The sequence below is a fragment of the Chiloscyllium plagiosum genome, unplaced genomic scaffold, assembly GCF_037043375.1.
Source record: "Chiloscyllium plagiosum isolate Xiang-an unplaced genomic scaffold, Cpla_swu_hap1 HiC_scaffold_3, whole genome shotgun sequence".
Classification (NCBI taxonomy): domain Eukaryota; kingdom Metazoa; phylum Chordata; class Chondrichthyes; order Orectolobiformes; family Hemiscylliidae; genus Chiloscyllium; species Chiloscyllium plagiosum.
This window is the reverse complement of record NW_028270141.1, coordinates 95,381,758-95,670,115: the sequence shown is the minus strand read 5'-3', so window position 1 is coordinate 95,670,115 and position 288,358 is coordinate 95,381,758. Positions and strand designations below refer to the sequence as shown.

The following is a 288,358-nucleotide window of genomic DNA, read 5'->3' as shown; positions in this document are numbered from 1 at the left end:
CCGCTCCTAAAGACAGAGGTAAAATAGAATAAGGTAACCGCCTCCCCCCACCAACATTAACCAAACATCCCGGCTTATATATTTATATATATACATACAAACACATACATATATATATATATCTCTACACACATATATACATACATACTCACATATGTATACTCACATACTCATATATACATAAAATAATAAAAGAAAACAATCCCAAGGGGGGGGGAGAAAATCAAATCCCTCTCCCCACCCCCCATGATAGTATTAAACAGTAAGGTAAGAAAAAAGAAAAAAAAGGGGGGGGATATAAACCAAAGCGGGGGGAAAGGCAAACCAACATCCATTATCTCTTACAATTTATCTAAGAGAGTCCAAGAATTCCTTAGCCTTTTCTGGCGATCCGAAGTTATACACGGATCCTTCATGGTTAAAGCGTAGCATCGCTAGGTAGCGTAAGGAGTACTGAATATTTAAGTCCCTTAAACGCTTCTTCGCCTCATCGAATGCCTTCCTCTTTCGGACCAGAGCTGGGGAAAAGTCATGAATAACATGAAATAACATGATCTTGGATCCTTTATAGATCATAGCTTGGGGGTCTTTTCCAAGATTTTTAGAAGCTTCTAGGAGTATCTGCCTCTCCCTATAGCTCTGCAGCCGGAACATGACTGGGCGTGGGCGCTGGTTTGAGCCGGGCCCGCGTATTGCGACCGGGTAGGCCCATTCCACCCTTACCTGGTCTGATCCAGCTTCCAGATTTAAAAGCTGTGACAGCCACTGCTCGAGGAATGCTGTAAGTTGGCCTTCCTCTTCCCATTCGGGAAGGCCCAGCAAACGAATATTTTTTCAACGACCTCGATTATCGAGGTCATCAATGTAATTCTCTAAGGTCCGGACTCGCTGTTCGAGAGTCCGGACCTGATCCACCGCCGATTGCGCTGTAGTTTCGGAGGTCGCGGCCTTTAACTCCGCCCCTCCAACTCGGCGCTCGATTTCCTGGATGTCTCGGTCGTGCTTCTGCAGCGCGGCCGAGAGTGAGTCCCATCGATTTCGGGATTCTTCGATAAAAGCGTCGATCTTCGCATCCAGTTTGGAGATCATTTCCACAAGGCTTGTCACTGTAGGTAAGTCCCCCAGGGCGGCTGTGGACGCCTCAGCTGCAGTTGGAGAGGGTGGTGGAGGGGTTCCTGCCTGCTCAGAGCTGCGGGCTCCCTTCCCTTTGGTCATTTTTACTAAATATTAGATTGTTTAAGTGTAATACTAAGCAATTAATTAAATTAAACAGCTATTATGAATGATTTGGTGAGTGTGGTGGGGGTGGGTGACCCACTTTACCCAAGTCTTGGGAGGAGCACTATAGACTCAGACTTGCTGGGTCGCCGCCATCTTGGATCCCCCTTTACTGCTCTTCTTAAACAGTGGCACCACGTTTGCCAACCTCCAGTCTTCTGGCACCTCAACTGTGACTGTTGATGATACAAATATCTCAGCAAGAGGCCCAGCAATCACTTCTCTAGCTTCCCACAGAGTTCTCGGGTACACCTGATCCTAGGGATGTATCCACCTTTAACCGTTTCAAGACATCTAGCACTTCCTCCTCTGTAATCTGGGCATTTTGCAAGATGTCACCATCTATTTCCCTACAGTCTATATCTTCCATATCCTTTTCCACAGTAAATACTGATGCAAAATACTCATTTAGTATCTCCCCCATTTTCTGTGGCTCTACACAAAGGCTGCCTTGCTGATCTTTGAGGGGCCGTATTCTCTCCTTAGTTACCCTTTTGTCCTTAATATATTTGTAAAAACCCTTTGGATTCTCCTTAATTCTATTTGCCAAAGCTATCTCATATCCCCGTTTTGCCCTCCTGGCTTCCATCTTAAGTATACTCCTACTTTCTTTATACTCTTCTAAGGATTCACTCAATCTATCCTGTCTATACCTGACATATGCTTCCTTCTTTTTCTCAACCAAACCCTCAATTTCTTTAGTCATCCAGTATTCCCTACGCCTACCAGCCTTCCATTTCACCCTGACAAGAATATACTTTCTCTGGATTCTTGTTATCTCATTTCTGAAGGCTTCCCATTTTCCAGCCGTCCCTTTACCTGCAAACATCTGCCTCCAATCAGCTTTTGAAAGTTCTTGCCTAATACCGTCAAAATTGGCCTTACTCCAATTTAGAACTGCAACTTTAAGGTATGGTCTATCCTTTTCCATCACTATTTTAAAACGAATAGAATTATGGTCGCTGGCCCCAAAGTGCTCCCCCACTGAGACCTCAGTCACTTGCCCTGCCTTATTTCCCAAGAGTAGGTCAAGTTTTGCACCTTCTCTAGTAGGTACATCCGCAGAATCAGAAAATTGTCTTGTACGCACTTAAGAAATTCCTCTCCATCTAAACCTTTAACATTATGGCAGTCCCAGTCGATGTTTGGAAAGTTAAAATACCCTACCATAACTACCATATTATTCTTACAGATAGCTGAGATCTCCTTACAAGTTTGTTTCTCAATTTCCCTCTGACTATTGGGTGGTCTATAATACAATCCCAATAAGGTGATCATCCCTTTCTTATTTCTCAGTTCCACCCAAATAACTTCCCTGGATGTATTTCTGGGATATCCTTCCTCAGCACAGCTGTAATGCTATCCCTTATCAAAAATGCCACTCCCCCCTCCTCTCTTGCCTCCCTTTCTATCCTTCCTGTACCATTTGTATCCTGGAACATTGAGCTGCCAGTCCTGTCCATCCCTGAGCCATGTTTCCGTAATTGCTATGATATTCCAGTCCCATGTTGCTAACCATGCCCTGAGGTCATCTGCCTTCCCTGTTAGGCCTGTTGCATTGATATAAATGCAGTTTAATTTATTAGTCCTACCTTGTCCCTGCTTGCCCTGACTGTTTGAGTTGCTTCTGTTCTCAACTGTACCAATCTCAGATTGATCTCTTTCGTCACTCTCGCCCTGGGTCCCACCACCCCCCCCCCCCCCCCCCCCCCCACCAACACCCGCCACCACCCCACCACCCCACCTTACTAGTTTAAATCCTCCCGAGCAATTCTATCAAATTTTCCTGCCAGTATATTAGTCCCCTTCCAATTTTGGTGCAATCCGTCCTTCTTATACAGGTCACTTATACCCCAAATAGTTTCCAATGATCCAAAAATGTGAATCCTTCTCCCATACACCAGCTCCTCAGTCATGTGATAAGACATGATTTCACACACATCTTGTGCGGCAAGGTTCTTATCTTGATTGTGCTGTGAAGCATTCGTTCAACGTGGGAAACTTCCTAAGACAGGGACAATTTCAGTGGGGGGAAGGAGAAATACACAATCTTTCTTTTGGAAACAAGGGTGATAAGTGATTCTGACTGAAAAAAGATAGTTATTCAAAAATACCTTTTCTATTTTATTAACACTATGCTAATGTAACATGGTCAATTGGTCTCAAAATCATGTGTGTACTCCTGTGTGTTTTATGTCAGTCTAATAATTTGGTGTTTTTTATGTACAACGTTTTAACTGGAGCTTACTGCTGCCTCCAATCGCAACCAGCCAGTACCTGTTTGAATTGCAGTGCGTCTGTGGAAATTAAAAGCTAGCATTTAATTACTTTTAAACTTAACTTCAACTGTATTGTCATGGATAACAAGATCGTTCCCTCCACTGAAAATATACCTTGTCATCTAACTGGAAATTATAAAAAAGTGAAAGCACTTGGCAAGTCACTTAACTGAATGCTCAGGAATGCTATGAAGGATTTTCAATCACATTATGTTATACTTGAAATGGAACTCAATGGAAGAAGGTAACCTAGAGAGATCAGCAACAATAAAACCAGTTTCAGAGATCCACCACAATGCCACAATGTATACCTGAAGGCATTGCTGCACATGCCTGGTATGATCAAGAGAACCATGGCACTGCAGGCAGCATGGTGAGCACGCAGGTACTTAGAGATCTATCTCAACTTTTGCACAGATGCTTGAAGCCAAATTATACTCTGGTCACTTTACTGCTTGGTCTCCTTTCCTTTTAGCTTCGGTATAATTTGTACCATCAACCACTATGTTTTTGAAAACAATATAGAATAAATACGGACTGCATCAGCTAACATTGCCAACTGTTTCTGATCCTTTATTACTAACTGGCACCAAAAGCATGATGTGGTTGTTTAAAGTTACACCACAAGCATTTTTATAGGGAGCTAGTACTAGATGCCAGACCACTTGCCTGTTTAAGGCTGGATGATTTATTTATTTTTGTAAATTCACTTGTGGGATGTGGACATCACTGTCTGGGCCAGCATTTACTGTCTGTAAGTGCCCTTGAGAAGGTGGTGGTCAACTGTAGTCCATCTACTCTGAGTTGACTCACAATGCCCTGAAGGGTCTAAAATCTTGACCCAGTGACACTGAAGGAATAGTGATATATTTCCAAGCCAGGATGGTGAGTTGCTTGGAGGTGAACTTGCACTTGTTCCCATGTGTCTGGTAATCTTATCCTTCTAGATGGAAGTGGTCCTAAGTTTGGAAGGGGCTGTCCGAGGATCTATGATGAATTTCTGCAGTGCATCTTGTACATACTGCTGTTAGTATCTGTCAGTGGTGGACCAAGTGGGTGTTTGTGGATGTGGTCCCAGTCGAGTGGGCTTTTTTGCCTTAGATGGTGTTAAGCTCCTTGAGTGTTGTTAGAGCTACACTCATCCAAGCAAGTAGGGAGTATTCCATCACATTCCTGACTTGTGCCTTGAGATGGTAGACAGGCTTTGGGGAGTCAGGAGGTGTGGTATACTTGCCGCAGTATTACTAGCCTCTGACATGTTCTGTTAGCCACCTTTTGTTTATGTAGCAAGTCCAGTTGAGTTTCTGGTCAATGGTAACCCCAACCCTAGGATGTTTGTTAATGTGGCATTCGGTGATGGTAACACCATTGAATGTCATTAGAGATATCCATTGCCTGGTATTTATGCAGCATAAATGTCGGCACATTTCAACCAAAGCCTGGATATTGTCCAGGTCTTGTTGCATTTGATAATAACCACTTTAGGACCTGAAGGGTTGTAAATGGTGCTGAATATTGTGCACCGGGATCTACATTCTGACAAAATATGTGAAATATATGGAGCTGGAAGAGCTAGAGAACAAGTTCCCAGAGAATTGTTGTCCGCTGTATGTTCCACCACTTCATCCTAAAAAGTGGCTTCAGATGCTGTTGGTGAACAGAATAGCAACGCCATGTCTGAGTAAGATGCTCAGAATACCAGTGAGGAATCAGCATCTAGTAATGCAGTGGAGAAAATTAGATACTAATTTTCCCTACAATTAATCAAATGTAATACATTGCTGATGTCGCTTTGCATTCTAACCAATGAGGCATCAATGCTTTACATAATTTTCTAAGTAAAGTTGGAATAACTTATTGACCCAAATTTTATGTTCAGTGATAAATCAATGATGCCAGCCAGTTTACTACATTTATACTTTCCCACAGAGTTGTTAATGGGCTCTTGAAATTGAACTTTGTGTGATTAGAAATTCCTTCTGCATGGGATCTCCTAAAGGCTATGTCTGTCCTGTGTGAATTTAGCATACACTAACGCAACTCCTGAAGCAATCAGATTTAAGATTCCTTACTGAGGTGTGCAGAAACTGGAGTGTCATTTGTAAAATGGGTGCAATGTCAAATCATGTACAGAAAGTGAAATAGGAGAAAAGAGGATGGAATTAGGGTTGGAGAGAATGAGGCAACAAAAGAAACAGCTAAAAATCTTGTCCTTCTAGATGGTAGTGGTCCTGAGTTTGGAAAGGGCAGTCTGAGAATCTTTGGTGAATTTCTTCAGTTCATCTTGCAGGTAGTACACACTGCTGCTACTGTCCATCAGTGGTGGAGCGAGTATTACTTAAAATCCCCAACAATAATTAAAATTTAACAAAATGAGCGTCCACACTTCTAAGAGTTTGATTTTTAATGCCAGTAAGATTGACTGACAGTAACTGTGGTTTATCCTGTGTAAAAAATGTTCTTACACAGGAATAGAAAAACCTGTTTGTCTGCTCATTTCTCACCATGCAGGGCCTCAGGCATATCTTCTGGGTCAAACAACAATTTTCTTGCACTTCTTTCAATGTAGAATGAAGGGCGGCATGGTGGCTCAGTGGTTAGGACTGCTGCCTCTTAGAGTCAAGTTCAATTCTACCAACGCTGACCAGTTGTGTGGAGCTTGCATATTGCGTGCTCCAGTTTCCTCCCACAGTCCAAAGGTGTGCAGGTCAGGTGAATTAATCATATTAATTTGCCCATAGAATTCAGCGATATGCAGGTAGGATATGGCGATGGGTCAGAAGTTTGGGTGGACTTGTTGGGCCAACTGGCCTGCTTCCACACTGTAGGGATTCTATGAAATAACTCCACTCCTATTGCCAAGTCATGCTTTATTGACACATGGAGAGTACTTGATATTGAGCCAGCTCTCACAGTGAACAGAACCTCTGATATGCCTGTTTATATCTGTCAGCCAGGGTTCCCTGATTGGAGAAAGTGAGGACTGCAGATGCTGGAGATCAGAGCTGAAAAGTGTGTTGCTGGAAAAGCGCAGCAAGTCAGGCAGCATCCAAGGAGCAGGAGAATCCTGGAAAAGCGCAGCAGGTCAGGCAGATGCTACCTGACCTGCTGCGCTTTTCCAGCAACACATTTTTCCCTGATTGGACCAGATTAACAGCTCCATATTCTATAAGATCCACCTGGCTGACCTTATTACAATCATTACAAGTATATTGTATTTGCAGCAAAGTATGTGGAATCTTCCATTACTAAATAAAATTTGTCTATCGCCTCCTTAAATTTACCCAATGGTCCCAATATCTGCCATACCTGGGGATGTGTATTGCACAAATTCACAATCTTTTGAAAGAAATAATTTCTGTTCATCTCTGTTTAATTCTGCTACCCCTCATCTAAAACTGTGGCCTTTCATTCTAGATTGCACCACAGGAGAAAACATCCTATGTCTATTTTGCCAACTCTCTTCAGCATTCTGTGTGTGTGTGTGTGTAAATGTGTGATTAAATCCCACAAGCACTATTGAACCTTTTGGAGTCATCGCAGAATTACAATATGTATATTTATGCACCCATGCTGCTATGAAAATAAATCTGACTTCTCTCTGCTAGATTTTGGCATCAGCTATGGTCACTTGCACAAACTTGTAGTTGACTACAGGGCCTCTGATATCATTTATTCTGATCAAGCTTTAGAATAAAGCGTCTAACTGCTAATCTCAGTAATAGCTCAGCCCATAAAGCAGGAGCTTCCAAATAGCTTGAAGAGAAACATCCCACTGATTTTAAATGGAAATGAAAATGGGGATCATGTGTGTTGGAAAAATAATATAATAAATTTATTGCATGGCACAGAACAGTCATTAATGCCATTTAAAGGCTGGAAAATTCCATTAAGTTTGAGTGATTCAGTTCTGTAAATAATGTGACCTCTCTGGAGTTCAAAGCATAAATGAGATTTCACGATTGTGTTTTCATATTGCCACAGAAGTTCCTACACACAGATATGAGGGAAGTTATTTCAAAAATAGCAAATTACAACTTGTAATGATTTTAAAGTTGAGATTTATCAATCTAAATGGGCAGTGATAATGCATTTTGCACTGAGAATTAGTCAACACCAATGACAGATCTTAGCCAATATCACAATAAAAAGATATGAACACACCATTCACTTTATTGTGATATGTGGGAAATGCAGGCTCAGAGTGCTTACTCTGTTCACTATGACATTGTAATAGCCATCATACTCCAAAAATGATTCATTCTGAAGACTGATTGATTATATTTGATCATGCAAAAGGACATTACATAAAATATCCTTTACAGTAATTTTCACTGGTTGGGACCATTCAAAAAGAACAGTATCATGAATTATGCTAACCTCATTCAAGTATAAGTCTTGTCCCTGCTCACTATCCTGAAAGATAGAGAAACAATTTTATTGCTTTCTGTTTACTATACTTATCTTCTGTTGCCATGAAAAAAGTGTGGAGTTCAAAATCTTTAGTCTGCAGGCAAGTTTAATCATATTCCAGATACTCACATCGGATCTGGCCAAAATTCAGATAGATCCATCAATTTTTAATTGAGTTTGGATTGCCATAGACTAGATTATTAACTTTTAAAACATATACTTCTATGAGCCTAATTCAAGAGAGCTCTAAAACCACTAGTTTTCAAACGAATAGAGTTAATTTTGTGAGATTTACTTTATCAGTGTTGAAATTGGTCCTTATGGTATTTTCTCTTTCATTAATACGCTCTTGTTTATAGGGTCAATGTGCACTTACACATTTTGTAAAAAGACATTCCTTCAGAGTAACAGCTGAACCAGACAATAAAACCCCAATGTTATAATGGATATTCTTCACACAAGATTTGAAACTGCTCCATGACATCCTATCTATAACTCTTGGGAAGGAAACAAATATTGCGATGACTTGAGAGATCTGGTGAAGCAAGTACATTGAGTTCTGACTACTGGAAATAGAAACAGCAGCAGAATGATTACAATATGAATGAAGAGAAAGTGATCGATATAATGAAAGGACTAACTTCACCACGCTGGGTTTGTGTTCCTTTAATCAAACAAAATGTTTACATGACTAATAATTTTGGGCTGCACTGGTTAATTATTTTATGGGTGTGCCCAAAAGAATCCATCTCCCTCCCTGCTACAGCTGAGTTTGTTTTTGCAGAATATTTCTGTAGAGTCCATAGAATGGCCAGTTTCTATTTGTGCTCTTCAAAGCAATAAATATTCAGTTAGTGACAGAATCTTCAATTAAACAGAATGTTCTGCACTTCAAATAGAGAGCAGCTCGTAGAAGAGATTATAAAACACGAGCAGACTAATTTGGAAAATTAGGAGATTTCAGTACCCGCCTTTTCCCATACAAGTTCTAAAGAGCACTTTTTCTAATGTCTTGGTGGTATGTACCATGAATTGGAAACATTTAGTTTGTTTGTTTGTTTGACAGTGGATGTTAGCAGTGAATGGATGCTGCACGATGTATAACTTTGACGAGATCGCTGAAACCCTGTCTATTGATTGATAAGAGTTGATGGGTTAATGCCAACCTGGATTAAAAAAAAATAGGCTTGAGGACAGAAAACTCCAAATGGTGGGAAATGGTCAGTATTTTGATTGCACAATGTTACACAATGGTGTTTCCCAAGGAAATTTCTTTTTGTATTATGTAATACAATTTCAAAATTTATACTTGATATTAAACACAGAGATGTTATTGGTAGTAAAGATTATACAAATCATTGACAACATGTGACAGGTGGAATGCAGCACAGGGAAGTGATGTACTGTATTTTGGCAGAAAGGATAGGGAAAGGTAATATAGACTTCATAGTTCACTTTTAAAATATAAGCAGAGAGAGTGGGCGTGTGGGTTTGAAAGTGGTAGAACCTCTCAGAGACAACATTAAAAAAAACAATTTAAATTCTTGAGCTTCATAAATAGAGGCATTGCGTACAAAATCAGCAAGTTATACGGAACCTTTATTAATCACCTATATAAGTCTGTAATTAAGCTAACCTAGAGTTTTGTTCAGTTCAGTCACTACATGTGAGGAAGGAAATGTGGAATCTTGAAAGAGTTCAAGATGTATCCGGAAAGGCATTTTACTATAAGGGCAGCTTGGAGAAACTCCAGTAGTTCTCCTTGGAAGAAAGGTGATTAATAAAGGTGAACAGGATTATGAAAGGGTTAGATAAAGTGTGAAAGCAAATTCTATTCCCATTGGCTGATAGTATAAGGAGAAATGGACACAGATTTAAGATTTTGGACAAGAGACAGGATTGTAGGGAAAAACTTCTTACATAGTGAATGGTAATGATCTGGAACTCCCTTCCTACGAGGGTAGCAATAAAGAGAAACATTCTTGATTTCTAAAGAAAATGGGATGGGCACTTCAGAAAAATGAAATTACACAGTTTCGGTGATGGATTAAGGACTGATTAGTTGTGTGAGTGAGTCAGTGGCGAGGAGCCTGATGTCAAACACCTTGCATCTTTCTGTCCTTTTATTGGTTGTTTCCCCAGGAATGAGAGATAGCGAGAGATTGAGTGAGATGAAAGTGAGTGACACTGTTGTTAGTGCAGGTGGTTGAAAGCAGGTGATTTGTCTTGAGTAAGTGAGTAAACAGTACAGGGGCCATGCAGGTTTCATGATGTGGGCGGTGGGGATTTTGCACCTCGGTGGGTGCAGTAGCAGAGATAGTGAGTGTGAGAAAGCAAAGAGAAATATAAAGCAGATCAGAGAAGGTCATTATCCTTGTTGTAGCACACTTGGCCATTGCTCCTGATCATGAAGGCTGTATTAACTAGGATGGCGACCTCAAGACAGGTATTCCCAAAGCATGTTGCTGTGGACTTCTCTGCCGATCCTCTGGGAAAATGATGCTCCTTTTCTGGACTACCCATCTACCAGGAATTCCGGTCTACATTGGATAATCTCAGTGTCATCTCCCATTTGCAGTTATTTTTGGGAAGACTGCCTTTCAATGAGTAGGGCAGCTTTGGAATGCCAACCCTTGTCTGGGTATACAGCAGCCTTTCAAAGATGATCTGCCCACCAGGGATGCTGTTTTTTGTGACTGATATCTGGTGTGGTGATTTGTTCTGAGAATGGAAGGTGGTAAAATTGAGTGAGAGGTTGCAATAGTGTACCAAATGAAGTTAATGTAGCAAATTTGATAAAACAAGTTGAGAGATATGGAATGAGACCTTCCATTTAACTCAACATTACTGACACTTAATGAAAAAGACATAAGTTTCAGCCTTACAATTTTGAAATTAACAAATAACTGCTGCAAAGTAAATGTGTTAGTACATATTTGAAAATCTGATCTATGTCTTCAAACTGAAGTATTTGTAAAGCTCTTCTCAGTTGTTTTCCAAATCCATAATTCAGTGATACACCTTGTGTTGAAACACACCATTGTATTGACAATATTTGTATCATCACTTGTATTTATCATCTTAACAAAAATAGAAACTATATTTCCCAGCATTGGAGACAATACCTTCTTTAATTTGCTGAATATTGAAAAATAAGCACACACTCTGTCCTTATATACCCCTTATTATATACGCGTTCATTGTGAAGGCATATAAGATATCCTTCAAACGGAATATTTCTGCTCAAAGTTTGGGAGAAGATTTGTAGCTCGGGTGCTCGTAGTTGTGGTTCTGTTCGCCGAGCTGGAAATTTTTGTTGCAAACATTTCGTCCCCTGTCTAGGTGACATCCTCAGTGCTTGGGAGCCTCCTGTGAAGCGCTTATTTCTGCAATAAGGTTTAATAGAAAATTTTCCAAATACATTGAAATTCTCTGTTTGCTTCCAAAATGATTTGATATTTATTTATTTGAATGAATTTTATTTCTGGAAAGGAGGCATTCAATAGTTAAGATTTCTAAAGACACGTCTTGCACCTACAATTATCAATAGTTTTTATTCATTGCAATTCAGGCAGGAGTCAGTCTGGAGCTTAAAATTTCTCAGATTGGGAAAGCTTCTGTTCAGGCATTAAGGCTCAGCAGAGATTATCTATAATCTCTTAAAAATGTATTAGTTATTATATTCCATAGAGGTATTTTCCAGCTGATTGTTGAAGAGATTTTTCTACTGATCAAGAATGGTGTGTGTACAGAGGTGTCAAACATACTTCTTTCACTCACTGTTAGTATCAAGAATTACCATGATCAGGTGAAGCACAGCTAGTTGTAGTGCAAAGCTCCATATATTTTGCCCGACAATGGGCCTTTTTTTTGTAAATATACTTATTATTAGCAATTTTTTTTAACTTTACAAACATCAAATTATTGAAAAATACAATCAATTACAAATATCAGTATAACAAAAAGAAAAAAACCCACAAATTACAATACAACCACTGTCTACTAACTACCCTATAATACAAAACAAACCCTAACTCTGTGCAAAGCAACACCAATAAGTAAGTAAATAACTAATAGATCAAAAAAAAGAAAAGCAAAAAAAAACACAGAATACAGAACAGCAATGCTCGGCACAAAGCTCCCAAACAAAGGAATGGGAGCATTGTATATCTACCCGTATTAACTCAGGAGACCCTGTCCAGGGCCCAGGGCTTGACAAACCTAACCATCCTGGATAAGCAAATGCCCTAGTTAAGATAGCTGACAAATCTATATCCAAATAACTCAAGTAGGGCTGCTATGTCTTATAAAAATGGTCTGTTGTGTGGTGCACTATGTTTGTAAAAAGTCCAAGGGAATGTGCTCCATAATTAATTTCTGCCATCCCAGCAAGCCCAGCAGGTTCTCAGAACCCAGTTCATCAGAATATTCTTCTGTGCACAGTATGCAAGAATATTAAATAGTTTTTTTAACCATGCCCGTCTAAAGATGGTAAATTTGGTAGACCTAAGAGGAGAGATATCGGGTCTACTTTGACTTCAGTCCTCAATACTGTCCCTATCTCTCCCTCCACATTGCTCTAATAAACACGGAGCCTGTGACATGTCCAGAAGCAATGGGTAAGAGTACCTACACTTATTTTACATTTGGGCACACTGAAGATGCCCCTTTTTTAAACTTCGCCAGATGGTCCAGTGCCAGATGAACCCTGTGCAGAACTTTTAACTGTGTAGCACATGTCCTATTACAGATTGAGATGTTTCGAGCATTCTCCCATATGTTCTCCCCATGTTTCAGAAGAGATCTCCACTCCTGGCTCTTGCTCCTAAACCTCACATAACCAGTTAATGTTCTGCTAGGCACTACTACACAGCAGGCTATAGAGGGCACTAACCGAAAGGGTGCTTGTAAAACGTAGCACCAACCTCTCTGTGTTGGGCTTATAGGGCTTAGTGAGAAGCATAGTCTTCTTCTGGATAAAATCCCTAACCTGAAAAAAATGGAAAAGATCTCTGCTGGGCAACCTGTATTTGTGGCTCAGTTGCTCAAAACACATCATAACCTCCCCCTCAAACAAGTCTCCCAAACTAGAAACTCCTCTCACTGCTCATAGTTTGGACCCTGAGTCCATCATCCCTGGTTGGCACTATAGGCGTAAGTGGCAAAGTCTTGGATGAGCAACCCTCACCCTGATGCATCGACCTCCCCCACGCCTTGACTGTACTAATGACAATGGGGTTCCGCCAGTGGTCCATAACTGTCCTCATCTTATCCATGAACAACAGGTTAACACGAGGGCACTTTGCCTGGGAGGCCTCGATATCCAGCCATATTGAGTTTTCCAGCCATATTGAGTAAGGATTGTTCCCTACCCAATCACAGACAAAGGACAGCAGGGAACTCAATTGACACTTCCTGATGTCTGGGAAATCAACTCCTCCCCCTCCTTGAGGCAACTGCAATTTAGTAAGTTTGATAAGGGGCGACAATGGGCCTTTAACTAAGTCAGAGAGATTGCATCAACTAAACATTTCTCATATCACTTTGATGTAATCTTCCCACTTTGTGACCATAAGGACTAATCCATGGACAGCTTTGTGCTGTTGAGTTTACACTAATTAAATACTAGGCTAAGATCCTTAGTCAAGCTCATTTCACAGGGAACCTTCACAGCCAGTAGAATGAGGAGACCTTCATCACGTCAGAATGAGCAAAATTAGAACCAACCTTCCAGAGTCAAAGGCAATGTGCTGACTCACTTCATCATTAATGTCCTCTATCTGGAATGCTCTTATAGTGTTTTTAATTTCTTCTGCAGATTGCACCACACTTTTATTTTACTTGAAGAGTTAATGGCCAATTCTCATGTTTCTGCTCAAACTTCACAGAGAAGGGTGCAATGATATTGGCATGCACTGCCAGAATGAGTGCTTTGCCCAGGCAGCATCTGCATAGTTTGATTCAGTGGGGCCTTCTTTTGGGGGCTTTCCAAACATGAGTAAGGATTGGCTCTTAAAGGACTGATCATAGGCACTGATGGAAAAGCAAGTGGTTACATGTAGGGAAAGACAGTGGCTTATGTGATAAATGCATGAGCCAGTGACCTCAAATTTCCCTGAGGCCTGAGCTGCTTTCTTGGAGTGAATAGGCTGTCAGGTACAAGGTGGAAACTGAAGTTGTTGGCAAGACAACACAATTCCTCCTGGGAACTACAGCAGGCAGAAGTTCTGAACATCCCAGATGAGGACATAATATGAAGGTGATGTGTCCAATGGATGTTGTTGCCCATTGGAATTCTTGCATGTCCAAACATCATATGAACCCATTATACATAACATGCTGTACAAACACCTGGAAAATATCAACATCCAGATAAACTGTCAGGGAGCAAATGGAGACTGGGTGTTGGTTTGTAAAGAAAGCCTATAGGCAGCATTGGGCAAGCCGCACCTCTTATAAAGGAGATGTTACATAATTGCAGTTTCTGTCACAGCTGCCTTGTGTATTTTTAGCCTGCAGAGATAATTTCTTTGGACAAGTTCTGTTAACTCCATTAGTGCTTACACCACTGGTTTGGAAGATATTTTCCCTTTTATTCACAATTTAAACACTAAGCAGCTCCAGCAAATGTTAGAGATTCATCAGAACTGAGAGTACAAATACCCATTGGCACAAATGGGTCTACTTTCACATTGAACATTTTGGATTATTACTCCACAAGCTAATCCATTCATGCAATTTGAAATAAATCCATTCCTTGTGTTTTTTTAAAATAAGTGTTGGAATTGTGTTCAGGAAGAAGAGCCAGAGAGACATTGATCGGTTTTATACTGATGTTAGAAACACCTCAATGTAACCTTGATTGAAAACCAATGACAATGGGTCTTGCAAACATTCTTTGCCTGAGTGTTCCCTTCCTATTAACCCAGATTACCTCAGACTGGTGTCTTTCCTTCCCTAGTCCTATGAATGCTTCATGTTTGCTACACCCAGTCTGTTTTCTTCCATTTTCATTACAAAAGGCAGCAGATTTGACAGCTCCATGTTCTATGCCTTTATTCTACACCCCTCTAGCTCAAGCTTTGGATGTGCCTTGTAAAATGTAATGTATCTATTGTTCCAGCTGACTGATCTGCTGTAAGCTTCTAACATTCTGTAAATGTGTTCCCAGAATTTGCAGTTTGTCTGCTTTTATGTCCCCCTGTTGTTGCCAGAGCCATTAGGGGTCATGTTGTGTAAAATATTTTTCTATTGCTTTCCTCTTACCAATTAATTCTCTTGTGGATTGCAGAGGGCTGTTAATGCTGAGTCATTAAGAATACAGGAGACTGGGATAGACAGATTTTTAATCAGAAAGGTAAGGGTTATGGGGAAAAGGTATGAAAATGGAACTGAGGATCATCAGATCAACCATGGCCTCATTGAATGGAGACAGGCAGGAGGCTGGAAGAACACAGCAAGCCGGGTAACATCAGGAGGTGGAGAAGTCTAGGGTGTAATCCTTTATACCTAAAACATCTACTTCTCCACCTCCTGATGCTGTCTGGCTTGCTGTGCTCTGCCAGCCTCCTGCCTGTCTACTTTGGATTCCAGCAGCTGCAGTTTCTCTGTCTCTCATTGAATAGCAGATCAAACTCGATGGGCTGAACCGCCAACTTCTGTTCGGTCGTCTCATGTTCTAACAGGGTCGGAGGCGAGCTAGAATCCTGTTTGTCCCGACTTTATTGGGTTGCTCTTTCTCTGGTATGCTTGGCTTCTACATCTTATCTTTACAAATATTGGGAGGATGGCTGGCGATTCCAGCTTTAGAAGTTACTCTTCCTAAAACTGAAGAATGTGATTGGAAATAATGAGTAGCAGTCGAATGTACTTTGTTCAGGCTTTTCTTAAAATAAAAGAACACACCCAGAGATGGGAAACATTTGTTAGTGTTTAAAATGTAAAAAAGTGATCCAGCTGATGTGTATGGCGCTCACTTTGCTCTATTAAATAAAAACCCCAACGCAGAATGCAGTGGGTAGCGGTGCTCTGGACAGTCCCCGAGTGTTCCAGGTGTATTCAGCTATTTCGCCCAGTAGTCTCTGATTCACCCTCTGGCATGTTGGAACAGACTTTGAAACTTTCTCTCTAGCTGTGGCGAGAGGGGGAGGGGGCTGGAATCATTTAGTAGGTCACAACAGCTTTTTGTTTCCACTCGAGCCTGTGTGCGCGTTTTTGGAGAATGTAGACATTGGTTTGTAAACAGCGACTTGGAAACAAAACAGTAGTGTCTTGATGTGACGGGCTGACGGATTCAGAGGGCTGGTCCTTTCAGGACTGCTGAGAGAGAGAGAGAGAGACAGGCTGGGCGTGTGGGGCTGCCTATCCTCCTTGACACACCCCTCTTGAGTTCCCTTGGACTGGGAAGAAACGGGAGGGGGCTTTTTTTGTCCATTTTTTTTTCAGAAGCATCAAGTGCACGGTGCAGCCCAGACTTGCTCAGCTTCGCTCCGCCTGAGTCTTGAATGTGAAACGGGAAGAGGATCTGTCCGGATACAAAGTGCTCCCCCCTCCTGCAATGTGAGGAGCCAGGAGCGATACTCTGGCAGCATCCCCACCCCAGCGCATGGTAACAGGTAAGAAATGATCAGAGCGTTCACAAGCTGAAGGGGGGGGGGGGGGGGGGGGGATCAGAGTAGGTGGACGTTCAGTGGGAGCTGCGGAAGGAGGATGGAGGGCGTCCGAGGGCAGACTGTCTGCAGCATTTGCAACTGCTTTGTTGGAAAGAGAGGCGAAAAGCAGTCAGCTCGGCTCAGGAGCACTGACCAATTCTTGCAAATTTGGGGTCTGAGCACAGGAAAAAAAGTACATGCCATTATAAAAAAAGAGGGCATCGGTCCCCAGACAACACAACTCTTTGCTTAGATTTCCTTTACAAACAAATCAAAGTGTGCTATTTGACTAAAATATTTTTAAAAAAATACTATGAAAACCAGAAGTTTCAATGGACTATTTTTTCTCTGTGTCACGGATTTATGCATCCCACCCCAAATTAATAGTTACTTTTTCGGTTTATTTTTTGCCTAATTCAGGCGACGATCGAACTGTTAAAGCACAGCTCTCTTTTCTAAGTCGAGCATGTCCTATGAGCGGGTGTTATTTTAAATAAGGTTGAGATCAGGTGTGAAAGCTGTATCTGAGGTCAATGCAGTGAGGTGAGGAGTCCTGCCGCTGATGCTGCTGCCTTAGTGATGGGGAGGTGTGTGGGGGGTGACCAGTTGTCTCTCAGTGTCTGTGTGTGTGTGCGTGTGTGTATACATAGGGAGGTAGCCTCTCAATTTTCTCTCTGCATTTAAGAGCTGCTTGCACACTTCTCCCTCGCTCTTTACCGCCACGGCTGCTGTCAAGGGAATTTTTAACAGCACGGGAAAAGTCCCTTCTGCCCATCATACCATCAATCTATTCTAATCCTATTACCCAGCGCTTCGCCCATTGTCGTGTATGCTATGCTGTTTCAAGTCCTCAGCTAAGTATCACTTAAATGTGATAGGTCCCACCTCCACGGTTCATTGACACAGTGAGTTCCAGGACCCCACGACCCACCCTTTAGGTAAATTTCTCTTACCCTCAAATACCCCTCCAAACCTCCTGCTCCTTAACTTAAAGCTATGCTCACTGGTTATTAAACCCCCCCCCCCAACCCATTAAAGAGGAAAGTTTCCACCCACCACCTGCCTGTCTGTGCCCCTTCAGAACTTTGAGCACCTCAGTCAGATCCGCCCACCCCCATGTCAGTCTTCGCTGCTCTAAGGAAAGCAAGTCCAGCCTGCCTGGTCTCTCGGTGGACCTCTGTTTGGGTGAAATGGTTCATTTGGTGTGAAAATGATCCCCACGATGCTGCTTTACTTCACCGAATGTGGCTGCGTTTCTTACTGGGAAACGCGCACACACTTACTTCCTCGGGGTCTGAACAGGGTCAAACATCGACATGGGTTCACATATACCATCGCCTTCCTGACCACTGAGCAGGGCAACTTTCCAAAATTGCAGCCTCATTCCTCGGGAGCCAGAGTCTGCCTCCCCTTGACTATCCCTCTCTCAAAGGCAATTGTGTCCTCAGCTTTTAATTCCTTGACAGTTTTGTTTTCTCTTTGAAACCTGCCGCTTTGAACACACTTTTGGTCAAATGGATTAAATGTGACAAATCGCTTTCAACTTGGGTTGGTTAAACCCATCGTGTAAAAAAAATTGTGGTAGATCACATTGAGAAGTTATTCCAGACTTAAATAAAAATAAACAATCTGTTGAGTGCACATTTTAATATAAAACTCCAGGAAAGTTTAAATGTATCACGGTTTGTGCGAATAAGGAGATTTCGACAAGAGATTGTGGAGGCGGGAATGAAGTGAGTCATTAAGAAGAAGTGCAGGGAATTAGAAACGACCACAGGAAAATGAATTACAAAGCAAAAGCATAAAATGCAAAGAGAACTCAGCAAGTCAGGCAGTATTCCTGGAGAGAGTGTGTAATTGGAGTCTGATCTCCCATAAGAGAAATAGGACACGGTTTAGGAGTGTCATCAGCCACTTCTCTTAGTAATTGGGTTTCTCTCCCAGATTTGGGATCAGTGATGGAAGCGGTTGTCCTGATGAGGTCGATCTTTCTGTGAGCGAAGAACAAGCTCCGCATATCATTCGGCGTCTCACTTTGCCCAGAATTTCTCTGTTGTGGCTCCTGGTCGGATTTGTTTCAGATTAGGGAGGTTGAAGGGGTGAAATAATCTTTGTGTGATTCACTAACGGAGCTCCAACAGCGAACCTGATATCTCTGAGTTGCCAGGTTGATTCTACTGGGTGAGTTTGCAAATTTTAATGCAGCTTGTTGCATGGAACAGTACAAAATAATAAAGTAAACGTGTTAAGGCAATGGGAGGTACATACATTATAAAGCCACCCGAATTTACAATAATTTATATACAAACAAATGACAGAACGGAAACCAAAGCATCAACCCGAACCTGATATTAAAACAAGGGAACTTGTAATACATACACCAAATTGAGAAATTTGAGAACTTGAGTATATTTTATAACAAATTAAGAAGAATTTTTGGAAGGTCTCTTGTCATTTTCTGCCACCTAGCGGTGAGGTAACACCAAGCAGCAATACGGTTGCTGGCTGAGTTTAAGGGTAGATATGGCCAATCTCGGTGTGCAAGGTACAACACAAGGTTATAGTCCAACAGATTTAATTGGAAGCACTAGCTTTCGGAGCGCCGCTCTTTAATCAGCAGCACTCCGAAAGCTAGTGTGCTTCCAATTAAACCTGTTGGACTATAACCTGGTGTTGCGTGTTTTTAAACTGTGTACACCCCAGTCCAACACCGGCATCTCCAAATCAATCTCGCGTGGCCAGCCTTTGAAGGAGTAAGAGTTGGGAAAAATAGTGTTTTTGTAAAAGGCCAGCGAAAAGTACAAGTTATCGCTGTAATGTGCTTACTATTATTTTCACTGTTGCAAAACTAGCTCAAGTATACCTCCAACTAATTTTCAAACTGAACCAACTGAACAAAGACCTAGATACTAACACTGAGCCAAAGCTAACACATTGATACATCATTATTGTCAGCGGATGTTTTGTCTGGTGAGGTTTTATTGACCCCTGATGCTTTGGAACGCCAGTTGGTTATCTTAATGAAACAAAGATGTACTGGAGCTAAAATTTATTGCTGCACCTTTAGGTCTTCCCAAACCACACATAATTCTTCAGTAGAGAGAGCAACCAAGCAAGTTGTTCTTGGGCCCCCCCCCTTTACGTTTTATTTTAAAGCATGAATACAAGAATTATTGGTTTTATCAACTTAATCACCTTTCATAAATCTTACATAAAATAAATTCATAAAACCATTTGTAAAATATTTAGAAAGTTCATTTTTACACATGAATTAAGAGCAGGAATAGGCCATTCAGCCACTCAAGGCTGCTTTACTTTTCAATAAAAAGGTGATGACTGATCTGATTGTGGCCTCAATTTGACTTTCCTAGCTACCCCAATAACCTTTGATTCCCTTGTTAGACAAGATCTACCTACCTCTGCTTTAAAAAATATTCCATGACCCCCACCTCCACTACTCTCTGGAGAGTTTCACAGACTCAAGCCCCTCAGGGAAAAAATAATCTACCTCTTTAATTTAAATGGGACACCCTGTCTCCTAGTTCTAATCACTCCCACTAGGAAAAATATCCTTTCAGCACCCATCCTGTCATGCCCCTTAGAATCTTATATTCTCAAAAGATCTCCTCTCATTCTTCTAAGCTCCATTGGATTCAGGCTTATACCATCCCAGCTTTCTTCATAAGATAAGCCCTTCATCCCAGGAATCAATTCAATGATCCTTTTCTGAACTGCTTCTAATGCAATTGCATCCTTTCTTAAACAAGACCAAACAGTGCCCCTTTATTCAAGATGTGGTCCACTCAATATCCTGTACAAACATAGTAAATCTCCCTATTTTTATAGTCCAAAAACTTTTATAGTCAAGATTTTCCAAGATATTAATTTAAACATTTTCTAAAAAAAATCAGGAGATAATGAGAGCATGTTAAAAAAAAGGCAGTATATTAATTATGGGTGACTTTAACATTCGCGCACATGGGACAGCCAGATTGGCAGAGAAAACCCATAAGGAAGAATTCATAGTGTGTTTGGGACACTTTCCCACATCAATATGTTATTGGTCCAACCAGGTTTGAGCTATTTTGGATGTAGTGATATGTGATGACACCATTCAATAAGTGAGTCAGAGTAAATGATCCCTGAGGAAATAGTGGTCATAAAATGGTAGAATTTAGCAATCAGTTTGAGAGGGAAAAATTTGCAATGGAACCAACTGTGCCAAGCTTAAATAAGGGCAATAACTAAAGGAAAGAGGACAATTAGCTGGAATGGTCTTGGAAATTGTTTAGCGCCAAAGACGGTTGAAGAACACTGGCAGATGTTTAAGAACATAATTCTTGGCTCACAGCAAATATTTATCTTATTGAGAAAGAAGGTTTTGAGGAAAAGGTAAGTCAACCCTGGTTAACTAGAGAAGTTATGGCTAGCATCAGATTGAAACACATATAGTTGACACATATGACGTGCAATGTGACAAAGATTAGTAGTAAGCCAGGAGATAGGGACCATTTTAAAAACCAACAAAAACACCAAAAAAAGTAAAGAAGAAGAAGAAAAACTTTGAAGGTAAACTTGCTGATAATATGACGATAGACAGGAAAAGATAGGGGAAAGTGAACCTAAACTAGTTAGAGAATAAGGCTGAGAAAATAATAATGGCAAAACAGGGAATGGTAGAGGAGTTTTTGCGTCACTCTTTACAGTAGAAGACCCTAACAGCGTTCAAAATTTATTAAATAATCAAAGGCAAAATGGAGGATAGGAAATAAATACAATAACAATCAGTGAAGAAGAAGTGCCAGAGAAACGAATGGTTCTCAACACTAATAAGTCCCATGGAGCTTCTGATATTCATCCGAGGTTAAAAGAAGTGACCATAATGGATGCACTGTTAGCAATTTTACAAGAATCCACAGATTCTGGAAACGTCCCAGAGGAGTGGAAAACTACCAATGTTATACCTTTATTTAAACAGGGAAAGATACAAAAAAACAGGTAACTATAGATCAGTGAGCTTAACATCTGTTATCTGGAAAATATTAGAGGTTTTTTTACAGGTTGTAATAGAAAGAGCATTTAGAAATACATAATATGATCACGCAGAGTCAGCATGGATTTATGAAGGGGAAATCATGCCTGATAAATTTATTAGGATTCTTAGAGAGTAGTAAGCAAGATAGATAAAGGGGATGCACTGGATGTAAGTGTTTGGATTTTCAGAAAGTGTTTGATCAGGTACCACATTTTAAAGTACCTACTAAGATAAGAGCCTGAAGTGTTGGAGTGGTATATTAACATGCATTGACGATTGGGTATCTAACAGAAGACACAGAGTTGGGATTAGGGGGCATTTCAGGATGGCATCCTGTAACCAGTGGAGTATCACAGGGTTCAGTGCTGGGGCCACAGGTATTCACAATATATGTTGTGATTTGGATGACGCATAAAATAGATGGGAAGCCAAGGGGTGAGGCTGGCACAAGGCATCTGCAGAGGGACATAGACAGGTTAAGCAAGTTGACAAAAACTTGGCACGTGGAATATAATGTGGAAAAATGTGAAGTTGTGCACTTTGACAGGAAGATTAGAGGAGCTGAATATTATTTAAATGGAGAAAGACTAGGAAGATATAGCACAAATGAATTCACAGTCTCCATGCATGAATCTAAAATGTGTCCTCAGAGAAGGGAATTGTACTTTTAAGACAGAGAAGAGGAGGAATTTCTTCTCTCAGGGTAGTAAATTTATTAATTATTTACTGGAGAGGGCTTCTGAGGCTGGGTCATTAAGTAAATTCAAAGTTGAGATAGACAGATTTTTCATCAGTAAGGAAATAGGTAAAAGGCAGGAAAGTTTTTTTTATTTCAAAAATATACTTTATTCATAAAATAATTTGATGGTCTGTACAGTTGGTCATGCCATACATACGTAAACATTTACATACAGAGATCAGAATTTATCATTTTTATATACAGGTCTGTACATTTATCAATCATATGTCCATATATTTAGCTGAGGCGTCAGCAGAGCCCAAATGACTGCATGGGCCCCCTGTTCTTCTTAGGCAGGCAGATATTACACAGTGGTCTTTCCCCACCGCGCCTTGGCGGCAGCTGCCCCAAGCTTCAGCACGTCCCTCAACACGTAGTCCTGGACCTTGGAATGTGCCAGTCTGCAACACTCAGTCAGGGTCAACTCCTACAGCTGGAAGATCAACAGGTTTCGGACTGCCCAGAGAGCGTCCTTCACCGAGTTGATGATCCTCCAGGCATAGTTGATGTTCGTCTCGGTGTGCGTCCCGGGGAACAGACCGTAGAGCACGGAGTCCCACATCATGGCACTGCTCGGGACGAACCTCGACAAACACCACTGCATTCCTCTCCAGACTTCCTCTGCATAGGCACATTCCAGAAGGAGGTGTGTGACAGTCTCGTCCCCCCCGCAGCCGCTTCGAGGGCAGCGTGCGGTGTGGCTGAGAGTCCGGGCGTGCATAAAGGATCTAACAGGCAGAGCCCTTCTCACCATCAAGGTGGTAAAAACAATGACTGCAGATGCTGGAAACCAGATTCTGGATTAGTGGTGCTGGAAGAGCACAGCAGTTCAGGCAGCATCCAAGGAGCTTCGAAATCGACGTTTCGGGCAAAAGCCCTTCATCTCACATCAGCCAAGCCATGTCTTGGTGCTTGTTGGAAAGTTCTGGCGATGAGGCATTCTGCCAAATGGCTTTGACAGTCTGTCCAGGGAACCGCTCGATAGGATCCGCCCTCTCCTTTTTCCGAAGGGTCTCAAGGACACTACGTGCTGACCACTTCCTGATGGACTTGTGGTCAAAGATGTTTTTCTTCATAAACTTCTCCACGAAGGACAGGTGATGCGGAACGGTCCAACTACTCGGAGTGTTCTGCGGTAGCGAGGCCAGGCCCATCCTTCGCAACACCGGGGACAGGTAGAACCTCAGTACATAATGACACTTAGTGTTTGCGTACTGGGGATCCACGCACAGCTTGATGCAGCCACACACAAAGGTGGCCATCAGGGTGAGGGTGGCATTGGGTGTATTTTTTCCCCCATTGCCCAGATCTTTGTACAGCGAGTCCCTTCGGACCCGGTCATATTTGACCTCCATATAAATTGGAAGATGGCCCGGGTGACTGCAGCGGCACAGGTTCTGGGAATAGGCCAGACCTGTGCCACATATAACAGCAATGACAGTGCCTCACACCTGATGACCAGGTTTTGTCCCGCGATGGAGAGCGACTGTAGCTTCCATCTGCCCAGTTTCTGCCTCACTTTGCTGATACGCTCCTCCCAAGACTTGGCGCGCGCCCCAGCACCTCTGAACCAAATACCCAGCACCTTCAGGTGGTCGGTCCTGATGGTGAAGGGGATTGAGGATTGGTCGGCCCAGTTCCCGAAGAGCATGGCCTCGCTCTTGCCTCGGTTTGCCTTGGCCCCTGAAGCCCGTTCGAACTGGTCACATATGCACATGAGTCTGCGCATGGACAGCGGATCTGAGCAGAAAACGGCAACGTCATCCATGTACAGGGAGGCCTTAACCTGCAGGCCCCCGCTGCCAGGAATAGTCACCCCTCTCAGGCTCACATCCTTCCTGATGGACTCGGCAAATGGCTCCATGCAGCACACAAACAAGGCAGGAGAGAGAGGGCAGCCCTGCTTGACTCCAGATCTGACTGGGAAGCTATCTGATTCCCACCCATTGATTGAGACTGCTTTGACAATGTTGGTGTCGAGCAGTTTGATCCAATTGCAGATTCCCTCCCCAAAGTCCATTTTGGAGAGAAAATCTCTCATTTACCTGTGTGATATCCTGTCAAAGGCTTTCTGCTGGTCCAGGCTGATCAGGCAGGCATCCAACCCCCTGTCCTGCACGTAGGCGATCGTATCCCTGAGGAGTGCGAGACTCTCAGCGATCTTCCTGCCCAGTACAGCACAGGTTTGGTCAGGGTGAATCACCAACCCCAGAGCAGACCTGACCCGGTTGGTGATTACCTTTGACAGAATTTTGTAATCCGCATTTAACAGTGAGATTGGTCTCCAATTTTTGAGTTCCTCCCTCTCCCCCTTCCGCTTGTAGATGAGGGTGATGATGCCTTTCCTCATGGATTCACTCATGGTACCTCCCAGAAGCATACTGACATACACTGCCAGCAGGTCCTGGCCAATCAAGTCCCACAGAGCAGAGTAGAGCTCGATCAGTAAGCCGTCGCTTCCGGGAGTTTTATTCTTTTCGAAGGACTCGAGGGCCTTGGTTAGCTTGTCCAGAGATAGCGGCTGGTCCAGCCTCTCCCGTGTTCTGTTGTCTAAGACCTCCGTGATAGAGGAAGGAACGACTGGGGGGCCACACTGTCGGTTGGCTTCGCGTCATACAGACTGGCGTAGAAGGATTTACTGATCCTCATGACGTCAGCCTGAGATGACGTTACCGAGCCATCTTCTTTCTTCAGGCTGCTGAGCACGGAGCTCTCTTTGTGCACCTTCTGGGAGAAGAAACGTGAGCACGTCTCGTCCTGCTCCACCGAGCGGGCCCTGGACCGGAAGGTTATCTTGGAGGCCTCCGAGGCAAAGAGCGAGGCTTGCCGGCCCTTCACCTCCTTGAGGTGCTCCGTGACATCGACCCCCATCGTCTGCAGCAGGAGCAGGTTCTGCATACTTTCCTGGAATTGGGACAGTTTTCCCCACCCAAAGTGGAGATGAGGATGACCATATCAGCTATGTTGAATGGCGGAGCATACTTGATGGGCTGAATGGCCTACTTCTGCTGCTACATTTTATGGTCTTATGGCCTTCACGGATCATTCAGAAGATACTTACTTCTGTTTAGTATTACCTTGAAGAAGACCATCAACTCCTAAATATTAACTGAACACTTTGATTGCAAAGTTGACAAAGGATCGGGGCTGGGTCTACTGTCATCATTTACATAAATGATTTGAATGTGAACATAGGAGGTGTAGTTAGTAAGTTTGCAAATGACACCAAAATTGGAGGTGTAGTGGACAGCGAAGAAGGTTACCTCAGAGTGCAACAGGGTCTTGATCAGATGGGCCAATGGGCTGAGGTGTGGCAAATGGAGTTTAATTTAGGTAAATGTGAAGTGCTGCATTTTGGAGGCAAATCGGGGCAGGACTTATACACTTAATAGTAGGTTCTGGGGAGTGTTGCTGAACAAAGAGACCTTGGAGTGCAGGTTCATAATTTCTTGACTCTGTGACGCGGGACTCTGTGCTCAACGGTCTGTTCCCCGGGAAGCACACCGAGATGAACATCAACTGTGCCTGGAGGATCATCAATTCGGTGAAAGACGCTCTTTGATCTGCCCGAAACCTGTTGATCTTCCAGCTGAAGGAGTTGACCCTGACTGAGTGTTGCAGACTGGCACATTCCAAGGTCCAGGACTACGTGCTGAGGGATGCGCTGAAGCTTGGGGCAGCTGCCGTCAAGGCGTGGTGGGGAAAGACCACCGTGTAAGGTCTGCCTGCCTAAGAAGAACAGGGGGCCCACGCAGTAAGTGGGCTCCGCTGACGCCTCAGCAGAATATCAGGATAGTCAATGTACAGATTTGTACATGCGATTGATTAATTCCGATCTCTGTATATAAAGAAATGGAATTTATATATGTATGGCATCACCAATTGTATAGACATCAAAATAATTTAATGAATAACGTATATTTTTAAATTAAAAAAAATCCTTGAAAATGGAGTCGCAGGTAGATAGGGCAGTGAAGAAGGTGTGCTTGTCTTTATTGGTTAGTGCATTAAGTATAGGGGTTGGGAAGTCATGTTGCAGCTATACAAAACATTAGTGAGGCCATTAGAATAGTGTGCAATTCTGGTCTCCCTGCTATAGGAAAGGTTTTGTGAAACTTGAAAGGGTTCAGAAAAGATTTACGAGGCTGTTGCCAGGGTTGGAAGTATTGAACTATAGGGAGAGGCTGAATAGACTGGGGCTATTTTCCCTGGAGCATTGAAGGCTGAGGGATGACCTTATAGCGGTTTATAAACCATGGATAGGATAAGTAGGCAAGGTCTTTTCCCTGGGGTGGGGGAGTCCAGAACTAGAGGGCATTGTTTTAAGGTGAGAGCGGAAAAATTTAAAAGGGACTTAAGTGGCAGCTTTTTCTTGCAGAGGGTGGTGTGTGTATGGAATGAGCAGCCAAAGGAAGTGGTGGAGGCTGGTTCAATTCCAACATTTAAAAGGTGTCTGTATGGGTATATGAGTAGGAAGGGTTTAGAGGGATTTGGGCCAAATGCTGGCAAATGAGACTAGATTAGTTGAGGATATCTTGTTGGCATGAACGAGTTGGACCAAGGGGTCTGTTTCTGTACTGTACAGCTCTATGACTATGATTCTACACAAAAAAAGTTCTGTCAAAAAAGCAACTAACTTAAAAATGATTTTATAAAGCCTGAAAAATTTCAACAGGGCATTCCTTGTTCTACTTTGTTTTCTACCAGTGTTTCCCTACAGTGCAGGATCTTGAAGGTTCTTTTACCCCTACAGAGACCATTGTGACAGCGCTCAATAATTCACTTTGATTTTCCTCAGTGACTGTGTAATTCTCTGTGATATGAGATGTCTTGGGGTAGTATTAATGACTGTGGGTGTCCTAGCTCAAGCTTGGCTCTCATGACTTTCTTGCTCCAAAGTCCGAAGTGCCCATTGTTTCTGATAGCCCTTTGCTACACCATCTGGCAAATGCTTTCTCTCTGCTGGTCTTAAAGCTGTTTCCAGGCTCCAACTGACTGCCTTTTTCTGTTCTGAATCATGGAGATTAACCTAAATTAAAAAAAAACTAGCTCCCTGCAGTGCAATCTATCATGAGTTGAAATAAAATATTACAAGGTTGCTCAATTCAGGTTCTTTCAAAAACATGAAATTTCTTTGAAATTTGCAATATTTTGACAATGTTCATTATTTTAGCTTTATCTCAAATATTATAATTACAAATATTGAAGAAAAAAATGCAAGACTTGAATTCCTTTTTGAATGATTTTATTAACTCATTAACAGAGGTGTATTTACACAGTAAGGTATAATTATAAAATGTTTAAGTGGGAGATTGAGTGGAAATATACAGGACATCGGTGAGTTATAATCCACACAATAGCCACTATTGGAATATTGTGTGCAGATCTCGTCTCCCTGCTATAGGAAGGATGTTGTGAAACTTGAAAGGGTTAAGTCAATATTTGCAAGGATGTTGCCAGGGTTGGAGGGATTGAGTGGAAATGTTGATGAGGACCAGCATACTACCAGTATCTGTCTTCAGTTAAATGATGGGCTCCAGCTTCAGAAATGAAGCTTTTTCCATTAGGAAGACCATGGTGGTGCGATCAATTTTCCCAATAATGCCCAACTATTTTCCAACTTTGCTTCTGTTTCTGCCTCTTAATTGGCCTCCATAGGACTTGCAAAACTCTTGCATGTAGCTTCTGTTGAAATTAAATTTGGCGTGAGCACATGACAAGAACCTACTTGAGGGAGGCACGGTGGTTCAGTGGTTAGCACTACTGCCTCATGGTGCTGGGGACCCGGGTTCAGTTCCAGTTTGGGTGACTGTTGTGTGTGGAGTTTGCACGTTGTCTGTGTGGCTTTCCTCCAGGTGCTGCAGTTTCCTTATACAGTCCAAAGATGTGCATGGTAGGTGGATTGGCCATGCTAAATTGTACCCATGTATGTGCAGGCTGGGTGGGTTAGCCATGGGAAATGCAGGCCGACAGGGTGGACTGCTCTTTGGAGGGTTGGTATGAACTCGATGGGTAATAAAACCTGCTCCCACACTGTAGGGATTCCATTCTATTCACAAGAGGTAACAAAATAAATGACCAGAAATTCAGTTTTAGTGAAGCTGATTGAGGGATCAATGATAGTCATTCAGAGTTATACTAAAATGTGACAAGTAACATTCATACCTTGCAAGTGTCAGTCAACAAACAAGAATTCAATCATTTCCTCATGACTTTCAAGGGGATTGCCATTCCTAAATACAATACAATCAATATTCTGGGCAAATTACCATTGATCAGAGCCTTAACTGAACCAGCCAGATAAATACATGGATACAGAACAGAGGGTTCAAAGATTGATTATTCTGAGAAAAATAACATGTTTTATGAATGCCTTTCCACCAGATAAGCTTAAATGTGACTGAACTTCAATAATGCAACTCCAACAACTCTCAACAATTTGAATAACATTCGGTGGGTTTGTAAAAAATGTCAGTGTCAAGTCGGTCGTTATTAATGGAGATGGAGAGGATGCAATAGAGGAAGAAGTGGCTATTTGGATACAGAACTGGATCAAAGGTAGAATAGCCCTTCATCAGGAATGAAGGGCTTATGCCCAAAATGTTGATTCTCCTGCTTTTTGGATACTGCTTGACCTGCTGTGCTTTTCCAGCACTTAGTAGTAAAGTCCTGGGGAGCGTTGCTGAACAAAGAGACCTTGGAGTGCAGGTTCTTTGAAAGTGGAGTCGCAGGTAGATAGGATAGCCAAGGTGGCATTTGATATGCTTTACTTTATTGGTCAGTGCATTGACTATCGGAGTTGCGAGATCATGTAGGGGAATGGGTCTGGATGGGTTGCTCTTTGGAGGGTCGGTGTGGACTTGTTGGGCCGAAGGGCCTGTTTCCACACTGTAAGTAATCTAATCTTAGGCACTTTTTAATTTTTTCCCCTTCACCTTAAGCCTATGCCCTCTAGTTTTAGACTGTGCTGTGAGGCAGCATTGCTAACCACTGTGCTACCGTGCAACCTTTTCACATAGAGGGTGGTGTGTAAATGGAATGAGCTGTCAGGGGAAGTGGTGGAGGTTGGTACTATTTCAACATTTAAAGGACACCTGGATGGGTATATTAGTAGGAAGGGTTGAGATGGATATGGACCAAATGCTGGCAAATGGGACTAGATTTATTTAGGATATCTGGTCGCATGTTGGACCCAAGGGTCTGTTTCCAGGCTGTACATCTCTATAACTCTAATTCTTTAATTTTCTGTTTTGTAAATTTGTGTCCTTTGAAAGTTACTGTGGATGACAATATTAAGCAACTTCAAAGAATTACAACCCTTAATTTGAAACAGTCAAATCCACTTGTAGACAATCCGGTGGTACCTTGGTTGAACACCTGTCAAGTTCATAAACAAAGTAAATGTTTCAAAGCTCAATCAGTCATTACTGTTGTAGACATTGTTGTGATATGCAAATCTGAGTAAACAAGTACAATAATATTCCTCTCAGTCTGTTGTGTGTATTGGTAGTCAGCTGCTCACTCAAACTGTTACAGCAGTAACCATTGATCTTCCTTCCTAACACCTGCAGCCATGCGGTGAGACCTTCTTCAAGTTTAGTACTTCGCTGAATCCAAGTTCTCGATTTTAATTCAATGTGAATTGCAATCTCTATCCAACTACTCTTGATCCTCCTCGTTAGTTGTATCTGTTAGTTCTGTCATAGAGAGGCAGTCAGGGGAATGTCACTGTGAGGCAGGGCTAATACAACATCCAACTTATTCAAATTTAACGCTTAAACCTCTGATGTGGGATTGAACATGTGATTCAGTGATGAAAGTCGTAGCACAGAGCCAAGGCAAGTTTACCAATGAAATCAGGACGTATTTCCTTACACAAAGAATAGCTAAAATTTTATTCCAAGTACAAGTGGAAGAGAAATATTGTGGAATCAATCAAGACATTGTTACCATCTGTAATGGGTGTAAGGGCAGGGAGAGAGTTCTTTTCTGTGAGCTATTCATATATTTCTGTTTAGTTATCTGCCTATCCACCTTAAATATTCACTCCCAGCACACAGTAGGTGCAATGTACATCACGTACAGGATGCAATGCAACAACTCACCAGGTTTCCATTCACAGCAATTTCCAAACCAACGATATCTATCACCCGGAAGGACAACGGTTTCAGGCAAATGAGACACCAGCACCCTTCCTGTTCCCCCCCAAGCTACACATTTTGACTGAAGGATATCCCCATTCCTTCACTATCACTGACATAGAACCATGGAAATCAGTCCCTAACAAAATGATCCCTACACCAAATGGACTTAATCAATTCAAGTAGGCATGCACTATCACTTTCTCAAGGGCAATTAGGAATGGGTAACAAATGCTGAGCCAGCAACTGAGCACAGATTCCAAGGAAGGATAAAAAATTGTTTCTGGAAACGGTCTCCCAGAGTCTAAAAAATTATGATGCAGTTATCTTTCACAAATTAGTGGGCAAAGTTCATGATCTGAATAACCTTAGTCTGGTGGCATCATATGAAAGGAAGTAAACTCATGGTGTGGCCTACCCGCTCATCTCACAAAATGGTCTGTGTTACAGTCATACAGCATGGAAACAGAGACTTTGGTCCAACCAATCCATGCCGACCATAATTCCAAACTAAACTAATCCCACTTGCCTGATCTTAGCCCATACACCTCCAAACCTTTCTTATCCATGGTACTTTTCCAAATGTCTGATAAATGTTGTGACTACACCTGTAACCAACACTTTCTCTGGAATTTCATCACACACATAAAGGAGACTTGGCTTGGAAATGCATGTGGGAATAACGGTGTTCTTCAGCATTCAAGAGAAATGGGTTCTTTCTTACTGATCCTTCTGAATCTCTGAATCAAAATGACAAGTTCCATAGACTTGTGTACAGTTCTGCACTTCTATTTTGAAGAGGAAAATTAAATTACTGTATGGAAAAGTCAAAAGAATGGACTTAAGTAGGTAGTCCTTTCAAAAACTCCTTTATTGTATCTGAGGGCTGAATTACTTCCTTTGTGTTGCAGTACTCTGTAATTCTAAGTTATTTTCTCTTTCTGAAGCAGTAAATGTTGGTTCAAATTACATTACAGTTCTAAGCTCCACAATGCTGTACAGATGTCGACTTTTAATCATTTTGATAGATACATAACAAAGCACTTTTTAATGTACCTGTATAAAAGCAGAACTGAACTTTTTTTTATATATTAAGCTTTTTTTTCTTGTCCTCACAGAAAATCTTGTGGTTTCACCATGGGAATAATACTACTTTTAGTATTACTTTCCATAAACACATTTGCTTTTGGGATGGGCACCGAGGAAGATTATACCTGGCACTTACAAAGGGCACCCCAAGTATTGGACAGAAGGACCGTAATCATGGAACCTGCAAGATTTGAAGCTAAAACTAAATTGTTGATAAACTCAACCTGTGGGATTGCTTGCCAAAAGCAACTACCACTGCCAACTGTGTCTGACCTTCAGAATTACCTTTCATATGAAACACTGTACAACAATGGAACACGTACATTGACTGAGGTTGACGTCAGAGGTTTTGACATGAAAAATGAATTTGAGATTGCTCAGAAAAAAGGCCATTCTAGGAGAAAGAGGCAGGTCTTTGGACTGGACAGCAGATTTAGTATCGGTAACAAACATTTCATAACTAGGTATCCTTTTAGTACAGCAGTGAAAATCTCCACAGGGTGTACTGGGATTCTAGTGTCACAGAATCATGTGCTAACAGCAGCTCATTGCATTCATGATGGTAAAGACTATGTGAAAGGTGCCAAAAGGCTAAGAGTGGGATTTTTAAAGATGAGATCCAAGAGGGGTGGAAGGAGGAGGGGATCGAAGAGGATTAAACGATCAACAAAGGATAAACCATCTTTCCAATGGTCAAGAGTAAAGCGTACCCAAGTACCAAAGGGCTGGTTCAGAGGAGTGGCTGATGATATTGCTGTGGATTATGATTATGCCATTCTTGAACTAAAGCGACCTCAGAAACACAAGTATATGGAAATAGGAATTAGTCCTTCCGTCCAAAAAATGCCAAGCAACCGGATTCACTTTTCAGGCTTCGATAATGACAGACCGGGGAAACTGGTATATCGCTTCTGTCCTGTGTCTGATGAATCGAATGATCTGTTCTATCAGTATTGTGATGCTAATCCTGGGTCAAGTGGCTCAGGTATTTACATTCGTCTTAAGGAGCCAGACAAGCCTTCGTGGAAACGCAAGATCATTGGAGTTTTTTCTGGTCATCAGTGGGTGGATGTCAATGGTGTACAGCAGGATTACAATGTGGCTGTGCGCATTACTCCACTGAAATATGCACAGATATGTTTCTGGATACATGGAAACTACGCTGATTGCCGAGATGGTTGATGGAATTGGTTAAGTATATTACATGTATTTCTATCTTTGTACCTGTGTGCAGACATAGATCTTCTGCATACAAAATAGATGATGGCATTCCATCAATGCACATTGAAAGGATATGTGCATTTTCATCTCGACTAAAAGAATCTGTTCAGGATGCTCTAACTTAAATATATAAAATGTAAAATTAATGGGAGTATTTTCAGAGTATATTATTGACTGGTAATGTTGCTGTTCAAGTCATTTAGTTATGCAGTATTTGATTTACTCTAATAATTAATCTCTGGGAACAAATTATTCAAGGTCGATTAAAAACCCAATAAGTATTGTACCTAATGAATTTGAAAGATGTATTCAATTGGAGAATGGTTCTCTTGCTCATTCCTGAAGTTATTTTTAAATATTTGATGAATGCACTACTGAGATCTCCACAACCTCATTACTTGTCCTGTATACATAAAATCTAAGACAGACTTAGATTTTAAGCATTTTCATTTGTTAAAGTACAACTACTTTTTTCTAGTAATGAAATGTACAAAGTCGTCCACACCTCATTTATTACTGAATTTAAAGTAGTTTGTGATACATTAAGGTGTCTTATAATTTGTTTCAGTTGTACTGAGCAAGTTGTGTAATATCTGAAATTGGAGGTTTGTAATGGGTTTTGGTCATATCTTAATACAAGTGTAAGGAATTGTTGATATGCTCAATTTTAGATGACGTCAACCAAAGTATACCACATTACAAATTAACTCTTTAAAAGAGGTCATTAATAAAGCAAAGTAAAAGAAATGGCTCTCCTCAATATTGCAATGAGTAACTTCAATAAAGTTAAAGAAAATTAAATAATGTGACTCATTGCTGTGTTACAAATTATGACAGATTTCAGAAAATAAGTCCTTGAAAATGTGTAAAATCACCTTGGCAATTTATCCAGTTAAAAGTTAAAATTCAACCATCTTACCTTTATTCAAAAATACTGAATCAGTGTTAGATAAAAAAAAATCACCTACACACTGATGAAAATTAGTGGCTATGTGAAATAACTGCCCAAGAGCAGTCTCTCTTTCCAGAAAATACAAACAATCTCTTTCAAAGTGAATTGCCAGAAACTTGTCTTATTCAATTGCATCTAAACACCTAAATAGAACTAGAATCTAATGCTTAAAGTATCAGTCTAATCATTTGTTGTGCTAACAATATGCAATGTTTATTTATATAGAGATCAATGGTTAAGATCTGCCGGCTTGTCTGAAGTAAAAGCATATGCAAACTAGTAACACGATGCAGAACTTAGCTATGGGAGGGTTTAGTAACAAATATAGTTCTTTAAGGTGTAGTACAGAATACTTCCATAAATAAAAACTGAAATAGTATGTTGGTGCTAATGTTTGTCTTGAAACATATACTTCAGTGGAATTAAAATCACAAGAGATACATTGAATGAACCAGCAAATTCTGTAAATTAGGAATGTTAGGAAGATTCTACCACTTTAAATGCACTGTTGCTGTACTATTTGCTACAATCACTATCTTTGCATGTTAAGTAGTTTTCATATATCAGAAGTGTAAAGATAGAATAGAAAATAATTTAGTTAAAAACTGTAAATGGCTCACTCTGCTTATTCAATCCTTTCACTCATTAAATGTAATTACTCAAAACACAAACTGTGGATAAAGACATATGAGCACTTCTTTGAAGAATAGTTTAAATGAAGAGGATTGTTAAACTGAGAGTGATGTTTAATTTTTTATAGGCTGAACACAAGATCACAAAAAAAACATTTTAAGAAGGAAACTGATGAAAAATGGTATCACAGATGACTTTCAAACCAATAAAGAGTACACATTTGCCAGGATAATTATACAACTCCTAAACTAAAATAAAATCCAAATGGTAAAATAACTCAGACTGGATAATGACTGACAATGGTCATAAAGAAAATCATTTATTTGTTTAAAGCAGGATTCAAGTTGCTTTGCATACTTGCTGTTTTGTTGTTTTAAGAATTTCATGAAATCCATGTTTGTAAAGTAACTTTCTTTGTAGATTCACTGAGCTGTTGTATACTGTAAAACATGATCTATGCTTTGAACCTCACTGTATATTCAGCAGAAAAATATAGACCTTTTCAGTCCCGTGTTATTTGTTGTGTGTTTTATTTAATCAGAGGGAGCTAATTACATGTTCCGGGCACATATATTAAGATGTTTATTGCACATCATCAGCAGTGTATTCTATTGCCTCCAAGTTGAGTTGCCATCAAATTTACTTATTCAGTCAATAATCCTGGAAGTCATCCTGATCACATAGTAATTATTTTCCATCATTCATGTAATCGTGCAAACTGCTAAATTTCGCAAACATATCTGTTGACCTTCAATCACAGGTAAGTTACTTCTAAAGAGAGTAAACCAGTCAATATTGCACATTAAGCTTTAAATATGATAATAATCAAAAGATTGATTGAAGTTGGAAATTCAATGTCTCCATCTTGCTTTTGAAGCAAATATCTCAGTCATGATGATAACACAACACCTGTTGTAAAACAAGAAATGGAAAAGTGGCTTGAAGACACAAAACAACTTCACCTAAAACCAAAACAATCTCTACAAGTAAAATAGCATTAGATGTTGCAATCCTAAATGAGCACTCTGTAATAATAGTGCATCTAAACAACTCCTGCTGGCAGCAACCAACTCAGCTCAGATGAGAAACTGTTGTTCCAGGTTTGTTTGTTTCAGTACCGCAGTGCATTTGGGAGATTGCCAAATTTGCTAACATCAAGAAACTAATCAATATTAAGCTTTGTTTAAAACAACCCATTAGTACATTAATTTCTATTTCCATTCTTCATTCAAAACACCATATGTGGTGTAATGAATTATAAAAACTGCAAGTGTATTAGAGTTAATCTGAAACTGAATTTTATGGGCTGTTATGTTTCCTAACCGATCTTGTCCCCAACTCGAAATCAGGAGCATGTCCATGGAAAAGCAGGTCGCACTCAGATTTCGCACTTGCCGGCTGTGACTTGACTCAAGGAAATCCTTGCCCTACTTTGTAAGGATGCTATGCTTTTGAGAACTATCAGCCAGTCCATTGGCCTGCAGATCTAATCCCATCAGGGTCAGGTTCAAATGGTGGCCACTGCTGGGACAAAAGCAACTTCCCAAAGATAGGAGTTTGCAGATGCCAGGTTTCAGTGATGTTCAGGGCATCAGTAGGGCCTGGCTGGCAAGTATGGGAGGCCAGAGACTGTGTGTGGAGGTTCTGACATAGGGGATTCCCACAAAGGAGGATCACCCTTCTTTCGGAACACCAGCTTGTTAAGTACAACCTGCCAGGCTACCTGTTTGATCTCCTCCTGCCTTGAGTAACATAACGGGGACAGGATGAGGCATTCATTAACTGACCATTCAAGCCCTTCAACAAGGCCAAGAGCGAATAGGCCACTGACTCATCTACTGCCTCCCCTTTAAAAGGGGACAAAGTTTAAATAACAACACCAGGTTATAGTCCCAAGAGGTTTATTCGGAAGCACTAGCTTTCGGAGTGCTGCTCCTTCATCAGGTAACTAGTGGGGCAGGATCACAGAACACCAAATTTATAGTAAAAGATCCAAGTATCATACACAAAGAGGACATGGAAGATATAGAATGTAAGGAAATAGATGGTGATTCTTGGCCTCCTTCTTTAGAGACCGCAATTTCCCTTCCCACGTGGGTAAAGATGCCCTCCAACACATCTTGACTACATCCCGCACCTCCGCCCTCAGACCCCACCTCTCCAACCGTAACAAGGACAGAACGCCCCGGTACTCACCTTCCACCCTACCAACCTTCGCATAAACCAAATCATCCGCCGACTTTTCCGCCACCTCCAAACAGACCCCACCACCAGGGATATATTTCCCTACCCACCCCTTTCTGTCTTCCGCAAAGACCGTTCCCTCCGTGGCTACCTGGTCAGGTCCACGCCCCCCTACAACCCACCCTCCCATCCTGGCACTTTCCCCTGCTACCGCAGGAACTGTAAAACCTGCGCCCACACCTCCTCCCTCACCTCTATCCAAGGCCCTAAAGGAGCCTTCCACATCCATCAAAGTTTTACTTGCACATCCACTAATATCATTTATTGTATCCGTTGCTCCCGATGCGGTCTCCTCTACATTGGGGAGACTGGGCGCCTCCTAGCAGAGCGCTTTAGGGAACATCTCCGGGACACCCGCACCAATCAACCACACCGCCCCGTGGCCCAACATTTCAACTCCCCCTCCCACTCTGCCGAGGACATGGAGGTCCTGGGCCTCCTTCACCGCCGCTCCCTCACCACCAGATGCCTGGAGTAAGAATGCCTCCTCTTCCGCCTCGGAACACTTCAACCCCAGGGCATCAATATGGACTTCAACAGTTTCCTCATTTCCCCTTCCCCACCTCACCCTAGTTCTAAACTTCCAGCTCAGCACTGTCCCCATGACTTGTCCTACCTGCTTATCTCCTTTTCCACCTATCCACTCCACCCTCTCCTCCGTGATCTATCACCTTCATCCCCTCCCCCACTCACCCATTGTACTTTATGCTACTTTCTCCCCACCCCCACCCTCCTCGAGCTTATCTCTCCACGCTCCAGGCTCACTGCCTTTATTCCTGAAGGGCTTTTGCCCGAAATGTCGATTTCGAAGCTCCTTGGATGCTGCCTGAACTGCTGTGCTCTTCCAGCACCACTAATCCAACATCTTGAAAAATGTCCATATTACAGAGGAGGAAGTGCTGGATGACTTGAAACACATAAAAGTGGATAAATATCCAGGACCTGATCTGGTGTACCCTAGAACTCTGTGGGAAGCTAGAGAAGTGATTGCTGGGCCTCTTGCTGAGATATTTGTGTCATTGATAGTCACAGGTGAGGTGCCGGAAGACTGGAGGTTGGCAAATATGGTGCCACTCTTTAAGAGGGTGGTAAGGACAAGCCAGGGAACTATAGACCAGTGAGCCTGACCTTGGTGGTGGGCAAGTTGTTGGAGGGAATCCTGAGGGACAGGATGTACATGTATTTGGAAAGGCAAGGACTGATTCGGGATAGTCAACATGGCTTTGTGTGTGGGAAATCATGTCTCACAAACTTGATTGAGTTTTATGAAGAAGTAACAAAGAAGATTGATGAGGGCAGAACAGTGGACGTGATCTATATGGACTTCAGTAAGGCATTCGACAAGGTTCCCCATGGGAGACTGGTGAGCAAGGTTATATCATGGAATACAGGCAGAACTAGCCATTTGGATACAGAATTGGCTTAAAGGTAGAAGACAGAGGGTGGTGGTGGAGAGTTGCTTTTCCAGACTGGAGGCCTGTGACCAGTGGAGTGCCCAAGGATCGGTGCTGGGTCCTCTACTTTTCAGCATTTATATAAATGATTTGAATGCAAACATAAGAGGTACAGTTAGTAAGTTTGCAGATGACACCAAAATTGGAGGTGCAGTGGACAGCAAAGAAGATTACCTCAGATTACAGCAGGATCTTGATCAGATGGGCCAATGGGCTGAGAAGTGGCAGATGGAGTTTAATTCAGATAAATGCAAGGTGTTGCATTTTGGGAAAGCAAATCTTAGCAGGACTTATACACTTAATAGTAAGGTCCTTTGGATTGTTGCTGAACAAAGAGACCTTGGAGTGCAAGTTCATAGCTGCTTGGAAGTGAAATCGCAGGTAGATAGGATAGTGAAGGCGGCGTTTGGCATGCTTTCCTTTATTGGTCAGAGTATTGAGTACAGGAGTTGGGAGGTCATGCTGCGGCAGTACAGGACATTGGTTAGGCCACTGTTGGAATATTGTGTGCAATTCTGGTCTCCTTCTGTCGGAAAGGTGTTGTGAAACTCAAAAGGGTTCAGAAAAGATTTACAAGAATGTTGCCATAATTGGAGGATTTGAGCTATAGGGAGAGGCTGAATAGGCTGGGGCTGTTTTCCCTGGAGCGTTGGAGGCTGAGGGGTGACCTTATAGAGGTTTACAAAATCATGAGGGGCATGGATAGGATAAATAGACAAAGTCTCTTCCCGGGGGTCGGGGAGTCCAGAACTAGAGGGCATAGGTTTATGGTGAGCGGGGAAAGATATAAAAAAGACCTGACCTAAGGGGTAACTTTTTCATGCAGAGGGTGGTACATGTATGGAATGAGCTGCCAGAAGAAGTGGTGGAGGCTGGTACAATTGCAACATTTAAAAGGCATCTGGGTGGGTTTCTGAATAGGAAGGGTTTGGAGGGATATGGACCAGGTGCTGGCAGGTGGGATTAGATTGGGTTGGGATCTCTGATCGGCATGGATGATGAGTCTGTTTCCGTGCTGTACATCTCTATGACTCTATGTCGATGACTAACTGATGCAATGTATTAAGCAAACCTAGATGGTTGTTAAGTCTTTAATCACTTAGACTGGGGATGCAGGTTTCAATTGATTACTATGTAAATCACAGAATTTCTTTCAAGCCACTGTCCTGAGATAACTTAAGGTTTAATCAGTACAGAGAAAATGGTGACATACCAGCTCTGACAATAGATTAAAAGTGTGAGGTTTGAGTCTGTCTGTATCCCAATCTGGAGTCTTTAAACAACCACCAAACCTTAAACAGACCATTGTTAAACAGCCTTCAGGATAACATTGACCATAACACCATATAACCCTGTCATGGCAACCATTCCAAGATGTGTCAGAGCATTGACATGGATACTACCATTATACATGGGGACACCAGCCACCGTGTGCACAGCAGACACTCATGTGACTCAGCCAATGTTGTCTATCTCATACGCTGCAGGCAAGGATGGCCTGAGGCATGGTACATTGGCAAAACCAAGCAGACATTACGACAATGAATGAATGGACATCGTGCAACAATCACTAAGCGGGGATGTTTCCTCCGACTCAGGAAACACTTCAGTGGTCAAGGACATTTGGCCTTGGATTTTCAGGTGAACATTCTCCAAGGTGGACTTTGGGGTAAGCAATAACACAGAGTTGTGGAGCAGAGGCTGATGGTCAAGTTCGGTACCCATGAGGATGGCCTCAACCGGGACCCTGGGTTCATATCACACTACAGGTGACCCACTACACTGTACACTCCCATACACAAGCACAAATGCACACATATACACACACACACAGCCTCTCACAGGCATAACCTCTGTCACACGTGCACACACAAATATAAATCTCAAACATGCACACACACACACACATACAAACATGCACACACGAATATAAGTCTATGCAGTGAATTTGTATTTGTAGATTTCTATTTGCAGATACATTCTATTTTGTACAAAAACACACAATCTATAGACAGTCAGTCAATGTAACAGTTTATAAATTCCTACTTTGGAAATAAAACCAGTCTGACTCCAGGTTGGGATACTAACCAGACTCTAATTTATTAATGTATTGTCTGAACTGAGATGTCACCTTTTTTTAATATATTCATAAAACCTTAAGTGGCATCAAAGAAATTCTGGGATTTACATATTAATGAATTGAAATTCACATCCCCAGTCTAAGTGATTAAAGACTTGACAGCCATATAGGTTTATTCATTACATCGTATCAGTTGTATGACACTCTGATCTTATACTATACATTCTGTGTCCTACGATCCTGCCCCCACCTTGCACTTTCTAATAAACGTGTTGGACGATAACCTGGTGTTGTTTGGTTTTTAACATTGTCCACCCCAGTCCAACACCAGTACCTCCACATCATGTAAAAGATAGATCAAGACACATTTTGGCTGAAGGCCATAAAATCTAACCCTTTATTTGGCTTGAACTCCAAGGATTGTTTTAATCAAATTATGTAGTTTACTTCTGTAAATGTGAAGTTATCTTTGAATAACAAAATAAATCTTTTTATAAAGATTCACACATTACCCATGGGATGTTTGTTTTACAATAACATGTAACACACAATGTATTGCAGTGTGACTCCCATTTCATTGCCTATAACCAATAAAAAATTATTTTCCTGAAACCTGAAACTTTTCTGTAAATGCGGATCGGTTTCCCATTTTTCCATAGGGATAATTGCAGGGACAGCAGCTATTAATAATATATATTCATCACTTGGAGGAAGGAAGTGAATGTCCTGTAGCCAGACTTGCCGAAGGTACAAAGATAGGTGGAAAGGCAAACTGTGAGAGGAGATAGTTTACAGAGAGATATTGATGAGTTAATAAAGTGGTAAATAAAGTAGGCAATTGGAATGGAATGTGGGAAAGTAAGTTGTTCATTTTGGAAGGGAGAACAAAAGAACAATATGATTTAAGTGGAGAAAAACTGCAGAAAGCTGCAACACAACGGGACTTGGGGCATTTAACACAGAAAGCCAGCACACAGGCGCAGCAGATAATCAGGAAGGCTAATGGAACGTTAGCCTTTGTTTCAAGGGGGTTGGAGTATAAGAGTAGGGAAGTACAATATGCTGATGAAATGGCACCTGGAGTACTGTAAGCAATTTTGTTCACCTTGCTTAAGGTAAGATATGATTTCATGTGAGGCAGTTCAGAGAAGGCTCACCAGGATGATTCCCGGCATGGAAGGATTGTCTTAGGAGCAAAGACTAAATAGCTTGGGACTCTTTGGAATTTCAAAGAATGAGAGGTCATCTCATTGAAACATATCAGATTCCTCAGGGGCTTGACAGGGTAAACAATGAAAGGCTATTTCTCCTCCTGGGAGAGTCTAGGACCAATGAGCATTGCCTCAGAATAAAAGGGCACTCATTTTAGACTGAAATAAAGAAGAACCACTTTCCTCAAACGATTGAGTGTTTTTGGAACTGCTTGCCACAGAGGGGTGTGGAGGTAGAGTCCTTGTGTATGTTTGAGGCTGATAGCTAGATTCTTGATTGGTAGGGGAATCCAGGGTTACAGTGAAAAGGCAGGAAAATGGACGTGAGGAATGTTGGATCAGCCATGATCCAAATGAATGTGGAGCAGGCTCGAGGGGGTGGATGGACTACTCTTGTTCCTAATGATCTTGTGGTGTTAAGGGGTGTATTTTACATTTTACATGATCCTGGCCCAACCTCAATGTCAGCTGGGAGTCTGGAATTGGCCATGAGGGACATCAGTCAGGATATTCCTTGAGGAAGTGACCAAATAAGAAATAACACCTGGGAGCCCATCTACATTGGGGTCTGGGGGGATTCCACAGAGAGGTGCTCTCTGCTGCAACGGGCAAAAAAAATTAAAATCATGCATAAGCACAGCTAACCGACTGTCACCCGTGGCTTGCATTTTGAGCTGTGGCTATTCCATCACAGAAAGTCTGAGTTAGAGTGATTGAGATGAGGCATTGATGATCTTTTGGTTTGCTCGAGGATGCTGCCTCTAGTGAAGTGACAATTTTTGGATTCCAGCTTTACCAATGGTGCATATACTGTCAGGAAGTTGCTGGCATCATCATTACCCTTCATCCAATAGGTGTATTAGTGGGATTAATTGGTTATCTCCCATTGCTAGGCATTGAGCAGGCTGTTGCATTGTCTCGGCTTTTTGGCAAGATTGGAAATGTGAAAGCATTTGGTTGCTATTTACAACTTTGCTTCCAGCCTCATCTTATTGTCCAATTCTGCAGGAGGGGACAAATTCAACCTTTAATTTGGGTATTCCTATCTGTTTTTTTCCTTCCTATCCCAGTTCGATTGTAAGCCAGAAGTGTGCTAATTTACACACTCATTTCAATCAATACATTTCACACTGACCCAACTTTTTTTACCCTTGCATCTGAATCACATTGTCCATTTACTTTGCTGTTTGTCAGTTTACTCTCTCCGCTTTACCTTTCCTTTGTGCGGTTTCAGTTTTCTGTTACACTCAAAGTCATTTCCAGTTATGTGAGCACTTATACCTCCTTAGTGTTGTGAATACAATGCGACACAACTGCAAGTTATTCAATACACACTGTCTTTTGATCAATCCCTATAATCCTTCATTCTTTCACACTTCACCCGCCTAGGCAGTATTAACATAGATATCAGATTGGACTGAGCATTTCTTGGAGGCATTATAGGCGAGCAGTGGGCAGGATAGACTTGAGTTGTAGAAGACTGCGACCAGGTCAGAGAATATTTTAAGGAGTTGGGAAGAAAATGTTCAAACTAGTTGATTAAGATTAGATTCCCTACAGTGTGGAAACAGGCCTTTTGGCACATCAAGTCCACACTGACTCTCCAAAGAGCAACCCACCCAGATCTATTCCCCTACATTCACCTCTGAACAATGCACCTAACACTACGGGCAACATGGTAAAAACAATGACAGCAGATGCTGGAAACCAGATTCTGGATTAGTGGTGCTGGAAGAGCACAGCAGTTCAGGCAGCATCCAAGGAGCTTCGAAATCGACGTTTCGGACAAAAGCCCTTCATGAGGAATAAAGGCAGTGAGCCTGAAGCATGGAGAGATAAGCTAGAGGAGGGTGGGGGTGGGGAGAAAGTAGCATAGAGTACAATGGGTGAGTGGGGGAGGGGATGAAGGTGATAGGTCAGGGAGGAGAGGGTGGAGTGGAGACATGGAAAAGGAGATAAGCAGGTAAGACAAGTCCGGACAAGTCATGGGGACAGTGCTGAGCTGGAAGTTTAGAACTAGGGTGAGGTGGGGGAAGGGGAAATGAGGAAACTGTTGAAGTCCACATTGATGCCCTGGGGTTGAAGTGTTCCGAGGCGGAAGAGGAGGCGTTCTTCCTCCAGGGGTCTGGTGGTGAGGGAGTGGCGGTGAAGGAGGCCCAGGACCTCCATGTCCTCAGCAGAGTGGGAGGGGGAGTTGAAATGTTGGGCCACGGGGCGGTGTGGTTGATTGGTGCGGGTGTCCCGGAGATGTTCCCTAAAGCGCTCTGCTGGGAGGCGCCCAGTCTCCCCAATGTAGAGGAGACCGCATCGGGAGCAACAGATACAATAAATATATTAGTGGATGTGCAAGTAAAACTTTGATGAATGTGGAAGGCTCCTTTAGGGCCTTGGATAGAGGTGAGGGAGGAGGTGTGGGCGCAGGTTTTACAGTTCCTGCGGTGGCAGGGGAAAGTGCCAGGTTGGGAGGGTGGGTTGTAGCGGGGGCGTGGACCTGACCAGGTAGTCACGGAGGGAACGGTCTTTGCAGAAGGCGGAAAGGGGTGGGGAGGGAAATATATCCCTGGTGGTGGGGTCTGTTTGGAGGTGGCGGAAATGTCGGTGGATGATTTGGTTTATGCGAAGGTTGGTAGGATGGAAGGTGAGTACCAGGGGCGTTCTGTCCTTGTTTCGGTTGGAGGGGTGGGGTCTGAGGGCGGAGGTGCGGGATGTAGACAAGATGCGTTGGAAAGCATCTTTAACCACATGGGAAGGGAAATTGCGGTCTCTAAAGGAGGCGGCCATCTGGTGTGTTCTGTGGTGGAACTGGTCCTCCTGGGAGCAGATCCGGCGGAGGCGGAGGAATTGGGAATACGGGATGGCATTTTTGCAAGAGGTAGGGTGGGAAGAGATGTAATCCAGGTAGCTGTGGGAGTCGGTGGGTTTGTAAAAAATGTCAGTGTCAAGTCGGTCGTCATTAATGGAGATGGAGAGGTCCAGGAAGGGGAGGGAGGTGTCAGAGATGGTCCAGGTAAATTTAAGGGCAGGGTGGAATGTGTTGGTGAAGTTGATGAATTGCTCAACCTCCTCGCGGCAGCACGAGGTGGCGCCAATGCAGTCATCAATGTAGTGGAGGAAGAGGTGGGGAGTGATGCCGGTGTAATTATGGAAGATCAAATGCTCTACGTAGCCAACAAAGAGACAGGCACAGCTGGGGCCCCTACGTGTGCCCATGGCTACCCCTTTGGTCTGGAGAAAGTGGGAGGATTCAAAGGAGAAATTGTTAAGGGTGAGGACCAGTTTGGCCAAACGAACGAGTGTGTCGGTGGAAGGGTACTGTTGGGGACGTCTGGAGAGGAAAAAACGCAGGGCTTGGAGGCCCTGGTCATGGCGGATGGAGGTGTAGAGGGATTGGATATCCATGGTGAAGATGAGGCGTTGGGGGCCGGGGAAACCAGAAGTCTTGGAGGTGGTGGAGGGCGTGGGTGGTATCTCGAACGTATGTGGGGAGTTCCTGGACTAGGGGGGATAGGACAGTGTCGAGGTAGGTAGAGATGAGTTCAGTGAGGCAGGAGCATGCTGAGACAATGGGTCGGCCACGGTGGTCAGGCTTGTGGATCTTGGGAAGGAGGTAGAACCGGGCAGTGCGGGGTTCCCGGACTATGAGGTTGGAAGCTGTGGGTGGGAGATCTCCTGAGGTGATGAGGTTCTGTATGGTCTGGGAGATGATGGTTTGGTGATGGGGGGTGGGGTCATGGTCGAGGGGGCAGTAGGAAGAGGTGTCCTCGAGTTGACGTTTGGCTTCAACGGTGTAGAGGTCAGTGCGCCAGACTACCACAGCGCCCCCCTTATCCGCTGGTTTGATGGTGAGGTTGGGATTGCAGCAGAGGGATTGGAGGGCTGCGCGTTGAGAGGGTGAGAGGTTGGAGTGGGGGAGGGGGGTAGGCAGGTTGAGGCGGTTAATGTCCCGGCGGCAGTTGGAAATGAAGAGGTCGAGGGCAGGTAATAGGCCAGCGCAGGGTGTCCAGGTGGATGCAGTGTGTTGGAGGTGGGCGAAGGGGTCCTCGGAAGGTGGGCGGGAGTCCTGATTGTGAAAGTAAGCTCGGAGGCGGAGGCGATGGAAGAATTGTTCGACGTCACGGCGTGTATTAAATTCACTGATGCGTGGATGGAGGGGGAATGAAGGTGAGTCCTTTGCTGAGGACTGATCGTTCGTCCTCAGTGAGGGGGAGGTCTGGGGGGATGGTGAAAACCCGGCAGGGCTGGGAGCTGGGATCTGGTGTGGGTGTAGAGCTGGGAGTGGGGGCGGAACCTGTAACTGGAGTGGGTGTGATGGTGGGGGGAAAATGGGGTGGAGTCATGAGCAGGGGTAGTGTTCCCCTCGGGGTTCTGGGGGGTGGAGATAGTGACAGTGGGGTCTGTGGGGGGCATGTCAGCAGAATGCAGGTGAGTGGCACTGGTGGGGACAGAAGTGGTAGTGACCACGGCAGTAGGGGTGGCGGAAGTCACTTAGCATGTGGCATCAGCGATGATGTGAAGGGCGGAAGTAATGTCACGTGTGATGCATGAAGAATTGAGAGGGGTGGAAGTGGTTGTGGGAGTGGCCATGATGGGGCGGAAGTGACATCATCAATCAGCATGGGGGTGGCAGCTGCATCAGCCGCATGGCTAATGGGCGGAATAGATTCTGAGGCCAGGGGAATCTTCTGGAATGTTTGAGCGCTGGTTATGGATGTGGGTAGATAAAAGTTTGTTGTACTTACAGTTTTTGATGTTTTGGCGCACTGACCTCTACATCGCTGAAGCCAAGCGTCAACTCGAGGACACCTCTTCCTTCTGTCCCCTCGGCCATGACCCCCCCCCAATCACCAAACCATCATCTCCCAGACCATACAGAACCTCATCACCTCAGGAGATCTCCCACCCACAGCTTCCAACCTCATAGTCCGGGAACCCCGCACTGCCCGGTTCTACCTCCTTCCCAAGATCCACAAGCCTGACCACCCTGGCCGACCCATTGTCTCAGCATGCTCCTGCCTCACTGAACTCATCTCTACCTACCTCGACACTGTCCTGATGGTTTCCAGCATCTGCAGTCATTGTTTTTACCAACTGGCCTATCCCCCGTAGTCCAGGAACTCCCCACATTGGTTATGTAAGTCTTCTCACTTACATGACCAATGATGCAAATCATAATGACATGGTGTAAATGGAACACAGCAGAAACAAAGCACAGAATCTTCCCGGTCCCTGAATGACATGGGCAATGAAGAGGAAGGTATGGAAAAAAACTAAAGAACTAAGATTTTGCATATTGGAAAAATAAATCCAATCATGCAACAAAGTTTTGAACGGCAAGACCAGCATTGTACTAGTGAGTGGCAAAAGGCCTATTGCATGCATTTCCTTTTTTTAAGTCCCTAGTTTTTGCCTTATTTTCCTATTCTCCCAGACCAGACAGCAACAATTCCTGACATGAAAATCAGAGCGGGTACCTGATGTGTCCAGCTTTCCCTTTGCTCCCCCAGGCCTCCATCTTGGGGGACAGTGGTCATCAACATCATGCAGCACACTGTGGTCAACACCTCTTGACATTTCCTACCTACTTAGAGTCCAATTCTCCACCTCAGTGCTGCAGTTTGGAGCTCACTGGCACCCTTCATTGCAATGCTGCTATCAGGACACTTTGCACACAGGGACAGACACCCATCTATGGAGGGTGCACTGCAGAGTTCCTTACCTGCTCTCAACACTCGATCACTTTTGAGTCTACTTGGGAAACTCATGCAATTTTTTCTTTGACTTGCCTTTTTACTCTTGACTGCCTCACTTAAAGCTCAAAGACTCACATTATTTCTGTTCTACCTTGCTGTCTGGAACAGAAAGAAAGCCAAGTAGCTTGTCATGGATGGTGGCAGTGAACAGTCAAAGGGGTGGACATTTTGCTGGATACACTGTGTTTCATCAGTGTTACACTTCAACCATATGCTAGCAGCTTACATGTAAACATACTGCATATCTTCAGTCAAATAGCCTTGACCCACAGTCCTCAGTTTGGATCAAAGGAAACAGATATCAATCAGGAGGTAACAGCATAGTAAGTCAAGGACATTTTTCATATTCAATCCAGGGACTTAAGACACTTGGGGCAGTCAGGGTCAGGCTGCCCTGGAGAGTGAGCCACACTTAGTCCTGCAGGTCAGGTACTAATACTCCAAGGCGTCAAGTTAAGTCAGTAAGGGACCTGCACAGAATTCAGTCAGGGGTTTGGTCACTCATCTGTTGGAGCTGTCTCGAGTGTGGTGCTAGAAAAGCACAGGTCAGGCAGCATCCGAAGAACAGGAAAAACAATGTTTTTGGTGGAGCGGATAGGTGTGAAAGAAGATGAACAGGTAGGAGAGGTCATGAGGGCGGTGTGGAGTTGGAAGGTTCAAACTGGGATAAGATTTGGGGGGGGGGGGGGGGGGGGAGATGGAAATGAGGATACTGCTGAAATTCACATTGATGCCATGGGGTTGGAGTTGTCTGTTCAAGCTGGTCAGGGGGTGAGTCTTTGTGATCCTGGGTCTTAGCTCAATAAATGTAACAAAGGCTTTATCAAGGGTTACTGCTGTTGTAGGAAATTTGGGGAAGTCTACTGTGGAGATTTGAGGCAGCCTGCTGGGATGCAGTGCGAACAATAATTGTGAAGGGGGAAGCAAGTGTACATATAAGGGCGGGGGGAAATGATTGTGCAAGGAGCACATGGATTACTGTGCGAGGGGTGTCATCAATGGTCACAAGTCATCTGGCTTCCATATGGGGACAGTGCAGCACGATGTTTGCAATGACTAAGCTGTGAGCCTGGGGCTCAGAGGCTAACCTTTGGAGATGAAATTGTAAATGAAACAGTGGTGTGGGAAGTTTGGGGAAGCTCAGTCCTGATGTGGATGATAGGGGACACAAGACGTTTGGGGAAGATCCTTAATTACTAGGCTGAGCTTATGACTCACTCTGTCATATTAGACCCATATTGTCATTAATGTACATGCAAATCATAAATGTGCAATGGAAATGAAAAATAAGTATACACTCACCGCTTGTGGTCACAGCAAGTATTTTTCATCCATTTGATCATGTATACTCTACTTGCAAGTAATGTGAGCCCATTCAAGGGAATTTGCACTAATCAGGCACTTACACAGGTTGCAGACATCTGTAACGTGAAAGCACCCTGCATGTGAAATGTATGCAAAGTCCAACTGTGTGGGATAACAATCCTTAATCACAAGCAATCACACCTATGTCATTGGTCATAACAAGGTCAGATCAGAAGTTACATAACACCAAGTTATAGTCCTGACTTCACCTGACAAAGCAGTAGTGCTCCAAAAACTTATAATTTCAAATAAATAGGCTAGATGTAACCTGGTGTCATGTTAACTTCTAACCTTGTCCAACTCAGGCATCTCCACATCATTGGTCATAACAATCCCATGCTTGGATTTGCCTGGAGTGCAAGTTGTTGTACACTCTAGACAGTGCATGGATAATCCTACACTTAATACTTGCATGCTGAGCTCTGCACAATTGAGGCAGGGAAGAGGGGACGTCATGGATGTTGAAGAGCTGGGAGAGCAGTAGCAGTCTTTCCAGGAGGTAGATGGGGACATGAAGTAGGAGGGACATCACCTTCTGCATGATCAGGTGCAACAACCAAACAAGACTTAACTGACACCAGGTTCCAATGGATGTGAGCTGATTGCAGTGATCACCAACTGTAAGTTTGGTTTTGATTGAAAGAAAAGCAGTTCCTGTTTTCAGAAGCAAATGTAGCTTTGCTTTTTTCTTGGCTTTTCCTGTCACTGAATAAAAGTGAACGTTTGGAACCGTTTGAAGACACTCAGTCTGTGATGCTTCCACCTTTAACAATGAGAAAATGTTCAGCTCTAAGGAATGAGCAGCATTCCCTTAGACAGTGCTCTGAGATTAGATGGTGCTAAGGATGGATATTCTGTGTAGCTTGGCTCTTACAACTGCTATTTCAAAGACTGTTGACGTTGTAAAATTACTGTTGTGAATGTGACATTGTGCTTACAATGAAGTATCACTCATGCCACCTACATGCTCTTAGAAGCATTTTCTTTTCACTTCCCTCCCACTACCCACAGGGGAAGGGCAGCTGTTTGCTGCCGGTGCTTGACTCATTGCATGGCTGGGCTTTTAAAAATGTAGTCAGCACTGGAAACTCCACAAGGAGTTAGCAGTGGAAAGTACTTCTGCCATTACTGAGTGTACAATAGTATGAGTGGGATGCCATTGAGATATGTGCATAGCCAATTATGTGATCTGTAGAGAATAGTGAGAGAAACTCACTGGAAAACATGGAGAGAAACCCACCAAGAAACTCCCTGAAATTCACACTTAGCTGATTTCTGGTAAAATTCAGCCCAGTGTCAATGGTTTTTCACTTTTGAATTTTTACAAGACTTATGAACCAGAGAATCAATTTTCAATACCTCTTTATTCCCTGATGGAAAGTGAATGACGTTGATTTGGGTTTATTGTCAATTGTACTCTTCTGTTCTACACTTCAAGCAGACAGCCACTTCCTAGAAAAGCGGATGCAAGAATAAAAACCTATCATCATAAATTTTTATTGTTCATTCAAGATGGCGATTGTCTACAAGAATTGGATGACAATTTATTGCTGCTGACAAAGTATTTCTAGTGTTCAGAATCTTAAGAATTAAGAATTATTAAAATATAACAACTTTGAAATAGTTCAAATGTTAAGCATTTTACAAAATGAATTTTTATTTAATTTAGAAATGGATTTGAATTTGGAAACATCAGTTACAATGTTTAGGGTTAAAGGAGAGGGGAAAATTGGACCAGTGTGCACTAAATCCTGAGTTCAATATCAAGTGGTTTTCATTTAGTTATATGCAATATTCAACTTGATTTTATACTTTAGTATCACAAAAATAGCCTTTTTGCAAACTTGCTGTCAACTTATTCCTGTGTAAATTCTTATGCAGTTGCTCATAATAGAATTGCCATATGAACTTAAGTTTCAGCTCACACACATCACTATCATAAAGATAATATACTTCGGGAGTTATTTTTTCTAAAGTTATATAAATTGAAAAGGCAAATGTTTAAGGGTTGGGAAACTGACAGGTGCAGTTTGGGTGTTATTTTGACTCAATTTGTTATTTTGTTCATATGCTCCATTCAATTCAATGGAAACTAAAACCAAGCTGATTAGATACCATAAGCTGCTTGGAAAAGAAGCCTGGATGTGCCTGAACTTGTGCAACATTGAAGTTGTATCCTCTATGTAAAAATAACAATTACATGCCTCATAAGTAGCATTGCTCCAACAATATTTACCTAGCTGAAGGTCAGTTAGTACTACAGAACGTATCATTAACAAGTTATGACTTGCACAGTCTATCAACCATTATTTATTGATATTAATACCAGCAATGTGTTTTATTCATCTCGAGCATCAAAAGAAAGATAAATAATTTAAAGAATAGATCTGCATTCATAAATTTACCTTCACGCTTCTCCCCCACATCCTCTCTTTTCCCCTGAAACATCATTCTGACCTGGAACTATTTCCTCCCTGGATCAAATTCCTGAAGTTCCAGACCAGTTTAGCGCCAATGCCACTGGAACAGTAATCTGGAGACCCAGGCTAATGTTCTGGAGACGTGTTTTAAAATCCTACAGTAGCAGTTGGTGCAATTTAAATTCAATTAATAATTCTGGAATATAAAGCAAATCGCAGTCATGGTGACCTTGACAACCACCATAAATTGTTCAAAAATCCATTTGACTTATGATGCCCATCAGGGAATGAATTCTGCCTTCCATAACTGACCTGACCTACAGATCATTCCAAACCCACAGTAATGTGGTTGACTTTACTGCTTACCCTAGCAAGCTTAGTTCAAGTGAAATTAGAGATGTACAACAAATACTGGTCTACTACTCATGACATCCACATCCTATGGAGGAATACATTTAAATTAAATTCCTTCATCACGTAGACCACAGCCCTCCAACAACTCAGACCATCATCATTTTGGTAACAAAGGTTGACCTTACTCGTGCTACCTAAATCTCCAGTTTAATGTTTAAAAAAATAGGAAAATGCTAACTGTGTCTAAATTAGCTTGGAAACTGCAACAGTTAGGGATGATAGCTATATCAGAGTAATTCCTTTGGGAGTATACTCAGATCTGTCACAAATGGATCAGTGCAGTTAACGAGCTTTATGATAACAAATGGCCTGTCACCGCTCATTGTCAGAGCAGTTGGTTTCTGTTCATATTATTTCAGAGATTAAAATGATTTTGTGCCAAAATTAATCATAACTAATGTAAATTCTATTTTAGGTTGATAGAAACATAAATTATTACAAAAAGCACTAAGAAAGTGGAACAGAGGGCCAACAAATTGGACTTCAGGCCAGTATAGGGCGGCATGGTGGCTCAATGGTGACTCAATGGCTATTACTGTTGCCTCACGGCACCAGGGGTCTGGGTTCAATTCCAGCCTTGGGCGACTGCCTGTATGGAGCCTGCACATTCTCCCAGCCATTTTGTGGGTTTCCTCCAGGTGCTCTGGTTTCCTCTCACGATCGACAGATGTGCAAGTTGGGTGAATTGGCTATGCTAAAATGCCCATAGTGTTCAGGGATATTTCGTTTCGGTGCATTAGCCAGGGGTAAATGTGGAGTAATAGAGTAGGGGAATGGGTCTGGTTGGGTTACTCTCCTGAGGGTCAGTGTGGACTTTTTGGGCCAATGGGCCTTGTTTCTATGCTGTAGGGATTCTAGGATGTAAATCTCAGTTGGACCCAAGGAAAGAGGGGAGAGACAAGAGGGCCATTTACCATCCTTGTGACCATTACAGAGCCATGGGCATTATTCCCCCACCACATGATTCCATATTCAGCTTTATTCTTTAAGAAAAACTATTTAAGCAATGGCCTCAAAAAAGGACTAATAGTTAGACTGCTTATTATCCTTATTGCGGATGACACAAAGATACATGGAGAGAGGGTTGGTGTTGAGGAATATAGGCATAAACTACCTTCTCAACGGGGAACTTGGGAGACCTATTTCAGGATTCTCTTAAGGTTACCACATGTAGTCTCAGTTAGCAGTTAGGAAGGCAAATGCAATGTTGAGCATTTAAGAGGGCTAGAATACAAGAGCAGAGATGTGTTGCTGAGGCTGTATAAGTCTCTGGTTCGACCACATTTGGAATACTGAGTGTGTTTATGGCCTGTTGAAGGAAGGATTAGAGGGGGTCCAGAGGAGGTTTACATGAATGATCATGGGGATGAAGGACTTGTCATATAAGGAGTGGTTAAGGATTCGGGGTCTGTACACATTGGAGTTTAGAAGGATGAGAGGCTATTAGATTGGGAAACTTATAGAATAACAGGAGGCCTGGATAGTGTGGACGTGGAGAAGAGGCTTCCACTAGTAAGAGAGACGAGGACCCAACAACACAGCCTCACAGTGAAGGAACAGCCCTTCAGAATGGAGATGAGGAAGCGTTTCTTCAGCCAGAGGGTGATTAATCCGTGGAACTCATTGTTGCAGAAGGCTGTAGAGGAAATCATGGAGTGTATTTAAGACAGGGATAAATAGGTTCTTGATTAGTAAAAAGTTCAAGGGTTACTGGGAGAAGGCAGGAGAATGGGGTTGAGAAACATATCAATCATGATCAAATAGAGGTGTAGACTCAATGGGCCAAATGGTCTCATTCTGCTCCTATATATTGGTCTTCTCGTATTTGGCAAATAGAGCAAAAATTTACAACTATTGCTTACTCACAGAAACCTCTCCAACTCCAACCCAATTATATTTGCTGATGAAGCTCAGCTACCTTGCAACCTTTCCACGATTTTCATTTCTAATAAAAAAAACAGAAGTGCAGATTTAAAGTGATGCAATGTTTTCAGGAAACATTTTGACATTTCAGAAAGATGACTCAACCACTGAACAGATGGCCTAGTGAGTACACATATCTCAGCAGTGTTGCTGGGGCAATTTCCAACCTACAGACCTTTCTGGCTTCCAATTAAAATGAAAACTGGAGACTACATTTTAATTTCTTACAAAAATAAGGATTTTATAAATAGAATACGTGAACAAGATGTATGAGTGATGATGAACTTATATTTATCAACAGGCTGCCTCATCCACAGCCAGTCCAAAGGCAAAATTCAACTATATGTTGCTAGGATTTTCTGACCATTCATTATAATTTCCAATTTGCTTGAGACCCCCCACCAGCAACATGTTTTCAGAAGGTTACCTTTATGCTCTGCATTCTAACTTGCAGTTAATGAAAACTTACTTTAGTAGTGAATATTTCAGCATTTATTTTGATCAGATAAAAATCTTATCTAATTGCTTTGTAATAATCACCAAAGGAGCAATACCGCAATTTTGAATAGATTTGACTTTGAGAACAATTATTACAGAACTAGCTGGCGCTCACCTAACAAGTGATGAGCATTCTATCACACTCCTGATGTGCCTTGTAGATAGCAGAAAGTGAGGTCTGCAGATGCTGGAGATCAGAGCTGGAAAAGCGCAGGTCAGGCAGCATCCAGGGAACAGGAGAATTGACGTTTCGGGCATAAGCCCTTCTTCAGAAATGGGGAAAGTGTGTCCAGCAGGCTAAGATAAAAGGTAGGGAGGAGGGACTTGGGGGAGGAGCGTCGGAAATGCAATAGGTGGAAAGAGGTCAAGGTGAGGGTGATAGGTCAGACTGGGGTGGGGGCGGAGAGGTCAGGAAGAAGATTGCAGGTTAGGAAGGCGGTGCTGAGTTCGATGGATTTGACTGAGACAAGGTGGGGGGAGGGGAAATGAGGAAACTGGTGAAATCTGAGTTCATCCCTTGTGGTTGGAGGGTTCCTAGGCGGAAGATGAGACGCTCTTCCTCCAACCGTCATTTTGTTGTGGTCTGGCGCCCACACCTTCCCCCCTCACCTCCCTCCAAGGCCCCAAAGGAAACTTCCATATCCGCCACAAATTCACCTGCACCTCCACACACATCATCTATTGCATCCTCTGCACCCGATGTGGCCTCCTCTATATTGGGGAGACAGGCCGCGTACTTGCGGAGCGTTTCAGAGAACACCTCTGGGACACACTGACCAACCAACCCAACCACCCTGTGGCTCAACACTTCAACTCCCCCTCCCACTCCACCAAGGATATGCAGGTCTTTGGACTCCTCCATCGCCAGACCACAACAACACAACGGTTGGAGGAAGAGCGCCTCATCTTCCGCCTAGGAACCCTCCAACCACAAGGGATGAACTCGGATTTCACCAGTTTCATTTCCCCTCCCCCCACCTTGTCTCAGTCAAATCCATTGAACTCAGCACCGCCTTCCTAACCTGCAATCTTCTTCCTGACCTCTCTGCCCCCACCCCAGTCTGACCTATCACCCTCACCTTGACCTCTTTCCACCTATCGCATTTCCAACACCCCTCCCCCAAGTCCCTCCTCCCTACCTTTTATCTTAGCCTGCTGGACACACTTTCCTCATTCCTGAATAAGGGCTTATGCCCGAAACATCGATTCTCCTGTTCTCTGGATGCTGCCTGACCTGCTGCGCTTTTCCAGCAACACATTTTCAGCCTTGTAGATAGCAGACATATTTTGAGAAGTCAGGAAGAGAATTGCTGACTGCAAGATTCCTAGACTCCAGCCTGCTCTAGTAGTCACTGTTTTCATGTGGCTAGTCCAGCTCAGTTTCTGGTCAATGGTGAACACCCTGGATGATGAAAGTGGAAAACTCAGTGATTGGGGCAGTGGTGAATGGTTAAATTCTCTTGCTGAAATGGTCACAAATGTGTGGCATAAACCTTTCTTGCTACTTACCAGGATGAGCCTGCAATGATGTACAGGTCTTGCTGGGCACAGCCTGCTTGAGTGTCTGAGGAGTTACAAACGGTGCTGAACATTGTGCAATCAAAAGCAGACATTTCCATTTCTGACTTCATGATGGAGGGAAGATCATTGAAGCAGCTGAAAATTGTTGGGTCCAGGATGCTGTCCTGAAGAACACTTATGATGGTCTAGGGTTAAACTGATTGGCATCAAAATTTCCCAACTTCATTTGTGTTATGTCTGATTCCTGACAATGGAGAATTTCCCAATGTATCAACTCAGTCAAACGCGGTCTTGGGCAGTTCCTTTCACCTGACCTCCGGAATTCAGCTCTTCTTTTTTCCCCTATTTTGATTAACATAGCACTGAAATCTAGAGCATTGGTGAGCAGGAATAGTGGAGAGTAAGAATAACTTGATGACGTATCAGCTGTCATTCAGTCCCTGATGATTATTGCAATTGCATGTTATTTGTGGACTGTCTTATGTAGGATTCTGCTCTGCTCTTGCAACCACAGTATTGGTATGGTAGCTCACTCTAATAGTTTGATCTAATGACTTCAAAATGTCAAGTTGAAATCACTACGCCATCCTATTATCATTGTTACATGCATGCCCAAAGAAAATGAAAAGCCTTCCATAAGCCTTAAATCCTTCACTGTGATTCATTATCAAATGGAAAATCCTAGCTATAACCAAGCATTCATAAACTTAAGTTTAAAAAGCTACTTAATGTTATTAAACAACATAAAACATGCTGTAAAATGTAATTTTGGCCTTTTGTTAAAAAGTGGGAGAGTGAACTCTGCGAGGTGAGCTTTCAGGGCTTCGTCGTTATTGTTGGACACTGGCATTGATGAGATAACTGGTCATGAAGGAGTTTAAATCAAAATCCTTTTCCTAATTAATGTGGAATAAGGGCACATTAAAGCTGAAACTGTGAGTAAGAAAAATCTGCTCATTTGCAGTGAGAATGTGCTCCAAGAGATTTATCATGATTAGCAGCTGCATGGGTTTCAGTGCTGGTGTGATGCTGGGTATGTAGGCCATATCTTCAAACAACTGGCAGACCCCATTTAAACATCTGATTGACCATTCACAACAGGGGGCATTCTGATCACTTCAATCTATACTTTCAAGCCTCAGAAAATTATTTTCTGCATGAGATTTGACTCTACTGTTGGAAATCATTTATTTAATAACCTGGACTTTACCAAAATGTCACACTACAAACCAATTCAACATCATCATAGAGTCACAGAGATGTACAGCATGGAACCGACCTTTTGGTCCAACCTGTTCATGTCGACTGGATATCCTAAATTAATCTAGTCCCATTTACCAGCACTTGGTCCATATCCTTTTAAACTCTTCCTATTCAAATGCCCATCCTTTTAAATGTTGCAATTGTACCAGCCTCCACCACTTCCTGTGGCAGCTCATTCCAACTCACACCACCCTTTGGGTGAAAAGGTTGTTCCTTAGCTCCTGTTTAAATCTCTTCCCCACCTCCCCCCCACCATCCTAAACCTATGCCCTCTAGCCCTGGAGTCCCCCAACCCAGGGAAAGGTCCTTGTGCATTTACCCTATATCAGTTCAATGATTGAATGGTGGAGCACATTTGATCGACCCTGCTCCCATGTTCTATGTTGTCAGGTTCTGCCATTTTTCTGCTCAGGTTCAAATAAGTGGGCAGTCTGCTTTATGAAGCCTAGAGAGCAGAATCATTGGAATATCAAAAAAGCCTCTGAACAGAGCAACATGTAAATGATTAAGGTATATTACAGGAAGAGCATTAGGCCTTTTGCTTCGAGTCAAAAATTTGTATTTTGAATTAAAGATTTGCTTTCATAGGTCTAAGAGAAATTAAGGCTGCTACCTTTGGAAAATGGATGGAATTATTGAAATAAATGTTCTCAGGATGAATTCCAATCACGTCTGATCCAAGGTGTTTAAAAATCCGAAGCAGCTGTTCAGTGGCTTTACGCTAGATGAGAACATCCCACATGCAAATTTATAATACATATTCCTTTGCATCCTAAATAATCTTTTTGATTATCAAAAACATTACCTTTGACTTTACTGAAGGATAGGGCAGTTTCCATTGAAATAACATTGAAAGTTGTTTAGCAGGTGTTCATGTGACGCATTAAACTACATAATTGTCAATGTTTCCCCAAAGGAACATGATGCTGACTTGGAAGCTAAAAATTCCCAATTCCCTGTGAATATTTCAGCTTGTTCCAAGACTATTGACAGGACCCTTCATTGGCAGAGCAATAGATTATTACAGGCTCTTCAACAGGTTGTACAGATTAAGTTGGAAACAAGAAACAAACTTCAAGTCCTGTGCTGACTACTGACAAAGGGTCAAGTTCAGTGAAGGAGCATAAAATTCCACAATAGGGTAATGGGGACAGAGAGCCGATGTAGTCCAAGAGAAACAGTACTGCAACTTATTGCAAAAAAAAAGTTTAACAGTTTTAGTGACAGACCTCACTGTTCATACAGCACAACTATTTCAGCAAAACAAGCATTTCTAAAATTACTTCATTCAACGCATTTATTGCATCTCAAAGGGCATACATGCACTGGATCATAAACAAAAAAAATTCAAACAAATTTAAATAAAAAGAGTAATATTTTAAATATAATGTATTTTTTCCACATTAATTCCAGATACAATACTTGGAATGATACAATATATAGATATACCGATAGATCTGAAGAGACATAAATGGAACACTTTCAAACTGCATAGCATTTTTACAAAACAGCTGCCATGCCTGAGAACACTAATTCCACTGATCAACAGTGATCTCCTTTGTTGGTGCCTACACCTTTTTGCCAAGCAGTTTGCAGAAACAATATGACGTTTCCCTGGGAATCACACAGTACATGTTGTTTCAGTAAGAGTGGAAGGGTATAGGAGAGATTCTGGGCATTGTTTGAGATTATCTGTTTGCATATAAAAACTTACTGACAACACTAATGATAAAAGAACTTCCAAACAAAAATAAAAAATATGATATGCTGGTTGGAAAAAGATTAAAAGTTGGACAAGCAAAAAAAAAGTGCATTTGAATTGCTTTGTGATCCCTTACAATGAAGACACAGCTGAGGACATGAATCCATTATTGTCTTTCCCAAAATATGCATTCTTAGTGTCCAATATTTTACTGCTCATCCATTAAGCAAAGAATACATAATAGAACATAAACAAATTAAATACAGTAATTTAACATACTGATAGATATAAATATGAGACCTATTTAGATAACATTTTCTGTCTTGGCAAATAGCATACATTTTTGTCACGTAAAACCTTTGTGCCAAGATTATGGAAATTTAACATCAAATTTTATATTACTTTAAGGAATTATAAATAATTTTGAATGTAATGCACAAATGTTTCCTTAAAAATAATTGGATTGAATGTTTAACTCAATTTTTGCAGCTGTAAATTGCTTCTGACAAAACTTCAGACTTAAGATTTGAAGGGTGTGAGCACATTAGTTTATATGTAAATTGCTATCAGAATCATGACTGTAAGCAAATAGGTATACAGAACAGACATGACATTCTAGGCTCTGCAATGAAATTATATACATTTGCACTTTCAAGAATACAAACACATTACTCCAAGTGGCTCATCACACGACAGCTGCAAATCTGCAACCTAAACTATGAAGTTAGGTACAGAGAAGCACTAAAAGGCATCAGAAACATACACCCATCTTTCAAGTTGCAAAACACAATCCAAAATGCACAACTCCTGATAGGTTAGGGCATAACATCAAAAAGTACACATTTCTAAGGGTTACTTTCACAGTTGTGCTACACCTTTTACAATATGGAAGTCTGAATAAGCATTGAAACATGACTGGTGGATTGCTTGGGGTATTCAATATCAACTGTTGTCATCTTCAACGTTCCCATCACCGCAAGAACTGTAGCTGCAAAGCAAATCATAAACAAGATCTCTCAGTTAATTAAATTGAATAACAGTATTCAACACATTTCTCCGTTCTTGAGCTCAGATCGAAGTCTGGAGCAAGAACATAACTTGTGATAATTGGAATGTGTAATATTTTATTAAACTGTGACTACACTTCCAAGTAAAATGCTTTTGACACTTTGAGGTCATAAGAGCTACTAAAAACAATTCTGCTTTCCTCCAAATGTTAAAGTAGCATAGAGTCACATTTTGGATTGTAGAATTTAAGATCATGCTTTATGTAAACAGTTTCAGTATTTTGGACAATCAAGTGCATTTCTGTCATTATTCCAGGGAAAGAACACAAGATTGGCAGATTTGGTGCATTAGCATATAATGCAGGTAGTTATGGTCTTTATGCTTAATTTTGTGAAGAAAGAAATTATGCCTTTGATGAACTTTAAAAATACCAAAAAAGGTGCAGTGGTTAAAAATATCAAAAAAGCAGTGGTTAGCACTGCTGCCTCACAGAGCCAGGGACCAGGTTTGATTCCAGCCTCAGGCGACTGTCTGAGTGGAGTTTGCACATTCTCCCTGTGTCTGCGTAGGTTTCTTCCGGGTGCTCTAGCTTTCTCCCACAATCCAAAGATGTGCAGGTTAGTGAACTGGCCATGCTAAATTGCCCATAATGTTCAGGGCAGTGTAGGTTAGGTGCATTAGTCAGGGGTAAATTTTGGATAATATAGAGTAGAGGAATGGGTTGGTTGCGTTACTCCAGAGGGTTAGTGTGGACTTGTTGGGCCGAAGGACCTGTTTCAACACTGTAGGGATTCTATTCTATTCGAAGGTAGTGTCAAAACGTTGTAACATGGGAAAGAAAACAGCAACCAACTTGCACAAAGTAAAATTCCATAAAAAAACAAATGACCAAATAATTTGCTTCAGCAACTTTTTAAAAAAAAACAAAAAAGATTGGCTCGTACATTGGGAGCACGCTGATTCCTGTGATTATTTATAACCACTCAAATGGACAGATAGGACTTGAATGTATTATCTTGTATGAAAGATGACTAACATTGCAGCTTTCTCACTATTGCACTGCAGTGTCAACCTTAATTACGTACTCACCTGGGGAGTTCAGCTTGAACTCACTGCTCTGATTTTTGGTGGTAGTGCCACGACTGATCAAAGGCCCAAATAATATGTTAAATAGATTCATTGAATCCCTATAGTGTGGAAACAGGCCATTTGGCCCATTGAGTCCACACCGGCCATCAGAAGAGCATCCCACCCAGATCAACTTCCCTACCCTATCCCTATAACCCTGCATTTTCCATGGCTGGTCTATCTAGCCTTCACATCATTTTCAAAGAATCCTTAAAGTGAGAGAGCAGGCCATTCCGCCCATCAAGTCCTCACTGGTCATCCAAAGAGCATCCCACCTTATCTCTGAAGTCCTGTATATCCCATGGCTAATCCACCTAACCTGTGCACCACTGGACACTATGGGCAATTTAGGACAGCCAAGCCACCAACCTTGCACATCTTTAGACTGAGGGGGGAAGCCGGAGCACCCGGAGGAAACCCACACAGATGCAGACAAATGTGCAAACTCCATAGAGACAGTTGCCTGAGGGTGGAATCATACCCTGGCCCCTGGTGCTGTGAGGCAGCAATGCTAACCACTGAGCCATCATGCCGCCAAATGCAACACATGAAAGCATTCAACAGAAGAAAAAAACTTATTATTTTCCGTCAAAATAATGACAAGGCTCAAAGATTTTGGCACTTAAGTGAAGAAATCCAAAAATTTGCTTTAAAGTTGCATCACTCCACAAAAATGTCATCTTGTTTTCTGCCTACCATCGATTTGAATGTCAGAATGCGTAGTCCATCGAGAGATATAAAAAAACAGACTGCAGAAAGTTTAAGTCATACTCCTGCTCTTTGACTATGACACTGGTGGTTATTTAGAGACAAAAAAAGCTGTAGATGCTGGAATCCACGGTAGACAAGCAGGAGGCTGAAAGAACACAGCAAGCCAGGCAGCATCTAGGTGGTGGTGAAGTCAACGTTTCAGGTGTAACCATTCTTGAGTCCTGAAGAAGTGTACACCCAAAATGTTAACTTCTCCACCTCCTAATGCTGCCTGGATTGTAGTGTTCTTTCAGCCTCCTGCTTGTCAATGGGTCGTTATTTAGCCCATCAGTGCATGTTAACTCACTGTAGAGTGATCCAAATTAATCCCATTCCCCTGGCTCCATCAGCTTAGCCCTGCAAGTTAATTTCAAATCACTATCCAATCTTCTTTTGAAATTATTCAGTCTTGGCTTACACCACCCTTGTGGGCAGCAAGTTGATCGTCATTACCATTCATAGAACTCTACAGCACAGGAATGGATCCTTTGACCCCCAATGTTGTGCCAAACATGACTCCAAATTCAACTAATCCATTCTGCCAGCCCTTGGTCCATACCCTTCCATTCCTCACATAGGTGCTTATATAAAAAGTTCCTTAAATGCCCCTATCGTATGCGCCTCCACCACCACCCCTGGCAGCATCCAGACTCCTACCACTTTGTAAAAGAAAAAAACTGCCCCTTACATCTTCTGTGAACTTTAGCCCTTTTTCCTAAATGCAAGCCCCCTTGCTTTAGAACTTTCAACTCTGGGGGAAAAAAAACAAACATTCTGTCAACCCTACCGATGCATCTCATTTATAGACTTCTATCAAGTCACCCCTCAGCCTCCTCCGCTCCAGGAAAAAACAATCCCAGTTTTTCTAGCATCTCCTTATTGTTCATACCCTCAAATCCAGGCAACATCCTAGTAAACCTCTTATGCAGCCTCTCCAAAGCCTCCATATCCTTCCTGTAATGTGACCAGAATTGAATGCAACATCCAAGTGTAGCCTAACCAAAGTTTTGTAAAGCTCCAACATAACATCCTGACTCTTGTACTCGATTCCCTGACCAATAAAGGGACCTGAAGAAGGGCTTATGCCCGAAACGTCGATTCTCCTGTTCCCTGGATGCTGCCTGACCTGCTGCGCTTTTCCAGCAACACATTTTCATCCCTGACCAATAAAGGCAAGCATGCCTTACTCTTTCTTTATCACCCCATCTACTTGCATGGTCACTTTCAGGGAGCTTTGGACTTGAACTCCAAGATCCTTCTGTACATCAATACTGATCAGGGTCTTGCCATTAACTGTATACTTTTCCTTCAACATTTGATCTCCAAAAGTGCAGTACCTCACACTTACCTAGATTAAATTCCATCAGCCATTTCTCTGCCCATTTTGCAACTGATCTATATCCCACTGTCTCCTCTGACAACCTTTTACCCTATCCACAACTCCATCAATCTTTGTAAATTCTGCCAACCCTGCGGAACATGACGATTCACAGACCTCCAGACAGTAGAAGACCTTCCACTCCGCCTTCTATAGGCGAGCCAATTCTGAATCAACATGACCAAGTCACCATGAATCCCATACATCTTAATCTTCTGGATGAGCCAACCATGAGGGACCTTGTTGAAAGCTTGACTAAATCTATGCAGACAACATCCACTGCTCTACCTTCATCGATCACCTTTATCACCTCTTGGAAAAATTCAATCAAGTTAGTAAAATGTGATATGCCTTACCTAAAGCCTGTCCCTAATTAGGCCAGGCATTTCCAAACACACGTAAATCCTATCCCTAAGGATTCTCTCCAATAGCTTCCTAACCACCATGTGATTGGTCTATAGTTTTCTGAAATATCTCTATTTTCCTTCTTGAACAGGGAAACAACATTACCTAGTTGCCAGTCCTCCTGGTCCTCTCCAATGGCTAGCAAGGATACAAAGATCTTGGTTAAGGTCCTAGCAATCTCCTCTCTTGCCTCTCTCAAAGTGGGTAGGTATCATTGGTCTCTGGGAACTTCTCTCTCAATGCTTTTCAAGAGACGCAACACCACTTCTGTCTTAATCTTAAAATGCGCGAATATAGTAGCATGCTCTACGCAAATCTCACTATCCTCCACATCCCTCTCCTGAGCAAATACCAACACAAAGTACTCAGTTAGGATCTCAAACACATCTTGTGCCTTCAAGCACTAGTGCCCTCCTTTATCCTTGAATGGTCCCACCTTCTCCCTAATTATTCTCTTGCTTTAATGCATACAATGCCTTGGCATTCCCTTTCACCGTACTTGCCAGGTCATTCCATGGCCCCTTCTTGCTCTCCTAATTCCCTGCTTGAGTTCTTTCCTGCTTTCTTTATATTGTTCACACGCCCTGTCTGATTACAACTTCCTAAACCTCACATATACTTTTTTTTCCTTTTCACCAATCCTGCCTGTATGTTTGGCTCAAAATCTTAAACCTTCACCCCTAGAGTTTTTTCCATTTCAGTTTAGGTACCTATTTAACACTGTAATGAACATTAATTGTCACTAATAAATCTCTGGCACCTTTCCATCTCATTCCTTCTGTTTCAATTGTCGTTAATGACTGAAATTAACATCAAAGACCCCTCGCACCCCAGTAATGCTCTCCTCCAACATCTTCGGTCAGGCAGAAGATATAGAGCTTGGACACAAGCATCAACAGGTTCAAGTACAGCTTCTTCCCTGCTGTTATTAGACTGCTGAATGGACTCTAGTTTTAAATAATGTTGATATTGCTTTGTGCACCTATTGTGTAGGTGATTACAATAAATCAAACCAAAATTGTGTCCTTTACTTCTTTATTGTCTTTTTCTCTCTCAATCCAATCCATCATTCCTTTTTATTTCTCTGTGCTTATTTTGACATTGAAATTATCTAGTTTAATACATACTGCCTTCTTAGCCTTTGTATTGTTTATTTCACAGCCTTCCATTTTATTGGGTAGGGAATTTGCCTTGTTCACTCAGGCCTGGTGTGCCGCATGATCAGCTTCCACTTAAATGTTTTGCAAGGTCAGTTGTGACAACTTAATGTTCAAGAGTAAGTCTAAGAGTAAATAGGAGTTAATGTAAGTCACCCTGCTACAGTAAATGATGCCTAATTATTTCCAATTTTGTACAAATTTAGTTACATTTACATTTGGGAATTCAGTTTCAGTAAAAAGATTCAGGGAGAATTGAAGCCTACTTTGCTTACAATATCTTGAAAATGCCTAAAGCGAAAAAACGCACAAGACAAAAAGAAAAAGAATTGCCACCTCCAGGATTCAGGAACAGAATGGATTTATCTACTTAGAGTAATTGTTGCAGCTCATTTAAAAAAAAACTGACTTTAAAAAAAAATCAGTCGCCTAGGATATGGCTATTGACAGCTAGGCCAGTATTTAATCCCATGCTCTGATATTCTTTCCAAATGCCGGATCAATTCCTCTGGAGCATTACGGACTTCAATCACATTCTGAACTGTCATTTCAGATCAAAAATCAATTACCTGCAAATGTGATGAGTTGTCTATTCCCCCCTTAAGAATTTCTTCCCATATTCACCTTCTGGTATTTTTCTGTAACCAGATTAATGACTACAGCATTAAAAATTGCAAATGCCTCAGAACTACCATTTTATTTTTTTCAAATTAAACTCAAATTTCACCATCTGTCACAGAGGAGTTTGAACCAGTGTTCCTAGATCATTAGTCGGAGACTCCAAATTACTACTCCAATGACATCATCACCATACCACCACCTTCCCCTGGTTGACTTCAATAAATATCTTCAAGTATTCAAAATTAGAGAAGGAAAAACCAACTCCTAACTGCCATTATAGTCACTGCTTTGAAAATGACACCCATAAGGAAACTAGTGAGGATGCATCTAGTTCAGTCATAAAACCTTGGTAACTGTACTGCATCCCTCTGCTCACTGCCACAGTGAATATTGTGAATAATATTTACTTGGGCTAAACTCAAGACATGAGGTCAGGTAGCATTTCTGGAAATACTCCAGCAAGAACACAGTAGATTCACAAGGTGGGCAAAATTGTTAAGAAATTAAAACCCCTGCAATAAAGAATGCATAATGATTATATTGCACACTGAAACACCAACTGGACCTCTCTTTTTCTATTCAGCATCCAAGTTAGGGTTTAAACTTCAGGCAATTATTTTACTTTAATTTTTTGCATACAAATAGCCAATCTTTTTGAAGTATAAATGTTAATAATAGCCTTCTAGTGGAAGCAGTGCAATCTATTTTTAATAGATCATTCATTCGCATAGCCACATATTATTCATGCAATTCAAACTTTCAGCACACAAAATGAGTTCCAGATAGAACCTGGAGTGTACCTTTGTTTACAAGAAATCCTTGATGTTTAGATCGGCTAGAGGGTCCTTTGTTGCAGGTTTCTTGGGGCTTTGAGTGGCAGGCGTTGGGCTTGGGGAAAGCTAACAAAGCAGAGACCAAAGGAGGCAGAAAAGGCAGCAATATAGTGAGGCCGAGAAGTTAGAAAAGGTTATATTATATATTACATGCACAAATCTGCTCATGCAACAATTATCTGATTTCAAACATAACATACACAATTTTTAAGGTTAGTTGTATTCATGTAAGTAAGAAACATGAAAGATTTAGCAACAATACTAAGCAGAGATTTTAGCAAGGCACAGCAGCTATGTTGCGTAAAGATATACTTCTCAAATACACCACAGCAACACTACCTTCATGTTTAGACTCATGTTTCACATTTTAACTACATAATTAATAATATTGTCATACTTAATCAAGGATGTTTTTATTCTATTCTATGTCTATCCAATACTGCTTTATTTGTAACTGAAGTGCGATATAAATGTGAAATGCTTCCTAGTCCTAGTCCTGCTCAATTCAATTCTTAAAGGCATCCTGGAATCATGCTCTTGGGCAATATAATATGCACTCCTTCCAAGACAGGTTTCACCCATTCCTTTCCATTCACATCTTCACGTTCTCTTTGAAACAATTCTCTGATGAATTATAGGAAATACTTCTTGGACATTCACCAAATTTCATCCCCCCACATCACTTTCACTGTAGAATTAAACATCAGCCTGGCATCTCATTCACAACTTCTGTTAACTTAAAAGGCCCATAATAAAGTTGTGCAACACAGAATCATTCTCAAAGTAAATGTACACTCCCCTTTGCAATCTGGATCTATTGCAAATTCCCTTGATGCTCAAATCAAAGTCAGTGTATAATCCTCTGTTCTCTAATAAAATCACTTCTGACAATTTATGACTTTGAGTAACTACCAGATAGTTTCTCACACCTTTTGTTTATTCACGATTGACAACGTCACACAGCAATTAAGAATCATTTACTAATATGAAGTGATAATATGAATTAACTTATGGCAAAGAGGTTTCTGACCAATAAACATAAATACATTGTTAAATGATACTTGTGTCCATAACCAATCTTTATTGACTAAGAACAAAAGTGATTGTAGCTGGTATTTTAAGTCCATTTGTTGAAACTATTTACAATTTTTTTTAGTGGCAAGCAAGCAAGCAAGCAAATCCCTTCCTCAAGCAGTATGTTAGCAGGTTACGATGGCAGAGCATTATGAAATGTTGTCAGGAGTAACAAAATAGATCAGGCATCCAAGTTAAAAGTGGGATGAGCAACTTGGGTATAGTGATTACAGTCTGAAAGGTTTAAGATTTAAAAAAAAAACTATCAATTTAGAGATTGAGTTCGAGGAAGAGTTAGCTGACACATGAGGAGGATGATAAATTATCACAGGACTGCACAGTAACAGCAGGGAGATTTGAGATAATACAGTAGTGAGCTGAAAAATGTGTTGCTGGAAAAGCGCAGCAGCTCAGGCAGCATCCAAGGAGCAAGAGAATCGACGTTTCGGGATTCCTGAAGAAGGGCTTATGCCCGAAACATCAATTCTCCTGCTCCTTGGATGCTGTCTGACCTGCTGCGCTTTTCCAGCAACAAATTTTTCAGCTCTGATCTCCAGCATCTGCAGTCCTCACTTTCTCATAATACAGTAGTACAGACATATGCACATTCCATTAAAAAGAGGCTAGAAACCAATTAAAATTGAAGTACTCCTTAAGTACTGCACTGAAGCATTAGCCCAGAAAATCTGTTTAAATGCATGGAGTGGAGCTTTAACGACAAGCTCTTGACTCAAAAGTCAAGTGTAGCAAAACTCATAACCAGATTGATATTTAAAGATTAAGAGATCATAACGATTTGGCCCCACAAGTTTCCTTCTTACATATACTTTGAAACACTAGATTTTCAACAAAGCTTCGTGTATCAGGAAAATTACTGAAGGTCATGGGCATGCAGAAAACTTTCAAGTTCTCAATCCTTAAACCAACTGAGTTACAAATTCCTGATGTGATCTTTCACAAGTACAATTCCACGTGTATAATGTTTTGGGAAATTTACCTCAAACTGTTAGTTAACTGTATATTGTGCAATGGCATAAGTTTTCCCTTTACTCAGAAGAAAATCGTTTTTTGTTTCAGCCTAAGTAGTCTTGACTCATTCAAGGCAGCATCATAACTTGCATTTGCACAAGATAAACTTCTCGTTGAAAATTTGTACAAATTGAAAATGTCCAACAAACTTTTTAAATGAGTCTCTAGAAAGTAGAAATGAGTCATTAGGTTCTCATAACAAAGCTTACCGGTGCTCCAGGAACTGCTCCAGCTCCAAATGCTGGTCTCATCATGGGTTGAGGATACATCATTGGTTGCTGAGGCATCATGGGTATACCTGCACTTGCAGGTGGCTTAATCAAACAGTACATTTAATGAGTAATTGAGTTACTTGTTATAAAAACAAACAGTAGATAGTGTTACATGATTTTACAGTATAGCCAATGTGTTTGATAAGACTGCACTTAAATTAACAAATTAAACAAATAACTCAAAAATCCTTCAATGAAAATCAAATCAGATCTTAATTAAGCACAAAGGAGTTCGCAGGTATCTTCTACTACTTACTATCCCAAATCCAGGTACTGGTTGAGCAGTGGGTGGAGGCCCTACAGGTGGAACAGCTCCCTATGAACAATTCATAGAAAAGAGCGTGAGTTTATTTGTATAAACTAATTTGATTAACACATGCTTTGACAGTGAAAGAAATGTTGTTTTGGAGATCAAAAATAAAGGAGGAAATACAATTTCCTATCTTTGTTAGAGTCCTGTGTTTTTGTTTTAAGATTGATCCATCAGGCATAAAGGGCAACCATACCACAAAACTGCATGATCAAGAAAAGTTCCCTTTCAAAATAAGTCAGAACTTGTCAGCTGTATCAAGATTCTCTCAGGTTCCTTAATTGCTTTACAGAATTAATTGTTGCAATCTTGTTCTTTTCTGAAGCAATATGTGGTGCATTCTTTCCTTTCAGTCCTTATTTGGTCTATGTAAACGTCCATTTACATTTTTTAAAAAAGCTACAAGAACGGGTAAATACTTTCATCATCAGTTACTTTCCAATACAAAGATTGCACCCAATGTAGAAAGTGGAATAAGATAATCTTATTTATTGTTATGACTATGTCAAGGTCCAATAATTTCAACTTTAATTACTTCTTAACGGAAAGGTTCCGAAGGATCTAAGTAACAGAAATAGAAATAACATTAAATGCTGCTAAGAACAACAACAGCTTTCAAATACAACCACAGAAATCTATTGTGATCATACACACTGTTCAGTGCAAACAAAATAATCTTTAATCCTGCATTATGGTCCTTCTCCATCAGCATTCAATACATCCAACAACTATGCTGAAACAGATCCTATGCACAGGAAACAGGTCCACTGACTTGCAAATTGCTTTGTTATATCTGAATATTAAGTAAGCGCTACTCATTATTACTTAAGATAAAATTACAGAGACCTTAGAAGGAATGAATATTATATAAAATATGAATGAGGAAAAAAAACGACAATTGTAGGCCACAAATTGGAAGAAAAGCAAACCTATATTTGTTGAAAGCAATATTTCAATTAATTTGTTGAAATGGCCTGCATCTTGATCACTGTTTTACTTTCCACAGAATATCAGGCCTCATTGCAGTCAGATAATACCTGGGATTTTAATAATTCTCAAGACAGCACTGATTGAGAATAAAAAAAGGAATATCGTTATTTGGACAAGGTTATCATTTTGAGGTTAAGATGGTACTCTGCTCGATCATACAGTGATATAGCACAAAAGGTGGCCATTAAAACCATTCACAAGCAGCTCCTTTTGGCAGTCACCCCATTAATCCCTACAACATACCCATAGTCCCATAACATTTTGTTTTCAGAATTATGATTAAATCTGCATCCAACATCTTTTAATTCCATATCAGAACAACTTAAATGTGCAATTTTCTTTTCCCTCCTGCCAATCACTATAAAATCAGTGTTCTGGCTCTCAATATTTCTGCTACTGGAAAGGTTTCTATCAGTTACATAATGAAAATGATTTGCTATTTTGACCATGCATTCAATCACTTTTTGATTATCTTTGTTCTCAGGAGAATAAGGTTAGCTTCAATTGAAGGCTCTCATGTCTGGTGCTATGATGTTAAAATCATTTCTGGATTTTCTCTGTGACCTTGACTTCCCTCCTCAAATATACACCCAGGCTGAAAACAATACGCCAGCTTAAACTAGAAAATAATACTCCAGTTGAAGCCGGAGTTTTTAATAGGGATTAATGTAACCGATTTTTGAAAAATATGCCACTTAATAAAGCTAAGGATTCTAATAGTCTTCAGAAATAAAACATCTTCGCAACTTGTCCTACTACCTGAATAGAACTGCATAATCCAACATGTTTCTGGATCTCTTTTCTGGCATCCTTTTAAAATTTTGTTTGTACTGGTTCTTCTCATGCTTACTATGAAAGTACATCATTTTTTATTTAGAGTCATGGAATTACACAGCACGGCACTGTTTGACCCATCAAGTGTGCGTCAGCTTTTCTGTAGAATAATCTGGTTAGCCCCACTTGTTTGCCCTTTCCTCACATCCCTTTAATTACTTCTCCTTGCAATACCTCCTTGGAAACTGACATTTCAGCTGACTTTAGAAAGAAAGTGTGCTGGGACGTACACAGAGGAATCCCCTCCCAGCCTGATTTCTTAATGCTTTACTGTAATATCAACCTATAGACATGAAATGTGAGGCAAGAAGTGGTGTGATGAAAGGTATTCTTAGAAGGTGAATTTTGTCAAAGAGGCAGATCAATGTCAGAGTCGTTGTGAAACTGTGTTGACTCCAGCATTACACAGAAACCAGGTAGCTGCAAACCCATGAGTGCAAATAGAAAATTGTTTAAACTGTGATGCTTTCTGACCAAAAAAAAATGTGGACGCTGCAAGTTAAAATCAAAAAAGAAATTGCTGCAAAAACTCAGCATCTCTGGCAGGATCTGTTGAGAAAAAGCAAAGTTAATGTTTTAGGTCCAGCGACCCTTCTTCAGAACGGATTTTTGCTAGGAAACAGCTGGAAGATGTGATGAAGATTGGGTGGCATTAGGAATAAATGATAGGTGGAGCTGGTGCCCAAAGAGAGAACAGCAAATGGGCAGAAAAATGAATAAAGGTCAGCTTGGGGGAATCAACAGAAGTTAATGGGGCCCATTAGTGGCTGAAGATGGGCTGTTAGTAGCAGCCCATGTCGTGACAAAGTACTATGGTGGCAGGCTGGGGTAAGGACAAGGGCAGTAGTGTCTGACGGAGTGATAGAGAGTGGGAGGGACTGGGACATTGTAAAGATATTGCCACCAAATAAAACCAAATGCAATGATAACAATAATGACCATGGGCTTGGGTAAATCTCCACCTAAAATATCACTTGTATATCATCATAGCACATTGATACTATTGAACTGATCCCATGAAACCAATCAACCAAAACACACCACCGTCTATTCTCTCAGAATTCAGGTATATCTTTCTCATCATACTTTTCATTCCCACATAATTTCTTTAATCCTTTTGGTAGATTGGTAAAGTGGGCAGACCAGTTTGAAAAATGCAGGTTCAATGAAGCCAGTCTCTTTGTCTTCCTGAAGTCTGTTACTAATGTTCATTGTTAGTTAGATTAGAGTGTTGATTTAACTGCAAACTTTAATATCATGTCTTGCAAACCCATGCCTAGACCACTTATTCACAAAATATAAAAACCAAATGCAGGACACATTACTGTAGATTATTTTCTCATATGAAAAATAGCCTTACCACTACTCTCTACTTTGTTTCTTAGCCAATTACATTCCAATGCTGTCACTATCCAATTTAGTCTCATTAAATTGAATTTTGCCAAGTCTATTGTGCCACATCTTGTTCTGAAAAAATTTCTGCAGAAAATTCAACTGAAATAAACTGTTAACCCTCGGTTACTTGAAAGAAACTATCAATTGAATCAAAACCAACTTGGCATTGAATCACTGACTTCCATTTGTTAGCCCAATCAATTTTCTCCTAGATTATTGTTTCAAAATTTCCGACTACTACTATAGAAGGTGGATTGGCCTCTAATTGTTGGGTTAATTAGCATTTTCAATGCTACAGTCTTTTGGCAAAACCTCGTATTAGTGATTAGAAAGCTCCAGCCAAAACTTCCACTACTGCCAATAAGTATCTCCTCTGTTTCATCATAATCAATATCATGTGTCTCTATGCTTTTGCTGCTATTTTGGCAGCACCTCTAAGATATGAATTTTTTCAGTGAAAATATTAAAGGTGCAGAATTCTGATGATAATACAAAGATGAAAGTAATTCATGACAATTACAGATATTGAATCAAAAACAAAAAGGATGACAATTATGATTATTTCAGGATACAAATGCAGGTCTTGTTAATTTACAAAATCTAAACGAAAATTTCAGAGTTCTTGGCATATCACATTAAAATCAATGGATGATACATTCATAGAATCCCTACATTGGGGAAGTAGGCCATTCGGCCCATTAAGTCCACACTAGCCCCCCCCCCCCCCCCTCCCCCACTGAGCAACCCACCCACACCCACTTATTCCCCCCACTCTATATTTCCCATGGCTAATCCACATAGCCTGGACATCCCTGAGCACTATGGGCAATTTAGCATGGCCAATCCACTGAACTTGCACATCTTTGGACTGTGGCAGGAAACCAGAGTACTTATATGAAACCCATGCAGACATGGGGAGAATGTGCAAACACCACACAGACATCAAGACTGAGGGTGGAATTGAATTTGGGTCCCTGATACTGTGAGGCAGTAGCGCTAACCACTGAGCCACCATGTGACCCTTGTTGTCATAACTATGAATTTTATAAGTTGAGGATGGAGATATATTTTAGATTGTTTTATATCTTCTTTGTGGAACAATGTATTTTTCCTTAATTCTATCATGCAGTGCTGTTTTGAGATAATGGAAATAGGAGGTGGTATTAAACATTTTTCTTATTAAATCTACCTTTCCGCAATACAACACATTTTGCAGCAGCCCATTCTCTGATGTAAACAGTTGTGAAATACTCACTTAGTACTCCAGCCATGCTCTTTGCCACAAAATGATCTTTTTAGCCAGTAATCTGTCCCACTCTTCCTATGTAGCAATCCTTATGGAAATCATTTCTTTATATTTTTAGGGAAGGCTTTGGGTCCCTTTCTAATTGAATTCTTCATGTAGTTTCATACACTTTGTCCCTTTTATTCATTACAAATCTCTTTTTCACTTTCTATATTCATCTTGACAACACTTTGGTCAAGAAGTTTCATTATCTACAAAAATGATAAAAATTTAACTGAAAAAATCCTCAAAGCTTATTTTCATCCACAGAGGCCATGTTCTATCTGCCAGATGATATTTTGATAAAATGTCTAGAAAAGAAAACGCATATAGTGGAACACATTGAAAGGAAAAAAAAACTAAGGAAGGTGAACAGGGCCTGAAATTTCCAGGCACATGTAATGTTGGTGCTGCCTGCAAAGGCTCTCAATCAAATGTTCGTGCCGATTTCTTCCATAATTCTCTAATACCTGAAGTTTTAACAGATGGTGCAGTTTCTGGACGAATTCCAGTAGATCACAATACATTTTATTAAAATACCTCCCTTTTTATAGCTTTAGCTACTATAGTCTACTAAATAGTTAAAGGATTCAGTCTTTGAGTGAAGTCAGTAGGTGAAAGGCCTAGGTAATAGCATCAAGTTTGGAGGTGGTGATTGAGGATTTGATTGTGGATCTATCATTGCAGATGTTAAACAAGTTATTAAACTATCTAACGCTTCCTGGATAATGATCAAGGCAAGTCATGCTTACCTGTCCCAAGTCTCCTACTGTAGCTGACAGGAGATATGCTTGTAGGAACCTGACAGCTCCCACTAGAAATTTAAACCTCCTGGGTAATTTCTGAGCATTGCTCTGAAATGTATCTTCCTTCTTATATCTCAGCTCTGCTAGTGTGGAGACAGGATGATTTGAGTCAATATTTGTGATAGCCATAATATAAGAAAAAGGGGAGAAAAGGAAGGCCATCTGAAAAAACATAGAAAGAATGGAGAGGGACCAAAATTGTGCATTGCTGGCAAGATTGAAGTTGTTCTAGAATGGAAAGTAAGCGAATTTCTGATCAGACTGCAAATAGCCATTTGTGTTATATTTTTGGAAACGAGCAAACTGATGTGACAAGAAATGTTTACTTTAGATGGCTTTTGTTTCAAGGTTGTACAGATCTTCTTGTTTGCAAAACATGTATTTTGCAATAAATGAATAAAATGCTGCACAAATTTGTTAAGTATATGTAATCACATTGAATTAAAAAAAAGAAATTCTAATAATGTGTTACATTTTCCATTGTGGTGCGAAGCAAAGAGGAAGTAAATGTCCTATAATGTCAACATCGCAGAAAAAAAGGAGAGAAAGACATGAATAGCTGGGATTTGCCACTCACTATTTGTAAACAGGAATTGGGAAATAAATCCTTACCTTGAGATGTAAATGTCAATGGCAAGGAAACCAGTTGTTGGCCATCCCTAACTGCTCTTGAATGGAGTGGCTTGCTAAACTATTTCAGAAAGCAGTAAAGAGTTAACCATATTGCCGTGTGTCTAGAGTCACACGTGAGCCAGAAATTTCTCCTAGAAGGACATCACTGAACAACTAGAATGTTACAACAATGCATGAGAGATTCATGATCACCAAGATTAAGGTCACGTTTCAATTCCAAATAGAGTCATAGAGATGTACAGCACGGAAACAGATCCTTCGGTCCAATCCATCCATGCCGACCAGATATCCCACCTGCCAGCAGTCGGCTTATACCCCTCCAGACCATTCCTATTCATATACTCATCCAGATGCCTTTTGAATGTTGCAATTTTACCAGCCTCAATCACTTCCTCTGGCAGCCCATTACACACACGCACCATCCTCTGCGTGAAAAAGTTGCCTATTAGGTCTCTTTTATATCTTTACTCAATCATCCAAAACCTATGCCCTCTAGTTTTGGACTCCCTCACCCCAGGGAAAATACCTTGTCCTTGCCCCTCATGATTTCATAAACCTCTACAAGGTCACCCCTCAGACACTCCAGGGAAAACAGCCCCACCTATTCAACCACTCCTTATAGTTCAAATCCTCCAACTCTGGCAACATCCTTGGAAATCTTTTCTGAACCCTTTCAAGTTTCACACGACTGGAAGGAGACCATGCAATATTCCAAACATGGCCAGCCAATGTCCTGCACAGCTGCAACATGACCTCTCAACTCCTGTACTCAATACTCTAACCAATAAAGGAAAGCATACTGAAAGTCTTCTTTACTATCCTATCTACCTGCACTCCAAGCAACACTCCCTAGGACCTTACCATTAAGTCGATAAGTCCTGCTAAGATTTGCATTCCCAGAATGCAGCACCTCGCATTTATCTAAATTAAACCCCCATTTGCCACTCCTCAGCCCATTGGCCCATCTGATCAACATCCCGTTGTAATCTGGAGGTAACCTTCTTTGCTGTCCCCAACCCTCCAATTTTGGTATCATCTGCAAACTTGCTAACTACACCTGCTATGTCAATATCCAAATCATTTTTATAAATGATGAAAAGTAGTGGACTTAGCACCGATCCTTGTGGCACTCCACTGCTCACAGACCTCCAGTCTGAAAAACATTCCTCCACCACCACCCTCTGTCTTCTACCTTTGAGGCAGTTCTGCATCCAGATGGCTAAATCTCCCTGTATTCAGTGAGATCTAACTTGCTAACCAGTCTCCCACAGGGAACCTTGTCGAACGCCTTACTGTAAGTCCAAATAAATCACATCTAAGGCTCGGGAGGACTTAAACTAGTAAGGTGAGGGGGTGGGACCTAGGGTGCTAGTGAGAAAAAGGATCAATCTGAGACTGGTACAGTTGAGAAAAGAAGAGTCAAACAGTCAGGGCAGGCAGGGACAAAGCAGAGAACAAGGTAGAACTGATAAATTAAACTGCATTTATTTCAATGCAAGAGGCCTAATAGGGAAGGCAGATTAACTCAGGGCATGGTTAGGAATATGGCACTGGGATATCATAGCAATTACAGAAATGTGGCTCAGGGATGGACAGGACTAGCGGCTTAATGTTCCAGGATACAAGTGTTACAAGAAGGACAGAATGGGAGACAAGAGAGGAGGGGGAGTGGTGTTTTTGATAAGGGATAGCATTACAGCTGTACTGATAGAGGATATTCCCAGAAATACATCCAGGGAAGTTATTTGGGTGGAACTGAGAAATAAGAAAGGGATGATCATCTTATTGGGAATGTATTAATAGACCCACCATTAGTCAGCGGGAAATTGTGAAACAAATTTGTAAGGAGATTTCAGTTATTTCTAAGAATAATAGGTGGTTATATTTAGGGATTTTAACTTTCCAAACATAGACTGGGACTGCCATAGTGTTAAGGGTTTAGATGGAGATGAATTTGTTAACTGTGTACAAGAAAATTTCCTGATTCATTACGTGGATGAAGGTTGGATTTTAATTTATGTCCCCAGAGAATTAACTAATGACATTACCACTTGCCGCTAAATCAATGGAATTTAAATACAAATCAGTAGGGAGTAAGTAGTAAGTTGCAGGCATTTTTCACTGAAAACTGAATCTTTAAAGCAACAACACAATTCAAAATTAGTTTTTTGGAATTTGTTGTCGTCTTCTCCTAGGAGTTAAATGCACAAACATTACAAATCCACAAAATAGCTGCAGAACAATTTGGTTGAAGGTTAGGCTTGTTTCCACTGGAACAGACACTGAAAAAGCTGGAGAAATTCAGAAGGCTCATACTGTACTTGAAAAAATTAACTGTTTCTCGATCCAAAAATGTTCGCAGACATTCCAAGCAAAAGTGAATTGATGAAAAGAACCCTCAAAAAATGGTTTTCTTTGCAAAAGAATAAAAAGGAAAAAAAAAGTGTAAAATTCAAGGACATAAAATATTTAGTTTAGGTCAATTGCGAATGCCAGGGCAGGAAACAATTTCAGTCGTTCATACTGATAATTGGTAAAGTAAACTAGTTATATCAGTGTTAATGAAGTGTACAATAGCAGGTTAGTCACAACTGAGGAAAAATAACATAAAAAGGTTATGTTGCATCTAACATTTTAGTGAATGAAAATAGGGAAGTTGAGACAGTAGAAAAATACATGACAAAGCCGTGAAATGTTACGCCTGAGTAAGTTTGAGGTTGTTAAGAAATTATTTTAAAGTAGTCAGAAACAGATATAACACACTGATAACTTGTCTTGAGATTCTCTCCTATTTCATGTCTCATTTTTCAATCTTCTCCTCCTCCTGCGTTGCAACCTTTGTCTTTTAACTTGCCTTTGCATACAAATTTGGGGTACGGAAGGTTCTCATTTAACATGCAATTGAAATTAAAATTGTTGCAGAGGTGATATTTCAAAAGAATGCTGCTCAAAGTGATTAGTAATGCTGTCAAAGCTTTAGCATAGATAGGTCTCACTTACATAACCTGGGATTGGCCAACCATTCTGGTAAGGAAAATTGTAGTTAAATATATTATTGCTTACTCGTGATTTATAATAGCTGTTGCATGATATAAATATCATAACTTAATAAAAGCCTTAATTGAAAATATTTCTATCAACTCAAATTTATAATCTTAAATTTCTACAGTTACACTAGTGAACCCCTCAATTCAATTTCCTTGCAGCAGAAAGAATCAAATCCATAGCTATAAAAATAAAAACAACAGCAGGCACTCATATAAAGATGTCCAACTTATTGATCTAAATAACTTATTTTGCTGTCACTGGAGTGCCCCAAGTAAGAAATTTTAAGAAATGATTTTCATTATTATTTTTGGAATAAGATTGTTCCTGAACTGAGCTATTTTCACATTTTTCAGCACATTTCAAATTAATATTTTAACATTTAAGATAATATCAGCACAGAATCATTTCAGGCAATTATTCTGAAAATTATTCCAGCATGGATTAGCAATCTAATGTACAAAGAATGATGTGTATGACAGATCCATTGCAGTTCTTTTCCCTGCAACACAAGCATAACATTTATTCTTCCAAAACATCAATAAACTGGCCACAAAAATATCACTTATCCAGGAAGGAATAAAATTTATTTCAGGGACAAATGATACGCAGTTGTGTTCTAAAGATTGGTTACAGGGTGACATGTGCAGACAATTGAACACAGATGATCAATCCACCCATAATGTTGGAACAGGGCGCTAAAAAGGAGTTTTTTTCATTTAAAAATGTGTTATATATGGGAGAATAAAATTAAAACTTTTGCAGAAAATACTCATTGGATGATGAGGTGAAATTATACAAATTAATCATGGAATATCTAATTGTACTTTAACAGGAAAATAGCTGGAAAAGGCCCACACATTTGACAAAAGTTCATCGGGTTCTACAAGCAAATTGTCACATCAACATTGTTACAGAATAGTAAAAATCATTAAAAAGTGTATTTCATGAAGAAAAGAGTAAGTACCATTTGGTTGCTGGGTGGACAACCTGCTGGCCAAGCTGTGGTTGGAGCAACCTTTGGCTGCCAGTTTGCTCCTCCTGTCAACTTCCTTTCTGAAGCATTCCATTGAAGGTCACTCCTACAAGTAAAGCAAATATTAAAAATAGGTTAAAAAGCATGCTGTCAGGGAAGGACCCCCAGACTAACTATCCTCAGTTGCTTCTCAGAGATTAGATTAGATCAGATTAGATTAGATTACAGTGTGGAAACAGGCCCTTCGGCCCAACAAGTCCACACCGACCCGCCGAAGCGAAACCCACCCATACCCCTACATTTACCCCTTACCTAACACTACGGGCAATTTAGTATGGCCAATTCACCTGACCTGCACATCTTTGGACTGTGGGAGGAAACCGGAGCACCCGGAGGAAACCCACGCAGACACGGGGAGAACGTGCAAACTCCACACAGTCAGTCGCCTGAGTTGGGAATTGAACCCGGGTCTCTGGCGCTGCGAGGCAGCAGTGCTAACCACTGTGCCACCGTGCCGCCCAAGATCTTGCCTTCCTCAAAGTTAGAAATGGGGATGTTTGCTGATGAATGCACAATGACTGTTATCATTTGCTATTCCCCAAATGTTCAAACAATTAATACTCAATAAAGTCTGGACAATGTTCAAACTTGACTGTTAAGCAGTAATAAATGTTCACATATATAAGCACTACCAATAATCATCTCAAACTGAATCATCTCTCCTCATAAGTTAGAGGATAGGAGTTCTACACATGAGACTCACCTCTACTTCCCAAAGCCTATCTGCCAGTTAAGAGGTACAATACTCTGTTTGCTTGGATGACTGCAGCTCCAACAAAACTCAAGAAGCTCAACACCATTTCGAAGCAGCAACCCACCTGATATGCACCCAAATAGCAATCTTAAGTATTTACTTTTTCCAAACTTGCAAACTTTACCACCTAGATGGAGAAGAATGACAGTTGTATAGGAACAGCCCTGTTAGTTCCTCTCCAAGCCTCATGATCCCAATTTAGGAACACAGAAGATTGGCCCTTCCAATCTTCTCCACCATTAAATAAAATCTTGGCTGATCTAGTTGTGATCTCAGCATCACTTTCCTGTTTGCACCTTATAAACCTTGGCACTCTTGCCTATCAAAAATCTAAATTTGAGACAGAGAGACTTTAATTGGAGTAATATGTGAGATTGCACAAATCATCCCTTAACAATTAACCTCATTCCCCACTATCAACTTCCTCAGGTTTACCAATGACCAGGAATTTAACTGGATTAACCACATAAATAACAGTTTTGTGGTTACAACAGTAGGTCAGAGACAAGGAATCCTCTAAAAAGTAACTCACGATCTGATTCCCTAAAGCCTGTTCACGATCCATAAGGCACAAGTCAGGAGTGAGTAGATGGAAACAACAAATGTTGGAGATCAGAGCAGGTCAGACAGCATCCACGGAGAGACAGCAACTAATGTTGAATCTTAGATGACCCTTCATCAGAGCTCAAGTAGATGAAAGTGAGTAGATGGAATAGTCCCCACTTGCCTGGATGAGTGCAGCTCCAACTATACACTCATGAAGCTTGACACCATCCAGGACAAAGCAACCCACTCAATTAACACCACATCCACGCTAGGTAGTTCCTTTCCTAACAACTTTGTTGGTGTATTTGCATTGGGCAAACTGTGCAGTTCAAGGAGGCTCATCACTACCACCACCTTCAAGAACAATTAGGGATGAGTAATAAATTCTGGCTGAGCCAGTGAACCTCAACTCAAATGCCAGCTCCAATCCCTTCAGCACTCCACTCACAACCGATTATGAACTTTATAAAGGCTCATTTATTCCAACGCTCTTCTTCCTACCAGTTAAACCTATCCTTTCTCCAAGTTAATTTATTAACCCCACACTGTGATTTCTTAATCTTGTGCCCTTGAATATGGTGCCTTATCAAATGCCTTTTGGTATCCAAGTCCAGTATATCTATCGGTTCCCCTCTATCCACAGTTAATTGTCACTTCAAAATAGAATAGAATAGATTAGTTAACATGGTTTTCCTTTTGCAAAGCTCCACTTGGAGCAAAGCTTTCTAGGTACAATCTTCTTAATAATGGATTCAAGTATTTTCTCATGACGGATGTTATGCTAATTGGTCTACAGTTTTCTGCCTTTCTCCTTTCTTTAATAAAAGGTGTTATATTTGCAACCTGGAGCAATATTGCCATTTTTTCACTGTTGTGTCTCAAAATCCTGAAATTCCCTTTCTCACAGCACTGTGGGTGTATCTAAATGAAATGGGCTGCAGCAGTTCAAGTAGTGGCTCAACACACCCTCTCGAGGATTAAAGATGGACAATAAAGATGCCAATGACACCCCCATACAGTGCCATAAGAAAGTCTCTTTAGAGGCATGTTAATTATTCACTTATTATTCACATTGAATTATTTATTTTTATCTTTGCATTTGAGGCAATAAATTGATCGCTTCATTACGTTTCCCAAATGGAACTCAGTGATGAAATTCATACTGAACTTCAGTTACATGACAGAACCCATTCATTTCATTTTGGTCTCATTTTATTCTAAGTTACATTAGAAGCCTTTATAAATATATTTTGTTTGATGAGCTGGAATGGATTTAATTTTCAATAAGACAAAATCTTCCAGCTCCCAAAGGACAAAAAAATGATTAGGTTAGATGCAGATAAACAGCTAAGCTACTTAAACAAAATTTGACAGAATAGTCTCTCAGTATCTCCACCAAACACTGATTTTAAATGGGAATAAGTGATTTTTCTTAAATGTTAGAAATCGAAGTGAAAAACAAAATAAAAAGATTAGTCAGGTTAGGAAACATTTCAGTTAGTAGACAACTCATTCGAGGTAGCATTATATCTTTTTAGCTAAAAAATACATCACAGTGAATCCTCAAGAGTGCATTTCTTCAAGGGCTGACAATTCTCTTGGGACAGAAGCAAGTCAATACCTGGCACTCATCAATGCATATTTCTTGAACAGAATGGATTTCCACGTTTGTGAACTGATAGGCATTACCCTCGGGTTGCTCCCTCCTACTGATGAAGTACCAAAGAGGACATAGCTTAGTTCACACCTCATGATGTCATGCATTTTGCATTGAGATATTAATGAGACAGAGGCACGAGTTCTGGAAGACCCAGAGGGTCTCTCTCTATATCCTCTTCTACATTTGTGTGTTATATCTCCATGACACTTCAATGTACAATGTTAGGTTCAATATGTCCACTGATGACATTCGGCTTAGTCTCTCCATCTCCTCTCTTACTCTTAACATTACAGGTGCATTGTCTCCTTATGAGTTTTTTTTAATACCTCTAACTAGTTCAATCTGTTGCAAGTCGAACTGAGGTAAGGTAAACTGATTAAAAAGCAATGACACAGAGGTGAAATAATGACACCTCAGGGTGCAAGAAAGGAAACAGTGCAACACTTCTGTGATCATGGAAACCTCAGAAGTTTAATAACTGTTCATAGATGGAAAGAAGCAGTAATAACTCAGCCTGGAGTACACTATTAAAAGAAAAAAGGACAAACTGTTAAATAGGAATTGAAAGCAATTAGCCATGTCTGGGAAAAGGAGGAGTCAAGGCTACATGAACAAAACTGTTTAGACAGCTGCTTGCTAACTGGCTTTCTTGTGCCACAAAGAAAGATGATTGCCCGATAGAAGAATTTAAAGAATTAATCAAAAGGAAAGGTATGTCTTCAAACAGACCCAAGGCCAAATGTAACATGGAATAAGGAAGCTACTTCTGATAAGAAAGCAGGCTGCAGACTTGCAATATTGTGGATGAAAGAATCTAAAAGATCAATAATGTCATACCGCAATCTTGAAAACGAGAAAATTATATAATATTTCAATTCCAGGATGCCTTGGGGCAGAACTTCAAAGAATTAAACTCTGGACAAAGAAACTGCTAGTTGGAATCTTAGCTAAATTCTACCATTAACCATGTAATTGCCAAGTTGAGTTGTGAGGCTTAACTTGCTTACTTGAGGGGTCTGATTTTGATTGTGACATGCAATAAAGTTTAAATAATTGTTTCGGTAGTTGATTGTGAGATTTCTTAATAAGTTGCTGAATTAAAGGAAGTTTGTGGTGATTTAGCAACAACAATCCACACCATAATCAAAACCTATTATGATTTCAAGAAGACATTATCCGTTGCAATGTATAGGGCAGTGACACCATGGCTACTACTGGTGGAACCAAAAAGGAACCTTTTTTAAAATACTGACAGGAAGCAATATTTCAAATTGTAGTGATAGTAATGAGGTCAGCAAGGTGGACCTCATGAAACAAATTCCGATTGGGTTTGTTAAACTGGCCCAATCAGGGAGCCCCAGCTGGCGGATCTAAAAAAAATGTCTTACCCTTATTGGGCTTTGCCTACTACTGGTTCACCAGTCACATAGGTGTTCTCCTGATGGTGGAAATATTGAATCTAGTTATTTGCACAATGGTGTATTTAGAGTCACTGCACTTACATACATAAAATAAACAGGAGTGTCAGAGGTTCTGTTCACTCTGACAACTTGCTCTGAGGAAGTCAGACCACCATGAAAATAAAGGCCGACTTGGTGATGGGATACCAGCCTCTGTGGTATTTGACAAGGGTGATTCAGAGAGCTTTGAAAGGGCACTGAAGAGAAGCTGCTGTTTGCATTCTCTCTCAAATGAGCTGGCACATGAACAAATCCCACAAAACAGAAACAGCGTCAGGGAGCTGAGAAGCTTAAAACACTTGCAACCTTTGATAGTGCTGACTGCACTCAAAATGAAGCAAGTCCATCTAGCCTCTGCTTCAACTCTAAAAGGTTCAAAGGGAATCTATGGAGTCAAAACCATATATTCTTTTATCTTCCTTTTTACTGGAAACACTGTTCCTTTCAGTGTTGTATCTGTGAGACAGGAGGGCCCCAAGTGACAGCATACAAAAAACCTGTATTCAACATTGATTCTATTATTCTTTTCAAGGTCAGGTGGTGGTAAAATTGTTAGTGACATTTTCATTGATAAGAAGTATTGCCTTGTGCCAAAAAAAGGACTTAAACATATACTGTGGCACTGAGAAAGTCAAAAAGCAGAGAGCTAGTTCACCCCTTTCACTAAGGCACAGCATTACCTCTGCATTGTTCGCCTGACCAGATATGCAGCTCTGAATAAGCCATAAAGGAAAAGAAGCCATCATCTTGGTGCCCTCCTAAATGCAACTGATTCATTCTCCTCATTACCCACTGTCTCAGACTGAATCAGACAGTCCACAATCTTGAGTGGAATTTCCAATTCATATCCTATCCATACAAGGGCCACTTAATTTCCCTCCCAAAAACATCTCCATGTCTCTCATTGCTTTAACATGGAAAAGCTTGTGCAAAGTTTAGACTGTTCCAATGTTATTCTGGCCCAACTTCCATTTAATCTCTGTAGCGTGAGCTCATCCACAATTCTGTTGCTCATATCCTAACTTACACTTACCCATCAATTTTATTCTTCCTAACATATTACTTTCCTTGGTGTACTTATGAAAAATACACGCTGAAGAACTATGAAAAGAAATTTTCAGAGAGAACCACCAATTAGATAAACTGTATTAAGTTAATGTTAATATACGCAGGATACAACATTACTTACTTCTTTCCTGGAGCAGGAGAAATACCCAAATCTACAAATAGAAAGAAAGAAATGCAAGATTAATCAGACATTAGACTAATTAATAATGCCACACAACATTATTACCAAAATCAAGAACTGGCATGCCTTTGGACTCAGCCCCCGACTGTACTAACTGTATACCCATGACTGCGGCAACAAATACCAGACTAATGCCACTTACAAGTTTGCTGATGACACCAACATAGTCGGTCGAATCTCAGATGGTGATGAAACAGACCTGGAAAAATGGTGCACTGAGAACAACCAAGCTCTCAATGCCAGCAAAACCAAGGAATTCATTACTGACATTCAGCAAGATGTTACTCATGCCCCCGCCCCCTACACATTAACAGCACAGAGTTGGAACAAGTGGAGTGTGTCAAGCTCTTGGGAGTGGTCATCAACAGCAAGTTTTCTTGGATTCTTCATTGGGTTGCACTGGTTACAAAGGCGCAACAATGTCTCTTCTGCCTCAGACAGCTGAGAAAATTTGACATGACGGCAAATACCCTTGCCACCTTTTATAGGTGTGCCATCGAGCATTCTGTCTGGATGCATCACTACCTGGTATGGCAACTGCACCATTCAAGATTTGAGACGGTCACAGAGAGTGGTGAACTCGGCCTGGACAATCAGAAAGGCCAACCTCCCATCCAGAGAATCTATCTACCAGGCCTGCTGTGAATGAAAAGCCGCTAGCATTCTCAAAAGATCCATCCCACCCTGGCAACTTATTTTACAATTTCTACCATCAGGGAGAAGGTACAGAAGCCTGAACACACATCAGCTGGTTTCAAAACAGTTTCTACCCTACTGTTGTTAAAATACTGAATGGAATGTCAAACTCTTAATCGCCTGTATCTGTGTTTTGGTGTTTGCTGCTGTTTACCTATTATTTACTGATCTGTGCTATTTAACTCTGATCTGCCTGTATTGCTCACAAGACAAAGCTTTTCAGTATGCCTTGGTACATGTGACAATAAATTCAATTCAATTCAATATACTCCATGTAATAAATTTAATCAAAATTTAAGCAGGAAACCAGGATCCGAACATTTCCTTAGAGGTATGTTGCCATGCAACAACCAAACAGCTTCCATGCAGTTGACCACAAGTGCTTGCTAGTTACATGTGGAGCTGCGCAAAAGTTTTAGAGGGCTCCAGCACTTCAACTAAATGATCGCAAGCTCTCCAAGAAACCTGCACCATTCCTTTAGAGCAACTACACCATTATGGCACAAAAAGTCCAAAGGCCATGTCACAAGATGTTTACACAAAAGATTCTGTGTACAAGGACCATAAAATACTAGAGCACAGGAGGCCATTTGGTCCAAAATTGTTCCTCTGAAGAACACTGCAGTTAGTTTTCTACACCAATTCTTTCCTCATATCCCTGCAGTTCTTTTCCTTATGAAGTATTTATACTCTTTTGAAAGCTACTTGAAGTCTGCCAGAATTTTACAACAAATACGACCCTTTAGTCCATCATATATTATTTGCTGGTGATCAAGTACCTATCTACTCATTTTCCAGCACGTGGCCAGATGCCTTGTATGCTATTTCAAGTGTTACTACTTAATTTCTGGAACTCAATGCATGAAAGAGCTGGGAAACCTTACAACATTTGTTTTTCCTAAAATCCCCTCTAAGCCTCTGACTGGGGCTCTGTCATTTCTTTTCAATTCCTCTCTGGCCTTAGGAGGGATGCCAGAGGATGGAGGACAGCTAAAGTAGTACCATTATTCAAGAAGGGCGGTAGAGGTAAACCAGGAAACTACAGGTCAGTGGCGGGGAAACTATTAGAAAAGGTTCTAGAGGAACAAGTGTTATCTACATTCGGAGAGGCAAGGATTGATCAAAGATAGCCATCCTAGCTTTGTTAGGGTGAGATAACGTCTAACACATTTGATCGCAGTGAGATATTTGAGGTGGTGACTAAGTGCACAGATGAGCGTAGATAAACTAGTTTGGTAGGGGGATGGGAACCAGAGCTATGGATCAGAGGCTGGGGTAGCTGTGAAAAGCAGATACAGTGTGCAGAGAGTCTGGAAGGAAGGACAGACAGTTGATATCGCAAAGGTGCAGTCAGTGTTGTTTTTAACACATGATTTGGAGATGCCGGTGTTGGATTGGGGTGTACAAAGTTAAAAAATCACACAATACCAGGTTATAGTCCAATAGATTTAATTGGAAGCACACTAGCTTTCGGAGCGACGCTCCTTCATCAGGTGATAGTGGAGGGCTCGATCGTAACACAGAATTTATAGCAAAAATTTGCAAGTAGTGTTGGGAATAAGGGTGACGAACTTACAGCATGGGTCAGTACTTGAAGCTACGATGTTGTGCCCAATACACAGACTTGGATATCACGGGGACAAGAATGGTTGTTGCATGTTCTTGGGTTTAGATGTTTCAAAAGGAATAATGAGAAAGGTAAAAAGAGGTGGGGGAGTGACATTGCTAATCAATGATAGTATAACAGCTGCAGAAAGGGAGCTCATCGAGGAGGGTTGGTCTACTGAGTCATTATGGGTGGAAGTCAGAAACAGGAAAGGAGCAGTAACTTTCTTGGGAATTTTATATAGGTGCCCCAATATCAACAGAGACATGGATGAGCAGATTGGGAGGCAGATTTTCCCTAATATTGATTGTAACCTCCTTAACACAGTTTGCATGGAGCTGATTTTGTCCACTGTCCAGGAAGGATTCCTGACCCAATAGGCTAACTAGACAGGAGGCTATATTGGATTTGGTGCTTGGCAACGAACCAGGTCAGGTGCCAGATCTCTTGGTGGGAGAGCATTTCGGTGATAGTGGTCACAAATTCCTGATCTTTACTACAGTCATGGAGGGGGATAGGAGCAGACCTATGGGAAAGCATTTAATTGGGGGAGGGGGAATTACAATGCTATTAGGCAGGAACTGTGGTGCACAAACTGGGAGAGACATTCTCAGGGAAATGCTTGACAGAAATGTGGAGGTTGTTAAGGGAGGACTGACTGAGTGCTGGATAGATTTGCCTGAGGCAAGGAAGGGATAGTAGGGCAAAGGAACCTTGGAGGACAAGAAATGTGGAACATCTAGTCAAGAAGAAGGAGGAATCTTACTCAAGGTAGAGGAAATAAGGATTAGACAGGGCTCTAGACGGTTACAAGATAATAAGGAAAGAACTGAAGAATGGATGGAGGAGAGCTAGAAGGGCGCATGAAAAAGCCTTAGTGGGTAGGATTAAGGAAAACCCCAAGATGTCGTACATTTATGAGGAACAAGAGGATGGCCAGAGCAAGGGGAGGGCCAATCACGGATAGTGGACGGAACTTGTGCTTGGAGTCGGAGGAGGTAGGGGAAGTCCTTAACGAATACTTTGCTTCAGTATTCATTAGTGAGAGGGACCTTGTCATTCGAGAGGACAGCGTGAAATAGGCTGATACGCTTGAACAGCTTTAGAAGGTGGACATGCTGGAAATTTTGAAAAAGGAGAGTAGATAAGACCCTGGGCCATACGGGATATACGCAAAGTAAATACAGGAAACAAGGGAAGAGACTGTTTTATCTTTGGCGATGACCTTTGCTTCCACATTGTTCACTGGAATAGTACTAGATGATTGGAGGGTGGCAAATCTCATCTCCTTGTTAAAGAAAGGGAAATAAGGATAACCCTGGGAATTACAGACCCAATAGTCTTAGATCGGTAATGGACAAATTATTGGAGAGGATTCTGAGAGACAGGATTTATGATTATTTTGAAAAGCATAGCTTGATTAGAGAGAGTCAGCATGGCATTGAGAGGGGGAGGTCATGTCTCACAAGCCTTACTGAACTCTTTGAGGACGTGACAAAACACATCGACGAAAGTAGAGCAGTGGATATGGTGTATATAGATTTTAACAAGACATTTAATAAGGTTCCCAATGGTAGGCTCATTCAGAAAGTGAGGAGGAATGGGATACAAGGAAAATTGGCTGTCTGGATATAGAATTGGCTGGCCCATAGAAGACAGAGGGTGGTAGCAGATGTAAAGTATTCAATCTGGAGCTCAGTGACCAGTGGTAGTCCACAGAGATCTGTCCTGGGACCACTGCTCCCTGTGATTTTTATAAATGACTTGGGTGAGGAAGTGGAAAGGTGTGTTAGTAAGTTTATTGATGACACGAACGTTGGTGGAGTTGTAGACAGTGTGGAGGGCTGGTGCAGATCGCAACAGAACATTGACAGGATGCAGAGCTGCGCTGAGAAGTGGCAGCTGGAGTTCAACCTGGAAAAGTGTGAAGTGATTCATTTTGGAAGGTTGAATTTAAATGCAGAATACAGGGCTGAAGGCAGGATTCTTGGCAGAGGGTGGAGGAACAGAGGGATCTTGGGGTCCATGTTCACAGATTCCTCAAAGTTGCCACCCAGGTTGATAGGGTTGTTAAGGCGTATGGTGTGTTGGCTCTCATTAGCAGGGGGATTGAGTTTCAGAGCCGCAAGGTTATACTGCAGCTCTATAGAATTCTGGTTAGATCACACTTGGAATATTGTGTTCTGTTCTGGTCACCTCATTATAGGAAAGATGTAGAAGCTTTAGAGAGGGTGCAGAGCCCAGGATGCTGCCTGGACAGAGGGCATGTCTTATGAAGAAACATTGAGGGAGCTAGCGCTTTTCTCATTGGAGTGAAGGAGGATGACAGGTGACGTAATAGAGGTGTAAAAGATGATGAGAGGCATAGAGTGGATAGCAAGAGACTTTTTCCCAGGTTGGAAATGTTGATCACAAGGGGGCATAATTGTAAGGTAATTGGAGGAAGGTTTAGGGGATATGTTAGAGGTTGGTTCTTTACACAGAGTGATGGGTGCTTGGAATGCACTGCCAGCGTTGGTAGTACAGTCAGATAAATTAGGGACATTTAAGCTACATGGAGGATAGTAAAATGTAGGGAATATAGGTTAGTTTGATCTTAGAGTGGGATAAAAATTCGGCACAACCTCAAGAGCCAAAGGGTCTGTACTGTTCTATGAGGTTATTGCGATTCATGTAGTCCACATGGACTTCAGTAAGGCTTTTGGTATGTTCTCGCATGATAGACTGGTCAAGAAGCTAAGAGCCCATGAGAGCCAGGGCAATTTTGTAAGTTGAATCCAAAATTGGTTTAGTGCAGGAGTCAGTAGATGATGGTTTAGAGTCAAAGGTTGTTTTGTCTGGAAGTCTTGTGTTCAGTGGCACACCACAGGATTCAAGTTGGATCCTTGTTTGTTTTTGTATCCAAGTCATTAACTTACTGATCATATGCTTACATTTGTAGTGTATCAACACAGATCACAAAAAAGGTTTTGATATGATTAATAGTGAGGAGGATAGCCTTAGACTACAGGACAATATGGATGGGCTAGTCAGATAGGGAGAATAGTAGCAAATTAAATTTAATCTTGGAAAATGTGAAGTGATGCATTTTGGGAGGACGAATGAGGCAAGGGAATACATGGTGAATGGCAGGACCTTGGGAAGTACAAAGATCCTTGAGGGCAACAGATCAGGTGGAGTCAGGTTAATCACTGTAGGATTCCGAGCTCTGATCTGCTCTTGCAGCCACAATATTTTCGGGAAGACCACATCTTTTTACTTACTCTATTTATTGGAGCTATTAACATTTCTAGGTGGGTATGGTCTCTTCTACTGAGCCATTCAGGGCGAACCTGCCCAATAATATTAGTTGGATGGCTCATCTATGGACCAATTGGAATTGGTGACAGAGAAGTCAGTTATAGCATTTGGATTGGCCTCTGATCAGGGAAAAGTCAGGAAAATTGAGTTAAGGGTCATCAGATCAGACACAATCTCATTTGAATGGCAGAGCATTCGAGGGCCAATTTCCATTTCTATGTTACAGTCTTATGATCAGGAGACCGGTTCTCTATGAAGCAAATGCAGCACCGAGAACCTCATTTCAAAAAGGAAAAGCATATCAATAAATCAAGCTCTTGGAAGATGTTCTCATCCACCTTTTCCTGTAAACTGTTTTTTTTTCCATACTCCTGAAGGAAGGAAAAAGAAAGCATTCCTGTGTATTCAATGGATCAATTCTCAACTCATAATCGAAAGAATGGACTTTAGTGCAGACAACCTTGTGTCGTCAAAGAAAGCGCCAGAAGACTGGAGGCTAATGTGGTGCAATAATTTAAGAAAGGTAGTAAGGAAAGCCAGGGAACTATAGACCGGTGAGTCTGACATCAATGGTGGGTAAGTTGTTGCAGGGGACTCTGAGGGACAGAATTAGGCTGTGTTTTTTGTCGTCATAGTCTTAACAGACCATAGGGGCTGCTCTTTCATTAGAGACAGAAAAACGACTGGTGGCGATTTAACCTGAGGGCCAGCAGACCTCAGACGAGGGAAGGGAGGTTGAGAAGGACAGTCCTTCATGGTTACCTCAAACTGGTGATGGGATCTGAGCCCACGCTGGCAGCATTATACTGGTCTGTAAACTAACAATCCAGCCAACTAAGCTAAACAGATTCCTGGACAGAATTTACATGCATTTGCAAAGGAGAGGACTGATTAGGGAATAGTCAACATAGCTTTGTGCGTGGGAAATCGATTGACCAGCTTAATGGAGATTTTTTGAAGTGACAAAGAAAATCGACAAAAGCAGAGCGATGGACATTGACTATACACACTTCAACAAGCTGTTCAACAAGATTCCACATGATCGACTGGTTAGCAAGGTTAGATCACGTGGAATCCAAGAAGAGTTAGTTATTTGGATACAAAATTGGCTTGAAGGTAAGAGTCAGAGTGGTGGTGGAAGTTGCTCCTTCGACCAGACGGTGTGCCACAAAGATTGATGCTGGGCAGTTTTTTGTCACTTATATGAATGATTTGGATGGGAAGATAGGAGTAATAGTTAGCAGTTTTGTAGATGACACCAAAATTGGTGGTATGGTGGACAATGAAGGAAGTTATCTAACAGTACAATGAACCCTGATCAGATGGGCTGAGGAGTGACAGGTGGAATTTAATTTAGATAAATGTGAGGTGCTACATTTTGGTAAGGTAAATCAGGGAAGGTCTTATATACTTAATGGTAAGGTTTTGGGGTATGTTGCTGAACAAAGACTTTGGGGTACAGGTTCATAGTTCCTTGAAGATGGAGTCGCAGGTAAACTGGGTAGTGAAGGTGGCATTTGCCTTTATTGGTCAGTGCATTGGTATAGGAGTTGGAAGGTCATGATGTAGCTATACAGGACACTGGTGAGGCACTTCTGAAATACTGCATTCAATTCTAGTCACCCTCCCATGGGAATGTTGCTGTTAAACTCAAAAGGGTGCAGAAAATATTTACAAAGACATTGCTAGGGTTGGAGAGTTTGAGCTATAGGGAGATGCTGAATAGACTGGGGTTATTTCCCCTGGAGCATTGGAGGCTGAGGGGTGACCTTATACAGGCTTATAAAATCATGAGGGGTGTGGATAGGGTATATAGCCAAAGTCTTTTCTCAAAAATCTTTTCTCCAGAGTAGCAGAGTTTAAAACTAGAGGGCAGAGGTTTCAGGTGAGAGAATCAAGATTTAAAAAGGGACCTAGGGGGCAAAGGATGGTGCATGTATGGAATGAGCTGCCGAGCAAGTGGTGAAGGCTGGTACAATTATAGCATTTAAAAGGCATCTGGATAGGTAAATGAATAGTAAGGGTTGAGAGAGATATGGCCAAATGCTAGTAAATAGGATGAGATCCACTTTGGATATCTGGTCAGCACAGACCAGTTGGACCAAAAGGTCTGTTTTTGTATTGCATGGCTCGATGACTCTATTACTGAAAAAGTGAACAAAGGAAACTGGAAAACATCAAACTAAAATCACTCAACTTGACTCCAGATTGACTCTATCAAACTATTATTTGTGTTAACTGATTTTCATCCTTAAAATCCATGTCTTTGGCACGTCTAGTTAATTAAGAGGAGTTAGAAACTCATAAGGTGTTAAGTTAATAATTCATGCCTCATTAGTGAAAGAGCTATCTTTTGGTTAAGTCTACAAAGGTAATGGTGTATATTCTTTTGTCACAAGTTTGTCAGTCAGGTCAATTGGGCAGTTCAACTACATCTTTTCACATTTTAAATGATTTTGGGAAGAGGACGTGATATCCAGTGCAATCCCCAGTGGGTCGTATCAGTTTATATGAGTAACCCATTTAAGTTTCCCATCAATGGGCCAATTTAAAATGGATGGATATGGATAGTGAAGGATTCAGTAATGGTGATGCCACTGAATATCATAGGGCGATAGATTTTTTTTTGGTGAGAGTTGGGCATTTTTGCCATACAGTGCCATGCAACAATATTTGCCACTTGTCAACCCAAACCTGGCCATTGTCCAGGTCTTGCTGTATTTGGACATGGACTGCTTCAGTATCTGAATCGTCACAAATGGTGTTGAACATTGTGCGATCAAACATCTCTATTTCTGACCTTAAGATGGAGGAAAGGTCAGTCATGAATGAAGATGGTTTGGCTTAGGAAACCACCCGAAGGAACTCGTGCAGAGATATCCTGGAGGTGAGATGAATGGCCTCCAACAACCACAACTATTTTCCTTTGTGCCAGTTATGACTCCAACTAGCCGAAAGTTTGCCCCATGATTCCCATTATCTCCAGCTTTGCTAGGGCTTCTTGATGCGATATTTTATCAAATGCAGGTCTGATGCACACATCTCACCTCTGGAATTCAGCTCTTTTGTTCATGTTTGTACCAAGGCTATGATAAGGTCAGGAACTGAGCAGCCCAACAGAGTGTCAAACTGCAAGTTATTACTAAGCAAGTGCTGCCCGATAGTACTACTGATTACAAGTTCGTAATTTTACTGATAATCTAAGGTAGACGGATGTGGCAGTAATTGCCTGGATTTTATTTTTCCTGCTTTTTTGTGCATGGGCAATTTTCCACATTCGAGAGTAGATGCCAACATTTCAACAGCACTGGAACAGCTTGACAAACGGTAGGGCAAAGCTGGAGCACACATTCCGTATTATTGCTGAAATGTTGCCTTTGCAGTGTCCTGTGCCTTCAGCTGCTGCTTTACATGGAATATCTTGGAGTGGATCAAAGTGTCTGAAGACTGAAATCTGGATGCTATGGACCTCGAGAGGAGGCCAAGATGCATCATCAACTCAACACTTCTGGCTGATGACTGTTGCAAATGCTTCAGCCTTATTTTTTTGCATGGATGCACTGGGCTTGCCCATTCATAGAGCCTCCTCTTCCTCTTCCAGTGATAATTGTTCAATTGTCCACTATCATTCACAACTAGATGCAGCAAAGCATAGATCTGATTCATTGGTTGGGGAAATCACTTAGCTTTTTCTATCACTTACTGTTTACGCTGTTTGGCACGCAAGTAGCCCTGTGTTGTAGATTTACCAGGTTGACACCTCATTTTCACTTATTAAAAACAAAGTGAGAAATTCAGCATCTAGCAGCATCTCTAGGGAGAAAGACTGAGTTAACATTTTAGTCAGATCGGATTGCTCTTCAGAACTCTTCTTACATTAGACCTTGAAACTTTTAATGGTTCTGTTTCTACAGATGCTGCTATACCTGCAGAGTTGCTCCAGCACTTTCAACTTCAGATTTCCAACATCCACAGCATTTTAGTTTAATTTTTGTTTATCTGGCGTAGCTCTTGGAATTTCCTCCTACACCCTTCACTCACCCACAGTTGATCCCCCATCTTGATGATAATGGTAGAGTGGGGATATGCTTTACCATGAAGTTGCAGACTGCATGGGAGTACAAGTCAGCTGCTACTAACAGCACATGCAGCACCTCATAGCTGCCTAGTCTTCAGTTGCTAGATCTGATTAAAGTCTTTCTCAATTAGCACTATAGTAAGTGACACAACCCGACAGACTGCATCCTCAATGTGAAGGTAGGACTTCACCTCCACAAGGGCTATGCAGTGATCATGCGGTGACAATCACTGTCAAATACATTTGTTTTGGGCAGATTGGAGAGAACGAAGTCAATTATATTTTTCCCTTCATGGTGATTCCCTCACCATCTGCCGCTGATTCAGTCTAACAGCTTTGTTCTTTATTTAGAACGTCACCAACTCTGTCAGCAGTGCTGCTACCGAGACACATTGAAGCCCCCTAAGCACAGTACATGCTACAACCTTGCCACCCTCAGTGCTTCCTCCAAGTGGTGTTCAACATGAACGAGTTCCCATCAGTAGCTGAGGGGCGAAAGAAATCAGCAGGTTTCCTTGCTCACGTTTGATTTGATGTCATGGAGTCTAGAGTTAATTTTTTGGGCTCCCAGGGAAGCTCCCCCCCTGATGGTATATCACTGTTTCACCAACTCTACTTGGTCTGTTCTGCTGGTGAGACTGGACAAATCCAGGGATGGTGACAGTGTGGTGTCTGGGACTGTGTATTCTGAATGTAGTCAAGCAACAACCTAACAGTCTGTGAGACAGCTCTCCCAATTTTTGCTTGTGCCCCCAGACCTTCAGGAGGGGGACTTTGTAGCATCAACAGGGATCAGTTATTTTCAGTGCCTCAGTCAAAGCCAGATGGTCAGTCTGATTTTTTTTGTGACTTTAGTATTTGATACAACTGGCTATTTCAGATGATTATTAAGAGAAAGCCACATTGTCATGGGTCTGGAGTTGCAGGTCAGCCATACCAGAAAAAAAAAGCTACCTTTTCCTTCTCTGAAAAAGATTAGTGAACCTGACATGGTTTTCCCACAACTGACGATGGTGGAGTGGTCAAGATTTTTACTGAATACAAATTCCACCCATCTACCATGGCGGGATGTGTACCTGCATCACAAGAGGGTCAATATCATTGAAATTATGAAATAGGGCGCTTGATCCCTGGAACCTCCTCCATTATTCAATATGATCAAGGCGGCATGGTGGCTCAGTGGTTAACACTGCTGCCCCACATCCCCAGGGACCTGGGTTTGATTCGAGCCTCGAGCGACTGTCTGTGTAGAGCCTGCACAGGTTTCATCTGGGTGCTCCAGTTTCCTCCCACAGTCCAAAGATGTGCAGATTAGGTGAATATGCTGTGCTAAATTGTCCATAGTGTTCATGGATGTGTAGGTTAGGTGCATTAGTCAGGAGTAAATATAGGGTAGGGGGAATGGGTCTGGGTTAGTTACTCTGAAGGATTGGTAGGGCCGAAGTGCCAGTTTCCACACTGTAGGGATTCTGTAGTTCTATGATGGCTGATTATTGAACTCAATACCCTAATCCAACCCATCCCTAATCCCTCGTGCCACAAGAGCTATACCAACCTTCTTCTTGAAGACACACTATTTTGGTCTCAATCACTCAGTGATCATGAATTCCACAAGTTCACCACTCCGGGTCATGGAATTTCTCATCTTGGTCCTAAAAGGTGTACCCATCATCCTTAAACTCTGACCCCCTAGTTCTGGGCTAACCCTTCAATTGAGAACACCTTTCCTGCATCTAACGTGTCTCATCCTGGTAGAATTTTATACGTGTCTATGAGATCCCCTCTTATTCTTCTGAACTCCAGTGAATACAATCCTAACTGGCTCAATCTCTCCTCATATGCCAGTCCATGTCACCCTATGAGTGAATCTAGGAAACTTTTGCTGCACTCCATCTATACCTAAAATATCCTCTCAGATAAGGAGGCCAGAACTGTACACAATAGTCCAGGTGTGGCCTCACCTGCATGTGTACTTTCAGCAACTGTACATGAGGGCACCCAGATCCTGTTGACCATTCCCCTCTCTCCTTTTACAGCCAAGTAATAATCTGCCTTCCTACTTTTTGCTACCAAAATGGATAACCTCATTTTTATCCACATTATACTACATTTGTCATGCATTTGACCAATCACTCAGCTTGTCCAAATCACTGCACAACTGAAAATTAGGTCCAAAATCACCCCCTCTCTTGCAGGATTTTCTACATATTGGCTTAAAAAGACCTTCTGGATACATTAAGAAATCTATCTCCTCCAAGCCTTTCAGTGTAAGTAGATCTCAGATATACGTTGCCCAACCCAGTTAATGTTGGGAAATTGAAATTCCCTTTTTTTCCCCCACACGTATGAAATTTTTCCAGATATTTTCTTCTAGCTCTCCTTGACTGTTTAGGTTTTCGCTGTTCTCCCAGCGACGTACGTATTCCCTTTTTTGTAAAAATCTTCTACCCTTCATTTGCACCAAACTGGAGGTGGCCAAGTGTGGCAGCAGATGAAACAGAGCTAACATTTGAAGTTCTATGTGCCTTCTCTTCAGAGCTGTCTTCATTTGAGGTTTCTATATGTTATAACATTAGAACATGTTGTATAAAAATGTTTCAGTAAAATCACAAATTCCTTGCAATCCCAGGTTGGCCCTTTTGCCAATTGCCTTAAACTTGTCACTTCCAGTTATCAATCCTCCAGCTAATGGGAATGTTCTCTCCCAATTTACACAATCAAAATCCTTCATGTAATTTTGAACATCAATATCTCCTTAATCTTCTTTTTCGTCAGAATAAATCCAGTCTCTTTTGATTTTCCAAAATGTCTCTCTTTCATCCTTGTTACCAGGCTAATAAACCCATCTGTACACAGGCTCTAAAGGGCTTAGCATTAGAGTCATAGAGATGTACAGCATGGAAACAGACCCTTCGGTCCAACCCGTCCATGCCAACCAGATGTCTCAACCCAATCTAGTCCCACCTGCCAGCACCCGGCCCATATCCCTCCAAACCCTTCCTATTCATATATCCATCCAAATGCCTCTTAAATGCTGCAGTTGTAACAGCCTCCACCACTTCCTCTGGCAACTCATTCCATACATCTACCACCCTCTGTATGAAAAAGTTGCCCTGTAGGTCTCTTTTATATCTTTCCCCTCTCACCGTAAACCTATGCCCTCTAGTTCTGGACTCTCCAGCCCCAGGGAAAAGACTTTGCCTATTTAACCTATCCATGCCCCTCAATTTTGTAAACCTCTACAAGGTCACCCCACAGCCTCTGACACTCCAGGGAAAACAGCCCCAGCCTGTTCAGCATCTCCCTATAGCTCAAACCCTCATCTTCTTGAAGTGTGGTGCTTAGGATCAGACAATTAGCTAAGGACAAACTATTGCTTGAATCTGTTACTTTTGTATGCTATGGTTTGAAACTTTACCAGCCTCCAGGTGGCAGGAACAAAGATGATGGCTTTGGAGGGAGGGAAGTATTATGGCTGCTAAAATAGGAGTGCCACACCAAGGAAGTTTCTCAGCTGCATGCCAAAGTGCAGATCTGCTGCCCCATTCCCACTGAGTCAGGCCCTGGTTTTTAGCCGGAGGCTCTATTCTCCAAGAGAGTCACAGTGAGAAATGGCAGACCTTGTAATCCCGATTAGTACTTCTCCCCCACTGCAGTACATGTCGTAAGTGGTACACAGCTGAGAATGAATGTCGGTAGTAGAGGGAATTAACATTTGTAGATATGCTGCTAATCAAATGGATTGTTGTGTCTTGGATAGTGTCAAGCTTGAGTGTTGTTGGACCTGCACACATCCAGGCAAGTGAGAAGCATTCCACTGTACTCGGGACTTGTGCCTTGTAGATGGGGGGACAATTTTGAGGTTGACAGGACATGAATTATGTGCTGCAGGATTCTTAGCCTCTGACTTTCTCCTATAGCCACAGTATTTATATGGCTAGTTCAGTTCAGTTTCTAGTCAGTGTTAACTACCAGGATGTTACTGTTGGGATTTCCGTGAATATATTGCCACTGAATGTCAAGGGACAAAGGTTAGACTACTCCTGATGGATTATAAATAATAGATTGGCACACATGTAGCATCCACTTGTCAGGCCTTGCTACGTTCAGCGTTTGAGGAGTTTGAGGAATGATGCTGAACATTGTATGTAATTATCTGTGAAGCTTCCCACTTCTGATCTTATGATGGAAGGTAACTGATGAAGCAGCTGAAATGATTGGGCTGATGACATTGCCTTGAAGAATTCCTTAGAGATATCATGGAAATGAGGTGACTGACAAAGACCTGACCATTTTCCTTTGTGCTATGATTCTAACCAGTGGAAAGCAGGGACCCCACCCCACCCCACTCCACTCCCTTCATGATACCAACCTGACCTAGATTTACTAGGAATTCTTGATTTATATTTTATCTTGTCATTCTTCCTTCCAAAATAAATCATATCACACATTTCCACATTAAATTGCATCTGCTATGTTTGTCAATTTCACCACTAAACATCTGAGATTTGTAACTATCTTCCTTGTTATTTAGGACGTATTCAGATTTTGTGTCATCTGTAAGATTTGAAATTATGCTTCACTTATACAGATCACCTCTGATCCACATAATGACCCTCAGGGCCTAGTTTGAAATAAATATTCATTGTTTTCTGTTCCTTAGTCACATTGGTATTCAAACTACTGTTCCCTCTTCATGGGCATTTTGACCCATCATCCAGCCTAGAAATGGAGTGGCTGCTGGATTATTTCAGAAGGCAGTTACAAGTTCACTACATTACTGTGGGTTTGGAGTAAACCAGACCACCTAAGGCTGGCTGATTTTGTTTTCCTCAGAAATGACATTATTGAGCTAATTGACTTTTTACAATAAATAATTATATTTTTAATGTCACCATTACTGAATCCAGTTTTAAATTACAGATTTATTAACTAAATTAACTGCTGCTCTGGTGGAATTTCATCCCCTGTCCCCAGAATACAAGCCAGAGCCTCTGGATTACTAGACCAATGGCATTAACACTACAGTACTATCTCCTCCTGGAATTATTTCAAAAGAAATGCAGGGATGTTATCTCCCTTGTCCTGGTCAATACTTACCTTCAATAAACATCCCAAAACAGACTGCCTGGTTATCACTGCATCACTGTCATACTGCCCCTATGTGGGGGTTTGCTCAGCACAAAATAACTGCAGTGCTCCCAACAGCAAAACAGTGACTTCAATAAATAACTGAACAGCTGTGAAGTACTTTGAGACATCCAGAGATTGTGAAAAATACAATCTTACTTCAACCTGACAGGCTTCAATTCTACTAAGTTAATTATGTTGCTCTTTACTTAAAAACCTACTAAAAGGTATACAACATACTGTATTGCCATTCTGCCTTAGCTCACACAATGAACTAATTTTGCATCAAACCTTCCCTGTTGCCTCCCTGTCCAACAATCAAACCAATTCAAATTTCTTGGAATTATTCCATATTGATCACAGTACCCAATGTGATCGTGCAAAAGCTTTCAACACTTGTAGAGTAATTCAAAAACTGTGGTGATTTTCAATGGTGCTTATCCTATTATACTGTATCCATACTTGGCTGTTTTAAATAGTCCTATAACCATTGATTTTAATCAGAACAACATTTTTGATAATAATGGATCTTATTTACATTAATCAGCACATATTGTCTTAATTTCACTATTAGCAGCTAATATGTTAACATGTCTTTGTGATTAGAAACATTATGGAGAACATTAAAAAAATTATCAACTTACTTCCTACAAGATTTGCAAGTGAAGAATCAAGATCACTCCCTAGACTTTTCACTGGCTGTGTTCCTGCTGGTGCTGGCATTCCTGAAAGTATTGCCTGATTCTGTGATGCCATTGTGGGCATAAGGAGATCACCTAAGCAATCAAAACTTTGACAGCCAAAAGAGAGGATTAATACACAGGAGTGGGGAACTCCGTAAACAATTTGTATGTTTTAGCTCTACTATTTACATACACATAATCCTATACATTTATCTGAGCCATGTTAAGGTTGCACAGCAAACCAATTACAGAATGAATAAAAACTTATCTTAAATGGGGCTGCATGGTGGCTGTGGTTAGCACTGCTGCCTCACAGCACCAGGGTCCCAGGTTCGGTTCGAGCCTTGGGCGACTGTCTGTGTGGAGTTTGCACATTCTCCCAGTGTCTGTGTGGGTTTCCTCCCACAGACCAAAGACGTGCAGGTCAGGTGAATTGGCCATGTTAAATTGCCCATTGTGTTGGGTGCACTCGTCAGAGGGAAATGGGTTTGGGTGGGTTGGTGTGGATTTGTTGGGCCAAGGACCTATTTCCACACTGCAGGGAATCTAATCTAAATTAAATCTCTTTTGGAAACACTGCATAAACAATATGCATAACATGAACAAATGGATACACTAAACCAAAGCATCACTGCTTCAGCTTTTGGACAGGGTCAAACCATAATACATACTCTGATCACTTTAAACTTGGGGTGGAGTACATTTGGTGATCATGGCAGTGTAAAAAGACAGTCTGGCATTGCTTTGAAATTATATTAATTTGAATTTAGAAAAGTATGCCATATGTTAATCAGTTAAACGAAAATGTGCACAAAATAGTAAAAATGCTACAAGCTTACAATATATCATAGTAAAAATTTAACCAAGTCACAAGTAAGGAAAAAACTCACCAATAATGAAATCACATCAAATAAGGTGCCAACGTTGATGGCATGAAATAGAAGAGAAAATTTGATAGCACCATTAAGAACTGAAAGCTTTGGCTCAATATTGAACAGTTATAGTTGTTACATTTCAGGTTTACTTTTAATTCAGCAGAAGCAATAGGTCATGCAGAATTTGAGATTCAAGAAACAATGCAGCCTGGCAAATGTTACATAATATGCTTAAAGTAAAAAGGCTTTCACTGCACAGCTGCAATCATTACAAACAGAATTTGCAAGAATCCACTCAAGCATTCACACAGCTTTGCCACACAAATCAGCGAGGAGAAAGTGAGGACTGCAGATGCTGGAGATCAGAGCTGAAAATGTGTTGCTGGAAAAGCGCAGCAGGTCAGGCAGCATCCAAGGAACAGGAGAATCGACGTTTCGGGCATAAGCCCCTCTTCAAGGGCTTATGCCCGAAACATCGATTCTCCTGTTCCTTGGATGCTGCCTGACCTGCTGCGCTTTTCCAGCAACACATTTTCAGCACACAAATCAGCCACAATTTAGGGAGTCTCAATTCGTATTGACTGATTAAACTAATTTCATGTTTGAATACCAAAATAATGCTCATGAAAGGATGCATTGGAATAAGTCAAACATTCACTAGTGGTAAAAATTTGTCAAACAATTAAACTGAAAAGACTTAATAATTCATCTAATACTTTCAAAACTGAAGAAACAGAATGCATCACTAGCCATTGTTTCATCCTTCCTGACAAAGAACATGAATAATAATTTCAAGCAGAGAACTAAAATAAAAATACACATTCTAAATGACAATTAAATGCTCTTTTATTAAAAACTTGGAGTAAAATATTCCCTCTTGAATGTTCAGACTTTAACCACTGGTGATAAACTGCTAGCTGAACGAGAAATTGCTCTTCTTGACAACTTCGAAATCACCACAAGTAGCTGTTGAACAGATGTTCATTTTGAAGTGATTCTAAAATGGACAGCACATACAATGACATTCTTTTGAATTCTAAAACTAGTAAGTTGATTTTTTATTTACTGAAATTACTGGTAAAAAGTGGTAAATTTTCAAGTATTGCTTTCTCTGACTTCTTCAAATTAAAAAGCGTTTTTTTTCCATACCTGATGAATCAAAGGTGTTACTTGTCGCTGTCATACCAAAAGCTGTTTCAAAGTCAGGCTGCAAAACATTATTCTGTACCGGAGGTATTGGTGTCGCTGTCGGTGTCATAAATGCATTTCCAAAACCTTAGAGAAAAAAGACAGCTTTAAAAAACAACTCTAATTATTTCCTTTTCATCACTGATCTTATTGGAGTGCTTCCGCTTCCTGTAGAAAGCATTCGTAGAATCAAAGTGTACAGAGGAGTCCTTTGGTCCATTCAATCTGCACTGACATAAAGATACTTTAAATATAAACAAGTCCTACTTTCCACCACTTGACCCATAGGCTCGAATGTAATGACATTTTAAATGCTCGTCCAAAAGGTACTGAAGTTTCCTGCCTCACCTGTGCTCTCAGCAGTGCATTCCAGATTCCTATGGGTAGAAAGAAATTCCTCACAATCCCTTTAAACTCCTGCCTTTTATAAAATTATGTTCCCTTGTCACTGCTGTGTTACACAGAAGCAATTTAAAAAGAATGTATATACCCTGTCTCAACCATTTCAGGAACTGGTTTAAACGAAATTAACTATCCAACCTATTAGTCCCAATTAACTATCCAACCTACAGTAGCCCCACTCACCAGGTGAGAATCTTTTTACTCTCTTCAGCCCTAAAAGAAAGTTCACTATCTACTTTGAAATTAAACTCTCCTAAATGATTGTACAATATTTTTGTGAACAGGTGGAAATGTAATCCTAATTAGTTATATTTTACAGAGGCAAGACTAGGTTGCATTGGATTCTCATTTACACTGACAAAATACTAAATTATCCTGATACAAAATCTAATGTATGAATGGCATACCTTTATGTACATTCAATGTCTTTTTATGTGGATTTTAAATGAGCTGCTGGCACATGATGGTTTGAGCTCTAAATGTGCGCTTAGGAAACAAGGCCAGTTTAACAGCAGTCAAGTTAATATGACACTATTACAACATGACGACCAACTGTTCTGGATTTTCCAAGAGAGTCTTCTAACACAATATTTTGTCCTATCTTCCTAATTACACCTTCCAGGGACACAATTTGCCTGGATTTTCTTCTCTTGTTGAAGCCATTGTCTGCAGGTACATCAGTCATGGAATATGGCTGATTTTTGATTCGGATGTCCCAGCACGTGCTTGGGGGATGAGGAGTAGTATGCAGATCCAAAGCAGCAGCAAGAGCTTTTTAGGTAAAATTTTTTAGGTAGTACTTCAGTCATCATTGATAAATGTTAAGAAGTCCAAGTAACACCGGCAATGTCAGGAGGACACAGCAAGGCCTTGACTCAGCAGCTATAAATGGAAGTGAAGAGACTCGGTGCAGATTTAAAGCAACATAGGGAGAGGAAAGAGGAAGAGTTGAAATCTTTTCTGGTTGCTAGTGAGTGGGAAGGATTATTTGAACCACGATGCTGACTGCCTTCACACAAGTACAAATTCTGTTGCTTAATTGTCTTCATATCACTACATCAAGAGTCACCTCTGAAATGTATTGTCTGGTCTCACAGCCTTAAGAAAACTACACTGTTACAAACAAGCTTCAATCAAGAACAAGACACTTAAAATTATTCAGACAAATAAATGCACCGACACTCTCAAAGGTAAAGAACCATCTTTTGTGCATTCTGTCTTCTCCCCTCCCACAATTAACAAAAGCCAGTTACCAGCGAGCAAGTCCGACGAAGCAGATGAACTGGAAACAGCCTGAGTGGCAGGCTGAGACTCAGTAGCAGAGCTACCAAAAGCGTCTGGTATCGTGATCCAAAGAAATGCAGCACAAAAAAAAAGAAAAGTACTAAACTTAGACTAAATGGCCTCTGCAAACATCAGAAAAACTTACAATGCATTTCATTGAGATGAGGAATCAAACTTTAACACATAGATTTGGCTCAAATGTAAGTTCAAGTTGCTGAACAATGCCTGTAATAGTTATTTCAACCTCCAACAGGAGTTACATTAAACAATATCATGCAAATTTGACATATTGTACAATTCAACAATTAGTTTAATCACAGAGTTATATTAGAATGAAAAATTCAGGTCTTTATTACTGCATAACTACATGCCTTAAATCAGCATGTTTAATCATTTTGTTACTTCAAGTAGATTTTGATGAACCAACAATTGCGTGGAAATAAAATATTTCTACAGTTTTACATTTTAAAAAAAATCTTAGTTATTTTGAACAGCATTAAATTCTTTCACTACTCTGCTACTTCAGTTTAAAACAGCTCATCTATAGCCATACTGAACAAATGTTTAACTTGGAAAGAAATCTGAAGAGGTATACCCACCACCAAAAAGATCAATTACAGCTGAAGATTCTGATTTAGCAGGAGAGGCACTGATTGTAGGTGGTGGTGCTACAAATGCATCAACTGTAGCAGGCAGCAATATAAAGAAAAATATGTAAATAATAAAGAATACAAAAAATTTCTCTCAATCAGAACAAAAATTATGACCAAGCTCAGGACCCAAAAGACAGAATGAATAACAAGATTATTTCAGAAAATTAGAAAGAAGGTACAACAGTTTTCAGTTCATGATGTCTCCACCTCAACTTCTCACCAGACTGACAACAGAAACAACTGACAATAAACATGGCTCCAAAGTATACTAAACTGGGGAAAAAAAAAAAATCTGTTTCATAGCATATTCCTAAACTTAAATCTGGTAGTGTAGATGCACCTGAGAGATCTGGAAACCCAGTCCACAAGACCAGGCAATGCAAGCTTTTTACCAATTATAATTCCCATTCTCTGGTTTATTTTGATTGCATTTTGTGGGCCTTGAAGTGTGAAATGGGATACATGGAGGTGGGCAAACCCCAAATCAAAATACCCAGATTGGCTAGTCTATGTACATTGACAAATTCACAGGAAAAGTGATTTAAATTCTGAGTTCCTCTTGAGGCTACATGCAGACAATTTATATCATTCTCTACTCAACTCCAGAATACAGAATTTTTTTATTGGGAGGGAAACTTCAGAGATAATCTCGAGTGGGAAAAAGAAACAGCTGGAACACCCCCACCTGAACAACAGTTTTAATCTATAGAGTTTGAAGCACTAAAGCTGCAAAAAAAAAAAAAATCCCCATTCCCATTCTCAGAGCCCCACAACTTTATTTGTTAAAGTGCCCATCAGCACCTGAAGAAAAGATAGTTGACATTTGGTTGATTTGACAATTCCAGCATTTTAATATTTCAGTATCAAAAGGCTTCATTTTCAGTTTTCTTTACACACTCCAATTTACCTCATTAGAAGCTACCTTATTTTTAACACACGCTCATTTTGACAAAAATGTTTAGTGGTCATTCATTGCCACTTCTCTTCCAGGAAGGTTCACCTTGAAGAAATTCTGCTCTTCTCTCAATTTGTCTCTTTTATATTGCCCATCTTTGATCCTTTCTATTTTCTTTACATTTTTGAACATGTATTTACCAACATTCACTGTTAGTCACATTTCTTTCCTCAGCGACTGCCTCTGCCTGGTATTTTACTTCTGTTCCAATCGAAATTTCACACTCATGTTTGCAATCTATCGATTACAGATGGCCAACTCTTCTTGAATCATAGCCCTTTGTACACTTAGAGATCCACACTTGGTGTTGCATGGTATCACATTGATTACACTGCAAAAATTACTTAACGTATCTCAGTGTCCTGCTTTGCAGATTTGACTATTATCTCAAGCAAATTTTTAATACAAAAACTGCTTTTCTGGTGTTAAGGATCCATCTTTTGTTTATTTACTTGTCAATAAACTTGTCCCTGCAGCTTTTCAATTATTTTCTTCATTCTATGACTCCTGCCTTCCATCCTACCACAGAGCACCCCTTGGGTTTTCCCTCATCTTCTTCCATTTTAGCACATTAAAAAGCCACAACATTTCTAACATTTACTTGCTCAGATGAAAGGGCACGACTTGAAACATTTAACAGATTTTCTCTTCACAGATACTGTCAAGATCTGCTTTGTTTTTATTTTAACATCTGGGTGTATACGAATAGGCATAAAGACCTTTGATCAGGACTGGAAACTAGGAGTGAGATAAAATGCTTAAACCATTTTTGGTTTGCACAAATCTTTTAAGTTTGGAAGTAGAGAAATCACTGAAGAGCAGTCAGAAATGAGGAATGCCATTTGTAGTCACGGCTGAACACAATGATTTTTGAAAACTGGAAGCAAGATGATCTAAACATTTTCTATTTTTGATTGAAAGAAGTGGCATGAAACATTAGGAAAACACTAGGAAGATGCACCCAGAACACACACATCCATTCTTTCCCAAAATTACACAAACAAAAGCATATTCATTCAGACCAATATTACAAGCGTGGCAACCAGATGCAGCCTCAATTAAATGAAAATTACTGGTGAATTCCTCAATTCCACTAGAATCAGAATTTTACAATATAGGAGGTGGCTATTTGACCCATATCTGTACTGGCTCCTGAAAGAGCTATCCAGCTAGTCCCACTCTCCAGTTCTCTCTCTGTAGCCCTTTAACTGCATCACTTCCAAATATATATGCAGCTCTCTTCTGAAAGCGTGGGCGGCACGGTGGCACAGTGGTTAGCACTGCTGCCTCACAGCGCCAGAGACCCGGGTTCAATTCCCGCCTCAGGCGACTGACTGTGTGGAGTTTGCACGTTCTCCCAGTGTCTGCGTGGGTTTCCTCCGGGTGCTCTGGTTTCCTCCCACATTCCAAAGATGTGCAGGTCAGGTGAATTGGCCATGCTAAATTGCCTGTAGTGTTAGGTAAGGGGTAAATGTAGGGGTATGGGTGGGTTGCGCTTCGGCGGGTCGGTGTGGACTTGTTGGGCCGAAGGGCCCGTTTCCACACTGTAATGTAATCTAAAAAGAATGTAATCTAAAAAAAGAAACCTCCTATGGAATCCAACTCTATCACTCCCAAAGGCATCACATTCCAAATCCTAACAACTCAAAGTTTCTCATTTCACTCCACTGTCTCTTGTTGACAATCTTGAAATTGTGACCCTATCTACAGACAAACCAATTAGTAGAAACAGGATATCCTTCCTGTCAAAAGTGGTCAAATTCTTCCTTGAGATTTTTCTGGAATATCCCAATATGTTCCTTGTAGGTGAATCTTCCTGCCAAACTGTCATCGATTTTCTCTTAATTTTTTTTTAACATGCTATCACCTCCCAAATACCAGCTGATATTTCCCAAATACCCATGCTTGAACACTAGCAAATAGTGTTTCTTCCCTTGTCAGAGCACTAACAGGACCCTGAAAACCTAGTTACATTCCATATGACTGCTTTAAACTAATCCACCAATTCTTTTTGACCTCCATTTGCTTGTCCTGATGTGGTTATTTTCCATCACCTCACTGTTATCCAGTCCAGAAAGACTACGTTTGACAAGTTCGATTCTTCTTAACTAAACAATCATAGCCAGATAACCTAAAAGGTTTTTCTTCCCATGCTTGCACATATCTCTGGAGTTCCCCAAGGATCTGTCAGCCACCTGCTCTTCAAAGACATAACCCAAAAACGCAATCTTAAGTTTCACATGCATGCTGATGACACCAGCTCCATCTCTCTACCGCCTTTTGATAGATCTACTGTCTCAGATTTGCCATGCTACTTGTTATACATCCAATCCTCTAATTGAGCATTCAGAAGATTGAAGTCACTTTGTCATAAACTCTGTTTTCTCGTCACCTGTTCCATTATTTCCCAGTCATTATCTGGATGTGAACTAAGATTGTTCATAACTTTGGCCCAACGTTAGTTACAACAGCATATGCATTTCATCAAGATACCCTATTTGCACCAAAATGACACTACCTTTGTCTCCATTCATTTGCTGAAATCATCATGCATGTCTGGTCCCTTCTATACTTGACAATTCCAATTCTTTACCAACTAGCCTCCCCTCTTCCACCTTCCATTATCGTGAGCTTTGCTAATGCCTATCATGCATCAAGACTTTTTCAACCGTCACCTACATTAATTCAAAGTCTGTTCACCTCCTTCATTTTAAAATCCTCATCATAGTTTTCCAATCCTTCCACTCCCTTGCCCAGTTCATCTCCAACACCTTTATTCTGGCCTCTTGTGCATTCCCAAGTTTAACAGATGCATTACTAGCAGCCTTTTCTCCTTGCCTGGACTCTACAATTAATGGTAGGGCCTTGGGCAGTGTTGTAGAAATAAGGGACCTAGAGGTGCAGGTACATAATTCTCTAAAGCTTGCATCACATATAGACAGGGTGATTAAAAGGCATTTGGTACACTTGCCTTCATTGCGCAGTCTTTTTAAAAAAAAGAGTGCAAAGTCATGTTTGAGGGTGTACAGGACATTGGCGAGGCCGCTTCTGGAATACTGTGTCCAGTCCTGGTCACCCAGTTATAGGAAGGGTATTACTATTAAGCTGGATAGGGTTCAGAAGAGATTTATTGGGATGTTGCCGGATATGTAAGATTTGAGTTATAAGGAAAGGCTGCATAGGCTACAGCGCTTTTCCACTGGAGCATAGGAGGTTGAGAGGCGACTTTAAGTATATAAAATAATGAGTTGAAAGGTAGAGTTAATGGCAGCTGTCTTTTCCCTAGGATGGGGGATTTCAAGACGAGGAGGCACATTTTTAAGATGAGAGGAAAGAGATTTAAAATTGACATCAGTAGGATGTTTTTTTGCCCACATTTAACCTGAAACCATGAGACTTCATGAAGTCTGGAGTCAAACGTTGAGGAATTCTAGGGCAACTCCCTCCCGATTGTATTCCACCGTGCTGCCACCTTTGTTGGATCTGTCCTGCAGGTCAGACAGCCTATATCCAGGGATGGTGATGGTGGAGTTTGAGACATTGTAAGGTCTGATTCCGTGAGTGCTACTATGTTAAACTGTTGCTTGACTAGTCTAAGAGACAGTTCTAAAGTTGTAACTAGACCCCAGAAGTAAGGAGGACTTTGCAGGGTTGATTCGGTTATTTCTTCCACTATCTCTTCTGATGCCTAGATTGATGCCAGGTGCTGTGCTCGGTTTCATTTTTGTGTCGAGACTTCATAGCGATTGATACAATTGAGCATCGCGCTAGGTCATTTTGGAGGGCACTTCAGAGTCAGTTAATTATATTGCTGTGGGTTTGGTCTGGCCTTGATGTAACGCCAATGTGATGTGGATGGCAGATTTCCTTCCCTGAAGGATGTGTGCACTCCAGATGCGGTTCTTGGATACTCAGAACATTGAAAGAGTGTTTTTCTGTTCATCTGTTTTGGATTAGTAGTATAGGGATAATACCACTCAGCCACTGTCCCCCATACCATCCTTCATGTTGCCATTGTCTGTGAAAACCCATGTTTGGGACAGCTCATTGCTTGATGGGGGGTGAGCATGTCAGGACGATTAGGAAGTCAGGGAAAATGAAATCTTTTCTCGGTACTGACACATTACCTACATATTTCATTTAGTATTGGCTCATTAGTGAGCATGATGTTTTAACCTTTTTCAATTCTCACGCCACAAGTCTTTGCACATCTGGTGTCTCTTAATCATCTCTTTTGTTTATATGGTCACTGACAAGATTTCATTTCATGCCAACATGTACAGACTTGCTTCAGTTTGAACCCATTAATTTCTGTGACAGAAGGCAACTTTTTTTTTGATTTTAAAAATTGATTATTCTACCTTTATTTCATTCAGGTATGGGTTATGCTTCCAGAATTGAAAAAAGGTCCACAGCTAAAATATTAAACCCCTTTTCTCTTTCCAGATGCTTCCAGCATTTTCTACCATTCTTTCCCAGATTCAAAGTTAACTGTATAAACAATTACTTCAATTCTTGATATTAAAAAGCTGAGCAACTAAAGGACAGCTAGAGTATTGGTGAAAGAGGTGTGTCAACGCTTTTCATCTGCATTCAAGACAGATTTTTAAGCAAACAATAATCACTATTGCCAACCAATTAGCATCAGTTTTTACACGTGATTAGTCAAGGCACTAGCATGGGGTCTGCATCTGGGAACACCTGTTCCCCAAACTGAGAAGAGAACACTGTACGGACCTGTTCTTATTGTTTGCAGAAAAGACTGCCCTGTATACGAATGCTTGTTGGAAGCTACAAATAATTAGGAACAAATAATTCACGCATGCATTCCCCACAGCAATGCCTCAACCAGAGCAGATTTAAAACATAATTGAACAAAAATTTGACGTTAACTGGTAGATTTTCCATGGCAACACCTCCAGCAGACTTCATTTGCCATCCAATCAGCACCTTTTCACTTATGTAATACAAATTGAATGTCTCCTTTGAAATGTGACATTCTGCACTTGTTCTGACAAGTGCAAGATGAGATGTATCAACATCTCTCTTTTGCCAGCAATACTCAAATACTGAGCTACCCAGCGTCTACAGATACCTAACAGCACAATATGCTGGCTATACATGAATGCTACAAGTGATTGTATGTGTTTGGGGGTCTGAGTTGGACAATTTAAATAATTGAGTTCCATTTTAAATACACGGCATGGAAATCATGCGCTCCCACATCAGCAAATACAGAACTATTGCTAGTGGAGAAAGTACCAAAACAACTTTCTCATCTTGTAAGCCACATTCTAGCTTCTATTGACATGGTTGCCAATTTAGTTGAAGTTAGAGTGCTTTTGCTCTGTGGATCTAGTCTCCTGAGGAATTGAATAGGGTTCTCCTGAGGAATTGAATAGGGTTCCCCTGACTCATTTGCTTAAAAGTCAGCAATCACAAAAAAATTAAAAAGTCAGTGACTGACCACTTTGCCCTAAGCATGAGCTTTAAAATTAATCTGTTCACATGGATACTGACACAATCTCCAAACATATGCGCTCAGAAAGAAGAGGATGACTCACCAGATAACAGATCAGCAGTAAGACTATTTTCAGGCAAAGGAGAGGCCCCACGAGAAGGGGTTGTAAAAGCATCTTTGGAAAGCGAAAGCAAATAAATATCAATAATTAAGAGATCAATTAATCCCTTTTCCAAAAAATGGTATTATACACAATTTTACATTTAAAATGGACTCCAAAGATTATATAAAATACTTGTAGATTTCTCAGTATCTGATGGGAACTGAACGTTTTCCTGTTTTGTACCTGATGCAAACAGGTCTACACTAGGAGTGGTTTCTGGTTTGGGAGTTGCAGGTGCATTTGGTTCAGGTATTGAATCAAACAAATCTAAGAGCAAAGATAAGAAACATTAATCTTCCATCCCCACGTGAAATCTCCACAGTAAAAGAATCTTGAATACATTTAAAAATCATTTAAAATATCTAATAACACAAGCTAACCTCTGACCAGAAATTATGTACACTCTCTCCAAGGACTTAAATAAGTTTGCAAAAAGTTTACAAGGTATTTAAAAAAACGTAATTTGCTGAATTATCACCATCTTAGATCAGAAATGCCAAGATAAAGAATAAAATTACCACCGAAAATATCAAGAACAGGTGCAGTGGTGGTGACAGTAGTATCAGCAGTTGTCGTGGTAAGAGGTGCAGTAGTAGTAGCAGTCGCAGTAATAGTAGTAGTAGTAGTAGTAGTAGTAGTAGCGGTCGCAGTAGCAGTAACAGTAACAGTCTCAGTCGTAGTCACACTAGTTGTTGTGCTGGTAATGGCACTGGTAGTTGTACTGGCAGTTGCACTGGTAGTGGGGGTAGTTGCAGGAACGCTGGCCTCAGCAGGCTTCATAGCAAAAAGGTCCAGTTCAGCAGCAGCCTCTGCACTACCTTCAGATGGTGCAAAAGGGTCTTTGGAAATGGACAGAGGTGGGAAAAAAGAAGGTCAGAGGATGGAAAGTAAAGGGTTTACAATCAAGAAACTAGGGTTAGCATCTACACAGCAGTGGAGTGATTTATTTCTCCATAAAGTAGTAAATGACACTTCATTAACCCTGTTACATACTTGTGTAATTAGTTCGAAAAGTTGCGTTTAAAAGAAGGTGGAAAAAGATACTTTTTTTGTCTTGCAGTCAAGATATTTTGCACGAATACCAAATTCAAGGGGAAAATAACATGCTTACTGCATAACAGGGAAGTGGGTTCTGCTTGGAGAGGCATCGCAATGCAGAATGCACCTATTAATGCTGATTGACAGTTACAGATTGGCTTTTTAAATTTTAAGTCAGACTGCTGCTGACTCAGGGGCTGATCAAACAGAGTCAACCTGCCTGCATTCTCTGTAGTGACACCTCTACCAAGCAAATGCTACTTGCCAAGCAATCACCACTTCCCTCTCATGCAGTAAAACTTTAGTTGTATTCTTGCAAAATGGCTTGATGAGTGCAAGACAAAAAAAACTTCAACAAAATGCTTTTATTTTAAATCAAGTTCAAGTTCAAATCTCCCAAATAACTATTTGTAGAAGGGTTAATTTACATTGGTAGGGAAACAACATACTATACATTCTTTGCACAGACAACCAAAATAATCACAAAATAATAGCAACACCTCATCAAATCAGGCAATTGTACTGATTAGGATGCTCAGTGATTTTAAAATATGTCAAAACCATTCCTTGTTAAAATAATTATTTTTCTAGTATTTTAGACTAAAATGCAAGTTTTGTACTTCAAAGTGGTGTTTTTATGCTTGGTGATATGAAGAATAATGGGACTGCTTTAGCAACAGCAGATAAAAAATATTTGGCTGAATCAGAGCAGGGCTATATTTGAACTCAAGCTGAACTTTAGACCTCAAACGAAGGCTGTGGGATGGAGAAGACAGATTTTCAACTTGCAGCTAAAAATCACCACCAATTAGTTAAAAATACATATTGCAGACCGCAGATGCGAAGTTTTTAGATTTGGTCTTCTCAATTTGGCAGTAAGTATGCCAGTTAAGTGCTTGATAGTTGTTCACTGATTTACATGACAGACAACTGGCTGGCTTCCATACCAGACCATTAAGGTATCTGAAGCATTATGGACAGGCAGGGAGGGTGATGATTGAGGATAGTACTGCCTGTACAAATACAGCGGACGCATCTCGAGGAAAGCAGGTTAGCTAGAAAAGAATCACTTTCAACAAGCTGAAATAAACAGTAAAACCTATTGGGTGGGAATTGAAGGGAGGAGCTAGGTAGCAGTTGGTCAAAGATTGTTGAGGGGCGAGGAGAAGAATACTCCTGGTGTCTTTTTTAAAAAGTTAAAAAAACTGACAAGTTTCTACGTGACTGTGTGCACTTTTTTTAAGGAATCATTAGTTAGGTCACTCAATACTCTCAGATGTGACTGAATTGCATGTTTAAATTGCATTTGGTCTCAGACCAGTTAAACAGCCTCATCTATTTAAGTAGAAAGTCTGGGTACACAAATGACACACAAAGGGCTGTCTGCTATATTTTCTGCAACCAGTCATCATTATACATGTAAGAAATGGTTAGTCAGTTGTTGCAAACTACCATTCAATCCTTCCCGATCACTTAAACTGGTTCCTTACAATTGAAGTCTCATCCACCACAATTCTACATAAATCCCAACCTATCAAATGGCTTTTATCACCATGAGGTTGGATTATTCTAACTGTTCCTTTGCTAGCCTGCCCTTCCCCAGAAATTCAACTTGTTCAGCACAGTCTTGTTCACCCATCAAACTTGTCGACCAAGAATGGCTCCTCCATTCCAATTCCTCAAATTCTTCCTGGCCTCTCATCACTCTACCTCTGTAATCTCCAGTCTTTTAAAAAAAATCATTGATATGGGCATCACTAGCTAAACCAGTATTAAGCTGATTGCCCAGAGTGGAGTTAAGAGCCAACCACCTTGCTGTATATCTGGTTTCACAGACTAGGTAAGAATGGCAGACTTCCATCCCTAAAAGGAGATTAGTGAACCAGCTGAAATTTTAACAACCATTAACATTAGTTACAAGGTTCTTAATAGGTTAGCTTTTAATGCAAGACTTTTTTGTAAAACTGGATTCAAATTCATATTGATAGAACACAAACCTGAGGTTCTGGATTACTAATCCAGTGACAGTGCAGTATATTGTCATCTTCCCCTGTTGCTATACTTTGCTTAATAGCCTTGACTTGACTTCTTCTGCAGCCTTGCCTCCTCACATCACCACTGAACCCATTGCTGATTTTAGCCTTTCCTAAGGTACTGCATTGCTAAACTTCTGTATCATTAAGACACATATTTATATAACAACCTCAATTACCTGAACGAGACAGGCACGGAGTACTTTGTTTGGATAACTGATTGTTAGGATAACGTTTTTATGGGACCTTGAGATCTTGTTCAGATAATCCAAAATTCAGATAAATGATGTTTGGATAATCGAGGTTGTTCTGTATATTACAACTTTCACAACACTGAACATTATATCCCAAAGCAGTTTACTGTCCATGAGATGCTTTGTGTCCATTGCTTTACGATCCTCTGGAACCAAAATATGCCATGTCACAAGGGATAAACTTCCCTGTTCTTTGAATAGGGCCTCCTCAGCTTGTATAACAACCAAAGTGTGCAAACAAGGCTTCAGTTTTCATGACTCACTCAAAAGAAAGCACTCAAGGCAGCAGTCTCTCAATGCACCACAAATATCTTGGCATCAATTTCCCGCTCAAATCAAAGATAGGTCACAAATCCATAACTATTTGCTTCATGGGAAAATGCAATTAACTGAAAGAAGGAAAGCTTCCAATTATCTTTCAAACTCTCGTTTTTTGCATTACAATTTCTATTCACCAAGATCATAAACTTGGCATTTTTACCAGGGTGGGGGGAATTAGGGTGCATAGCAGGACAGCGAGAGCCCAGAAATTCCAGGAGAGAAGAGATTTCTCCATTTCTCCCACAGCAGCCAATTTGAAAGGATGGGAAGCCAGAAGTAAGAAACTGCAGCTGTACTGTTGTTAGTTTTCCAGCAGTTGAGAAAGACTCGGCTTGCAGGAAAGTGATAGTTGGATAGAGGAGGGTTAGGATGCTGGCAATCTGGATAGACCAGAGGTTAATGGAGTCAACGAGGGATCATTGCCCAGGAGGTGGCACTGTAATAGGAAATGGAGGTGGGGTAGCTGCAATCATGGTGGTTACGGTGGTGGCGGAGGTGGGGCAGGGGGAAGCTGCAATCAACAGCTGAGAGGTCTTGAGGAAGCAATGATTAGTCCTACTCCTCTTTGCTCTCAGAGTGTTGCAACTATCATCCTGCTGGACACAACAGTTCTCTCCTTCATTTCACCAGTTCTGGAAAACTCAGCCAGCAGCTGTCATTTTTAAATCAAGTTCCCATATACACACAAACACATAACATAATTTAGACCAGTGGAGTTCCTGCAGAAGTGGCTTGAAAAACCACTTTTATCAATTCCCTGGGTTTATACCAATCTTATGTTAAAATTATGGGGGACCAGAATAGCCCAAAATTAGCTGTTTAATAAAAAAGCAAAATGTAATGTGGCAGAGATTAAACAATATGCTTATACTGGAAGTTTGTGGACACTGATCAAATGCTGTGCATATCAAAATTATGGTACCAGTTACTGCTTTAGCCAGATAGATTGCAGTGGTAACAGAAAAATACGTCACTCAGACTGTGCTGCACTGGTAGAGGATGTACGAAAGGATGTTGCCTGCAAAGAGTAAATTCTTGCAAGGGGGAAAACATTGGGGAAGAGATGCTGGAGGAAGGGAAACTCAAATGAGGAGAAGGAAAGCAGTTCAGGAATCAGTACAGAATTAGGCACTCAAATATTAGCTGTCAGAGCAATATAAAACAAAGAAAAATAGTGTTACAAATTTATGGGATAGTAGAAACATGGTGGGGACTGCTGACAACACACCCAAGGATATTTAGTTCTGTTATTAAGGATGCAAAAAAATGCCCATGCAATTTATAACACTGGATTATTTTTCTCTTTTACATAAAAAGCAAAGTACATAACAGTACATACTGTGAAAAGCAAACGACAAAATCTGAGAACTCAGGGTATCTTAAGAGAAATACCATGTCAGTAATGAATAACCAAAAATGTTAGTTCAGTGACAACTACAAGTAAACTGATAAGACCCACCAGTTCCAGCACATGCATCAAGCGCTGCTGCTGCAGGGGCTGCTGTTGCTCCCGCCCCTTCAGATGTTGTTGATTCTTCAGTAGGCGAAGCTGCAAATGCATCTAAGATGCATTACCAACACCATTCACAACAGAAAATGGGAGAGAAAAGCAAAAAGAAGGAGACAGGGATATACAGAGCAAGAAACAAGTCACAAATCTGTAAGCTAAAGGCAAATAAATGCCCCCATTTACAGTGTACAAATTCCCCAAAATTCAAGACAAATGTTGGAATTTTAGCCATGCAAGAAATCACTTTAAAAGGATGGATGGTTGAGAGTGGGAGTCGGAAGAGGGAAGAGTTCCGCTTTGTATTTCCCATTAGATAGCAACGATAAACAAATGTGAATCAGCATGTCAACGCTTCCCTCGGAAGTGTGCATTATTTTTGATTATGTATTCACATTTTAAAGCATCATATTTACCACTTTGATGGTAATTTAATGTGTGATTTTATAAATGAAACAATTTGTCAATCTACATCACTTAGCAAATTGTAACAAAATAGGTAAAGAAGTTATACACTACCAGAACGTCAATTTGTACTGTGTAATAGCAAGATAAAATTAGATTCTCCAAAGCAACTGGTATAATTCAGTTTTCACTTCATATCCCATGCTTGAACTCAAAGCACGATTTTCAACTTCAGTTAAGTCCTTGTAAGACACAAACACCTGTTTCTCCTCTTAGATACCTGAACCTCCAACTAAATAAACATGATGAGAATTAAAGCAAAAACAATAGTACATTACTAATTTGTCACAGCATCAAGGAAGACTGTTCTAAGGTGGGATGCTATGTTAATAAACTGAAACAATCCTATTCAAAGTCACAAATATCATCCGATACAATTGTGGATGCAATAAACATTCATTCATCGCTCTTGACTTGTTAATACATTTTGATTCATCTGATCATAATGTCTACCTCCAACACTACTACTTCTATCATCCACCTGGGTGGGTCTGCTCTCACCTAGTTCCATTTCTATCTGCCTTGTCTGCTCATTGCCTTTACAATCTCCTAGACAGTCTCTTTGGTCCCCACATGTTTCTTATCCACAAGGCACCCCTTAGCAACTATATGAAAGGTGCATACATTATTTTTGGAATTTGGATTTCAAATGGAGGTAGACGGTGTTGGTTATTTCTGTAAAAAGGTAACCTGTTTTTAAAACAAGAAAAGAGTTCTACAGCAAGAGTGATCTAAATCTAGCAGTCTGTTCGAAAGCAGATCTTTGTGACATTAATGGAAAGAGGCTTATGCTGTTGGGTTTACAACAGGCATAGTAAACATTTATGAAAAATTCATTTGGTGGTATGTTGTGTTTCAGTACTGGGTCAACGCTTATTGAGATGGTGTTATGGCGAGCTGCCTTCATAAACCACTTAGTCCATTTGCTGCAGGCACAACCTACTGGGAAAGTGACTCCTAAGAGTTTAATCCAACAACATTGGAAATATCTCACTCCACCTCCAAGTCAGGATGGTGCGAGTGACTTGGAGAGGAACCTGCAGGTGTGTTCCCATGGATCTATCACACTTGTCCTTCCGAATAGTACCTGTTGTTTGGAACGTGATGTCTGACCAGTTTTGGTGAGCGACATGCAAGGTCTTTGCTTTGTTTTAATTTCAGAAGAATCCAGAATTAAGTATTTTATTTATTTTAATTTAGAAGACATCAGTATTGAATTCAGAAGCAAGTTTAGCTTCTCTCCTGGACGTTCAGTATAGTTAACAGAATTCAGCAGAAAAGGTCAGTTTGAGAAGTTTCCCAACCAGGAGAATTTGATTAGAAATTTGCAAGTTACTTGAACTGAGAAAGGTTAAACTGTCAGCTGTGTGAAATGTTCACGTTGAGAGATTTGGAAATGACTCATCAAGAATCTAAGTTTCCACTTAGAGTTTAGATAGGGGTATTATTTCTTTAGAATTGACTCTGTAATGGAGTGTGTTGGAAAAGATTGAAAAACTTTGAATGCATTGTAGAAGAATATAATTCTCTTCTCTATTTAGTTTGCATTTTAAAAGAATCAGAGACAAACTTCTGTTTTTGTTGAAGAAAATCTGCAGCCTTGTGTGAATATTTCAGTTACCAACTATGTTAACTAACTAAACAAAAAAAAAAATTAGAATCTATCAAGCCAGGTTTCACTCTGGGACTTGACTTGTTAATTAGTACCATCAGCTGGGACACAACAATATCAGAAAAATACTATGTTGGCTTTCATGTGAACAGGGATTTTGCAGCTCTCGAACAAATCTGATTTGCCATACTGCTCATCAGATGTCAAGTATTAGATGCACAGAAATTTTCTCCAATTATATACTAGAGAAAATCAAAGTCGATAGTCTTCAATACCCATCACAGAAGCCCCTCAGTCCTTGAACAAAAGACTTCAATTTTAAAAGTGAAGATTTTTTTAAAAAAAAACAATTTTTCCCTCTAATTCTAGAATCCTTCATGAGGGAAAGTGTCCTCTCAACATTAATCCTGTCATACATCCTTAGAATCTCTCAAATTTGAATTCTTCACTATCTTTGCTTTTAAATAAAAAAGATCTCATTCATCCAAACTCCAATGAAAATTAACCAACCTGCTCAACAGCTCCAAATAAGCTTCCCAGGAATTAGTCATGTGAAACTTCTCAACTGCTTTCAATGTATGTGCATCCTTACTTTATGAAAAAGACCCAAACTACACACAATATTCTCAATGCTCAGTTACTATTCCCCCTTCATAAGTTTATTCATCTTAATTTGACTGTCCTCTCATTTCCATTCCATATATCACTTTACATGGTGTTGAATTTCATGTAATACTGCCTTAATGTCAGAAATAATAGATGTAAATGACATTCTAAGATCTTGATACTGGATAGCTCTGCACAACATAAATTAAAATTCAAACTTGGTGAGAAGATTTGTAGCTCGGGTGCTCGTTGCTGTGGTTCTGTTCGTCGAGCTGGAAGTTTTTGTTGCAAACGCTTCGTCCCCTGTCTAGGTGACATCCTCCGTGCTTGGGAGCCTCCTGTGAGGCGCTTCTGTGGTGTTTCCTCCGGCATTTATAGTGGCCTGTCCCTGCCGCTTCCGGTTGTCAGTTTCAGCTGTCTGCTGTAGTGGCCGGTATATTGGGTCCAGGTCGATGTGTTTGTTGATGGAGTTTGTGGATGAGTGCCATGCTTCTAGGAATTCCCTGGCTGTTTTGTTTGGCTTGCCCTATAATGGTAGTGTTGTCCACTACAGCGGACAGCTGAAACTGACAACCGGAAGCGGCAGGGACAGGCCACTATAAATGCCGGAGGAAACACTACAGAAGCGCTTCACAGGAGGCTCCCAAGCACTGAGGATGTCACCTAGACAGGGGACGAAACGTTTGGCAACAAAAACTTCCAGCTCGGCGAACAGAACCACAGCAATAAATTAAAATTCCATACATATGTAAAGTTAGTCTTTAATCCTACATGAGTTTCCTCTATCCTCACAGTCAAAATAAATTAGGATTTATTTTTAAACTTGTGTCACTAAGATTGGAATCATTTGTTCTATTGCTTTTGTTGCATCCTTCTACTGACTTACAGTTAAACTTTCCAAAGTTTTTCTCCAACAGCCTCAGCACTGAACTCTCACTTTCCACTTTGTTCTAAGCTCAACTTGTCTATGAGATTCATTATCATCTTTCACAACCCTATTCCAACAAAATATTGCCTTGTAGAAGCAAATTATTGCAGGTGCTGGAATCTACACTGAAAACAACAAAGTCTGGACATCACAGTAGGTCAGACAGCAACCATGGAAAAACAGCAAGCTAATGTTTAGAGTCTAGAGGACACTTCATCAGAGCCACCTTCCACGATTTCATGTTGGTAATATTGTAAAGCATTTCCTCTTCACTGGTCCTGCTGCCCTTCTTTACAAATTTGCTTTAAGCCCCTTCCTCTTAAAATACTCTCCCTTGACTACATTATTCAAGCAAACTACCATCCAATCACCAAACTTTTTTCTCTTCAAGTTCAAAACTTACATTTTCCTCAAATTCATGCCCAAATCACTCTAATCCCTCTTCTCCCCACTGTCAACACCAAATATTTCCAATTCCATAACCTTGCTTTCCATGTATATCTTAGCCCATCATGGCTGAAGCACTCACCCACACTTTAAGAAAAATTAGAACTTACTGCTCCCATGTTCATCACATTTGCTACACTCCATAAAAGTGAGGTCATCCAAACCTCAGCTTTCTACATCCTGATGCTCACCAATTAATTCACCTCTACAATCAGCTGAAGGAACAGCACTGCGAAAGCAAGTGCTTCCAAATAAACCTGTTGGGACTATAACCTGGTGTTGTGTGATTTTTAAACTTAATTCATCCATGACATACTCAATCTTAAAAATTCTAATCCTCATGCTCATCTTCCCATATGGTCTAACGGTTAGGATTCCTAGTTTTCACCAGGCAGCCCGGGTTCGACTCCCGGTATGGGAAGTACAATTTTAGGCACAGCACGGTGGCCCAGTGGTTAGCACTGCTGCCTCACAGCACCAGGGTCCCAGGTTTGATTCCAGCCTCAGGCGACTGTCTATGTTGAGTTTGCACATTCTCCCAGTGTCTGACTGGGTTTCCCCCAGTTTCCTCCAACAGTCCAAAGATGTGCATCTCAGGTGAACTGGCCATGCGAAATTGCCCATAGTATTAGGTGCATTAGTCAGAGGGAAATGGGTCTGGGTGGGTTACTCTTCGGAGGGTCGGTGTGGACTTGTTGGGCCGAAGGGCCTGTTTCCACACTGTAGGGAATGTAATCTAATCTAAATCCATCAAAAGGGGTGCTGCCCATATGTCATTTCAAATTCTGTAGTCCTGAGAACTGTGCACCTTCCATTCCACCTTGTGCAGCCTAGCACCCTTTATCCCATGTTTGCTAGTTTTACTTTCAGCAGTAGAGACTTCAAGCTCTAAACATCTCTATTTCTTCATATTGTTTTTCACAACACTTTTGATTACTTATCCTGATGTCTCTTTGCTCAGCTAGATTTTTATTTGATAATACTCGAAGTAGCTTGAGACACGTGGCTACAATAAAAAAGCTGTTTTTGTTGCCAATTCATAGTATATTCAACTTATGTTGGCATGGCAACAGTTAACACGCCACAAATTTTACCTATGGATCAGTACGACAACAGCATTGACAAGTCTCCAGATTTTATCATTTAATGAGCTTCAATTTAACTTCTCACAGAACTAACAAGAGGACATTACATAGCTTTCAGTCAACAACTTGCAAGCGGTTTGGTTTTACACCAGAATTTGAAAGAACTGCTTAAAAAATAGACTTATTCTGTATTATTTAAGACTGAATGTCCTGCATTATATTATGTTTCCCTGAAAAGACATAATTAAACACGTGCACAAGATATATTTATAGCACTTTTGTTGAGTGATTTTTTCCAACTACAAACATGAGATGTAAAATATTATTGCTTACATATTAGCAATGTTAGTTAATGAACTTACAAAAGTTATGGTCAGGTTAAGACTTCCAGAATGCTTATCTTGTGCAGGAATGGAATAAAAGTCATTATTTAGTGAAAATACAACTGAAGCTATTGTGTGCTTGGTCAAACTTTTGAGTCCACTTTTCTAATTTACAGGCTTAACTAGCCCAGTTGCAAAGAATTTTATTGTAAAAGGACAGGTTTGAAAAGTATGTTTCATTTAAGCAAAATTATGATAGCTACAGGACCTGCATTTTCCTACTGCTCACACATTCCACGCTTTAAACAATGATAGACCAGTCAATGTAAATGCATTGGAATAACTATTATGACTATATTCTTGTCATAATTGGTGTTCATCAATAGCATGAAACAGAATTTTACAAAAGGACTCTACACTGAGCATCAACTAAAAAAAAGTTACATCACAAACCTTACAAAAGAACAGGCACAGAAAACCAGCAAGGAACTACTGGATGGCCTTAAGGCCAAAATGTCAAATGCTTTCAAGAGGAGGAGTCAGATATAGTACCGAGGGCCAAAGAGATCAAAGGAGATGGAGAGAAAGCAGGAATAGGGTACTGAGTTGGATGATCACATTGAATGGTGGAGCAGGTTTTAAAGGGCTAATGGCCTATATCTGTTTCAATTTTCTATGTTTCTAAAGTGGTTTAAAAGGTACTTGTACAACAAAAAAAGACAAAAGAAATGTGTTAAGTTTCTCATTTCTGATAGCTAATCAATCCTTTGTAAAAACCTTGTTCTAATGCCTTCCATAAAACTGTAACATCATTATTTTGACATATGCCCTAATGTAGATGACAGAAAGCTGTGTGAACTGAAATGAGGACGCAGAGATGTTACAGTGCAACTTGGATGGGCTGAATACATGGGGAAACATGGTAGATGCAGTATCATGTATATAAATGTATGGTTATCCATCTTTGGTAGCAAATATAGGAAGGCAGATTATTATTTGAATGTTTGTAAATTGAGATGGAGAAATGTTCAATGAGACCTGGTATCTTCATGCATCAGTCACTGAAGGCAAACGCGCAGGTGCAACAGGCAAAACACATTGGCCCCCAAAGAAGATCCAAGAGGAATAAGGAGGTCTCGCACTGGTTAGGCCACACCTGGAATATTGTACACGGTTTGGTTCCCTTATCTAGGGAGGATACTTCTTGCTATAGAGGAAGTGCAGCAAAGGTTTATCAAATTGATTCATGGGATGGTGGGACTGACATATGAGGAGGGATTGCATTCTTTAGAATTGAATTCACTGGATTTTAGAAAAACAAAGAAAATCTCAAACTTATAAAATTCTAACAGAACAAGGCAGGATAGTCACAGGAAGGATGTTCCCAATGATGGCCGTGGTGGTGGCCGAGATGAGGAGAAAGTTCTTCACCCAGAAAGTGGTGAGCCTCTGGATTTCATTTCCACAGAAGTGGTTGACACTAAATCATTGTGCATTTTCAAAAAGGAGATAGATATAGCTGTTGCAGCTAAGGAGATATATTTTGGGCAGGGGAAGAGGAGGACAGAATCAGACCATTGAGCTTGATGATCAGCCATGATCATGTTGAATGGCAGAGCAGGCTCGAAGGGTTGAATGGTCAAATGTTTCAATGTGTGATAAAATTGAATTGATCTGAAGCATGAGGCTATCAATCATCTCAGGAAACTGAAAAGGACCAACAGCATGGAATCTAGAAAAACAAGCCTATCAGAAATCTCGCAGGATCTACTGAATCCTGAATCCTTTAGCAAGCCACAACTGGTCAGTGTTACGAATGGGCTGGGCAGACAGGTCCTCAGCACAAAGTCACTGTCAAGAAACAGAGAAGACCGAGGAAGATTGGGCCTTTATCTGGACAATGCTGGGGATAAGAGGCAGACCAAAGGCTGTGGTCAGGGGAAATCAGAGGTCAGAAACAGATCAATATTCAAATATGGAGAGCCAAGAAAATTGGCTAGCTTGCAGAGGTACTCATGGGGCTTATCAAGCAGATAGATGGATTCACAGAGGAAAGTCACTCATCTCCTGGACTTCAGAGCCTGGCTTCCTGTGTAAATGTTAGGTTTCCCAAGGGAACCAAAAACTCAGCCAGCAGAATTATGTTGGAACTAATGGTTCCAATGAGCATGCTGCCTCATTCGAATACTTAAATTACTACCTTGCCTCTTGTGAGGGTATTGTTTTCTTGGTCATGCCCCACCTCAAAAGAAGTTAGAGGTAGTGTAGGTTCAGGATTCAAAATTTTAATTTACATTTTAAAAGAGCCATTTTGAAGGTCTAGTATTTGCTCTACAAATTGCTTCTCTCTCCAAAGATGCTACCTGACAGTTTTTTTGCTTTGCTAGGTTTCATTGATTCACAGTAGTAGACTTTAAAAGTAGGAAAATCCTAATATACCAGTTAATATTTTTATAAATTCCCTCAAACATTATCACAACAAAATCAACTTTCTCCTTTTATACAGAGGTCTGTGTTCAAACAAATTTCTATACAGTGGGTATATTTGCCACTCTTAAGGTGTCAAAAAGTGTGGCGCTGGAAAAGCACAGGTCAGGCAGCATCTAAGGAGGAGAGTGGACATTTTGGGCAAAAGCTTCTCATCAGGAACGTTCCTGAGATGATGAGGTTGCCGATGGTCTGGGAGATGATGGTTTGTTGATGGGAAGTGAAGTCGTGGTCGAGGGGGCGGTAGGAGGAAGTGAGTTGGTACCTGGCTTTAGCAATGTAGAGGTCCGTGCACCAAACTACCACTGTGCCCCACCTTGTCCGCTGATTTAATCGTGAAATTGGGTTTGAAGTGGAGGGCTGCACTTTGAGGGTGAGAAGTTGGAGTGGGGTGAGAGGGGTGGACATTGTTGAGGTGGTCAATGTCACAGCAGCAGTAGAGGATGAAGAGGTTGAGGATAGGTAACAGATCAGGATGGGGTGTCTAAGAGGATGGAGTATGTTTGAGGTGGGAGAAGGAGTCCTCGGAGGGTGGGTGAAAGTCACGATTGAAAAAGTAAGCTCAGAGTCGGAGGCACTCTTAAGGTGTCTCAACAATCAAGATTAGATTTTCCTCACTTAAGTGCAAGTCCGACCTTGAGAGCTGACACACAATCAGATTGGATTTCTGTTGTCTGAGCAATATTAGTTGCAGCAGTGGCCAGGACTAGGACGGCAACAGCCCTGTAATTCAAAGTTCCTAAGTCCAGATGTATACTGGAGAAAATGGAGAGCCAGGCAAGTGGGGACCTTGATGAAGAGACCAGGGTGGAAGGAAGTACCTGTAGAAGCAGACATATGGGGCTGGGGGTGGGAGAACGGATTTTGAGTAAAGCACCATCACCTTCATTCCCAAAAGAGTCTTAGAGCAGTTTGATCTGTCAGGTTTCAACATTTTCTTGAACTTTTAAATAGTCAAACATGGAGGTGGAGTGTGAAATGACACACTGTAGCCAATAAGTGGGAGGGAAGCAAGAAGGCTTCTGGGAAATTTTACTGCGAACACCCCCACCGCCATCCTAAACATACCGACAAAAGGTTGTAATGTTTTGCCAAATAAAATAAATGTCGAGGTGACTCACATATGAGAATTGTAAAGATCATTTAAAAATTCAGGTCATTTGGTTTTGCAGAAGACTTGACCAAACATTCACAATCATCATTTACTTTCAACAAATAACAGTTCAACATGACAACAGCAGGTATTTCTTTTATCAACTGTAGTCAAGTAAAGTGCAGAAATTCTTAATGCATGAGCTAAAATCCTTCCTATTGTGCAGACACCTGTATCATGGATAAAAGAGGCAAAAACACCTGAACTGACCTCCAAAAAGATCCAAATCACTGGTTGTTGCTGTAGTAGCAGGAGCAGGTGTAGGAGTTTCAGCGGTTGTAGGAGGAGTGGTCAGGGAGGCTTCTGCTACAAATGGATCAGAAGGTTGTGCCTCAGAGGCATTAGGGAGGGCAGGAGAAGTCAAAGAATCTGTATTACGAGCAGCAAAAGTAAGAAGGGGAAGAAAACTGATAAAAATGTTCACTTGAAGCCAAATTCCAATCATGTAGCTTACCAAACAATGCTACCATTAATGATGTAATTGCGAGAAAATGTTAACAAATTTGAATAAAATATATTAAATTACTCACCTTCACCTAAAAGATCTGTCCATTGCAATGACGCAGATTAAAGAAAGTGTAAAGAGATAATGGTTCAAAACAGGTCTCATTTGTATTCAAAGAACGTCAATAAAATAAGGATTTTTGGGACAGTTTTCCTCTTAAGCTCATGTATAACAGCCAAGTTAAAATTATTTACCGACAGTACCACAAACAACGCAACATTCAATATTACTATATCATCCTTTTCACCCAAAATTATCAAAATTTTTGCAAATTATTTGTTAGTTTACTGACAACGTTTCAGAATAAAACACAAATTGATGCCACCTGAAATTTTGAAACAAGATGGCAAAATAGAACTCCTAAATAATCTTTTCTTTCATCAAAGAAAGCTTTTTTTAAGAAAAGCAGAGATGATATTAGGTGCTTGGAACATATTGCCAGGCAGGCGGTAGAAGCAGATATGTCAGTGGCATTTAGGCAGACACATTAACAGATAAGGAAGAGAGGGGCACATGGGTCTTGTGCAACCTGATGGGATTCATATAGAATGGCATCATAATCAGCATAGATGTGGTGGGCTAAAAGGCTTGTAATGAGATGTTAAGTAACTGACAGAATCTAAAATGACTTAAAGTGATCATGTCAACATGTTTATCATTTCAACCTTACCTAAAAAGTTTAAAAGTTTCAAATATATTATTACCAGTACAATAAAGTTTTTAACTTAAATTATTTTCTATATTTGATAGCATCAGAAAGGTTGCATGTTCATGCCACACACAGGAATTCAATTTTTATTCATTTGTACTTTACAGTTTTACAGCAGTGAATGTAACCTGTAATGCAATAAGTAACACAACACATTTATGATATAATATGCAACAGATACTGTTTGATATGTATGAAGTCAGAATATTTTTTCTTGAAATGCCATATTTGAACATTCCAAAAACATTACTGCTAATGCCAAGAATACTGTAACTAAATTATCAATCTGTATTTTGCTTTGATATTGAGCACTGCCAATACCGTAGATCAGCCTGTAAATCAGTAGGTAACAATTGCAGATAGCTTAATCATCAAATTGGAAAACAGAACCCTGAGATGTCTAAAGTGATATGGTACTGATTCAATATCACAACGCAAACTATTTATCGTCAGAGTCAGTTGTACAGTACAGAAACAAACCCTCCGGTCCAACTCGTCCATGTTGACCAGATATCCCAACCTAACCTAATTCCACTTGCCAGCACCCAGCACATATCCCTCTTAAACCTTTCCTATTCATGTACCCACCCAGATGTCTTTTAAATAAATATTGTATTTGTACCAGCCTCCACCACTTCTTCTGGCAGCTCACTCCATACAGGTACCACCCTTTGTGTGGGAAGGTTGCCCCTTAGATCTTTTCCCCCCTCACTCTAAACCTATACCCTCTAGCTCGGGACTCACCCAAACCCAGGGAAAAGACGTTGTCTATTTATCCTATTCATGCCCCTCATGATTTTATAAACCTCTATAAGGTCACCTCTCAGCCCCTGACACTCCAGGGAAAATAGCCCAAACCTATTCAGCTCAAATCCTCCAACCCTGGCAACATCCCTATAAATCTTTTCTGAACCCTTTCAAGTTTCAAAACATTCCTCTGATAGGAGGGAGACCAGAATTCCACGCAATACTCAAAGTGACCTAACTAATATCCTGTAGAGCCACAACGTGACCTGCCAACTCCTAAACTCAATGCTCTGACCAATAAAGAAAAGCATATTAAATGCCTTCTTCACTATCCTATCTACTGTGACTCCACTTTCAAGGAACTATGGACTTGAACTCTAAGGTCTCTTTGTTCAGCACCACTCACCAGGATCTTAGCATTGTGTGTATACGTCCTGCCCGGTTTTGCCTTTCCAAAATGCAGCATCTCACACTTATCAAAATTAAACTCCATCTGTCACTCCTTGGCCCATCTGATCAAGATCCCTTTGTACTCTCCAGAACCTTCTTCACGGTCCACTACATCTCCAAATTTGATGTTATCTGCAAACATACTAATTATACATCCAATGTTCACATGCACATAATTTCTATAAATGACAAAAAGCAATGGACCGAGCATCAATCCTTGGGACACACCATTGGTCACAGTTTTCCAGTCTGAAAAGCAACCCTCCACCACCACCCTGTCTTCTATCTTCAACCCAGTTCTGTATCCAAATGGCCAGTTCTCCGTGTAATCCACGTGATCGAACCTTGCTAACCAGTGTACCACGAGGAACCTTGTCGAACGCCTCATTGAAGTCCATATAGATCACATCTACCGCTCTGCCCTCATCAATCCTCTTTGTTACTTCATCAAAAACTCAATCAAGTTAGCGAGACATGATTTCCCACACACAAAGCCATGCTGACTATCCCTAATCAGCCCCTGCCTTTCCAAATATGTGTAAATCCTGTCCCTCAGGATTGCCTCCAACAACGTGCCCACCAACGATGTCAGGCTCACTGGTCAATAGTTCTCTGGCTTTTCCTGATCACCTGAAACAGTGGCACCACGTTCGCTAACCTCCAGTCTTCCGGGACCTCACCGGTGACTATTGATGATCCAAATACCTCAGCAAGGGGCCCTGCAATCACTTCCCTAGCTTCCCACAGAGTTCTAGGTTACACCTGCAGATTTATCCACTTTTATGCATTTTACAACATCCAGCACCACCACCTCTGTAATATGGACATTTTTACGCTGCCACCATTTATTTCCCCACATTCTGTATCTTCCATGTTCTTCTTCACATTAAACACTGGTGGAAAATACCTGTTTAGTATCTCTCGCATTTCCTACATTGCCACAGAAAGGCCGTCTTGCTGATCTTTGAGGGGTCTTATTCTGTCCCTAGTTACCCTTTTGTCCTTAATGAATTTGTAAAGTCCCTTGGATTCTCCTTCACCCTATTTGCCAAAGTTATTTCATGGCCCCTTTTTTGCTCTCCTGATTTCCCTCTTAAGTACACTCCTTCTGCCTTTATACTCTAAAGGATTCATACCTGATGTATGCTTCCTACTTTTTCTCAACTAAAACCTTAATTTCTCTAGTCATCATGCATTTTCTTCAGCTGCCAGCCTTACCTTTCACCCTAACAGGAATATAGAGTCTCTGAACTCTCATTATCTCATTTTTGAATGCTTCCCATTTTCTAGCCATTCCTTTATTTGTGAACATCCACATCCAATAAACTTTTGAAAGTTCTTGCCTAATACTGTCAAAATAGGCCTTCCTCCAAATTAGAACTTGAACTTTTAGATCCGGTCTATCCTTTTCCATCACTATTTTAAAACTAATAGCATTATGGTTGCTAACCCAAAGTGCACCCCTACTGACACCTCAGTCACTTGTCCTGCCTCATTTCCTAGAGGTAGGCCAAGTTTTACACCTTCTCAAGTAGGTACATCCACATCCCGAATTAGGAAATTTTCTTGTACATACTTAATTCCTCTCCATCTAAACCCTTAACACTACGGCAATCCCAGTCGAAGTTAAAATCCCCTACCATTAACACTTACAGATAATTGAGATCGCCTTACAAATTAGTTTTTCAATTTCCTGCTGACTTACTGGGAGGTCTATAGAACAATTCCAATAAGGCAATCATCCCTTTTTCATTTCAGGTCCACCCAAACAACTTCCCTGGACATATTCCAGGAATATTTTAAGTATAGCTGTAATGTTATTCCTTATCAAAAATGCCACCCCCCTTTCTTTCAGTCCTATAGCGTGTGTGTCCTGGAACATTAAGCTACTAGTCCTGTCCATCTCTGAGCCACAGCTCTGTACTTGCTAGAATATCCCAGCCCCCTATTCCTAACTATGCCCAGAGTTCATTTGCCTTCCCTGTTACACCTCTTGCATCGAAATAATGCAGTTTCGTTTACCTCATTCTCTGCTTTGTTGCTGCTTGCCTTGACTGTTTGACTTGCTCGTTTTGCCAACTGTACTAGTCTCAGACTGATCTCTTTCCTCAATAGCTTCCTGCTTCCCAGCCCTTACCTCTCTCCCCACCTTAATACATCCTCCCAAGCAGCTCTCGCAAATCTTCCTGCCAGTTAGTCCCCTTCCAATTCAGGTGCAATCCATCCTTCTTGTACAGGTCACTTCTACCTCAGAAGAGATTTCAATGATCCAAAAATGTGGACCCTTCTACCCTGCAACAGCTCCTCGGCCATGCATTAATCTGCTCTATCCTCCTATTCCTGCCCTCATTACCTCGTAATTGACAACTTATTACTGTCCAAATGGTAGAATCTGCCACGGTAGCATTATTTACTATGGCTATTGTATCAATTTTCCCAATTTGTATCGTGCTTCTAAGCCTTGCCATTTCAATCCTTGCTTTGTCAAATCACAAACCAACGTACTCAAGAAAAACAAGTGAAATTCAGCGAGAAAAAAAATGATGAAACACTGTTAAAATGCAAGTGTTCTGAAATTGAGATGCTACATTTCATTTTACAGCCTATTTAATTTGGCTTAATAGGCTAAAAATCTTTTAAGTGGGATTTTGTTTTGTATTAAACTGGATTTATTTAATACTGCTATTTAAACTAACACAAAGGAATATTGAAAGCTTGAAATTATTTAAGGTTGCGTATCTTGAAAGTTTTAGAAGTGGTCTAATGACCAAATGAGAAAAATACTCAAAAATGAGCAGGGAAACAAAGTCAAATGTGTGTGCAAGATCCAGTTCTCCCAATTAATCACAGTGTTCTTAAAATTCTGGTTATAAATAATGTCTTACCCTGTATTGACTTAAATTTTTTTTAAAAATCCATATCAAAGAATTATATCTGAAAATTCACAATACAGTACTAATTCCAATAGAAAGCTTCTTCAGAAATCAATATCAGCAAAGAGAGAGAACCAGAAGGGTTCATTACCAGAATATTATCATAACTTCAAAGTGAAAAGATAATTTGTCAGCGGATTAAAAGCCTTTCTTGCAATGCCCCATTCTCACCTCCCCAAGCACTGGATGGCGGATTAGTAGTCACTGTTGATTGCACTGGAGATGTAAAATCTGGCTGCAGATCAAGAAGATCACTGGATAATTTAGATGCACTGGAGGGGGAAAAGGAAACATTATTACAAATCATTAAAATTATCAAAATACTTCTTTCAAATTTAGATATGAAATCTTTGTAACTATAATAACTAGTAACTACAACTAAGCTGGACTCTTTCCTGACAGCAGACTTTGGTCTGAAGATGGTTTTATGTTATATTCAAATAGATAAGTCTTAAAAAAAAATGCTGATTTCTAATAAGACTCAGCAAGTGTCACTTTTGGTGAGTTTAATGGAGGGTTTTTCTCTGCAAGCCAGAATGAGTTTTTTTGTGCTCTCTTTCCAAACTTGCCTCATTATCTATGCATCGTGACCTTCTGGCACCCCAGTTAGTACATGCTCTCACTCATCAGAGGAGGAAATACTGGCTACTGCTGGGATCTTCTGGGATACCAAGTACTGGCGCCACCTTAAAAGCCTAGCTGTGCACCCAGTCAAATGCTGGCAGTTTGCAATTGTTTTATTTGCTCTACATCGGTCAGGAACTAATTGTTATCCCACTTTAGCCAAGGAGATGTGCATGGGGGTGAGAGCGAGGGGGGGGGGGGGGGGCAGAGAGGGGAGAGAGAGAGAGAGAGAGAGAGAGAGAGAGAGAGAGAGAGAGAGAGAGAGAGGGAGAGGGAGAGGGAGAGGGAGAGGGAGAGGGAGAGGGAGAGGGAGAGGGAGAGGGAGAGGGAGAGGGAGAGGGAGAGGGAGAGGGAGAGGGAGAGGGAGAGGGAGAGGGAGAGGGAGAGGGAGAGGGAGAGGGAGAGGGAGAGGGAGAGGGAGAGGGAGAAGATTTTGAAATTAAAAATTTACCTTCATTTTAAATTTATTAACATGGTCAGTTGAATGATATTCATAGGTATGCAGAGCTGGAGTGGTTGGTACAAAACATCTAAAGTCAAACTGAACCTATTATGATAGATACATAAGCTCAATGCAAACTCATTTAATGTACAAATGGCATTCAATTATTTAGGTTAGGAATTCAGAAATGGTGGTGATTCAGAAATGACAACATTATACAAGAACTCAAAGGAATAGGGGATTAAAACATCACTTTGGAATTTCCAGTTGGGGTTTAACCCAATCTGCAGAGGAAAGCTTGGCTGCCTGTTTGTAGCTATTTGTCGGTTTCACTTGAGCTTTCAAATATTGTGGATATCATTGACTAAGCATATATAGAACTCTCTGTCTGTGTGTGTGTCTCTCTCTCTGTCTGTCTGTCTCTCCCCTCCCTCTCCCAAACGTGGGTTTACTCTTAAAAGCGGTGATGCCCATATGATGTCAGTTACTACCCTATGCACCTGGTATGCTACATAGAGGTTCCATGTTTTGTTCAGGTAATACTTTCTCATGTAATTGAAAACAAACTCTCGCAAATACTTCAGAAACTTTCAGTCCATATCAGTATCAACTATCTGAACTGGCTACAATTTGCATAGCCCCTTTCACAAAGACTTTCTTTGACAAAGAAAGAGCCATCAACCTAAAGAAGAGTCCCAACTATTCTTGCAATGTGGAAGTGGAAAAGACTAGTTAAGAGTTTGTGGACATTTCAATGTGGATTTCAAGATAATAGCAAGTGTGGACATCACACTACTTTTGTTGACATCACAGCTTAGGGTCCACTGCATTTGCATGTTGTTTCTTCATGCAATTCCCCTTCTCATTTAAAATTATGCAGGACAAATGGATTTCTTTGCTGCATGTTTATTCATAGCAGTAAGCAACAAAGCAACGTAAGGTTTGGTTAAAAAAAAGCATCTAAGCAAAATAAAGCTGGGAACAAAATACAGGTAAATTAATAACTGTTGAAAGAAAAACAATTGTCATTGCTTTCATCACTCATCAGGGCAATTTGCAAAATTACAAATGAAAAGGGGAAACCAATATCTATTTTAAAAGAGTGTATTGACTGGTTGGCAAGTGGACTCTGGTCAAGGTGTTGCTGTGGAGAATGTTGCAGTTAACAATTGACAGTTAACTGCCAAGCTTTGTTTAGATCTTAAACCAAGCAGATTAGCTCTAATTGGTCAGGACTTTGCCTTTCAAAATGAATCAGCAAATGGTTGCAATTACTTTGTAGAGTTGAAACAGGTGCAACGAGTGTACATGTCCAATCCACAAGTAACAAGGCACAAAATTTTAGTTTATATAGTTCCAATGTATACTGGTGTGCCATACTAAACTTGACTGACAATTCAAAATTGGTCATCTACTTAATTCTTTCCACACTCAGGACTATCCAGCAAATGTCATTCAATGGCAGGTCACACAAATGTTGGACTAGCTATTGAGTGTTTTGCAAACGTGGGGTGATTGTGTACGTCAATAGTTTACTTGTTATTAACTGCTGAATGGAGTATGTTGCTTGAAAAAAATCCAACAGTCTTTGAAATGTATGACTTGCATACCTAGCAGCATACTGGCACTAAAATTAATCCACAACATTACTACCTTGTATTACAGACAGAACACAACTTTGTTTGATAGCAGTATCAAGTCACTGAACACCACTCATATTGCTACTGAATAGTAAAATTGTAATGGATGTTCTGGATGTAGGTTTGCTCACTGAGCTGGAAGGTTCATTTCCAGATGTTTTGTCACCCTGTTAGGTACCATCTGCAGTGGGCCTCCGGGCGAAGCCTCCAAATTGTAAAATAATTCACTTCACCGATTGCTTAAACTTTAGAGATACTTCATGTTCCAGAGTATTCTTAAGTAGACTGGAGTTTTTTTTAAAATAAGAGTTCAAAATACCTTAGAGTCTTTCATGAGGTTTGCAGGATTTACAGTGGGAAATGATCTGATCAGGATCATTCTGGCACATATATTTTATACCAAATGTGATTGTGGCTTGGACAGTATTTTAAGTTGTCTTGCAAGTGAATCTATCGTTCTGCAGAGAACTATAGGAATCCCAACAGTGACCTGTGAAGATATGTTGGTGTTCGAGAAAGAACTCCCTGGCCAATTTCTGAACAAGGACATTGAAGAAAGAAAGCTGATAATGAGTGTAGACGGGTAAGGAAATTGTTCCATGCAGCTGCAGATTCAAATGTAGCAAACCTACCATCAACATATCAAATATGGAAGTAGTAGGTGGTTTGATGTCACTCCGTCAAAGACTCTTTTCACAGAATTAAACTAAAGATGTTTGCAAGACCTGGGCCTAATGGGGATATCATGATAACACCATCTATTTGGGCATATATGGCAGTGTTAAAAATGGAACTCAACCACCTGAGTTGCTGAGTTCATAAGTTCAATTAATAATCAATTTATGTAATGGTGATGTGTTTAGACTGCCATCATGTAGTGCTGCAGTGCAGATATATGTGGCTTCTTTGGTGCATTGGTGAATAGGCTAGCACTGTCACATGAGCACGTGGGCTCTGCACTGCTGTCAAAATGCACGCCCTGTATAATCTTTACACACGAAGGAATCATATAACTCAATTGTTAACTGCTGCACTCTCTAATGTCAAATGCTCTATACTTTTCCTCTTCACTCATTCTTGTGAACTGCCCCAATAAAAGCTTTGACAACATTTTCTCAATATTCAAGTTCTATACCACCAAATGACTATAACAATCATGTTAATTGCATCAATCCAATTAATATTAATACTACAACTAAAATAGCACAAATTTTAAATCAGCATCTGGATGTGAAATGTTCCATCAAGAACTGAACTTTAACTAGATCTGCAAATTACACATGAATGCAAGTTATAATTAATCGTATGTGCAATTATTGCAAGGACAAGACAAACAGCAGGGTTCCAACTCAAGAGCAATGTGAATTTTTGCAGGGACACCAATTACAATTTTTACTATAGGATTAAGCTGATAAATCAGCTCTGTACCATCCCTTAGCTAGGCATTTTTCTTATTGTGAAATGCAATATACTGTTTTTCAGGTTTGAAGATCAGGATATCGAAATTCCCAAGAGTTTGGACTGAGTTGGGACTCAAGTTTGGGACTAATAAGCCTTCCGATAGAATTTTTAATTTGAGAGCCTTGTGAGAGTTATGTTATTCCTCCATGGGGTATGTCATATCAGCATCTGTTCCTTTTCTCACTCAAGGTCAAAACAGTTCAAGCAGGCTCACTAAACAGGAACTAGGGAACTTGTTTTTATTTATTCCCTCTGTTGCTCAAGGTTTTCAAACTTCATCACTTTTAGTGATTGCTAATCAGCTAACGCAGAACAGATGAAACATGGATGTTTCTGATTCTGAGGCACCCAGTCTCAACAGTCTGAATTATTATTATTTCAGACTCCTTAGAGTCTTACAACACAGAGACCATCTAAGTAAAAGCAGAACACAATGACAGTCTTCAACTCTACAAACATGGAGAGAGAAAAACAGGTAAATGTTTCAGATAAGCAGTTCTAATGCAAGGTTATTGACCAGAGATCTTTCAATTTTACTTCTCCCTTCACAAATGGCGTTTAATCTGAGTATTTTCAGAATTTGTTTCATACTTCAAACATCCAGCATCTGCAGTTAGTTAGTTTTTGTATCACTTATGTAATATTTTTACAGCTTATTGCATTAAAAACAAGTTAACCATCAAATTAATTCTTCCAGGTGAGGCAGATTTTTTTTTAAAACAGAAAGAGGGTGAAACCATTCAATTCAAACAATTTAGGAGGCATCGTGAACTTTATTGTAGCAGCAAACTGAATTTTTGTTAGCACTTATAGAGTCAGAGGCAAAGATGTACAGCACGGAAACAGACCCTTCAGTCCAACCCGTCCATGCCGACCAGATATCCTAAACCAACTTTCCCATCTGCCAGCACCCAGCCCAATTCCCTCCAAACCCTTCCTATTCATATACCCATCCAGATGCCTTTTAAATGTTGCAATTGTACTAGCCTCCACCACTTCCTTTAAAGGCTTTGTTTTGAGAACCAAGGGAATAATTACATCTGTTATGTGAAAGGGAAGTGGGTATGATATCTTAACTCATTCGACGATAGGTCTGTAGTCCCGAGCTACAACATGGGTTTATATTTTGCTTAGTTTGAGAATCATTTGAAGTCATAATGAATTCAAATGGGATAGAAATGCTTGTTAGTCAGCAGCAAACTACCACATAAAGGAGGAGTTCAAAGATCAATTTTTGTTTGCTAATGCAAAAATGGTGACTTAACTATTTTCTATACCAAACTGGCATACATATACAATCACAAAAAAAGTGTGCATCGAATCGTAGCCAGTTAAACTACAACTGGAATAAATACACTTGCAAACAGATTGTAGCAAAAATGCTACCCTAACTTAAAAGGGCAAAAAAAAATCGTGAGCTTTATCTACTGAGTAGAGGTGACAAGAGGAATCTGTTTGACCTGTAAAATCTGTTTTACACCCATTGAATATTATGTTGCAGAGAGTGGGCACTTGCTCATGCAAATGAATTGTGAAGTTTAACTGAACACAAATATCTAATATAAAAATTAAAAACACGAACAAGTTAACTCCATGTGCAACAAAGTACATTAAGTACTTTGCATATAACATTTAAAAAAAAACTCGAGTCCTAAACGATAATTCAGACTGTGGGGGATAGAAACAAATGGAAGTACTCCAGCAACACAGTTAAAGGTTCGCAGCACATAGACACCAGTGTGCACTGTTTGCTCACAAACAGCTGAAAGGATGGAAAATACTAAAATGTTGCTCAAAATCTATCCACAAAAAGGTGAACTCAAACAATCTTAGTCTTTTCAAGTACTTGATTTCCACCACTTCTGAATGCATGGGATACATGTTATCTTCACTCAAACTACAGCTAAAGATGACCTTAATTAAGCATGCTAACGTTGAGAAAAGTCTCAAGAGAATTGAAATATTTAATAATAGGGACCCAAACTAGACAATCTGAATTCATCTAAATTGGAGTGTTATAGCTTTACAACATGGCACATCAATACATACAGTAACATGTCTCAGAATCGCTATGATGCGGAAGGAAGCCATTTGGCCTATCACACCTACACTGGATCATTACAAGTGCCAATCTGCTGCTTTTCTCCCCGTACCCTTGCACATCTCTCTGATCTAAATAATCAACACAAATGCATTTCTGAACGCCTCAACCGAACCTGCTTCCACCACTCTAAGCAATGCATTCCACACCATAACCACTCGCTAAGTTTTTACTCACTTTACCCTGGCTTCTTTGCACATCACATTAAATTCATGCCCTCTTGTCCTTATAGGAGTGGGTATAGTTTCTCTCTATCCAACCTGCTCACGATATCAAACATCTCTATCAGATCTCTAACTTTGACGACTTCTCTCTAAGGAGAACTATCCCAACTTAGTCAATCTATCTTCATAAATAAAAAGCCTTATTCTAGGAACCATTCTTGTAAAGCACTTCTGTACTCTCTCCAATACTAGACACCTTTTTTGGTGTCTGGATCTGTACATAATCCTCCAGTTGAAGTCTAAAAACGGTATTATACAGGTTCAACATTGCCTTGCTTTTGTACTCCATGCTTCATTATCTCAGCCAAAGATCCTGTATGCATTAGTTACCACTCTCTACTTGTCCTGCCATTTTTACTAATCCATGCAGTTAGCCAGATTCCTCTACCTGCAGGCCCTTTCCCCCCGCCAAAACTTGGATCTGTAACCCCTGTTATCTTTATAGAACACAAACGAAATAGATATGTTTCAAGCTGACAAGTAATTGTTCTAAATTTTAATAAGATAAAGCAGCATAATAAGGTCAAGAGACAAAAGGTCCAGTATTATAAGAGAATGTTTTAGCTCAAAAACAGACTTACTTTGTTGGAGCTACAGAGGGTGGGGGTGAAAACAAATCGACTACCGCAGACGTATCGGCCACCTTTGCTGGACTACAAGTAGGGGATGATCCCGTGTTTTCTGGTGAACCCTGGAAGGAGAAAAGTACATGGAAAAACATTTGTGAACTAAGTAGTGAAACTAGTTTCTTGAAATACTAACAAAGTAAAATTGTTCAAGCTCAGAAATTATTATTTGCAGAGTCATTTTTGTCCATACTTTAACTTAATGTTTTTATCGAGTAATTTTAATGGAAAGAAACATTTCCAAGCATTTGAGCTCCACTATCTGTGCATAAGACAATGGTTCTGAAAGGGACATACTGGACACAGCATTGACCTTCACCCAATCGGAGGTGGTCATACTGGCTTGATTGGGACTAAGGCAGAACACGAAGATCTCATGAATTCAGACATATATCCTTGAATGTCCTCAGAGCATGACAGCATAAGCAGTGAGAGAGCACAGGAGTGAGAGAGAAAATGTGGCAGAAGTGAGAGAAATGGACCTACACAGGGATAGTAGAGGCGTGAGCTCTGACCAGAGTCGAATTGGGTGGAAAGGGGAGGATCAGTTGTGAATTGGGGATTCAATTTATTGGCTACCCAATAGTTAGAGATGGTTTTTGATCCTTGAGCTTTTCCCAAGGAACTATTAAATTTCAGTAAGATAGAACAGGAGGTTTTGGATGATGCTCAGGAAATCTTTTTAAAAAAGGTTACAGATAGAGACTATTGCCACGAGGAAAATGTAATTTCCCATGCAAATCTGCTGAGTCAGCAGCATTGGGATTTCTACACAGACTTAATGAACGACTCCAATCTACTCTGAGAACAATTAGCTGACCATCAAACTTTGTTCGCCAAATTGTTAAAAGGTTGATATAAGGGTGAGTGTCAGTGCCTTATCAGCTGAAGTACAATGTCTAAAGAAATAGAACAGCCTACTGAGTTGCAGTAACATGGTCCAGCTGGCATAACACTCAGGATTAAAAGTATGTTCAAAATAACTGAAACAGAGTTGAGAATGCTGACATGAATTTCCACCAACTCTTCTTATTTATGCCTATATGCAAACCTTGACCTCAACATTCTACAAACAGAAGGTGTTCAACTATTTCCAAGAGGCAGTTAAGAAGGCAAGAGAATCCAATTTATGCCATGTTTATTTGAAGAGGAGCAAGAGAACACTCAGGAATGAACTACTGTTGGGCAATTGGTTGAGATATTTTTCTCCTCACAAGGAATTCTGTGACTATACTGCAATGAGTGAAATGTTTTCCATTCCTACCACTGAAGATCATTTCGGTGACAAATCAACAAAGATTGCAAGCAGAATCAAATACTGACAAGAGGAAGTGTACAACCTTTTCCAACTTACTGAAGCATTTTTGTTTCAGTTAAAGCTGCCTGCAGAACAAATATTTATAGCAGGTTTAAAGTTGATAACAGAGGTTGAGATACCATAGGCACAAGAACAACATTTTAACTCTTTGACAATCAACACCAGCAGCAAAGATAATGTTAGGTCAGTAGCAACCCTCCTTTGTGGAGTGAAGATGGACTGAAGATATACTAGTACAGCAGGTATTTTTCTAACATCCATGGAGGGCAAGTGATGATAACAAAAAGCTTCAACATAGATACCTCAGCAGATTTAGAATAAAGATGTGTTTGCACAATTGAAGGTGAACTGCAAATAAGACAGCATGTTAAGCATGGGAGTCAGACTGGCAAAGCAAGCCACGAGAAAAGAATTCAGAGTATTCAGAATAGCTTCAGAGAACAATATGTTGTGGACCCAAGCAAGAATGAATATATTCTCCAATGTAGTGATGTGCAACAAGGCAGGGTTTTTGGCAGATGACCAAATGAACATTATAACTATGAGATGACGTACAAGAAATTCACAAGACTACTGTTCATAGTATTGAGAGATATTGTTCTATAATTCACTTTACCAACTCACTCAAACACACTATATTTACTATATTGCATTTCCATTCATTCATTTTACTATTACAAGAGAAACTGAATTAAAACATCCCTTCCAACCCATTATTGCTCCTTTACACCTTTCAATTCTTATTGGCTCCGTGCTGCAAGCAGTGTTTAGACCTGTTTCTGTATCGAACATTAACCCTGAATAAGTGTTAATATTGTAACCTACTCAGATGAAGGGCTTTTGCCCGAAATGTCGATCTCGAAGCTCCTTGGATGCTGCCTGAACTGCTGTGCTCTTCCAGCACCACTAATCCAGAATCTGGTTTCCAGCATCTGCAGTCATTGTTTTTACTCAGAACAATGCCTAATCTGCCATTGTGTCACCCATAACTCACTCAATACTATGGACAAGTTGTAATAGATTGCAGAACATCAAACAGTTTCCTCCACTAGTGTGTGCTATTTAAATACATATTAAATAGCACTGCCACCTCCTTTAAGAGACTTACGATCAAAACAGCACTTCCATGAAACTACATGAATGAATGTCAAAACCGACAATAGTAAATGACATCTCACCACCAAGCTGGGGGAGATCAGTTTAATATCCTGCATACTTTTATTTAGTACATGCATAATTTCTCACCTATTTAGATCATATTGGATTAATATTTTTACTTACATTACTAACTTTAAAGACAAAAGGACTAACCCCTCTTAATTATGCAAGCTCAGACCGGACAGACGTTCTAATGTAACAGCTAGTATTTAACAAGTGCTTAAACCATCTCCTGCTCTCCTAGGGCAGATGTCATGCAAATGTTCTGTACAATAATACAAGTATGTAACACCATTGTGCTAAAATTTTAATATACGCAAGAACTGTGTAGAAAGAGGCTACTGTAAAACTGTTCTTCGGATTCCATCACCACCTTGAACTGTGTTACTGCAGATGCCCAATACATAGACAATTTTCTCCACTCTGTCATTATTGAACATGATCCCACATTATGGATTGTACCTTAAGCAAACTGCGTGTCTCTTATGAATGTGTCTGTGTCAGTATCGCTGTGTCTGAATGTATGCCTGTGCTTGAGTGCCTGAATATCAGATTGATTTCAAGTTACTGTAATACATGTCCTCACAACTGTCTTATATTATGAATATATTGGGAATAAAGGTATGGACATACTGTAGTGTAAATTTATCTTTTAAATTATATGCTGCTGTTGCATCAATTATCCTTTTACCAAAGTGGTTGCCTAACTGCAGAACTTAATTTCACTGCTCACTTAAATGACAAAACTCTACAACAGTTACTTACATCGTCATTTAAATGTCATCTCTCAGAATACTACTGTTTTATACCCTAGGATCAATGAAGCAGGGAGTTGTACATGTAGATAAATAACTGAAGACTAATTTAGAGTTTTAATTTTGACCCAGTAGCTTGCAGCTTTTGGTCTGTGTAAGTTTAATAATTTACATACTAGTATTTTTAGATCCAGGATGTTTTAAAAAAATAATAACTGGGGGGTGGGGGGGGGGATTCCTGATGTCAATGGGAATTTGTCTGCATTCGGTGAGTTTCATAAGCGGAGTGTAACCAGAGGGAAATTAGTTTGCTTTTGTTTAGAAGAATCAGCATTTAAATTTACCTGATAGAGAAACACATAGCTTGGAAAAGGTTTAGTTTTTAAGTTTGGAGACAACCTGGTGGAAATTAGGTGTGTGGAACAGTTTCACTTGAATAAATAGCTTAAAAGCTGTTCGGAAACAGGCTACCTCAGTGGAAGGATTTTAGTTTGAAAGCACCAGACTAGAAGCATTTGGTTAGAATGCTGAAGGAGTTATTCGAAGTTGAGGAAGTCTGAGCTTGGTGTGTAATATTTTCTTCTTGATTCACAGGATGAGGGCATTTATTGCCCATCCCTAATTACCCAGAAGGCAGTTAAGAATCAATTGCATTGCTGTGGGTCTGGAGTCACATATAAGCCAGATCAGGTAAGGATGGCAGTTTCCTTCCTTGAAGGAAATTTATGAACCAGAAGGGTTTTTCCAACTATCGACAATGGATTCATGTCATCACTGGATCCTTAATTCCAGATATTGTATCGAATTCAAATTCCACCACTTGCGTAGTGAGATTCAAACCTGGATCCCGAGAGACCATTATCTGGGTCTCTGCATTAAAAGTCCAGTGATAACACCATCACCTCCCTCTTGAGTAACGAAGGAAGACCAAATTCTCAAGACCAGGAACTGAAAGCCATGGTTAAATTAAATTGATAGATGTAACAGAAAATCAAACTCTCAGATATTTGAGTAAAATGATCATACTGGGATAGGTGGGATTCTGTTTGACTGTGCTGCAAAATCTTTCAAACTGTTATATATAACATAATTTTGTTTATTCTAATGTATTGCTTAGCTTGCATAATAAACTTCTGGCTTATTGTTAAAACCAAATCTGCAGCATTGCACACTTGCATTTCAATGAAAGACATCCTCAATAAATAAAAAAATTCAAAATATGATCAAGTTAGATTTCTGTGATCTGAATTGTCCAAGATGATCAGCAGGGATCATAAAACACATAGTTGCAAGCACTGCAAACTAAATGAACATAGCTAACAAATCAATTGTACCTGCATCACGCATTTACCTAACAAGAGGCAAAATCGATTTCAATTTTATTTGATTGTCTAAGAAATCAGTTATAACATGGATCTGTTTGAAGGTGATTTTTACTCTTGGACTTTAAGATTCCTATTGCATCAGACTTTCGTTGTATCCTGTGTATACAACATTTTTGAAACATAAAATGTGGCCCTCATTGTGCAAGGATAACATAAGGACAATGATGAGAAAGGATTTGGGCTCAAAAGATCAGGATATTAAATCTGTGTGAAGGAGATTAGAAATAACAAGGATCAGAAAAACACTCAAGGCCCATCAATTACTCCCATAACAAGAGAGTTATAATGGTGGAAAAAGCATCAAGCAAGAAAAAATTGGAGCAGCAACCAAAAGCAGCATGAATAATTATAATAGCAATGATTGTAATCATCTTCCAGACTGGGACAAGGGAATTATGGAAGCAGAGTTTGTATAAAGCTTTTCTAACAGTTTTCTGGAACAATCTGTTATGTAACTAACCCAGTATTGCTATTTTAACATGGTACAGTACAATGAGACTGGATTAGTTAGCATTCCCATAGAAAAAACGCAACATGGTAAAATGATAACTGAATTCCATAAGGAATTTGGAAGTGATGTCCTAGTCTCAAACAAGAAGCTGAAACTTAAATAAATCCAATGATGTAAGTATGAAAAGAGACCTGTCCAAGGGTGAAAACGTATGGTGGGAAATAAACAGTGAAACATTTAAATAATAAAACAAATTGCATTAAAAAACAAAAGTGTAGCAACAAAGATCTGTGGCTTATTAAGGAGGTTTAGATTAAGGAAACTTTGGATTAAAAGAAATTTAATGTTACAAAAGCTAACTTTAAACATGAAGATTGGGAGTGCTTTAGAAAGCAAAGGACATCAAAAAGCTCAAAAATGATTGGAAATTTTGCTTTTCTATTCCTGGCTGGTTTAAGAGCATTTAAAAGTGCATAAATAGGAGAAGTGCAGACAAAATGAAAGTTGGTTGTTAGAAGCAGCAACACAAGGAATTATCACGGAGAATGGGAAATGGCAGATGTTTAAAAAAGGTCTAAAAGACACCGCCTTAGAGATAGAGAGGCCAGTAGTAAGGATTCTCAAACTTTCCCTAGCTTCGAAAACAATCACAGCAGGTTCTAAATTAATAAATATGACACACTCTGCTCAAGAAACTGAAAACATGACAGTTAGCCTGACATAATTTATCAACAAAATGCTGGAACCCATTATCAAGAAGTTATCAAAATTATTTTATGAAAGGCAAGTTGTATGACAACGTTTTACAAAGATGTAAATAGTAGGGCAGATAAAAGGGAATTACAAATATGTTATGCTTCAATTTCCAGAAGTATTTACTTACATTCAATACAAAAACTGTTTATGGATAAGGGTTTTACTAAGTTGATAGAGGATTGGTTAATGAACAGGAAGTTGAACATTCATTTCCAATAGTTATTTATTTATAACAATATATTCACAAAATTGATAGTATTAGGAATAGTTCAAGACAAGGGCCTAAGGTTTCATCTTTGAGACAAGTGGAGAACACTGGTAAATTTCAGATTAATCCTTCATTGCGGAGGTAGGTTTGGGGTGCACTCAGGCCAACTGTATCTGAACGGAGTTTGGAAACAGTCACATTTTGAGGTTTGAGAGTTCCTCTCGCTCTCACACCCATTCACACTCAAAGGCCCCATCTGTGTCACTTTATATCCTCTGTGCATCCACAGCCCCTCACCTTCTATGGCCTCTTCCATGCCAAACTGCAACATTTCTACACCCATTCAGACTTCATAGGACCAATGAATCCTCTTGTGACAATAGGATATTGACAAAAGGATATTGACAAAATTTCCAAAAGGTAATTCTTAACTTTCATCTTTTACAAAATACTCCTTCTACCACAGGCAACAGAAAATCATCTGGATCTTTAAATCTCAAAACCAAAAACTGCAAGCACTTCAACTTTTTTCTCATTTTGATAACCCTATAAAGGCTTCTGAGGAATCACGAGTCTCCCTGTGGAGCTCATCGAGTAAGAGTTTCCTTGATAACAGACAATGGCCTGCCAACTGGAACTTATCACCTGAGACTGATAATGTAGATCCAGTAAGTATCTAGTGCAGAGGGCTGTGGACAGATTGGAGGACCTTCTCATGGGTCTGACCCTGGGCCTGGCCAGGTTGGTTATAAACAAGTCCAGGCAGTGGGCTGTGCAGGGGATCATAACTGCGACTCTGCCCCTCTTTATGGTTATGATAATGCCCACGTGTTCTTGCAGAATGCGCAGGTGGTGCCCCTCAATGCTCTTGATGCCTTTAGAGAATAGGGGATATAGTGATTTATTTCCCCCTTCAACTGAATTATGATTTACCCCTTTTCCTCTCTCCCTACCCTCCTCCTCAGTTTTGATTGTTTGTATTGCCCATAATGGATTTTACTGATAAATACTTGAATGGCCACGAGTGATTACTGATGGTTAATAGCTTTAAAATGCAAAGTCATGGTGATTTGGTTGTGGGAAAGTCGCTCAGTTGTATGAGATAGGTCTTCTGGTATAGATAAAACAAAAACCAGAACCCGCATCTGCAGACATAGAAAACAAAACAGACTGAGCACAATTATTGTGGCACAGTGGTAGTGTCCCTGCCTGAGATCCATAAGTACCAGGTTCAAGTCTCACCTGCTTCAGAGGTGTGTAATAACATCTCTGAACAGGTTTATTAGAAAATATTTACAAAGCAAACTCAGAGGGCTGTTGTGGCACAATGGTAGTGTCGCTACCTTCAAGCCAGGAAACTCCGGTCAAATTCCACCAGCCCCAGAGGTGTATCCAGGAAGCAGACAAAGGGAGGACATGTTGATTTAATGGAAAGAGCACTGGCCTAGTAATGCCTAGGCCCACGCTACTGTTCTGGGCCATGGGATCAAATCCCACCACAGCAGCTGGTAGAATAAAATTTCACGAAATAAAATCTGGAATTGAAATCCACTCTTAATTGATGTTAGCTATAAACTGTTAAAAATAGAAAGCAGACCCAGGGGCTCTTGTGTTGCAGCAATAGTGTTCCTACCTCTGAGCCCGGAGGGCTGTGTCCAAGTCCCACCAGCTCCACAGGTGCATCATAACATCTAAACAGATTGATTGGAAAATATACAAAAAAAAGTAGACTTGGGGCTTCCTAAGTAATTACACTCAAATCAATCAAAATTGAGCAATGAATAGCATGTATCAGAGAGGAAGAAGTATGAAGCAAGTAATGCTTCCCCAGGAGTCCAGTGTTTCAAAACTAAGCAATGACTGGATTCTCAGTCAATAATGCATAATAAAGCTTGGTTAGCCCATATCCTTTAGCAGCACTAATAATAACAACAAGAAACCCTGAGAATGGGGTCAGGAATCCCAGGATTGTGGACTGGCCACAGTTTCACACCTCCACATCTCCATATCGTCATGAAAATCCAACTCAAAAGGTGTGATCATTCCTTGCAATGGCTAGGAAAACTATTGCTTAAAACTTGATCAAATAAAACAAACAGTTGCAGATACTGGAGACCTGAAACAAAAACAAAAATTACTGGGGAATCTCTGCAGGTCTGGCAACATGTGGGGAGAAAACAGAAACTCGTGAGAGAAAAAACAACAATAAAAAATACTGGTTAGATAATCAAATTATCTCCAACATATATTGTGCAATACATATATGGACTTTATCACCTCATGAGGAATAAGCTGAACATCCCATATTGTACCTTCATTAAAATGGAGATTCAATAATTACCATATTTCCCTGTGATGCTCCAGCAGTCCTAAAAAGGAAATAAAAATTGGATAAAATGAAAACATTTTCAAAATTATCTGCCATAAACAGGGATTAATTGTTGCTAGAATGTAGGGTTAGCATTTTTGATCTTATAAGCAAAAGTAGTTTAGAAATGGCAGAGAATTGTTTAATTAAATATATTATGAAACAAGAGTTGTATCGACAGTGCTTTCTGAGGCAGAAAAATGCAGCTCTACAAAGTTCGTAAACCAATTTTAATTCTAATCACTTTGATTCCTTTTTTGAGGGTACAAAATTAGCTTTGGCTAAGGAATAGGAAACAGTAATGATTAATGGACTTCCTAAATCTGGTGAATGGAGCGCCTGAGTATTGGGACTCTTGATTTTCTTTATATAAACACAAATGATCTAGATCTTGTGTGCATGGGACAATTAAAGTTTGCAGACAACAATAAACTTCAGAGTTTTGTCGACCACGAGGATAGTGAAAAAAGGACATTGACATGTTGATAGAGTGGGTAGATAGGTGACAGATGAAGTTCAATGGAGAAAAGAGAGGGGTGATGCACTTCTGTACAAAGAAAATGAAGACAGTATTAAAAAAAATTCAAATTACAAAAGGTGTGCAGGAGTAGAGATATCCAAGTCATTAAATATGGTAGATAATTAGACAGAGCTGTTAATAGGGCATACAGTTTTTTTTTTAGGTAAAAACAAATGACTGCAGATGCTGGAAACCAGAGTCTAGATTAGAGTGGTGCTGGAAAAGCACAGCAGTTCAGGCAGAATCTGAGGAGTAAAATCGACGTTTCGGGCAAAAGCCTTTCATCAGGAATACAGGCAGAGAGCCTGAAGGGTGGAGAGATAAGTGAGAGGAGGGTGGGGGTGGGGAGAAAATAGCATAGAGTACAATAGGTGAGTGGGGGAGGGGATGAAGGTGATAGGTGGAAGAGAAGATAGGCAGGTAGGACAAGTCATGGGGACAGTGCTGAGCTGAAAGTTTGGAACTGGGGTGAGGTGGGGGGGGGGGGAAGGAGAAATGAGGAAAATGTTGAAGTCCACATTGATGCCCTGGGGTTTGTCAGGTTTCATGAATAGGTGCATAAAGTACAAAAGTAGGAAGGTGATGATGAAGTTAAGATACTGGTTAGACCTAACTTAGAGCATTATGTATACTCTTGAGCACCATGTTTTGGAAAGGATGCGAATGAATTGCAGACAAAGTACTTAAGGGAATGGTTCCAGGGATGAGCAACTTTAGTTCTAAAGAAAGACTAAAGAATTTGGGACTGTTTTCTGTGGAGGAGATTTGATAGGAGCTTTCAAAATCACAAGCGGTCAACACAAAGTGACTGGGGAAATAAATGTTATCACTTGTAAATGGATCAAGAATCAAAAAGTGTAGTATTAAAATATTTTGCAAAAGCAAATGAGAGATGAGATTAAAAAAACATTCCCACGGCAAATAGTTAGGATATGAATGCATTGCCTTCAAGTGTGGTGGAAGCAGAGTCAATTGAGACATTCCAGAGAATACTGGATGATTATTTGTTTAAATCAGTGAAAAACTGAAGATACATGGGGGAAATGCACGAGACTGGTATCAAGTTAAATTGCCCTGAGAATCAGTGCAAACAGTACGCCGAATGGTAATCTTCTCCACTATACCAATTCTTTCATTGATCAGAGCAGGTGAAATCAGAGCAGATAACTTTTTAAAGAATCTATTTGTTCTTCCAGATTACCAATGCTATTGTCTTTCCATTCAATTTTAATTTATTCTCTCCAATTAATTTACAATATATAATGTAAGTACTGCAACTTCGATTTAGGCTTGTATGCCAAAATCTTGAAACAAATCTGTTAGAAGCGCAAAATAATTACTTTTGTACAGTGTTTAGATTTTCTCCCCAGGTTCAATCTGTCTGGATGGATACTTTCTAGATTAATGCTCTACACAACCACTTGTAAAATGGTACACAAAAATAGCACCATTTGTTTCAAATTTCTTTCATGTGGAAACATTTGTTTGACTCCTTTGTGCCACGACTGTGAATTAGAACATTCAATTATATCCTCATACTACCAGAAAAATGTACAATAATCCTGGGAATTTAAAAAAGGAAAAAGACTGAATTTAAAATATCAAGTTAGTCAGTTCAATCTTGAACCAGCGAAGTAGAATGAAATCAAACATTAAGTCTGTTATATAAGAACAAAATACTTCATGGCCAACATATTCAGGAGAGAAGAAACACCGATTCAATAAAAATTAGCAAGTTCAAGATATTTAAGATTTGTATGAATGAAAACTAATACACTCATCATTGGACATCAATTTTTGAACAACTGACAGTACACTAACAGTTTCAGAGGAATTAGCTTAAAATAATCAAATCAGGCTGGTAAAATGGTTCATTGTTTGCCAGAAGCAACATACTTCCCAATGTTTGTATAGAAAAAGGAATATGTTCACGTTTTGCATCTCTTTTGAATAATGCAAGAGATTGGGGGTTGGAGGGATGTCCATAAAGGCCTCTTTTGCTTTCTCCACATTATTTGCCATCTAATCAGCACCCTTTTCTCCTATTACATACATCTTTATGATTAATGGAAATGTCACATTCATCTACTTGTTTTGATGAGCATAGAACTAAAAGCTTTGTCAATATCTCACTCCTTGAAAATCTGTGAAGAAAGTAATCGGACCATGGAGATGTGCTATTTTTCAGTTACTTTTTGCTCGTGTTATTTTGTTGAATTTCTTGCATCTGATTAAATATTGGTGGTCTCAGGATATCAGTAAGTATAGATTAAATAATTATTAAACATGCTTACCATTTCTTCATTTTCATCCCGCTCACCAATACCTTCTCCCAAGAACCACCGCCTCTCCTTAACAACTTAAATTTTCCTAAAGTTCCTAGTGTTTTTGTCATCTCTTGCTGCTGTTTGTATTGCTCCCATCTGTATTTCTCAGAATCGGAACTATTCTGCACATTCTTTATTGTCCCTAACCTCTGTTGCCAACCATGCAAATTTACATTTTTGCAACTACAACTCTTGCTCCTCTATCCCCTTGAGGGCATTTTATATCCTTGTCACAACTACTTTCTTAACTTTCTTCATGCAAATTTAGCAATCAAACCTTTAGTCACTTAATCCAAGATATTGATGTAGGTTGTAAACTTTAGAGAATTTGGTTCCATATTACACTCAAAGTTACAGCCAGCCAGCCCAAAAAATGAGGTGAATGTTCCTCCTGCAGAATGAGAGGGGTAAGGGTCACCACTAGTGTCCCTGCTGACTACATTTGCGGGAAGTGCACCCAACTCCAGCTCCTCAAACCACGTTAGCGAACTGGAGCTGGATGAACTTCAGATCATTCGGGAGGCAGAGAGGGTTATTGAGAGGAGTTACAGGGAGGTAGTCACTCCTCAGGTACAAGAAAAAGGCAGATGGGTTACAGTCAGGGGAGGGAAAGGAAACTGGCAGGCAATGCAGGGATCCCCCGTGGCCATTCTCCTCAACAATAAGTATACCGTTTTGAATGCTGTTGGCAGGAGGGGGGGGGGGGGGGGGTGTGGCCTTACAGGGGAAAGCAGTGTGACACAGGGCTCTGGCACAGAGTCTGTCCCTGCTGCTCAGAAGAGAAGAGGGAAAAGGAGAGAGGAGCAGAGCAGTTGTCATTGGGGACTCCATAGTTAGGGAGACAGATAGGAGATTCTATGGGGACAAGAGACACTCACGGTTGGTGTGTTGCCTTCCAGGTGCCAGGGTTCGTGATGTCTCTGATCATGTTTTTGGGATCCTTAAGGGGGAGGGGGAGCAGCCCCAAGTCGTGATCCACATAGGCACCAACAACATAGGTAGGAAGAGAGATGGGGATTTAAGGCAGAAATTCAGGGAGCTAGGATGGAAGCTCAGAGCTAGGACGAACAGAGTTGTCATCTCTGGTTTGTTGCCTGTACCACGGACTAGTGAGGTGAGGAATAGGGAGAGGAGTTGAACACGTGGCTACAGGGGTGGTGCAGGAGGGAGGGTTTTGGATTCTTGGATAATTGGGGCTCTTTCTGGGGTAGGTGGGACCTCTACAAGCAGGATGGTCTTCATCTGAACCAGAGGGGTGCCAATATCCTGGGGGGGGGGGGGGGGGTCCTGGTGGGGGGCGGGGGGGCGATATTCACTAAGGCTATTGGGGTGGGTTTAAACTAATCCAGCAGGGGAATGGGAACCAACACTGTAGTTCCAGTATAGAAAAGGTTGGGAGTAGGGAGGTCCAAAATCAAGTTTCAGGGACGCAGGATGGCACCAGCAAGCAAGAAGTTGGTTTGAAGTGTGTCTACTTCAATGCCAGGAGCATCCGGAATAAGGTGGATGAACTTGCAGCATGGGTTGGTACCTGGGACTTCGATGTTGCGGCCATTTCGGAGACATGGATAGAGCAGGGATAGGAATGGTTGCTGCAGGTTCCAGGATTTAGATGTTTCAGTAAGAACAGAGAAGATGGTAAAAGAGGGTGAGGTGTGGCATTGTTAGCCAAGGACAGTATTGCAGTTGCAGAAAGGATGTTGTTAGGGGACTCGTCAACTGAGGTAGTATGGGCTAAGGTTAGAAACAGGAAAGGAGAGGTCACCTTGGGAGTTTTCTACAGGCCTCCGAATAGTTCTAGAGATGTAGAGGAAAGGATAGCAAAGATGATTCTCGATAGGAGCGAGAGAAACAGGGTAGTTGTCATGGGGGACTTCAACTTTCCAAATATTGACTGGGAACACTATAGTACGAGTATGAAGAGTCCATTTTTGTCCAGTGTGTGCAGGAGGGCTTCCTGACACAGTATGTAGACAGGCCAACAAGCGGTGAAGCCACATTAGATTTGGTACTATGTAACGAGTCCAGCCAGGTGTTAACTTGGAAGTGGGTGAGCACTTTGGTGATAGCGATCACAATTCTGTTACGTTTACTTTAGTGATAGAAAGGGATAGGTGTATACCACTGGGCAAGAGTTACAGCTGGGGTAAAAGGCAATTACGCTGCAATTAGGCAAGATTTAGGAAGCATAGGATGGGGAAGGAAACTGCAGGGGATGGGCACATTAGAAATGTGGAGCTTATTCAAGGAAAAGCTCCCGAGTGTCCTAGATAAGTATGTACCTGTCAGGCAGGGAGGAAGCTGTAGAGCACAGGAGCCGTGGTTTACGAAGGAAGTGGAATCTCTGGTCAAGAGGGAGGCTTATGTTAGAATGAGATGTGAAGGCTCAGTTAGGGCGCTTGAGGATTACAAGGTAGCCAGGAAAGACCTAATGAGAGAGCTCAGGAGAGCCAGGAGGAGACATGAGAAGTTGTTGACGGATAGGATCAGGGTAAACCCTAAGGCTTTCTACAGGTATTTAAGGAATAAAAGAATGACAAGAATAAGATTAGGGCCAATCAAGGATAGTAGTGGGAAGTTGTGTGTGGAGTCAGAGGATATAGAGGAAGCACTTAATGAATATTTTTCGACAGTATTCACTCTAGAAAACAACAATATTGTCGAGGAGAATACGGAGATACAGGCTACTAGACTAGGTGGGATTGAGGTTCACAAGGAAGAGGTCTGAGAAATCCTGCAGAGTGTGAAAATAGATAGGTTTTCTGGGCCAGATGGGATTTATCCTAGGATCCTCTGGGAAGCCAGGGAGGAGATTGCTGAGCTTTTTACATTGTCTACAGGAATAGTGCCAGAAGACTGGAGGATAGCAAATGTGGTTCCCCTGTTCAAGAAGGGGAGTAGAGACAACCCTGGGTAATTATAGACCAGTGAGCCTTACTTCAGTTGTTGGTAAAGTGTTGGAAAAGGTTATAAGAGATAGGATTTGTAATCATCTAGCAAGGAATAGTTTGATTAGTCAGCACGGTTTTGTGAAGAGTACGTCATGCCTCACAAACCTTATTGAGTTCTTTGAGAAGGTGACCAAACAGGTAGATGAGTGTAAACCGGTTGATGTGGTGTATACGGATTTCAGCAAAGTGTTCAATAAGGTTCCCCACTGTAGGATATTGTACAAAATGCGGAGGAATAGGATTGTGGGAGATATAGCAGTTTGGATCAGTAATTGGCTTGCTGAAAGGAAACAGAGGGTGGTTGTTGATGGGAAATGTTCATCCTAGAGTCCAGTCACCAGTGGTCCACTGCTGTTCGTCATTTTTATAAATGACCTGGATGAGGGCATAGAAGGGTGGGTTAGGAAATTTGCAGACGACACTAAGGTCGGTGGAGTTGTGGATAGTGACGAAGGATGTTGTCGGTTACAGAGAGACATAGATAAGCTGCAGACTGGGCTGAGAGGTGGCAAATGGAGTTTAATGGGGAAAAGTGAGAGAGTTAATTCACTTTGGTCGGAGTAACCGGAATGCAAAGTACTGGGCTAATGGTAAGATTCTTGGTAGTGTAGATGAGCAGAGAGATCTCGGTGTCCAGGTACACAGACCCTTGAAAGTTGCCACCCAAGTTGACAGGGTTGTTAAGGCAGCATACAATGTTTTAGCTTTTATTAATAGAGGGATCGAGTTCCGGAACCATGAGTTATGCTACAGCTGTACAAAACTCTGATGCGGCCGCACTTGGAGTATTGTGCACAGTTCTGGTCACCACATTATGAGAAGGATGTGGAAGCTTTGGAAAGGGTGCTGAGGAGATTTACTGGGATGTTGCCTGGTATGGAGGGGAAGTCTTACGAGGAAAGGCTGAGGGACTTGAGGCTGTTTTCGTTAGAGAGAAGGTGGTTGAGAGGTGACTTAATAGGGACATATAAGATAATCAGAGGGTTAGATAGGGTGGACAGGGAGAGCCTTTTTCCAAGTATGGTGTCGGCGAGCACAAAGGGGCATAGCTTTAAATTGAGGGGTGATAGATATAGGAAGATGTCAGAGGTAGTTTCTTTACTCAGAGCGTAGTAAGGGTATGGAATGCTTTGCCTGCAACGGTAGTAGATTCGCTAACTTTAAGTGCATTTAAGTAGTCATTGGACAAACATATGGATGTACATGGAATAGTGTAGGCTACATGGGCTTCAGATTGGTATGACAGTCGACGCAACATCGAGGGCTGAAGGCCCTGTAATGTTCTATGTTCTATCATGTTAGAATTACATAAATTACCAGTTTGGCCACAGCTTGAGTAACAGATACAGGTCTGGTCATATCATTACAATGAAAGTTTGATTACACTACAGGGTGCAAAGGATATTTATGAGGAAGTCACCAGGACCAGAAACTGCAACTACGAGGAAAGATCAGATGGGCTTGAGTTGTTCATCTTGGAACTGTGAAGATAGAGGGGAGATTTGATTGGACTATAAAATTAGAAGGTACCTGGATAGAGGTGTGGGAAGGGCCATTAAAAATGGCCCTTAGAGATTGGTGACTCGGAACACAGATTTAAAGAGAAAAGATTGGTAAAAAGTTTAGGGGGAGATGAGGAAAACTTTCACACAAAGAGTGGTTGGGATATTGAACACATTACCTGGTTAAATGTAGAAAGTCTCAACTCATTTGAATGTGTCTGAACATGCAGCTCAAGTGTCATAACCTGTGAGGCTATGGATCAAACACTAGTAAATGGAATTTGGTGAATAGTTTAATTTTTCCAATGGTGTAGACATAATGGGCCAAGTGGCTAATTTGTGTGTCATAATATTTTCATAATTCTATCTAATGCCTGTTGAAAGTCCAAACCCACCTTATCTACAGGTTCCCTTTATCAAGACTGCTGGTTACTTCCTCAAATTAATCAACTAAAACATGACTTCCCTTTCCCAAAATCATGTTAACTTTTCCGAAAAAACAAATTAAACATAGAATAGATCACTTTGTCCCTTGAACCTTCCCCACCATTCAAAAACATGGCTGAAAAGATTTTCTCCACATCCCATCTACGCAAGTTAACCTTTCACTCTTATTTATCAAGAATCAAGATCTGGCTTAAAATAATTCAAAGACTGTGCTGCCACTACCTTGCAAGGAAGATTTCTAAAGATCAATCTTTAAGAAAAAGCTCTCGTCATCTGTCTTAAATGGGTGACCAGTTTTAAATAATGTGTCCCTTAGTTCTACCTTCTTTCCAAATGCAAACTCTTAAGACTCCTCAGGACTGTCCAGGTTTCAATCAAGTTGGCTTCTATACATCAGAACTCCAGCAGATACAAGCCTATCCTGTCCAACCTTTCCTCATAAGACAACCCACTCATTCCAGGTATTAGTCTAACAGATGTTCTTTGAACTATTTGCAATGCTTTAACATTTTTAAAATAGAACAACCACAGTACTCCAGATGCGGTCTCACAACACCCAAAGTGAAGTCTCCCTACTTTTGTATTCAATTCCCCTCATAATAAAGTTTCCTGATTACTTGCCGTACCTATATAACAACACCAATTCATGCACTGGGACACATTCCTCGCTTCTGAGCTTTACAACATCCCACAATTTAGATAATATACTTTATATTGTTCCTGCCAAATGGACTTTACTTTCTCACATTTACTCCATCTTCCAGATCTTTGCCTACTCACTTCAACTGTTTATATCCTGTCAAAGCCACATTACAATCTCTTCACAAGATTTTCAACCCATCTTTCTCAAAGTTATTAACCATACCTACAATCCTTTCATTCAAATTATTTATGTATAAAATTTAAACAAGTTGTGACTCCACATTGCTGTACAACATACATTTTGTTAAATCCTGCCAGTCCAAACAAAATGACGAATTTATGCTTGCTCAGTTTCCTGTTAACTAGCCAATCTTCTATCCACACAAACGTTACCTTCTAAAACACAAGCTCTTACTTTCTGCAATCATCTTCAATTTCCAGAAGACATTTGAGAAAGTGGCCCATAATACACTACATTCACCAGCTTCCCTTTATTCACAGTACATACTCTCTTCAAAACAGCTTCAAATGTTGCCCTTTCACAGAGTCATGGTAAACTATTTGTACTAGTATTTTAACTTCTGCGAAGTCTTCCTCCAAAATTTCCTGTAACAATACCTTCCAACATCTTGGCATATGGAGGATAGTGGGCTAGGATCGGCGCAACATCGAGGGCCAAAGGGCTTGTACTGCACTGTACTTTTCTATGTTCTATCTTCTCGAAGACAAATGTTAAACTAATAAATGCTAACCCTCTCCTGGGGAGGGGAATTATCCATTCTTCTTTAATCTGATGAGTTTTTTGAATCAAGGCTGTAATTTTCTGAAATTCCCAACTAGCATCTCAGTAGCCACTTCATTTACAACGTTAGAATGAATTCCATCAGGTCCTGAGGGCCTACTGTCTTTCCGTTATGATAGTTTCCTCAGTACCCTTTTCGCTTGATTGTTATGGAGTACCTACCTCAGTTTCACCTTGATTTGCAAGCCTTTCTCAGGTTTTATTTCTGTCTTTGGCTGTGAAAACAAAATCTCTTTTCAACACTTCCATCACTTTCTATTAATTCCCGAGATTCCACCCACCGTGGGCCAACAAAATCTGTTCCCCTTTTCTTAAGTACTTGCAAAAAAGCAATCTTTTATATTTTACTTAACTAGCTTTATCTTGTACTTTAGTTTTCCTTTTACATACATATCCATTCATCCTTTGCTGGTTATAAAATTATATCCATTCTTCTGACCTACCACAATTTTTGGCAGAATCAATTGCTTTTCATTTCAGTGAGATTGTTTTTCAGTTTTGTAGTGTTGCACAGATGGTACATACTTCTCAGAAAATCGTCCTCTCTCACTAAAATGTATCTAACCTCAAAGTTATAAAACCTAATAGTCTGTCACTGCTCCTTACTCTCCTACTCCATAAGTTGATTTCTAATGAATCACTTTATAGCTGTCTGCATCCCCAGGAACTGCCTTTAAGCTTATAAAAATTAGTTTTAGGCCCCCTTTTCTCTCTTTTTAGCTGAATGCCAAAATTAATCATGCTACTGAAAAGCACCTTTATTAATTAGTCCTGATCATTACACTTTATCATGTCTGAAATAGCCTGGTTGGCTCTAGAATAAGGTCTCTGAACTACTCCCAGAAGTGACTCATCTTTGCTATTTCTCATGTTGACCAAAAGTAAATTTACACCTCTCAGCATTAAACTATTATCATCCTTAAGTAACAGCACTACTACAACTTCACGAACACCAACCCCCCCCCCCCCCCCCCCGCCAACAACCATTCCCAAGAATCCAGTCTTCTAAAATGTCAAATATTCTTGAATACTCAAGTTCCATCCTTAGTCACCTTGCAACACACATCTCTAACGGCAATGAAGGAATACATATTTACTTCTGATAGAACTGATCATACATATTTCGACTTAAGTTCGTCAGTACTAATATATTTGTCTAGTTCACATTAATCTAGAATCTCACTAGTAGCGTTATTTCTAAATTGTTTTCAAGTGGACTAAAGTTCATGCACCATTAAACGTCAGCTTAATCATATTCATTGCTAATTATCTTTTGGTTCGAAGGAATATTGATGCAAGAAGTTATCCTGCAAAACTAAGTTATTATCTTTCCAAATGAGTGAGTCTATTTATTTCAATGCAAACCAAATATTTCCCATTCAGATGTATCAGCGTTTAATACACCAAACTTGGAGGTGTAGTAGACAGCGAAGAAGGTTACTTCAGATTGCAATGGGATCTTGATCGGATGGGCCAATGGGCTGAGGAGTGCCAGATGGAGTTTAATCTAAATAAACGCGAGGTGTTGCATTTTGGGAAAGCAAATCTTAGCAGGACGTATACACTTAATGGTAAGGTCCTAGGGAGTGTTGCTGAACAGAGACACCTTGGAGTGTAGGTTCATAGCTCCTTGAAAGCAGAGTCGCAGGTAGAGAGGATAGTGAAGGCGGCGTTTGGCATGCTTTCCTTTATTGGTCAGAGTATTGAGTATAGGAGTTGGGAGGTCATGCTGAGGCTGTATAGGACATTGGTTAGACCACTTCTGGAATACTGCGTGCAATTCTGGTCTCCTTCCTTCTCCATTGGAAGGACGCTGTGAAACTTGAAAGGGTTCAGACAAGATTTACAAGGATGTTGCCAGAGTTGGAGGATTTGAGCTATAGGGAGGGGTTAAATAGGCTGGGGCTGTTTTCCCATGAGTGTCGAAGGCTGAGGGGTGACCTCATAGGAGGTTTATAAAACCATGAGGGGCATGGATAGGATAAATAGACAAAGTCTTTTCCCTGGGGTGGGGGATTCCAGAACTAGAGGGCATAGGTTTAGGGTAAGAGGGGCAAGATTTAAAAGGCATCTGGATAGATGTATGAATAGGAAGGGTTTAAGAGGGGTATGGGCCAAGTGCTGGCAAAGGGATGAGATTAGGTTGTGATATCTGGTCGACATGGACGAGTTGGGCCAAAGGGTCTGTTTCCGTGCTGTACATCTATGACTCTATGACATGGTTTTAATTTCTGTATTAATGGACACCACCACCTCTCAGCTAATATCAGGCCTATGCACAATGCTCATTAGCTTTTTTTCACCATTTCTTAATTGAACCAATTAAGTCCTCATTTTCTGCTTACTTCTCATTCCAGGATTTTGATCTAGCCACACTAAAAGAAGCGCAATATATTTTCAAGACAGGATGGTGAGCTGTGCATGGCGGTGCTCCCATACATCTACAGGCATTGTCCTTCTAGATGGTGGTGGTCATGAGGTTTGGGGTCCTGAAATTCTGCAGTGCATCTTGTATGTGGTACATACTGCTGCTATTGAATATTGGTGATGGATGGAGCAAATGTTCACTGATATGAAGGGGTGTTGATGGCTTAGTGGTATTATTGCTAGACTATTAATCAAGGAGTATAGGTGGAGGCCCAGATTCAAATCCCTCCATGGTTGATGGAGGAATACAAATTCAATAAACCTATGAAAATAGAACCCAATGATGACCATGAAACTGCTGCTGCAAACCAATCTGGCTCACTGATGTCCTTCCCTGAAGGACATCTGTCAACCTCAGCTACTTTGAGATTTACATGTGACTCCAGATTCACAGCAATCCATTGATTCTTGTTATGGATGTGTAAGGGGTACTGTACCTTTAAAGAGTTAAAAGCTAGCAGAACTACCTGACACAGCATCAAGTGTTCTGAACAAGGTAACAATGTAAACATTTGGTCAAACAGCTAGAGTAGCTCAGTTGTCTAGATACAAAAACAAATTTGAATTTGGCCAGTTTAAATTATACCTCAAAATACCAAACTCCAATCAAGTTTGAATTTGGTATTTTGACAATTTCAAAACAAATGAAATAATCCGATGCTTTGGGGTATAAGATGGGGGAAAATTAAACAGTTGGAGGAGAACGGCCAAGCTACTAACGTATGCAGACTGCCTGCAGAATAGCTCCCTTAAAAGGTACCTTTATCCATCAACGACCTGTGAAGCAGAAACCCGAAGAAGAAGAAAAGAAAACTGAGAAAGATACAAAGAGAAGATTCAACAGCTGGCTGGTTTTGAAATTTGCATTTTTTGCTAAATCTTAAATCGGGAGTTTTATTGGACCAGTATTACAGAAGGGAAAGTAAAAGTTTAGAGAAAGGAGTTGTAAGTAGCTGTTAGTTAATTATTCTCTGTTAGACTTTTAAAAAAAGTTATCGTTTACTTTAAATAGTGACCTTTGGGAATACTTCTTGGGCTTTCAAATTTTCATAGATTCCAGCTTGGGGTAAATCTTTTCAGGGTGCTGGGTTAAATTAGCAGTAGGGTTTACCCCAACGTTGTAACTGTTTGGGGGCTTTCATCTGAGATTTGACGAGATCGAGACAGATTTGAATAGATTTGGGGTACAAATAATTCCAGCAGATTTAACACTTGGAGGTTAGTGCCCTAGATCCTTAAATAAAACGTAGGTGAAGCAATTTGTTAATTTTGGTAATTTGTGGTTGATTAAATTAAATGGGAAAGAAATGGCTCTTAAAATTGCTAGAGGGGGTTCAGGAATTTGAAGACGATTCTCCAATTTGCCAAGAAAGTTTAGAAGGTAAGAAAAAGGCCATATTTTTAGAATTAGCAAAGATGTTGGATTCACGTTTAATCAAGGACAAAAGTAAAGCTGAAATTGTAAGAGTTACTCAAACACTTAGGTGTGTCAGAGAAACAGACAAGTGCAATAGAGGTAGAAAAACTACAGTTACAATTGAGAAAATGGAGTTAGAAGATAAACTAAGAGGGAGGAAGGAAAGGGGGGGAAGGGGAGGGGGTAGAAAAGGGGTGAGAAAAGGGGGAGGGGGAAAGGGAGAGAGAGGGAAAAAATGAGAGGGGAAGAGAGAGAGAGAGAGAGAGAGAGGCTCTCAGCTGAGCAAAGAGAGAAGAAAGGGACAGACAAAAGACAGACTTTGAACTTGAGAAGTTATGACTTAGTCAACAAAGTCAGATTAACAGGATGGAGATTAAAAGAAAAGGTAATAGCATATACAAATGTTAAAACTCTGCCACATGTTGATGAGCATGTTGAAACCTTCTTTATTTCATTTGCAAAACTGCCTAGGCAGATGGAGTGGTCCAAGGATTTATGGGTAATGCTAGTGTAGACTAAACTGGTAGGCAGAGCCAGTGAGGTATTTGCTGCGCTGTCAGATGAGGGGTCAACACAACATGAAGAGGTTAAACAGGCTATTTTAAGTGCGTTTGAATTGGTACCAGAAGAACATAGACAACGGTTCAGAAACATAAGGAAGGAACGGGGTCAGACTTATGTTGAGTTCGAAAGAATTAAACAAAGTCATTTTGATAGGTGGGTGTGCGCTTTAAAAATAGATAAGACCTTTGAGGCATGACAAAAGATTATTCTGCGAGAGGAGTTTAAAAAATTCACTTCCAGAGATGGTAAGAATTCATGTGGAGGAACAGTAAGTTCAGAAAGTGAGAACGACAGCAGAATTAGAAGATTTTGGTGCATAAACAGCTTCCGGCCAGAATTTCTTCCTGTGAGGGATAGAAGTTGGGATAAAGGGAGATCCTACATTATGAAACCAAAAGTAGAGAACAGTGGTAAGAATTTACCACAGGTTAAAAAAGAAACCGAAGAGGGTGGAAAGGAGGTTAAAGGCCTCAAGTGTTTTCACACAATGGAGTGGATTGCAAAGTTACAGTGCTGGTGGTTTCAGAAGGGCACTGGGAAAAGGTGGTGTTTTCACTGCCAGAAAGTGGGACACGTAAAGTCACAGTGCTGGTTGTTAAAGAAAGGCACTGTGGGAAAAGATGTGGTAAAAGAAGCTAAGCCACTGGCATTAGTGAAGGGAGTAAAGGAGACCCAAGAAAAGCGAGGAGCTGCCAGAGAGTGCAGAGTCTAGGCAGGGGCTGGGTATAGATTTAGTACCTGATCTCTACAAAGAATATGTCTCTGTGGGTAAAGTTTATTCAGAAGGAACAGGGGGAGAAGTTATAATCTTGAGAGATAAAGGACCTAACCAGTCGCTGATGGTAAAAGATGAGCGAGTATGCACTCTTTCTGAATGGTTAACCGACTGTGGTAATTTGTGGGATAGATGGACAAAAATTTAGCATTCCCCTATGTAAGATTCAAGACTTGGCAAGTCACAGTGGGAGTGATTGACAGAGTGTCAGTTCCAGGAATTCAGTTTGTTCTTGGGAATGGTTTGGCAGGATCCACGGTGGGAGTGACACTAGTTGTGGAGAAGCCCAAGGAAGACCAAGAAACTGAGTTAAAACAGAAATTTTCTTGGTATTTTCCCAGATTGTGTAGTAACCAGATCCCACTATCATAAGTCACAGCATGAAGCAAAAACTAAAAGGAGAGATGAAGGAGTTGAGGTTTAGTTAGCAGATAACCTGTTTGACGTAATAGTGCAGGAAAAACAAACAGGCAGAGGGTCAGACAGAACGGTTTAGTCCTGAAAGGCTAAGGGACTTGCAACAACAAGACAAGGTGATGAAAGATATACAGAGGAACGTCGATTATCCGAATACCGGATTATCCGAAGGAGGTCGAGGTCCCAACCCTGATCGCATCTTTTGTTTACACTGATTAAAAACAAATCTTTAAATCGAGAACAGTCCTGTATGTGGAGGAGAGCCCAGACATTGTCTCCAAATGACTGACCTCCCGCCCACTTTCCCTCTCCCCACACTTTCCATGAAGTTCTACATAGGAGTGAACCCTGAAACCCCTTTCCCCAGATATTCTGTCTAACATTGTCCCTGTACGTGGCAGAGGTGGAACTTGTCAAAAAGTTGCAGTTAAAAGGATGTGTGTGGGGCAGTCTGTGTGCGTATCCCTGCACTCATAGGAGACTTACCCCAGAAAGGTAGCAGCAGTCCAGTCCGGCTGCCCTGGAGGGGGAAGAGAGTGGCCGTGGGCAAGAGTCGGATGGTAGTTGAGGGCAGCTAGGGGGCGTTGCTGAATGGGTTTTGGGGGGGGGGGGGGTTGGATGGGGTTTTGGGGGCAGGCAGGGGGCAGTGTTGGACAGGATTGGAGGCAAGCAAGGGGGTGGGGCCTCACGTGCCGTGTGCTGCAGTCTTGAACAGGGAGCAGACTTAATAGAAAACTCCCGAGCCCTAGAGGAAAGGCACTGAATCGATTAACCGAATAATCAACTATCCAAACAAAATACTGCCCACCCAGCTCGTTCAGATAATTGAAGTTCCTCTGTATATGTGGTTGTGTACCCCGAAAAGGAGACAAAGAATACTCCTGACTGTTATGTGAAAGTTAGAATACCAAGACGGAAATGGAGACCGTGGCAGGTTAGAGCAGAGGAGAAATAGGCTGAAGTGCACCAGATTGTGTTGCCAGTAGCATACAGACAGGTGGTGTTACGGGTAGCATATGTACTACCTGTAGAAGGTAACCGAGGGGTATGAAAGACTCAGGCTGAGGTACAAAAACATTTTTATTGGCCTGGAATGCAGAAGGATGTGGTTAATGTTAGCCGTACGTGTCATGTATGCCAAACGGTAGGTACGTCACAGGCGGTAATAAAACCAGCACCTTTGTCATCAATTCCCGCATTTGAAGAACCTTTCACACAGGTTATAACTGATTGTGATTGACACTGACCGAGGTACCGCAGAAGATAAAACGGCAAGAACAGCCCTATTGACCTTGCAAAGTCCTCCTTACTGTCATCAGGGGTTAGTACCAAATTTGGAGAGTTGTCACTCAAACTTGTCCAGCAATACCTAACACAAGACTATAAGAAACAGGAGCAGAATTAGGTCATCAGCTAATCATCTGCTCCGCCATTCAATCATGGCTGATAGGTTTCTCAAATCTATTCTCCTGATTTCTACCTGCAACCCTTGACCCCCCTTACAATTTACAAACCTCTGTCTGAAATACATTCAATAACTCAGCCTCTTATAGCCTTCTGTAGCAATGAGTGCCAAAGATTAAATACGGTTTACTTGAAGAAATTCCTCATCTTGGTTCTAAAGGGCTGTCCCTTCACTCATAGGCTATGGCTCATGTCCTAGGGTCTCTCCTACTCATGGAAGCACCTTCTCCACATCCACTTTATTCAGGCTCTCAATATTCTCTAAGGTTTAATCAGATTCCATCCCCGCAAACTTTCCTATCTCATCAAATACAGATCCAAAATCCTCACATGACAAGCCCTTCATCTCTGGGATCATTTCCTGTAAACGTCCTCTGGACCCCCTCCAGCTCCAGCACATGTATCCTTAAACACAGAGCCCAAAACTGCTCACAATATTTCAAATGCAGTCTGACCAGAGCCTTATACAGCTTCAGCAGTATATTTCTGTTCTTGTATTCTAGCCCCCTTGATAGGATTGTTAACACTGCATTTGGCTTCAGCACTACCAACTTGCATATTAACCTTAAGAGATACCCGAACAAGGACTCCCAAGTCCCTTTGTGCTTCAGATGTCCAAACCCCTTCCCCACTTAGAAAAGAGTTTATGCCTCTAATCTTCCTACCGAAGTGAATAGCTTAACTCTTCCCCACAATGTATTCCTTCTGCCACTTTTGTCCAGTCACCTTTTGTCCATTACCTTTTCTTCCATCTATCTTTGTGCCATCTGCAGAACTTGCAACTATACACTCAGTTTCATTAATGCATAACATGAATGAGTCTGGTCCTAACATGAATCTCTGCAGAACTCCACTATACACTGGCTGCTATCCTGAAAAAGATCCCTTTATCCTTATTCCCCACCTCTACCAGTCAGCCAATCCTTTATCCATGCCACTATTGTGCTCCTCATATCATTGGCCTTTATCATACTTAGCAACCTCCTCTATGGCGCTTTGTCAAAGGCCTTCCAAAAATCCAAATAGATCCATCCACTTGCTTTCCTTTGCATAACTTGCTGGTTACCTCCTTAAATAGTTCTGAGATTTGTCAGGCATAACCTCCCCTTGATGAAGCGGTGCTGACTCAGCCATATTTTACCACACACTTCCAAGTATGCTGCAATCTTATCCTTAATAAAGATAAGGTTTCAGAGATCAATGACCGAGGTCAGGCTAACTGGCCTGTAATATTTTTGTCTTCTGCCTCCCTCCCTAAACAGAAGCATTACATTAGCCATTTTCCAGTCCTCTGATTCTTACCGACTCGATTGATTTTCAAAAGATCATCACCATTCTTCTACAATTTCCCTTTATATGGTTGCTCTTCCTTGGGGATGGATTTCCCGCATGTCTTTGTAGTTACTTTTACTCAACTGTAACACTGTTTCATTTAATTCCAACTTCGCCAGCTCAATTTGCTGGGTTAATGCAGAGATATTAAAGTCACTGCCCTCTAGGGATTCCTTCAGGACTCTGGATGGTCGGGGTGTTTTATCGATCTTCAGACCTTTTAGGTTCTCTAGCACCAGTTTCTTAATGATGGCCAATACACTCACATCTACCCAGAGTCTCTCTAATTTCTGGTACACTGCTGGTGTGTCCTCCACTGTGAAAACTGATGCAAAGTACCTATTCAGTTCCTCCATCATTTCTTTGTTCCATTACTACTTCTCTCGCCTCATTTTCCAGTGGTAGTGTCCAATCGTGCCCATCTTACCTTTAGATTATCTAAAAAAACTCTTGCAAACTTCTTTAATATTACTACCTTCTCTAATAGTTCATTTTCTCCCCTATTATTGCATTTTGAGTTATCCTGTGTTGGTTTTAAAGGCTTCTCAATCTTCTAGTTTCCAAATCTTCACCACATTGTAAAGTTTTTGTTTTACTTTTGTGTGGTCCCTGACTTCCCTCAACAGCCATGGTTGTCTCAAACTCCCTTAATATGTTTCATCTTCCTTGGGAAGGATTTCCCACATGTCTTTGTAATTACTTTTACTCAATTGTAACACTGTTACATCTAATTCCAACTTTCCCTCTCAATCTGCTGGGTCAACTCTAAGATACTTCAGTAAGCCATTCGACAAGGTTCCACATGGAAGACTGATTAGCAAGGTTAGATGTCACAGAATACAGGGAGAACTAGCCATTTGGACACAGAACTGGCTCAAGGGTAGAAGACAGAGTGGTGGTGGAGGGTTGTTTTTCAGACTGGAGGCCTGTGACCAGTGGAGTGCCACAAGGATTGGTGCTGGGTCCTCTACATTTTGTCATTTACATAAATGATTTGGATGCGAGCAAAGAAGTACAGTTAGTAAGTTTGCAGATGACACCAAAATTGGAGGTGTAGTAGACAGCGAAGAGGGTTACCTCAGATTACAACAGGATCTTGACCAGATGGGCCAATGGGCGGAGAAGTGGCAGATGGAGTTTAATTCAGATAAATGCGAGCTGCTGCATTTTGGGAAAGCAAATCTTAGTAGGACTTATACACTTAATGGTAAGGTCCTAGGGAGTGTTGCTGAACAAAGAGACCTTGGAGTGTAGGTTCATAGCTCCTTGAAAGTGGAGTCACAGATAGATAGGCTAGTGAAGAAGGCGTTTGATATGCTTTCCTTTATTGGTCAGAGTATTGAGTACAGGAGTTGGGAAGTCATGTTGCGGCTTTACAGGACATTGGTTAGGCCACTGTTGGAATACTGCGTGCAATTCCGGTCTCCTTCCTAAAGGAAAGATGTTGTGAAACTTGAAAGGGTTCAGAAAAAATTTACAAGGATGTTGCCAGGGTTGGAGGATTTGAGCTATAGGGAGAGGCTGAACAGGTTGGGGCTGTTTTCCCTGGAGCGTCTGAGGCTTAGGGGTGACCTTATAGAGGTTTAAAAAATTATGAGGAGCGTGGATAGGGTAAATAGACAAAGTCTTTTCCCTGGGGTCGGGGAGTCCAGAACAAGAGGGCATAGGTTTAGGGTAAGACGGGAAAGATATAAAAGAGACCTAAGGGGCAATCTTTTCACACAGAGGGTAGTACGTGTATGGAATGAGCTGCCAGAGGAAGTTGTGGAGGCTGGTACAATTGCAACATTTAAGAGGCATTTGGATGGGTATATGAATAGGAAGGGTTTTCAAGAATATGGGCCAGGTGCTGGCAGGTGGGACTAGATTGGGTTGGGATATCTAGTCGAAATGGAAGTGTTGGACCGAAGGGTCTGTTTCTATGCTGTACATCTGACTCTATATTACAGTCACTGTCCTCGAGGGATTCCTTCGCCTTAAGTTCCCTAATCAAGTCTGCCTCATTACATATAACGAAATCCAGAATTGCCTGTTGCTAATGCACTCTACCACAAGCTATTCCACGAAACCATTTCTTAGACACTCCACAAATTATCCAAACTGGTTTTCCTAGTCTACTTACATATTGAAGCCCCATTATTAATGTGACAATGCCTTTCTATCTCTTGATTTATTTTCTGCCCCACATCCTGACTACCGCTAGGAAGCTTGCACACAACTTCCATCAGGGTGTTTTTCGTTTGTGGTTCCTCAACTCTCCTCACACAGACTTTACGCTTTCCAACTCTCAATCGCTTTTCGCTAATCGAATTAATTTCATTTCTTACTAAGAAGGTAGCCCCACCTCTCTGTAGCTCTCTGCGATATCCACAACATCATACTTGCAAACCTCAATCTGTGATACCTTCTTTGTACAGTACATGCATTTAAATACAACATCCTCAGCCCTGTGACGATCATATTCATGGAATTACAGGTAACATCCTGGATGCCATCATCACCATCCCTGGGTATGCGTAGTATACAGTCAGGAAGGAGTTGCTCTGGGAATCCTTAACATTAACTCCATACCACACCACACAAAATTTCATCAGGCCAAACATGGGAAAGGAAACCATTGCTGATGACCACATACAGTCCTCCCATAGCTGTTGTCTCGGTACCCCATCATGTTGGACAACACTTGGAGAAAGCGGAAAAGATGACAACAACACAGAATACATGCCTGGCAGGGAATTTCAATGTCCTGGCTTGGCAGCAGCATTACAGATATACATACTAGACCTCAATCTGCCTGCTACAGATGCATCTGTCCATGACAATATCGGTGAGACTGACCATTGCATAATCCTTGTGGAGATGGAGTCCTGCCTTCACACTGCAACATCTCCATCATTTCACTATCACTGTGACAAACAGGACAGACTTCGAACAGAACACTAGCAATTCAAGCCTAGACATCCATGGGACGCCATGGGCCAACAGTCAGAGAATTGTACTCTAGCACTATCTCAAACTTCATAGCCTGGCATATCTCCAACTCTACCACCAAGCCAGGGGATCAACCTTGCTTCAATGAAGAGTGCAGAAGGGTAAGCTGAATGAGAGCAATAATCATCTTACTGAATGAAGAGAGTAGACTGCAGGACTACTAGCCTACTCCTACTCCATTTTTGCATTCTGTCATAACACAGCATCTGATCCTGCACCTCTTCAAAAGATGTACCTGGAACAAACTTCCTGGGTAATCGCTCCACAATCTTACATATCAGCACGCATGCAGTTCATATTTCAGCTCAATGACTGATGACCAAGAGATTTGTGGAGGAAATATCTTCCACAGATATATTCATTTGACAGTATGTTGACGAACACCCATAAAAAGTGCACTCTAGAGGAATAACCCATTCCATCACATTTTAATTAATACTTCAATTAATTTGATATTTAAATTAAAAGGCAGTTTAACTCTAAGCTAATACCAATATACATGTCCATTAAATAAATGATTCCAAATATAAAAAAATACACCAATGAACTCAGTATTCACTTGCAATTTAGGCACTTCACATTCTGTTAATAATGACAATTATAAGTGTTTCTGTCTTTTGTCTGCCCTTCTGCTTTTCCCGATAGGCTGTGCAGCTGTTAGCACTCTCGTGCTTTTGACTTTATAGCTCTATTTACTGCTCGAAGCTTTGGTAAGTTTTAAAAATGTGGAAACTATCACCTCTCTTCACTTTGCTCAAAATTCAGACTCCCTCCCAACAATGCAAACTGTACATCCAGTTAATATTGCAATCTGTCCTTACCCTCTGCCCAAGTTGCAGTAACCTTATCAAATTAGGATTTATCTGGATTGATGTGTTGAGCTGCTTTCTCATTTTTCATAGCCATTTATCAACTAATGAAACATTCCACTCAATGAGAAATGGTAAATTTCAGAAAATTAGATAGTATAATTTAGAAAATATTAATAAATAAATCGCTTAGTTAGATCTGGTATTCTTTGTACCTTCAATTAATGTTTCCAGTCGCATCCTTAAACGACTTAGATGAAGGGAATCAAGGCAAGGTGGTGAATTTCACAATAGACACAAAGATAGATGGGAAAAAGATGGGCTGGATAAGTGGGGGATTAAAAAAAAGGCAGATAGATAACAGTAAAAATGTGAAGCTGTTCACTTTTATAGGAAGAATTATAAAAAAAGCATTACTTAAATGAATAACAACTGCAGAACTGAGGTAAGAGGGATTTAAGTTTTCTGGTGCATAAGTCACAAAACATTAGCAGGTCGGTGTAGAACATAATCAAAAGTGGCTAACTGAAAGCTGTACTTTCTTAACTGTCCAATTCCTATTAAAAACAACATAATGTTTTAGTTATACAGGCCACTAGTGAGTCCATGCTATGAGCAGTTTTCTTTTACTTCCTTCAAGAAGCAGATGTACTGGAGGTGGTTCAAAGGAGGTTTACCAGATTAAAAGCTAGAATGAGTGGGTTTTTCCTCTGCGAATCGGTTGGACAGGCTGGTTTCCAGTGGGATTTGAAGAGTAAGGAGTGGCATGATTGAAATGTATAAGATCCTGAATGTTTTTGATAAGGTGGATGTGGACAGCCCAAATCTAGGGGGCATGGTTTAAAATTAGTAGTCACCCTTTGAGGTGAAAGAGGAGGAAAATTTTATTTTCCCTTGGAGGGTTGAGGCATATTAGTACTCTCTGCCTTACACAGGAGTGGAGCTGAGGTATCATACAATACTTTTAAGGTAGAAGTGGGTAAATTCTCGTCAGACGGAGATGGTAATGAGAAATCTGAAACACAAAGATCTTGCGGAATAGCGGAGCAAGCATTAGACACTGAATAATCTACTTTGGCTCCTATTTTGTCTGGATTGTATTATGAGTGCCCATGAAACACAGAAATTAAACAAACAACTATATGGTTATATGGAAGGGCATGGGAGGTTCATGTAAGGTGACCCTTGGTTGAGAGAGTTTAAGCGTTGAAACAAATCTTGAACTTGAGTTTAATTCAGAACTGCACAGACAGGAGATACATGAACAGAACCACAATGATGTAAGCAAAAGTACAAATTTGTTAACATGCAGAGGGCTAATTGCTAAAAATGAAAATCTGTTGCACTTTTAAGGGACATGGTCACTGGACATAGACACAGAAGTAGTTTAATTAACCTTACACAATGGAAAGCTGTTTATTTCAACAAGGACTGGTTTAGTTTTCCAATGAGACATAGTACAAATTATATTTATCAGTTTGTGGGCACACAAAAAAGTGACAAATAACGTAAGATCTTGAGCTACATCCCTGTACACATTGATAAAATAAAGCCTTTGCATTGTCGAAACCCTAACTGTCTCAGTATTGAGCATTGCTTAGTATAAAACTGCATGTTCATATTCAAACATGGATACATTTAATTAAAGCGCGATGAAATATATTGCTGAACACAACTTAAATGTTTTTCAATTTTTTTGTGTTCCCAGTTTATTCAGCCTCTGGGTCAAGAACTGCTTCAAGTGAGAGTGAATACCATGAGCTACTTGAAGATCTGATAGTCATTTGCTGGCTATGTTCTCAACAATGGAACTGAACCAGTTGTTGTAATGACTGGACGAGGTTTAGCTGTTGACTAAATTATAAAATCAGCAGGTAAACTAAGCTGGTAACACAACCAATAAAATTTATTCCAAAAAAAAACAAAATGCTGACAAAACTCAGATCTGTGGACAGAGAAACAAAATTAACTCAGTTTCTGTCATCACAGATGCTGCCAGATTTAGGTTTTTCCAGCATTTTTGGTTTTTGCTTCAGATTTCTGACACCTGCAGTGTTTTGCTTTTATTTGAAACTTCATTCCATTTTTTCAGAGGGAGAAAACTGGAGTCAACTGAAAAAAGCTGGTGACTTGAATTTATCTTGCAAAAATCTCCAGCTTTATGTTTTGACAGATATTCTTCCTCGTTTTTATACTATTCTCATGTAAATAAATTCTTAAAAACTTACCCTTCACTAAGATCCCATGGCAGCCATAAAAGAAAAGTAAAGTTTCAACAGTCACTTGATAAAAACTAAGTTATTCCATTTTTAAATTTGAAAAAATACTGTATCTCAGTAATCTCAACATTTTAAAAAATCCATGTTTATGACAAAGGTGCAATTTTATACTTTTGTACAAGGTTTTGAATTGGAAATTGTTACAAATAACAAAGTTCGCAAATTCTCAGTCATAACTTATTCTATTGGCATCTTGAAATGCTTTTAATTCTACGTTCCCAGTTCAAGGCACGTTTGCAATATAAATGTTACAGGAACTCAAACATAATTTCAATCTTGTGGCTCTAATACAAATTTTGTCCACAGTATTTGTAGTTATTAACTTAGATTTGGCTAGACAAGAAAACATAATTAAATAGGACAGACTGTATAGCTAAAAGGACACTCTACTCAAACTACTCATGCTAAAATTTATATTCCACTCGAACGTCCTTCCACCATTCCCCATTTGATTTGCCAAACCTTCTGCTCCCCTTTTTTCTCATAAGCTTATCATAAATATCCTTCGACATTAAATCAAAGGCATGGGCAGAGAGAGTTTTTCTGCATTTCCTATTTTATGACTATCTTATATCACCGGCCTTTAGTTTTGCTCTCTCCCACAGTAGAAACGTTCTTGTTCTATCCATTCCTATCAGAACCCAAAACAAATCTCAGCCTGACAATCTTTTCTTGATCCTTGCAAATCTTCCCCCAAACCCTCTTAAGTAACTCAAAAGCTTTTTGTAACATCAACCAGAAACTGGAGGTAGCACTGAAATTCTGGTTGGAACAGGTTTGATACAGGTTTAGAATAATTTTCAGACTTTTGATTGTATCCTTCTAGAAAATAAGCCTATTGTTAGATGTACTCTGTTTTGTGGCCTTGCTAAGTTTAGGTGCAAATTTCAGCCATCGAAGAATTTGTACCCAGACCCCTTGTTCCTCAAACTCACCCAGCTTTGCACCTTCCAAGTAATGAGACTGCTTATTCTTACCAAAATGCTTTACTTTGTGTTGAGCTTAATTTGATAATTCCTTACGCATTCTTCCAAAATTATTAATTTTTCCCTGTAATTTGTTGCAAACCCCTATGTTGACCATCCTGTCCCTATGACACATACAAATTTGGTATCATCTGCCAGTTCTGGACCCAGAATCCAAATAGTTCAGGTAAATTTGAATGGCAGTGGTCAGAGCACTGAGGAACACTAATGCCCACTTACTGCTACTCCAAAGAATTGTCCTCACCTGTCACACTCTGCTTTTTGTTATGAAGCTAGCTAACCATTTATTCCACCACTACACATTCATCAACCGTATTCATTTGTCTATTATGGAGCACTGTATCAAAGTAACTTTTAAATAAAAACAAGATAAACTGCCTAGATTATATTACCATTGCCTACACTATTACATTAATAATTTTAATAAGGTTGATCAAGCAAGACTTTCCCTTTCAAAATAAACTCTGGCTATTCACTATCAGTTTATTTTTCTCTACTTATTTGTCATCCCCTGCTTACTATGATTCCATTATTTATCACAACATGGATGCTAAGCTGACGAGCCATCCAGACCACAGGCTTTATACTCAGAGGGGATACGTTGCTATTTGTTAGCTCAAAAGCCCACATCTTAGAATTTTTCAATTTTAATTGAATAGCATTCTCCAATGGCAACAATCCGCTCAGTTTGCTGAACATGAATTTTAATTCCAGAATCACTTTTCCATTTCAAAAGGGTAAAAAGGTATGTGGCAGTAACCTTATTAATAATAATATTTGGTTTAAATTTCATTTCTTTCTCAAGGAAGCAGAGCTTTCAACTGAATTCTGGTAAGAAACTAAGCAGAATGGAACTCACCCATGTATGCTTCCAGCCTGCACAGTACCAAATTGATGCTTCAGTAGCATTATTTAATACTTCCACTTTATGTTTAAAACGAAACCAAACAGCTTTGTAATATTTATAGTCACAGCAAATCAGCAAAATTTTGACTTGTTCCATGACAGATTAAGTTCTCAAGGGTATATTCCTTGTGATCAATTGTTTCTCAAAGTTTTTAAATATGCAAATTAAATAATGTTAATTGCAGAAGGTTTGTAACAACTTTTTTTTGTGGGAGCATATAATGATGAGCTCAGAAAGACCTTCAACCTGCTGTACCTCTGGTAGTTCTTTCATAGTTGTAGAATCATACAGCTATGCAGCATGGAAACAGACCCTTCGATCCAACTTGTCCTTGCCAACCAGATATCCTAAATTAATCTAGTCCCATTGTCAGCATTTAGCCCACATCCTTCCCAACCCTTCCAATTCATATACCCATTCAAATGCCTTTTAAATGCTGTAATTATATTACCTCCGCCACTTCCTCTGGCCACTCGTTCCATCTCTACACCACACTCCGCATAAAAATGTTGCCCCTTTGGTCCCTTTTAAATCTTTCTCCTCTTACCTTAAACCAATGCCATCTAACTTTGGACTCCCCTACCCTATGGAAGAGACCTGGCTATTTACCCTCTCCATGCCCCTATAAACAGTTGGCATCAACTGTAAATGTAGTGATGGCAATTGTGAATGACAAGAAATACTAGTTCTGTGACCTGATGACTCTTGGCCTAGAAGCAGTACCAATAGGATAGATCAATATTGGAGATGACAAAGGAATACAGCAGACAAAAGAGCATTGCAGCATAAAGAACAGAGGCATGTCTGCAAGCAGCTTTGTAAAACAGTTTAAACAAAAGGACTGAAATCCAAAAGCAAGGTGACAGAGATTGAAAATTTGACAGTTCCATTGCTTTACTTTGGTTTTCCCAAAGCCGACCAGATTGCATTGCGATGTTTATTAACGGGATTCAGATAAAGAGGTCCCTGGGGGAAGTATGCATTGTCAAGATTATTGTGAACCTAGCTAATATGAGTTACTGCAGGTGACATTAGAGTGACAACTATCTTCAGGAGATTCTGATGAAGTGGAGCCACATAGCAGGTGACTCCAGGATGAAGTCCAAACTGAGGAAAGTGCAAGATTTTGCATTCTGGAAAGCAAGTTGAAAAGACAGATGTGGTACAAAGGCTTGTGATCTCACAAGATAGTGTTTGTTGTATCCACTATTCCACACATAATTTGTAGTTTGCACAGGCTGTTACTTGCCTGTTAATTCATACTTAGTTTACATTTATTTTAACACCAGTCAAAATCAGTGTTGCAAAAAGTGGACTTCTGCTGGAGTTTTCTCCATTCATGGGCCTTCCAGTGAATGTCATTATTTTTAGTTTACATTCTCCATAGAGATCATAACATGATTGCTTCAATTATATACAATAGCACATGCAATGCAAATTAATTCTAATGATTTGACATTTCACTTTACACTGCCATCTCCAAATGTTTAACAGTTGCACAGTGACTTAAACTGAATCCCTTCCTTTACAAACACAATTCTGCCAATGACAGCAAGAAACTAAAATAAATCCTGCCATCAATTCCACAATCTCCACCATAAAAATTATAATGTAATTGTGCAATTGATACAATTGTAATAGAAAAAATACTCAGAAGTTTGGCATCAGGTTAGTTGCTTTGTATGGATTCAAGTTTGATATTCTCAAACTAGATTAAATCTTCAAATAAAAATTGGAGTTCCTCAATTCTCTTCCAAAAACAATAAACAAAATGATTCTTGAAATGAACTCATGATACCATGACCCTTTTCTCCCCAAAACATTTACTTGACTTTTACATGCTAAATGGACGTGTCAACTGCAAGAAAAATGGAAAATGTAGGTGTAAATTGCTCATGGTAAACTTAGTCAATCACTTAAAGTTAATTTTACAGCACTAATTTGTTGATCGCTTACTGCTTTGCACAGATAAACTTGCTATGAGGTATCAACGACTAAATTCCATGTCATTTATGAACTTATTTAGTCAACAGATAGAAAGATTCTTTCCTGCAGTACAAAATTTGACAGTTAATTAATCACTCAATAGCTTTATACGAGCATTTCATTTACTTTACAGCAGTGGTAAATAGTATAATAGCATTTAAAAATTATGCAGTTGCAAGTAGCAAGCATAGCCAAATATCAAGTGAGAACTTGCTTTATGAAAATACAAAACCTAAACAGAAGCAAACTTACCTACTGCCAGCTGCATTTTTCTTGCCTTCCAGTGTATTCAAATGCTGTTCAAGGGCTTCCAAAAGACTGCTAGGAGCCTAAAGGAACAGCAACACAACACATTCAAAACATATTTACGAGCAATTGACCAGCCAGCTAAACAAGGAACCGGAGCAAATCACCCGTAATCATTTGCCTGGAAAACTGTAAAGCACTCCAGTTTCCTGCTTTATTTAACTTTGTCCATAATATCAAAGCATCACAAAATAAATTTCATGCTTTTAAATCCATTGAAGGCCTTTAATTAAATAAAGGCACAGAAGATAATCAGGTTTTTAAATCTTTTATCCTCTGAGAAAGATCCTAAATTAGGTCCGAAAGTAGCATAAAATAATCTTATTTAAGTTTCTTACATATTAGAAACAATAGCTCATGACACATTCACACTTTTTTTTTTATATAATTTATGAAAAAGATTCAAATTTATTCATATGACAAAGTAAGATTGTATTTACATACTGTTTAATATTGAATAGATTTATGGATTTTGCGTTTGACAACAGCCTGAGCATTTTCCAACAGAATTCAATATTAGAAACACGTGGATTGTTTGAAATGGATTTTAAATTTGCTAATTTTAACTCCTTTTGCTTTGTAGCTAAGTGAGTCAACCAAAGAGTCCAAAACCTGGGCTGACCATTGAAACATTAACACTAAAATATTAATGAACACTTAATATTTCTAAAATCTTCTGCTTTTGTTCTCGTTGGCTATTTATCTGCCTAGTCTATTCACAGGATTTAAAAAACTTCAGACAGTTTATATGTGTAAATCTCTATGACTATGACTCTCTGCTAGGAGTCACAAATTTACAATAATATTTGCAGAATTCACTCGCATCAATCAAATCCTACAGATTTGCATTTTGCTTTGAAGGAAGAAGAACATATATTTTAGTCCATCTTTTGGAATAGCTGAGCAAACAGCTTAAATAAATTTTCAAGTACAACCTCTTCACCTAGAAGAACACAAATGAGATAAAAAGGAGGAAGAGATATAAATTAAAGTACAGGCATCAACTGAGATACGGTAACTTAGAAACAGCACCTTCTTAAAGAATTTCAGTTAAAACACATTTCACAACTGCATTACATCTGAAAACTGTCCTTCAAATTATCGTAAAATCTTTTCTATTTCTTATCAGAAATAAAACAGAAAGCAAGATATCCTTACTGCACTTAGATTGCTCACTTCTGTAGTCAGTTAGCAGAGAAATGTTGAATGAAAAGAAAAAACGTACAGGTAGTTCTCCTATAATGCCGTCATTGCATTCCACCAAAACTTTGCTTAATAGAAAAATCGCTTAATAGAAATAATGGAGCCTATGGGAAAAGAGGGGTTAGGGCAGAGCAGCAAAATAATATCACTCACGATCACCCAAAAATCACCCGAAAGCCTAATGCAAAGTATAGCACAGCCTGAATGAAGGTTGAAATCAAATTTATGAAACAAAGTAAATTTAACACAGTACATTTTTGAAAATCTAAGAAAGCTGCTCTCTGTACAGTAACTCAGAGCTGCTCTGTTGGCAGCTGACATTGCACTTACGCAGAACAGCATATAGACCTGCACTGACATCACATGTGCAGAACCGCAAGAACATCGGCGCCTATGCAGAATGAAGTGCACGAATCTATCCCTGCTGAAATCATGCTATTGCCAGCAGAGGTAAGCATTCTCCAAAACACCACTACCTCATTCTTCAGCAACGTTACAGCCAAATCGCGCTGCCGGAACACACATTATCCCAGAACTATCAGTAATGACTGACTCCCCATAATATCGGTAAATAGGAATACATGACGAATACACAAAAAAGCACAGAAAAAGCATGAAGTAACAATACCTCACACTCGTGACGTGGAAAGCAACAGCGAAATGGACAAGACTCTCATATTACATGCAAGATTTTATTTGTCTTCATCTGGGACACTGAACAGCAAGTCACCTCTTCCTTATTTGTCTCTTACTGTTTCATACGATTGTACTGTCACCCTCTTTTTCTTCCCCCCTCACCACACCATTTCACATCTCTTTTACCTTTAGCTTCACTTTGAGGTTGTTCGGTAATGTTGGTAATGATATTAGCATGGAGAACTGAGGAACGACCCAAATGCCTAAAACTGGATTTTTTGTGCGAGCTGTGCAAATCAAATTCACCTAAAATGGTTCTTCTCCCATACCCTCCTTCAGTTCATGCTTCGTTGCTCCCATTACATCTATATACCTCCCACCGTCACAATCTCTTCCTGCCACCCCTAACTACATTCAATTCTTTTGTCTTGAGCTGTCTGCTCAACCCTAGTAACCGCTCTGCTCCATTGGCAGTCCCCTTGCCCCAAGACCTCCATCTATGTTCCCTACAATGCCATTTTCTCAAACTTCCCTATCGACTCCCTCAAAATGTCTTTGTGGATTCCAAAATTCAACATTACAAATTAAATAAATTGAAGGAATAACCTGTTTTAATTCAGTGCCTATCGTCCCTCCACCATAACTCTGTGTTAAAACTTAGAATCCGTATTATATACGGTCCTTTCCTGCCAACACTTACAAGGCAGTGGATCAACTTCATACTGCTTTTTGTCGAAAGAAAACTGGAGATGAGGACAGGTGTACTATTGCCTTGACCACTGGACTTTGCAGCAAATGTAACACACCTACCCCCACCCCTAAACCCTCCCACAAAAAGTGTAGCCATTCCTGTTGGAAATGCAGCAGCTAATCTACACAAGCAAGGACCCAGATCAGATAGAGTTGTAAGATGTACAGCACAGAAACAGACCGTTCCGCCCAACCTGTCCATACCAACCAGATATCCTAACCTAATCTGGCCCCATTTGCCAGCACTTGGCCTGTATCCCTCTAAAATCCTTCCTATTCATATACCCATCCAGATGTCTTTTAAATGTTGTAATTGTACCAGCCTCCACCGCCTCCTCTGGCAGTTCATTCCACACACCTACCACCCTCTGCATGAAAAAGTTGTCCCTTAGGTCTCTATATCTTTCATCTCTCACCCTAAACCTGTGGCCTCTAGTTCTAGGCTCACCCACCCCAAGGAAAGGACGTTGTCTATTTATCCTATCCATGCCCCTCATGATTTATAAACCTCTTTCAGGTCACCCCTGAACCTCCAAACCTCCAGAGGTAACAGCCCCAGCCTATTCAGCCTCTCCCAATAGCTCAAATCCTCCGACCCTGGCAACGTTCTGGTAAATGTTTTTCTGAATCCGCACATTTCACAACATCCTTCTGATAGAAAGGAGACTAGAATTGCATGCAAGATTTGAAAAAGTGGCCTAACCAAAGTCCTGGACAGCCACAACATGCCTGAACTCCTGCACTCAATGCACTGACCAATAAAGCATACCAAATGTGGCACAGTGGTTAACACTACTGCCTCACAGGGCCAGAGACCCGGGTTCAACTCCTGCCTCAGGCAACTGTCTGTGTGGAGTTTGCACATTCTCCCAGTGTCTGCGTAGGTTTCCACCGAGTGCTCCGGTTTCCTCCCACAGTCCAAAAGTGTGCAGGTTAGGTGAATTGGCTATGCTAATTTGCCCGTAGTGTTAGGTGAAGAGGTAAATGTAGGGGAATGGGACTGGGTGGGTTGCTCTCCGGAGGGTCGGTGTGGACTTGTTGGGCTGAAGGGCCCGTTTCCACACTAAGTAATCTAATCTACCATCCTACCTACCTGCGACTCTACTTTCAAGGAGCTATAAACCTGCACTCCAACGTCTTTGTTCAGCAACACTCCCTAGAACCTTTCCATTAAATGTATAAGTCCTGCTAAGATTTGCTTTTCCAAAATGCAAAACCTCACATTTATCTACATTAAACTCTATCTGCCACTCCTCAGCCCCTTGCTCCAACTGGTCAAGATCCCGTTATACCCTGAGGTAACTTTCTTCACTATCCACTACACCTTCAATTTTGGGGTCATCTGCAAACTCACTAACTATACCTCCTATGTTCACTGCCAAATCATTTATGTAAATAATGAAAACTGGTGGACCCAGCACCGATCCTTGTGGCACTCCACTGGTCACAGGCCTCCAGTCTGAAAAACAACCCTCCACCACCACCCTCCGTCTTCTACCTTCAAGCCAGTTCTGTCCAAATGGCTAGTTCTCCTTGTATTCCATGAGATCGAAATTTGCTAACCAGCCTCCCATGGGGAACCTTGTTGAATGCCTTACTGAATTTCATACAGATCACGTCCACCACTCTGCCCAATCAATCCTCTTAGTTAATTCTTCAAAAAGCTCAATCAAGGTCGTGAGACATTACTTCCCATTCACAAAGCTATACTGACGACCTCTAATCAGTCCTTGCCTTTCCAAATACATGTACATCTTGTCCCTCAGGATTCCCTTCAACAACTTGCCAATCACCAACATCAGGCTCACTGGTCTATAATTCCCTGGCTTGTCCTTACTACCTTTCTTAAATAGTGGCACCACGTTAGCCAACCTCCAGTCTTCCAGCACCTCACCTGTGACGATTGATGATACAAATATCTCAGCAAGGGGCCCAGCAATCACTTCCCTAGCGTCCCATACAGTTCTAGGATAGACCTGATCAAGTCCTGGGGATTTATCCACTTATTTGTTTCAGGACATCAGCACTTTTTCCTCTGTAATATGGACATTTTTCAAGGTCATCATCTATTTGAGGAGGTGACCAAGGATGTGGATGAGGGTAGAGCAGTGGATGTAGTATACATGGATTTTAGTAAGGCATTTGATAAGGTTCCCCATGGTAGGCTTATGCGGAAAGTCAGGAGGCATGGGATAGAGGGAAATTTGGCCAATTGGATAGAAAACTGGCTAACCGGTCGAAGTCAGAGAGTGGCGGTAGATGGTAAATATTCAGCCTGGAGCCCAGTTACAAGTGGAGTTCCGCAGGGATCAGTTCTGGGTCCTCTGCTGTTTGTAATTTTTATTAATGACTTGGATGAGGGAGTCGAAGGGTGGGTCAGTAAATTTGCAGATGATACGAAGATTGGTGGAGTTGTGGATAGCGAGGAGGGCTCTTGTCGGCTGCAAAGGGACTTGGATACGATGCAGAGCTGGGCTGAGGAGTGGCAGATGGAGTTCAACCCTGCCAAGTGTGAGGTTCTCCATTTTGGAAGGACAAATAAGAATGCGGAATACAGGGTTAACGATAGGGTTCTTAGTGAGGTGGAGGAACAGAGGGATCTTGGCGTCTATGTTCATAGGTCTTTGAAAGTTGCCACTCAGGTGGATAGAGCTTGTAAGAAGGCCTATGGTGTATTAGCGTTCATTAGCAGTGGGATTGAATTCAAGAGTCGTGAAGTGATGTTGCAACTGTACAGGACTTTGGTTAGGCCACATTTGGAGTACTGTGTGCAGTTCTGGTCGCCTCACTTTAGGAAAGATGTGGAAGCTGTGGAGAGGGTGCAGAGAAGATTTACCAGGATGTTGCCTGGAATGGAGAACAGGTCGTACGAGGATAGGTTGAGAGTGCTAGGCCTTTTCTCATTGGAACGGCGAAGGATGAGGGGTTTATAAGATGATCAGAGGAATAGATAGAGTAGACAGTCAGAAACATTTTCCCTGGGTACAACAGAGTGTTACAAGGGGACATAAATTTAAGGTGAAGGGTGGAAGGTATAGGGGAGATGTCAGGGGTGGGTTCTTTACCCAGAGAGTGGTGGGGGCATGGAATGCGCTGCCTGTGGGAGTGGTAGAGTCAGAATCTTTGGTGACCTTTAAGCTGCAATTGGATAGGTACATGGATGGGTGCTGAAGCTAGGACAAATGTTTGGCACAACATCGTGGGCCAAAGGGCCTGTTCTGTGCTGTATTGTTCTATGTTCTATGTTCTATTTCCCACATTCTATATTTTCCATGTCCTTCTCCACAGTAAACACTGATGCAAGATACTCACTTAGTATCTTCCCCCATATCCTGTGGCTCCAAACATAGACTGCCTTGCTGATCATGGAGGGACGTTGAAAAGTACAGCCAGTGAGACAGCACCAGAGGAGCAGGAGAATCGACGCTTTGAGCATGAGCTCTTCATCAGGAATGAAGTTTCAGTATGCTGCCTGACCGGCTGTGCTTTTCCAACATCACATTTTCTTACTCTGATCACCAGCATCTGGAGTCCTCACTTTCTCCCGATCTTTGAAGGTCCCTATTCTCTCCAAAGTTACCTTTTTGTCCTCAATGTATTTATAAAATCCATTTGGATTCTCCTTAACTTTATTTGCCAAAAAGTTCTCATGTTCCCTTTTTGCTCTCCTGATTTCCCTCTTAAGTATATTCCCACTGCCTTTATAAGGATTCATTTGATCTCTCCTGTCTATACCCGACATACTTCCTTCTTTTCCTTAATCAAACCCTCAATTTCCCGAGTCATCCAGCATTCCCTACACCTATCAGCCTTTCCTTTCACCCTAACAGGAATATACTTTCTCTGGACTCGGTATCTCATTTTTGAAGTGTTCCCATTTTCCAGACATTCCTTTACCTGCGAACATCTGCCCCCAATCAATTTTCGAAAGTTCTGGTCTAATACCGTCAAAATTAGCCTTCCGCCAATTTAGAACTTCAACTTTTAGATCTGGTCTATCCTTTTCCATCACTATTTTAAAACTAATAGAATTATGGTCGCTGGCCTCAAAGTGCTCCTCCACTGACACCTCAGTCACCTGCCCTGCCTTATTTCCCAAGAGGTGGTCAGGTTTTGCACCTTCTCTGGTAGGTACATCCACATACTGAATCAGAAAAATTTCTTGTACGCACTTAAATTCCTCTCCATCTAAATCCTTAACACTATGGCAGTTCTAGTCTATGCTTGGAAAGTTAAAATCCCCTACCACAATCACCCTATTATTCTTATAGGTAGCTGAGATTGCCTTATAAATTTGTTTCTCAATTTCCTGCTGACTATTAGGGGGTCAATAATACAATCCCAATAAGATGATCATTCCTTTTTAATTTCTCAGTTCCCCCAAATAATTTCCCTGGACGTATCCCCAGGAATATTCTCCCCAAGTACAGCAGTAATGCTACCCCTTATCAAAAAGGCAGGAAAGCCACACACAACCAGATCCTGAATTACAACAAGCACCCAAACACTTTCAAGAGAAGCTGCAGTAGGACCCTGTTCAAAAGGGCCACAACACACCAGCCACTACAACGAACAACCGGAAACCCCAAAAATGGAACCAAATAAATTCCAGAAGACACAGTACGTCAGCGCTTCACATTAGGCTCCAAAACACTGAAGATGTTACCCAGACAGTGGCCGAAATGTCTGCAAATCAACTTCAAATCCACTTATTAGCACTGACTTGCAGAATTCTGTTCTCAGGCCCAAATACAATGCTGTGATAAGCCTACTGACAAGTAAAGCACTACTATGGAAAGGTGAAACAATCTCTGGCTTATGGAGATTGATGGCAACACTGACAGCATACCTTACTTCCCCTTTTAACACAACCCTATCACCAAAACAAAGCCATAAATTCCAAGACTGTCATTGATCTCATTTCCTGTCAGAGATATGCCCCATTACAGCCTCCAACTACAGACCTCAACTGCACAGAGTCCACCTGTGGCTCAGTGGTTAGCACTGCTGCCTCACAACACCAAGGTCTCAGGTTTGATTCCAGCCTCCGGCGACTATCTACGGAGTTTGCACATTCTCCCAGTGCCTGCGTGGGTTTCCTCTGGGTGCTCCGGTTTCCTCCCACAGTCCAAAGATGTGCAGGTTAGGTGAATTGGCTATAGTATGAGGTGCATTAGTCGGTGGGAAATGGGTCTGGGCGGGTTACTCTTCAGAGGGTCAGTGTGAACGTTGGGCCGAGTCAAAAATAAGTTTTGCCTACCACAAAAATGAGCAATTGCAAAATTTTCAGTGCCAATGTGATGTCAGGGTTGTAGGCCATATGTCCCAAAGATCACAGGGCCCTATCAAACGACACATCCCATTGTCCATTCACAGCTGACAGTATGTCACTCACGGTCAATCAGGCAGTACTTGTAAGCCTTAGAACAGCAGCCCTCCATTTGATGTTACTCTGATATTGGAAATTCATTATTAATTAGAGAGATATTGACAAAATCTGGCAAATGGGACTACATTTAGGATATCTGGTTGGCATGGACCAGTTGGACTGAAGGGTCGATTTCTGTGCTGCATATCTCTATGACTGCATAATTATACCAGGAACTGATTTCTGATCATTAATCAGGTTTGCAGTGTGGTGTATTTATGCATGCTGGAAGGCATAGCACACTAAGACCCTGGTCATGCTGAGAGATGGAATTTGAACATAAACTACACCTTTTTCATGTCAAAAACCAAAAGGAACATGGAAACCACCAAACCTTGCCCAGTCTGAATTATAAGATTGACAATTACGTGTTTCTGCTGAACCTTCATGTCAATGATGGTCCAACCAATTAACACCCACTTATCATTTTGTGTGCAAGACAAAAAGCATCAACTTCTTGACTCCTTTTAGCAAAGTTTCTTTAATTCATCATACTGCACTTGTTGGCCATGACAGACATTTTTTTCTCATCTACAAATTTGATCTTATCACTTGTCATTTTACTCCATTGCACACCCAATCTGACCAGTGACCCCTTAAATTGTCCAATGCAGCTCAACATTTACATTCAGATATACAAAAGACTACAAGAACTGAGGATGCTGGCACCCAACATAGCTCAATGCAACAAAACAGAAATGCTGAAAACATTAGCAGTACTGTGATTCTGAAGGATCAATGAACCTGAAAAGTTATCGGATTTCTCTCCACAGCAGTGGTCAGACCCGGAGTTTTTCCAGCAATTTGTTTTATTGCATTGAACTATATTGGATGCCAGTATCCTCAGTTTTTGTGTTCGTGTGTATAGCTCAATGCAATCTCAAAAATAGCATCCAATTTTTCAATATTAGGCAATTCACAAATTCAACAATGCTAGCTCAGAATCATAATTCCCATTTTTGTGGGGCTGTGATTAAAAGATAATAGTCCTACATTGACATTTTCAACTCCTCCAAACCTACCTTTTGTGCCCATTACCATTTCCTTTAGCTACATACTATTTCTCTATTCATTAAATCTTTCCTGCCTTCCAACACAGATCTTACCTTTTATTCTTCATCCCTTCCCAATCTCCCTGCATTTGGATTATCTTTAACATGTCCAGCTCTAATGAGACATCAATCTGAAATAGGAATACTTTTCTCTTTCCAGAAGTTGCCTCACCTGCTGAGTATTTCCTACATATTGTTTCTATATTAGCACTAAGCTTCAGCTCTTCAGGTTGTTAATTACTTGGTGTAGATATTATATAGGCGGTATCCCGATTTACAGGAGTCCAATTTATGAACTTTCATACTTACAACTGTGTTACAACTTTAAAGATCTGACATATGACTGTTTTCTGTACTTACAAACGGTTATTTTGTATCTTCTTGCATTCGGTTCAGACTTGCGTTGAAATCTACTTGTGAACAGACTCAAGAACAGAACCTGTTCGCAGCCTGGGAACTGTCTGTAATTGAGTTGCTACTGTTAGATTTCAGTGAGATCGAGATCTTTCAGGATCCGAATCATTACACTGCAGAGGGAAGCCATTCAGCCCATCACATCCACTTGGCTCTCCAAATCAGCAATTCACTTAGTGCTATTCCCCTGCTTGTGCCACATTCTTCCTTTCTGATGAGGCAATCAAACATGCCTCCAACACATTCAGGCAGTGCATACCAGACCTTCACCAAAATGCATGGAAAAGTTTTTCCCTCATGTTGTTTTAGCTTCTTTTGTCAACTACTATAAATCTGTTCCTGCTTTTCAATCATCTCAAAAGTGGGAGGTTTCTTTGCATCTATTCCATGCAGGCCCGTCATGACTTCCAATATAATCACTAAATCTCTTCTCAGCTTTCTGCTCTCCGCTCTCCAAGGTAAACATCTTGATTTCTGCAATCTAATTTCAAAATGAGAGAATGTCATAAATCGCTTCTACACTCACTCCAGTACTTCAAATTCTTGTCGGGCAGAGCATTGGGAAATACAACCAACATTCTAGTTTAAAGCTAAACTAGTCTCTTTTGCAAGTTCAACATATCATGTTTGATTGTTTACTTTAAATCTCTATTATTACACTCACAATATTACATGCTTTATTGTTGCTGTCTGCTTGTCCTGCTACGTTCAGTGACTTCTATTGCGACATGCAGATCTTCTGCTTCTGCATCACTTCTAAAAAAATTACATTTCAATTTATACACTGTCTTTTTGTCCTCCATCTACCAATTCTTATTTTTTTCTGTCTATTGAAATATATTTGTCACCTATCTGCCCAATGTACTAAATTTCTGTCCTTTTGAAGTGCTACACCATTCAAGGCTTGCATTAAGATTTTCAGTTCGGTTGCCAGTTGTCATACTTGTGGGTATGTTCACCGCTGGGAAGTTAATTTGCAGATGTTTTATCCCCTGTCTAGGTGGCATCTTCAAGGCTTTGGAACCTCCTGTGAAGCATTGCTGTGCTGTCTCTTCTGGAATTTGTTTGGTTCTGCTTCTGCTGTTTCCAGTAGCTTGTTGTGATGGCCGGTATGTTGGGTCTAGGTATATGTGCTTGTTGGAGTCTGTGGATGAGCGCCATGCTCCTAGAAATTCTCTGGCTGTCCTCTATTTGGCTTGTCCTATGATCATTGTTGTCCCAGTCAAATTTGTGGTCCTTGTCATCTGTGTGTGGGGCTACTGGGGATAGTTAGTATTCATGGAAACGGATTGCTAGTTGTCTGCCTTTTGTCCAATATAATGCTGCATGCGGTCTTTGCATGGAATTTTGTAAATTACATTTATCCTGAACTTGATGTGGAAAAGGTTATTTGTTCTGGTGAGTTGATGTCTGAGTGTGGCTTTCAGTTTATGGCCTGTCATGATTCAGAGTGGTTGGAGAAGTCTGGCTGTCAGTTTAGAAACTTTTTTATGTAAGGTAGCATGGCTAGTGAGTTAGGTCATGACATACCCTCGTCACATAGTTTGCCTGTTAGGCATCTGCAGATGAAGTTGCGGGGATATCTGTCCTTAGCGAAGACTCTTTAGAGGTGTTCTTCTTCTTCTCTTTGTAGGTCAGGAGTGCCGCAGTGTGTTGTAGCCCTACTGAACAGGGTCCTAACACAAATTCTCTTGTGTGTGGTTAGATGGTGGCTGTTGCAATTTTGGACCTGGTCAGTGTGTGGCTTTCCTATACACTTTGGTGGTGTATTCACCGTTCTCTGTTCTTTCTAACTTCAAATCCAGGAATGGAGTTGATTGTTGATATCCTCTTGACATAAATCTGATCCCTGTCAGCATGGTGTCGATAGTCCAGTGTATATTCTCGATATCTGCTCTCTTAATGATAACAAAAGTGTCGTCCATGTGCTTGATCCAGAGTTTTGGTTGCATTTGTGGGAGGGCTGTTTGTTTCAGTCTTTGCATCACTGTTTCTGTTATGAACTCAGAGATGGATGTGCCACTAGGTGTTCCATTGATCTGTTCATGTATTTGGTTGTTGAATGTGAACTGTGTCGTCAAACACAGGTCTAGTAGTTTGACTACGTGGTCCTATTAACAAGGACTGCATACTCATACTAGACCAGTGCTTGACAACACAATGATCATAGGACAAGTCAAACAGAGGACAGCCAGAGAATTTCTACAAGTACAGCACTCAGCTACGGACCCAATCAACAAGCACACAGACCTAGACCCAATATACCGGCCACTACAACAAACAACCGGAAAAAGCAGGAACTGAACCAAATAAATTCAAGAAGACAGTTCAGCAGCGCTTCACAGGAGGCTCCAAAGCATTGAAGATGCCATCCAGACAGGGGACGAAATGTCTGCAAATCAACTTCCTAGCTTAGCAAATATAGCCACAACTACGTGCTACACCATCCTCATCTCAGTTCACAACACTTCCAAGAACTTGGATATTGTGCTGTATATATCAAGGTCAAGAAAAGTTCCCAGCACTGACCCCAGAGATTTCTGCTATACACCATCCTAAGACCAAAAGAATGCATTAAACACAGCCCTGTTCTATCCTGTTAAATCAGCCAATTCAGAATCCATGTTCCTGCTGTCCCTTTTATTGTGGGAGCTATTAATACAATGCTATGCAGCTATGTAAAACATTAACAGTATTTCTCATCAACTCAAAAGACTCCAAGTTAAACATGATTTTCCTGTACTAAAATGTTTGTTTTCTTTAATTAACTTATCCACAAATTAACATTTTTCCCAAAATACTGATGCTAGAAGCTTCCTACCATAAAGTTAAACTGACTGGGTTTATTCTTATACCTTTTTTTGAACAATGATGTCAACATTTATGACTCTGCAATCCTCCCAGAGTTAACAAAGATGGGAACATTTCTCTTCCCCCAATATCCTTGGGAAAATCTCATTTGATTTAAAAAAATAACCGATGCTAATTACTGACACCCCATTTAATACCACCTCCTTACCAATTTTAAACCCTTCTAGTATTTTCTTCCTTTTTCTTGCTTTGGATGACATAATTTTCCAGGTAAAGTTGGATGCCTCATCTAATACCCAAATCTCCAACACTAATCCACTTTTTGGTCCTAAGTTATTCCTACTCCTCCTATGTATCAAGAAATATTTTAAAGATCCAGTAGTTTACTGCAAACGTTTGGATCAATAGGATATATTACATTTCTGCATACATCAATTCAACCAGAAGATCCAAATTTATTAAAAAGCTTTTGATTTTAGTGAAGTATTTAATGTACTTTTACAAAGAAATTTTCTCCAAAGAAAATTTGTTAGATGGCATTCAACACAAAGTTGAAACAATGACCTGTGTCATTGCTATTTACCTGATGCTCCCGCTGTTGTCAAGGTGAGTTTTGAAAAGTGAGGATACATAAAGTCACATCAGAATGTAAGTTAACCTAAATATCAAGTTGAAGTAGTATTCCGATGAAGAACCTACTTCAACAACTTCAAATACAGCAACAGAAAGATCAGCACACCAGAGGTATAGTGGATAACATATGGACGGTTACCGGGTTATCAACGGTACTGTCTTTAAAAGGTGAATTCTCATTGTCAGAATTTTTAAGGTCAGCAAGAATTCTCCGGTGTATTGCCTGCATTTTCAAAGAAAATTGTTATAAGAAAGTTAACAAACATCCACATTTCTCCTACATATTACTGCTGATAACTCAAATGGATGGGTTGTGGCAAATATCAATGGCAGTGAATTTAACAGCGTAACACAATCAGAAACAGCAAACTCAACTTTGTCAGATAAAGGATTATTTGGCTTAAAACAAAAACAAATTAATTGGATAAAGCACACTATGTTGCATTTAATTCTACTCTTAAAAATTACATGAGGAACGTTAATGTTTATTAGAAGCATCAGCAACAATTAAAACTTCTGGAAGTCAGAAATAAACACAACTTTGATAAACTGAAGGACTCATCCTACACCAGATACTCTCCTCCTGCTCCACTCTGATTAATGGTGAGTGCTTTGGGTCAATATTGCACAGCAATCTTTCTTCAGTTTGTCATTCTTTATGCATGAACAGCACTGTAAATGTCATAGGTTATTCACTAATATGACCAAAATAGTTGACTGCCTTTATCTGTGTTCAATAGATAGCAATATTGGTCATAAATCTGTGTTTGGTGCTCCTATATCAAACTTCAAGTCAATCTAATGCATCAAGGATTGAAATTATGACCTAGTTAATGTTTCATTCTTTAATAAATTTAATCAGCTTCTGATTATTTTAACCTCAAAACCCTCCAAGCCTGAAAATGTATATTTTTTTTAAATTATGCAAGCTCAATTTTATCCAATGTTGAATCACAACATCCATGGTTTGAGATGGTAGTGACAAATATAAACCTATGCAATACATAGCTAATAAAGTTTTTAACAGCCTGGAATTTGCTAAAAGAAACATTTGATTCATTCGCCTTGCTGAGAGATGTAGTGATTTCTCCTATGAGAATTCTGGCTCCACTGCTATGCACTGATAACATAACTATCGTTTTCTTTTGTGGGATCTCAACCGGAGGTTGGTGTAATCAGGCTGTCTAAGCAGTCAATCTCAAAAATAATTTTCAAATAGCCAAACAGGACAATGAAATAAAATACTTTCTAAAAAGTTTAAAATGTTCTTTAAACACATATAGACATAAACTTAAAATTTAGGTGAAATTAGGTTAAATTTAAGTAACTTAGTCATAAGAATTTACTAACTACACATTTAACAGTATTCCAAATACTAAATTCTTCCAGGACTAGTTTTGCTGTTCATCAAATTTTCTATCACTGCTAAAAACTCAGTTACAATGATTATGAAAAGTTATGGGAGAATCGACGTTTCGGGCATAAGCCCTTCTTCAGGAATGGCTTATGCCCGAAACGTAGATTCTCCTGTTCCCTGGATGCTGCCTGACCTGCTGCGCTTTTCCAGCAACACATTTTCAGCTCTGATCTCCAGCATCTGCAGACCTCACTTTCTCCTTATGAAAAGTTATGCCTTGCTTAAAAGATTCTGTCAGCTTAATCAGAAGATTAATGGTTTTGTCATTACTAATTCGGGGATGTCTACACCCACAGCTGAACACTGAGCAACAAAACGAAATTTTTAACTTTCTGGTGCATTGCTGAAGGAGTGACAATGACATTGAACAATGGAATGTGCAGATTTCGCCCCCCCCCCCGCCACCCACCACAGAGCCCACCTCTCCAACTCTTACAAATCTGGGCCAATGTGCATATTAAACAACTTCCTCCTTCAAAAGAATGGAAAACACACGTTTAAACAGTGCAATTTTGGTGCAAACTAAGTAGTGATGTAACTGACAAAAAGGTATGGAAGTTAGTTTGGCGGATTGATGATGAAAACTGCGTATATGTAATATTTGGAAAGCTGAAAGAGATGTCTGGCAATTACAGAACTTTCGACACACCCACACTAAGTTGATGGTAAAGCTTTAAAATTTAAAACCAAAGGAAATAAAATGCCGTACATTTATATTCATTCTTCATCACCACAATTATCTGCATTGGTCTTAACATATACCTTTAAATTTAACAGTAAATCAAATGTAGTACATTCCTGCAAGGAATAATTCTATTAAATTCTACACAAAAGTTAGCCTGGTGGTATGACTGATACAGTTCACATGCAGATAGATATCCTTGACCACTTCTTTCCTGGTTGCACAGTATCCTTCTGGGTCGGTCTCTAATCAGTAGAGTTACAGTGGGCTGGCATTGCTTTGAAGCTCTGACTGCAGTAGTGAATATGGTACTGATCTATATTGTGACTATCGCTGCTCAAAGGGCCACACGCGAGAAATTTAGAAGAAGGTTCAGCCATGCACGCTGGTCAGAAAAAAACATTAAAGAGATGTTACAAAACAGGGGGTACAACTCTAATGAAGGCGCAGGAGCAGAGGGAACTCTGTGTGCACACAGATCATTAACGATTGCAGGACAGGTTGATAGAATAGTCAATGAAACAGCAGTCTCAGCTTTATGAATAGAGGCATAGACAAAAGCACGAAAGTGAAGTTGAACTTGCACCTGTTAGAACCAGTTATGTTTAGTTACAAGGATAGACTGAACAGGGTGGGACTGTTCTTCTTGAAGTGAAGGGGGCTGAGGGAAGATTTGATAGAGGCTTACAAAACCATGAGTGGGTTGGATAGATAGGGAGAATCTGTTCCTACTTGTAAAAGCAAATAACATGGCATAAATTTAGGGTGGTGTGAGAAAAAACATTTTGACACAGCAATAGAGTATAGAATGCACTGCCTGGGAAATGTGATGGAAGGTTCAACTGAGGCATTTAATAGGGCATTGCTTAATTATTTGGATTAAAATAGGGACACAGGCAAGAGATGTGCGCTGGGTAAAAGAACTGATGCAGACACGATTGGTCGAGTGGCAACGTTCTGCGAGATTGCAATGATCATTGCACTAAGAAACACTGATACACAGACAAAATATTTCTTGCACAAAAGATAATTGGATCCACTTGTATATACTTTCAAGACACCAAACAGGTGTTGCTGAAAGTAGCAAAACGCAACCAAAATGATTTTGATGAAATGTTACAAAACTGCAAATCATTATCATTTAGTAAAAAAAAAGTACAAAAAATTAAAGAGAATAATGATGCTACTGCCCATCACTATATTAGAATGTTACTAATGATAATTCACCATCACAAATTATGAGGTTAGCAGCACAATCCAAAAGTTGAAACCTATGTGAAGATGGAATAAACTTTGGTTTTTGAAATATATTGTAATAAAAAATAAAATATCCCAAAAATAAACTTAACCCTTTTAAAAGTTTTCAGATAGTTTTTCATCAACCCAAGTTGTCAGCTTGAAAAACATGCACAATGTCACTTCTCAGCATTTGTTTTGGACTCGAATTCTCCATTAGAACCCAAGATGAACATTTTATGTTGGTCTATAACCTATTAAAGACAATTGTTACTGTGCACAGAAAAATCCTGTTTCAGGAATAAGAGATGCCACGTAAGCTACTTAGGTGCCCCACCACATTAAACGTACCCATAGGAACTTTTCCTTCATGGAAGAAAAATTAAAACATTGAGTTTAACTTCTTCCAATTATTTCAGTTTGAAAGTGAGTATTGTTTTGCAATCGCTCAAAACAAGACTCCATTGAGTAATTTATTTGGTGGAGTCAATATTTAAATTAGGACAAGTTCTCCCAAGTTTAAAGAATGAATATTTTCTCGCAATGAAATTATTAAAATTCTGGAAGACACACTAGTTTTATGGTAAATTTTGTTCAACTGATACTGATAAAACTGCAAAGCAAATGTACACTGTTTCTAGGAATGAAACCAAAATTCAAAGTGAGAACCAGAACTTTATGACCCTGTCATTATCCAATGCAAAATCCAATTTGCTCTTTGTGGTTGACACAACACTTTTCATTTGTGATCACAAAACACAATTCAGTAAGAAGTACTTAGTGCTAGTTTCTAGGCCATTGCTATTCTTGCCTGATCATCTACAAGTAAAACAGCATCAGTAGCAATAACAAGTGAGAATAGAAATTGGAACAATGAGATCAGCCATGTACTTCATGCGCAAGACCCACCAGGCCTCACCGCAAGCAAATATGGTTAGACACTGTCTGCATGTGAGATTTGTATGCACTTATAACATGCAGATTAATATTTGAACAAGAACGTCAAAGTAATATGAAAAAAACTTACTTGAGACAGATCAGGGATGTCACCTTTATCAATTCCTACTTGCTGTAAAACAAAGTTAAAATATTTAGAATTGCAGAATTCCATTCAGGCAGTGAGAACCTGTGATTATTCTAGAATACATGATTAAGGTCTCATTGAATGTAATTTCAAAACTTTTTAAAAGAGTTTTAATTTTGAGAGTACATTGGATTGAATCAACATTAATCACTAAAACAAAAAACTTAATTGCTTATTTGGCACTGACCTGAAATAAAAGCAGAAAGCGCTGGAAAATCTCAGCAGCCTCTTTGTAGAAATATATTATACATGCAGAGTTTGATTTTAAACTATTAAGCACAATGTATTGGGGGCTGGAACTTACAACAGATATGCAAAGGGAGAGCACTTAGGGCACTTGTTCGGATTAAACGCCATCTGCCATTTTTCAACTAATCTACATCCCACTGTATCCTTTGGCAAGCTTCCTCACTAGTCACAACTCCAAGGTCTTGCCTTGTCTGCAACCTGACTGATCAGACCACCTACATTTGCAGTCAATTCACTTGTATTACAAACAACAGAGGCCAGAGCACGGATCCTTCGAGAACACCGAAAAAAAAACCCCTCCAAAACAATAATTTGTTTCTCTGACCAAGCCAACTGGCTGACTGACAGAAGGCAGAGTAAGCATTACGGGGTCTTTTCAGGTTGGCAGCCAGTGACTAGAGGAGTTCCACAACTATTCACATTATATGTTAATGATCTGGACAAAGAAACTGACGCCACTGTTGCTAAGTTTGCACATGACACATAGATGGATGAAGAGACAGGTAGCATTGAGAAGGCAGGGAGGCAGCAGAAAGACTTGAACTGGCTAGGAGACTGGGCAAATAAATGGCTGGACTGGCAAAGTGTGAGGTTATGTTCTTTGGTCAGAAGAATAAAAACCAGTCTATTTTCTAAATGGGGAAATGCTTCAGAAATCAGAAACACAAAGGGCCTTAGGAGTCCTAGTTCAAAATTCTCTTCAAGTTAACATGCAGGTTCAGTTGGCAGTTAGAAAACCAAATGCAATGTTAGCATTCATGTCAAGAGAGCTAAAATACAGCAGCAGAGATATAGCGCTGAAGCTTTTAAAGCTCTGGTCAGACTGTGTTTGGAACACTGAGCAGTTAGAGGCCCCATATTTAAAGAAAGATATACTGGATCTTTGAGGGGATCCAGCGAGGGTTTACAAAAATGATCACAGGGTCGAAAAGAATATCAAATGAGGAGCAGTTAAGAACCCTGGTCTGTAGTCAGTCGGGTTTAGAAGGAGATGGGGGTAATCTCATTGAAATTTACAGAATACTGAAAGGCCTGAATAGAGTGGACATGAAGATGTTTCCACTAGGAGATACCAGAATCCAGTCTTAGAGCGAATGGATATCCCTTTAGAACTGAAAAAAGGAGGAATTTCTTCAGCCAGATGGTGGTAAATCTGTGGATCTCATGGCCTCCACAGCCTTCTGTGGCAAAGTCACCAAGTGTATTTAAGCCAGAGGTAAATAGGTTCTTTATTAGTAAGGCAATCAAGGGCTAAAAGGAAAAGGCAAGAGAACAGGTTGAGAACCATCAGCAGAGCAGACTCAAATGGGTTGAATAGCCTCATTCTAATCCCCCCTCTCTCTCTCTTATGGTCTTATTAAAAGGAACTAAAAGCCAGAAAATGTCAAAACAAGGCTGTACTGCAGATCCCACAAATGTTTTAAAATGTTTAAGTTACTTACTTCAGCAACTTTAAGAAATTCTGAAACTCTTGTCATCCTAGTAAGAAACTTTTTATAAATTTCTAATGCTTCTTTACATTGTCCCTTCTTCATTTCGAAATATTTTTCTAAAATGAAAAAATAGTTAATTTAACTATATTATCAACGATATAGATTATTATTACTAGAAGTAAAAAGGGATGGCGCTTTGAAAGCTAATGATGCAGACATTTTCAAAGTTAGCATCGAGAGGAAAAAGTTTTTATTTCCTACTGATCCCATTTTACAAACTGTACTCACCTAGCAAATTAATGATTCCATCATTGTAACATGCAAATAATTTGATTAGATCTTTGAAAAGTAGCAAGAAAGCAGCATTTATTACTCCATTTGACAATTCACCAGGGCTGACCTGTAATACCAAACAATTATTATTTGACAGAATGGTTGCAAATTAAGTTTTCTTGTAATATATTACAAGTGCCACATACACAGTCACACAATTTATTTTGCGATGAATGCTTTTCCATGCAAGAGATGATAGAATTATCAAGTCTATGCAAGGACATGTTGCAAGGACACCAATTGCCATAAAACAAAAAGTAACACTACATTTAAGTAATAGCAAACACAGTTTTAAATGGTTTTTCCAATGTCATTGAAACACAAGAAGAAATCTTGCTCCCCAAAGCTCAATTAAAAAGATGACTAATAAAATTAAATAATGCACATATAAAATTTCCAGCTGGTCACATGTAATAAATGGCTTTTTTTCACTTCAGGATTTTCCTATATTCAAATTTTAAAGGAAAGATATATAAAGGAACAAAGTCTCTGTTGCTTTCCAAGAATAAAACAAAAGCAGTTAATTAACTTTTTCAAATGATTGAATTGTTGGGGGCAGTGAGTGGGAGATGATTGAGAAAAAACATTAAAACCAGCTACTTATGCCAAACAATAACTAGAAACCACAACCACAAATTAAAAAACACATCTAATACATAAGGTGAAAGCTTCCCAGAGACATTTGCCTTGTATAGTATGGTTTTATTTTTTGATTGTGATTTTATTCTGCAAGTATTAAGAGTATATGTATATGAACATCACAGGTAAAATTGGCCACACTTATTACAAAGCTTTAGAAGATAGATAGTTCTTAAAAATGATCTTTTTCATTCAAGGTTATCTAGTTACATTGTTAGTCGTGACAAAGGCAGTTTGTCACAAACACAAATACGGTCTGTAAGGTTTGATCAAAAGAGGTGACCAAACCCAGAGTGAGGAAACCTACTCCGATTAATTGCATTAGAATTCCATGGAACAGGATATTGTACTGAACTGAACACAGTATTGGAGAGGGACATATTACTTCCTATTGTTCAGATCAACACCAAGCCCATTTGGTTCAGTTATCACAGGAGAAGATTCCCAGGTATAGACCTGCTGAAAGCAAACAATTATTAAACACCTGAAGACAAAAAAGGAAAATGCAGCTGGCCTTATTACAGCTGGACTTGCTGACCTCAGACTTTAGAGACAGAAAGATCAAAGTGAAACACACAATGCTGCATACTAATTTGGCTATACCTAATTTGTACAGATCTTTATGCATGCGGGTATGGGTTATTTATTATCTGGGAAATGTAATTGGAGCTGAACACCATAATTGACAGCAAACCAAAAGGTACCAAAACAATTGGAAAATAGCAACTGTAGCTGGTATAGGATTTGGAGATCTTCTGCATCCAACTCGAATCTTTCGAGAGGATTGAGAAATATTCATTCCAATCAACAATAAAATGGGTGCGCAACATGAATTTAGGCAGTATTACTGCAATTTTGTATCATATTAAAATGTAAGAGCAAGTAAAAGCTGCAAAGAAATTACAAAGGAAACATGCATTAAAAAGGGTGTAAAAGCAGGTGTTCAAATAAGATCATGCATTTCTATGAATGCAAAATGCCCATGCATCACTAAGCATTCAGTATTTGCAATAACGTATGCATTTAAAATTTAACAAAAACACAGGTCCAAATCAATCTTAATTCCAAAACTGAACCTGTTCAGTTCAATGGCAGTCACAACCACAAGCTATCATGCTGTTGAACTACTCACATCAAACTCCAGTAGCGCATCCAACTGCCCTTGCAGTATTGGCATGCCTTTCAACAATTTTTCTGGAGCCATTGTTCTCATTGCACCATCAGCCCTGTGAAGAAAGAGCACGCCCAAACTAAATAACCTATTTTACCCACAGGAAACTACTTACATCAAATTCCAGCAGAGCATCCAAATGTTCTTGAAGTATGTGCATACTTTTCAATAATCTATCAGAAGTCATAATTCTCATTATACCATCAATCCTGGAAAAACAAATTGTAGCTTTGGAATCAATTCTTGTTTTTTTTGTATTTTCACCATTTCAACATTATGGTCAAAAGAAAAATACTTTACAACTGTCCCCACCCACTCATTTAAGTCAGTCAATCTATGTAACAGGGAGACTTAGAATCTGGCAACAAAGAGAGCTTCAAAAACTTAAACAGGTAATTTCAGCAACTTTTAAAATATGATAAATGAGAAAATATTATTTCCACTGGTGTACACCTACTTGCTTGTTCACTCAGATCCCAGATACCTTTTCTCCTGCTCTGACATGATCAGCTTGGACTGGTTATGCAAAGAAAATTAAAACCCTAAAAACACAGACAAGTTGAACCAAAAGCAGATGTCACTAGGTGCCTTGTCACAGCAAATTATAACCCATTGTCATTACGGGTTTTGTTTAATGTTGACCATGGCAGATTAGGCTTTGCTTCTTGTTCTAGTGAAACTGCTTGAATTGAAAATGTTAACAGTACAACAGTCCTTCAACTTTAAAGAAGCAAGTTTCTAGAGAGAAGGATAAAATATCTTAATTTAGCCAAATTACCAAAAGAGAAAAGGAAGAGGGAACACAGCTCAGATACATTTCTAAATTAATCTAAGTTCAATAGGATCCACAGCTGTGGTGGACAACCTTCCAATGTTCCTGTAATACATTTAAATGGAAAATATTGTCTTGTTTTTACATTAGATCTTTGGCTCCAGAGCAATAACTTCTAAAATGAGGCCTTGCCACTCCTAGCTCAGCACAGATTTGCTTACTTGTATTAAAGGATGTAGATAACAGCGTGAAAAAAAGGACAATAATTTTAACACACAAAACAGGTGACTAAAAATCTCAACTCGGAACCCAGTGAACCCTGAACCCACCAATTTTAAGAGGCACAATGGAAAAAAAGTTACTGACCCAACTAAACATTAAAGCAACTTGGTATGAATATTTCTTTCCCTTCTCAACTTTTAACACTGACTGGTCAGGCTTCCCAAGCCTCAGAAATTCTGGGAACTAAAAAATAATTAAGACTATTCCTTGGAATAAATGAGTGCTTTTTCATTGTGGTTTGGCTGATCAAGAAACAGAAATGTTCCCTCCATGGGTATCACCCAACCCCACCCCCAAAAGAAACATGCTCATCTCTAAAGCAAACAGTTTGCCTGGTGAAAAACAGGCAAACTCACCAGCTAATAGCCTTTCTCGGATACTTCACAACATGGACTGAAACTGTTTTCAACTTGGAGGACAATTAGGAAAGGATAATAAATGCTGGCTTAGCCACCAAAACCCACGGAGAGTAAATGTCTGAAAGATGTCACACTCTAGGATTGATTTTACAACACCAAATACTGGAGACCATTTTTAATCATTTCAAATCGATGATGATATTGGTTATTAAAGAAATGCAGCCCCAACTATTATGTTCCTTTACAGTTCCGGTTCGTCACATCACAAATGAAATCTGGTGAGTTTTTCTCTTAAGCCCAAAACGCCTTCTTATAAAATGAACTAAATACATACCTCCAAATAATTTAATAAACAGTTGGAATAAATACTTGAAGTGGAACAATGATTCTTACGTTTAAATGCTTTTCATATGTAAGAAGAAACATGCAAATTTTTCAGTCTGGATTTCAAAATACAGGGAAATGGACATTAGCTACTGCTGTGAAGGAACATTTTTAATAAGGTCAGAAAGTCATGTGCAAAACACCTGTAGCAAGACAACATATGACTGCATTAAAATGCCAGGTAAACTCCTGAGGTGTTAATGGAATAAGGTGTTTGTAGTTTTGAGTTTGTGATAGGCAGAATAAATAGAACAAAGTCATTTGTTTTACTTTGACTTCAGTTCAGAGGAATTCAGTTAAAAAGGAAAAGTCTTTTTTGCAAAAATATTTCCCAGTTCAGTAAAAGTCAGAAGCAGTATTTTCTTGGTTTCTGAAGTTTCCAAGCCAGGAGAATTTAGGATGGAAATCTTCATGCTTTCAAAACTAAAAATGCTTAGACCATCAGAATTATAAAACATTTATACCATCAAACTCACAGTAACTGTTACAGTTCGAGAAAAAGAAATTGAAGGAAAGTGAAGCAAAAATTTAAAAAGAGTTGATAGGCAAGTACAATTTTTCAAGACTTGAGTGTCTACAATAGACAATATTGGGAGACAGACAAACAAACTTTACTTTGGTATTTGCGCTAAAGTCTAACTGTAACATATTTATATGTGAATGAGTGCGGGTTGCTTATTTTCTTCTCTGTACTTATTTTCTGATGTTAAAAATCATCTGCAGCCCTTTATCTAAACCACCACATTATCTAAATAAGAAAATTAAACATGTGATCCATCAAGCCAGGTTTCTGGGAGCTGGACTTGCTCGTAGTACAATCCACTGAGGTTGCAACATATGGCACAGCCTTCCAACGTGCAAATGTTAATTCTAACTTCAAGCAACTATGTGCTAACTCAACCAGAAATCTAACCATATGACTTTATAAAACCAACATTTTTAAATTGCTTAACAAAACTACCTTGAAGACCAAGAAGAATGTTTGTGGCTTTGTGAATCTTCTGCTGCCTGCTCATAGGTCTTAACCATGGATAGGAAATTAGCAAGTTTTGCTCCCTACAACCAAATATGAAACTGCCTCTCATTTATAAAGGCAAAGTCAATTATAACAACTTCCGACTATTATTTAATTTTTCTTGTAATTCCAAACTTAATTTCTTTACTTAAAGCAACATATTTGCTGGAAAACCCAAATCTAAGCCCAAATGAGGACAATTCAGGTCATTTACTGATCTGCTTTCATCGTATTAAAGGAAATAATTAACTTAGACTACCACTGTAGAAGTGCAAGATCTTAAGATAAACTTATCATTTATCTCTTAATTAGGTTTATCAAAAGTCTGTGATCCAGTGCATGGGTTTGAACTCTAGTTATAATTTTCATTACATGTCTCAACTCATGCTAGTCCTAATGAATAACTGAAGAAAGTAATGATATAAAACATACTATTTTGTGAAAAGCAATCCACAAGCTGCTTGCAGCCTATTAGGTAAGCAGCATATTTGTACAATGTTGAATTAAAAATACGAAAAAAAAACAAAAAACAAATATTTAGAAAACAGCTAATGACGATCAGACTAGACAGTATTTCAGTGATTCAATGCTCACAAGAAATGAAAGTTTAATAAATGTGAATTTAGAACTTGACCTTTTAAGCATCATATAATTAACTTGTGCATATCTCTGATTAGAAATATTACACCTGAGACAACTGGTTTCCTTTCAGAGACCTGCACTTGAGGACATTATATGCCATTGCTTTTTATTCATTCACAGGATGTGGGCATTGCTGGGTCAACCAGTAGCTATTGCCTGTTCCTAATTACCCAGAGTCAACCATATTGCTGTGGGTCTAGAGTCATGTGTACTCGTCAGACTCATAATTCCAGTTGTTTTGACTTAAATAGAATTTGAATTCAATATCAGCCACAGCAGGATTTAAATCTGGGTCCCCAAAACATTACCTAGGTTTCTGGGTTAACAGTGTAGTGATAATACCATTAGGCCATCACTGCTCCCTTAAAGAAGAAGGCTCATGAACATATTATAGCATATCGCATACCATTTGCCCAGGGAAAAAAAACATCAACAGAAACAAGCCTGGTTTCAATGAATGCTGGACATGGTATTACAGGAATGTGGGGGTGGCCCAAGGGGACTGAGAGATAAATGAGACGGTGGAGGTAGCTGGGAATGCTATAGGTAGATGAAGGTAGGGGTGAAGGTCACAGGTTGGAGAGGAGGGTGGAACGGAAAGGTGGGAAGAAAGATGGACAGGTCAAGAGAGAGTGGTGACAAGTTGAAAGGTTGGATCTGGGATAAGGTGGGGGAAGGGGAAAGGGAAAGTGAGAAAACTGGTGAAATACACATTGATTCCGTGTTGGTGGAGGTTCTCAAGGCAGAAGATGAAGCGTTCTTCCTCCAGGTGCCAGGTGGCTAGAGTTTGGTGGTGGAGGTGGTCCAGGACTTGCATGTTCTTGGTGGAGTGGGAGGAAGAGTTAAAGTGTTTGGCCACAGGGCTGTGGGGTTGTTTAGTGTGGTGACCATGCACTAAACACCACCACCGCCCTATGGCCGAACACTAACTCCTCCTCCCACTCCGCCAAGGACATGCAAGTCCTGGGCCGCCTCCACCACCAAACTCTAGCCACCCGACACCTGGAGGAAGAACGCCTCATCTTCTGCCTTGGGACCCTCCACCAACATGGGATCAATGTGGATTTCACCAGTTCTCATTTCCCCTTGCTCCACCTTATTCCAGATCCAACCTTTCAACTCGGCACCACCCTCTTGATTTTTCCATCTTCCTTCCCACCTATCCGCTCCACCTTCCTTTCTGACCTATCACCTTCACCTGCCTATCGCATTCCCAGCTACCTTCCCCCCCCCAGCTCCACTCCCTCTTCCACTTATCTCTCAGCTTCCTTGAGCCGCTCCCTTCATTCCTGTTGAAGAGTTTATGCTCAAAATATCAATTCTCCTGTTCCTCCGACGCTGCCTAACTGACTGCACTTTTCCAGCATCACACTCTTTGACTCTAATGTCCAGCGTCTGCAGTCCTCACATTCTCCATGTATTACAGTTCAATGTTGTAATCAAGGTGCTTAACTGTTGTAAAATTTCATCACAGAGTCAACAATTAGAAGTCTGAGAAACAACAAACCAAACTATTACAAAAACTTCAAAACAGGTTGCAATTTCTATACGGCACCATTCAATATTGACCTACACAACTGATGTTGAGAAAAGAAACGAAAAAAAAACTTACCCTTTCTTCACTCTTGCAAAATCAAATGCCATCTGTCTATAGGAATATGCCTTTTCATTTAAATATCTGCTGTATCTTCTAATAAACGTAGACATGTCATAACCTGCAAGAATTAAAATGCAGTGAACAGCACTTACAAAACACCAGTATTTTCTACTTAAATTCAATTGTACATGATCTAACTTGATATTTACCTCTGATACCTTTGCAAGTGACTCAGGTAATTTTTAAGCAAAATTATTACAAGACACAGCAGTCTCACCTGATACAGAACAAATATACAAGACCAAAAAAAATGCACAACTTAACTATATTTTAATCACAAAATTAGATAACATATTGTAGCAAACTTTATACTTCACAAAATTAATTAGCCCACACAATTCACTTCATAATCACTGTTCAACATCAGGTTTGTAAACAGTATCCATTTCCAAGCTTAGACATCAATGTGAATCAAAAATTACTGTTCAACCTATGCTACACCATCTCAATTTTATTTCTGCAAACTATACCTGGTAGCATCTTCAATTTTGTCATCTTGAAAAGTCATGTGACTTTACCACTTTTCATTCAACAGATTATAGCAACTTTAATGAACTTGCTAAGTGCATGCATTAACAAGGTGCAGGACATACTTTTCTCAACAGACACTTTCCTCTACTCAACATGGTCTTCTTCAATTTTCAAATCAAGACACCTGGTAATCACTTTTTGAACAACATGTTGCTAATTTTATGCTTCAATTTATGATCATCTACCCAGCTTCAGCACCTGTTGCCAAAGTAGCTGGCACAACTCTTATTGCTATTACTATGTCGATATGCCTGGAGCAATAGGAAAACTGATTCCATCACATTCTGTCTCCATACTCAGATTGATTCAACCATCCATCCCACTGCATAGCACATAAAACTAATTCCCCCCCCAATGCAGTGAAGGTAAAAATCAAAATTCCAGTAAAAAATCTGTTCAATTTCAGACTTCAATGTACATCCAACTCTTCAACACAAACAATTCCTTGATGTTTCCACAAAAATGCAAGCACCAGCATGATTTGCAGCTAGGGCAAGATGAAATGTCCAAACATTCTGCATGAAAAGCTCTGAATCCAAGTTTGAAAGAATTTGTATAAAACAATAAAATCCTATCAGAGATAAAATAGCTGAAAATAAAAACTGTAAGTACTTAGACAGCAGTGTACAGAGACAGGTAGTCCATATGTTAGGAATCTCCAAACACTTCTAAATTTGCATTTGCAAATTTGACTCAGGAAAACAACATAAGCTGGTCCTATTTTTTGATGATGCCAGCTAGAGATAACAATTCGATCAGAGAACAGTGGCTAAATACATACTTCTTTTTAAACCTTACTCATTCAACAAGCCCAATAAAATGCCAGATTGATGCAGAGAAGAGTATAAATGAGACCTTGGTGTCAGGGCACATAATTTTGAGTAAATGACTTTACAACTTGGCCAGTCTCTGAAGACAGTGACAGACAGGGAATCTGATATAGAAGATGAAAAGCCATAACATTATTCATACATTTGGAGGCAGACACCACAGAAACAGACCCTTTGGTCGAACTCATTCCTGCTACCAAGGTTTCCAATACTAAACTAGCTCCATTTGCCTGCATTTGTTCATATCTCTCTAAACCTTTTTTATTCATGTAGCTGTCAAAATGTCTTTTAAATGTTGTAACTGTACCCTGCATCTACCACTAATAGTTAGCAGGCAACTAAGAAGCAAATATGTAAGACGACTACAGATAGCCTTAATAACAATAGGGTTGTAAATTGTAAGGAATTTTAACTTTCCAAACAGACTAGGATGCCATAATATTAAGGGCTTGGGGAGGAATTTGTTAAAGCAACTTTAAGAATATTTTCTTTATCGATATGTAGATGGCCCTACTAGAGAAGCAGCAAACTCCACCTTTGCTTGGGAAATAATGCTGGACACGTGACTGAGGATTTAGTGGGGGAGGACTTTGGGGCCAGTGATCATAGCTCGGTTAGTTTTAAAATAGTGATGGAAGATTGACCTTGTGGAAAAGTTAAAGTTCTAAATTGGAACAAGCCCAATTTTGACAGTATTGGACAGGAACAGTTAAAAGTTGGCTGGGGGAGGCTATTTGCAGGTAAAGGGACAACTGGCAAGTTGATGAGAGTTCAGAGACCAGCGTGTTCCTGTCATTGCAGGGCAAAGCTGGTAAGAATAGGGAGCACTGGATTTCTAGAAATATTGAGGCTCTGGTCAAGAAAAAGGGCCAGATGGCATCAAGTGAATCCCTGGAGTATCAGGTGTGTAGAAGTCCACTTAAGAGGGAAATCAGAAGGACAAAAAGGCGATGAGATATCTGCCAAAGCTAAAAGTTAAGCAGAATCCAAAAAGATTCTACAAGTACATTAAGGGCAATAGAGCAACAAAGGAGAGAATAAGGACCCTTAAACATCAATGAGGACGTCTGTGTGTGGAACCACATATGATGGGTTGAAATTTGAAACATTTCACATCAATATATACTGTGGAGAAAGACCAGAAGCTAGGAAGCTTAGGGAAATGAATAGTGATGTACTGAAAACAGTCCATATTACAGAAGAGATGGTGCTGGAGGTCTTAAAACACAAATGAAGACAAGTCCCTGGGTCCAGGACATTGTGGAAAGCCAAGGGATGAAATTGTGGGACCCCCTGCATAGATATCTGTATCATCGACAGCCATGGATTAGGTGTTGGAAGACTGGAGGGTGGTTAACGTTGTTCCTTTATTTAAGAAAGTCTGCAAGAATAAGCCCAGGAACTACAGACCATTGAGTCTGATACCAGTGGTGGGTAAGTTGTTAGAAGGATTTGGAGGAACAGGATTTACATGTATTTGAAGAAGCAAGGACTGATCAGGGATAGCATGATAGTGAGACACAATTTCCCATGTACAAACTTGATACAGTTTGTTTTTGAGGATGTGACCAAGAAGATAGAGGAGGGCTGACAGTAGATGTCTACATGGACTTTAGCAAAACTTTTGCCAAGGTTCTGCATGATAGACTGGTCAGTAAGGTTACATCACATGAGAGCTAGCCAATTGGATACAAAATTGGCATGATGATAGGAGACAGAGGGTGGTGCCAGAGGGTTGTTTTTCAGACCGGAGGCTTGGTTTGATCACATCAATGCTGGGTCCACTGTTATTTGTCATCTAAATGAACATTCTAGATGAGAATATTGGAAGCATGGTTATTAAGTTTGCAGATGACATCTTGATCACCTGGGCTAATGGGCCGAGGAATGACAGATGGAGCTTAAATTTAGATAAACGCGAAGGGTTTCATTTTGCCAAAACAAATCACGACAGGACATGCATAGTTAGTGGTAGGGCCCTAAGGAGTGCTGTCAAACAGAGAGATGTATGGGGTTCAGATACATAGTTCCTTGAAAGTGGTGACACAGGTAGACAAGATGGTGAAGGTGTTTAGCATGTTTGCCTTCACTGAGTATAGGAATTGGGATGTCAAGGCGTGGCTATATAGGGCATTGGGTGAGGTCACTTTTGGAGTACTGTGTATAGTTCTGGTCACCCTGCTGTAGGGAAGGTGCAGAAAAGATTTATAAGGATGTTACTGGGACTAGAGTGTTCAGTTATAAAGGGACGCCAGATAGACTGACATTTTCCCCAGAGCCTATTACATTGAGGAGTGACCTGGTAGAGGTTTATTAAAATCATGAGGGGCATTGATAAGGTGAATAGCAAAAGGTCTTTTTCCCTAGTGTCGGTGAATTAAAAACCAGAAGGCATAGTTATAAGATGAAAGGGGCAACTTTATCACAGAGGGTGGAAGGAACTGCCAAACATATCAAAGAAAATTGGACAAGAAAATACAGTTTCAAATAACCAAAAAGGTCAGAATTATGACCAGCAAAAGGAGAAAATTCTCCTGGTCAACATGTAAAATGGACAACAGAAGCAAAAGCTGAATAATTTCAGAAATTACTGGACACAAATCATGGAACAGTACTTCTGTTACCTTGTTGAATGATTGGAGGAGAGGAAATGCCCTTCAGTATATACATGTATATACAGTGATTCAGCTGACTAAGATAGGAAAACATCCCTCTCACAGGTTTCTACAGTTCTACTGTGAAACTGAACTGCCAGTGGATTATGATTTGACAAGTGTAGAAATTGTTTTGCTAAATAATCTTCAAAATTCACATTGGATTGGTAGAGAACTAAACATGTTCAATTCTACCATTCTAACATCCCCAAGAAAAGGGGAGCTCAATTTCTTCAGAAATACTTGACAAAAGTTGAACAACTTGATGGATGCCTTATTTTCCTTTTCACTTTGCACTTGCTATTCCTTTTGCCCTCAACTGCTCAAAAGGACAATACAATTTTGGTTGATACCTAAGGGCTAAGGACTGGGTTTACTTTGAGGATAAAAGTTCGGAAATAGAGATATCCTTAGCTCTTTAGCGCTGCACCATATCCAAAGAAAACTGGAAAATTGCATTTCTCAAATGAAACCAGGTCTACAAAATAACTTTTTTTTTAGAAAGAGATCTAACAGGGAATAATATTTAGATCAAATTTAGCACCAACTGCCAGTATTCTCCAATATCAGTTCACTTCACCCGCTTCCTAATCTACACCTCAAGCATTAAATGCATCTACAAAACAACCATCAACAGGACTGTACATGCCACTAGAAAACATGGACAACCATTTCTGGATGCATTTTTAAGACCATTCCCTTCCCTATTGATGGCAGCAGCAACAGGGTAGGTGGTGCTCAGGCTCATGGCCTGTCCACTCCATCTTGCATGACCAACTGCATCCTTCTTTCTTTTATAAATTTTATTTTTCTTCATATAGCTTTTGAATCAATTTCATTTTTTCTTCTTTCTGCAGCTACAGTGGAAACAGGTTGCAGGGAATTAGAGCAGTGGATCTAGTCCATTTGTTGTGCCCACAGCAGTCGCAGCTTGAGTAACTATTTCAATATCAATGATTTGGGGCTAATTCTTTTCCTCTGTTTTGGCAGTGTCTGCAATGATGGCAGAGTGAATGATCTCTCTTTTTTTTCAGGGGTCAATTTGGACTTTCAACCAGTTCTCAGAAGTTGAGATGGGCCCTGGTCCTTGAGAGTTGGGACAGTCTCCTGGCTATGGCAACAGCTGGAGTATTGGCAGCGACGAAGAGTTCTGGCAAAAGTGACATTCTAGGCCCAGTCAGCAGTGGCAGAGGGTGCTTCAGCGTGTTGCATCTTTAGTGAATGCCTTGGCAGCAGCAGAGTGTGGCAGCATCCTGTGGCTACTTAAGAAATCAAGAAGCCATCGATGGAACTTAAAATGAAATTTATCCTAACTTTGTATGATTTATTTCTTTTTATAATTTACATAATTAAAATGGTGGCAACCTATGGTGACTTATACACATTTTATTGTATTTTCATAAAAATAATTCATTATTGCATGAATTTATTATTTTGCAACTTGCAAATCCCCCATTTAAAAAAAAACTTTGTAAATGCATGTTTTCACCCTTTACTCTCTATGCTGCTTGATAGAAAGGAGCCTAGCACATCAAATCGAAAAATATTGTAATATTCAAGATATGCAGCTGAAACAAATAGCAAACCTTTTGGAATTCTTCAAGGATATAACCAGAAGAATTGTTGAGAAGGAGCCAGTTGATGTGGTTTATTTCAACCTTTGACAAAGTTCCACACAAAAGATTAGTAAGTATATGGAATTAAAATGCATGGAATTGGGGTAGGCTATTGAGATGGATAAAAAACAGGAAACAAATTTGGTTTAAATGGGTCTTTTTTTTCTGAATGGCAGGCAGTGACTACTGGGATACCACAAGGGTCAATGCGAGAACTCCAGTTACACAATAAATATTAATGATTTTGATGAAAGAACTAATTGTCTCCAAATCTGCAGACTATCCAAAGTTGGGTAGGAGGGTAGGCTGTGAGGAGGATGCAGAGATACTTAAGTGCAACTTAGACAAGCTGAGCAAGTGGGTAGATGAAGTATAGTGTGGATAAATATGTGGTTCTCCACTTTGGCAGCAATAACAAGAAAGGCAAATTATCTGAATGGCTATAAATTAAGGGGAATGGGCATGGAGACCTGGGGCACGGTGGTTAACCATGCAGATGCAGCAGATGGTAAAGGTGGTAGACAGTATATTGGCCTTCATACCAAGAGGATTTGAGTACAACAGTAGGGATGATTTGCTGCAATTCTGCCTTGTTGAGACCACTCTCAAAAGTATTGTGCGCAGTTTTCATGCCCTTATCTGAGAAAGGATGTTCTTGCTCTAGAGAGTGTGCAGGAAACGTATACCAAACTCATCCATGGGATGGCAGGACTGACAGACGAAGAGGGGTTCAATTATACTCCATTGAGAAGAAAGAATAGAATCTCATAGAAACCTCTCAAATTTTAAACAGGATTAGAAAGGGTGGATGCAGGAAGGATGTTCCTAATGACAGAGTTCCACAACCAGGGGTCACAGTCTAAAAATACGGATAATTTGGAGGTGCTGGTGTTGGACTGGAGTGTACAAGGTCACATGAAGGAGCAGTGCTCCGAAAGCTAGTGCTTCCAAATAAACCTGTTGGACTATAACCTGGGTGCTGTGATTTTTAACTAAGGACATGGAATAAGCCATTTAAGACTGAGATAAGGAGAAATTTTTTCACCCAGAGCAAAGATTGAAAATTTGCTGCAATGAAAAGCAGTTGAGGTCAAAACATCGTATGATTTCCAGGAGGAGTTGTGGCTAAAAAGATAGGGGGGAAAAGCAGGAACAGGTTTTAGATAGCTTGCCACCATCATAATGAATGGCGGAGTACGCTCAAGTGCCAAATGTCTACTTCTCATACTTTTAGTTTCTGTTTCAAAACAAGTGTACCACTAGTGCAAAGCTAACAATAAATGAGCTAACTGATCAGAAAATAGCATTTGAGAAGGGCATCCAAAGAACTACACCTGGTAGATTGAAATCAATCGGTTAATTTATCCCAGCGATTTTATAACTAATCCAAGACAGACATGAGGCTAGTGTTTTGTTAATGTGTCCAACTATGTACATTTATCTAAATTAAAGTCCATTTGCCACTCGATCTATCTGTTGGACCATCTGCCCACTACACCACCTATTTTAGTGTCGTCTGCAAACTTACTAACCACACCTCCTGTGGTCACAACCAAATCATTTATGTAAGTGATGAAAAGCAGTGGACCCAGCACTGATCCTTGTGGCAGACTGCTTGTCACATGCCTCCAGTCTGAAAAGCAACCCTTTACTACCACACTCTGCTTTCTATCTTCAAGCCAGTTTTGCATCCAGTTGGCTCGCACTCCCTGGATCTCATGTGATTTAACCTTACTAACCATTCTATGACACGGAGTCTTGTCAAATATTTTGCTGAAGTCCATATAAGCATCTACTGTTCTGCCTTCATCCATCTTCTCTGTCACCTCTTCAATCGTTAGTGAAGCACAATTTCCCACGGTCAAAGACAAGTCGATTATCCAGAATTAGTCCTTGCTGCTCCAAATGCATGTAAATCCTGTCCCTCAGAATCCCCTCCAACAACTTACCACTACTGACCAGTGGTTCACTGGTCTGTAGTTCCCTGGACTTTCCTCAGAACCTCTCAAAGTGCACTACATTAGCCACCCTTCAGACTTCCAGTACCTCACCTGTGGCTATTAAATGATACAAGAGGCCCAGTAACTTTTTCCCTAGCTTCCCACAAAGTTCTGGGAAACACCTGATCAAGTCTCAATTCAGAGCTTTAGAGTACAATGACCACATTTGGTCACTGTACTTTTGAAAATTTAATGAATATTATTGACATGATACAGGGGTTTACCAGAACCTTTTTCCAGGGGAAAACCAGCTCCAAGGTTGGTTGAAATAACTAGGGGTTGTTCCCCTTATACAATTGGTGGTTGATAAAGGAGTATAATTCTATGATAGGCTAAACAAACACAGGTTCTTTTTTCAATCAGCTGGCGATGCAAGGATAAGTGAACACAGATTGTCACTTTCTACATTTAAAATGTGTGCTAATAACCTGAAACTTGCTTCCACCAGTCTCAAAAGACAGTAGAAACAATTAATGGCTGCAAAAGAAAAGAATTCAGGCACTGGAGGACATTACGGCTGCAAAGTATGGAATGAAACTAATTGGGTCACTCTACAGAAAGCTGGCATGGACACAATGAGCCAAATGGCCACCTTTTGTGCTATCAAGGCATCCAATTCTAGTCTTTGCTCCAGTGCCAAATCAAAACAGACTACCATCAATCGAGATGAAAATAGCTCGGATAGATGTGGACTATTTGTTAGTCATGTAAGGATCAATACTCAGACTTTTTTTTGTACAGCCAAGAGCAATGATCAGATAGATTTGGTGCTGCTTTCAGATGCAGCTGTAGTGATGCTAATATGATTGTATAAAGATAAAATTCACAACACCAGGTTATAGTCCAACAGGTTTATTTGGAAGCACTAACTTTCAAAACGCTGCTCCTTCATGGGTGCCCATGTTCTTTGCAGCCTACACCACATTATCAACGAGGATGTGCACCTCACTAAGACCTTGCCCACACCTCCACTTGCCTTTAAACCTCAAACAGATCATTGTTCGCAGCAAACTGCCCAGCTTCCAGGACAACACCATACAACCCTGTCACAGTGGATGCTGCAAGACATGCTAGCATGTTGATATGGATACCACCATTAGCCATGGGATATGCTGACGGCAAGGATGTTGAGGCATGGTATATTGGCAAGACAGAGCAGAGGTTACAGCAACGGATGAATGGGCACCGCACAACAATCAACAGACAGGAGTTTCCATCCCAGTCAGGGAATACTTCAGCGGTCCAGGACATTCATCCGAAGGCCCAAGGCGGACTTCAGGACGGGAAACAATGCAAAGTAGCCAAGTAGAGGCTGATAGCCTCAACCGGGACCTTGGTTTCATGTCACACTACAGGTGACCCCCACCACACACACACCTCAAAAACTGCATGGATCCATGTAAGATTCTGTAAATTCCTTTTTTTTAAGAAATAGAAAAAGTCTGAACACTGGGGCACAGACAGTCTCACAAAGGGCACCTCACACCTTCAATGCATTATTGGGGCTGTCATGGCACCCAGTGTTAAAGTTCACTTGAGAATGTAACTTTAAAAAAAAGTTCTGGGATTTATATATGAAAGAACTGAAACCAACATGGTCATTCTAAAAGATGAGACATGTAATAAACAATCCAAGTCTTTTTCAATAGAAAATTTCAGTTGCCACACATTGTAAACTTTTGTGAGAAATTCTATGTATTACGATCTTATACTTCACAACCACCTGACCAAGGAGCAGTGCTCAGAAAGCTAGTGCTTCCAAATAAATCTGGACTATTAGCTTTTGTGCGATTTTTAACTTTGTACACCCCAATCCAACACCAACACCTCCAAATTATAACATGGTTGTGTTTTTCATACAGGTTTACCTTAGGCTTCACTTCAAATACCGTCACAACAGACGGTGATGGATGTTAGACAGATGCCAACAACTGCAACAGCATGGGTTCAATTGCTACACTGGCAGAAGTTACCATGAAGAACTCTCCTTCTCCACCTCTCCCCTTGCCCAAGAATAGGTGAACCTCAGGTTAAACCACTTCCAGTCATCTCTCTCTAATGAGAGAGATACCAAAAGGTCCAGTAGACCTATGGCACTTTTTCTACATCACATCTAAGTTCTCCTTCACCTTTTACAGAATACTAAATGACTAGCATACAGAATACTGGTATATGTAGTACTTCACATTAGCATGGTAAAGCCAGACAGATTATTCAGAACCCAAAATGGACTTTAGATATAGTTCACCAATCTTCCTTATATGGTTAGTCATTGGGTGGTTACTAATCAGTTTCCAAACAAGATGCGACAGGGATTTTAAAATGATAAGATTTTAAAACATGACAACAAACCTTTTAGACCTAGAAACAGGACAGGCAGCAAGATATAGTTGCATGTTCTAGATTGCCAGATTGTACAGAAGAAAAAAACTGAATAAACTTGAAGTACTGAGAGTAGATCTGGAGACACCCAAGGAAGGATATAGTGTCCTTGAAGGGAGTACAATGTTGGTTTACAAGCATGATACCTGGACTTCACGGGTTAAGTTATGAGAAGACATTATATTAATTAAGTCTATTTTATCTAGAATATGAAAGTTAATGGGTGATCAGATCAAAGTCTTTAAGATATTAACAGGAAAATTCAGGTTAGAAAAAGATAAATTATTTCTACTTGGTGGCACAATCTGGGAATTGGGGCCAGACTGTTCAGGAAGAGATGTTAGGAAGCACTTGTGGACACAAAGGTTGGTAGATGTTTGGAACTCTTCAGCATGGTAGTGGATGCTACAAGAGTTGTTAATTTTAAAATGACACAAGGTTAATAGCTTTTCTCAAAGAAATTTAAGGGATAAAGGCTAAAGACAGGTATATGCAGTTAGGCCACAGATCAACTATGACCTCACTGAATGGTGGATCAAGCTCAAGGAGTTGGATGGCATATCGCTATCCCAATGTTCCTATAAACTCAGTGTAGATTCTTGTTAAATGAAAAAATAAAAATTGTGGTTGCCTCTTAAGCATGACTGTTTGATGTAGACAGAAATCTTTATGCAGGACATCATTTGTACACAAACACAGGATTGTGTGGCATGTAGCAGCAAGAAAGCAGAAATATTTTAGGTTTCTGCAGCTGTGGACAGATATAGAAAACCGAACATTGGATATTGGAACAGAATTAATTACACTGTATACTGAGAAATTAAAGGAAGTTACAAAAGGTTAAAATTGCATGACAAACTGTAAATATTTCTAATGCTATAAAAGCATAGTTAAAATAAATTCAGTCACATAGGCCTAACAGGCAGAAATATTGTTGAGTTGTTAATCTGAAATGCAAATTGGCTCCAATGGTCACCAATCCATTATGTAATTTAGTTTGAATGGCAATGATGTTGTTTCATCAAGTAAATCTTACATCTCAGGCCAAGTTTACATTTTGAAGCTCTCAAAAAGGACTCCAAAAGTTATTATCTGGCTTGGGGGGGGGGGGGGGGGGGGGGGTACAGGCTCTGTCTACTGTCAATATATTACAGGAAAGATGCTTTGTTACCAGTGGTCTTACGAGTTAACAGTGATGACATAAATGGCATTGTAGCATTCTGTAGGCTTCCTGGTTTATTTAGCAGCCATTAAGGATGATATATCGACAGTTCAACATACAGAACTATTTGCAGGAATATGGACACAAGGCAGGGTGTGGAGGTGCAGCAGCAGCAGCTCAGGCTAGAGGAGACATGAAGGAGCCTACTACTCTCTTTTGGGTTCATAACAGAACAAAAATATTTTTAGTTTGACTTGAGATTTAAGATTTCTGATGAAACACAGTCATTGCTGCCATTCAAGCTTAAACTAAAGTTGCATAATGGATCTGGTGCCCAATTTGCACTTAAAATTAGTAACTCTACAATGCTTCTGCCTACTGGACCCAAGTGATTCTACTCATTTTAACTACCCTCCCAGCAAACGTTCACAGAGTGTGACAGCAATTTATATCAATAGCTGGCACTGATTTTGTGCCTTAGAATCTTCCTAACTTAAAGATTCATGAGCCTGAAATCATATTTGGGCATCACTACCACAAAGTATAAATCTCCCTTCCACTACGCGCTGGTCCCAGTTATTACCATCAGAATTATTTATGCCAACGTGCACCAAACCTGAATATTGCTTTCTCTTTTCATGAAAGCAAACATATAATACAGTAGGGCTTTTGAAATACTTATGTATAAGCCAGTAAAAGCTGTTTAAATTAGTTTCAGATGTGTAAGCCATATTAAAGAAGGGAATTCAAATCTAAAGAAAATTAAATTTATTCAATATTGTCAACAAGAAAACTAATCTACCTCTTATTGGAAGCTTTTATAAATATTGAGATTAAAATTAATCTTTTAAAATCAAACACAAGTGCTGATATCTTACCATGTGTCCCGCTTTTATCCAAAAAATTGCTGAGGTTGAACAAAGTATTTCTAGATGCCAGGTACTGAATAAATCTCTGCAAAATACATAGAATTGTTACACAACAATGCAGCTGAATAAATAATGAAGTCAAAATATGACAAGTGAATGTAATAAGATTACATGAACCCATGTAGTTAGTAACAGGACTTTTTGCACAATTGGTGTATTGAAATTTTTCATTTTGATTTTAAAATTCAAAATGTTTTAAGTTTGTTACACCTAGTACATGTTCAGGTGGCAGCACCATATCAACACCACCTTCCTTATTTTGAGCCTCTTCAATTGTTTATCTGAAAGCAACGACCAACACCTATCCTGTCTAGGGTTTTCATCCTTTATGCTATTCTATAATTAGTTAGACAAGTTGAATTGAGGACATCCTTAACTTGCATGTTTGGGCAATTAGTTTTTGTTTTGTTGATGCTTAATATGCTGTGACTAACAAGATTTTACAAGTTAATGCTGGTGAATTCCATTATGGAATTGTACTACCACATTCTGAGCTGCCGTTGAGAACCATGTTTGAAGTTCCTTAAATCTCTTGAAAATCAGCTTGTGCTGTAAAACAAAACTAACATTGGTTCATTACTGCAAACCTGTTTGAGTGTTTTTCTTGAAATCAAGAGAAATAAAAAAGAATAGAGCAGCATGATCAATAGCCTCCTCAGGATTCAGTTGAAAACAACAGTAGGACTAGTAGTTAGCTCAAAGGTTAAGTATGAGAACTGCTGGGCATATACCAGTGCAGTGAGTAGCGCTTTATTTTTTACAATTATCATTTTCTTCTCACAGACATGTGGGTTTACTGTAACAGCGAGGGGAAACCAAGGGAAATATTTAGCTTATTGAGTAAGTGGAGTGGGATTTGCTGCTTCGCCAGCTAAACATCACTATTAAACTGGGCCAAAGAATTCCACAACTTTCTCTCATTTTTGAGGTCAGATTATAGAGACAGCAGAGGCAAACGTGACATACAGCTATTACTGTATAAAATAAACTATTTTAAAAGATACATTCTCCATCTCCTATGTCTTAACCCCTCTGATTCCCTCAGTCATTTGATTGCTTGCCAGTCTTTCAAAAGCTATAAAAATATTCCAATTAAACATAAGTCGATTCAGTCAATAATTCCATATACACATAGCAAAGAAAATAGGCCAATGTGTTTCTTGAGCTTGTACCAACATTCCAGTTAAATGATGGCAAATAAAAGACTGAAGATATCCATTTATCCACTGGGTCTTGTGCCCTTCAACAATGTTGTTGAACAAATCATCTACTGACCACGCCAGAGCAGCTTCCTGGGTGAAATCTGTCCCAGATTGCAACTATGATTTGTGATGAAGTACTTCTCAAAGTGATGCCTGATCCTTTTGTTCTAATTTTACAGTTATGTCTTATTCTAGACTGTCCCAAAAGGAAGAAAGTTCTCCCCATATAGCCTATTAAATTCTTGCATAGAAACACAGAAGACAGCAGCAGGGGTAGGCCATTCACCCACTCTCGCCTGCACTACCATTCAACATGGTTGATCATCAAGTTCAGTACCCTAACCCCACAATGCCTTCCTCCCAATATCTCTTGATCCATTTAGCCACAAGAGCTACATCTAACTCCTTCAAAACAATATTTTGGCCTCAACTACTGAGACACTGAATTGCATAGGCTCACCACTGCCTTGTGAAGAATTATTTCCATATCTTAGACCTAAAAGGATTGCAACTTATCCTTAAGTATGATCCTGGACTCCTCCAACCATCAGGAACATTCTTCCTGCATCTAATCTGCCTACTCCTGCTAGAAGTTTATACGTTTCTATGAGATTAGACTCTGTTACACAGCATGGAAATAGACTCTTCGGTCCATTTTGTCCATGCCAATCAGATATCCTAACTGATCTTGTTCCATATTCCTCTAAACCCTTCCTATTCATATACCCATCCAGATGCCTTTTAAATGTAATTTTACCTGCCTCCACCACTTCCTCTGGCAGTACGTTTCATACACGCACCATCCTCTGCATGAAAAGATGCCTCAGGTCCCTTTTAAATCTTTCCCCTCTCACCTTAAAACTACACCCTCTAGTTTTAGATTTCCCTACTCTCAGGAAAAGACTTTGGCTCTTCACCGTATCCATGCCCCTCATGATTTTACAAATCTCTCTATAGAGATCAACCCTTGGCCACCAGCCCTCCAGAGAAAATAGTCCCAGCCTATTTTTTATAGCTCAAGCCCTCCAATTCCGGCAACATCCTTGTAAATATTTTCTGAACCTTTTCAAGTTTAACTATGTCTTTCCTACAGAAGGGAGACCAGAAGTGAACGCAGTATTCCAGAAGTGGCCTACCTAATATACTGTACAGTCTCAACATGACATCCCAACTCCTATACTCAAGGCTCTGACTAATGAAGGCAAGCGTGCCAAACAGCGTCACCACCCTGTATACCTGTGACTCTACTTTCATGGATCTGTGAAATTACACCCCCAAGGTCTCTGTTTGGCGACACTCAACTTGCTCTCTCCTCACACACAATCCTGGCATCCCAGGAAATCAATTTACTGTTTGGAGTATAGCCCCAAGGGCTGAATACAGTAGTCATAATAGAGTTACAGAGCTCTGGTTAGATCCTAAGGTAATTTCCACAATTTTGGATTTTAGTTCCATTGAAATAAAAGCCAACACTCTTATTTTTTTGTATCTATCCACAATTTTTAGTACTGAGGGTTCTTGGATCCCATTTTCTCTGCTCATCTGTTAGCTCCAGTTTGCCATTTATAAAATACTAACTTATTTTGCTTCCTGTCCCAAGCAGAAGATTTTATCCTTTCCTAACTGGAGCTCCATCTGCCACAGTTTGTCCAATTGATTAATCTCCAGTGTATTTATTTTTGACCCTTATTTAAAGGTATTTGCTGCACTACTGAATTTGGAGTGTCTTGTCAATTTGGAATACATAGTATTTTCCTTAATCTGTCTGCTCCACAACTAACTCCCTGTTCAAACAAATAATTTTTCTTCAGGTACATGTTATTAACAATCCATAGGTGAAACCTTGTTGAATACCTGCTGGAAGACCTGTAAATTAGTAACATCCATGGGCATAAAATTATTTAATATTTTTGCCTCAGAAAAATGATTAAAGTGAGACTGACTTTACATAATTTTGCTGACTTGAACTATACGATTGTTCAAATGTTCACTTAGTCCCCAACTGATTACAGTAATGACTGATCACCTACTAAGGTGAAAATGCTCTCACCTTGCTCAAAAAAAAGCAGCAAGATTGGCAATTTTAAAAATTGAAGGGCGCAATTCCAGAATCAAGAAGATTTCTGAAGGTTCATTACAGTTTTCAAATTCATCCTCATTCCCAATCACTGCCTTAGTTGTAAACAATAGTTTAACCTTTGGATTCTATTATATAGAGAGAGGGTCAAGCTTCCCAGCACATTTCTTCCCAAACGAGTTGCAATCCAATGTGTTCCCAAAACTGCCTTTCTAGCTTTGCTATTTTCATGTCAATTGGCTTGATGTTCTCCTGGCCAATCTGTTATCCTCTAGACATTTTTTAATCAACTGGTTCAGAGAAACATTTGATTGCATACTTCTGGAGCAGGTGAAACCTGAGCACACAGCTCCTAGTTCAAAGGTAGGAACATTACCACTGCATCACAAAAGCTTTTCCTTCCATCCTCAATAAAAATGTAATCTCACTTAAAACTCTGCTCCTCGATTAAATCTTGCACCAAATTCCACTTGGCCATCATTTAGCTAATTGGTTTAAATTTGCCCTCTTTGTATTAAAATTCCTTCATGGCAATGCGTCCCACCACTCCCCACCGATTATCCCCACACACATCTGTCTGCCTTTTCTTCTCTACATTGAAAACCCTTCAAACTCTATTCTTCCAGAAATAACACATTTTTAGACGCTTCACACCACTACTAACACACTTGCCTTCAGCCTTCTTAGCCTTACCTTCTGGAGTTATTCCCCCTACACATTTCCACTCTCTTGCTTTCAAGACCCTGCTCAAAACCCAAGCTTCAAGTAGGTGGTTCGTCACCTCTCCCAGGTGCTCCTTCTTTGACATAACAGCTATTTTTTGTCTTTGATAATGCCACTGTGAGACAATGTAGATTATTACTGTCCAACATTTCCTTATAAAGTACCCATTCCAGCCATTCATCTGAAAACTTCTGAGCTGTTTTCAATGCATTTACTTCCTTCCTTAAATAAGGTGTCCAACACTTCATGTAGAATATTTTTGTTGAATTAAACTACAATGCCTAAATTAAAATAGTCACTGTTAACTTTCCTAAAGCTTGAGAATAAAACAAACCTGGACTTTGTTAGAAATATATTTTCTAAAACAAATCATACAAATAAAGTAATCCAACTGCATCTTATTTAATGCTTTCACTTCTCAAATCCTTCCACAAATTACAGATTGCATTAGTAGAAACTCAAATCAGATGTCTCAGCAGCCACTATATCACCTGCTGTGAATCCATCTGTTTCCTCGATATCACCCAGCCATTATAATATGCAGCAGGGTTACAAAATTAAAAAAGGAAATGTGGGGCAAATACGATTTTGTACTTTAACATTCTTCATCAATAAACACCTTTGAATAAAATGTGTTCAAAAACAGCAATGCTACTGAACTACTGCAGCTTGCAAAATAATGGCATGGTAATGCCTGAATACACAATATCCTGATAATTACATGCTCTTGGCCATCTGTTTTCCTGTATGATACTTGAGATCTGGAGAAACATGTAATCCAACAGAAACATGTGATACAACATACAAACAAAAAGAGGCCTTTAGCCCATCAAGCCTGTTTTGTTATTTAAGGCTATACTGATTAAAAAATGCCTCACTATTTTAAAAGGCTAACCTCTGATTTTATTTTTAAAATGGTGGCCATTAGTTTTAGGTTCTCCCAAGGGGAAACACCCTCTCTGCAGTTATTCCGGTTGTAAGTTTGGTTGCTGTGCTGGTAGGTTTGTTCTCGGATGTTTCGTCACCACACTAGATAACATCTTCAGTTTGCCTCTGGTGAAGTGCTGGTATTTTGTCCCACTTTCTATTTATGAGCTAAAGGTGGGTGATATCATTTCCCATTCTTTTTCTTAGAGGTTGGTAAAATGGAGACAAAATCAGTGTATTTATTGATGGAGTTACTCTTTGAATGCCAGGTATCTAGGAATTCTCATGCGTGTCTCTGTTTACCCTGTCCTAGGATGGATATGGTGTCCCAGTTGAAGTGGTATCCTTCATCTGTGTGTAAGGATACTAGTGATAGCTGGTCATGTCTTTTGGTGGTTAGTTGGAGTTTGTGTATCCCGGTGGCTAGTTTCCTGCCTGACGTAGTGCTTGCTGTAGTCCTTGAAGTATATTTTGTAAAGGACATTTGTTTCGCTGGTTGTTGGTATAGGGTCTTTTATGTTAATCAGTAGCTGTTTCAGTGTATTGGTTGGTTTGTGGGTTACCACGATGCCAAATGGTTGGAGTAGGCTGGTAGTCATCTCAGAGATGTCATTGATGTACAGTAATGTGGTTAAAGTCACTAGGCATGTTGTATCTTCTTGTTTAGGTTTGTTATATAAGAATCGGTGGACTGTGTTTATCAGGTACCTGTTGTTCTTGAATATGCTGTATAGGTATTTTTCTTCTGCTATTCATAGTTCCTGGGTGTTGCAGTGTGCTGTGGCTTGTTTAAATAATGCCCTGATGCAGCTCTGTCTCTGGGTATTGGGATGATTGCTCTTGTAGTTGAGTATCTGGTCTGTGTTGACTTCCTGTGGATTCTGGTCTGCGATTCTCCGTTGACTGTTCGTTCCACTGTGACATCGAGAAAGGGAAGTCAGTTAGAGTTCTCTTCCTCTTTGGTAAAATTTATGCCAATAAGGATGTTGTTAGTGATATTGTAGATTTCCTCTAAGTTATTCCATTTCGAAATGACAAAGGTGTCATCCACAAAGCGGACTCAAAGTTTGGGCTGGATCGTGGGAACGGTTGTTCGATCAAGTGATTGCATTACTGCTTCTGATAGAATCCTGATATTGGTGATCCTATTGGTGTCCTGTTGATTTGTTTGTAGGTCTTGAAAGCGACTTATTAAAGAACAGGGAGGGAGGTAAGAGGAGGGGGGAGTAGCACTGTTAATTAGAAAGTGCATCGCAGCTGCAGAAAACGAGGGTTTGTCTACTGAGTCAATATTGGAGGAAGTCAGTAACAGGAAAGGTGAAGTCAGTTTATTGGGTATTTACTATAGACCTCCCAATAGCAACAGAGACACAAAAACAGATTGGACAGCAAATCTTGGAAAGGTGCAGATTGAACAGCATTGTTGTCATGGGTGACTGCAACTTCCCCAATACTGACTGGAACCTCCTTAGTGCAGATTGTCTGGATGGAACAGATAGTCAGTTGTGTCCAGGAAGGATCCCTGACTCAAATATATAGATTGGTTCGGAGGAAAGGCCATATTGGATTTGGTGCTAGGCAATGAGCCAGGCCAGGTGTCAGATCTCTCGGTAGGAGAACATTTCAGTGACAAGTGACCACAACTGCCTTGCCTTTACCAGGGCCATGGGAGGGATAGAAACAGACAGTATGGTGTATGGTAAGGTACTTAGATTGGGGGGGGGGGGGGGGGGGGAGAATTATACTGCTACTAGATGACAGGAGCTGTGGAGTATAAAATGAGAACAATTGTCTATGGAAAATGCACAACAGAAATGCGGAGACTGTTTCAGGAGCGAGTGTCGGATAACTTTGTCCCAGAGCCAAGCAAGGAAAGGTAAGGTGAACGAGCCTTGGATAACAAGGGAACAGGAGCTTCTCATCAAGAGGAAGAAAGAAGCTTACTTAAGGTTGAGGAAGCATGGGCGGCACGGGTGGCACAATGGTTAGCACTGCTACCTCACAGAGCCAGAGACCTAGGCAACCGTCTGTGTGGGGTTTGCACATTCTCCCAGTGTCTGCGTGGGTTTCCTCCGGGTGCTCCGGTTTCTTCCCACAATCCAAAAATGTGCAGGTTAGGTGAATTGGCCATGCTAAACTGCCCGTAGTGTTAGGTGAAGGGGTAAATGTAGGGGAATGGGTCTGGGTGGGTTGCTCTTTGGAGGAGCAAGTGTGGACTTGTTGGGCCGAAGGGCCTGTTTCCACATTAAATCTAAAAAAAAAGCAACACAGCTTTAGAAGAATTCAGGGGAGCTAGGAAAGAACTCAAAAATGGACTGAGAAGAGCTAGGTGGGGACACAAAAAAGTGTTGGCAGGAAGGATTAGAGAAACGCCAAAAGGTGTTCTACACTTAAGTGAGGAATAAGAGAATGATCAGAAAGGGTGTTCAGGATAGTGGAGGGAATGTGTGCCTGGAGTCTGATGAGGTAGGGGAATTTTTTTGCTTCAGTATTCACGAGAGGGGGGACCTTGTTGATAGTGAGAACACTGTGGACCAGGTTAATAGGCTTGAACAGATGGATATTAAGAAAGTGGATGTCCTGGAAATTCTGGGAAGCATCAAGATACACAAGTCCCCAGGGTTGGACCAAATATATCCAAGGTTAACACAGGAAGCGAGGAATGAGATTGCCGCACCTCTGGCGATGATCCTTGCATCCTCATTGCAGGGAAGCGAATATTGTTACTCTATTCAAGAAAGGGCTTAGGGAAATCATTGGGAATTACAGGCCAGTTGGTCTTATGTCTGTGGTAAGCAAGGCACTGGAAAGGATTTGGAGAGGTAGGATTTATGATTATTTGGAAAAACATAGTTTGATTAAATATAGTCTGCAATGCTGCATGAAGGGCAATTCAAGCCTCACAAGCCTTAAAGAGTTCTTTGAGGATGTGATGAGACAAGTTGATGAAGGTCGAGCTGTGGAGTGGTGTATATAGATTTCAGTAAAGCATTTGATAAGGTTCCCCATGGTAGGATCATTCAGAAAGTTAGGAGATATGGGATACAGGGACATTTGGCTGTCTGGATATAGAATTGGCTGGCCGGAAGACTACAATGAGTGGTAGTGAATGGGAAGTATTCCACCTGGAGGTCAGTGATCAGTGGTGTCCCGAAGGGATCTGTTCTTGGGCATCTGTTCTTTGTAGTTTTTATAGTTGACTTGGATGAAAAAGTGGAAGGATGGGTTAGTAAGTTTGCTGACTACACAATGGTTTGTTGGTGTTGAAGATACTGTTGAGGGTTATTGCAGGCTACAAGACATTGGCAGGATGCAGAGCCGGGCTAAGAAATGGCAGATGGAGTTCAACCTGAATAAATGCAAAGTGAATTTGGACGGTTGAATTTGAATGCTGAATACAAGGTTAAAGACAGGATTCTTGGCAGTGTGGAGGAATAGCAGCATCTTGGGGTCCACGTACACAGTTCCCTTAAAGTTAACAGCCAAGTTGATAGGGCTGTTAAGAAGGCATGTGTGTTTTGGCTTTCATTAGCAGGGGGAATTGAGTTTAAGAGCCACCAGGTTTTGCTGCAGCTCTATAAAACCTTGGTTAGACCACACTTGCAATATTGTACCCAGTTCTGGCTGCCTCATTATAGGAAGGATGTAGTTCTTTAGAGAGGGTGCAGAGGAGATTTACCAGGTTGCTGCCTGTATTGGACGGCTTGTCTTATGAAGAGAGGTTGAGTGAGCAAGGGCTTTTCACAATGGAGAGAAGGAGGAGGAGAGGTAACATGATACAAGGTAATGAGAGGCATAGATGGAGTAGATAGCCAGAGACTATTCCCCAGAGCAGAAATAGTTGTCACGAGGGGTCATAATTTTAAGGTGATTGGAGGAAGGTGTAGGGGAGATGTCAGAGGTAGGTTATTTATGCAGAGTGTGGTGGTGCATGGAATGCACTGCCAGCGGCAGTAGTAGTTTCAGAGACATTTAAGCGATTGCTGGACAAGCACATGGACGGCAGTAAATTGAGACGAGTGTAGGTTAGGTTGATCTTAGATTAAGACAAATGCTGGGCATAACACTGTGGGCAGAAGGGCCTGTTCTGTGCTGTACCGTACTGTTCTATGTTCTATTTTCTAATTGTAAAACTCTATGTTGGTTGATTGCTTCCTTTTGAAATGATCACTGACCAATATTCAAACACTGAGCTAGAATTCAGTAATACTACCCTCTGTATTATTGAACAGTCTTCAAAATTACAACATTCTTGATTTGTTTCCACACTGGCACAAAAAGAACAAACAGAAGTTGTGAAAGTGACGCGAGAGGGCACGACATAAGCAATTTAAAGCAATAGGAGAAGATGTGCTGAAAGTAAACTAGAGAAAATCTTGTAAGACAGTTGAAATTTAGGAAATAAAATGAGATTTAATCAGGATAAATCAGCCATTTTGTCAGCCATACTTCCCATTTTCTCAGAACAACCTTGTTCATCTTTAAAGCATTCATTTCATATCAAGATAGTGCATTTTGTATTTGTGACCTGCAGCAGTGGTCAACTCCCTTACACTGCATTTTCAAAGACATTCAGCACTTTCAAGCCAAAAGGAAAAAAAGTGCTCTGCTGAGTCTTTTATTTAATGAAATCCACTGTGCCTGACAACTTGTGCCCTGATTTGCTTTCAAATAGTATGATTTAAGATTAAACACAGTTTTGTTACACATTCATTTACTATTAAATTACACTAACCAAAAAGATAACGTTTTGTTAATGGTCTACTGGCTCCATATTAGTTTTTATTTGTTCAGGTGGATATTGAACATCATGTAAGATTACCTTATTTGGAGATTGCCCCATAATCAAGTTAGCGCATCTAAATATATTGGGCAACATGGTGCCTCACAGCACCAGGGATCCGGGTTCAATTCCTAACTTGGGGACTGTGTGTGGAGTTTACACATTCTCCAGTGTCTGCGTGGGTTTCCTCCGGGTTCTCCGGTTTCCTCCCACAATCCAAAGATGTGCAGGACAGGTGAACTGGCCATGCTAAAATTGCCCATAGTGTTAGGTGCATTAGTCAGGGGCAAATATAGGATAGGGGAATGGGTCTGGGCGGGTTGCTCTTCGGAGGGTCGGTATGGACTTGTTGGGTCGAAGGGGCTGTTTCCATACTGTAGGGAATCTCATCTAATCTAATCAAAACTACAGGTAATTTCTCTTATAATGCTATAGTTGCATTCTAGTGAAACCTCGTTTAATGTGAATAATGGGGCCTATGGGATAAGTAGAGTTGGGGCAGACCAGCAAAAAAAAAAAAAAAAATCACACAATCACTCAAAAATCACCCAAAAGTCTAACGTAAAGTATAGCACAGCCTGAATGAAAGGTGAAATCATATTAATTAATGAAACACGAGTAAATTTAACACAGAACATTTAAAATGTAAGAAAGCTGCTCTCTGTACAGTACCTCTCACTGAAAGCTGTTCTGTGGCAGCTGACATTGGTGCATACACAAAACACGCGTGAACCAATCCCTGCTGGAATCATGCTATTGCGAACAGAGATAAGCGTTTTCCAAAACACTTTCTTAATTCTTTAGCGATGTTACAGCCAAATCACGTTGCTTGAACGCAGGTTATCCAAGAACTCTCTATTAAATGATATCTTGCTAGGCAAGTCATGTGTTCACATTTGTAAGAACATCTGCTGCACTTGAAACTGATTTATCCACGTGGATACAGATCCACTACCATCCTCTATCCTAAGGGCCAGGAAATTCAGGATCATACAAAAGTGCAAAAGACCAGGGCCTGAGGCTAGAGGGACATGAACCTCAGACTCAAGTTCTCATTTTCAAAGTAATTCCTAATTTCTACCACTTCCCACCATTTTCTCCACAAATGACTGGAGCACCGCAAGCTGGGTGGAAGCAAGCTAGGTTCAACAGACATGAGACTTGGGTTTTTCACTGCTCTGTGTCACTCCTACCAATTGAACGTCAAATGCAGGATTGGTTGGACTAATGTAAACTTGTCTGTCGTATGCACGGCAGGCAGAGATGTAAACACAGGATGTAACAGGACGTGATGGGAAGGCAAACTGCAATCCAAATTTTACAAATCCAGTTAGCTTCTCCCAACATTAAATGACTCGCTTTGTACATGCTAAGATTTCAAATGGGTAGATTCTGGGATATAAAAAGCCATACAGACAGTGGTTTGGTATTACAGAATTTGGGTATTACAGAAATGACATTTTGAGAAAGGTTTTCACAGAAAGCCCTGAAATTTTGACATCCCTGACTGGCCTAGCTCCCAAAGCAAATAACTGATCCTCTGATGATTGGTTCAGTTCTTTTACACATGAATAGTTTGCACTCCAGAAGCATTTTATAAGAACTTAAACAGAGGAATTTGTGTTCCCATTTAATTAATAAGAGTGCACTGTATTCCACTTTGAAGCTATTAAAAAGTATATGCTGTACAAAATTTCTATTGCAGTTTCAATTAGGCATTGTGTGAAGGAATGGTCAGTGTTCAATAGGACACAGATTGCATTTAGTTCATCTGGAGAAGTGCATAGGGAGAGACCTATGTTTTAAAGACACCTAACTGGAGATTATTACAGCTTTGAAGATTGAATCTCAGTTGAGAAGCCCAACAAAGGTGACAAAGATGTTGAGAGTTGGTAGCTGGAAGAACTCAACATGAGTGTTAATAGTGCATGGCGAATGCACTGAAGGAATGTAAAAAGCAGTGAGGGGGGGAGAAAAAAAAACACAATAGAGCAACAAGTGGGAAAGAAAGGGCAGAGTGGGAAAGAGTTCAGAGAGTAGAAAGATTGTTGAGACCAAAGATACGAAGTGAAAGATTTAGTTGTTCAAAGGATTTCTGGAAAGACTAAGACAGAGCATAAAAATGGATATGGTGCATGGTGTTTTGATAAGCTGTCTGTTCAACCATAGTAATCTAATCTAATCATAACACATGTGAAATGGCTTAGTGTGGAAACAGGCCCTTCTGCCCAACAAACCCACACCGACTCACCAAAGCACAACCCACCCACACCCATTCCCCTACATTTACCCCTTCACCTAACACTACGGGCAATTTAGCATGGCAATTCACCTAACCTGCATATTTTTGGACTGAGAGGAAACCCATGCAGACACAGGGAGAGAATGTGTCCACACAGACAGTTGCCTGAGGTGGGAACTGAACCCAGGTCTCTGGCGCTGTGAGGCAGCAGTGCTAACCACTGTGTATTAATATGTATATTAAAATGTAATAGAATTTGCACACTACCCACTGAGGGAACTGCATGCTGGAACTCATGCATTCAGGACAAAAGAAGAGTAATTTATTTGAGTATTTCCAACAAGAAAGCCCAAAAGGAAAGAAAAACCTACCCTTAGCAGATATGCCACAATTTGTCCTCCAGGCTTATTGGAGGATGCAAGAGTAAAGCTTAAGTACTTCAAGTTTCAAAATGTCTTCAAGTTTTGGATTTTGATACTAATGTAAAACACTGAACTTACAAGTTCTAATAAATCCTTACCTTATGAGCTATCTGATCAGACTGTGCACCAGAGGCAGCAGAGAGTTCATTACATGTAGTTTTTGCATTCTTGGCAGCCTTCTGCACCATTATAAAGCAACGATAACAGCTAAGCACACCTGATAGCACTGAACCCAAAGGCTATCTAACACCATCAAATGCACTACTTATCCTGCTCACTGACTTGATTGACAATCTATCCAATTTGTTAAAAATTAAAAGAAACTTTGTGCAACCTAAAGGTAAAACTGAACATATAAGAACAAGACAAAACATCACCACCAACTTGGGCCAATTCAGTGTGTGTTTGGACTGAAATGCAATCTTGTCAAAACTCACTTCCTGGTCAATCAGCACCAATGAGGCATATAGATACCATCGATTTGTGCTCCAGAAATTGCCAGTCCTCTAGCGGAGCAGTTCCAGGACAGCTACAATACTGCAATCTACCTGACGATATGAAAGAGTGTCCAGGTTCATCTTGTACACAAAAAGCAGGACAATCCAAACCGGCCAATTATCGCCTATCAGTCTATTCTTGATCATCAGCATAGTGATGGAAGGGGTCATTGATAGTGCTATCAAGCTACTGCACAGCAATAACCTGTGCACTGACACCCAGTTTGGGTTCTATTAGGGCATTCAGCTCCTGACACCATTTCAGCCTTGGTTTAAACAGGAGGTTAAGAGTGCTAAATTCACTGAGGTGGGAAGGTGACAGCACAAGCTGCACGTTAGCCCAGTGTTAACTCAGCTGCCTCATAGCACCAGGACCTGGGTTCAATTCCATCCTTGGTTGGCTGTCTGGGTGGAGTTTGCACATTCTCCCAATGTCTGCGCAAGTTTCCTCCTACAGCCCAAAGATATGCAAGTTGGGTGAACTGGCCATGCTAAATTAAAGTGGTACTGGAAAAGCACAGGTCAGGCAGTATCAGAGGAGCTGGAAAATTGCTGTTTCGGGCAAAGGTTCTTCATTAGGAATGATGCTGGGAGCCTTGGGGTGCAGAGATAAGTGGGAGGGGGGTCACCAGTTTCCTCATTTTCCCTCCCCCAACTTTACCCCATTTCCACCCTTTCACCTCCGCACTATCCTCATGACTTATCCCACCCCTGTCAATCTTCCTCCCCACCTATCCGCTCCACACTCCTCTCTGACCTATCATCTTCACCCCCACCTCCATCTTCCTATTGCACACTCAGCTACCTTCTTCCCAGCCCCACCCCCCGTCAATTATCTCTCCACCCATGAGGCTTCCAGCCTCAGTCCTGATGAAGGGCTTCTGCCCGAAACGTCGATTTTCCTGCTCCTCGGATGCTATGTGACCTTCTGCGCTTTTCCAGCACCACTCTAATCTTGACTCTAATCTCCAGCATTTGCAGTACCCACGTCTGGGCATGCTAAACTGCCCAGGGATGTGTAAATTAGGTGGATTAGCCATGAGAAATGCAGGGTTGGGACAGGTCTGGCTGGGTTGCTCTTTGGAGGGTTGGTGTAGATTCGATGGGACAAATGGCCTGTTTCCACACTGTAGGGATGCTATAATTCCAAGCCCTTTGCATGAAGCTGCAATTGACAGAGTGTGGCATCAAAGAGCCCTAGCAAAATTGGAATCAATGGGAATAGGTAGGAAAGAAAAAGCCCCCACTAGTTTGACCATCAATAGGATATGGTTTTGGAGATCAGTCATCTCAGCAGGAATTCCTCATAGTGGTGTCCAAGGTCCAACCATGTTCAGCTGCTTTATCAACAACCTTCCTTCTAGCATAAGGTTTAGAAGTGGAGATGCTCATTAATGATTGCACAACGTTCAGTACCATTTGAGCACCTCAGATACTGAAGCAATCTATATTAAAATGCAACAAGACCGGGACAATATTCAGATTTGGGCTGAAAGCCGGTAAGTAATAGTTGTGCCACACAAATGATATGTAATCACCATCTCCTCTAAAAGGCAATTCAACCACCATGCATTGACACTGAACTGTTTGACCATAACCAAATCCCCAACCATCAACACCCTGGGGCTTACCATTGACCAGAAACTCAACTGAACTTTCCACATAAATACAGTGGCTATAACAGCAGCCAGACATTAGGAGTATAATAGCCAATAATTCAGGACAAAGTAATCTGCTCGATTGGCACCACATCCACAAACATTTAATCTCTCAATCACCACTCAGCAGCAGCAAACCCAAAACCATTTTCACCTAAAAGGACAAGGATAGCAGATACACAGTATCATCACCAACTGCAAGTTTGCCTCCCAAGTCACTCACCAACCTGACCTGGAAATATATTGTGTTCCTTCACTGTCTGTGGGTCAAAATCCTCAAATTCCCTCCATAACGGAATCATTGGTCTATCTACAGCAAATAAACTACAATGAGTCAAGATGGCAGCTCACCACCACCTTTGAGGGCAATTAGGTAAGGGCAATAAATGCTGGCCAAGCCAGTGATGCCCACATTCATGAGTGAATGAAAAAACTGTTGAGATAACAAAATAAGCATTAACCTAATCTAAATCACAAATCAAAAGGATCAAGAAGCTATTTGCTAGCCTCAAAGTACTCGATTATCTTATACCAACCCACTTAGTTAACAATCTTCATGTTCCACCCACATGTTCTGCATTGTTTGCTTTCCTAACTAACTTGAACCCTAAATTTGCTTGAATAATCAACAACCACATACTTTAATTCCCTAGTTGCTTTCAGGCAAATAGGAACAGGCCTACATCAGTCAGTTGAACCTATTCCATAATGTGATTATGTAATAGACATACAGCTATCTCCACTGAACAGTCTTTCATTTATATTTTTCAACAATTAGTAAAAACATCTAATTGACTCAGATTCTACTACCCTTGGGGTGAAAGCCCACTTCTGATTAATCCCCAAATGGTTTTGTTCTAATTTCAAGATGGTGTTATTTTCTATAATCACTAACCAGACAGTTTTTCTTTGTTCAAATCCAGTTATTGTTTTAAAACACAATTAAATCACACTTCAACTGTCTAAACACAAACAAATAGCCAAGTCTTTGCAAACTGTGCTCATGAACTAATTTAGTCTCTCTCACATTCCGGTGAAACTGTGTTGCACCTACTTTTCAAAGCCAACATGAGGTACCCAGGTTACATTACTCATGAGCTGTATAGAACTGTAGTACTGTGACCACCCTACAGTATTCGATTTCCCTCACGGTAAAGGAAGAGTGACAACGCAATTTGCATACCATTGTAATTTGTTTGATTTGGAGGTTTGGAATAATTGGGAGAACAAAATATATACATCACCTTATCACAAAGCCTATCTTTTGTTAATGTGCATTTTATGCTTCAGTTTCAAATCAGCATCTTGCCAAATATCCTCTCTTACATTTACTGGTTTGTCAAAAAATATTGCATTAACTGAAAAAAAGGTGGTGTGTTTAATTACGATTTGTTTGATCAATGAATGCATCAAGCCCTAATTTGTTATAATCTTAATATTTAAATATTCCTGGTACTTTGCACAAATTTGAGAATCTGGTATGACGACTGGCCTAATCAATTCGATTATGTTCATATTCTAATTTCCATCAAGAACTTCCATCAGGTATTATTCTGCACAGAGTCCAATGTATCTGCCCTAAAGTGTGCTCTAATCTGCATTTATATTCATGAACACTACATCAAATCATATTACTCTACATCAAATCAAAGTTACTGTTTCAGTGTTACCTCATTCATTAATAAACAGAAGAATTCCATCAGCATTAACTTACTAACAGTATGAGCTACAGTCATAATAACCAACTTTCCCTCAATTATTCCAGGTTCGAGTGAATTGAAATAGTACTATTTGTATTACATAGATTTTCAGACATTTAAAATATTTGAATTAATAAAGCGTACCTCATTGCCATGGACCATCAAATGATGTGTAGTAACTAAAGCCTTAAAAACCACCACCCAGCTGCTGTTCGTTGCTCTCTCAAAAAGTGTGTCAGCCATTTGAGGTATATTAACATTGGTCTCATTTGTGGCTTGAATAAGATCTGAAAATACAATAATATCAGGTAATTCAAAATTGATTGTTTAACACAGTGAAATGACTTCAAGTTTACTTCTCCAATAAAACTGCACGTAACTTTATTTGTGGTTGTGGTTGGAGTGCCAGGCCTCTAGAAATTCTCTGGCATGTCTTTGCTTAGCTTAAACAAACAGGAAGTTAGCCACCAGGATACACTAACACCAGCTAGCCACAAAAAGACACAACCCTCTCTCCCTCATAGCCCTACACACGGATGAAAGAAACCACCAATTCGACTGGGACAACACATCTATCCTGGGACAGGCTAAGCAAAGACATGCCAGAGAATTCCTAGAGGCCTGGCACTCCAACCACAACGCTATAAACAAAAACACAGATCTAGATACCATCGATCAACCCCTCAGAAAACGAACAGGAAATGAAGTCACCACAAACCCAGGAACCCCATCCAGGACAAACATATAAATAGAAAGCAGGAGACAACAGCTTCGCTTCACTTGATGATGTTACCTAGCCAGGTAATGAAACATCTGGATATTAAACCTACAGCTCAGCGTGCAAACCTACACCCTAAACCTCAACCTGAGCTACAAACCTTGCATCTAACATCAGTGTTCAAATCCCACTCTCATTCAACTTAAGCAACTTATCACAAATAGTATTTGTTTACAATCCTCTTTCTTGAAAAGACAGACCCCATCCTGTCTTGCCTTACGCAATTCCTCAGGAGGGGGAAAACCACTTCTTAGAAGAGGAGGTGGTCTGCACCCAGACTACTGGTACACACAGCTTTAAACTGCAGAAAATACAGGAGCAATTTTAATTTTATTCCTGTTTAAATAGTCTTTGTAGAACAAAGACGATAAGTAGGAGTGAGATTTCCTACTCAAGCACTTTTCTAGAAACATTAATGACAATCAAGACAAGTGTTGCTGTCACAAAGCCAAGGAATCAGAAAAACTTTAAAACTTTGTATCTAAGTTATATTACTGAAGGAGAAATATTGACAAACAAAATTTCAGCATTAGGACTCAGTTTGTGCCAAAAATGGTGATGCTAGCTCACTAATTTTTTGCATCCAAGTTTTAAAGTTGGGATGTTGTCATTGATGTGTAGAAGGCTAAGACGATATTTGATAGCTTTCAAAACTCCTATGCATAATGGAGCTGTTCCCGCTCATAAAAGGAGCAAGAATGAATGAAAGAATGTAACAGATTTAAAGTGATGTGCAAAGGAATCAAGGTTAAATGAGGGAAAAAAAAAACACACACCAAGTAATAGCTTCTTGGAAATGTGATGGAGACAGGTTCAGTTGAGGCATTTAACAGGGCTATTTCTATTTGGATAGAAATAGAGTGCAATAGAATGGGAAAAGGACAAAAAACTGGCACTGAACGATGGTATTCGTACAGGCAAGATGGGCTGAATGGTCTCCTCCTGTGCCATAATAATTCAGATTCAATAGTGAAATGGAAGTATGAACTGAAACTTTGAATTATGTTCGCATTCAATTTGTAGGTTAGCATTAACACAAGCTGAAGGTATACCAGGTGAGGAAAAAAAACCTAAAGGAACATAATGTTGCTTTCATGCTAGCTTTCCAATGTTTACTAACACCACATGTCTTAGCATGAAAGATCACCACAGATGACTTGCTCCTTGTCAGATAGGTCAAGTAAGGATAAAGTGAGATCAGCTCCAAAATGGAAGAACGCCATACTTTAGTTCCATCTATAATTCTGACAGTCTGAACAAACTTTCAGATTGATTGTACTTCTATGAATCGAAAATATCCAAAAGTTGTTTTATACTAATTACTCAAGAAACTCAAAAATCAATTGATACTTTCTTTCAAAGCAAGCATCAAGGTATCTATATTTAAGTCAATGCTTAGGAAGTGAAAGGCAATTGCATGATTAGAATAAATATTCCTAATTTGCAACAATTTCATTTATTATTTTCATTTCACAAACAGGAAACTTGGACTGTAATTTTCCGTGAACTATTTACAGAATTATATTGTTTTACATGATTCCTGGGCAACATCACATTAATAGTTGATATCAATATATGTCAGTTCACTGGAATTATTCATTTATAGTTCTTGGCACTGAAATCAGAAATAGTTATATTACATCAGCACATCATAACACATCTGAAACATTTAGACAACATCTCAAAAACATTTCAAAATGTTAACAGATCTAGGGTAAAAAAAAATTCTCAAATGTTAGCACACTTATTTTCTAAACAAACGACCTATAGTCATTAAGAGCTCCTGTGACGAATCTGACAATTGTGAAGATCATACTTTTGGGGGCTTTACGCACAAACACTGTTCAATTTAGTAGCTTCTGATAATGAGTCCAATATGGGCTTTAAGTCTCCTTACCCATCAGCTGAAAAAGAGAATGCAAGATGTACAAAGTTCAAGTCACTGCACACCACGAACAACACACCTAATCAATTTGGAGACTTCTAGACTTGTAGGTATTATAGCCTGCTTTTTACAAAATGTTTATGTTATTCGCTTCACTGACAAGAATCCATTTAATCCTTTCTCTGATTGCCCTGAAAATGTGGTGTGAACCTTCAACCGCTACAAGCTCATGTAGTGATGATGACCAAGGAATAAATGAATTTTTGAAAAGTTTGCATACATGATAGGTTAATTGCAACTTGGTGTTAGTACCCACATTGCTGCTCTTTTCCTTCTTGTTGACACATGCAACAAAGGAGAAAATACCAGTTATTGTAACATTGGCAAGTTGCTTGTATTTGTTGTAGACAGTGTGTACTGCTGCACTGTATGACAATGGTAGCATAGTTCAATTGCAAGTACAGTGGCAGCAGTGCCAATGAAGCACACTCTGCGCTGGACACCCTTGAACTTTTACAATGAACTGATGCATTGAAATTAAGCAAGCAGTTTTCAAGCAGTGGGCGGCACGGTGGCACAGTGGTTAGCACTGCTGCCTCACAGCGCCGGAGACCCGGGTTCAATTCCCGACTCAGGCGACTGACTGTGTGGAGTTTGCACGTTCTCCCCGTGTCTGCGTGGGTTTCCTCCGGGTGCTCCGGTTTCCTCCCACAGTCCAAAGATGTGCAGGTTAGGTGAATTGGCCATGCTAAATTGCCCGTAGTGTTAGGTAAAGGGGTAAATGTAGGGGAATGGGTGGGTTGCGCTTCGGCGGGTCGGTGTGGACTTGTTGGGCCGAAGGGCCTGTTTCCACACTGTAAGTAATCTAATCTAATCTAATCTAATCACACTTTGACAAATCCGGAAAGTGGTGAATAGGCTGCCCAATGATCATATGGCCAGTGGCATACCCATCCCTACTCTTACAAATTTCAAGTTGATTTGGTCAAGGTTGAAGCTAAGATATTGGCAACCAAGGATTCAACAGTGCTAACCAATAGTAATTTACAGCAATTATATGACACAAATACCAAATACTCCATACCAAATGCCATACAATGTCTGGAAGCTGCCCAACTCTTGCTGTAGACTAGCCCGTCTTCTTTTTTATTAAAAAGAGTCATGAATGGAACTGAAAACTGGAATAGTCAGTAAACATATGATCGATGATATCAGCCAAACTAATACTGATGGAACACTTCACATTGTGTGCCAGGTTCTGCAACACCCCCTTGAGTTTAATGGAAATTGAACTCAGACATTAACTCCTGCCTCTTTACCAGTAAAGATTCCAGAAAGAGGATTTCCTCTTTGACCACCATGAATAATTTCTGGTAAAGATCCTTGAATTACTCTGACCAATTGCGAGGGCTTTTGGAAACCTGCTCAATTCAAACACAGATTCTCTCGGAACTACAGGCATCCAACAAATAAACAAAAATGACTTGCTCGCACGGAAAAGATGAGTCACTTTTTTGCATATAAACATAAATGTTACAGTTTTTATTTCTAGTCCTAAACATTCCTACTTTAATGATTGTGGAATATTAGCCAAACGCTTGCAAAAAAAGATAAAACCATTCAATGGAATGGTTTTATATGTGGTCATTTGGTTGGTTGGAGAGATTACCTGAATTTTAGCCAACCTTAATGTTACAGCAGAATTTTGATTCCTGCAAAGGAAGTATGGCAATGTACCTTTAGATTTCACAATAGGTCTACTTTTGCCCAGTTTCTTTTTTATCTTCCCAGCAGGATCTACTCTTGCTACTTTTACCAAATTTAATAACTTGCAGCCTGTAACCAGAGCACATGCAATGTTTCATCCAACATTTTGCTCAAGTAACATCACAAATGTTATGCTTTATAGAAAACATGCATTCTTTCATTGCTGTTAAAAACATGGTTTCCATTGGGCCTTTCACAGTAGTTTCCATGTCTACCAAATTACGAACCAGTTTTACTAATACCAAGATCTGGCAGATAATACAAATAATAAATAAGACCAGAAGACAAAGGAGCATACGTGGGCGAAATGGCCCATTAGTTTGCTTAACCAAACGACGAGATCATGGTCGATCTGATAATCCTTAATTCCACTTTCCTGCCTTTGCTCCATAACTCTCAATTCCCTTATGATTCAATCTCTCTTAGCCGTGAAATACTTCATGACCTTATCTCAAAAGCCCTCTGCAGCAAAGAATCCTACCTTCAAAGAAGCACCTCTTGATCACTGTTCTAACTAGGTGACCCCTGACAGAGATTATGCTCACTGGTCCTACATTCTTCCACAAAAATCTGTGGGAAGCTAGGGAAGTGATTGCTGGGCCCTTTACTGAGATATTTGTATCATTGATAGTCACAGGTGAGGTGCCCGAAGACTGGAGGTTGGCTAACGTGGTGCCACTATTTAACAGCCAGAGAGCCTAATGTTGGTGGTGACAGGTTGTTGGAGGGAATCCTGAGGGACAGAATTTACACATATTTGAAAATGCAAGGACTGATTAGGGATGGCTTTGTACGTGGGAAATCATGTCTCACAAACTTGATTGAGTTTTTTGAAGTAACAAAGAGGATTGATGAGGGCAGAACAGTGGACATGATCTATATGGACTTCAGTAAGGCATTCGACAAGGTTCCCCGTGGGAGACTGGTTAGCAAGATTAGATCTCATGGAATACAGGGAGAACAAGCCATTTGGATGCAGAACTGGTTCAAAGGTGGAAGACAGAGGGTAGTGGTGGTGGAGGAGTGTTGTTTTTCAGACTGGAGGCCTGTGACCACTGGAGTGCCACAAGGATCAGTGTTGAGTCCACTACTTTTAGTCATTTACATAAATGATTTGGATGTGAGCATAAGAGGTCTTGTTAGTAAGTTTGCTAAAGAAAGTTACAACAGGATCTTGACCAGATGGGCCAATGAGCTGAGGAGTGGCAGATGGTGCTGCATTTTAGGAAAGTAAATCACAGCAGGACCTATACACTTAATGGGAAAAGTCCTAGGGAATGTTGCTGAATAAAGAGACCTTGGAGTGCAGGTTCATAGCTCCTTGAAAGTGGAGTCGCAGGTAGACAGGATAGTGAAGGCGGCATTTGGTATGCTTTCCTTTATTGGTCAGAGTATTGAGTACAGGAGTTGGGAGGTCATGCTGCAGCTCTACAGGACATTGGTTAGGGCACTGTTGGAATATTGTGTGCAATTCTGGTCTCCTTCCTATCGGAAAGATGTTGTGAAACTCGAAAGGATTCAGAAAAGATTTACAAGGATGTTGCCAGGGTTGGAGGATTTGAGCTATAGGGACTGGCTGAATAGGCTGGGGCTGTTTTCCCCATGAGGGGCATGGATAGCATAAATAGACAAAGTCTCTTTCCTGGGTGGGGGAGTCCAGAACTAAAGGGTATATGTTTTTGGCAAGAGGGGAAAGATATAAAAGAGACCTAAGGGGCAACCTTTTCACGCAAAGGGTGCTGCATGTTTGGAATTAACTGCCAGAGGAAGTGGAGGCTGGTACAATTGCAACATTTAAAAGGCATCTGGATGGGTATATGAATAGGGAGGGTTTGGAGGGATATAGGCTAGGTGCTGGCAGGTGGGACTAGATTAGGTTGGGATATCTGGTCGGCATGGACGAGTTGGACTGAAGGTTTAGATTAGATTAGATGACTTACAGTGTGGAAACAGGCCCTTCGGCCCAACAAGTCCACACCGCCCCGCCGAAGCGCAACCCACCCATACCACTACATTTACCCCTTACCTAACACTTCGGGCAGTTTAGCATGGCCAATTCACCTGACCTGCACATCTTTGGACTGTGGGAGGAAACCGGAGCACCCGGAGGAAACCCACGCAGACACGGGGAGAACATGCAAACTCCACACAGTCAGTCGCCTGAGGTGGGAATTGAACCTGGGTCTCAGGCGCTGTGAGGCAGCAGTGCTAACCACTGTGCCATCGTGCTGTTTCCATGCCGTACATCTCTTTGACTCGAAGGGGAAAACAACCTTTCTGCCTGACCCATTCACAACCCTTAAGAATCTCCTAAGTTTCAATAAGCTCACCTCTCATTCTTATAAACTTCAATGAGTACAGTCCCAATTTGTATCTCTCCATAAAAGGTAATCCCTCCACACCCAGGATCAGACTAGAAACCTTCATTATACAGCCTCCATTACCAGTATTCCTCTCCTTACATAAAGGTCCCAAACATTCTTCACAGTATTCCAGCTGTGGTCTGCTTAGTGCTTTGTAAAGTTTTAGCAAGACTCCCTTGTCTTTGTCAAAGCACATTCAGATGAAGGCCTTATGCCCGAAACATCAATTCTCCTGCTCTTTGTACGCTGCCGGACCTGCGCCAAACACTCAATTCTGATCTTAAGCATCTGCTGTCCTCACTTTCTCCTTCCCTGTCTTTGTAGTCCATTTCCTTTGAATTTAAGGCCAAAATTCCATCTGTATTCCCTTTTGGCTACTAAATCTTGCTATATTTAGAAATGTCAGGATCGACAAATGCATGGAAGGGTCCAATGACGGCTACCTTGAATATCTTTGGTTCAGAGCAATCAGGATCAAGAATTTTTAAGTGATAGTTATTTTATTATTCAATCAGGGGTTTTAGACTTGACTGGCCAGCTCAGCATTTATTGTGCATCTTGAATGGTCTTTGAAGGTGGTGACAAACTGCTTTCTTGCACTATGAACAGATGTGTCATCTTGGCTCTCTGGATATGGTTTAGATCCTTTATCTCTCTTTCTCGATTACTGTGTCATACCAGCATTAATTTACAATTCTTGGGTTGAATTTTTTTTTTAAATAATTGTGCCTGATTTAAGAAACCAACATTTAGATATAACGGGAATTGACATAACACCTAAGTACCATCTTAAACAAACAGATCTAAATCTTCAAAAAGATCATTTTTATGAACAATACAAAAATATTGTGTGCAAGATGCACATTTAAATTTTCCAATTTCAAAACAGTACAAATTGGGTCTAATGTTTGATGTTCATGATTTATACTACCTTTTAATAAAACAACAGTTGGCACCTAAAAACAGAATTTGTACATCTTCTTGCGGATCATTTCAAATAACATCTGAGACACCCGCACCCCACCACCCAGTGGCTGAACACTTCAACTCCCCTTCCCACTCAGTCAAGGATATGCAGGTCCTGGGCCTTCTCCACTACCAAACCATTTCTACCAGACACCTGGAGGAGGAACGCTTCATATTCCGCCTTGGGACTCTGCAACCACACTGGATAAATGTGAATTTCAGCAGCTTCCTTATTTCCCCTCCCCACACATTATCACAGTCCTAATCCTCCAACTCGGCACTGCCCTGAGGATCCGCCAATCACTGCCCCTTGACCTATCACCTTCTCCCTCAACTTCATCCACCTATCACTTTCTCAGCTACCTTCCCCCAAACCCCATCCCCTCCCATTTATCTCTAAGCTCTGACCCACAAACCTTAATCCAGATGAAGGGCTTTTGCCTGAAACGTCAATTCTCCTGCTCATCAGATGCTGCCTGACCTGCTGTGCTTTTTCAGCACCACACTCTCAACTCTGATCTCCAGCCCTCACTTTCTCCTAGTGTATCTAACTAGTTTGACACATTTGTTATATTGCACAGAAAAATAGCAACACATGACTTTGTATCACGACAGTGAAAACAAACGTTCTTCTGGTGGAGGTGTTAAGATTGGAAAAGTATAAAAGCTAGCATAAGTGCACTTTACCTTGGTGCTCATAGCATTTGAAACAAGTTAAATGAGTTGACAACACAAATGCCATCGTGAATGGGTATGATTTAGTTGCCATTATACAAACATGATTGCAGAGTGGTCATGACTGGGAGTTTAATATGCAGATTATTTCAGAAGGAAAGGCAGGTCATGGAGCTCTGATATTTAAGGATGACATCAGGGCGGTAGGGAGAGATGATACAAGTTCTATGGGGAAAACGGTTGAATCGATGTGAGTGGAAATTAGAAACAGTAAGGGGAAAAAGTCACTGATAGATGTATTCTAAAGGCCAACAAATTATAACATCACAGTGGGGTAAGCAATAGATAAATAACTGATGATTGTAAAAATGAACTGGCAACTATCAAGTGGGATTTTAATCTATACATTGATGGGTCAAACTAATTTGGTCAGGACAGCCTTGAGGAGGAGTTCATTGAACACATCTGTGATAGCTTCCTCAAATAGGATGTAATGGAACCTATGAGGGAACAATTTATCTTCGATTTGATCCTGTGTAATGAGACAGAAATAATTGATGATCTCATATTTAGACTAAAAGTAAAATTCAATACCAGTGTATTGTGGTTAAACAAAAGAGATGACAATGGGATAAGGGAGGAGTTAGCTAAGGTAGACTGGGAGCAAAGACAATTGAGGAACAGTGGAGGACTTTCAAAGAGATTTTTCACAGCGCTCAGCAAAAGTATATGCCAGTGAGAAGGAAGGACTCTTGGAAAAGGGATGATCAGCCATGGATAACTAAGGAAATAAAGGAGGGTATCAAATTGAAAACTAATGTATATAAAGTGACAAAGATTAGTGGTAAACTAAAGATTGGGAAATATTTAAAAGGTCAACAGAAAGCCATTAAAAAAGCTGTAAAGAAAGGAAAGATAGATTAAGAGAGTAAACTAGCTCAGAATATAAAAACAGATAAAGTTTCTACAAACATATAAAACAGAGTGGTTAAGGTAAACATTGGTCCTTATAAGGGTGAGAAGGAAGATTTAATATTGTGAAATGATGAAATAGCCAAAATATTGAACAGGCATTTTATGTCAGTCCTCACAATGGAAGCCACAAATAACGTGCCAATAATTGATGACAGGTGAGGACTTAGAAATGTTAATTAGCACTAAAGAGATAATGCTTTGCAGGCTATTGGGGCTAAAGGGAGATATGGGTCCGGCCCTGATGGTATGGATCCCAGAGAACTACAAGAGATGGTCAGAGAAATAGCAAATGCACTCATAGTAATTCATCAAAATTGGCTGGACTCTGGGGCAGTTCCAGCAGGTTGGAAGTCAACATATGTTATGCCACTGTTTAAAACAAGGATGTAGATAAAACAAATGTAACTGTAGGTCCATCACCTTCTGCAGTAGGGAAAATGCTCAATTCCATCACTAAGGAAGAAATAGCAAGACATCTAGATAGAAATTGCAACATGCATTTAAGAAAGGCATGTCATGTTTAACTAATTTACTGGAATTCTTTGAGGACACTACAAGTATGGTGAAAAACAGGGTACAAGTGGATATGGTGTACTTGGATTTCCAGATGCATTCAACAAGCTGCCAAACAATTGGCTTCTACATAAGAGAAAGGTGCAGGGCATTTTAGGTAACGTATTAGCTTGGATAAAAGATATTATTAACATGGACAAAATATTGCTTAAAGTTCTCAATTACAGATGTAAGTGCTGTTGCATTTATCATCCATCCTAATTACCCATAAGTGAATTAAGAATCAACTAGATTGCTGTGGGTTTGAAATCACAGGTAGGCCAGACCAGGTAAGAACTGCAACTTTTCTTCCCTTAGGGACTTTTATAAACCAGGTGAGTTCACAGTAGTTATGTGGTCACCATGAAGCTGGATTTTTTTTAAATTCAAGGTTTTTTTCCCCATATTAAAATCAAAGTTCGCCAGCTAATGTGGGATTTGAACACATGTTCCCAGAACATTGGACAATATTAATCCAGTGACATCATAGTCAGTCCGCCACCATCTACCCACACAACAACTTGAGAGAGGAATTCACATGCAACCAACCTGCGATGAGGTATCATCAGATTTTATTTTTTAAAAATATTCAAAAGAACTAAGCAAAATCCATGATTCATTCAAAGCAAGGACCAAAACCAGAAAGCACAAAATAAAAATGCCTGAGAAGTACAGAAACAGTGTGGCACTCCATTTTTCAAGTGCTTCAGAAGAACAAGGTATAAAATTAAAATGATTGCCCAACAGGGGGAACTGAATGTCACTGTTGAGATAAATGTTGTAATTTTGAGAAATATGGCTATTCTAAACCTATAAATAATGAAAGTAAACAGCAACAGCATTTAAAACACAATTCGGTCCAAGAGGTGGGAGAACCAAAGCCACCACAAGTTAGACATCCTCAAAAGATCAGTCTGAAGCAAGATGTTACCTTTGAATAAGGGAAAATATGGAAGTGTGAGGTACAAATTGGTTAAGTTGAACTGGAGAAATACATTAAAAAGATGGGCTGTCCATGGGCAGTTGAAAGTCTTAATGAACTGTTAAATGGCTTACTGCAGCTATACATTCTGTCAAGTTGCAAAGACTTGGAAAACATCAGAAGGAAGTTAAGAATTATATAATATTAAAAGAAATGCTGACAAAGTGGCCAAAAATAAAAATCAATCTGAAGATTGGGAATTCATAGAATTCAAAAGATGATCAAGAAACCAATAAGGAGAGAGAGAAGCAGATCACAAATGTAATCTAACCATAAAAATTACTGCTGGTACACAAAAAGGAACCATTTGAGTGTGAGTTGGTAATATTTTACATAGAAACAGTAGATAGGAGCAGGAGGCAGCCATTCGGCCCTTCGAGTCCACTCCATTCATCACAATCATGGCCAGTTGTCCAACTCAATAGCCTAATCCTGCTTTCTCCCCATAACCTTTGATCCTTTTCACCCCAAGTGCTATATCTAGATACCTCTTGAACACATACAAACGTTTTGGGATCAACTAATTTTAACTAACCCATCAGGGTAGCACGCCATAAAACAAAAAGAGCCCCATAATTCAGAGTCACATCAAATGTTCACTTTTCTCCCCCCCAAAAAAAAAAGAGTACACACAGCAGCTCAATTTACCTGACTTTCAGACCCAGATTGATAGAAAGCAGATTGCTGTGCTAAACAAATAATTAGACTACAGCTACGAGTAAACAGACACAAGTCACTGGCATAAAACTACGAACTAAACATAATCCTCTTGTAAATTCCTCCAGTAAACACTAACAAATCGGAAAAATAGCTTATTGGTATAGGTGATCAGTGATGTTTCCTTCCCGATTCTGACATTAAGATGATCCTATTTGGTTTAAACTCTGTTTCTCTGGAAGCTGTTGGTTTGTAAAAGATCAACAAATCAACTTGGAAAATGTCTCTGATTTATGATTTCACAATTCCAACTCACAGTAACTGCTGCAGTAAAAGTTAAATGCTTCAAATTTACATTTTTTTTTGAAAAACTGCCAAAAACAGGCATCTTCTACTGGGGAGTGAGAGTACAAGTGCCTATTTGAAACTTGTTTCTAGCTCCAACCTGTTCTATTAGCCAAGAATCAGCTTCACTTGGATACAACTCTTCGGGTTCTCATCATCTGCACATTATACGAACCTCTCAACATACAATGCTTCACAATAGATGTATCAAACTCCTTGCTGTGAAACAAAGAACAAAACAATATAACACTGACAACACCAACACGATGCCTTTCTAAACTAAAAACCTTCTGCATCTCTACGCAGTCTGTATCTTTCTATTCCCTGCCTATACATCTGTGTCAAGATGCCTGAAACGTAGCTATTGTGTCCAGCTATACCACCTCTTCTGGCAGCATATTCCAGGCACTTACCACGCTCTGTGTAAAAAAAAAACTTACCCACATTTTACCTTAAAAATAATGTCCCATAGTAATTTGACATTTCTATACTGGAGGAGAAAAAAATAAAGACTATTCTACCCATGCCTTTCATAATTTTGTAAATTCTATCAGGTCCTCCTCAGCCTCCAGCGTTCAAGTGAAAATAAACCAAGTTTGTCCAAACTCTCCTCAAAGCTAATACCCTCGAAACCAAGAAAGATCCTGGTAAACCGTGTCTGGACCCTCTCCAAAGTTTCTACATCCTTCTGGCAGTGTGGCAACAATATCGCAAATGTGACCTAAAGTTTTACAAGACAACATGACTTGTCAATTTCTGTACTCTGCATTCCAGCCGATGAAGGCAAGAATGTCATATGCCACCTTGATCACTTTATCCACTTGTGTTACACTTTTGGGGATCTGTGGACCGACACGCCTAGGTCCTTCTCTCTGTTGATGCTACTAAGAATTCTGTCATTTACTGGATACTCCCTTCTTGCATTATATCTGCCAAAATGCATCACCACTCATTTGTCAGGACTAAACTGAATCTGCCATTTCTCTAGCCAATGTCCTGTTGTATCCTTTGGCAATTCTCCTTACTGCCCACTGCTCCATCAATCTTTTCGATGAACTTTCAAATCAGGCAACCTACATTCTCATTCAAAACATTTATACAGGTTACAAATAACAAGGGTCCCAGCACTGATGCCTGTGGAACACCACTGGTCACAGATCTCTAATCAGAAAAACTGTCATCTACAACTAAGCCAGCTCTGTGTTCACCTGACCTGCTCACCAAGGATCTCACGGGATTTCACCTTTTGTATCAGCCTCCCATGAGGGACTTTGTCAGAGGCCTTGCTAATAGAACAAAGAACAAAAAACATTTACAGCCCAAGAACAGGCCCTTTAGCCCACTACAAATATCATGTACCACTCTGCCCTCAAACACTCGTACAAAAGCTCAATCAAGTTTGAGAGGCATAACTTTGCCAGGTCAAAGCCATGCTGCCTAATGCTAATAATCCCTAACTTTCCGAATCTGAGTAAATCTTAACTCCAAGCCTCTTCTCCAATAATTTTCCTTCCATTGACACAAGGCCTACAGGCATGTAATTTGCCAGTTTATCCCTGCTGCCCTATTTAAAGGAACAACCTTAAGACCACAAGACATTGACTATTCTCCAGTCCTTTGAGACCTCTCGTGGCTAATAAGACGTTACAAGGTTTGCGCACAAGGCCCCAACAATTTCCTCACTTGCATCCCTTAGCATCCTGGGATAGAGCCCATCAGGGAATTGTCTACCTAATGCATTTAAACACATCACTGTTTTTTTTATAGTGGTATGCCCCATAATATCAACATCTCCCTTCAGAGACACAGGATCCAGCACATCCACTTCCTCTGTGAAAACCGATGAAAAGTATTCCTTAAAACATCACTCACTTCTTCCTGTTTGCCAAATACATTTCATGGCCCCTTTTATCCCTTCAAACTCCTTGCTTGAGTTCTTTCCTGCTCTCATTGTGTTCTTCAACAGCTGTCTGTCTGCAATTTCCTAAACCTTGATTGGGCATTTTTTCTTTTTGATTAAGCTCTCAATTTCTCATCATCCAAGAATCCCAAATCTTGCCCTACTTATCCTTCATTTTCACAGCAGCAGAACTCTAATCCATTGGCCTTTACAAGATTCCCATATGCCAGATGTGAATTTACTCTCATACAGTTGTTCCCCCAACTACATTCACCAGAGTCACTATTCCTGAGATACTTCAACGCAAACTTCAACACATGGCCAGACTCATCCTGCAACACTAGATCGAGAATGGACCCTTCCCTAGTTAGGCTATTACATATAGCTTCAAAACAAAAACACATCATGGACACCTAACAAACTCTTCCCCCATCCAAGCCCCAGCACTAAGCAAGTCCCAGTCAAGAGAAAGAAAAGTTAAAATCACCTATCACAACAACCCTACTGTTGCAACATTTTTCCATAACCTATCCTTATATCCATTCCTCTATCACCCACTAGCTATAGGGAGACCTTTAGTCAATCTCAAAGAGATTGAATCCTTCCAATTCCCAAGCTCTACCCACATGACCACTGGATGTGCCTTCCAATATGTTATCCCTCAGTACAACTGTAATATTCTCCCCTCTTTCACAACTTCCTCTATCTCACCTGAAATATTTAAACCGTGGAACAATAAGCTGCCATTCTTGTCCTTCTGTGTTAGCTACAACATCATAGTTGTATGTATTAATCCAAGCTCGATTAGTCTAACCGCCTTACCGATCATATTCCTCACACTGAAACAAATATATTTCAGACCAACATATCCATGTTCAAACACCACCCCTGACTGTTCTTGCTCTTAGGCTCACTGCCTTAGTCTCAGACTCCTTTTACCAGCTGACCTATAGCTCTGGTTCCCGCACCCCTGACACACTAGTTAGACTTTTGCATAAATTATGTAGCTATTATTTTTAAAATCCTGTTTTTTTTTTAAAAACAAATGGATTGCAAGGAATAAGGAAAAAAGATAAAGATACACATTTCTTACAAACAGCAAATAGAGAAATAGCAATGAAGTTAAATAGATTATTTGCTCCATTTTCACTGAGGAAGATACGAGGTCTTGGCTTCTGGGAGATTGCTAAGTGACTAGTGAGAATAAACTGTTGAGGATAATTATCACAAAGTAAGTTGTACTGGAGAAATTTATGAAACTGAAAGGCAATAAAATCCCTAGAACCTAAAAGCCTAGCCCCAGAGTGTTGAAGGTGGTGGCTACAGTGGCAGTTAATGCATTGGTAATTTTCAAATTCCAGAGCAAATGTCATCTCATGATTTACAAAAGAGAACGAGTGAAAAACAGAGAACTACATAGATAGGTTAACCACACATTGGTATGGCAAATGCCAAAACCCATCCATTAGGACATGATAAAGGGGACACATGAATAAAATTAATTGGATTAAGTAGACAGAGTCAGCATGGATGTGAGATGGAAAAATGGTGTTTGACAAACTTGAAGGTTTTAAGCATGTTATTAATAAAATTGACAAAGGAAGTCAATGAATGTATAAAATTATAGAATCAGAAGATCACTACATTGTGGAAGGAGGCCAGTCAGCCCACCGAGTCTGCATCAACACTCCGAAGTGCATCCCACCTATATTCCCATAACCTGACATTTATCATGGTTAATCCATCTAGCCTACACATTCCTGAACACTTTGGACGTTTTTTTATCCTGCATATCTTGTGTTGTGGTAAGAAACCAGAGCACCTGGGGGCAACCCACACAGATATGATGAGAAGGAATGTACTTACTTCATGGTAACCTCAGGCAATGCTGAAATTCAACCCATTCTGTTGGCCTCACTCCACATTGCAGAGCAGCCAACCCAGTCTAACCAAACAAAAAAAAGTTAATCTTACCAGACCATAGGAAGTAATGTACTGGTTTGGGTTAAAGATTGGCCAACTGACAGAAAACAGTAGGAGTAAATGCGTCATTATCACATTCGTAGACTGTGACAAGTGAGGTGTTACAAGGTTCAGTACTTGGGACCCCAGCTGTTCAGACTATAGATCAATGATTTGCACAAGAGGACAAAATGTAATATTTCCAAATTTGGATATGACACAAAGTGAAGTGGGAATGTGTGATTGAGGATGTAGTAAAATAGTTTCAGGAGGATTTGGACAGGCTTAGTGAGTGCAAAAGAAGGAATATAAGACCATAAGACCATAAGACATAGGAGTGGAAGGAAGGCCATTCGGCCCATCGAGTCCACTCCGCCATTCAATCATGGCTGATGCGCATTTCAGCTCTACTTACCAGCGTTCTCCCCGTAGCCCTTAATTCCTCTAGACAACAAGAATCTATCAATCTCGGCCTTGAAGACATTTACCGTCCCGGCTTCCACTGCACTCCGTGGCAATGAATTCCACAGGCCCACCACTCTCTGGCTGAAGAAATGTCTCCGCATTTCTGTTCTGAAATGACCCCCTCTAATTCTAAGGCTGTGTCCACGGGTCCTAGTCTCCTCATCTAACGGAAACAATTTCCTAGCATCCACCTTTTCCAAGCCATGCATTATTTTGTACGTCTCTATTAAGTCTCCCCTTAATCTTCTAAACTCCAACGAATACAATCCCAGTATCCTCAGCCGTTCCTCATATGTTAGACCTGTCATTCCAGGGATCATCCGTGTGAATCTCCGCTGGACACGTTCCAGTGCCAGTATGTCCTTCCTGAGGTGTGGGGACCAAAACTGGACACAGTACTCCAAATGGGGCCTAACCAGAGCTTTATAAAGTCTTAGTAGTATATCTCTGCTTTTATATTCCAACCCTCTTGAGATAAGAGACAACATTGCATTCGCTTTCTTAATCACGGACTCAACCTGCATGTTTACCTTTAGAGAATCCTCAACTAGCACTCCCAGATCCCTTTGTGCTTTGGCTTTATTAATTTTCTCACCATTTAGAAAGTAGTCTATGCTTTTATTCTTTTTGCCAAAGTGCAAGACCTCGCACTTGCTCACGTTAAATTCCATCAGCCATTTCCTGGACCACTCTCCCAACCTGTCTAGATCCTTCTGTAGCCTCCCCACTTCCTCAGTACTACCTGCCTGTCCACCTAACTTCGTATCATCGGCAAACTTCGCTAGAATGCCCCCGGTTCCCTCATCCAAATCATTAATATATAATGCGAACAGCTGTGGCCCCAGCACCGAACCCTGCGGGACACCGCTCGTCACCGGCTGCCATTCTGAAAAAGAACCTTTTATCCCAACTCTCTACCTTCTGTTAGACAGCCAATCCTCAATCCATCCCAGCAGCTCACCTCGAACACCATGGGCCCTCACCTTGCTCAGCAGCCTCCCGTGTGGCACCTTATCAAAGGCCTTTTGAAAGTCTAGATAGACCACATCCACTGGGTTTCCCTGGTCTAACCTACTTGTTACCTCTTCAAAAAATTCCAACAGGTTTGTCAGGCATGACCTCCCTTTACTAAATCCATGTTGACTTGTTCTAATCAGACTCTGCTCTTCCAAGAATTTAGAAACCTCATCCTTAATGATGGATTCTAGAATTTTACCAACAACCGAGGTTAAGCTGATTGGCCTATAATTTTCCATCTTTTGCCTTGATCCTTTCTTGAACAAGGGGGTTACAACAGCCATCTTCCAATCATCCGGGACCTTTCCTGACTCCAGTGACTCTGGAAAGATCTCAACCAATGCCTCTGCTATTTCCTCAGCCACCTCTCTCAGAACTCTAGGGTGTATCCCATCGGGGCCTGGAGATTTATCAATTTTAAGACTTTTTAACTTTTCTAGCACTATCTCTTTCATAATGGCAACCATACTCAACTCAGCCCCGTGACACCCTTTAATTTTTGGGATATTACTCATGTCTTCCACTGTGAAAACTGACGCAAAGTACTTGTTAAGTTCTCCTGCTATTTCCTTATCTCCCATCACTAGGCTTCCTGCATCAGTTTGAAGTGGCCCAATGTCTACTTTTGCCTGTCGTTTGTTTCTTATGTACTGAAAGAAACTTTTACTATTATTTCTAATATTACTGGCTAGCCTACCTTCATATTTGATCCTCTCATTTCTTATTACACTCTTTGTTATCCTCTGTTTGCTTTTGTATCCTTCCCAATCTTCTGATTTCCCACAGTTCTTAGCCACTTTATAGGATCTCTCTTTTTCTTTAATACATTTCCTGACTTCCTTTGTCAGCCAAGGTTGTCTAATCCCTCCCCGGTTAATCTTTCTTTTCTTGGGAATTAACCTCTGTACAGTGTCCTCAATTATACCTACAAACTCCTGCCATTTTTGCTCTACTGTCTTCCCGGTTAGCCTCTGCTTCCAGTCTATTTTAGTCAGTTCCTCTCTCATGCCCTCATAATTACCTTTATTCAACTGTAACACCATTACATCCGATTTTGCCTTCTCCCTTTCAAACTCCAGACTGAACTCTACCACATTATGGTCGCTACTTCCCAAGGGTTCCCTTACTTTAAGATCTTTTATAGAGTCTGGTTCATTGCAAAGCACTAGGTCCAGAATATGATCGAGAGTGTGGTGCTGGAAAAGCATAAAACGTCAGGCAGCATCCAAGGAGCAGGAAAATTGACTTTGAGCAAAAGCCCTTCATCAAGAATGAGGCTGGGAGCCTTGGCGGTGGAGAGATACATTTTGGGGCTTGTTGGGGGGTGGGAGAAGGTAGCTGAGAGTGCAATAGGTGGATGGAGGTGGGGATAATGGTGATAGGTCAGAGAGGAGAGTGGAGCGTACAGATGGGAAGGAAGATGGCAGTGCTGAGCTGGAAGGTTGGAACAGGGTTAAAGGTGGGGTGGGGGGGTTGGGGAAGTTAGGAAACTGGTGAAATCTACTTTGATGCCATGGGGTTGGAGGATCCCGAAGCAGAAGATGAGCGTACTTCCTCCAGGCATTGGATGGTAAGGGAGTGGCAATTGAGGCAGCCCAAGACTTGCATGTCCTTGGCGAAGTGGGAGGGGGAGTTGAAGTGTTCGGCCGCAGGGGTTGGTTGGTGCAGGTGTCCCGGAAATGTTCTCTGAAGCGCTCTGTGAGTAGGTGTCCTGTCTCCCCAATGGAGAGAAGACCACATGGGGAGCAACAGATACAGTAAATGATGTGTGGAAGTGCTCTATGATGGATGTGGAAGGCTCCTTTCGGGCTGGGGAGGGAGATAAGCAGGTTCGGCAATTCCTGCGGTGCCAGTGGAAGGTGCTGGGAGGGGGTGGGGCGGGGAGTGGGCCTGAGGAGGTAATCACGGAGGGAACAGTCTTTACAGAAGACTGAGAGGGGTGGGGAGGGGAAGGATATATATCTCTGGCGGTGGGGTGCATTTGTAGGTGGTGGAAAGTGGGCGGCACGGTGGCACTGTGGTTAGCACTGCTGCTTCACAGCGCCAGAGACCCGGGTTCAATTCCCGCCTCACGCGACTGACTGTGTGGAGTTTGCACGTTCTCCCAGTGTCTGCGTGGGTTTCCTCCGGGTGCTCCGGTTTCCTCCCACAGTCCAAAGATGTGCAGGTCAGGTGAATTGGCCATGCTAAACTGCCCGTAGTGTTAGGTAAGGGGTAAATATAGGGGTATGGGTGGGTTGCGCTTCGGCGGGTCGGTGTGGACTTGTTGGGCCGAAGGGCCTGTTTCCACACTGTAATGTAATCTAAATGGCAGAAGATGATGCAATGTATACAGAAGTTGGTGGGTGGAAGGTGAGGACCAGGGCAGTTCTGTCCTTGTTGTGGTTGGAGGGGTGGGGTTCAAGGGTGGAGTCCTGGGACTGGTCCTCCTGGGAGCAGATGCAGCAGAGGCGGAGGAATTGGGAATAAGGGATAGCATTTTTTGCAGGAGGCAGGGTGGGAGGAGGTGTAACCAAGGGAGCTGTGGGACTCAATGGGTTTGTAGGAGGAGGATCAATTCCAACACAGAACACACCAGATGGCTCCCTTCTTTAAAGACCACAATTTCCCCTCCCACATGGTTGGTGATGCCCTCCAGTGCCTCTCATCCACTTTCTGCATCGCCGCTCTTGAACCCCACCCCTCCAACCGCAACAAGGACAGAATCCCCCTTTGTCCTCACCTTTCACCCCACCAACCTCAGTATACATTGCATTACCCTCAGCCATTTCCACCACCTACAAATGGACCCCACCAGAGATAATCTTCCCTCCCCTCCCCACCCCTATCCGCTTTCCGTAAAGACGGTTCCCTATGCGACTACTTAGTCAGGTCTACGTCCCTAACAACCCACCCTCCTCTTCCAGCACCTTCCCCTATCACCACAGGAATTGCAAAACCTGTGCCGACATCTACCCCCTCACCTCCATCCAAACCCCAAAGGAGCCTTCCACACCCAAAGTTTCACCTGCACATCCACACATATCATTTACTGTATCCCTTGCTCCCAATGTGGTTCTCATGACCCGTCCCACCGGTCTATATTTCTTCTCACCTATTCATTCCACCTACCATCATTAGCCCCACCTCCATCCACCTACTGCACTCTCAGCCACCTTCCCCGAGCCCCACTCTCTCCACCACACCCCCCCCCCATCCCAAGGCTCGCTAATGAAGGGCTTTTGCCCGAAGTGTCGATTTTCCTGCTCCACGGATGTTGCCTGACCTGCTGTGCTCTCGGCTCTAATCGCGGCTCTAATCTCCAGCAACTGCAGTCCTCACTTTTGCCTCGATTGAATATGATGTAGATGAATGTGAGGTCTCTACATTAAGACAAACTAACATGCAGGATGTTTTTTCAAATTAGTTTTGAGGTTAGAAGTATGTACAAAAGGCTCCTAGGTGTTCTTATTCATCAATCACTGAAGTATGCAGGTGTAGCAATCTATTAGGAAGCTAATGGAATATCCGTCTTCACCACAAGAGGATCCGAGTACTAGAGTAGTGAAGTTTTGCTTCAACCTGTATGAGCATGTTTAAATTATACCTCGAGTACTATGTGCAGTAGTTGACTTCTTACCTCAGGAAAGATACTACTGCCGTAGGAGGAAGTATGACAAAAGTTGACCAAATGTGTTCCCAGGACGGCAATAAGTGATAATATTGAAATCTATAAAATACTTAAAAAGGGACTAACAGGGTCAATGCAGGAAGGACGATACCCCGGTTGGAATGCCTAGAATCGGGAGAGACAAATTCAAAAAGAAGGAGAAATATCACTTAGGACCAAAAGGTGGAGAAATCTTCCAGTAATCTGAAATTTTTGCATTGAGGATTATGGATCAGTCCAAACCTGCTCAAACAATATTAAGGAGATAGCCTAGAGTATAACTTTTATCTTATTTAAAGGCAAGTGTAAGGCACTGCAATCCACTGCACCCGTGTGTGTGGTGTGATGGAGTGTGTACCCGAGCAGTGTGGGGTGATGGGGTGAGTCCCCAGATTGGTGATTCGACTGTCAAATTACTAGGCTTTAAACAAAAACACACTTTATTCTCATGTTACTGTCAAAATACTAACAAAAAAGTTAGCATAACATTAGCTCTTTTACTGCTTAAAAAAGACTGAATGAAATAACATTATTTAACTACAACTTATCAGCTGTTCCAATATTGCCGTATCTTATAAACACACCCTTGGCAAAGCCAAATTTAACAAAACAGATACCCCTCACTTGTTATAGTCTCCAGTTCTGGAGAAGCAACACTGACAGAATGAATCTAGCACAGAGAGAACTCAACCTTTTTGCAGCAGCAGAAAGCTGCACCTAGCAGCTTCAACTCCAAAAGCCCCTTCAATAACTGAAAGCAAAACCAAAACACAATCTGAGAGAATCTGACTCCACCCACTCATGGTTCTTTTATCTAATTTAAAATTCCCAAATCTATTTATTTTGCTTTCCATGGAATAGACAACTCGGTACCAGATTTACAACAGACCTTTCAAGAGAACCTGGACTAGACAAATCCTCTTAAAGGGTCATTGCTTTTTACCCACTGTGACCATCATGTGTTTGAACAATCAAGAACGTCTTGCAAATTGGAACAGGCCCAATGGGCGAATGCCTATTCCTGTTCAGACGTTCCTGAGTGAATGGTGAAACAAAACAAGCAATCAGACTCAAAGAACATCAGAAAAAGAACTAGACTGATTTGGATCTCTCACATTACACATCATCACCACTGCAAAATGGATTATCAACTGCCAAATTATTGCAGGAAGACGACCGTGAACACAGATTCCATTAGTTTCCAAAAAATTAAAACTGCATGATAGCATTGAAGAACAGGGGAAGAAGCAGAGCAGGTGGAGGGCACAATGAGACAATGTGAAATCTACAGAGAGAAAGAAATAAGGAACTTCAAATTATCATGAAGCCAGAGTTATCAAACCTTTTGCAGGCTAAGACTGCAAACAAAGGGTTGTTAGATGTACCTAGACTATATCAGAATTATTCAGAAGACAAAAACATAATCAACTGTGCCAACCAGAAGACAAAACAAATTGCTGAAAGAAAACAAAACACCAAAATCATATCTTTCAGCATGGTATCTTAAGGTCATTGTTTATTATGGTTCCCCTCTCAAAGCATCCACAATAATAATTCAGGTAACTATACAGAATGTAGAAACAAAATTATTTCTATAGCTACACCTTTAGGAAAGGGGAACACAAATGGTTACCTCTTGGACTGGCAAATGGACACTTCCACACAAATAAACGTAAAACATTTAAATGTGGCTCATTAGTTTCTTGACCAACAAGAAGTATCCTCAGATGCTTACATGTTCTATGTACTAGTAAAGCAAAAGGCAGACATTCAAACATTAAAATATTCACTGTGGTTAAAGTTGTATTTCCAATATATTTCTATAGCAGAAAATGGAGTTCCAAAGCCTGTGAAAGAGGGTGCAGATCTGATAGCACAAACCAAATTAGAAAAGGCTGACCTCATTTATACAGACACCGGTGCCTAGCAAGTGGGCTGCTTAGTCTTGGATAGTGTCGAGCTTCTTGAGGGTTGTTGGAGTTGCATTCATCCAGACAAGGGGGAAGTATTCCCTCACATCCCTGATTTATGCCTTGAAGATAATGGTGAGGTTTTTGGTAGTCAAGAAGCAAGTTACTCACTACAAAACTCCAAGCCTCTGACCTGGTCTTATAGCCACAGTACTTGTATGCCTGGTCCAGTTTAGTTTCTGATCAACAATAACCCCAAGCTGTTGATAGTGGCAGATCCACTGATCTTGAAATCACTGAATATTAAGGGCAGTGGTTAGATTTTCTCTTGCTGGAGATGGTCACCTGGCACTTGAGACAAATGTTGCATGATCCTCATCAGCCAAAGCCTGGATATCGCCCAGCTCCTGCTGCATTTAGGCTTGGACTGGTTCAGGATTGAAGGTGTCATCCATGGTGCTGAACAATTTACAGTGAACATCCCCACTTTTTTTTTTAAAAACATCCCCAATTTTGACCACATGATGCAATGAAGGTCATCGATGAAGCAGCTGAAGATGGCTTGGGCCAATGACAGTTTGACAAAATGGCAAATACCTAGTCCTGAAGCTAAAGGAAATGGATAAATTAACAACGGAGCAAGGCGAACAAACAGCACTACGGTCTAACAGTTAAAGCAACAGTGGTGGAGTTTAATTAACCAAATGATGCAAGTCTTTGAGAAATGATAACTCATGGCTCCCTAATGACTAAACTAATTAACATGGCACAGCAGCTGTACCTATTTAAGGTATGGAGCAATCTGTGCTTAGTTAGCAACTCATCCCAGCAGGGATCAGGTTTAACTTGGCCACTGAGGCAAATTCTAATGAAAAGAGAAGATGGCCACTCCAATTCTGACATCTATCAATCCTTTCTGGACACTTATGTATAACCATCTCAGGTTAAGTCAATTTTAGTTGTGTAAACATTGCTACCTAGGCCTACAGAAGAATAGTCACTGAAGTAAAGTTAAAGTAAGTAAAACAGTATTCCAGCAAGAAACTTTAAGAGCTTTGGTGGGGGTAGGGTTGGGGGAAGAGGAGTAGGTAGGTGAAGAAAGGAAGAGAAAAACAAAGCAACCGAAGTAAACAAAAGATTACAATGTAACAAAAACAAGATCGGGACTGCTACTAATGAAGAAGAAATTTGGTTTTCTATATCTATCAATATGAACAAAGAAAATTACAGTACAGGAACAGGTCCTTCATCCCTCCAAGCCTGTGCCAATCCATATCCTCTATCTAAATCTGTCGCCTATTTTCTAAAGATCTGCATCCCTTTGCTCCCTGCCCATTCATGTATCTGTCTAGACACATCTTAAATGATGCTATCATTCCCACCCCTATTACCTCCGCTGGCAACGCATCCCAGGCACCTATTACCCTCTGCGTGAAGAACTATCCACTTATGATCTCCCCTAAACTTTTCCCCTACTCATTTTTAACTCGTGATTCCTAGTAGTTGAGTCCCCCACTCTGGGGGGAAAAAAATTTCTTGCTATCCACCTTGTCTATACTTCTCATGATTTTGTAGGCCTCAAACAAGTCCCCCCTCAACCTCCTCCTTTCCAACGAAAATAATCCTAATCTATTCAACTTCTCATAGCTAGCACCCTCCATACCAGACACCCCCTTGTGAACCTCTTCTGCACCGTCTCCAAAGCATCAACATCCTTTGGGTAACGTGGCGATGAGAACTGTACACAGTATTCCAAATGTGGCCGAACCAAAGTCTTATACAACTGTAACATAACATGCCAACTCTTGTACTCAATACCCCATCCGATGAAGGAAAGCATGCCATATGTCTTTTTGACCACTCTATTGACCTGCGTTGTCAATGGAACAATGGACCTGAACACCCAGATCTCTCTGTACAATTTTCCCCAGGACTTATCTATTTACTCTAAAGTTTGGTCTGGAATTGAAGCTTAAAAAATGCATCACCTCACATTTGTTCGGATTGAACTCCAACTGCCATTTCTCTGTCCAACTTTTCATTCTGCTGTATTCTCTGACAGTTCTCTTCACTATCCATTACTCCACCAATCGGAGTGTCATCTGCAAACTTTTAATGAGGCAATCTACACCTTCCTCCAAATCATTTACTTCTATCATATATGGTCATGGCATTTCAGATTTTGTATTTTAAATGTAACAATTGACATTCCACTAAGCTCAAAATTAAAAACTTAAGATCTGAAATAATCTATTGTGATTTGTTTGTTGGCAGTATTATATTTTCTCTTGGAAGAAATCAATAGGTAGTTTCAGTTTGGAACATATGTATATGAACAGCCAATTGAGTTCGTCCAGACTGCGGTGCTGTTTAAAACAATCATGGCTGATTGAACACTTCAATGCACTTTGAACACCATCCCCACAATCCTTTACATTGACAGATTTCTAACTACCAGCAATCTCTACTTTAAATATTTTCAGAGTGAACGTCCACAGCCCTCTGAGCTAGTAAACGACAGTGACTCTCAATCTTCCCAGTTTTAAAAAAAATCTATTCAGCTTCGTCATAAATGGCAGCTCCCTAATTTTTAAATCCCAATCTTCCCCAGTTTTAGAAGAGCAAGGAGAAACATCTTAGCTGCATCAGCCCCTTTTATCCCTTTAGATATTTTGTACACGATTATCTCTCATTCTTCAAAACTCAAGAGAATAAAGGCCCAGTTTGCCCACTTTCTCTTCACAGGACAGTTCAGGCATGCAATGAATAAGGCTCGTGAACCTTTGCTGCACGTCCACTGTGGCAGTATTATCATTCCGGAGATAAGGAGACCAAAAATGCACACAGTATTATAGGTGTGGTCTAACCAAGCTACTGTACAGTTGAAGAGAGACTTCATTACTCTTTTAATGACAACAAAGTGTTTTTGCATTTCAAATAGTATGCTGTTCCTGCATGTTAGCCTTCAGTGATTTATCAACAAGGACTCCTAGTTCTTTATATATTTATGCTTTCCAAACCCTTCCATTTGAGAAATATTCTGCATGTCTGTTCCTCTCACTAAAGTGAATAACCTCACATTTTTCCACATTATATTCCATCTGCCATGTTCTTGTCCAATCAGCAGGTCTTTCAGATCCACCTGAAAACTGCTTTACACCTTCCTTCACAACACAAACTCTTGCATAACTGTGTAGTGTCTAGAGGTTTGAAGATTCTACATTCTACTCCCACAACTAAATCTTTGATATGCATTGTGAACAGCTGGGGTTCCAAATATTGGTTTTGCAGTATCCCACCCTGCTGATAGAGAATGACCGACTTATTGCTATTTGCTGCCTGTTAGCCAATCATTCATTCATGCCACTACATTATCTCTTACCCCATGCCTTTTAAATTTGCTAACCAACATCCTATGGGGGACTTTATTAGGAGACTTTGAAAATCCAAGTACGTCCATTGACTCCCCTTTATCAAGTTTGTTAAAAAGGTAAAGTTACATAGTCCCAAGGGGCCATAGTAATGCTCTCATTAGCAAGAGACAATCGGTGGTGGTTGAAGAGGAGGGTCACCACGCCTCAGGTGAGGGGAGAAGTGAAACAGATGGGAACTTCAAGGTGACCTCAGCCAGCATATTATTGCACTGTAAACAAATCATCCAACCACCTGAGCTAACTAAGCACCTTAAATCTTCAAAAATGTCAGACAAGTTCATCAAACATTATTTCCCATTCTCAAATCCATAATGACTATACTGTTGGGATCACTTTCTTTACTTCTCTTATTTTGGTTTGAAACAGTGAACCGAAATAGAGAGCTGAATTGAGCGCTTTGGGAGCAACTTGTTGGAAAAAAAAACAAACTGATGTATTATGCTCAAGAATTGGAAGGTGCTTGGATGTTCAAAGGGGCAAAGGGAAGCTGATGCCAACCAGTCAACTACAGAACGCTGAAAACAAAAATAGAAACCAAAGATTGAACTGCGTTTTGGGAAGAAGATTAGGTACTTGGAAGCTACAATACTGCGTGCCGAGTTTTACTTTCTCCGGGTTATATCCAATTGTCAAATTATTAAAAGTTTGCAAAAAAAAAAGGACCCAAGTCAGCAAGTCATGAGGAAAAAATCTCCACTGGTGTGCAGAATCTGTTTGCACTGATGGGTGACTTTGGAATTCAAGCAAGATATTCACAAGCACATAGGACTGCACAACTCATTATCGAAGGACTGCAACCGTCGGTCAAAACTGATCAAGTGAATTGGCCAGTACCAACTTTTTTTTTAAGAAAGGAAAATTGATCCCTTAACTGGGTCTGCCTGAGCGCACAAGTGGGGCTACAAAGACAACTTGATCTACTTCACAGGCATCAATTAGATTACCTTGTTATTTAACTGTGCACTGCTAAAGTTACACTATTAACAAAAAAATAACTTCTGTTTAACATATAACTTGGTGCCTGATGTATTATTCATTAAGTTTAGTAAGGAACAATTCGGAAATTTTGAGGGTCATTGAATATTTTAATTTCACTATGCTGCCAGTGTTAACAAGTCTGATTTGGTCTGGCTTGCTAACCCTGTCATAACAACACACAATCATTTTATTATGATTCAAGTGTTCATTTATCATATACTTTATGAGTTTCCAACATTTTCATATCACTGATAAAAGACCAATAGCTCTACAGTTCCCTCTTTCTCACTCCCTTCTTAAGACAGAGTGGAGGGCCTTGACATTTGCTTGCTTCCAACCAGCAGGAATCACTCATTCAGAGTCAGATACTCATAACATCTAATACTTCTACAGCCACTTCCTTTAACATTCTGGGGATGCAGAATTTGATTTCCTGCAGATATTTCAACATTGAGCCCCATTAACTTTGCAAATACTGTATCTTTAATTTTGAGTACTGTCGACTGAGGACTGAAATGGGAAAAGGACCGTTATAGAATGGACTGCTACGCATTTCAAAAGAAAGCTACCAACCCTTATTTTAAGTTTCTTTATAGTGTTGCACATGCACATAGCATGATTCAGCCTGCACAAAATAACTCTTTTGGTCTGTACAGTTGAATTGTGACCAGCTGTCGATGACAGGGCCCTTCTGTCAGCAACTGTGATTGGCTTTGAGCTAGCTGAAGTGTGAATAATAAAGGCAGAATTCATTGTATTGCTGGAAGTAAAGATAATTTTCTTTCCTCTACAATAAATACACACAAAGGCTGAAGAGAGCCCATTTATTTTCTCTCATCAGTTGCTGCAACAGTGGCTTTTAACTGGTAAGTCAAGAGATCTCAACTTGTGAGCCAAAATGATCTAAGCAAATCCTTGGACAGGGACCACAGGAATGCATTCCTAGTTTTTACATTCATCCATTACCCCAATGATGTTGTGTGCATGCAATCACATGTCTATGTATAGGGGAAGTTTACAAGTGGTTAAAGTTTTAACTAGTAAGATTTAAATGTTGGCAGTTCATCGTTATTTGTCTGTAGCTGGAACCTACTTAATTGTAATAATTAGTAATTCTTTTTAAGGAGAGAAGCCTGGCCCATGCTTTCTGTCAACCTGGGGTCTAAGAGACAGGCAATCATGTGCACTTTGATAAAATCTTGAACTTTTGTGATGACTTCGGTGACGGCAGATCTTGGGTTCCAGTGTGCTACTGCAGTGAGATATGATTGTTTCTTCAATGCAATTTTCTTACTAATGTTAAGTTTTTTAAATCCTAATTTCCCTGATCATTTGGACCTCTAATTGCAGGAAATTTCTTTCATCTTCCTCAAAATTAATAATTTACCTTGTCATTTCTCTATTGCTCATTACAAATTCTGCTGACTGCTTGTAATGGACTGACATTCAACTTAAACTTTTTTCTTGCATTTCTATAGAAGCTAATACAGTCCACTTTTTGTTACTTATTAGATTATATTCATTTATTCTCCCTTTCCTCAATTTCTTGGCCCTCTTCACTGGATTCTTAAATCTCCCAATTCGCAGAGTTACTAATATTTCTGGCAAGTTCATAAGTCTTTTTTTATTAATCTTACACAATCCTGAATTTCTTTGCCAGCAACATTGAGTGACCTTAGCATCTTGAAAGAATTTATAGCCTCTGTAAGCCACGTAATAGTTCTTTGAAGGCTATCCATTACCAGTGTATAGTCATGTCTTTTTGGCTCATGGCTTTACAAACTTCTTTATTCAAATTTAACACATTGCTTTATTCTATTATGTTGTGGTCATTTATCCTGAAAGGTTCTTGTTGAAGATTGTTACTTAGCCTTTTCATTATAAAACACTGGATCTAAAATATCGTGCCCTGTACTTTGCTCTAGAAAATGCATGCAAGATTCTCCAAGAAACTTGGCCTCCACAGCTTAAGTGCTCAATTGGTTTACCCAGTGTATATGGAGATTGCATTGATTTGACCATGCTACATGCTCTTCTCATCTTCTGACCAATACTATAACCCACATCGGTACCTAAATAACTGGAAACAAATAGTGGCAATGTCGACTGCCCCTTGATGTTTCTTAGCTCTACTCAAACAGATTGCACACATTTCACTTTTCAGGTCAGGCTTTCAACCCCAGGGAAGAGTCTGGTTGGACTTGAAATATTAATATTGCTCTCTCTCCACATATGCTTCCAAATACTCTCCAGCATTTTCAATGTTTGTTCCTCTGATCTGAAATCCTCCTCCCACTAATGTACTAACCCCATCTCTTACAACACTACCACCTTTTCCTTGTTTGTCCTTCCCAAGTGTCAAATATCCTGATTATTCAGTTCCACATCCTGGTCATTATGCAGCCATGTTTCTGTAATGGCAATTTGATCATACACATGCATCTCCATGCATCTATAGATCACTACAAATGTGCATGCCTTCATGTAGCGTGCCATTTTCATTTTTGGCATCATTGAGCATTCATAACATGCACAGCTTCATTTCTAGTGTTTCATTGTTTCCCCACACAACCTACCTTTTATCACCAACTTTATTTCCTTCCAATTTGGCTTACCCCTCAGGTTCCCATCCACCCTCACAAACTAGTTTAAACCCACCCCAACAGCACTAGCAATTTCTCTGCAAGGATATCAGTTTGAATACTGTTAAGATGCAACTGGTCCAGTTTGTACAGGTCCCATCTCCCCCAGAACTGGTGACAATGTCTCAAATCTGATGCCCTCCCACCTGTATCAGTTCTTTAGTCAAGTGCTTTGTACTGAGCTAGCACATGGCACTGAGTGTAATCCTGAGATCAGTGCTTTAGAAGTTCTACCTTAAGAATTTTCTAACTCTCAGAATTCTTCTTTCAGGCCTCATCTCTCTTCCTTCCTATGTTGCTGGTACCAATAAACATCACAACCCTCTGGCTGATCCTCCGCCCCTAGGTGTCCTGCAGCCTGGATCCTGGCACCAGGGAAGCAACATACCATCCTGGAGTTATGTTTCACGCAGCAGAAATACCTGAGGCCTGGCTTTAGTTGCAATCCCAAGGAACCGTTGCCCTCACTCATTTCAAAATGGAATACTGATTAACATACAGGAGAGACCCAGGGATGCCTGCACTGTCTGCTTGGCTTACACACCTAGCAGTCACCCATTTCCTTTCTGCCTGCATGCTTCTAAGCTATGGCTCGACAACCTCCCTTAGAGAGTTATCCGCATAGTCCTTTCCACCTTGCACTTAGAGTCATAGAGATGTACAGCATGGAAACAAACCCTTCGGTCCAACCTGTCCATGCCGACCAGATATCCCAACCTAATCTAGTCCCACCTGCCAGCACCTGGCCCATATCCCTCCAAACCTTCCTATTCATATACCCATCCAGATGCCTTTTAAATGTTGCAATTGTACCAGCCTCCACCACTTCCTTTGGCAGCTCATTCCACACACGTACCACCCTCTGCGTGAAAAAGTTGCCCTTTAGGTCTCTTTTATATCTTTCCCCTCTCACCCTAAAGCTGTGCCCTCTTGTTCTGGACTCCCCGACCCCAGGGAAAAGACTTTGTCTATTTATCCTATCCATGCCCCTCATGATTTTGTAAACCTCTATAAGGTCACCCCTCAGCCTCCGACACTCCAGGGAAAAACAGCCCCAGTCTGTTCAGCCTCTCCTGAAAGCTCAAATCCTCCAACCCTGACAACATCCTTGCAAATCTTTTCTGAACCCTTTCAAGTTTCACATCTTTCCAATAGGAAGGAGACCAGAAATACACGCAATATTCCAACAGTGGCCTAACCAATGTCCTGTACAGCCGCAACATGACCTCCCAACTCCTGTACTCAATATTCTGACCAATAAAGGAAAGCATACCAAACACCTTCTTCATTACCCTATCTACCTGTGACTCCACTTTCAAGGAGCACTCCAAGGTCTCTTTGTTCAGCAACACTCCCTCGGACCTTACCATTAAGTGTATAAGTCCTGCTAAGATTTGCTTTCCCAAAATGCAGCACCTTGCATTTATCTGAATTAAACTCCATCTGCCACTTCTCAGCCCATTGGCCCATCTGGTCCAAATCCTGTTGTAATCTGAGGTAACCCTCTTCGCTATCCACTACACCTCCAATTTTGGTGTCATCTACAAACTTAACTGTACCTCTTATGCTCGCATCCAAGTCATTTATGTAAATGACAAAAAGTAGAGGGCCCAGCACCGATCCTTGTGGCATTCCACTGGTCACAGGCCTCCAGTCTGAAAAATAACCCTCCACCACCACCCTCTATCTTCTACCTTTGAGCCAGTTCTATATCCAAATGGCTAGTTCTCCCTGTATTCTGAGAGATCTAACCTTGCTAATCAGTCACCCATGGGGAACCTTATCAAACGCCTTACTGAAGTCCATATAGATCACATCTACTGCTCTGCCCTCATCAATCTTCTTTGTTACTTCTTCAAAAAAACTGAATCAAGTTTGTGAGACATGATTTCCCATGCACAAAGCCATGTTGACTATCCCTAATCAGTCCTTACCTTTCCAAATACATGTACATCCTGTCCCTCAGGATTCCCTCCAACAGATTGCCCACCATGGAGGTCAGGCTCACAGGTCTATAGTTCCCTGGCTTGTCTTTACCACCCTTCTTAAACAGTGGCACCCTGCCAACCTCCAGTCTTCCAGCACCTCACCTGTGACTATCGATAATACAACTATCTCAGCAAGAGGCCCAGCAATCACTTCCCTAGCTTCCCAGAGTTCTCGGGTACACCTGATCAAGTCCTGGGGATTTATCCACCTTTAACCATTTCAAGACATCCAGCTCTTTCTCGTCTGTAATCTGGACATTTTGCAAGATGTCACCATCTATTTCCCTACAGTCTATATCTTCCAGATTGTTTTCCATGGTAAATACTGATGCAAAATATTCATTCAGTATCTCCCCCATTTTCTGCAGTTCCACACAAAGGCCACCTTGCTAATCTTTGCGGAGCCCTACTCTCTCCCTAGTTACCCTTTTGTGATTCTCCTTAATCCTATTTGCCAAAGCTATCTCAAGACCCCTTTTTGCCCTCCTAATGTCTCTCAAGTATACTCCGACTGCCTTTATACTCGAGGATTCACTAAATCTATCCTGTCTATACCCGACATATGCTTCCTTCTTTTCCTTAACCAAATCCTCAATTTCTTTAGTCATCCAGCATTCCCTATATCTACCAGCCTTCCCTTTCATCCTAACAGGAATATACTGTCTCTGGATTCTTGTTATCTTATTTCTGAAGGCTTCCCATTTTCCAGCCATCCCTTGACCTGCAACATCTGCCTCCAATCAGCTTTCAAAAGTTCTTGCCTAATACCGTCAAAATTTGCCTTTGCATAACAAACTACAGCCACTGGTCAACTTCAAAACCTAAAGGTGCGGGGGAAGAGTACAGCAGTTCAGGCAGCATCCAAGGAGCTTCGAAATCGACGTTTCGGGCAAAAGCCCTTCATTCGAAGCTCCTTGGATGCTGCCTGAACTGCTGTGCTCTTCCAGCACCACTAATCCAGAATCTGGTTTCCAGCATTTGCAAGTCATTGTTTTTACCTCTTCAAAACCTAAAGCCCTAGTTTAATGTAGCAGATGATACTTCCTGCAGATGTGTCCACAACTTCGTACATATTGTGCAATATGAACTCTATTCCATCCCCAACTCTAAAATCTATTTGGTATTCTTAAGTATAAACTTACTCAAATTTACTTAAATTAACTCCATTTTCCTTCAGATTATTTCATTAGTCATGAAACTAACACTACCGAAATCCAAGTACCTACTACTTTGTTATAGAGGATTCATATTTCTAGTTTTAAGCTGTTTAAACACATTCCCCAACAGCAGCGTCTTACCAACCAATGCACTTATAGATTCCCTAGGATGTTGCCCTTAGATTTTTGGCCACATTTAGCCTGGTTGCCAAGTAGAGGTGTCTTTGATCCTGGAGGGCACACAAAGGCTGAGCCTTGCCCTTTGTTTATCTGCAGCCAAAGAGGAGGTACTTCTCATTATATTTTGGAGACTGCTGAACCAAACTAACAAACCTGGTGCTTTGGATTCATTTCGAAGGCAATTCAATCTCCGAATTATTAATTCTGTATATTACACATGCTCTCACTTTCTTTTGCCCCAATCAGCAGTAGCAACAATTTCAATCACTTCAGCAAATGCTTGGAAACTTTTTTCATAGACTTCTATATGCTTCTTCATCCCCCTCTCATGAGCTAATTGAACATAAAAGCAGCTTTCATCAAATCTTTACTCATGCACACTAAACTGTCTTTGATTTTTCCTTTTCCTCATCTGCTGTAATCATCCAGAGCTATTATCCTTCTTACTGATCTTCCATACTTCAATCTCCACATCCAAGTTGGAGATTCCCAGTTCCACTGCCATCAAGTGCATGGTGTTTGTTATCAAAACATCCAGTCTTTAATTCACTGAATAAAAATTTAAATCAAACCAAGCACAAAGATAAGGTGATCATTTTTGTTCTTTTTGCTCCCTCACCACTGGCCAGCTGTTTCCTCATGCTTAAGCAAACTATCTGCAGACTCGCCATCCTATTTTTACTCAGCTGTGCTTCAAATGTTAGTATATGCCACAAAGACAGCTTTAATTACACCACTGCAAGGAGTCACTTCTACCTCTACTGCATGTGCCTCAAACCTCTGAATCAAGAGGTATGGCCAAATTTCTAAACATTCCTCCTGCCAGACTCCGATTCTGTCAAGTTTCCTCTATCCTCACTAAACTACAGTAGTCTCCAGTTTCCCATTGAATATCCTTGGTGTCAACTTTGAAAACCTCCGGCCTCAATGTGCACTTTTCACAAAGACTTCCATATAGCAACTTTTCACTAGTTTCAAAAGTCTCTGCAAACTGACATTTTAAAAACAATTTCTCAACAAGGCTCTGCATCAATTCATTACTTCATCTGTTCTGAATATCTTAGGATATATGTGGAAAAAAAAGGGAATCTCTAAAATGTAAGTAATTTACTCACATTTAAAAAAAACATTTCATGTCCCACAAATTCTTTCAAGACAACCCAAATTTGAAATATTTCCTTAAAATGTAAGAGCTGAAAATAGGGACTAGCCTGCTGACCCTTCCAGGCAACGTTTTAATGGTCCTCTAAGCCTTAGGGATTATACAATACAGTACCAGGTCTAATACAAAGCAGAATTGTGCAGATGTGGGAAATTTGAGAAACAGAAGAAGTGCAGCATAAGACAATAATATAGCAAGTAGGTATGCAAGTGATTGGGGTTCCAATTTTTTTTTTTTTAAGAACTCAGAGGGTTAGGAATCATTGGAATTTTCTACCACAGAGCTATGGAGGCTTAGTTTTGAAGTATGTTTAAGATTTCTGATTACCAATGGCATACAGGGTTATGGGACGGAGTTGGTGAAAGGCATCGAAGTGTTCAATCAGCCGTAACTGCACGGAATGGCAGGGCAGATTTGATGGGCTGAATCTGCCTACTCATATTTCTAACTGACTCAATAGATATAATCAAAAGGGGAACAGTTATGTTCAGTGGATGAAAGGAGTTAATAACTTTACTCCAACAAATGTGCATTGGTATCTACCTCATCATCTGGCCTGGATCCAGACTGACGTAGACAGCAGCAAGGAAATGGCTGCCTAATAGATGAATATTGGGAACGAAGATTCATGTTCAGATTTGAAATTAAAATTGGAGTTACTTTGGAGAAGAATGGCTAAAACCCAGTGCAAAGGATCATAATTATGACGATCATATTCTGTGAAGCTGAAGTTTATGATTAATGGAACATGAAGTGGTTACATTTCCACCAAGAAAAAGAAGATATGACCTTGACGTTGTCACTTCTAACTGGAAGCGAGATCAGGTTTTAATTATTCTGAGAGTCAGAGGCTTAACAACTAAATATGGAGGTATTGTTGAAAGTTCCATTAAAATTTGCGATCAAAAGTAATAGAGAGGTCCTATTAAATGTACATTGGGCATGGTCAGCCTTACACAGGAATATAGAATGGAATTTAACAGGCAATGTGCAAGACGGTAACACTTCTACTTGGAGATTCCTAATTCAGTGCTCACCTTGAAATTGCTGGAGTGTGCCAATGCTGAACAGAGACAGATTCATAATATTAACCAGAGTTAAAAGAAACAGCTTTGAAACATATTACAGCAGTTTTTTTAAAAAATGTTCCAAGCAAAACATTTAAGTCCTGTGACCTTCACTGCTCAAATTCAACATTCAGCAGTAACACAGCAAATGGAAGATTCGAAGGTATTGGCAATGCAACACTGCAAATATAGGCAGAAGGCTGAAAATGAAAGGAGAAATCATCAACAGAACAGTGATACCTCTGACAACTATAAAGAGACAAAACTTGGAGAACTATGCTATAAAAGTGAACCCAGAAAGGCCCTGGGATTGTCAACAGGTGTATTAAATGAGACTTGAAATGCCGTAATGCAATGAATTTTCCTCGGCCTGTAATTACAAGACTTTGAAAGTTACACACGACACAGATGCTCAAGAGATGATAAAATTGATCAGCCAAAGGGAAGTGCACTAGTTACAAGAAGTTTCAACGCAGTAACCAGTGTTTTAGTTCCAGCCTTATTAAACTGCACTGTGTTGGGTAACAGATGCACATCCAGTGAACAGAACAGATTGGTTAAAATATTAGCAATTGTTTAAATTTCAAAAAAATGGACTGAAATAAGGTTAAAGGAATTTGAGAGTTTTGCCTGCTTCAGATGCCAAAAAACAAAAATCATTAAAGGAAGTGGTAATTCCCCTTGATATAGCTGGGGCAAACTACTTTTTCTGTGCAGATGTAGTATCAGGTGACTTACTGATCATCATGAAGGAGGCCCAAATGAAATCAGACGTGAAATACAAACAAGGCAATTAAGAAAACCCATGAATTTACAATTTATACATCCAGATCTTCTGTATTCCTTTCACAAGGACCAACTTTTGTAATCAAACAAAAAATTGCTGTTACTGACATCAGAGGATAGCATTTTAAAGGAAGAAGAAAAGGATAGTTATCTGAAAGTTACATTAGTGGGTTTTTCATCAACATTTTATATTACATAGATCTTACAGGTTAAAAATCCTACAAAAGGATACTGGAGTAAGGGATGACTAAATTTGTCCTGTTCACTACTGACCTTTTCTACATGCTTTTAAAGAAAGGATATAATCACAGCAAGGAGACAGTGAGCTGAACATTTCAACTCCCCCTCTCACTTAGCAGAGGACATGCAGGTCCTGGGCCGCCTCCATTGCCACTCCCTCACCACCCGACACCTGGAGGAAGAACGTCTCATCTTCCACCTCGGAACACTTCAACCCCATCAATGTGGGCTTGACCAGTTTCCTCATTTCCCCTCCCCCCAAACTTCCAGCTCAGCACTGCCCTCATGACCTCTCCCACCTGTCAATCTTCCTTCCCACCTCTCTGCTCCAACCTCCTCTTTGACCTATCACCTTTACCCCCATCTCCATCCATCTATTGCACTCTCAACTACCTTCACCCACAACCCCACCCCCCTCCCATTTATCTCTCCACCCCCAAGATTCCCAGCCTCGTTCCTGATTAAGGGCTCTGACCTGAAACAGCGATTTTCCTGCTCCTCGGATGCTGCCTGACCTGCTGTGCTTTTCAAGCAACACAGACTCAACCATAATACAGCAAGTCTCCCATTAGCAAGAGACTTGAACAAAATTTTAACAATGGACTTGGAAGGCATAGGATAAGGGGAAAAGAAATACTTGCGCACTGTGTAAATGTGGCAACTAGGTTTAGTCAGTCCATACTGAAGAGTGAAGGAGTAATAATGAACAGTTACCTGACCTACTGACTGAATTCCCAACTGACTGTTTTGTTGGGAGGGGATGGAGAGAATTTGACCATGCTACATTTAAGAATGTTCAACACTTTTCTCTTGCAATGTGGTAATTAATACAGCAAGCAAAACTTTATTGAGTACGAGTGGTTGGGAAAGCAAAATGAAAACCTGGAAGACCTATCACTTTGTATACTAATATCTGTTTTGACATGGGTAGCCCATAAGTAGAATACATTAGGAGTTTATAGACAAAATCAACTGATTTTTGGGTGAAATACTAAAATTATTTTATTACCAAAGTTATTATCCCCTGGCCTAGGAGGGTATAAGAATTAAGACAGTTAGTGTTTTTTATCCAAGCACTTGGGCTTTCATTAAAGTTGAGGTTTGAGAGAAAATTCAGTTTGTATACATCATGGTGTTGTACAACCAGACATAAATTTTAATCGAGGCATGGTAGATTACAAATGAAAAGGGCAGGAGAGGAGAGTGTAAATGTCAAGTAAAGTTATGATCAATGATGGAAAAGAAAACAGTAATTCAGCAGCATGATAACTAAACTGTTAAGACAAATTCCTCCAGCTTAATTGGCTGATTACAACTTACAGAACATGAACAATTTATGGAAAGTGATGACACACCATGCAGCTCATATACTGAACAACCTCTGTTCTCCAACCATCAATTATCCAAATTTTGAATTTTCCAAACAAGATCAAGGTCCTGTGAAAATGTTACATCAAAGAAATGTTACCGACATTGGCGATCTTGACACCTCCTCCAGTTCCCATTAACAATGGTATCAACCATTTGCAACCCATCATGGAGTGGTATGAAGCAGGCAGTAAGAGCAGTTTAGGGCTGACAGGAGCGACATATATAATAATACAAATAATATTCACCTCGGTTGTTGTGAGCAGTTGTTGCTGGGTAATAGTCGCCAGAACTATGGCGCTTTATTCAAAGGCAACAGTTACTATAACTGAAGCTGCTGCCCGCTCTTGCGCTTGCACACCTTCCCTCCCGCGCTCAGTTTGCGAGCCCTCCAACAGCCGGAAGTGGGCCGTCAGAGTCATCATCACACACAGCACTATGGCTGCACGGTACTCTCTGATCATCTTTTGATTCTCAAACTATTTTTTAAGGAAGCCTTGTGTGTGAATCCTGTCTGGTGTCTGTTTTTTGTTTTGTTGCCTGACATTAATTATCCTGATCTGTGTGCAGCATGGACGTCTCTTTTCTCAACCTTTCCCTGTCCTCTATCTCCACTTTTGCAGCACAATCAGTTATCTGAACAAAATACTCCCTGCCCGTCTCGTTCGGATAATCGAGGTTGTTCTGTACAGAGATGTTGGACAATTAAGAGAACCATATGATGATAAATGGAGAGGCTGCCTGAATATGGACAAACTGATATTGAAATGCAGGACAAGGCTTTTGCCACAGACAAGGAGAAAGTGAGGTCTGCAGATGCTGGAGATCAAAGCTGAAACTTTATTGCTGGAACAGCACAGCAGGTCAGGCAGCATCCATGGATGCTGCCTGGCCTGCTGTGCTGTTCCAGCAATAAAGTTTCAGTTTTGCCACAGACAACAAATGGAAGTTAGCACCAAAGTAACACATATTCCAGAAGGTAAATAAACAAACGTCACCATTATAGGAAGGACTGAGAAAGGCATGGGCAAATACAAACATTTTCTCAATGTGCAAGATGTGGGACACGTGGCAAATTCATTCATTAACAAAACGTGTTAAAAGATGTGGAAGGCCAGAAAACACAGCACGTGTTGAAATTGGATGTGTGAATATGCCCTTGGAAAATATTGCAAACTTGCAAATCTTGTTCCGACGAATAGGAGGTGAAGACCTCCTGTTAGTGGTGGTAGCAGTCTAGAATGAGATAGAAGGGTGAATAGAGGTCTTGTTTTGATAAGAATAAGGACTATGGAACAGGCTTGGAATACCTAAGAATGCCTTATGATAGAGAAGTTATAGTGGTTGTAAACAAATTAAAGGTAAGTTATTAAAGGATGCCAGACAAAAAGAAAACTAGACACCTACAAAGAATTGGTTACGTACACTGAGGTACCAAATAAGCCAGGCCAACAGGCCCAGATTCAAGACCCATCTGCATCTGAGGTATGTCATAACAGGTTAATTTTTCAAAAACCCAAGTTCAGTTAATCGATTACTTTGTCAAAAGAGCGATTTGGTGGTGGATCTTCCAAAAATGTAAAAAAAGAAAAAGGGCTATCAGATGACTCCAACTCCTATCACGGATGGATGCGCACAGAGGAGAAAATTAAAACCTCCTGATAGAATGTTGAAGGCTAAAGCCAGACTAGTGACTTGGGGTTTTGACAGAAAATTTGGACACCAAAGATGTTAACTGGATTCCTCCACTGCTGGAAGAATGATCTTGAAGATCTTCCTGGCCATTTTAGCAGCACACTAACCAACCGACTCCCCAAAGCCTGTCCACCATCTACAAAGGAGTGTGATGAAATGGTCCTTAGCTGATGAGTGCAGCTCCAACAAAATTCAAGAAGCTGATACCATTCATGACAAAGCAGCCCACTTGATTGACATCATATCCACAAATATCCACACTCTTCACCACCAACGCACAGGAGTGCATGCCATCCATCAGATGCACTGCAGATTTCGCCAAAGGATCCAGATTACACCTTCCAAACCCTCAACCACTTCCATTTAGCAGGACATGGGCAGTAAATACATGGGGATACCACCAACTGCAAGCTTCCCTCCAAGCCACTAACCATCCTAACTTGGGAAGGTAAATCACCATTTCTTCAGAGTCGCTAGGGCAAAATTCAAGGAATTCCTTTTCAAAAGGCATTGTGGATCTACTTACTGCAGTAGTTCAAGCTCATGGCCACTTTAAGAGCAACCAGAGATGGGCAATACATGATGGTTCAGCCAGTGATACCCATATCCCACAAGTGAATAACTAAGTATACTCTTGGGAATTCAAGTCAATCAAAACATGACTAGCAGAACTGAAGGATCATCAAACTGAAATATTAATAGTGTTTCACCCCACAGTGCTGCCTGACTTGGAGAATTTCCAGCATTTTATTTTTTTGGATGTAGGTTTGCTCGCTGAGCTGAAAGGTTCACTTTCAGACGTTTCATCACCATACTAGATAACATCTTCAGTGAGCCTCTGGATGAAGCACTGCTCGTGTTTCCTGCTTTCTATTTATATGTTTGGGTTTCCTTGGGTTGACAACATCATTTCCTGTGGTGACATCATTTTCTGTTATTTTTCTCAGGGGGTGGTAAGTGGGATCCATGTCAATGTGCTTTCCATGGCATTCCAACTGGAACTCTATCAACAAACACATTGACTTGGATCCCATTTACCACCCCCTGAGAAAAACAACAGGAAATGACATCACCAAAGGAAACCCCAACATATAAACAGAAAGCAGGAAAAATGAGCAGTGCTTCGTCTGGAGGCTCACTGAAGATGTTACCTAGTAGGGTGATGAAACTTCTGAAAATGAACCTTCCAGCTCAGCGAGCAAACCTACATCCAAAACCTCAACCTGAACTACAAATCTTCTTAAAACTCACTAATTTTATTTTTATTGCTGTACTGAAGGTGCCAGTCAACCAAAGAAATACATTTGTCATGCTGAAAGATATAAATTTACTCATCAGAAGTTACTCAGCTGTCAGCATTGCACAGGTACAGTGACTATTCAAACTATTCAAATGAATTGCTAAAAATTGCATTTCTCCACTGAGTTGACAGTATAAACAGCATTCTCATTGCTTTGTTAATTATTGTCCAAGATCACAGTTGAGTACTGATGCCCACAACCTTTCTGATCTCCTCTAACAGAATTAAAAATGCCCTACCTTTCAACATATACTGATCATTTTAAAGTTATCTTAAAAATGCCAAAACTTATCTGACTCAGAGACCAGATAGGTTGGTAGCTCTGATCTGCAAGGTCAAAAATTTTAAAAGATATAATTTTATATATTTATTGTTGCAGTTAGTTTGCAATATACAGTACGTATTAACTTGGGAGAATGGCCACCATAGCAAATGCAAATTTTTATCTTCACAACAATCTCATTGCTTGAAGTAGTTAGTCACTGGAGTGAGACAGACAGACATGTACAAAATGTTACTTAAAAACAACATTTACAAGAAAGCTCCCACTGAATAACTAAATGTTCCAGACATGCATGCAAGAACTACTTTGCTACACATTCAAAGCCTTTTATCACATTGATAAGTGAGCGACATCCATAAAATCCTGTATTTGCAGAACTTTCGCTTATTCCCTCAATTAGTCAAAAAAGCGTTGAAGCTAGGGAAGTTCACACTTTCCTTGTATTTATAGGCCACTTAGATACACTTCTAAAACATATAGACCCCAATTTAAAGCCACAGTTCTTATTACAATACACAGATTTTAAAGATTAAGTGTTTGGATTTAGCACTTATCCACCAGCGAAACAACATTAAGCAGAATTAAACTAGCTTTTAAAGAAACATCAGGATAATCAAAGCAAGTTGCCAGAGCTGTGGAAGCTCATCATGCGACTTTTAGTCAAAGCATAGTCAGAGAATGTATTACAGCAGAGAAAGAGGCCCTTTGACCCATCACAAACCCACAAGCCAAACACTTTTTTATTCCTGCCCATTTCCTCGCACTAGGTCCATAGCCACATTTCAAGTTATGCTATCTAAATACTTCACAAAAGCTGTAAAGGTTCATGCCTCTTCCACCCTTTCAAACAGTTAGTTCCAGATATCCACCACCCTGGGGGAAGACAATGCTCCTTAAACTCCATTCCCAAACATCCTGCCCCTGACACTAAATCCATGAGCTCATCTTACTGACCCCTCTCTAGTGTGGCACCCAGATTGACAGACAGTATTCCAGCTGTCACCCATTCATCTTCATCAACACCTCACAGTTCCTCTATACTATGCCACGACTCCTAAAAGCAAGTTTCCAATGATCATTCTTAACCTCTAAACACCTCTCTTGTTGCCTTGTAAGACCTATATACATGCAGACCAAAGTTTTGCTGATTGTCAGTACTACTGAGGGTCCTTTCGTACTTTTTAAGATTAAATGCTACCATTGCTCTGCTCATCTACCCAGCCTGTTCATATCCTCCTAAAGCTGTCATTCTCACAATTTACCACACTAATCTTGGTGTGATCTGTATATTGAATAATAAAAGACCCTATGCAATCTTCAGGGTCACTTGACATGAAATATCAACTCTGCTTTCTCTTCACCGATGCTGCAGACCTGCAGAGTTTCTACAGCAATATCTGTTTTTGTCCCAAAAGATCTTACCTTCTTAACAACTCTCGCACGCAACAGCTTGACAAAAGCCTTACTAAAGCTCATGTAGACAACATCAACAGTATGATCTTCATTGCCACAGCTTATGTTCTCAAAAGAACTTAAATTTGTCATACATGTTCATCCTCTAATAAAGCTACACTGACCATCCTCAATTCATCCTTTGAATTCTTAAATCTATAGAGAAACAATCTAGATCACAAATCAAGGATTCTGCTACTAAACCAGTTATTCTTTTATTTAGGAAAATCCAAACTGATTTGTGAAACCAATTTAACCAAAATTGTTTTAGTTGCGCTGAACATGGCATCAGTGATGCAGAATAAGGTCAGGTCACAGCTAAAAGTTTTACCTCAAGAACAGGTCTTCTCCAATTCCAAAAACGCAAATCAATATACAGTGAAATCTCGATTATCCGACGGTAATGGGAGGGGAGTATTTTGTTCGCTTAATCAAATGCCGGATAACATATTTAGCTACACATCGGGACCTCGCGATCTTGTTCGGATTATCTGAAATTCAGTTAATCGAATGCCAGATAATCAAGGTTCCTCTGTATCTATAATGTTTAACATTATATGTCCTGTGCTAGAGGGTACAGAAAATTAATTATGATTGAGTACAAGAGTAGTTAATCCACTCAGATTCAATTCCAGATTTTCCTTCAATATATTAGATCAGGATCTTTCAGTGTACGAAAGCTTCTATACAGCTGACTTACTACCACTTAAAATTTCTCATCCACTTACATCATCCAATATACTCAAGGTTTTTTAAACCTCTAATACTTTTAAGTTGGCAAAGTTGATCTCATGGACATGGGGGAGCTTCCTGAAACAAAAAAAAACGAAATTGCTGGAGAATCTTAAATTCAGGAACTGAAGCAGATCTGAAGAAAGGTTATTGGAGTCTAAATGTTAACTCTATTTTCTCTCCACAGATGATGCCAGACATGCCGAATCTCTCCAGCAGTTTCTGTTTTTGTTTTGCATCTTCAGGATCTACAGTTTTTTTTTAATTTTAGTGAGGAACTTTGTGCTTGTGCACAGAGGGCAAGCAATAAGATATGGGACAGCTTAAAAAATCTCTTACCTAGGCCTTATCCGGAGTAAAACAGCCAATGTGTGTTCTTAAGTTTGTAAAAGCTTTGTTCCCATTGTGACAAAGATGATAATAATTAGGAGATGGAACCAAAAGCTTGGTCTTTGAGGTAAACTTTAACTAACATTTTAAAAGAAATGCAGGGAACTGGAAAAGTAGCAGGATTAAGTCATTTAAACCCCAGGGACATAAAGGGAAGGGGGATGGGCTACTGCACTGCAAAAATGTTAGAAATAAGATTCACTAAGACTTAAACACAAGATTTTCAAAGTGATACATTGATCACCAGGGGTCAGTGTTGGTCGGTGATAATGAAGATGGAATAGGATTAGTTGAAGGTTACAGAGAATTGAGCATGTAAGGCTCGCTAATAAAGTCTGAATCAAATTTTGAAGTGTACAATAGCAGTTGGGTTGAGATAGGGGTCAATACAGAGGCAGGAATTCAGGCAGCATCCGACGAGCAGCAAAATCGATGTTTCGGGCAAAAGCCTTATTCCTGATGAAGGGCTTTTGCCCGAAACGTCGATTTTGCTGCTCGTCGGGTGCTGCCTGAATTGCTGTGCTCTTCCAGCACCACTGATCCAGAATCTGGTTTCCAGCATCTGCAGTCATTGTTTTTACCTCAATACAGAGGCAGGCCAACTTAGTTACAAAGGGAATTAAGATTTAATCTCAGACAACACAATTTCTATCATCATTGTACTGAAGTGCCAGCGAGATTGCATTCAAGGAGGTGGTAGAATAGTGGTATTGTCACTAGACTAGTAATTCAAGCGAACGTTCTGGTAGCATGTTTAAATCAGTGACAGATAGTGAAATTTTAATTAAATAAAACATTTGGAATTTAAAAAGCTAGTCTAGATGCAACTATGTAACCATTGTTAATTGCTGTTAAAAATCCTATCTGGTAAATTACTGTCCTGCAGGAAAGGAAATCTGTCGTCTTCACCTGGTCTAGCCTACATGTGATCTAGACTCACAGCAATGTGGTTGACTTTGAAAAGGCCTAAAAAAATGCAATCTCTAAGGACAATTAGGAATGAGCAATAATTGCCAATCTTATCAATGATGCTTACATTCCACCAAAAATATATTTTGAAGAAATCATAGAACAGAACTTAGCACTGTTGCATCTTAATCAAATGATGATTAAGCAAAAGCCGACATTGAGCAAAAGCCGACAAGCCATTAATAGAGATACACCAAATATATTTGTCACCTTTAAGTGGGACCAAGTTGAATATGTCAAATAAAAGTAGGCCACTCAGCCCTTCAAACCTACTCCGCTGATTTGATTATCCCACATTTCCCCTACCCTTGATAACCTTTCAGCCCCAGCTCATAAAGAACATATCTACAACTGCCTTAAAAATATGCAAATACTCTGCTTCCACCACCTCTTCAGGAATAGAGTTCCAAATCTTAAGATCTTCAGAAAAATATCTTAAATGGGTGATCTCTAGTTCTAAATTTTCCCACAAAAGGAAATATATTTTACATATCCAACCTGTCAGGACCTCCCAGGATTTTGTATGTTTCAGTCAAGTCCCTCTCCTTCTTCCAAACTCCAATAGATAGAAGTAGTGAGATCCTGGAGATCAGAGTTGAGGGTGTGTTGCTGGAAAGGCACAGATCAGGCTGTGAGCCTCATTCCTGATGAAGAACTCCGGCCTGAAAGATCGATTTTCCTGCTCCTCGGATGCTGCCTGACCTGCTGTGCTTTTCCAGCAACACACAACTTCAATAGGTAGAAGCCTAGCGTGGCAAACCTTTCCATAAGGCATTCTCCTAAATGAAGACATTAGTCTAGTAAACTTTCCTGGAATCATTTTCAAAATACTTTCATCCTTCCTTAAGTAATGAGACCAATACTGAGAACAGTAAAATTGTTAATGACAAAGATTATTTCACTGCTGGTGCAGGGTAAGAAAATGGATTGGGAGGAGATTCAGACAGAGAGACGTGGCAAAAACAGCTTCAACCTGAGAAAAGACAATAAAATGAAGAGATTCAACAGAGAAGGTCAGGTTGAAGGTGTAGAGCTAGTTAGAAAGAAGTCATATCAAGAGGCCATTTTTATTCCTTGAACATGCCTAAGCAGTCACAACAGAGGAAACTGTCATAGATGGGGCAAAGATTAGAGGATCAATGCAGAGCTCAGTGACAGGTGTGGGAGAAAGGGGCTTTGATTCAAGGGAGTCTGGCACCTGTGGATCTGGATCATTGAAACAGCTTTCATCCGAATCAAGGTGAGGCCTATATCCTGACAAACTGTATAAAGAGGGCTATAGAGATGTCTTTAAACTAAACAGCAAATGGAGGAGTTGTTTTTGGAGGGGGGGGGGGGGCTATGTATGAATTCACTGAGGGAAGATTTGGAAATGCAAAGAAGAGGGATAAGACAATAAAGCAAAGTAGTGATGAAATTAATGATAACCAGTGTGTGACAGAAAGGATCAGAGAATACAGACACACACTGGCAAGGGCAGGTCATGAAGAATCTTAAACAACTGGAATTAAAAGCTCTTTATTGGAGTCGATAGTGCATTCATAACCTGGTGAATAAATTGACAGCATAAATAGCAATAAATGAGTATGATTTAATGGCCATATAGTGACATAGCTGCAGAGTGACCATCTTTTATCGTAGCAGAGGGTGAGAACTTTGGATTTGAAAGTAATGTCTTAAACTTAAACAAAGGCAAATACAAGTATGAGGTCAAGGAAAAATAGAAAAGCAGACAGTATTATGGAGAGTGCCTGAACGATGTTACAGTACAGAAAGTTCTGACTGATCTTGTTCATGAAGTCACCAAAACTCATCGTTTAGATGCTGCAAGTAATTTGAAAGGAAAATTAAAGGTTTCCTTTGCGAGAGACATAGGGTATAAAAGTAGTGAAATCATGCTCCAACTACAGGGCATTCATGAGAAAACACCTGCAGTACAAGGTAGTCCACTCTAAGAGGGACATAACTGTACTGTAAATAGGGCAGGGAAAGTGTACTAGACTTGTTCCCTGGAATGAAGGGTTTGTTTACATGGAAAGATTGAGCAGGTTGAACCCACACTCCCTGGAGTTTAGAAGGAGAGGTGATCTTATTAAAACTCAGTGAGTGAATGTGCGTGCGCATGTGGGGCCATGTAATGTAGATACTGGGAGAATCTATTCTCATATGGGAATTTAGAACTCGAGGCACAGTTTAAAAGCAAGAACTCGCCTCTTCATCTCTGGAAGAGATTGGAATTTTTCTCTTAGTGTCATTAGTTTTTGGAATTTTCTTCCACAGAGCAGCAGAGACTAGGTCATTGAATACATTCAAGCTGGTGTTAAACAGAATTTCAATTTACAGACTTGGTTCTGGGGAAGCAGGAAAGTGGAGTTAAGACTTAATCAGATCATTCATAATGTAGACTCAGTGGGGTGCGTGGCCTACTCCTGCTTTTATAACAGTGCAGCTAACATGGGTGCCAGGTCATGAATCTCAAGAACTGGGTCAGCTGGGGAAAAAAAAAGATAAATACAGGCTCAAGACTAGAGTTAGGTGTTCCTTGTTGGACGATGAGGAAAGTTTAACAGATTCTCTCTACCTTAGCAACAAAATTGCATGTAAGAGTTCAAGTTGAAGAAACAAGGGAATCAGACTGAGGTGATTGGTAGAAAAGGGTTAGGCCTCACTTTTGTCACCTGGATAATCCTAGAGAAATAGGTGTTTTTTGCTAGAAGATTAAGGTCCTTTACAGCTTGATATGTCCCAACCAGAATACTGAGAACAGTGTGCCAGTTCATGAATTGAAATGTAGCAAGTACCCAGAATTTGTTGGTACTTCAGAAGAGATCAGATACAGAAGAGAGATGAAATTCAACATGCTACATTAAATCTCTTGTAATTATTAGTTCTTCTCATGTGAAAGTGTCATCAAATTCTAATATTAAAGTGGACAAATGTCTCAAGAATCTGAGTAGCATCAAAACCCAAAAATATAAAAGTAATCACTTAATTCAGTTCTTCCATCCATTATTTTCCATTAAATCTTGGTACAATGATGTCCATTTATCACACCACAAAAGTTGTGTCAATTTAGTTTCCTGTTCTTCCAAAATAAATTACTGCTCCTATAAATGCAAAAATCATTCAAACAATTAATGATTTGCAGATCGAAGTGCACACAGTACAAAATGCAAAAATTGTGATGTGTGCAAGTCTGTGGCCAAGTTACGGCATAATACACAACAGATGAGATACAAAAAAATCTAAATGACATTTCACAAATTGAGGAATACGGGTCGTTCTGCTATAATGTATGTTTCATTTACACGAGTTTTCTGCAATGTAATTGACGAATTGGGGGACACTATTTCTAAAGTACAAACTTTTAAAATGTGTTGGTTGTAACACAACCCTTGACAACACTAAGTGCTGTTTCTAAAGTGTGATTCTTCTATAATTTGAGGTTGCACATGAATGCAACCATCACATTATAGAAGAACTACCTGTAACATTGCAATAATTAAAAACAGGAAAGAGTTAAAGATGGGCATATTTCTGCAAAACAAAGTTAAAGTTCATTCTGGAAAATCAAGTTGGATACAGAACTGGCTTGAAGGCAGAAGTCAGAAGATAGTGGTGGAGGGTTAGTTTTCAGACTGGATGCCTGTGACCAGGGGTGTGCCACAAGGATCACTGATGGGTCCACTGATTTATATTAATAGTTTGGATGTGAAAATAGGAAGTAAAGTTAGTAGATTTGGAGATGACACCAAAATTGGAGGTGTAGTGGACAGCAAAGAAAGTTATCTCCGAGTACAATGGGATCTTGATCAGATGGGCCAATGGAGTTTAATTTAAAGGTGTTGCATTTTCGCAAATAAAAATCAGAGCACAACTTATACACTTAATGGTAAGAACCTGGGAGTGTTGCTGAACAAAGAGACCTTGGAGTGCATGGTCATATTTCTTTGAAAGTGAAGTCGGGGATAGATAGGATAGTGAAGGAGGCGTTTGGTATGCCTGCCTTTATTGGTCAGTGCATTGAGTACGGGAGTTAGGAAGATGTTTTGCAGCTGTTCACGACTTTGGTTAGCCCTCTGCATGCAATACTGATATAGGAAATATGTTGTGAAAGTTGAAAGGGTTCAGAAAAGATTTACAAGGATTTTGCCAAGGCTAGAGGGTTTGAGTATAGAGAGAGGCTGAACAGACCGAGGCTATTTTCCCTGGACCGTCACAGGCTGAGGGGTGGCGTTTTAGAGACTTACAAAATCATGAGGGACAGGGATAAGCTGAAAAGATAAGATCTTTTCTCTAGGGTGAGGGAGTCCAAAACTAGAGGGCACAGCTTTAAGGTGATATCGGGAAGATTTAAAAGGGATCTAAGGGACAACTTTTTCCACGCAGAGGGTGGTGCATGTATGGAACCAGCTGCCAGAGGAAGTGGTGAAGGCTGGTACATGAACAAAAATTAAAAACATATCTGGATGGGCATATGAATAGGAAGGGTTTAAGAGGAAAATGGGCAAATGGGAGTAGATTAATTTAGGATATCTGGTCGGCATGGATGGGTTGGACCGAAGGGTCTTTTCCATCTATACAACTCCATGGTTCTAAGTTACTGGTAGGTGTGATGAAATGATAGTACAAGTGAAAAGGAAGTGCTAACAGAAAACTATAAATGATGTTTTTAAAAAAGGCAAATTAGAATCTAATCTTTAAGTATTGTAGGAGGAATTATAACAAATTTTAATCAGCTGATTTTTCAAATTATTTGGGAAGAGGGGGAGAACATGGTGTTTCCACACAAGCATGCACACTGTTAATGTGTAATCTAAGTGTACATGTGGTGTTACCAACAGGGTCTATCAAGGAGGTGGCCTGATAAGCTTGGCATCCAGTCCGGTGGGGTGGGGTGGGATGCGGTGCGGTGCAGTTGAGAGGAGGCCAGGACGCCTTCACAACAAACAAAGATGGTGGCCTAGATGGGGAACACAAGGAGATAGTCAGGCAGGCACTAGGATCCGGCAAGCGTAAAGTCAAATATTTCCTGATCCAGCAGTCCTTCAATTGGATTTAGCTAGGAAAATCTAGTGGGCCATGATTAACTTTCAACAGTGAAAATAGACAAATAGTTTAATTTAAAATTGCCAACTGCACTCAAGTGGCAGGGCAATCCAATCCACCTTTTTGGATGTGGGACAGCAGAGGGAAAAAAAAAAGAAAAATAAGCAGTATTGAAATTTTGAAAGTGCAACACTGTGTTTATCAATTCAGTATAAGGTTTTAAATTTCAAAATCAGGTGAGACACAGTGATGAGCATCCCTAATTCTTATCTGAAGTAGTTCAAAGGTAATGTATTAATCTACTAACCATAAAGTTTAGAAATAGCTTATAATTTGATACATATTTGCTTTATAATTTGTCAGATTTTTCAGCATTTGTCCCAAAATGGAGGAGAAAAACGTGACTTTTCACAACTATATAGAAGAATGCCACATAAACCATTCAAACTTCTAACACCAGCTGGACCATTTCCTTTTCCACTTCAAATATGACTTGAATTATGAGTATTCTCCTACACACACATGCCAAATCTGATCCAATTTCGAAGTACTGCATTCCATGCCAATGAAGCCAAATAACTGTCTAAAATATCTATAGTTTTGTCTGCATCTAATAACATCTTACACCAGTGCTTGCCGATTCTCTCTCTCTCTTGTACACAATCTCCTTTTAATGCTCAGACTTCAGATGACCTCCAGAGTCAAACATTTAGGTACGGAGTTGTTGAGCAGAATAGGCAGGCAGATGGCTAGGAAGAATAAGCTGCTGAGCATGAGACAAGTTTAGTCCGGTTGGAAATACTAAAATTTAAAATGCAGCAATATTATACTAAAAATAGAAACAATGCATCAATTTTGGCACTTAACATATTTATAGCATAATTTTGGCAACAACTTTATTCTAAACCAAACTTCCAAAATAAATTCAGATAATCCACTCCCAGACTTCTGATATCACACTGTATTAAAAAATTGGCTTACAGGAAACAGCACAATACTTAGTAATTTGACCTAATTTGGTTGCATGTTTTTAAACTAGTACTCAAAAGGAAAAACAAGATTTAAAAAGAAAAAAATTGCTCTATGGTTTGCACTCAAAACTCTGACATATACTGCAATGTTTGATGATCTGCAAGTGCAGAATATGTTTGAAGCTTGCAACATTACTATAAGATGCTATCACAGAATGGGCTGAAATTTAAATATGCAGAGGCACACAAGTTTGGAAGAAGATGGAGGTGTAAATAAAATTAGGGCTTCTCCTACTAACAGCTTTTCCTACTCTGCTTCAGACATTAAACCACTTTCAGCATCAAATCCACAAGCATGGGGTTATAATTCTCATGCTGATGCTACAAGCAACTTCCATCTACGCCTATTTGATTTCATTGAGGAGGTTCGCTTTCCAGTCAGTAAGAAAATCATCTCTTGCTGGTCCTTACAGCCTTCAGTCAATAGGACTCCGGCCTGAAACATTGGTTTTCCTGCTCCTCAGATGCTGCCTGACCTGCTGTGTTTTTCCAGTAACACACACAACTCTGATCTCCAGTATTTGCAGACCTGACCGTCTCATAACCCTTGAAAGCCCAGATTCGACTGTGCCATTTCCCGCCAATTCTCCCAACTCCAAAAATCTGTCCAATCGGACATGGGTACCAGAGTTTAACAGTTGCATTCCTGGACTAAGTCAGACGTCTAATCATGCTCAGAGAAGTTCAAATCCCAGCTCAGAAATAAAATGAATTTACATTAATTTAATGGTTAGTGTCAGCCAAACTACTGGTTTATTAGTGGTTTAACAACAGTTTAGGAAAAGAAGTTTGCCTTCCTTATCTGATTTTAACTGCTCTTTAAAATGGTCTGAGCAAGGCCACAGTTGTATCAAAACTAAAAAAACATCGAAAAACAATATAGATAATGTGGCATCGACCCAAGCATTCAGACATAACAAAATCACAATCAGGCAACACAACCCTGCAAATTCTCATCAACATCAGCAGAATGTTTTCCAAAATTAAGAGCTTTTCCTTGGATTAGTCAAGCAAAATCTGAGTTTAATTCTCAGCATCATACTTTTCAGCAAACATTCCAGGCTCCTTCACTAACCCTGGATACGTCCTGTCCTATTGATGGCATTACAGCTCTTTGATCCTGGGAATCTTGATCATTGCATCCAGAGTCAATAAAATCATATGGCATCGGGTCAAACAAACATTAGCATGGAAACCTAACTGTCACCTACTGCTCCCTCATCTGATGGATCAGTACTCCTCTGGTTACTACTTATTTGGAAGAAGCGCTAAGGGTAGCGAGCGCACACCCGAGTGAAGAGCTTACCCACACATTGCAAGAGAAAGCCTACTTGAACTTAGTCACACTAGGCTCAGCTGTCACACACAATCGCAAAACGTAATCACTGAATAGTGCACTGAGAGTCAAAAGTCCTATCTTTGCACAGAGATCTCACATGATGTTGGAGTGCTATCACTATGTGATAACTGAGAATAGATTTTGCAGCTCAAGATTAGGTACCTAGGCTTGAGCCATCAGCAGAATGAAGTTTCACCAAGGTACGTCAGAGTCAGAATCATACAGCACCTAAACAGACCATTCAGTTCAACCCGTCCATGCCAAACAGGTAGTCCAAAAGCAACTAGTGCATTTACCTTTGTTTGGTCCATATCCCTCTAAACCTTTCCTATTCATGTCTTTTAGACATTGCAATTGTATAAGCCTCGACTACTTTCTCTGTGAGGTCATTCCATACACATACTACCCTGTTTGAGAAAGTTGCCTCTCAGATCCCTTTTAAATCTTTCCCCCTCACCTTAAATCTATGCCCTCTAGATTTGGTCACACCTATCCTTGGAAAAAGACCTTGGTTATTCATCTCATCTATGCCCCTCATGATTTTATTATCCATAAGGTTCCAACCTATCCAGCCTCTCCTTATAACCCAACCACTCCAGTCCCAGCAACATCCTTGTAAATTTCTTTCGCACCCTTTCTAGCTTAACAACATTCTTCCTATAGCAAGATGACCAGAATTGTATGCAGTATTCTGAAAGTGGCCAATGTCCCAACCCCTATAATCAATGCTCTGGCCAATGAAGGCAAGCATGCCAAACACCTTCACCACCATGTCTACATGTGACAACACTTTCAAGGAACTATGAACTTGCACCCCTCTTTTCTACCTTGTGAAGTGATACTAATATTATGCAGATCAGATGCTATTTCACAACTAGGTATCAACACCTGCAATTTAAAATATAAAAACAAGCAACATATGTATTTCTGAAATTTAAATTTTAGTAATTCTGTGACATGGCTCTGCAATTCATTTTCATGCATCAATATCTTTATAGATTATGCACTACTTTCTGAAGCCATTGTTAAAGTATTCTAAAAATTGATCCAGAGTAACCATATCATTTCACACACCACTCACCTTTTCTGCATTGCTGAGGACACTGCTGAAATCTGAGCATCCCACTGAGCTTCTCTTTTACATAAAGGATGCATGAGACACACTATATTCAAGATGCTGGAAGCCTAGCTAAGTATTTGAATACCTCCAGTTTGACTGATCATTGTAAAATGATTTTACTGGCACCATATACAAACTACAGGTTCCAATTTGTTAACGAGCTGTAAATATGTAGAAAGTGAATAGACATTTTCAGATGCAAAATTTATAGTTTAGTATTCAAAAAATTCTATATTGTACTCCATTTGTTCAGTAGATATGTACACCTCCCTGTGCATAACTAAATCATAAAGATCAATGAGGTTCCATATTCAATGTCAACCATGGTGACATCCAACTCAGGTATTTCAATTACAGTCAACACCAATGAGGTAAGCAAAGTTTTAAAAAAAGTAAATCAAGTGTGAATAGGAAAGGTTTGGAGGGATATGGGTCAAATGCAGACCAATGGGACTAGTTTAGTTTGGAACATGGTCGGCACAGACCAGTTGGACCTAAGGGTCTGTTTTCGCGCTGTATGATTCTGTAACTCTAAGTGTTCCCCATCACTACTGAAAGTGATCCAAGTATCACCACATTAGTTAATGGCAAGAATATGCTGTGCTCCAAATATTGTCACCTTTCTCCACATGGTCATATGCCTGCTCACACTTCCTTTTCAAGTTCAACTGATGTGCAGCCAAGAGACCAGTTAATTGCCCTTAAAATCACTCAATAAACCAGAGTTGTAACCTTTCTGTACAATTTTGCGCAAGCTCTGCAGTATTGCTAAAAATGCTGACTCTTGTTTGCTTTTAAAAAATGATAAAAATATGCCAACTTATCTGGACGCTTTAAAAGAAACTGACTCAGTTATTTAATAAAGTGATTTTTACAGAACTTTCAAATATTCTTAAAATTTGCAATTTGTCAGCAACATGTCGAGATGGGGGATAATCAACTAGAAAATTAATCACAATTCACCACTGCTTTACGACTCTTATCAGCACTGCATCTCAATGAAATTACCCATGTGGCATTGATTTGAAATGATAACCAAGGTCATACTGCTGTTAATTTCTGAAATGAAAATGTAAATTATGCTACGGGTGTTATTTGGATACTTTTAAATTTAAGTTTCATTAAAAGGTATGCTATCAAATTGTCATTTCAATCTCATTTTACGATCTCCTCTGCTCAAACCTAACTGCTGACTTGTCTAATGCAGCGTTTACGAATAACAATACCTCATCATCAGCAGTATAAAACACCTTGGAACTAGACACTATTTTGAATAATATTTGTACGTTATTAATCAGAATAATCCAACTACGCTAATCTTAGATCCAAAAAAAAACAGTGCTTAAACAGCAACATCCAGAGGGATTAGCAATACGGAAAGGAATGGGGGCAGGGCAAGAAGAATCACCGCCACATCAGAAGCATCGATGCTCTCAGTAAACTGCACCATTCCGACCTAACCCTCTAGCTGCAATTTTTTTTAAAAAATCATTTTGAATCCGCCCCTCCCCCTCAGAAAACTGCTGATGTGTTCGAAACACGTATATGGCCCACCATACAGCAACCCGTGTTAAATCGTAATTATAAATTCTGTCAGTGCTATGAAAAATTTCAGCCCATCGAAATCTGCGTTTCCTATACCAGTTCACTTCGTAAGCGAATAAACTGCAGTATCACAACCAAATCCTGTTTTATTATACATGACAAACACTGCAACATCCCATCATTTGTTCGGCGCATCAAATTCAGTAGAGCGCATTTTTATTTGCGACGTTTAAAAAATTTAACGACCAGATGTCCTCAGCAATTCTACTAGTAAAATATTTATTATAGTTCTGGCACTGGCGCTATATTACTGCCACCGTTACCTCTCGGCTCCAGAACTATGAACACAGCCCACTTTTTTTGTGCAAGCTCGGACTCCATTACAACGAACATAAATACCAGTGATGGAGAAAAGCAAATAAAACACAGGAGCCAGGAATATCAGCAAAAAAAAAATGCCTGGGAATAAACGGAAGCGCCAGCAAATAGTTTTTAAAAAGAGATTGGGAGTGAGAACAAACTGGCAGCGCACATGCAAGTCAATTTTTTTCTTAAACGCAAAACATCGAGAATACACACCGTTGCAAATATTGGGAAATTGTAATAAGGAAATAAAAGGGCATTGAATTTAGACATTGCAATGCCAAGCTCTGAGGTCGTTTTATGTCCGATATAGTGAAGGGTAAGGGTTGGGGGGTGGAAGAGAGAGAGAAGAGGGGCTGTAATTATATGAAGGTGGGGGTAAACAAAGTCTCTTACAGTCCAGGTGCTTCTTCTTGGGTCCCATCACCTCATGGGTGGTCGCCTTGCAGACAGCCCTGGCCACGGCCGAGCCAGTCACACTGTACTGAGCCGCGGCGATCCGGTCCGTGATCGTCTGGCCCGACATTTTCTCGCTTTAATCTTCCTCCTCCTCCTCCTCCTTCTTCCTCGTTTTCCCCCTTCCTCACTTTGCAAGTGAATAATTGATGTCCGAGAGAGAGAGAGAAAAAAAGAAAGGCCGGGGAGGGCGAGGGAGACAGAAAGAGAGAGAGAGACGAAGATGTCAATGAACCCGAAGTACGGTATACCAGAGGTGGGTGAAATAAAATGAGAGGGTAGGACGGGGCGGGGGAAAAGTGAGAAAAAAAAGAGAGAAACGAGGAGCCGCTAGTCAGAGAAGGAGAGGCTCACACCTGGGGAGCCGGGGGGAGGGGAGCGGGAGGAGGAGGAGACCAGGCCCCGGGCCCGGCCCCGCTCCAGACCCAAAGGGAGGGAGGTAAAGGCGGAGAGAGAGAGGGGGAGGGATGGAGGGGGTAAAGGCGGAGGGAGGGAGGGATGGAGGGGGTAAAGGCGGAGAGAGAGAGGGAGGGATGGAGGGGGTAAAGGCGGAGAGAGGGAGGGGGTAAAGGCGGGGGTCACACAAACAGTCCTCCCGATGAAGGGGGGGGGGGTGTGGGAGCAGTTCTCCCCGTCTCCCGGTGGGGGGTGGGAGTAACCGGGCCTTCCCTCCTCTAACGGACCCACCTCCCTCCCTCCCGCTGTTATCCCTTACCCCCCACCCCCGGCCCTCGCCGCCGCTGACACCGCTCTCACTCCCAGTCCGGGCCGGGATCTTTTCTTTTTGATCATAAAATGGCGATTGATTCAAGGGATTTAATCGGATTTTTCCTCCTCTCTCTCTTTAACTCACTCACTCCCTCCCTCCCCTCCTCCTCCTCCTCTTCTCCATTGACACGTCACTATCACCCCTGCCCCGCCCCACCCCATCATTTAAAGGGGAGGGTCCCCCGTCTCCCCCCAGTCCCCAGTCAGCTCCTGCGTGTCTGCCGACACAAATTACACCTGTCCGGAGGGATGGAGGGGGGAATGTGGAGGATGCCACCTCAATGGGTTCCGCTCGCCTTCGATCCTGTCATCCTCTCCCTGCTCGTGGCAACAATGCAAACTTTCAATGCTCCTTCCTCCAAAGCCTCACTCAGACCTGATCTTCAAGAGGTTGCACTCTCCTCATTCTGTCCTGTCCTGTCTTGCATTCATTCCTATCCCCCCGCCTGGATACTTGATATTTGCTGGAGTTTTTAAAAATATATATATTTTAACATTTCACCGAGCCATTTGCTGGGTTAATATGTAGGTTTGTGTAAACCGCGCTGTTCTGGGCAATCAGTTTACCGTTTCGGATTCCTGTTGTGGTTTTTCAACATTTTTTTTAAGTAAACACGAAACCTACATTTTTTTTTCTGTAAGCGTTTCCACTAAAAATAGCAAGTATCGTGAAATATCAGCAAGTCGTGTCATCGTATTCAGACTTGTAGTTTTGATTCATCGTCCCAAACCGCTTAGTCAGCGAGCACAGCTGTAGGAACGTGGGAAATTTCGACCAAAAACTAAGCAGTGTTATTTGACGATATACAGTATGACCCATTCCATCTATCTGTCTAGCCTGACAATGTATGGCAATGGCATAAATAAACTCCTCTGTTAATAACATTAAGAACATACCAATTTATAAACGAAAATATCTGGTCTTCTTTAAAATCCAAGAATAATCTTGCCTCTCATATACTTGAATGTCTTCCTATTTGTGTTTGCAATAATTCTCTTGGTGACATAAGATGATAGATTTTCTAAAAAAAGATTAGACTTTTTTTTATTCTCTTGCCCGGACTTCTCCATTTTCAGCTCTTTCAAATGATTGCTGGAGCTAAGTAAATTTCTGATTCCTCTAACCTCTAATTTTCACATATTCCCTCCTCATCACATATCACTAGTACTTATTGTGTCAGTTAGAATCAACAATCGTTTGAAATATAATAACTGGTGAGTGCAGTAAGAGACTAGGTGGCACTGTCCCAGGAAGATCCCAAGTATCATAGAATCTCAACGCAATACCTATTTTCTTCAACAAACTGTTCAGTGATGTTATACACCACCTCTGGAGCATGTGAGACCTGAACCTGGGACTCCTGGTCTAGGGGTAAGGACAATGCCACTGCACCACACCAGTCCCCATATTGCAATCTAGTATAATTTGGTCCAGAGTTTTTGAAAAGGTTTGAAGCTTAGTTTGTGGATGAGGTCATAGATTCATTTGCCAAGCTGGTGTGGTTTTCTGCAGATGTTTCGTCACCTCACAAGGTGATATCGTTAGTGCGAGGCGGATAGTATTTGTCTCCCATCATCAGACTAGTTTGCACTGATGCTGTCACCTAGCAAGGCAACAAAACATCTGCAGACAACCACACCAACTCAGCGAATGATTCTATGACTCATTATTTGGTCTACCATGCTTTCCAATTGCGATTCTTACAGTGTCATTCCCTACACTCTCCACATAACCCTGTATATTGTTTATTTTCAAATAATCATCAAATTCCCTATTGAATGCCTTGAGCAAACTTGCCTCCACCACACTCTCAGGCATGCCAGATTCTTAAACACACATTGAGTGAAAAAGATTTTGTTCATATCACTTTAATTCTTTTATCAATTATTTTAAAGCTATGACCTCTCACTCTCAAACATTTCTTGACTGGGAACATTTTATGCCTATTTACTCTGTTCAGCTCTCTCATGATTTTGAATATTTCAATCAGATCTTCCCTCAGCCTTCTCTTCAAGGAACGGTCCCAACATCTTCATCTATCTCTGTAACTAAAATTCCTCATTGTGGTACCATTATCATGGCTTTTTTTAGGCATTGTCTCCTCTTATCCTTCCAAAACTGTGACAACTAGGAGCGGACACAGTACTCCAGATGAGGCCAATATTCAGTTTCTCACTTTTTAAAAATGCTAGACCAAAATGACATTGAAAGCTGAGAAGAAGCTATTCAGCCCATTGAAGCTCATCTCAATATTTTAATTCTCCAAGACTATTGTCTTCATCTATTTGGAATGGTACACAGTATAGCAGCATGTTCCATTTATTGTCTGTTATAAAGAGAAAGACTTGAATTTATAAAACACCTTTCACAACGTTAAGACATTCCAAAACTCTTTGGAGCCAATGTAGTGCTTCGAAGAGCTATGATGTATGAAGTGTGACAGCCAGTTCGCATAGCATAAACTCCTAAAAATTGCAATATAGTAATAACCAGATAATCTATTTGGTGATGTTGAGAGATATATTAGCTGTGACACTGGAAGTGTGTGAGAGTCATAGAGTCATAGAGATGTACAGCACGGAAACAGACCCTTCGGTCCAACCCGTCCATGCCGACCAGATATCCCTACCCATCTAGTCCCACCTGCCAGCACCTGGCCCATATCCCTCTAAACCCAGTAACACTAGTGCATATAGTGGAGGTGATGGGCTGAAGTCCTCAGGGATGCTTATCGGTTGCAAAGAGTAAAGCACTGTCTGGTCAATGGCATTAGGATGTTGGATCCCAAAGGTTCCACTGTGGGTTTAGAAAGTATTGCCTACCTAGCCACAAAATTTGGTGTTAATGAAAATATTATGCACAGAGAAGAATATAATTGATCAGAAAACACAACCTGACGACTGAATATCATTCCCATTTTTAGGCCTGGCACCAGACTTTGTCTCATAAAAACAAAAGTCCACCAATGCAATCATTTAGGTCCAATTCAGAGGATGAATGAAGCATTGACTTAAAGTCTCATCAAAAGATAGCACCATTATCTATGCAGCACAAGTGCAATACTGCACTGGAGTGTTGACCAAACGTTTGTGCTTAAGTCTCTGGAGTGGAACTTGAAATGACAATCTCTGGCTCAGACAATATTACTCCCATTGATCCACAACTCACCTACACCAGTCACTCTGCACTTTCGTTGCAAACATGCATATACTTCCTTCTATTTTTTTCATCCAAGTCATCGACATAGATGGAAAAAGAAACACCTGAATAATGGCACATCCCCGACAATTGGAGTGCTTTCACCTTACTCTCTTTGCCTCCATCCTCCTAATGTATTGCCAATCCTTAACATAAGAATACCTCAGATTCCATTCGCTTTTAGTTTTGCAACTAGTCTCTTGCACAGATCTTATCAAATGGTTTATAAAAGTTTATATAGCCTATATTTATTGACCAACCCCCATTTGGTATTTAATGACTCCCTCAAGAAGTTCAATTCATTTATGCGAACAGTACTTTTCTTTCACAAGTCCATGCTGAATCTTTCTGATCACTTTGTACTTATCTCTATTGCTTCTTGGACCTTCTCTCACTCCCTCCTTTGACTGCAAAGCTATCCTGCCCCAATCACTCACCTGGCTGAGGACTGTCCCATGGGTTCCTGATGGTATCATTTTCCACTTGATTTTCATAAATTTTGTTTTCATGATCATATAATTCCAGCAGATTTGCAATGGGAGACAAGCAAGAGAAATGAAAATAACACCCACAAGTAAAAATGGCTGGGGTCCTATATTATTGAATTGATGGGGGCTTCCTCCTCTCCTGTTCCATGCATCTTGCCTGTTCTAAATATGCACTTAAGTTAAAATGTGTCCAAAGTTACTTTATTTGGTTTACTGTCCTTATAATGTAGTTTAAATTTCACGAAACCCTTTCAAGTAGTAAAATAATAATTCAAATTAAAATCAGCTCTAGTTTCAAAATCTAACTCAAATGTCCTGGAGACAGCCAACATC

General features: G+C 40.4%; 2 protein-coding genes across 23 annotated transcripts; one reads left to right on the top strand and one right to left on the bottom strand.

Annotated features, from left to right (window-relative positions):
* The first annotated feature begins 16,204 nt into the window (after positions 1 to 16,204).
* On the top strand, positions 16,205 to 34,944 carry prss35 (serine protease 35). Of its 2 annotated transcripts, XM_087981725.1 has the most exons (3): positions 16,205 to 16,585; positions 28,780 to 28,953; positions 31,655 to 34,944. In XM_087981725.1, exon 3 carries the CDS (start codon positions 31,674 to 31,676, stop codon positions 32,805 to 32,807), a length of 1,134 nt encoding a protein of 377 aa, XP_087837851.1. In that variant the 5' UTR covers positions 16,205 to 16,585; positions 28,780 to 28,953; positions 31,655 to 31,673; the 3' UTR covers positions 32,808 to 34,944. The 2 variants fall into 2 exon arrangements, with proteins under 2 accessions (XP_087837851.1, XP_043541770.2); XM_043685835.2 differs by lacking the exon at positions 28,780 to 28,953 and having other exon boundaries at positions 16,207 to 16,585.
* A 22,913-nt stretch (positions 34,945 to 57,857) lies between these two features.
* snap91a (synaptosome associated protein 91a) lies at positions 57,858 to 284,392 on the bottom strand. Of its 21 annotated transcripts, none has more exons than XM_043685682.2 (31): positions 284,286 to 284,392; positions 283,511 to 283,700; positions 228,141 to 228,283; positions 211,715 to 211,790; positions 199,617 to 199,719; positions 194,512 to 194,605; positions 192,696 to 192,807; positions 192,417 to 192,523; positions 190,669 to 190,710; positions 186,446 to 186,529; positions 173,326 to 173,402; positions 145,502 to 145,529; positions 137,085 to 137,194; positions 130,183 to 130,283; positions 125,198 to 125,212; positions 124,878 to 125,036; positions 115,514 to 115,615; positions 110,927 to 111,247; positions 110,592 to 110,675; positions 110,349 to 110,420; positions 103,776 to 103,859; positions 103,146 to 103,229; positions 101,452 to 101,577; positions 99,389 to 99,520; positions 83,875 to 83,905; positions 78,197 to 78,311; positions 77,185 to 77,208; positions 68,188 to 68,247; positions 67,869 to 67,973; positions 65,524 to 65,622; positions 57,858 to 59,264 (listed from the first exon to the last, which is right to left on the bottom strand). In XM_043685682.2, exons 2-30 carry the CDS (start codon positions 283,638 to 283,640, stop codon positions 65,530 to 65,532), a joined length of 2,814 nt encoding a protein of 937 aa, XP_043541617.1. In that variant the 5' UTR covers positions 283,641 to 283,700; positions 284,286 to 284,392; the 3' UTR covers positions 57,858 to 59,264; positions 65,524 to 65,529. The 21 variants fall into 21 exon arrangements, with proteins under 21 accessions (XP_043541617.1, XP_087837761.1, XP_087837772.1 ...); XM_087981635.1 differs by having other exon boundaries at positions 284,327 to 284,347; XM_087981646.1 differs by lacking the exon at positions 284,286 to 284,392 and having other exon boundaries at positions 115,514 to 115,603; positions 283,511 to 284,035.
* Between the last annotated feature and the right edge of the window lie 3,966 nt (positions 284,393 to 288,358).

What these genes read in the sequence shown, in the direction of transcription:
- snap91a (XM_043685682.2), bottom strand. Translation starts at nt 283,640, where the DNA reads ATGTCGGGCCAGACGATCACGGACCGGATCGCCGCGGCTCAGTACAGT. An exon ending in AATTTCTTAAAGTTGCTGAA is followed by an intron (nt 190,711 to 192,416) that starts GTAAGTAACTTA and finishes TTTGTTTTACAG; the next exon opens with CAAGTAGGAATTGATAAAGG. An exon ending in TGATTTGGATCTTTTTGGAG is followed by an intron (nt 115,616 to 124,877) that starts GTCAGTTCAGGT and finishes AATGCATCTTAG; the next exon opens with ATGCATTTGCAGCTTCGCCT.
- prss35 (XM_087981725.1), top strand. Translation starts at nt 31,674, where the DNA reads ATGGGAATAATACTACTTTTAGTATTACTTTCCATAAACACATTTGCT.